The sequence below is a fragment of the Strix aluco genome, chromosome 24, assembly GCF_031877795.1.
Source record: "Strix aluco isolate bStrAlu1 chromosome 24, bStrAlu1.hap1, whole genome shotgun sequence".
NCBI lineage: Eukaryota > Metazoa > Chordata > Aves > Strigiformes > Strigidae > Strix > Strix aluco.
In genome coordinates, this window is record NC_133954.1 from 10305756 (window position 1) to 10539446 (window position 233691).

Sequence of the window (233691 nt, forward strand, 5' to 3'; positions counted from 1 at the left end):
AGAAATTGCTGCCCCCTTTGCAGAAGGCGGCCTGGACAAAAGTCTCCTGCCCTCGCTAGAGCAACGCAGCTGCGGACACCAGAGATGCGGGATTTTTCAAACGGGCGTAGAGCTGCCCAAAATACCGGGTGTGCCCCTTTCCGCCGAATTCCCCGGGGAACAGCCCCGCTCCTGCCGCAGAGCCAGGGCCGGGGGCACCTCCGGCGCGGGGAGGGGCAGCGCCGCGGGTCGTGGTCGCGGTCGCTGCGGCCGCTCCGGAGCGGAGCCCCGCACCCCCAGGCAGCGCGGCGCTGGGGGGGACCGGCCGGGTGCGGGCTCCGGCCACCCCGGGCCTCCGGGCCGGGCCCGCTCGCCGCGATGCGGTGGGAGGTGCCGGGGGGCGGGCGGGCGGTGTCCGCCCCCGCGGGGTCGCGGCCGTTCCCGGTCCCGGTCGAGGCCCCGCTCCGGTCCCCGCCCCGTCCCGGGGGGGGCCGCGACGAGCCGCGGCTGCCGCCGGGGGGACGCGCCGGGGGCGGGCGGTGGGGCGGTGGGGGGGGCGGCTCCCGGGGCCGCGGCCCAGCCCAGCGCCGGCTACGCCCCGCGCCTGGTTGGTGCCGTCGGGGCCGGGGGCGCGGCCAGGCCGGGGCCGTCCCGGTAAAGCGGCGGCGCGGGCGGCGCGGCCCCGCACCATGGAGGGGCACCTGGCGCGCTGCAAGATCGTGGTGGTGGGGGACACGCAGTGCGGCAAGACCGCGCTGCTGCACGTCTTCGCCAAGGACTGCTACCCCGAGGTGCGGCGGGGGGCGGCGGGGCCGGGCTCGGCTGGGCTCGGCTCGGCGGGGCTGGGCTGGGCTGGGCTCACCTCTGCTCTCCCTTCCGTCCCCCCAGAGCTACGTGCCCACCGTCTTCGAGAACTACACGGCCAGCTTCGAGATCGACAAGCAGCGCACCGAGCTCAACATGTGGGACACCTCAGGTGGGCCGGGGGTTGCGCGGGGGGGGCGGCGGCGCTGGGCTCGTCCCTCCGGCCGAGGGTCTCCCCTTCCTCGGAGGCTGCGCCCCGGCTCCTGCCAGCTCCCCGGGCAGCCCCCCCGCCGCTCCGGGCCCTTCCGCAGGCTCCCGCTGCGGCTCCGCTGCCTTCGGGCGCTGGCAGGGCGGCCCCGGCCGTGCCGGTGCCCGGGGCAGCCCGGTAACGGCCCACCCGGCTCCGGGGTGCGGGGGCGGCGCCGGGGAAGCAGCGGGGCGCAGCTTGAGGAGGGAGAGCTCGCCCTGGAGAGGAATGCGCTGTCCTTTCATCGCGCTCCGCGACGGAGCGTCTGGGGTTCTCTGCGGTGGGTTTTTTTGGTTCGGTTTTGCCTCTTTGTGTCCTCAGTTGTGATTCTGCAGGAATCCGTGGGCACAGCTGTCCCAGCGCACCGGGACCCTTCCCAAACTTCACGCTGTCGTTCTGTGCAGGCAAGGGAAGTGCTTGATGCAGAGCTAATAAAAATATTGGCATCCAGCGAAGTTAATGCGCACCTTTTGATTTACCTCTGACAACCTTTTTGGAGTCTGTGCACACATGGCGCGGCCGAGCGCTCTGCTCTGGTGTACGTACATCACAGGCTGATGCGCTTTCCCTGTAATTTCTGGAGTCCTTATGACAAATGAAGTCCTCTCGGTGTCCAAGAGCAGTAGTAAATTAAAACGCGATTTAGGACTTTCTTTGCTCTTGCACACTCTAATTCCTTTTACATCCATCATAGGTGTAAGATCAGCACAGCTCTACCTAGAGCAGTGGCTTTACTGAGTCTTGGACTAGCTCTAACATGTGAAATGTGTTGGCTGAGTCTGCTCTGGAGCTTCCTGACTCAGGAGGCCTCACCTTTGCTGTTTTTCACTCCCTGAGACAAAAAGGGTCTCTTGCTTTGCCTGCAAGGATGCCGGCTCCCAGGGCAGCTCCTGGAGCCGGGATGAGGCGCTGGCTCCGCGCTTGCCTGGAGCTGTGCTGGAAGCACGGAATGGTGGCTGCCAGGTGGGAGCCAGTGCTTGGTGGACGGCGCTGGGCTGACGTGTCTGCGTGAAGCCCCTCAGGCACGAGGGCAGCGAAGCCGTCCTGGCCGACCCGGGGCCTCCCCTGCAGAGGGTTCCCTGGAGCTGCTCCGACGGGGTGAGTCCGGGCTGGGGTGCGCCGGGAGCGAGGGGTGGCGGACCCTGCGTGTGCCTGCACCCGCAGCTGGATCACCCCGTGGCTGGGGGGGTTCCCAGGGCGTGGACTTGTGCGGCCTGTGAGAGGGGACTGGGTGGGGTATCTTCGTTAGGCACTGAATGGCTTTGTGCCGAGTGTCTCTATGTGACAGGAGAAACTTCACCTTTTGAGGGTGCGGAAGCACACTTGATGCATTGTCTGCTTTTTAGGAATTCTCCAGAATGTTTGTCTTTGATCTTACAAATGTTAAAAGAAAAGGACACAATAGAAGGTCTTTAAAGCTGTGTATATGTATCTGATGCCTGCATCTGATGCTGTCACACATTCATTTTTACCCTTTCCAACAAAAGATAGAAGTTTGTCTCATATTTATCTCTATAGCCAAGAGCAAATGGACTTTGATTCTTTCTCCTTTCTCCTTATGAAAAATGTAAGACCTTTTAACAGCTTTGTTGTAGATATTTGCTACATAGTTTTTCAGATACATTCCCTTCTGTTGCAGCTTTGATTTGAAATACACAGGAGCTAGTTCTTCAATAAACAGTCCTGCAAAGCAATGCACAGCATTTTCTCTAGGAATCAAGCTGATAAATGTTAGCTGTGGGCTGCAAGCTGCTGTTGAATTTCCACTACCCTTGGGAGTTGTAAACAGGAGCTTTGGTAAAAGAAGTTTTGCACAGTAAAAGAAGCTGAGCTGAAGGGATTGAGAGTGGCTAATTGCCCTCCTCATGCAGAAGGACAGGCACTGGGGCGCACTTTCCCTTGTCTCTGTGCTACCTCCTGTCTCTTTTAAGCAGCTTCGCACGCAGGGGCTTATTGTTCACGATAAATTCCATCCCAGCAAGAGCGGGAAGGGAGGTGCTGGGAAACTGCTCCGCTCCTGTCAAGAGCGCCCTTTATATTTTAGACACTTGCCATCTCTTTGACAAGTAATTGGAACTGAAGGTCTCCTCCAGAAATCAAAAGAGAGACCTGGGCAGAGAAGCTGACTGCTGATTTTTTTTTTTTTTTTTTTTCCTTCCCAATTCCCCCCTGCCCCGTAGTTAGTGGTGAAAGTGGTCGGAGGCTCTGGAAGCTGCACAGGGTGAGCTGAGCCTCATCCAGCAGCAGGTGTGGGGCAAGAGCAGCCTGCCTGGAAAACTCCCTTTCTGCTGACCGAGCGCAGCCGCAGCCTACCTGGCCGCTTGGAAGTCCCGCTGGTAATCTCTGTGCAGACTGGGATGCTCCCTGGGGCTTGTAGTACCGGCTGGTACAAGTGTGTTGGAAAATGCAGCCTTTCAGGCTGAATTTGCCCCTCTTGCTAAGTGGCAAATGCAGGCTACAACATTAGCAGCTGGCGGGCAGGCAGTAAATCTAGTTAGAGAAATATTGCCATAGAGTGGACAGAAGTGATGGAGAGCGGAATGGCTCCCAAATTGTATTGAGGCTTCTGATTTCCTTTAAATGTCTTTTAACCCTTTGTCCATTGATTAGTTTTTCTGAGGTTGGAGGGTGACTCTGGAGAGTTTCCAGCACTGATAATCCTTCACGAGGATGAAATCTGTGCCACTCAGGGCAAATGCGAGGACTCTGCACCATCTGAAGTGCCTTAGGAGCCTACCAGAGAGAAAAGTGAACCAAGGTTGAACTTGACCCCTGTGCCGGGGTGCATGTCACGTTTGTTTCTGTTTCGGTTAGTCCCACCTCTGGCACACCATGAGAGTGAAATTGCTTCAGGTGCCATTTCACAGCACAGCAGGGGTGGGATGTCCCATCCCTTCCGTCCCCATGAAAGCCTGTGCCACATGCTGTTTTCTAAAGCCCCCGTTAAAAAGCAGTTTGACATCTTTGTGTGTGAGGGAAGGGGTGCGGAGCTGTCCTGGGTGGACAGGGCTCTGGCTCCAGTGGGCTGCCATGCCCTGGCACCTCTGCTCATGAGTCTTATGGAGCACATGGTGCTTTGCTGCTCCTCCTGCTCTCATTCTGGCAGATTCTTTTTTTGCTGCCTGTTGGCCGAATGTGCTCGGCACAGGAACAACTCCCCTGCATGGCGCCAGGATCTTGTGGCAGGGGGAAACTCCAGTTCGACGGGATGCCTGGTGGCTTGGGAGCCCTGCTCCCGAAGGGCTGGGCGACTCCCAGACCTGCAGTGCCGGTGCCCCAGACCTGTCGGGAAGAGCTTTCTTCCTGGCAGCCAGGTGGAGGGAGGGCGGGTGTTGTTGTGATCACTAGCAACGCTTTGCAAAGAGGGGGCGAGTTTCACTTCCGTGCTTCAGAGGTGTGAAGGGGAGTGTGGTTCCCACTGGGTGTGCACCGGGCAGGTGGGTTTTCCTGGGCGATGCGACAGCTGCCTTCCCTGTGGGATCAGGGAGTGTCCGTGGGTCTGTCCCGCTCTGGGAGGTCTCGTGCCTGGAGTGGAGCCGCTGCCATGCTCAGGTTCTGGTTCCTCCTTGGGGACCGGCTCTCGGTGCGTTCCTGCGGTGATGTGGGCATCGCCAGGACCCGCTGCCCACCCCTCACTGCCCACCCGGTGACCCCGCAGAGTCCCTTCCCTGGCGCTGGGCACTGGCCGGGGGAGAGACGGGCTCAGTGCTGGCAGGTCTGAGGCTTCGCCCTCCACCTGGGTTTTTGGTTTTGTTTCCAGTAGTAATAGGGAGGAAGCTACTCTGTGCACGCCAGCCTGGGCTCAGCTCTTTGAGTTTGGTTCACACACCCTTACGCCGGGAGGCTCTGCCTGCCTGCTGTCTCTGTGGCCCCTCGGCGCGGGCAGAGCAGCCATGTGGCCTGTGGCTCGGTGACCCGCTGGTGCAGACCCGGGAGCAGAGCAGAGCTGCCTGTTTCTGGTGGGGACATCTGTGCCAGTGGCTGGGGGGGAGGCCCAGGCCTGGCACTGTGTGTTGCGCATGATCACTGTCATCTTGGAGGGCTGCTGCAGAGGACTCTCCTGTCCGTTGTGGGCCAGCGGGATGCCCTGCTGCTGAGAGCCGCCGTGTCTGCCACAACCTGCGACGCTGCGAAGATCAGTGCCTGTGGGTCCCGCAGCGCCGCTTCGCCCCGCTCTGGGCTGCAGCTCGCAAGAGGGGAGTTGCACGGCTGCCAGTCCTTCGCTGGGGCTTCTGTCTCTTAAGCAGATGTGCTTTCAAGACAAGAATAACATTGTGAGTTGCAAATCCCCCTCCGCCTCCCTCTTTGCCTGTACTCAGCAAACAGTCTGCCTTGGTATGGCCTGTGTGGGAACCTACAGGCTGCGATAACAGATCCTTCTTTAGGGGAACTACAGAGGAATGTTGATGAGATTGGAGAGCTGAAAGGGGCCGGGTTTAGTGGTGGCATCTCCATGGATGCTGAGGCTGTCTGTGCCTGGATTCCCAGCGTGCGGCTCCAGGATTGCCATGGCTGCCTCTTCCAAAGTGCAAGAGCAAGTTCTGTCTTGGGAAGAGTTCAATGCCACTTGCACTCTGAGGCAGAGAAAAAATGTGGAGCTGCCCTTTCATACCAAAATACTCCTCCCATGCTCCCTGTTGAGGCTGGGAGCCTGAGACCAGCATACTTGTGTTTTGCCTCAGCACAAATACGTAGTTAAGCCTAAAAATACGTGCAGCTGGGTCACATTCTCAGGCAGGTCAGTAACCAGTCAGACAGAAGTTTAAAGAGTTGCAGCAGAAACATCAGCAGAAATGCTTGTGCTGGAGTGGGTGGAGGATGGACCTGAGAAGACATGACATGACATGACAGTCCCCCAAGGAGCGTCTCGCTGGGCTGGGCACGGTGTAGGGGTGTTGTGATGCTGTGTGGCTCAGGGGTGGAGGCTGCTTCTCCTGCCCCTCCCCGCAGCAGCATCTGTCCTTTCCCCTGTGGACCCGGCGGCTCAGCCTCTGCGGGGCTGTGGGGTGTCCTGGGAGTCACGGGGGTGCCGGGCAGGAACGGTGACGTTGGCAACAACCAGCCGGCCCTGTTGGCTGCTGCGACCTTGTAGGCAAGGAAGGGCTTTCTGTGGGGCGGGTTTGTTCCCGGCCCTGACGCAGACCCCTTCCCCCAGCACGGACGTGACCCGCTCTCTCCTGGGGGCAGGACAGCACCGCTCTGCTCTCCCCGTTTCTTCTGTCAGTCTGGCTGCTCCCTGGCACCTCCTGATCCTGCTTTAATGCCGATTTAACCCACGTTTAGGGCAAGTGGAAGCTTCCTGTCGAGGCGGTCACGTAAACAGACCTGCAGAAACTCCCTGGAGCAGGGCAGTCACACCCCATCCTCTGCCTGTGGTGGCTTGCCTTTCTAATAGCCCTCACCCGGGGTGGTGCTCAGGGTGCCCCTCTCGCCCCACCAAACTGCCTGGGATGGCTGATGGGGACGGCAGGAGGCTCTGCGGGAGGGTTGGCTCTGAAGGAGCCGGTCAGCCTGTGCCCCGGGCCCCGTATGCGCGGTGAGGACATGGATGCAGCTTTCCTTTTGCACCAGATTCTGAAGATAAAATCAAATCACTTGATTAAGCTTCACAAGTGTACAGGCCCAGCCTTCCCTGTGGGGAGGAACCTTATCTGGTAGTCAAGCAGTCAGGGAGGGATCTGCTGCTTATGCACAGCAAACCTGAAATGTGCAACATTGCATAAAGATAATTGTGTTCGTTCCCCAAAGCCAGAGCGTGTGCTGGTTGTGCTGTGGGAATCTGTTGCCACTCCTAGTCCTTGTACCCCATAGAAGGGATGACAGGCAGGTTGTGGCCCTTGTGATGTGGCAAGAGTGCCAGGAAGGGACTTCTGGCTCCCATTTGTCTCCCTTGCCAGAGCCATAGGTGTGATTTCCAGTGTGCTTGTGAGGGAGGAGCCTGAATGAGCTACGGCCTCTGCAGCCCTCCCGCCCCAGACACTCAGTGCTGCTGCCCCAGAGATGCCAGCAGGGACTTTGACAAGGAGCTTCCAGAGCTGCCTCCTAATTGCAGAGTGAGGTTTGCATCTGAGCAAGCTCCTCTGAACCTCTGTGAGCTGCATGTGTGAGATGGGGCACAGGGTTGGGATGAGGCAGAAGCACCCTGTGCCTGCCTGAGCTGGGGATTCCTCTGCTGGTAAATCCAGCAGAACAGCCTCCTCCCGAGTGACAGGTTTCCAGTAATAAGATCTGGAGAGGGGCCCAGAAATGCCACCTCAGCCCGTGCAAATACCATTCTCTTAATCCTGATGATGTCTGTCCTGAAGGTATGTCAGCTGGACTGTTTAGTACTTTACTCGTTTTTGTCCATGCACCATAAGAATTAGGAGCAGAGGTTAATCGTCCAAGCTGACTAGCTGTTGTTTCTGTCATGCACTTTCCAGACGGTTGCTTGTTCCATATCATGGAATGGTTTACTCCTTCCCTACACTTCAGGCGTTTGCAGTGATGTTGCACACACAAGAGAAACATCATGATCCAGGCATGAGAGAAACTTGTAGAAGTCCTGGGGACAAAGTTCAGCGTCCCTCAGAGGGCTGGACAAGGGGTGGTTGCAGTAGTGGCTGGCAGTTCCTCCGCTGCTTCCTGCCTCCCTCCAGCTTCGGGGGGGTCCTCGTTTCTCCTTGTTTCACCCACTTTCTCTCTGGCAGGCAGGGCTTTGTGTCCTGTCAAGTCAACTCTCTGACCCTGACCTTGCTGGCCATCAGGGTCTTGAGAGTTGGGGCCCTCCCCATCGTGAGGCTGTCATACCCGAACTTCTGAAGAGCAAATTGTGACCCTCACTTGGGTCAAACCTTCCCGAGGCCCCGCCTGGGAGGGTGGCGGGATCGCCGCTTGCCCAAAGCCTGCCATTGGAGGGGCTGCGCTGGTGAAAGCTCTGCCCCTGGGGCTGTGGCGGGGGTGGCCTCGAGGGAAGCCGCAGCCTTTGCCGGGTTGTGTTGTCGCTGGGGCAGAGCCAGGGGACCCTGAGCAGTGTAGGGCCCATGGTGCTGGCAGGGACGACAGCGCGTCTTTACCAGCCCAGCATTTCGCGTGCTGACAGCCAGCTCTGCTGCGGAGCGGAACTTGGCACGATGGCGGCTCAGTTTGAATATTTCACCAGGTCTGCTTTGCTCTTAGTGCCACTCACTTTAACCTCTAATGTCACTAATTGCTGCTTCTTTCATAATTGTGACCCTGGAGTTGTCGGGTCTGGGCTTCAGACCATGGTACTGCCAGAGCTCATCGTTACCAGTATCTCCGAGTCTGTCACCAGTGCTTTAATTCCTGTCTCTGCCACTTGTCACTCTCTGGGCTGGACGCTAATGAGCACTGTATTAGTGTCAGAAGCATGTTTTTTGTATCAGTGGGATCTGCATTATCCTCCCCTTCCAGACAATAATCAGCCAGGCAGGGTCAGGGATCCTTAACCTGTCTCTGAGCCCCAGCTGAGCGGGGACCTGCAGGGTACTTGGGAATATTGCTGTGGTTTATCAATCTTCAAACAAAAAAATCCTCTGATTTTCTTTCAGGAGAGAGGGTCTGATTTCACGCTGGGAGGATGAAGTCAGCCTCTGAACTCGTGATGGTTCAGATCATTGTCTCCCTGATGTGCAGCTATTGCAGTCTGGGAGGCTGCAGTGGCTCGTTTCCTGGTCTCCTGTTTATGAAGCTGGTCAGCACTTAGGATACAGGCAATGAGGAGGGCATTTGCATATTCTGGTCTGTCCTGTGCCAGGCACGCTGAGCTATTGCTCTTCAAACGTTGCCTTCTGCCTTTCTATAAAGGCAACTAAAACCTTCAAGGCAGGGACCTGCGTCTGCAGTTTACTGTGCTCGTGGTTCCTCCTAAGTGCGAGATCGTCTCTGAGAAGCCCTTTGTTGGCAACGCCTGTTCCTGGGCTCGGGGGGGCCCAGCTCCCTGGCTCCCACCGGCGCCTCGCAGGAGGAGATGTCTTGGGGGGTCTGGCCAGCAGGATGCACCCCCAGGACCCCCCCGGGAGGCTGCTGCGACCACGCAGGGGGTGGAGGTGGCCGTGGGCACGGCGGCTGGCGGTGAACATGAGCAGTGTGTCAGCGCAGGTGCTTCGTCCTCTGGAGCAGAGACCTGGGCTGGTCGTGAGCTCAGTCGGGGAGCTCCCGGGCCTGGCCCATGACCTGCCCATTCCCAGTGCCGGACACGCTGCTCTGTGGCCGAGCTGTGTTGAGTAAAAGGACTGCGGAAGAAAAGTTTCCTTCTTAGTCTGCCCCAGTCAGATGGAGGGACTGGGCACGACCTTTGGGGCTGTTTAACTGCTGCTCTCCAGCGTTCCCTGCGGCTGAATTCCTCATCGCCCTCCGCCGTAAACTCTGCCATTGTTTCTCTGGGCTGATTTCCCCTTTTCTAACAGTGGGAAATATTTCAGGGTGACTCCGTGCCCTCTTTTTGTATCTGCAGAGGAAATGGCAGCTCTGGAGTGTCCTGGATGTCTCAGAAAAGCAGCCGAGATTTTTGCGGGCTCACCATGGGGACTGGCCTCGCCGCTGCACCGGGGTGTCTGGGACAGCTGCCACCTCGGGCCTTTCATTCTCGGCCAGGTTTTCAACCCAGCGTTTTTATGTCTTCACCTCGGTGGGCCCTGGGAGGAGACAATGGCCGGGCTGTTGCAGGGCTGGGTGCCTTTCTCATGCAAATAGCTGCGGGCACCGGGAGAGCCCTGAGCCCCGGAGCTTGGCCCCCCGGTGGGGCAGGATGGGGCTGAGGGTGGGGGGCACCCCCCGGCTCGGCCCTGGCTGTTGCCATCTCGTTTCCCCACAGCTTTCGGCACTGCCATGGTCTGATCTGGGAGCAGCTGGTGGGGTTGTTCACCATCTGCCAATTGTACAGAGATTTCATTTTCCATCTTAAAGGTGTAATACAAATAAATTACATTATTATTATTATTATTAACACCTTCATCATCATCTGCCCTAGCAGAGGAACGACTCATCCTGAAAGCCGTCACACTCCTCTAGTCTCAGCCGGGCCGGAGCGCTGGCGGGGGAGCGCACGCGGTGATGGAGCGTGACATCCTGCTCGCACACCCGCCTGCGGCGCGGAGCCGGGGAGTGGGAAGGGGCTCGGAGCCGTGCCCCCGCGCGCAGGCCTGGCCTCTAGTCAGCAGTTGCTCTGATGAATTTCTTTGCAACAAAAGGCCGCTTGGAGCTGTGAGTTTAGCTCCAGAAAGCCCTGCTTGACCTCAGGAAATGCTGAGCACGTGTGCTGGTGCACAGCAGCTCCAAGGGTCTGAGCCCCCGTCTCGGGAAGCGCCGGAGGGCCACGCGCTGGTGGGGCTTGGTGAGGGACGGTTTGGACCCAGGGCAGCGGAGGGGATGGTCTCCTCGTGTCCGATGCTGGCTGCGAGCCATGCACAGGGAGAGGATGCGGAGACAGCTGCGCCTTGGTCCTGTTCTGACAGCGTTGTCCACCGGACAAATGCTTGGCTGAACCGGCGGTGGGATTTGTCTAGCAGAGAGGAGATCGTCTGCAGTCTCTGAAGGCTGCTGCTTGTCTGGCACCACTGGGCGGGGAGGTAACCCGAAGCTCTTTGGGCTTGTGGATGCAGCGCTCCAGAAAGCTGGGATGAATTTCTGCTTCATTCTGTGAAGGATGTTCTTGGCTGTCCCTGCAGAAAGCAGCATGCGCCGCAGCGTTGCTGGCTCTGTGGGGAGAGTTTACAGCGAGCCCTCTGAGACAAGTGCAATGCTGAAAAATTTAAGTCTTGGCAGTGCTCGTCTCTGTTTCAAGCCAGAGCTGGCTGGGGTTGCGGGAGCCCCTTGCAGAGCAGATCATGGCTCTGCATGCGTATGTGCTTTCCTGGTTTGTAATGTGCTGTTGTTGGAGGGAGGGTGCCCGTGTGCAGAGGCTCATTATCTCTCAGAACAGCTAATAAGGAACAAATGAAGATTAACACTATGTTGGTATAGATGAAACTGCACATTTCAGCCCCCTGCCTGAGAGGGGCATCTCTGAGTCACAGTGCCAGGCATTTCGAGGGGCTGCTGGCTGATATGAAAGAAGAGCTACTCATGGCTGTATCCGCCCCTGAATTGCAGACAACAACCGCATGGATTTTATTTTTAAGCTGGTTTTTGGCTTGCTCCAATTTTCTCTCTTTAATCACAAACAGATGCACATAGGTCCTGTTTCTTGCAAACCTGGGTGCCAAGTGGGAGAATGACTCATGCAGCAAAGGAAGGCTGGGTCTGCAGACACGGGCCTTGGTGCACGTGTGTTCGGACGTGTCAGACTGTGGGTCTCTGGGGTGTCTTGCTGGAGTATCTGAAAGGTGTCAAGTGCTCAGAATCGATGAAGCTGAAGACCTGGGGTTGGGGGAGCTTGAGGCTTTAGGGTTTGTGGGTTTTTTTAATTGGTAGTCAATGAAAAAGCAAGAGATGCAAAAAGTAGAATAATCATCCCCCAAACAGCATTTCCTGATTCAGTAGAGACCTCTCTAAAGAAAGCCGGAGCTGACCTAGGGCTGGAGCACGGGCTGTTACCGCAGCTCCCCTGCCCTCTCCGTCCGGGCCCTGGGACGGGGCAGAGGCTTCCGCAGCCGAGGCCGGAGCGCGGGCTGTTACCCGCTGCTGCAGTGTCTGGGGAGCGGAGCTGCCAGCGAAGGTGCCAGCGGCTGCTCCTGCTCGTGAGAGTTGGAGCAGAAAGTTAATGAATGCAAAGGCCATTTTGATCTCATTAAGCAAATTAAGTTCGTGACCTAGTGCATCCCTTCCCTCAGCTCTTCCCGCCAGCACAGGGATCTTCGCTCCTGTGGTCCCGGGTGGTGAGAGCACGAATCCTGGCACGGCGGTGGGGATGGTGGAGGTTCTGCAGGATAACGGAGGGGCCGTGCTCGGGGATGGTGGAGGTTCTGCAGGGTAACGGAGGGGCCATACTCAGGGATGGTGGAGGTTCTGCAGGATAACGGAGGGGCCGTGCTTGGGGATGGTGGAGGTTCTGCAGGATAACGGAGGGGCCGTGCTTGGGGATGGTGGAGGTTCTGCAGGATAACTGAGGGGCCGTGCTCCGCAGCACTGGCTGCTGCGGGGAGCAGCGGGTTGCTATGATACGGTTTGCTGTGGCAATGTCTGTGCTGAATGGAGCCAAAAACCACCTTTACAAAAGGAGCGTTCCTGGGCTGGGAGAGGGCAGATTTATCTGCAGTGTTTATGTAAAGCTGAGGACCTGCAGGGAGAGGATGTGTGTGGGAACGCTTTTCTCCAGTGTGTGCTGGGGCCCCAGTCTGGAGGCAGACGCCCTGATGCGTGTGGGGGAGCGAATGCGGCTCAGTTAAAGGACCCAGCAAATCCAAGCATGCAGATCAGTGCTGGAGCTCACATCCCATCGGTAAACTCACACCAGACTGAAAACTCTGTTCAAAGGGGAGCTCAGTGCTACTGAGCTTGGTGCTGCCTTGGAAAGCAGCCTGGTCCTTAGCGGAACTGGGTCACCTTGCTGCACTGCAGGAGCACAGGAGGGAGGGTTCGCTAGTGCCAGCTCTGCCAGTCGTGAACTGCAGCAGCTTGAGCCTGGACCAAGGTCAGAAATCTCCACGCCTCAACAGCGGGTTGCCCTGGCTTACTGTGCCGCCTTGTGCACCAGCCTGCAGCCCCTGTCCCCCGAGCTGACCAAGGCACCACAGGGACTGGCTCATTTCCATGCAGGGAACATGACTTTCCCTCTAGGAAGAGAGCTGGCCTCTGCAGAGATCAGGGTCTGTTTCTTCTGTGCGGGATCCCAATCTCTTCCCAGTGACTTTGCAGGAGCAGAGACCGAGGCTGCAGCTTCTCTCAGTGGTGGGAGCGGGGGTGCAGGTGCCTGGGACTGGCAGCAGCATGGCTGGGTCTGAGAGCTGGAGATACCTGTAGCTGGTTTTGCTGTGAATCCATGTGCATGTCGAATCCCAGGGTGCTGGCCCCAGGCTCCGTGAGGGCGGTGGGGGCTGCATGGGCACAGCCGGGGCTGCGCGGGTTGGAGCACGCCCTGAGCTCTGGGCTGTGGAGGCCCCCGTGGTGGCTGCTGTTGGCATCTTGCTGTGAGCTGGTGTTGCGGGGGGGGGGGTGGCCAGTCTCTGGAGCTGGGCAGGTTTGGGGAAGACAACGCACGTGGGCGCCTGGCCTGCCCCGGGTGGGCTCTGGGCAGAGGAAGGAGCTGTCGTGGCCAGGTCTGCTCTCCTGGCTGAGTCTTGCAGAGGGATCTGGGGTGTTTGCAAAGCACCTGGTGTGCAGAGCTGTGCTGGAGGGGCTGTACCTCCCTCCGTGTCGTACTTCGTACGCTGTACCTCCCTCCGTGCCGTACTTCGTACGTCGGTTGTGAGCCCCATTGCAGGCAAGAGCCAGGGTCAGAGCCCCTGCAGAGAATCAGCCTATTCTCCTCTGCGCTTACCCCAGGCAGATTCCCATCCTTCCGGAAACACAAGCCACCATCATCCATAATTCATCAGGTGCTGAACTTCATCAAGGAGCCACCTGACACCCGGGCTGGGTGCTCCACCCTCCTCCGGGGTGGGAAAGTGCCGGGTCCAGGCGTCCCGAGGGGCCAGGGCAGGAAGCGCATCCGGTTTCCTCGGCCCTGGGGTGGGCGATCCTTCTTTCGGAGGAGATGGATTCAACAAGGACTCTGGTGTCTCTGCTTCCCCTTTTCATAAATAAACATCTGCTTCTCATCCCTCCAGGAAGTTTAAGCCATTGTAGAGCCAAATATAAAACCAAAACAGTGTTTTAAAGTAGCGATGAGCGGATTGCTCCGTTACCGTTTACTGAGGCATCTACAATCACGCACAGAACACACTTCAAATAAAAACATTGTGGGACAATGACTTTAATGCCTGAAATTTGCATCGGAGGTGTGTGTGCATGTGTGTGTGTGTGTGGCAGAAGCTGTGCAGGATTCAGGCTAGGCTCTCTGCCTGCACAGAGAAATTCTGCAGAATACAGAATCATCCCCTCCAATTTATAGCTTGTTCACCAAATCCTGTCACATCTTTTGTGTGCCAAAAAGCATCTGTCTGGCTTTTTCCAGCACAAACCCAGATGAAAAGGCAATTCTTTTTTTACCTGTCTTAAATTCTCACAATCTGTGTGAGCAAGATCTCCTGTGTAAAGATAGCAAGAGAGGATGAAAACCAGCAGCAGCATTCCCTGTCTTCTCTCAGCCACACCTTTCCACCATTAGTGGTACAGCAACTGCATGACAAGTAACAGGACACATACGCAAGTGGTGGAGAGAGGCATGTGCTGCTCCACAGCATCACAGTCCTGCCAAGCTCCTTTCTCTGCAGTGAGCCAGCGTGCCCTGGCAGCACAGCTCCACCGCCTCTTACTTGCCAGATGCTTACTAGGGAGGGAGAGGGATACAAAACTTGCATTTATTTCCACTCTGCAAAGGGATAAATGTAAGAGCACAGGGACAAAACCTCTGACTTCCACCCCTAAACAGAGGGACCAGATCCTCTGCAAACCAAACTGTGCTGAAATCTGATGGTGTCTGGTCACTGGTCAGAAGCTTGGGCCAACATCCCTTATCTCAGACAGAACAGTTTGCATCACGTTGCAATGTCTCCAGTTCTTACTGGAATTAAAGATCTCCTTGCCTGGCAGAGAGGACTGGGGCTCCTAGCCTGCCCCTTCAGGTAATGAGTCAGTGGGATGAGACTTTCTGCTCACCACTCTCCCCCCACCCCTCTCTGCAGGATCAGCGTATTATGATAATGTCCGTCCCTTGGCCTACCCAGACTCAGATGCTGTGCTCATCTGCTTTGACATCAGCCGCCCTGAGACCCTGGACAGTGTGCTCAAGAAGGTGAGTGCCCGGGGCGTTGCGGTGGTGTGGTGGGTCCTCTGCAGTCGCCCTGGGGCCCCTCCTCCCTGGGGCTGTCACCAGGGCTGAAACCCTGTGGCCAAGCCTTGGCTGGAGTTTTCGTGGTCAGGTGAGGGTGGTCGGCTGCTGCGGATCCCTATGTGGTCTGTGCAGAAAGCAAGATATTTCCATTTGAAAGGAGCCCAGTGAATGGTGTAGCTCATGGTAGCTTGCAGCATGTGTGGGGAGACTGTGTGTATGCACACATACAAATGTGGGGAGAGAGAGAAATGTAGGGCATTTCTTCTATTTTTCGTTACGACCTTGGACAGCATTGTGCATCTCTCGTTAGCGTAACCACCAGGGAGTGTGCTGTGGATTGCTTGCAGTGGTTGAGAAGGGGCCCCTGGTGCCTGTTTCCATGCAAGTAGAGAGCTCAGTTTTTTGGCTGTCCTCTCAGTTCAGCATCTGCACAGTAAGAAAGACAGCAATCAGTTCCCCATAGCTTGACAACAAGAATAATGAGCTGTGGCACTGAATTTTAAGCCTGTGAATGAATAAAACGAGATGGCACAGTGCCAGTGGACTGGATAGCACGCAGGGCCCTGAACACCGTCTGCCCTGGCAGAGCTGGCTGGCCACGCTCTGTGTTAGCAGCCGAGAGTTTTCTACCTGCAGGTCAGTGCCTTTCAGCAAAGCAGGTATTTCCAGCTGCCAGGTCTGGCAGGTCCTGGAGAGCCCCACCAGGCTGGGGATTCGCTCGGAGCACGCTGGCTGGCCGCCCAGCAGGTCTCTGCACACCACGCTCTGGGTGGCACCCAGGGAGAGGTTCCCATGTGAGGCTTTGCTCCGAGGTGCCATGAAGTCCAGCAACTCAGGATGCTGCTCAGGGGAGAGGCTAAATGGCCTCCTGGCCACTCACATCCCTTGGTCCTGGCCGTTCCCTGCCTCCTCCCATGAAATTCAGGGAGCTGTGGTTTCAGGGAGCTCTCCGCCGTGCAGCAGAGCTGCAGAGCTCACTGGCGGCTGCACCCTGTCCCAGAGGCAAGTCTCGGCTGGCATCTCGTTTGTGAAGCTCTTTGAGACACTGAGGCGTGGAAAGCTCTGCAGAGCAGTGATTCCCGGAGCTGTTCTCCCCAGTGAGCCCCAGGCTGCCAGGGCTGGACTGGCCACTGTCTGAACAAGTCGCATTGTACTGGCTGCCCTCTTGGCCTCTCCACATTTTGCCAAACGTGCTGAAGCAAGTGCCTCTTACTCAGCTGCTGGGAGGGCTGAGAAGTGGGTCTGTGTCTCAGAAGTGTCCTGGTGAGGGGACAAAGACCCTTCATATAACTTGGTCAATGGCTCAGTGTTCATTTCTAAAGCAGCTCCCGGGTACCAAGTGTGCTGGGTGGAGGGAGGCGTGTTTCATGTGGACTGGAAGAGTTCTCTGCTCAGCTTGGGAGTCAGCAGAATAATAATGCAAGCAAATCACTTATACCTTAATGAGATGCAAACCCATCAATAATTAGCTGGGGTTGGGATTTATTTACATGTCTCTGCACACTCTTCATGTGAGTCCGCACTGCTCAATGCACGGTCTTCCCTGCGCAGCCTCGCAGATGCTTTGAGTACTGTTAGGCAATGTCTTTTTGATATGGTGACTTAAAATAAACCTTAAATCACAGGGGATTTCTTAAGTGCCTCCAAGTAGATGCCTTGTTTCCTTTGGTGCAGGCTTGCAGCCTATGGAGGTGAGGAAAATTCCTAAGACACCATGAAGTTGAAATGGGTTTTAGCTTTTGATATCAGCCGAATAAGGAAAATAACACTCCCTATTCAAGCCTCAGGCAAAAATGCTAATGCAGCAAAGGAAATCTTTATTATTGCTGCCCTTCTGATGCCTGGACTGCCTGTACAGCGTGTACAGTTGAAGGGAAGGAGCCATCTGAGAGAATGCAAAGAAGCAGCTCTTCGTTTCAAACAAAGCAGGTTTTTGTGGGGTGGTGCCTTCATTCTGACAATTCTTGATAGCAGAGCAAATCTGAGGCTCCCCAAGACATCAGTCATGTGAGAAGAGGGTCGCACCTCTCTCCACAGGCAGGGGAGCCCTATGTCATTACAGATAGCCGTGACCTCTGCCTGGTAAGAACAGACCCTATAGCTCAGTCCCTTCGAGATTTTTCATCCTTCAGGTAAATTAGGGTGTTTCAGTTCCAGCTCCAAAAGAGCTGCATCGTCATCCTCTGGTGGGTGTGTTAGCCCTTGACGCTGTGTGGCTGTGACACCAGAAGTCTCCCAGAACAGGGCTGTGGGCTTGGTTTTCTTTCCCCTTCTAATTGCCTAAGGTATACGCTTAACCATCAGTTAGTGTAGCAGGAAATTGCTAATTCCAAGTGACATCTTTGCCTGGGTAATCTCTATTTATCATCTGCCTCCAACTTCAGAAACACTAGATAAGTAACAAGGGTGTTGATATGCTGATGGGGCTGTACAGGTCTCCCCTGGGGGAGGTCACAGGTGATGGTTTTATTTACTGCTGTGGACACTTAGCTGCACATTGGGCATTAATTTTTGGAGCTCTGAAAGGGACCGTTAGTGCAAAGGAGGTGGATGCTTGCCCTGGCCTTCTCCTTCCATTCCTTCAATTCTTTATTTCCCTGGCTGCAGCTATGCTCTGAATATCTTAATGTCTTTAACATGTGGCTCCCAATAATAAACAAATGATGAGTATGTTGTGCAAAGAGCTCCCTGCTGACCACGGATCAAAGGTCCAGCGAGGCTGACCTTCGGAGTCCCAGATCTGTGCCCCAGACTGTGTGGTCATTAATTTTCCATGGTCATACCCACGAGTGGTCTCCCATGGCCTAGTGCAGGGGACTCCAGCTTAAACAGGTTTGCAGGGCATATCTGGAACAAGTGAGCATATGGTTATCCGAGAGGCACTCTGAGCGTTCCCATCCTTGCCTGTGGCAGTCTTTAAAGTGCCCTGATGAGCTAATCAGTCTCTAAACAGCTGTGACCCCTGTTTGGAAAAGCCACACACACCAAAGTCCCTGGTTTTGGCCTCTGAAGTCTGCTTTCCAAACCTGATCCCATCTGAGCCTCATGTTATATTCAGAACACCAAAAGCTGCCTGTCCCCATGTTTCCTGTCTGCAGCACAGTCTCCAGAGCTGCTCCTGGCCTGTGTCGCCACTGAGAGCCCCTGCTGACCGTGGTGACCACCATTGCCCGTGCCCCTTCCCCTCATCCTGAAATATGGGTGTACAGGCTGCAGCAGGGCCAAAACCAGCCTCGGTAATGGCACTGGGCTCCATAGGTTTGAGGCAAGAGACCTAAAAGTGCTAAAAGTGGCATTGCAGTGGCTACCAGTAGCCATCCTGGTACCCTGACTGGTCCAGGCCAGGACAGCTTGGCAGCGCGTGCTGGTGGTCAGGAGGTGCTGGGACCCCGAACCGCCGCAGTCGTCATTCCTCTGCTGCTTGCTGGTGGGAGCAGGAGAAGCTGTGGGCCAGCCTGGTGGGCTCTGCCGAGGTGGTGAGGCACGGAGGCGTTTGGCTGGGTGATGCTGTCCGGTCGGAACTGATGACGTGACTCTCCTGGCCTGTCCCCGCCTCCAGTGAGTCCTGGATGGGACTCTTGGCCTGGTTAGAGGGGAGCGATGAGCTGAGACCCTGGGATTGCCGTTGTTGTCCCAGCCTTGACCCTTTTGCAGGCTGCCTGCTGCCAAAATTAACTTGACCTGGAGGTGCCACTGGGCCTCTTGAAGTGTCTCATACACCAGCAGCCCCTGAGCACCTTCTCCCTCTTGTCTCCTCCCCAGTGGCAAGGGGAGACTCAGGAGTTCTGCCCCAACGCGAAGATTGTGCTGGTTGGCTGCAAGCTGGACATGCGGACAGACCTAAACACGCTCCGGGAGCTTTCCAAGCAGCGCCTCATCCCTGTGACGCACGAGCAGGTGTGTTTCAGCAGCCGTCCCTGCAGGGCTTGGGGAGGTGATGTGGGGGCTTCTCTGCAGCACCTACTAGTACAAGGAAGCTCAGCAGCAAGTGACCCGCTGTGCCCAGGTCTTGGTCTGAAGCTGGTTTGATCTTGGCTCACAGACTCCGAGCTGCTCATGCTTACAGCACTCTTTTCCCCAGCTCTGGCAGACCTTGCCCTGATGCTCTGCTGAACAGCCCCCTGGTTAGTAGCTCAAAAGTCTTTCCTCAAAGGCGGTGGAGATCCTGATTGGACAAGTTGGACTGGAAAAAGGGGAGTGTTGTGCTTCTGCATCTCCTAGTTCAGTGCAGCTCTTTCTGCTCCGAGTGACTCTCCAGCTCAGGTTCTGTGCTGGGGCAACACTGCCGGGGGGGACAAGCCACAGCTGGGGGGTCTGAGGGTCTGCTGCCAGGCTGCTGTGGCCACCAGTGGACCCAGCAGGCCCTCCGGGACGGCCCAGGGGTCCCATCTCAGTGGCACAGTGCAGGGTTGCTCTGTGCCTGGCTTGGTGTGTGCAGAGCAGGTCCCAGATGACTGTCCCGGTGAGAGGAGCTGTCCAGGCCCTCGGCCGCAGGGGTGGCACTGCGTCAGTGAGAAAGTGCAACTGATTCAGGGTCCCGCGCCTGGCAGCACTGGCTGCTTGGGAGGCCATCCTCACGTCTGGTGCTCTCATAGACACTTGCACTTTGTTTATAGAGGTGATGAGTAAACGTTGTGAGAGAGACGGTGCTCTGACAGGGCTGCCAGCACAGGCAGGGCTGATGGTGATGTGAAAGGATGCTCCTTGCAGAGCACTGGTGTCTTAACCTTCTTCCCTCTTCCTCCCACTCTCTCTGGACTGCAGGGCAGTGCGCTGGCACGGCAGATTGGGGCGGTGGCCTACGCAGAGTGCTCCTCCAAGGTCTCGGAGAACAGTGTACGGGATGTGTTTCATGTGACCACACTTGCCTCGGTCAACAGGGTGCACAAGAACTTGAAGCGCAGCAACTCCAAACGGGGACTGAAGCGGGCATCACAGATGCCTGGCAGGACAGACTTACTGAATGACACAGAGATCAGGAAAGACCGAGCCAAGAGCTGCTCCATCATGTGAAAAACAGGCTGTAAATAATGTGTGTGTGTTGTCCATTTTGTACAGTAACTGGCTGAGACAAGGGCATGGTGCTGGCTGCAGGAGCCAGCCTGCCTTTCCAAAGCCTTTCTCTCAGTCTCTAGGGCTGAGCAAAGGTCTCAGCTGCAAACCGGGGTGCACGAGTTGCCCCCCACCATGGAGACTTCTGGGTTAGCTGCTGCGGATTGCTTGGGGTGAAGGAACCACTTGGCAGAGGAGCGTTCAGGTGCTGGAAGGTCTGTGACTGGGTGAAACAAAGCAAAAGGGAGAGATCCTGTGTGTGTGTGCCACCTTCCCGTACCCACGGCCCAGCCGCTGTGCCTGTGTGCAGCTGTACAGCACATACAGCGCAGGGCAGTGGGCTCTGTGGGACCTGGGCTGGAGGGCGGGAGGTGGGTGTAGTTGCTAGCAGCAGAGTGTGATCAGGAGAAGGTATTCTACCAATCTTCATTTAGAAGAGAAATTATGTTTGAGGTGGTGCTGCCTTCAGCTGGGCTGGACAGCAAATCGCCATGGAAGGTGCAGGTCTGGGCCAGAGCTGGGAGGGAAGGCACCCTGGGAAGGAGCCTCAACCTGTCCAGACACCATGGTAGTTCACCTCCTGAGAAGAAAATACATAGGTGGCTCTTTACATGGTATTTTAGATACTTGAACTCCATTTGAAATGCAGCAGAGTGGATCTGGCTCCAAGGGAGAGGTCTATCCTGGTAGATGCATCCTGAGAATTGTGGTTCCCTTCAGCAAGCAAATGCCACTTGGGAGGTTGTGTCCCAGCTGGTGACAGCCTGGTTACTCATCAGACTGCTCCCTGCCACGGGCAGCTGTGTTTCCGAGGCACACAGCTTCTGAAAAAGCAGACTGCAATAACTATCCATATCCTCCTCTCCACCCATTTCCAGCTGCTGATTGTGTTGCATGGTGCTGTGTTTGTCTGGTACAGATAACCAAAAAGATTATAAGCCTCTCTGCACCCTGTCTCCACCATGGCAGTGGGAGGGAAGGTGCTCCCTGCCCCTCTTGCCCTGCTGTACAGCCTCCTCCCAACACTTCTCATTGCTTCTGCTGCTGCCCTCTCTAAATGCCTTTGACTACAGTGTTAGCCTTGACTTAATGTCACATAGACACTTTAAAGAAAAAAGAATCTGCTCCATTGCCAGATCCAGCTGTGTCAGTGGGCTACAGAAAACAAATAAACATTGTTGGAAAATGCATAGTGCTTGACTCTGTTCGTTTTTAATAGTCAAACCAGGCATCCTCTCAAAATGTCTTACTGCCTAACTTCTATTTGTGTCCTAATGTATCTCTCTAGCTCTTGAAATACACTTGAGTGAAAAACGCAGAGGACTTAGCTGCATGTATTCATTTTGGAGCCGAAACACCTGCCTTGAATAACCTCTCATTCCATCCTGAATCCTTAAACACGGTGGAGCATTTGCAGGTTGTCTGTGCCCAAGGCACCAGTCTGAGCTGACATGAGCTGCCCCTGTCCTCACTGTCAGCAGCTGCAAGTGAAGACAGCTTTTGACTTAGTATTTTGTGTCTACTCTCCCACCCAGGCCTTAGACTTCAGCTGCATCGTGAAGGCTATTTGGGGAATTGGAGCAGCCAAGTTACCAGCACAAGAAAAGCTCAAGCAATGACTGAATGCTGTTGTGCTGGGTGCAGGTTGCCAGAGCATGAAAATGCCCATCTGCAGTCTGGGAGGAAAGGAACTGAGCAAGGCTCTGTGCCAAGAACAGCCTTCAGCATCACGATGCTTTTCTCTTACTCTGCAGGGTCCCCAGAGCCTTTGCAAACATTAGTGAACAAAACCATGTCCCTGCCTGAACAACAGCAGCCAGTGGCTCACAAGTGTCACTACCAAGTCCTCTTACCCTGTGTGCATTTGTTCTCATCATCCTCATGTAATACGATCACTGTGTCTGCCTTCTTTCTGCGTAAGCACAGCAGTATTTGGCAAGCACATCCCTCTCTTTCTATCATCTAGCATCTTTTAGGCTTTTGAATTTAATCTGGCAGTCTCTATAAAATGGAGTTTCTTGTCCACTGATTAGTTTAAACTGCCAGAGGCTCTACATTAACTCTTAGCTCACCCTGTAAGCAAATCTCCTGTAGTGGGTAGCAGTTGCCAAACCTGAGCTGTGCCCAATAGAGGCAGATGAAGGACCAGGCTGTGGTGGCTGTAAGCCTCCCTGGGACGTCAGCTGGGTGCCTGTTCCCCTCCAACTCCTGCAGAGGTCTGGAGACGTGCAAGAAAACCAGCAAAGTCTGCAGAGGCACTGCGGCTGTTCAGCCAGCGTGGAGGTAAGCAGGAGGGGCGATGGCTGAGGCGTCACAGACTAAGCGGACTGGTTTGGCAAGAGAGAGGATCCCCCCTGCCTGCACGGCAGGACCCGCGTGCCAGGCACCGGCTGGCCGCCCTGCCCAGCCAGGGGCTGCGGCTGCACCACCCTCCCCTCCCTCACCGCAGGAGGGGACGCTGCTCCCGAGGGTGCTGTGCGCCCCTTGGTGTGGAGCTGGTGCTCGATGGGGACGGGCTGAAGCTGCCTGGCAGCCCCCACAGAGCTGTGGGCTCTGGCTGTCAGAGCTTCCCTCGCTGCTGCTCCTGGAGATTTCGTACACTGAGTGTCCCAGGCTCTTGCTGCTCAAATGGCCCTCAGGGATCGATTGTGGCAGCGTAAAGACACACGTCCCAGCAGCAGCTCTGGAAGAACCAGTCAGAATTAACAGCAACCAAAACCTCGCAAGAGACTAAGGCGAGTGAAACAGCCTCCAAGACCATTTATCATGAAATATCTGAGCTGGATCCTTGGGTGGGGTGAAGTAAAGATGTTAAAACCCATGGGGCTAAGCTCTTATACCCTTGGTTTCCATCAGCAGGTTCCTTTCCTGCAGGCACATGAGCATTTCTGCAGCTCTTCGTGGCCCAGGAACAGTACTCAGGGCAGCCCAAGGTATTTTAGAGTGCTGACCTCTAAGGAAGGGGTTTTCAGGCGGATGGAGCGTTGCAGTCCAGCTGTGTCAGTGCATTTGCTGCATCCACCTGCCTCTGCACGGTACCCAACATCTCTCTGAACACTCGGGGGCATTTGCCCTGTGCTGCTGGGAGCATCTCAACATGGACCAAGGCTTTCCTCCTGCCTGCCTCAGAGGGGACAGCCCGACACACTCCCAGCCGAGAGACGTGAAGGGGCGGGAGGCTGCGACTGGCAAACCCAGAGAAGGCTACTACAGCCCGAGGATTCCTAGCGACATGTGCGCTGGCAGCCACGAGGGAAGAGAAGGTGCACCCTGCTCGGTGAGGGGAGCTGCCAAAGCCACTGCGAAAGCTCTGAGCTCAGCTTTTCCCTCTAGAGAAAGCTCGCTGTGGCTCAGGCTGCGAGGAGACAGCTGCACCCGAGGGTGAATGGTGCCTGGGGAGCAGAAGGCACGCGGGGGTCTGCGGTGCCAGCGGTGTCCAGCACGCGCACGGCTGCAGTGCAGACCTGCCTGCCCCCCATCACCCCCACCAGCAAAAAGCCACGAGCACCAGCGGAAACGATCCACGTGGTGACGAAAGCCCGGACAGCCAGATTTAATGGCCATAGCCCATGCTGGGGCCAGGGGGTCAAGGTTAACAGGCCCAGGACCACATGCAAACTGACAGTCATGGAGGGCTGCCCCAGCATACTGGAAATGTGCAGAGACGTGTCTGGGTCACTGCTGACAAGCAAAGCTTTACAGATCAAAAGCACAAGGCAGGAAAGAGCCCGACCTCTGTGAATCAGTGATGGGGCTGGGAGGGCAGCGGGCGGCGGGAGCCGCAATAATGACAGCTTTCACACTGCAGCTTGTCTTTTCACAGGCACTGAGAAATGCAGAGAACGAAGGAAGCTGATGGTCCTCCTGACCTAGTAGCAAGCAGTCAATATTCTGCTGCTACCTCTACAGTGTATAGGGCCTATTTGCCCTCTAAGCGGGAGGGATCAGACAGGAGAAATTGGAGCTGTATCGGGTCAATCAGGCAAGAGAGCATTTACAGGGCATTCGTCTGGGAGCCTGAGCCCCTTAACTCGCTCAGTGCTGCTGTTGGCTGCAGGCACCGTGGTTTTAGAGCACTGCAAAGGTTGTATGGGCAGCTGCCTGAATGCATTGAACTGGACGGAGGGGATTGATTGTGCTGGTTGTCCATACAGCTCTTGCCCCTGTGTTTTGCCCCATCTTGGAGCGGGGAGGAGGGAGCAGCAGCTGCCACGGCACTGCTCTGAGACAGTCCAAGCAGGAACAAACACAGGCTTACTTTCACAGGCTGGAAGTGGTGGTGGGGCTCTGACAGGGAGGAGGATGCGTTGCCATCCCCCATGAGCTGTGAGACAGACAAAGGGACAGTGTGACACTTCCCAGGATCTGCCATGAGGGGCCACAGTGAGAGAGTGGGGCTGCGAGGGGCAGCTTCGCCTCCCCAGAGGCTTGAACCACGCGCATTGCCGCAGCGTTTGCGCAGCACGCCAGCCCGAAGGTCCCAAAGCAAACTGTGGAGAGGTGGGGCCTCAGCATCACCTGTTTCAGCTTACAGCGCTGTTTCTACCATTTGAATGCTGTGCTGGTGTAGGCACGCTGGCTTACACTGCTGTCAAGACTAGAGAAAACAGGACAAAGGTGTTGATCAAGACTTGCAGGTCAGAAGTAGTGGGCTGCGTGAACAAGGTTAGTTACAGTCTGGGGAATCTACAGTGCCCACTCTCACAATATCCCCCCAAGTAAGGGAAGAAGGACATGAAACTCAAAATTGCCTCTATGAAGAGGCAGCTGTATTATTTATGGTCCTCCTGCTGCTTTCCACCAGACACATTCAGGTGACATCTCCCAGGCATATTCAGCGCTCAGCACTGCAGGTGAAGCTGCTGTGCCAGAGAAGCAGCTGGTGTTCGGGGTTGCACAAAAGTGACAGGATCTTTCTTGAAAGCTTCTGGTTCTGGTTTTGAGAATTTGTTTATTTTCCGTACCGAAGGGAAATGTCATTGCTATCCCCGCTCCCCCCTCCTCAGTGTAGCTCTAACTAGCTGGAAGCCTGTGGTATGAAAATGAAGCTATTGGAATGAAAGTAGTTTGTGCCCAGCTGCTTCTAGAACAGCCAGAAAAAGACCAAAATGAAAAAACATGCAGCAGCCAAAAAATGTGCATTCTGCCAGAGTGAGCAAGAGCAGAGCTCAGATGCAGCTCTTGCTGAAGCAGGGCTAGACACAGAAATGTACAGCCCACTAGAAGCTAGTGAAAACCAAAATCTGGATGCTGCTGTGGCTAAACTGAACCCAAAACTTGCGTCTGCCACACTCACATACAACCTGGACATCAACTGTTTGAAGCCTTCTTTGAAGGCTTGGGCTTGTGACTTCAGAGTGGGATTGAATTCTGGGAAAATGAGTGTCCCCGGCCCCTTCTCTCCCCCTCCTAAGGGGACTGTGAGGGCTGCTCTTTGCAGTCACCATTCAGCATGCAGCTTAATATTCTGGCACTCACTTCTCCACCAGCTTGCTTGACTATAAAGAGTATTTGGACTCCCACAGTGGTTCATTTAGCCAGACTTTTCAAAGGAGTTCCTCTCCCTGTCCCTCGCTCTCCTTCTCTACAGAGGAATAAACAAGATAAAACAGGAAGCAAAATCAAAAGAAGTAGAGAAAAGCAAAAAAAAAAAAATCTGAAGGAGAAGAGGAGAGCCACAGCCACAGAACAGAGCAAATAAAACCATTGTTGGGTCCCTACTCCTCCAAACCAAGTCAGCAACCTGCCTGGGAGCAGTTTAGGAGATTTCTTTTTTATATATATAAGGGAGTAGATGGAAAAGTAGACAATGAAAGCATCGGGGGTGGGGTGTGTTTCCCCTTTTCAGCATGGGAACAGCTCCAAGGAAGCTGCTGAAGTTAATAGCAGGTAATTTTTGGATAAATAAAGACGATATATTTGTGTGCGGGAGGTAGCATCCCTCACTACCTAGCAGAGTGCCAGGCACCGCGTTTCTGTTAAAAAGCATCAGGTAACTCAGTAAGCGCGGACAACCTGGTGCACCAGGAGCAGCTGGGTGCCACAGCGTGGGATTCCAACTCCCAGCTTTTGCAGCCAGGAGAAAGGCGCACGGACCCAACCTTGGTGGATGCATCTTCCACCATCATCTGAGCGCAGAAGGAGGGTCCGGCATGCGTGGGGAGGGCAGGAACTGACTGACTGCAGGCTGGGCGCCCTCGCGGTCGGGCGGGGGTGAGCTGAGGAGACGGTACCCGAGGCTGCTGCATCGCCAGCGGAGGGAATCAGGTTCCCCAGAGGAATGACTCAAATCACCAAAGCCGGCTTCTGGTCTAAACGACAGCCTAGAGAGCACTCGGGAGTGCTGGTACTTGTGGCAGCTGGTCTGGCTCCCACGGTGTGAGCTCCCCACACCCTCTAGGCTGCCTGAACTCCAACCTCACACCTCGCCCGCCCGCGCCGGCACCGCACAGATCTTTGACTCACAGGTGCAGAAGAGGAGCGGCCGCCTCCAGAGCTCGCTGCAGGACAGCGGCCACCGGCCTCCCCAGGAGTCCCCTGACAGGCACAGGCTGTCTCCGGCAGATGAGTCAGCACAGAAAAGAGAAACAAAAACAAGCAGATGGAAGAAGTGGAACTGACACATGAAAGAGGTAGCAAGCGAGGAGGACTTGAGGCCTCTAATTAGTGCCTGCAGAAAAATTAATGAGCAACACTGCCAGTGCAGGTGTCCTGCCTAAAAAAGCATTCCATAGCCATGGGGTATGGCGAGCAGCTGGTGACGGACAGACACCCTCTTCAGCCCGGATCACGACAGAAACCATTCTGCTCCTGAGAGCAGTACCTTGATAATTCTCTTAAAGCTCAGAGCTCTCCCAGGAGAGCTCTGCACCGGCTGCTTCCGAAAGGACAGTGCCCCATCGTAGGAGCTGCAGCTCCTGAGGAAGGAGGCGGGTGTCTGCGCACCAGAGGCAATGCCCCACTGCGGGGGAATACGTCCTGGGAGAGACGTGGTCTGGCACCAAGGCTGCATGGATCGCTGGGCTGGGGGTCAGCAGGGGGTTGACTCAAGGGACTGAGGCAAAGCACAGGCGCAAAAACTGGCAGAGCAGCTGCTTCTGGATCCAACAGTCCCACGACTAACCGCAATAATTGCAGGACCGTGGAGGAACAGGCGCTTCTTGCCAGCCTGCATCAGTAACCTGTGTCCTTGGCTGCCTGCCCATCTCCACAGGTCTGTTCTCCTGTTGGGGTGATTTCTGGGTAGCCATGGTATCTAGGAGTAAATTACCTTCCTCACAAAATATGTTTATACCCTATGTACATAACTCTCTCATTACTTTTGTCATCAGGATCTTACTACAGGGAATAGTCACATCTCAGAAAAACAGACCAATTAGGTCTGCTACAGAAAAGGCAAGACCCTGCCCGTAGGAAAGGAGAGGACATCTACACCATCTATACTTCACCACTGAAGCACTTTTACCAGGCGCAGCATGTGTTGCTTCTCTCACCTCATGGTATGAGACTGGCAGGTGTATAGAAACAGTTAATTCTTGAAAGTAATGGGAAGTCTGATGTGAGAAAGCAGAGAGCTCCTCTGGTCCCTGCACAGGGAGCAGCAGTGTGCACCCCTCCAGCTGATAACAGGCGGCCAGTCTGAGAGGGGTGTTGGGCGGGTGATGAGCAAAGGCCGCTACGTTATCTCACACGCTGAGAAAAGTGCATTTGTGTGTGCTGGTTTCACTCACAACAGTGCTATTGTCTGCAGCCCCTAAGACCAAGCTGCTGTAGCTAATTAGCATGTAGAAATCAGCATTCTTGCTCTACCCCTAATGTCACCCAGGGAAGAGGGACACACTGCAAGCAGCTTCCCAGTGCTGTGCCTGCCCCCGGCAGGGAACAAGGTCTTTTCTCTCTGCATTTGTGCAGGGTTTCTTGGATTTATATCCTTGATACAACACAGGAGCTCCTTATGCATCCTAGAAGCAGGTTGATTAGGACAAGCTGTTGGTGCACCGGTGACCAGGGATCACAAAGCAGCAGAGCTGCTCCCCAGGCACTTGACCCCAAACACATACTGCAGCAAGCAATGCAAAGGGGAAGCTCTAGTCGTTATTTTCCCTTCGTCAGTCCAGTGCTGTTGACACTCCAACTCTTATCGGACATCAGAAGGGCTGCTATAGCCTGTCCAGATGTTTCTCTTTTACCCTAAATGAGTTCTGCTTATCCAGCCTCTGCAGGGGGTGCAGAGTTGATAAAGCATCCCATCACCTATATAAGTTTCCCATTGGATTCAGAAGCTCGCCAGGTCACAAGAAAAGCACATCTGCATGCTTCCATGGGATTTCTACTTCCTAGAAAGACTGAAAACAGGGAATGTAGGAAGAAAAGGGTTTTTTCTTCCAAAAATAGAAGCTCCTAAACCTCCACAAACTACTAAGAAATTTGCAGCTCCATTTAAGCATTAGGCTGGTATTTTATCTAACTCTGACCCTCTCCATTAGCATAAGATTTTTTTTAGCATAAGATATGGTAAGGAGAAACCATTAGGAGAGAGCCATAAGCCAAATGTAATTCAGACTCTATTTGAATACATCTAGTCTACCTTTCCTGCTGTTGCAGAAGTGTGCCGCCTTAGCTTTCATGTATGGAAGAGGAGGTGACCAGAGTTGGGGGATGGCTGCCTGGAGACCTGCCGCAGCGAGATGATGGTGTAACGCAGAGCAAGTGCCAGCAGATCAGCAGAGCACAACACACCCTTTCTGCATTGCAAGGTGTGCTTCTGGAAATGTGTTATTGATTCAGAGGTGAATATTTATTACTGTTGATTAGCACAGCAAGTATACGCAGTAGTGGTCAAACAGGAAAAAAAAAAATCACAGACTAAGGACTCAAGAATTATTTGCCTGTGATTTGTTTGCTTTATCTCTTTAGTTCATAAGAGAACGGCCTTTTTAGCAGTTTCCAAGAACACATTGATAGTGTGCCTTGGTCAAAATGCAAGAAAATATAACTGAAGGCAGGCTTCACTCTACATCCCCCTCATGTGGGCTTCCTGATAAGCTTTAATTACAGATTTGACCTTGGTCTTTGTCTGAAGAAGGAATATAAGTATGAGATGCTGTGTAATTGCTGTCAGAAGTGGTTTAGCTCATTAAATGTCTACATGAGGAAGCTTCTTCAGTTCCTGGTGTTGCCAAGTGGGTTTTAAGGAAATTAAAATCCTAGGTCTTCGTAATAATTCTTATAGCCGGTTGGGTGATAATTAATGAACATATCTGACATCATTAAGCCAGTATGCATTCTGTATTAACTAGTCAGCATTAACTATAAGGGTGACACAAAAAATAGCACTGGAGCATTTGAGGGAGCAGCTACTGGAACAAGGAGAGTGGAGGGCTGCAGAAATCCCATGGACTGGAAAACACCAGCTTTCTGCTGATAGAGGCAGCTTCTTCTTGAGTGTATCCAAATCACTGAATTCATTCACAGGTGTCAGTGACCCCTGCTGCTGACCATTGCAAAACCATGAATTTATCCTTACAAACCACCCTAAAGGTCAGGAAATACCTTTTTCCATGCCTTACAAGTGGGAATAGAAGTACGTAAGGATGCGTTCAGGGTCAAAAGAAGAACTGGCATAAGAATTAGAAACAAAACTGTTGTTTTGTTGGTTTTTTTTTTCCAATTGAAGAAAAGGGCTCACCCCCTGCAAGGGTAAAGCCAGTTTCAGCATGAGATAAATGCTCAGGAACTTGCCTGAGACCTTTGGAAAGTACCCAGAGATAACAGTGAAGAGTGGTGTAACAAGCTGAATAGCATCCCAGGGAATTGTGCTGTTTACAAGACTAATCACATTTTACTCACAGCTTGTATGAGCCACCTGGGTACACCTGGTACATTCAGCAGCACCATGCAGGTCTTCAGTCTGCATGTAGCAGCCTATTTGAAATGCCCAGGAATAAGTAGGGCTGGTGCCTTTTCTTGTACCTGTTTTGCTCACCAGCGGCACAGATGTTTGACTGTGTAGACACACCTGCATGTCTGCCCCCAGTAAGTAGAACAGTCTCAGAGGGTTGCCTGCAGTTCATTAGACCAAGAGATCTGGTATTGGATCTGACAATCAGGAATAACATGCTGATTGTTTTTATACAGTAGCTTGGAAGTGAGCTAAATCAAAGAGAATTCTGACATAAATTAGGCGATCTCTGAGATAATTACTGAGTATATTGAACAGAGTAATGTTTACCTACATATTAATGTGTCTACCCATATATTTATCTGTGAGATTATCAGACTCTCACACTGCCCTTTCTTCCTCTAGGTTTGTGCCTGATAGTTAATGTTTGCTCATTATGCAGTTTCTCAAGCTGGGCTTTTACCTTTCCACCCAGCCTACCCTAGGTCTTAATTCTGGGGTTATGGTATCTAATTAGCCAGCAGTAATTTGACATTTACATTAAAAATGCCAAATTCTCTTTCAGAAAGAAAATGTTTCTGTTCCATTCTAGTGGTAGGAAAGCTCTGCAGGCAAAGATGGGCCGTGCTGACATTCCCACTCCTACAATTTCGTGGGCTCTGAGTGCTGGGGCGGTTTTCACTGACAGCCCCGACAGCCGGTGCCTTCTGCATGTGGAACATGACAAGCACAGGGACACCAAGCCAGCTGCCAGGGGCAGGAGCAGTGGGGCTGCTGCCTTAGCTTTGCTGCAGTCAGACAATTCTGCAAACTTTGCTGAAAGTCATGGTTTCCAGCAGCTACTGTGATTTCAGTGCTGCTGGTGTGCTGCCTTTTTGCCCCTTGGTTATTTGTCTCTTCTGTAGATGTTGTCAGAATGAGCCCCCTTCCCCTGGAAACCCGTCACTTTAGTAACAAATCAAAGCTCATCAGTGATTGTTCTGAGCTCTTACCAGTACCATTAACCGTTCAGAGTCATGGCAAATAGATGATGTGAGAAAGAAATGCCTACTTCAGAGCATGGACCTGAGGCCAGGAGAGCACAGAGAAGTTCCTGGCAAGAGCATGGCTTTGTTTTTCAGTGAACAGTGTCTGTCTCAGTCATAAAGTTCTTTCTTCTTTTATCAGCGCACTGTTCCAATAAAGTGCTCAGAACTCCCATATATAAGAAATGACAGAAAACCATTGATCTGGAGTGAAAATCAAACTGCAAGTGAACCACTTGTCTTTTACATGTGTTTACTCCAACCCCAGCTGATTTCTACAACTGTCACTTAATTAATCATCTTATTTCATTTAATCAATCAACGCCTTTTAATTAATTGAAATGTATGTATGCAAAATGGCAAATGCTTCTCTCAGGAAAGGCCTTGAGGGAACGTGCTGTCAGCAGCAGTGCTCTGAAAAGCTTGTTCCATTTATATAAATGAATAAATACAAATGCTGATGACTTCATGGCCTGAATATTAATGCAGGTAATTAAACATGCTTATTCTGGTAGGTAACAGCATGCCAGGCCCCGGCATGAGGAGGCTCCATAAACAGAACCTCATCCCCGAGTTCTTGCTATTGCCTGTGCTACAGGAATATATACTGGGTCCTTGATTTACCGCCACAGATGAAATTTCCTCTTTCTTTCTGAGTCAGCTTATTAACATCCAGGTAGTGGAACAAGCCTGGCATGTTGCTTTGAAATGGTAACTGAGACAGAAGAGTGGCTCCTGCTGCCTGGTAGTTACAGCCTCGCACTAGGAGCAGCAGGCTGGAGCAGGCTCTAGCCCTCTTTGCAATACACCTCAGGGAGTCTTTCCAAGCGAAGTCCTGCCCAAGGGAAAGCAGCAGCACTGGGCTTGAAGCGTGCTGCCTGAGACAGCCCCCCCAGCCTCTGCTGTAACCCTGCCCCAGAGCTCCCTGGATGAGAGGAGCCACGGCAAAGCCCCTGGCCCCAGGTAAGGGTGAGCTTTGGTCTGGCCAGGGTCTGTAAGCATGCGGGGCTCGCTCTGCACTGCGGGCTGGTGAACCAGGCTGTGTTGCTGCAGTTACCTTCTCCTTCAGGCCCACTTTGTCACCTCTGCACCAGGCTGTGGTCTGCAATAGAGATGTCCCCAGCACCTCCTCAGGCACATCCACCTCCACTCCAGCAGCACCTCTGTCCCAGCTGCTCCCAGTTGTGGGACAATTCACACAGTTTCACTTTGCTCCAGCAGCTTTTACAGGACACAGTCACACTGTCACCACAGAAATCAAGATTTCTTGACCTTTGGAAAACACAGAGCTGTGCTTCATGGGTGAATGACTTGTTAAAGCAAAGACCTGATATTCAGGCATTCTACATGGCACCTTATGAACCCACCTCTGAACTGCAGAACAGTCTCCAACTGCCTCTGCCATCCCAGAACAACAGCCTGTACTCTACCCCAGCCTTCAGTCCTCCTGCTCTTACTCTGCAGGTAGCCCCCACACACATTCCCCCACCTGTCTGAAAGTGCTGCATTGATTCCGTAAGCACGAGTCTTGAAATCCCTTCAGAAAAGCCCTTCTCACCTCTTTTCTGGGAAGGTGTCTGTTCTTACTGCCTGTTCAGGAAAAGCTATTACCTATACTGCAACCAATTAACATGATATCAAATTCATCTTCTTCAGGACTCAGCTCTGATCCAAGCCAAATGCTTAACATACATCTCCAGCAAAGAAAGGCACATAGTGCAATTTGCACTAAAGAATCCCTGCACAAAACCTGGAGAGTCTGAACAGTCCTTTTGCAGTCTCTGGATCATAGTTAAGATTCTAAAGGAGATCCAGCAAACACCCAGAACAAGGTAGGGAGAGGAAGACAAAGCCCTTACCTTCACTGCTGAGCCTCAGCTCGCATTATCTGTCCTGCGAACCAGGTGAATTCATGGGCATTTTCTACCAAGATGGGTCATTATAGATTATGCACAAGGTTTTTATTCATAATACCAGCAAAATAAAACTGACACCAGACCCAAGATGAAAACAATCCAGCAAATCACCAAGAATAATTATAGGAACATACTGAATATTTCTTTGATTTACCATTAACTCTAGTAATGAGTCAGACAAGTGTTCTAATTGCATCCATGAATAAGCTGCTCTCGTATAAATGGCTTCAGATCTGGAAGGAAGTAACTCTTTGTATATGGATCCAAATGCAGAGGGAGGATTTTAAAGAGTAAACTACTTCAGCAAAAAGCTGTACATGTAGTCATTGCTGCTCATCAGTGCTATTAGTAGGTCAGGTAGTGAAATACATACAACTGTACAGAATTCAAAAGGAACACTATTTCAAATTTAAGGCACCTGCAGAAAAGCCAGTCTAAGTTGTTGCAAAAGATACTTTTGTTGAACAAACCCCTTCCATCCCAAGCCACAATCAAGCCCCTGTCAGTCTCCTTTCACAGGGAAGGAGCAGCTGGTCACTGTCTAGGGCTGGGATGCCTCCAGCCTGTACACAGAAATGCTCCTGATCTACCAAGGACCAGAAACAACTCAAAGTAGGGGCAGTAATATCTAGCCTCAAGCAGAAGGGGAACAAGGCTGTCAAGTGTTTTGAGATCCACCATTTGATGTGGTTGCTGTACGACCGGCCCTTGTCCCACAGGCACTGCCAGCACAACGGTGCTTGCCAGCCCCACGGTCCTTCAGTCAGCCTGCACCAGCCCCAGTGCCGGAGAGATCAGGCACTCTCTGTAAATCAACGAGGTCTCTGCTGTGGGGCTGTGTAGAGAAAGACTCTAGCCAGACAGTGCTGCGACCCCACTGGAATCCAGCTTTCCCTTCTGGAAGCCCTGGGCCACACTAACACACACACACCCCAAATTCTGCCACCAGTCCCATCAGCAGGGAGGTACCGCTCCTTTGAGGGAAGGAGGCGGGCAAGCTAGATTTCCAATAAATTAAAAATGCACTTTTGCAGTAAACTCCCTTTCCAAACAATGACAAAGTGAAGTGGCAAGGCAGGAAGCGCACGCTAAAGAGCTCTGACCCCACTAAAACCCCAAGCAGGAAAGAACAAGGGAGATACAGCCAAATCAGAACAGAGCCTGCCGTGGGAATCCCAGCTGCTGTCTCCTCCTTCCTTTGCCTCCTACATATGCTAAATGGATTTGCCACTTTAATATTCTTTTAGAGCAAGCCTCAAAGAAGTGCATTCACAATGCATAATGACTACAGTGCTCTGCTAGGAGATGCATTTAAAATCTCTACATTATAGCACAGAGAGCAAGCCCTGCCTGCACCTCCTTTTTGAACAGAAGCTGCCATCCACAACCTATCAGGAATGTAAAGGGTGTTCCCCAGCAAACAGCCACACCAACACCAATTACCCTGTGTACTGAGGAGTCTACCAATCAGGATGCAGAGTCAGAGGTGGAAAAAGCAGTGTGCTGGCACCATCCTGCAATGTTCAGGCTGCAGTGAAAACTGACATAATTTGGCAGCTGTATTAAAGGGGATTCTCAATTATACCCCACCCCCTACTGCTTTAGCCTTCTCCAGGCTAAACAAACCCAGCTGGAATTTCTAGCACATGGACTCTTCCTGCCTAACATGCAGCCATGCAGGTGTTTCCAACACCAGCAGCAGCTGTGGTTGTGTGTTAAAGAGTTCTGAGCAAGAAACTGGACCAAGGAGGGGGAAAAAAAAAAAAAGTGACACCCTTGTGCAGGAAGTGTCTGGTATAGAAAGGAGAAAGGCATCAGAGGTACTGCACAAACATCTTGGATACAGATGTGCTGCACCATGTTCCAGGAGAAAGTCTGCTGTTTTCTTCTCTTAAGGACCAGAAACTCCCTTTGAGAAGCAATAGAATCCTATGAAAAATTCAGTATTGCCAAGCACAAAGGGTGTTTGAGTACTACTTTTACTTTGATGCCTAAATTATTCCCTACAGTCCACAGACCTCTCCCCATTGCCTCAGTCTGCAGCCTCCACAATAGCTATGAAGCAAACAGCAATTACACATTTATTCCAAGACCACTGATGTAACCCGACCGGGCTCTGTCAATGCATAACTCCGTGCTGCTTAGCAGGAAAGTGTAAAGGACAGTCTGAACTGGTAACAGGCTGCTTACTCTGCTGGCCTCCACATCAGCCCAGCTGATAAGGATGAAGACAAAGCTACACCTAGTTAACATACATGAATTCTAACCAGGAATCCATTCCCGTATATTAGAAAATAAGTCCTGGACAGCTTCTGCCCCCCCATGGCTTCTTAACACTTTCTCTGGTATGATAAGGCAGCCTCACAGAAATATTTCAACTCATTTGTGCTGGTGAAAAGGCAGGAACAGAGCCCCAGAACACCTCTGCAGTGCCAGAGGCTTTGGGCTGTACCTGATCTCAGATGCTATAGTAGACAATATCCAGGCTAAATATTTTTGATGAGCCTGCCTGGTGTTACAGCTGTGATTCCTACTTCAGAGCTGACGGCTTAGTGAAGTAAAGAACAAAAGAAACTGTGCACAGCATAGCCAGGCACTAGGCAAAATGCATTACCCAGAATCAGATGCTAAGGATTCTCAGCAGCACCTTAAGGGGAAAAAGGGACAGGCTGCAACAGTGCTGGTTGAGCAGCTGCAAGACGAAGCCAGCCTGTTACTGCCCCAGTGCAAGGTTAGCTCTCTATGTTGTTCCCCAAAAGTAGTAAATTCCTCCCCTCTGCATTAGGAATTTAGTAGTCTAGAGAAGAGGGGAAGGAAAGAATTCGATCGCCCCCCCATGTAGTTTTGAAATACTTCCATAAAGCATTATTTTGGTGCACCGGCTCCTACTGCTTCAGAGAAAGCACAGCCTGAACACGGCGTCAGGGAAGTACTGACCAGAAAGACTGGGGCAAGGCTGTGTCCAACAGATCCTCCTGCAACTGGGACCATGGGAGGGGTTATGTACACTGAACAGCAAAGCTCAGGTTTCTTGGAAGTTGACACTGATGCAGCTGCACGGAGAAAAGCTCCTGTTAAGTTACAAAAGCAGAGCAGTTTTAATTACAAATATAGTACTTACCTGATGGCAAAGCCTCAGGCAAACCTACAGCAAGCACCAGACTTTCCTTTGTTTCTTCCCTTACTCTAGTGAGTAGTGTAAAAGGCACATACTGCTTACTAGGACAGTTCGTATGCAGCCCCTTTAACCAGGTGTCCAGTTCTTTAATGATTCTGCTACTCATCACCCTCAGGTAATTACTGTAAAAGGCACAGCATGGCCTAGTCATGTCTCAAAAATGCATTCACCTCAGAGGCTTCCTACCCTGGGAAGATCATAAAACAAGCTGCTCTTGCATATGAGCAAACAGGGAGGAAATGCAGCTTGATCCTCATGTATAAAATGGCATTTCCAACCCATGCAGTGGCTGTGAAGCTCCTAAGAGCTAGGGCTTTATTACCAAAGCTGGAAGTCAGACTAGAGAAGTCAGTATGGATTCCATGACAGAGGCTGCATAAGCTCCCCCCGAACTGCCTACTTCCCTGGAAGCATCTCCTTCCTTTTTCTAGCTGTTCAGTCAAAGACTCCAGTGAAGTCTTAGATGCAGATTGCTACAGAAGTTCACAGATGATACTTTATTAGAAGCAGAGTTTCCACAGACCTAGTCTATCACCTCCAAGGAAGGAGGACATCATTCCTACAGACAAGGATCTAGCTGGAGCTAGTGCCTTATCTGCTAGGAAGGACCACCTTCGTGTCAAGATCGGAGGGGCCATTTCACAAAGGCAGATGCAAATGAGTCTTGCTTGGCCTTTTACTCCCATCTAAAGGCAGCATTTAGTCTTCCCCCCCAGCTATCTTTTGAAATGTAGATTACAAAAAAAAGACAAACAAAAAAAAAAATCAACCAATGTGGGCTCTAGAGATAAGAGCAGGCTTAGTTTGAAGGTGAGGCTGTGTTGAACAGCCTCAATAGTTATGAAATATTGTCATATAGAAGAGAACAGCAATGTATGTCACTGAGCCGACGCTTCTGGCACTTATGCTGCCAGTAGCAATGCCTCGTTGGGCTACATTTGCCTCCACTTGGCAACTGCAAGACACTTGTTAACACATTTGCTTCTCAGGTTGATGGAAATTACAATTCTGATTCCAGCTCTGAAATTCTAATTTACATTTTTTTTACCTCCTCCAGTAAGTCTCCACTCCCTTTCCCCATCCCAGGAGGCTGGACTTCAGATATTTTTTCACATATGCCTCAATACAGAGACCAAGTGACTGATTTACATAAGATCTAAACAATTAAGTCAAATACTTGCCAAAATTTTATTTCCTTTGATCATTCCAATATTTATAAAAATACTTTCTATAACTTTCCAAGCAACCTAGCAGCATCTGAGCACTGAACAATTCTCTGAATGTAGCTACAATTTTTTTTTTTAAACAACTTTATGAAAACAGGTTCTTTTTCTGCTCTGAAAGTACAAAATTATTTATGAAGTTGAACTGCTTAGCAACAGAAACAAGCAACATACTTTCTTCCATAAAAAGCAATTTATTTTCTTTGCAGTCTCGTTTTGCAGGCAGGGATTATTAGAAGCAGATTCTTATAGGACTTATTATAGGTCACTGGGATACTAAAGTGCATCTGTTTATTATCTCTCCATAGGTGCCACATACACTTCTCAGAAATAAGACTGACAACAGTGGTATAGGCTCGTGGTTTTAAGAATTGATTTATGTTGAAAATCAAGTGTTGGCTTTTCAAGGGCTGTACTTGTTGATAATTCTCCTGGTTAATGCAAGTTGACACTTTCATATGCAACAGGAGAGCTGTTTGTATAGTTTGACACAACTATAATCCATGGCTTAAGATTAACCAGGCCAATGCGTTTGTAATTACAAGATAATATTCCATTGTACTGGTATACAGACTTATTATGCCAGGTATGTTATTTATGCAAAACGAAAATATGGAGGTTACTCGCGAGTGCAAGTACATTTTAATTCAAGCCTCGAGCCCAATATTACTCTTTTAAATGACTGTCTCCCAAATATCCTCAAGTACATAAACGGGAACTGGCTGCAATGGTAAATAATACATTGCCATCTCTTTGATGAGACCGTGTTCTAAATTTTTTAACTTTTAAAGCTTTGTTTACATTAATTTAAATGACTATTTTGAAATGAGAAATCTTAATCTTTAAAGAACAGCCAGTAATTCCATCTTTATATGGTAGTCTTAAGTAACTTTATTGTTAATAAAAGTATAGTTATTTTACTCTGAACAAGAACACTACATGCACATAATCTCTGCATAAGTGACTTAAATTCTCAGTCCTTAAAATAATTACCAAGCTATCAGCACTGATGAGAATTTCTGAGCAATGGAAAAAGAACTGCAGATCACCCTCAGGACACAAGGTAAGCTTCGAACTCCTGGCACTCATAGCAAGCAACACTGTCTAATACCCACTCTCGAGTCACCATGGCAACATTGTCCTTTTGCTGGATTGCTGTAAGACAAAGACACAAACATGAAACTGTTAGCAGTGAGTCAAAGCAAGCTTAAGGTGAGCTTTCAGATTAAGCTATCTGCTTTATCTCTGACATTTTAAAGGCCTTGAAAGAAAACCAGTAAAAACTGATGTGGTGCTACTACTCCTTTTAACAATCCAAGTGATATTGCTGCTACAAAAAGAATAACTGTTTGGCAAATGGTCAGGCAGGAAGTTTTCAACACCACAGAATAAACACTAAAAGCAAAGAGTGCAGTGCTTATCTTTTAATTTAGGACCTCAGTGACAGAGCCTCAAGCTCCTGTCTGCTCAGGCACACTGAGTATGTGACAAGCATTAAGTCTCATTAAGAGAGAAGAAACAGAAAATTAATGAAGTGCTCCCAGACTGCTCTTCACAGTTTCAGGATCTTTTTCTTTATTTTCTCATTTTCCCAGTGCCATGGAAACAGCTGTTGTTTTTACATCGTCCTCCTGCTTCTTTTTTTGTGTTGAACTCCACTGTAGACTAACTAGCTCCCATTCATGCCATAACTCCCACTACCTCATTTAGAAGTAAGCCAGTCTGGAACACTTGCACTTCCCAAGTCTCATGGTTTCTCTGGTGTATTTCAATTAAAAAAAGAGGTGGGGGAAAAAGGAAAAGCTGTATCAGTTAATGCTTTGTAGCTAGATATTCTTTCCAGACCAACAGAATCTTGTCTCATCTGAGACCTTCTCCTAGATCTTACTAGTTCCCCGTCCAACCAGAAAAGTTTCTGTATAGCTGATGATACGTAGGACAGCTGAGCCAAGAATAGGATTTGCCTGCCAGACTACCTTTTCAGACTCTATTGTTGATTCTTGAGATAATAGACCTTGTCCTTCCAGATTTTTCTTCCAAGACATACCTCCATCTCCAGATGCAGTAGGATTCTGACTCCTCTACAAACCTGACATGTAGCTACTAAAAGGACTGAGGTGATAAAGACACTCAATGTGTATCAAACCAGTCCATGACAGAGTGTCATTTTACCTCTATAATCCGTGTTTTCCATCCAAGCATCTGGCTGCACAACCACAACAGCAGTAGAATTCTAGGATTTCAAGAGAAGAAAAGAATAATGCTACTATTATCTGTCTCATTAAATTACTCTCACCCCTATCTGCAGAGAGCAATAACTGGACTAACTCTGCTTCAGTGCATCACTTTGGAGAGGAATTTAAGAAGTGGCAGTAGAGGAAGACAGATATTAGCTCCTAAGATTTTTGTGGCTTCTCTCCAGGAATGCTGTGACTAAGCTAAGGCACTAAAGGCTTTTTGTGCTGGAAAGTGAGGCACAGAGCTAATCTCTTTTGAAATCAGCAATCTGGCCTAGAGCGCTCTGATCAGTTTTCACTATAAGTTAGCCTGTCTTCAAATACCGCATGGCCAGAGCTTAGAACAAGAACTGCTGCCGTGCAGTTTGGCAGCTCTCTACCACACCTGTATGCACAAGTCTTCAACAAGCCCACAAAGGCCCCGTCATCATCTTCCAACACGCTGTGTATTATCTAACTGCAGAAGTGTAACATTCATTAACGTACTGTTGGATGTGTGAACAGATGAAGTTGCTTCACAACGGAGGCACCACAAAGCTCCACCATCCATTCTAGGTGTTCTGGAGAGGTCAGATAAACAGTCTATTACTTCAATGTTTTATATCACATTGAAACTGATACTATTCCCTAAGCCCTCATGTGTTTGTTCCAAGTTATAAACTATCATTATTTGAAAGAAATGTAAGCCTTAGTAGAGAGTAAGTCCTTTCACTTTCTAGCCTGCTGAGGAACATCAACTCACTTGCTTCTCTCACTCTCTAGTCAGCACTAGACAAAACAAAAAAACCCTGAAAAAGCAAAACACCTCATGCCCAGAACTTAAAGAGAAAGTCACTAACAATCTATTTCCTCTTATCATAAGGATGCGAGACATGAAATTAAAAATCAGAAGTTAGAACTGTGATTATCTCATTAACAAAAGTAGCCAAAGTATTTAATTTCCACCAATTTGTTGAATTTATAGTGAAGATGATAAATAAGTCTCTCAAGTATAAGAGCCATAATTGATGATCACTGCAGCAGGTGAAAGCACTGCATCCTCTGTAGTAATTACTGTAAATGTCAAGAGATGTGAGGATATTTTACCCAGTCAAAATGAAGTTATATTGGACAAATCAGAAAGTACCTGCTGAATAAGCCACAAGAACAGGAAGGTACAAATATTTTAAGTAGAAAAATTCTAGCTTAAATTTTCAAAACATCTACTATACTTTAATTCAACTTTAAACTAACAAAAAGAAGCTATCCTGCCCAGCTTTCTTTGTATACAAACTTCTTTGTTGTGTGTTTCACTTTTAACATTTGCTGCTAAGAGATGACTACACTGAGGATGTGTCAACTGCTAGAAAAACGATACTTCAGAACTGTTTAGTAAGACAGAAGAAAAAAATGCTCAAATACAAGTGTTCAATAGCATCTAAAGCAATTACCAGATAGTATATTAACACTTCTCCTTCATTGCTAGAGAATTGGAGATAAACTAGATAAAAGGCCTGTTTTGATAATACCGCAAAATTGCCAGAGCAGTTCTCTGAAGACATCCAAATAGAAGAGAACACTGTTTCCATTCTATCTGGAGACAGAACTGGATAAAATTCTTTACCTACACTATACCTCATGTAGGTATCTTGAAAGTTTCAGAGTAAAAGAGGTACAAGAGTATCCACAAGGAGGTCAAATGTAAAACTCTGGTGAATGCACACAATCCCTCTTCAAGTATTTTATGTTAGGAGTTTATTTAATTCCACTAAAATGACACACCTGTAGTCATATCAGTGAAAGGTCCATAGCAACAGATCTCAAAGTCTTTAAAGATCTGAAAAACAAGGAACATGTTAACAGAGTACATATCCTTAAAGGACAATACTTAATATGCTGATTTCATTGCACTTCTAGGACTGGTTATCAGGCTACCACTGCTGCTGACAGAGCTCACCTTTCATGTATAAAAATGCTTAATTTATACAACTCCATATATACAGAACAGCAGAGAAACTGGAAGAATTTCCAGATATTCAGCTAGCATAGCACGTAACTGAAACAGTCATAGCAGGACAGGATTTTCATCCCTGATGTGCTCATACCTTTTCAGTCAGAGACTGCCTGGCCCTCTTCGGACCTTGGTGGTTTCTCCCATTGATTACATCACCTCTAACTTCAAAGTTCTCCTGGAACATAACATAAACAAGCAATCAGAAGTTAGAGACTGAGAACACTCTCCTGGTCAGAGTTCTGCATCAGAACAGGAAGTTGTCAGATTTCAGAACTGGAAGCCTTACAATTAAGTGTGTGCAGAAAATTAAGTAAAAGGATTTTCAAGAAAAATGATGGAGAGCAGTAATGAAACACCTGCAGCATCAGACAATTTTTAAAGAAACAAGTTATAGCTAAACTGTATAGTAGTCTAGCAAACTGTATAAAAGAAGGGGCACACTCCAAGACTGTGAGTAGTCTTCTTTGATAGACATTATCAGTACATAATTTCTAGATGTTCAACATCTATTTTATTTCAAAGCATTCACTTAGTATATAGATTAACAACAAGTACAGTGCTGCATCTGATAACTTCAGGCCTACATCTGACTCAAACTCTCATTTCTCCAATACTTTCATGAAACTTCCAAAACTTCTATGCAGTCTAACCTGCTACAAGAGTATAAAGAACTGCATATTTTCAGTTTACTTGAAAAAAGTTTGGTTTTTGTTATAATTGGAGGCTCTTCTCCTTGCTTAAAGCAATGTGAGAGTGTCTGACAATGTTAACAGGTGTCCCATATTCTGGCACTCCCAGGCAATTATGCAGCAACTTCCCCCTTTCACCCCAAGCACAGGAGGGCCTTTAATACCCCTTCCTAGAGTGTTTCTGGGGCTAAGATTTTTCTTGTTCACCCTTGGCTTGGCAACAGGGCATGTGGACGCCATACCAGAAAGTGGACATTTCTGCTCATTAGGTATATGAAATCCATACTGGGTCACTAATATGACATTCTTCAAAAATACAAATACTACCCAGGAATACAAAAATCCACCTAAATCAGGGTCATATTAAATAAGCCATTGCTACTAGGAAAGGTAGTAAATGCTGGAACAAGTTTTCACTAGTTGGCTATTCTAAAGTTTAAACAGAAAACAAAGCTATGTATATAGCTATGTTCCAACATTATTTACTTAAGCAAACAATAGATCTCTTCCCTATGCTGTAATCCATCAATACTCATAGGGACACTTAAAAAATATGTCTATAACCTGTTCCAAAAAATAACAGGGACCCATTATGTCTTCAATAATAATGAATATATATAGCTTAAGTGAAACTTTTGGTCCTAGCATTTTGTCAAACTAAAATCCCAGTTTTCAGAGTCAAATTTCCATATGTTAAATGTTTAGACAATACTGGAGATTACCAATAGGTCTATCAGTGTAACGCTATTGCTTACATATTTGACATTTCACTCTTAAGAGAAAAGACCTACCTCATCCAGTATCCTTCCTTCTTTGAAAGACTGAATTACCCCTAAATAAAAAGATCAGAACAGGACAAGTCATTTTATCCAGCAAAATTGTTACTTATTTTTTATTTTAAAGTATTTAGAAGAAACTCTGCAAAACATCAGATGCCAGGACATGAAGATATTTTTTTTTATTAAGTGAAGAGTACATTTGTGGTAGAAGAGCAGAGACCATTTAGCTCCAAAACAAGGTATACTTACACTGATAACTAACTACCCATTTTCTTCCTGCAATACCCAGAAAGTACTTCAGTGTCCGCTCACACACCAGCTCCTTATCTGCAGAGCAAACAATAAGATCTTTCAGTTATCCCATGAGTGAAAAAAACAGCTCTCATTACTTGCAAGTAAAAGCAAAAGTTTTTAAGTGCAGCAGCAAAATATCAAGACCATCTATAGAAAGGTTCCGAAATTCTAGTGTCCTGATTCTACTAAGCTGACGGAAATGAGCAGAAGCTAAATCACATGTTCAACCTAACCTCTGAAACCTTTTGTAGCTATTCAGTAAAGAGGCAAGAAAAAGCATGAATACTAGCCAAAACAGAGGATGCTAACAGTAGGATTCAGTGCCTGACACTGTCATAAACTTTTATATGACCATCCATTTAAGACCATCTTCTACTCTACCAAACCAGGCACAACTTCAGAAGGCAGTTTATCCTGTCTGTATTTGTATGAAGACAGAATAATCTACCTCTCCAAAAACACATGGTCATGGTGTCTATGATACACTTCCTGAAGAAAAAGGCAAAAATTGAGTCCATAGATTTTGAGTAACACAATTTTCTGGCTCCTTTTCTAGGTTGGTTTTCAGAAGCAAGAAAGGCTTATGTGATAGTTTGTACCCAAATACAAGTCAGCTAGAAGTGCTTCTATGAAGCAAAATGCAAGCACAGTATATAGCATACACACACCCAGATTTAGCTCAAAAGTATTTTGCTTTTTAAGAAAATGTTGATTAAAAGCTAGGTGGTAGCTTCAGCAGAGAGCTTAAATGTAACCTATGCCTAGACACAGCAGTATAGTAGCTTAATTTTACTGATGAATATTATGCTTTTCTGAAGTCAATATAATGCTGTTTCAGAATACAATAGTCAAATTTGAAACTGTAGTATAGTACTGAAGTTTCTATAAAGTTCCTTCAAGCTTTTAATAATGGATTTTTGGAGCTCTACCAAAGAGCAAAGACTTGAAGTACCTTAATTAAGCATGCAAATAATGGTTACAATGAAGCGTTAGTGCTGCTCTGTTCCTATGGAAACATGACTTCACTATCAGCTACCACCAGTTACACATACACTTAAGTCCCAGTTTTCTATTAAAGATAAGTTTCTTTCAAAAATTTAGAACAAATCCAGCATTTATCATCCCTACAAGGAATTAGGAAACCAAAATAGCATCTTATTTTCAAGAATATCTATATCCCATTTCTTTAGAAACTATCTTGCCTTTTTTTTTTTGATTGGTTCTGAGCTATTTCATGTTAACATGTTGTAAACACCTAAAAATTGTGACCAAACAGCTGGAGAAAAAATATTCAGTAACATTAACTTCAAGTCATACAAGGAAACAAAACATACCCTCACTCTGATTCTATGAATTAGAGAAAGAAAGATTCCCAACTTTAAACAAAAAATATTATGATAAACTATTAATACCTTCTCAAAACTATTCTAATTTCTTGCTGAACTGTCTGCTTGTTTAGACTGAAGTTAAAATTCCATATGGTATAAAAATATAGGATTTGTTCACAGAGCTCCCAACAAACCTGTTTTCATTATGACATGAGTTGTTCCTTCAGTAATGTGGTTAGATAAAGTGCTCTGAGTTTTTCTCACAAACTTCCGAACCACCAACTGAAAAGTAGTTAAGAAAATTAATAGCTAGCATACCAGATTAAAAACCCCAACAATTCCATTTTATAGAAATATAACATAATAAGATAGTTAAAGTAATGGTTTTATTTGTGCTGGCACACAGAATATACATTTCCTTTAAAGTCAATAATTTTGGCATTCAACAGGCTAAAGGGCAGCTCTCAGTCAGTAGTTTGTAAGCCAAAAGCTCCTCCTCAAAATGGATCGTAGAAACAGGTGTATTAGCAATTCAGAACTGAAAAATTACAGAAATCCTCACTATGGATCAGAATTTGGGTCAAGAAGCAACATTTAAGAACATTAAAGAAACCAACCAAACAGCCCCCTCCCCTCCAAGCCCCAAGGCTTTCCAGGAATAAATCCTCTTGCTTTGGAATAATGTTTTTCCCCTAGACACTAGCCAGTCATTTAAAAAGTTCAAACTTCACTAAGCTTAATAGTGCCATTTACAGGCAGCATTCTTCATATTTTTAGGACTGAAAGAGTTTGACTTGAGTTGCTGTATTACAAATCTGCAACTCCTGTAAGATTAGTTTCCATTATACTTAGATCTCTCTATGTTGAGGACTACAGTGGTAATCAGGGACAATTATCAAGTGATCTCTAAAACTTCTGAAATCTACTTACATGTTCACTTTGATTCAGACCCGATGCAACAATTGACATTTCTCTCCTGTTAGTCACAACTGCACTTGTAGCATTTTCTTTCCCAGCTGCATTGTGCAGAACAGATACAGGAAAACACACAGTTCTCTTCGATTTACACTCTTGAGCACAGCTTTTATTAGCATCCTGAGCTACAATAGAACTATTTGTTGCTTCTGCAGCTCGAGGGCTAAGCACCCTTACAGAGGAGGAAGACTTATTTGGGCTCCTGGTCACATTTCCAGAGAGATTTGATAAGACAAATGCACTGTTTAGCCTGGTCCCAGATTTCTGCTCATCTGTGTTTTCTGAAGGAAAAGAGAAATTACTCCTTGAAACAACTTCATCCTTCTTGTAGTCTTGGTGGAAAGCTGTTGCTCTACCTTTTAAGTTTAAACACTGCAGTCACTTCCTCTCCTTATTTATTACTTCACCTTTGCCTCTGTCATTACTTTTTCCTATCTGTAGCTGAGACACTAGAATACCTGTGAAATTTTTAGTAGCGTATCTGTCAAGAAGTACCAATTTATATGCAAGACAGATAATAACTCCTATTACTGTCAAAATGTTGTCCAACCCCATCCTGAGGGGCAGCTATACAGTTGGGCTACCAAAAAAACCCCAAACAAGAAGTGGCATCTTTTTAAATTGACCAGGAATATATAAATTAAAATCCTTGATTTACAAGAAAAAGTTGTATCTTGCTGGTATGTAAAAACATGAAAAAAGCAGAAATCAAAATGTGTTGGATCCCTCTTAAATGTTACCTGCTTCAAGCCGACAGTGACTATAGTCTTGCACTACTTCCTGCACAGGTTTTATCATCCCAGAAGGAGCTTTGCTCTTCAGAACACCATCACACTGAAGACCTTTCTCCAAATCTGGTCTCTTTAACAAACAGGATTTAGAAGATGGAAGCAACAATTCTGGAGACCTTGAGAGGGGGAAATTGGTTTGAATACCTTTTTTACTCTAAGTGACAGAACCATGTAGCAACAGCTAAGCTATTGTAATTGCTCAAAAGCTGAGAGGTATTTATGTACACATTTTTTCTTTTCCTCCTTTTTAAAATACAAGATTTGAAATTAAACAAAACAAAAATGTTTACCTTTCTTTTTCTAACTCTTTAATTTTACTGTTGAGAGAATCACTTGATATAACATGGAAATCATTGGCTGAAAATCCCTTTGAACTGCTGCATTTGTGATTTTCAAAATTTCCTTCTGAGGTTGACTCTGCTCCTTTAAAAAAGAAAACATTCTTAAACAAGCCAAATAAAAGCAACCATTCTTAATTGTTTCTTCAGGTAAGAAGTCAAGCATTCTCTAAAATCTCATCCAGATACACTTCAGAGAGGCAAGTGTCCCTAAACAGAAATCTACACAAAATACTGAGAAATTTGAAGCACAGATAAAAGCTACATTTTATTTCACATATTAAATCATCTACAAAACTAAGACGTTCAGCTATGGATGTATTAGGTGGAAAGAGCAGGATATAAAATAGGTACACTATTTAGTGCAATTTGTTTACAAATCTCAACACATACCACATCTCTGTTCACAAGCAGTAGAGGCATTTATTTGCTAAAGGTGCCTGTAATTTTTATCAAACCATCAATAAGTCCAATCAGTTCAAGTTTTTACAAGTTAAAAATCCATATTCTAGCATAACAATGTGAACAGGCATTGTATTAATGAAATGATTTTAATTAGTTTTCCCATCTAAAGGAAACTAATCATCAATTTGCTGACAATCTTCAAGCAGTCTATAGTTATCTTACGAATCTGGCCTGAGGGGCTTAGAAGTGTCACATTTCAGTCTTGTTTATGAAATAACATCCTCAAACCCTAGCCAGGTTGAGTGCCCTGCAATTCAGCAAGCTTTGTTAGCTAACCATGGGCTGTAAGCAGTCTCTTAGTGTCAGTATACTGTTAATGTTATAATGGCTCAGGATGACCCAAAGATGAGAGAGAGCAGGCTGAAAGCACAGTGCAGCTGTTAAATCAGTAACACAAAATCCGAAGAGGATTACAGGGAGTTTCTTCCACAATAAGCAGTCCCACTTTCCTGTCAGGAATTCAGGTATCGAAGCAGCAGCCACAGCAGGGAAGGATGCTGTTACTTCAGATTTTGCAATGAATTGAACAAACCACTGTGTACGTTTCAAAGGCTCAGCCTCTTCACTTTTTCTGTCTCAGCTCCTTTTCGCCATGAAGGAGCTGTGTGATGCAGACAGACTACACTGACAGCAGAAACCAACTTGGAAGCAGAAGACCTATTGGTATAGCTGCACCATACTGGCTGACTTTTTTTTTTAAATAGAGGTTAATCTAAAGGTCTCATACCTCACACAGCACAATGTCATCTTTTAGGAGATCAAAAGCAGTCTACAGATCATTTTGTGATATTTGACTAGCAGCCACAGCAGTGATGAAAGCCCTTTAATTTAGACAGAAAAGACTCCACAGTGAAAGCCATACACAGTAAAGGCATGGTAAGACACTAAGTAACTTTGAATTCCAGGATATCAAGTTATTCTAGCTGCCCTCGGAAAATAAAGATAACTGACTGAAACAAGACCACAGAACTAGAAATAAATTTTTAGCAGCAAGTAGGATAAAAAAAGCACTGGTACAATTTATCTAAGAGTTCAATAAGCATTACGTCTTTGGAAATCTTTAAATCAGCATTGGGTGCCTTTTTAGAACACTGAGAAGTTCAACAGTGAGCATCTCTACTTACTGCAGGCTTTGTTCAAAGAATGCTCTATGCTCTGTTGCAGAGCAGTTGTCAGAACAGTAATCTCAATGGCTGTCTTGCCTTAAAGAAAAACCTTAAATAAAGCCCTCTCACTATTACTTAGATAGCTGGCAGTAACTCACTTTATCCTCAACATACAATAAGGCTTCAGCAATTACTAAAGTATTATTCACCATTTATTTCCTGGCTTGTGTACTTTCCAGCTAGAAACTCTGTGTTCCTGTCCTGTTCAGGGCTTTACACACCAATACAGGTATTCTCCTCCTCTCTGCCCATCAGCAGCCTGACCTATACTATATTACTTTTGACAGCCAGTACATACCTAACCAATTTCTGTCTTGTTCCTTGATAGCCAAAGGACAATTTCTACCACAGCAATAGAGGCCAAGTCCTTCTGGGTGTTCAGCCACTCTCCCAGTCCCTTACCCATTCCAGTGAAAGAAAACAAGAGTACAGCTAGAACTGACAGAACAGCAACATGGGTTAGTACTGCCAAGCCACAAACCTACTCAAACCATTTAGACAATTACACCATGTAATCTCACACATATTTGTAACAGGAGTCTTTTTAGGCTAAGTGTAGCACCTAAGTTATAAATAAAACATTTCATTGAACAGCTGAATTTAGGCAAAATTGTGCTAACATACCAATTTTAAATTAATACTATAATTTGTGGTAGAAGGAAAAAGAACTAGTAATAGTCACACAACTGTTTGTAAGAAAGCTGGGAAAGGTTTTCACTGCTATTTACCTCTCTGTCTCATTTGTTCCATTCCAAGTGTTCCTTCACTACTGGAATGGATAGGTAAAAACTCACAGGCCTGACTTCCATGCTGCTTTAGCACTGCTTCAAGTACAGCCATTTCTTGCTGAAGTTTTCTTAAGTTATTTTGCATAGCATTCTTCTGCTGCAAAGGATACACAATTGTGCCAACATTAGCAATCTCAGTTTTAAAGAGTAAGATTAATTTCTTTAACAAACACTTGAAAATTAGAAACAGTAAAATTATTTTGAATTATTTTTTACCCCGTGTTCAAGAGGTGACCATGGTGCTTTTACTGTAATAAATAATGCACACATGCTATGTCAAAAGGAAAAACGCGAACAGCCACAGTTATTTTACTGTTCAAGTCATTTCAGTTTAGACAGCTCAGAGTTTAATCAGTCAAGAAAAAAAAAAGAACTTCTGCAAAGATTTCTTAAAGGCGTTTTGTCCCAACTGCATTAGTTTGCATTAGCCACTTAATTTAAAATTTAATAATGAACATCAAGTATTGAGCCTCTGCACTTTCCACCATTACTGAAAGCCCCAAATATTGTCTAAAAGGAATGAAATATTTAATCCTACTCTTCCTTACTTTCTCTCTCAAAAATTACAATACCCTCTATTAAAAACATGCCATACACACCTCGTAAGAAGAGCTCAGGGCCTCAAAGGACCCTTTCAAAAACCTGAAACCTTCACCACACAAAGCAGTTTCTACAGCACTAACACTAGGCTTGCAGCTCTAGCACTGGCACCACAGGGAACTTCCTTGTTACTGAATCAATACAAAAACCTCAAACAGAAAACCCCCACCACACAACAAACCAAAAAACCCCCCACCAACTCATACTGCCACTATTCCACTCAACCCTAGAATATCCTAGAATCTCTATCAATGAAGCTACATCACGGGGCAATGTCCTGCCAGCTGCCAACATTTTGCACCAATACAGTAAACAGAAGAACCAGCCATGAAACACAGAAATGAAATTCAATCTTCTTTGACATACATTAAAATCCACAGGGCTGTTAATGCTCAAGAGAGATTTGGCATAAGACCTGCCTTGAAGTTAGAGAACAAAAAACCCAGCCCAACAAAAACCCCACCAAACAAAGCAAAACCCCAAAAACCAAAACACACAACAGAAAAAATTCCCAAAACCCCCAACCAAAAAGCCTCCACAATCACCCATAAAGTCATGCCATTAAGCAGTAATCAGGAAATTAATAGTAAAGAAAACCCTGTGCTAAATACACCTTTCATTGGACACTGCCTGTTGGGTCTTTTATCTAAAATATTGTAATATGGAAGGATTTCATTTAATCTTTACTCTTAGAAGGCAAGTCTCCATGCTTCTAAATATCATAATGTAGCAAATCCAATCCTTATCACCAATCATTATAAATTCCTATCAATGAAGCTTTTAAATACAGGAGGCTGGAGTTTCCAGCATTCGTCAAATATGGAGATTCATTAACTAGCATCTCCCACAATTAAGCACTGTAATCAATACCACATAACAAGTTATAGCCATTAGCATGCAATGTTACCATGGAAGGCAAAGTTGGACAATTCTTCATTAATTATGCTCTTGGAAGTCATCTAGTGACACAAAGAATTATGAGAAAAGCAGTTTCCCACTACACTGACTTCACAGCTTTCATGCACTTGCTTGTATCCTAGAATGCAAACTACTTTTAGAATTTAGTGCATAAACTCACTTACCTGCGTAGTAAGAATTTCACCTTGAGAGAATGGTCCACATGAATCTTCTACATTACTTGTTTCACTGTCATATCCATATGCTTCACCTTGAAGAAGATGGAAGAAAAATCTTAAAAAACCACCAAAAACCCAACAAACATTATCCATAATCTCTTACCACACAGACCTTTTAGCCAACTGTTAACTATAATGATAAAGCCACAAGTTTTGGAAACACTTAAGTTAAAAGCACAGATCTACTTTAAGTGAACATTTTGAAGAATACCATGTCACACGTATGGCAAAGTCAATAGAACTCAAAGCCTTTCAATAGTGATGAAAGAGTCCTAAATATTTATGAAAGTCAAAAAAGTCAAAATAACCACTACAGAATTCTACAGCCAATTTCAACAAATGTTTCATCTGGGGAAACAGCTTAGGTAGGTTTTATGAAATTTTGCTGAGACGCAAGTATCACATTGCAGTAAGAAAGATTGCATTTCACTCAAAAATTAATTCCCAAACTCACTCAGTCCAGGCTCTAGCGCCCAGTCTATCCATTTTTGCTCCAAACAGAGAACACTGGAAGAACTTAATTTTCAGGAAATTAACCACTGAGGGTTTTTCGTTTGATTGTTTAGGGCAGATACATTCCTTTAAAAGAGCAAGCACCACATAAATACAGAACAAAGTTCCCATGCAAACACCAAAACCCTAAGTGCAATGACACTACAGACACAGCTGCAGAGATTAAAATTTTGGTTTGTACCTCGGTTTGCTCCCATGTTTGGGTCTTCTTGGCATTCATCTCTGAAGTTAGTTTTGCTTCTCTTCAGACCTCCATTACAACTTTGAGAAGTTTCTTCACTCTCATTCACATTGCTCACTTGTTTGCATGTATGAATTTGTATTGAAGGTTTCTCCAGGTCTTGCGCTCCATCAAGTGATTCTTCAGACAGGTTGGACTGGGAAGAAAATAAGTTGACAGAGCATTCTGACCCCTGGCTTGGTGAAACACACCCATTACTTAGGGCAGCTTCAGCCATTTTCTGCATATTATTGTCATCGTCACTTCCATTGTGAGGCGATGTGATGGGACTTACTGAAGACTCTACCACAGATGTCACTTGTTTATTGATCTGCAACGGTGTGCTTACTGATTTGCCGAACATTAATGTCTGAAAACATGGTAAATCTTCATCCTCACTAGATTCTTCATCTGAAGATTGCAGTTTCTGCGCTCTCCTTCGAGATCTTTGAATACCTTGAGATCTTGGCTTAGAACTAACATTTCTACTGTTTAGTTCGTTTACCAGGGCATTGTCACATCCTTTTACAAACACAGCAGATCTCTCTCTCCTATCAATTTCAGAAAAGCTGGTGTTCTCTTCAATCTCAGAGCACAGTAAGCCATCAGGGGTTTCAGACAAACCTGTAAAATCACTATTCCCTTTAAGAGGTTCTTCTAGAGCCTCTGTAACTAAACACTCAGGCACCCCTGTGCTACCAGTTTGGGTTGCTTGTTCTTCATTCCCTTTTCTTTCTCTTCTGCTACTTTTTTTCCAAACGACTTCATGGCTGAATTCAGCAGGCCTTTGCTGACAAGTTGCAGGACAAATCATTGATCTGGACTGAAGATACAGTATTGGTCCTTTGCCATCAACAACCTTGGTCTTTCCTGCTTGATCATTTTCTGAGCTGAAGCATATTTCATCAGCTGTGTTTAAATCAGTTCTTTTGAAAGTGTGCTCTTCTGTATTACTCACATCACTCTGGCTTCTATTACTTTTGGTTGGATTCTGTCTCAACTCGTATTCTATCCCTATGTCAGTCAACACCATCTTTTTGTTTCCTTGCTCTCCTTTTTGCAATTTGTTGTTGCTTTCAGTCTTAGCAGTACCCATTCTTACTGGTGTCAGAGTCCCTTGATTTGAACCCTGTGAAACATCTTCTTGATGTTCCCCAGTGTGCGTACGGTCAGTGTTGCCAACAAAGCAAGTCAAGGGATTAACACAAGCGGATTCATGTGTCTTAAGCTTCTCTTTCTCACAAACCCTACTCAAGCATTCAGCAGCTGTATTCTCTTCTTGCAAGTCTTCTGTTTTTAAGTATCTGCTATGCTTATTTTCTACCTGTTCAGCACATGATATCTTTAAAGTTGCAGAAGCAGTATCTTCTCCTGCACACGCCTTCATGGGAGTAGGATAAAGGCTAAAAGATAGGCGTTTTGAATGCCTAAATATATTTCGCAGATACTGTGTGTCTAACTCACTATCTTCAGCTTCCTTGGTCAATTCTGAAACATTTTCAGCCATCGGCAACTTCTCAGTTCTGAGGTCTCCTGGAACATTTTGTGTGTCACGTCCACTGTCCTGGGGAGCAGCAGTACATGGTTCAGTCATCACTTCAGTTGGGTGGGAAGTGGTTTGCACCACAGTCACTGAAGGAGACTGTAGGATGACAGGGCTACCTAGTATTTCACCTTCTGGAGAACCTGCATCAGGTGCAAAGGAACTACAACTTGAATGCTGACATGAAGATGTAGGGTTGAAGACACTTCTTCCAGTTTCTGCAGTGTCAGATGAATTCTTCAGACTAACCTGTATTCTATTCCTTTCCAGATCATCACCCTTTAGATTAGTGAGTGGCTTGTAACTCAGTGTACCCGGGGGCTCACACTGGGCTTTGCATTCAGACTTGTGAACTAACACACTCCTCTGGACTGCAAAGGAAGACCCTTCATGATCGCTATCATACTTTCTTACTCCCTTAATTACTACTCCTTTTCCAGTTTTTGTCATTTCTTCAGAAAGTAACTGAAGCCTCCTGCTGCGCCTGACTTGTCTTTGCTCAGACTCCACTTTCCTTGGTTCTTCGCTGCTTGGATAGCTGTCAATCTGCGGCTCTTCTGGATCAGGAGAAAGAGAGTTTCTATCCACTAACTGTAGAACACACATGGTTCTAGTAGAACGTCTGCATCTTTTTGCTGCAGAACTTTTCTTAGTGCTTTTTTGATCACAGTTACTCAGTTCCAGCTCCCCATCACAGTGCTTGCCAGCCACCTTTTCAGTAGCTTTTTCCCATATGGATCCTCCTCCTTCCTCAAGTTCTGCTAGTGTACTATCCACTCTATTTTCAGAGAGCTGACTCTCATTAACAGCAGAGCTTTCATCACATCTTTTCTTTTCGGTATCTCCAAGGTTAACACTTTGAGGGCACCCATCTGCCTCTTCTGTATCTTTTTTGTTAATGAAATCCTCAGGTTGCAGGACACAGGAAGTCTTCCTTTTTCGTTTCAGTCCATCTTTGCTGGAATTATTCAAGCACTTCTCATAAGCAGCCACATCTTCCTTTTTTGTAGTAGGTAAAATGTCTCTCAAGATAATAGGGTGATTTGACTTCCTCCCTCTCTTGTATGTTTTCCCAAATATTTTGTCTTCGATGCTATCTGCTGTTTGTTTTGACCATCTCTTGTTTCCTTCAACCACTGCAGTTTCCATGGAATCTACCATAGGGTCAGTCTTTTCTGAAATACAGGAATCTTTATCTGATAAACACGTATCTCCTTCACCTGAAACATCAGTTGCTCCAGCAGAATCATCCTGGGAAGAACTGGAAGACAGAATGTCGTTGCTTTTTGAAAACCATTCATTGACTTTCTGAATGCTTCGCTTCATTCTCTTCCTAGAAACTTGATTCAGGGTAGCACAGTGAAGCGTCTCTGGCTGAAGTAGTTTCTCCAGAGGAAGTTCTTTTTCACAGAAAGAATCATTCTCAGGTTCATACATTTCCACAGCTTTTACATTTTGTGCAATAATATCTATTTCCTTGCTTTTATCCAACCTGCTCTCTGAGCTATCTTTTAAGTCAAACTCTTTGCTTTCACTATTGTATTGAGTTTGCTCTGCATCCATTCCTTCTGTGTTCTTAAAGAAAGATGTGTCCCCATTCCTTAAGGGACTGGCACTACCTACTCCATCACACTGCTCTGTGAGTAGGTCTACAGCAAGAACATTTAAAGGAGAACTCTGGTATTCAGTCACATTCACTTGGCCAGGTTTGGCATGTTCACCAATGCTGCGAGTGCTTTTCTTGCTCAAGCTTTCCTTCGAGAAATCACTTTCACCTGAAGATTTATAGGTATTATAAATTATTAAGCCCTATTTTACATCCACGAGAACAATGACTAGCTTAATAGCTACTTTGTTTTAAAAGAACTGTTCTTATTTCCCCCAAAACATAGTATGATACTGCACAAGTCTCCCTCTAGAGAAAGGGAGAAAGATGAAAATACATGACATATGTTCATCCTATTTCTTACATGAATTAGCAGACAGTGCTCTTAACTTGTATTATAAGGGATAACATGGCTTATGTAGAATAGAATAAGTTTTGCACTTTGATCAAGTTACTTTTTTCCCCTTCTGTTCCTGTGCACAGAATATCCACATTTTAAGTAACTAGTCTACAGGCAGTCTTGTATTATACTGTCACTAGCTGTAAGCATCAACAGAACTACAACATACGGGATGTGAAATCAAAATGTTAACTTGTGGTCTTTCTTTCAAGCTGAATCATTTTTGTCACCAAAACAAACACACCTATGACATTTGGTAGAATTATTTCTTCAGCACCTGGCTTGCCAGGCTGCGTATTGCAAGAATATTCATTCCCCTTCTCAGCACTCTCCAGTCCTTCTAGCTTTTCTTGAGACAAAATCTGAAGCACTTTGTCTTCTAACCTGTTGGGAAGAGAAATCTACTTTCATTACAGAGAAAATGTGAATAGACATAATAGAAGATGATACTTAATTTTCCCTTTTTGCTCTGAAAGTGTTTTTGGAGAAGTCAGGCTGTATGATTGACACTCGCCACAACTAAGAACCCCTCCCACATTCCTGAATTTTACATTTACTTTCTAAAGCATAGGTATGTGCTTTTCTCCTGAAGATCTAATGTCTGGGTAAGCAACAAAACATTTAGAAAACAGCTTTAAAGCATATTATATGACAAACTGACGGGAGTCAGCTACCTATTCTACCTTGCTGCCCCCAAAGTTGAAAATCACTTGTCAGCTTGAACAATTCTATCAGTCCTATGCAAAGAAACTAAAACATAGGGATGAGAACACTGAGCGACTGTCTTTAGAAAATATGAATTCCTTAAGTCACCTTTACTTACCCAGTATTGTTTGCTTGTTTCAAAAGCTCTTCGGATGAATCAGAGCCTAGAAACAAATCAGCTGTTACTCCAGTAGAAATAGTTTAGAAAGGCGACTTGCCAGATACAGTGTCTATTATCACAGAACCATGCATGCTTAGTTCTTTCTAGAGGTAGAAGCTTTCAACTTTTATCAGATGAAATCAAGTTTAATTGCACAGTATTCTACCTAATTATAATGACTTCTATGTATAAATATCTGCACGGCTCCAGCATAAAATTCTGTTTAAATACAGTGACTGGTAACAGAGAGCTACTAAGAATTAATTAGCTAAGAGTTAGTTTCTAATTTCTAAATTTATACATGAAACAGCTGCTAGTATTTAGACTTTTGAACCAGAAGTCAGAGCAATATATCTGAATATCTGACTCGGATCCTTTGATTGATATTTGCAGAAGAAATAAGGAAAAAAGCGAGGCAATGAACACTATCTGTTAAAAGGAGCACTTCCTTCCTTGAAGTAACAGGGAGAAAATAAACTATGCACAGCACCTATCTTGTTTCTCGCAGCAGTGGGCACCAGATAAAAAGGAAGCTCTGAAAAGCTAGGATAGAAAGAAATGAAGTATTCTTTTCTCAATTAGATTTCATTCTTATCTCTGGTTATTCACTAGAGCCTCAAGCACTGGTGACAAAGCTTAATATTTTTTATAAACCAGCAGTTATTAGTTATAACAACTACAGCTTTTTTCACATCTGTAAGCATCTTCTCTTCTTTGGATCTTGTACACTGAGCCTTAAAGGTTTGCTACAGCAGCGTTATTTCCTACAATATAATAAATGAGATAAAAGCCCCTTTGGTTTACCAACTTGTAATTGTCCATCATTTGTCCCTTTGTTTTAATTTTGGATGTTACGGAGGAATTAGTGTTTATAAAGATTTTGAACTTCATCACCTCCCATTACTTTGCAAGCATTATACATACACTCAACTAGTGTGGATCTACAACAGATCTTACCAAACTCTATATAAATCCCTTTTTCAGAGTCATATTTCTGGGTTTTGTTTCTTAGGGAACACCTTCTGACCCCAGTATCTGTAAGCTGTGTATCCACATTAGCTTCCTGCTGACAGGAGAACAGAAAGGAATACTTATTGATAACAGTAAGCTATTTCAGAAAAGTAAGAATTACTTAAACTACAGCAGGGAGTGCTGATGCATATGAACTAAGCATTTAAATTGGCAGCCTCTACACAAAAACCTAACACATGTAATTAATCATACTGGTATCAGTAATGGAATGTATTACTAGAAACAATTATGCATTTAACAGCTCAAATCATTAACAGTTTTATCTTACTTAGCATTCTATTCAGCATCGAGCAGATGAGACAAACAACATACCATGAACAAACTCACACATACAGCAATCACTTATAACTTGGGTAATGTCATAAGAATTCTTAAGATGTATTCATGGTCTTACCACTAGAAAAGTAAAAAGCCTACCAATAGTTAGACAATCTAATTAAACAAGCAGTATGAAAAAGCTTTCAATCCTAGTTTTAGTAACAGAATATATTATGGCAATATTATCTTTAAGTTTGGATTGCTTAATGCAAGCAACTATTTGAAGTAGGTTAGGAAGACAAAAATATTTAGACGACCTTGTCTGAAATATTAAAGTCAAACAGTAATCTGAAAGCAACCCAAAATCTCCTATTCCATTCATTTATGTATATGCATGTATGCACATTCCCAACAATCCACAAAAATAAACTGGGGAAAAAAAATACCAAGGTGCAGTTTTCTTGTCCATTTTCTTTAGCACTTTTTCTCCTGTTTCTGAAGCCCTTACTTTGGATGACAGAACCTTCTTTATACAGGAACTCAGCAGCAGTGGGTTCTGTGGATGTTCTAGGAAAGTGATGACTGTTTAAAACTGAAAAATGTCAACAGGAAAAAAAGCAAAAATATTTTCTTACAGTGAGCATGACAACAGGCATGATATATTAATAAAAAAGCCTTGCATAAACCCTATGCAACTAGCACACATACAGCTAAAATACAATTATCAAAGACAGACATCTGATCAAATTATTAGTCTGATTGTTCTTTATAAGTACTCTTCAAGTATTAAGTAAAATCTTGATCTTGCCAACTAATTTTCCCAACCAATTTTGCTTCTATGGATAAGCTAGCAAGAACAGGATCTAATATTAGTGATTTTAGAAAGACTGAACAAGTTGAAAAGAATTTGAAAAGAAAGTCTAGTTTAAAAAAACCCGCAAACCAAAACCTACAAACCACCACCCACCCCCAACAACATCTTGTTTCCCATAACATAAACAAGCATGCGTCTGACTTGCCAATACCCTTTACAAGGCACCAAGCACTAGAAAGGATAAATTTGGGTTCCAAAAGGAGATATATATATCTGAATGACACAAGTTAACTTACACTGTTATAGCACTTGCTCATTCAGGCTCTAAGACTGAGAAGTTAAAGCTGGAAGGGTGGCAAGAACAGGACTTTGCCACAAAGATTATTTGATACACACTCAGCCATATTTCAGGAACTAAAAATAAGACTGGTTGAAGTCATCAAATGCACAGTTTAAACCCTTAAGAATGTTCAAGAGATTATTGTATGAACCTTGGGCACTTAATGGAACTTATGCTTCTACATCCAAGAAAAACTTCTCCATATTGAGTACTGCACAGTAAATGAGATACCCTGCAAATAATGACGATGCAAGTGCCAAAATATTTTTTTTAAAAAAAGTAGGATGTATGCATTCACAACACTTACACTTTACTCCAGTGTCAAGCTCAAATGCATGGATAGTTTCTAATAATCCTTCAATTAGTTGTTTAAATCTGGAATTTTCTTTCAGACTTCTGAAATAACATCATCACATGAGTTGTTTTAAGACAAACGAATGGGTCAACTATTAATAGTTGTCCAAGAATTAGGTTCAACAAGAAAAGGAGTAAAACTGAAGTGGAAGATGAGACAATTAGAAATTGTTGCTGAGGAATAACACAATTCTCCAAAGCAACTATTACTACAGGAATTAAAACTACCACAAAGTGAAAATCTCGTATTTTTCCTCACATAAGTATAGCACTGAGAAACTAGTTGTAACAATTGAGTAATACAGTCTATAATTGATAGCACAGACATTTGTGAAGAATGGTGTCATCATCTGTGACCACTTGAAAATAAGGCACTAAAGAGTTACTCCGTTAGAAACCGACAGTTTACTTCACTCTTTCTTGTTTGTTTCAGGCTGCTGCTAAGACTTTTTAAAGACAATGATTAATTTTTCCTTAGAATTCAAACTTCTCATCCTCAAGCCCACTTGCAAAGATGCATTACCTCTTGGTAACTTCTGTCTTACACAGAGGACACTGTATTACACCTTTTTTCTTTTTGCTGAGGAGTTTGAACATGCAGAACCTAGGAAAAAAGAACAATCACAATGGTAACAAAAGGGAGGATTTTATTTTCTTAAAAACTGAGCCTAGGCATGCACCACTTCGTAGAAATCCCTCATTATCAAGTTGAATGCCTGTATTCTTGTTCTGGTGTTAATCAATCCCCTTTGATACATCTGTGAAACTACAATTATTTTTTATTCAGAATTGATTTCTCCCCTAAAATTGCTAGACATTAAGTTACCAAAAGACAGCATACATCACTAGCACTAAAGAAAAGAAGTATACATAGAAGATAAGAACAGGTTGACTAAGCATTGCAATTACAAGTTTTCAAACCTACCTGCAAAATATGTGATCACATTTTGTTGAAACTGGCTCTTCTAGCACATCCAAGCTACCAAAAGAAAAAGGCGGGAAAACAAGAACATGGAAGTTACATATAAAATAGGAGCAATGAAATAAGATTCATAAATAGTCACTTTCCTGAGCTTAAGAAAAAAAAAAATCTTGGTGGAGAAGAGAATTAGGACACATTTAACAATTTTTCATTTGAGAACCAGGTACAGTAACAAATACTCATCAGACATTCTAGGTATCTAGGCTTTAACTACAATCTATGCTATTTCAGCATTTGTTTGCATTAAAGAACTACAGACCTTACTTACCTTTTAGAGACAAAGATCCAAAGCTGCTTTACAAACAAAACTAATCCAATCAGCTACATTTGTTTCATAACTGGATAGAGGACTGACACATTTAGGTTTTAATAGAAAAGCAAAATTTACTAGAATATAAGAGCAAAATACAGGTTCTGTCTTACTTTCTCACTTGAGCCTTACAAAACATACTTAGCCTTAAAATACAATTCTTTTTGCTGTCTGATAACCCACAGAACTGACAAAGCATTTGAAAAGAATAGAGAAGAGAGAGGGAAAAAACCAAAGACTCATTAACTACTCTAATACAGAGTTCATATTATTCTCCTGGCATACCATATTGGGCACTCCAAATTCTTCTGCATAGCTGAAAGCACATTTTGTATCTCTCCAATAGCAATCACTGAGAAGTCCATCCTTCACATCCAAAAATACCCTACAGAAAAACAAGAGTAATCAACTTTGTGAGCTGTTGCATCCCATGACGATGTTTTCTCCTGTATGGCTTTTCTATAATATGTGGAACAGTATTGAACACTTTGCTGCTATTTCTTGAGTTTGGCTTTACAGCACTGGTGGAGTTCTTACTCTGGATGTTTACAGTTAAAACCTGTCAAGTCTCTTGTAGTCAAAGGAGTAGACTGAAATAGTTTACACAAGTCACATTCAGCAGAAACTCAGCAAGGGTATGCACAAACATAACAACGAAAAAAAAAAAAAGAGCTTTTTAAGTGAAAAAGGATGTAAAGGAGACAGCAGACATGCCTATGCTAAGGACCCTGGGAACTGCCGACACCAAGCAGCACAGGTAAGACCCTACAGCAAGTATCGCAAACCCAGAACACGAAAAGAAACCACTTGACCTTTATTACTCGGCGGCAGCTCGGGAGCAGGGACAAGCCCTGCAACAACGCCTATCAGCAGGCCGAAGCGAAGCGGCCCAGCACCCAGCTCGCCGTACTCCAGCCACCCGGCCCCACCGTCCCGCCGCCGCAGGGAGAGCCAGTCACTGCTGGTGCGACTCACCAGGACGCTGCCGAGACAGAAGCAGAAGGAAGCCGAGGCCGCCAGGGCCAGAGCCACTCGCCCGACTCAGAGGCGCTCACGCACCCTCAGGAGCCGCCCCGCAGCACCACATTTCGCGCCCTTTCCACCGCCCGGGACACGGCCGCCCCCAGCAGCCAATCCGACGCCTGGATCACAGCACGTGGGCCGAGAGGCGGTGTCTTATAATCGCCTTCCTATCACGTGACACCGCACTTCCCGCCGGGGAGGGGCGGGGCGGGGCAGGGCACGGCTGACTGGCTCTGCCGCTGCCGCGTGACTCCGCTGCACGTCTCTCAGCGGCGTGCGCAGGCCTGGCGCGGTGCACTGTGGGAGTCCCGGAAGTGCGTGTCTGCTGGCGGCGCACCGCCCCCGCCGCTTGCGCGCTGCTCGGCTGTGTTTGTTGTTGTGGTTCTGCAGCGCCTGGCCCCAGCCAACCAGAGTGGTGAGGAGGATGAGTGGCAGGCGGAACCGCCAATAATATCGCGCGGAGGATGGGGGGGCTGGCCGCGTTCGGTCCGCCATGTTAGGGTCGTCGGGCCGCTTGCTAGGGCTTCGCTCGCCTCCTGAGGAGCGCGGCATGGAGCCGCAGGTGAATCTCCGCGTTAGCTGCTGTGGGGAGACGCAGAGCTTCCTGGTGTCGGACTCGGCGCACACGACGTGGGCGGATGTGGAGGCCATGGTGAGCGCTGCTCGTCCCGTCCCGCCAGGGGAGGTGGAGCGGAGGGCCCGCCGCGGGGCAGCGGTGCTGCCGCCGTGAGGAGCCGCGTTGGTCAGGCACTGGGAGCGGGAACGCCTCTCTGAGGGCCCAGCATCTTTACTCTCGGCTTCCGAAGCTGTGCCCCCTGTTTCGCAGGCTGTTAGAACTGGTGTTTTATGGTGCTGCGGTCTCAGTTTTTTCTTTTAGAGTTAGCCGTAACTTTTACTCCTGTTATATACTTAAAGGGGCGTGAGAAGCCTGTTTTGAATAAAATTCGTGGGTCGCTTGTTTTTCTGTGTGAGCGGGTGGCCTTAGCTTTGTGCTTTGCTCCTCTCCACAGTTATGAATACTTGGTTTTGGCACTGTACCCCTCTAAAGTACAGTCTGTTCCTATTATGTGTTCTTCTACTTGTTGAAGTAGATATGTTGAAGTAACACTCTTCTGTTGCCTATAGAACGCTTTCCTGAGAATTTATCTGTGCTGTCTAGGGTACTGAGTCACTAACACATTCTTGATTTCTTGCTTCTCGGTGCCTTGTGTGTGCTACTTCGGATATAATTGTTTTTGTTAGTGGGCCATGCAGGCATAGACAGTTGTTTATGAAGGTCTGTACATCACGCACTCAGTATGTTGAAGAGTTTTTGTTTGGATGTTTATTTCCAGTGCTATTTAGTGAAAATTCCTGTTTTGGCTGAGGTTGAAATTGTGTAGTAAGGATTCCCTTGGTTATGATGAAGCTGTGATGATTTTTTTTTTTATTATTCTGTAGTAACTGTTCTGCTTTTTTACTTACTCTCAAAGCTGCATTGTAAGAGTATTTTGTCTCTTTCAGTGCTTTTTAGATAAGGTATTCTAGTGTAACTTGTAGGAGGTTCTTGTGTTGTGAATTACTCAAATTCAAAGTTTGAACTGCATCATCTTCACTGATTGTATTTCAGTTTTCTAGAAGAGGTGTGAGTTCAGGCTTAAAATACTTGGTGGCAAGTAGACTGTGCAGGAATGTCTGAACTAGTCGGAATCCTGCCTGCATCAAAGCTGGAAGCAGATTGCTCTGTAAGCATGGTGGTGTCCTTAATCTGAAGTAGTCTGAGAACGAGGGTGTGTTTGTTCAAGGTGTGGCGTTCTATTACAGTAATGTTTCTCTAACCAAGGGAGTACCACTGGGTGTCTTTGCACTGTGTTGTGTGAATCGCTGTTTTAAGGTAGTATCAGTTAAACTGTGTCTTTGCTGTTTTAATGTATCATTAAACATGTATGGTGTTTATAAGGGATAACCTGATGTCTGGTTCTAGCTTGAGTTTTAGGGAAACAATCTGTGGTACTAGACAATGTAGGTACAGACTACAGTTTCTTCTTGACAAGCTGAGTTGGTTCTCTTGCTGCACTTCCAAAATTAATTTGGGACGTATCACTGGAAGAATCTGCCTGTAGCACAGTCATTGCAGAATGTATGTAGCTATGTCACTGGGCTCTGTGGCGCTATGTAAGTCCCAGCCATCTGCTGTCTTCTGAGACTGCTAGTGTTCTTCTTTTAGGTCCAGGCAAACAGAATGTGGCTTAGATGTATCAATTTTTCAGAGTTTCTGTCAAGAAAAATGCAGCTTGTGTAGGTAAATGATATAAAAATGCATGTGAGCTTCAAAGAATGTTATTCAACATAGGGAAACACCTGCCTTCATCTATGGTTTATTTGATGCTGCTTGTTTGCCCTATTAATGCAAAATATAAAATAGCTGCTCAGCTTTATTCTTCTAATTATGATTCCTGCAATGGTTGATATGTTCACAAGTACACTGCATCAGCCAGTGAGTAGTAGAATGAGATCCTTTGCTCTTTTTAGTAGTTGAATGAGTCCTTGTTTCTCAAAACACAAATAGGTTTCTGGAAAAATGGCTTTGTGAACTGTCTTCCTGGTGGTTTTAAATGTAAAAGTTAGCATTTGGTGATTGTTAGCTTCAGCCTTTGTATATTGCAGTGTTTACCATGTCTGAGTTCACTAACCCTGAGTTAGTCTTCTTATAATGGAAAGGTTGTTGTTATTATTTATTTTGGGGTAAACATTAACTAGGGAAGGTGAAACATGAAAGAAATGAATTTTTTCTTCTCACTATAGAAAGTTAGTAGAGGTTGGAGGCAAGGCACTGTGGAGAGTTGTTCAGCCCTGGAAGAATGGACTTTGTAAGACAGTGTTTATTTAAACTGAGAAATTGAAGGGAGGGGCAGAAGGGTTAAAACATTTTTCTACATTAATAATCATGATTAACTGAAAACATCTGTAGTGCTGTCTTGTTTTGTGTTCTCTTTTTCTTACAGGTTAAAGTTTCCTTTGACCTGGACAACATTCAGATCAAATACATTGACGAGGATAATGATGAGGTAAAATACCTGCCACCCCACCCTCCCAACAGTTGGTCTACCAGAATGACTGGTGTGAACCTTCCTGTCACTTGATAATTTGTAGTGGGTCCTTCAAAAGTGTCTGTTATGCAGATCAGAGGTGACTTTTTTTTTTCCCCTTTGATAAGAAAATAGCTGTTAGTCTTGTGGTTTCACTCTTAATGTAGCATGCTGAGTTTAAGATTTTTTTAGAAGCTACTGCCTTTCTTTTTCCCACCCCATAGAAGCAGCTGGTGGTTCTGAGGGGGGATGCTTCTGATCAGGGACTCTTTTATTTTTCATTTTATGAGAATAAGGTAGTTGTAACTATTTGTGTCTGCAGCCATGATAAAGCCCTGCCTCTTCAATCTACACTCCTTCCTTTGAAAAATGTAGGTCCCCTGTCATTAGCATATGTTTCCTTCAGTGATCTGGTGTACTCAAATCCTCTGCTTGTTTTATGCAAATGCTGTAATCTCCAAGCAGATTACTGACTCGGAAAACAAATTGGTTACTTCTAGTTGTCCTTGTTGAGTAACTTCCTGCTTGGCATAACCTCACCCTCTCATATTCTTTCTGTTTATCTGGAGATTTACAGTAGAATGTAGCTCTCAAACAGAACATAACTTTTGCAAACTCTTGTGTTCTACTTGTTGGTTTTTAACTCTACTAAATTGCCGAAATGGGGATCTTTGTGTTTGTTTGTGGTTTTTTTTCCCTTAGAGGGGAATGTCAAGATGCTTCCAGCAACATTTCAGGGAAAGATTCTCCCCTTATTTTCCAGCCTGTATCTATAGAAATATATAGAGGCATCTGTTAAAGATCTTTATCAAATACTAATAAACATTGGTCAGAATCATGCAATGCTGTCGTGATTAAATAGCTTCTTGTATTAGTAACTTCTGTGTGCAAAATTAATAAATGAGCACCTGTAGAAGACAGGCTTAGCTTGTATCTGAAATGCTTAACTGTTCTCTTGTGGACATTAAAAGCAACCAACCTCTGTGTACTTGTATAGCAAACCCAGTGGTACTGGTGCCAGTTTACTTCCAGTAAATGAGACCACGCTTGCTCTGGGTGCTGGGAGGTGTCGGAGACCTTGCTGTGCAAATCTGGTAAAGAACATGGTCTGCTCAGAACACCACAGCATTGATTAATGATTAAACATGGCAGCAATAACAAATATCTGGAGGAGTGGTATTTTGAAAACTCTGAGTAAAAGTACATTTATTCTGAAAGTGTGTTAATTTTAAGACAATTACAAAAATATATCCATGGCTATTACTCACTGTTATTTCTCTTTGCAGGTCTCTGTGAATAGCAAAGGTGAGCTGCTACTTTACTGAAGTGAAATCAGTAAATAGACCCCAGCTGTTGTTCATGTTTCTGGAGAAGCAGTTGAGAATTCTTGCTTTTTGGTTTTTGGATTTTATATATATTTGGCACCAAATCCTTCCCAGAGGAAGGAGTTTTTGATCCATAGGAGCAAATTGGAAATGGCTAAATTAATGGAATGTTAAGTCTCTAGTTGGTGAGAACACGTTTGCTTGTTGCCATACATACAACTTCTTTCAGTAGTGCTATTTTAAAAGATTTTGCAGAAGGTATGGGAGACACTCCTTGATGTAAGGGTCCCTAAATACTGTGTGCTAAACTTACATCTGTTGTTTGAGATGGGGAAAATTCACATTTCTTTCCCTTTTTCTTTAGAGGAATATGAAGAAGCTCTGAAGGTAAATACTCTCTTTGACTTTTTTCAATATATTCATTCTTCTCCAATTAAAATTGGTGTAGCTGAGGGGAAAAAAACAGCATTACCTGGCCCATGGAAATCAGAATAACTCAGTTTTCTAGCTTTGGACACTAGCTTGAATGCGTTGCTACAGTTATTTTCCATCTAGGCTAATCTTGATTTGTCTGAATTAGTTGAATAGGCAGTTGTGGTTCAGGCCCCTGAGCAGCCCATGCATTGGTTAAATGACAGGCTTTCTCAAACACTTAAACACTAATCCCATGTTTGGAGATACTGGGCTCTAATGGGGTCCCTTTAAAAATCTTGCCACAAAGACTCTATTGCCATAGAGTACAACATGAAAACTCTAATTGGTATCAGTGCTTAGTTATGTTATAAGCAGTTAATTTTACTTAGACAAAATAAGAATTGCATTCCTTTAAGTTTCGTACAATATTAATGCTTTCAGAACTTTTTTCTCATGGTCTGAATTTCAAATTGATAATTTGAAAATAATAATAATATTTAATAAAGTTAATGTAACTTCCTGAACAGAATATCTATTGTTTACTGGCTCATGTGAACAGCTTTATTGTAGATTGAAAAATTCCTGTAGAGTATCTGCATAATTATACTTTGGCTGATAATAAACTTTTTAATAAGCATACTGGTAGCCTTTAAGAGAGTCAGAATAGAGTTATCAGCTGACTGTTTCTTGGCATTTCACTCAGTCTTTCTTTTTGTGTGTGTTAGTCTTTCTCCAACTTCTCCAGTGTAGTGTAGTGCTGTATTTTTACAGGATTTTGTATGTTGGTTGTAAGTGGAGTAAATATGGTGTGTGTAAGTACTGTTTATTTAGATTGCAGTTAAACAAGGAAATCAACTTCAGATGAATGTGTATGAAGAAAACTCTTCTCTGAAAGAAACTTCGTATTCTTGTTCTTTGCAACTACATGAAAAAACTGTGACAGAAAAGTTGGCACTTCTTAAAGATGAGAAGAAACCTCTTTTGCACTATTCCATGCTAGCTCAGGGGTTAGAGGAAGACTTAAAAAATGAAAAGGAGTTGACAATTCAGGTAGGATGCAGAGCTGGATTATATATTCATTAAAACAAAGAATTCGTAAGTGTAATTTGCTTTATAGACTGGTTGTCATCTTTACCTGTTCATAAAACCTCTGAGTTCAGAAGTTGGTCTTCATTTTCAGCTACCTGCAAAATTCTTGAATGTCTTCAAGAGGTTATTTTGATGCTGCATTTAGAAATACAGATTCTTTCATGGTGACCATTCTTAAGTATTTTGATAAAGCAAATGGTCTCCTGAAGCCCTAATTGCCATCTAGTAACTTCTGGTTGACTTGATTTCTTTGGTTTTAATGTGTAATTACACTCAAATGCTAATAAGGCAGAAACCTTTTAGGAAAATGTCAGTGGCTTCCTTGTATTGCTTTTGCACTGTTTTCTGAAGAACTGGAAATCTTTTATTTTGTAAAGATGCTTGAGGGGACAGCTATTTGAAAGTGGTTAACTTGCTTTATTGAGGTTTTTTGCAGCTTTGCTTACTTAAGGTCTGTGACTTATTTTTGTGGTGTGTTTTTTCATTTTGGGTTTTTTCCCCAGCAAAAGTTAAATCAGACTAGAACAGGAAGAACAAATGAAAATCCTCCGGAATGGTTTACTAGCTACTTGGAAACAGTAAGTGTATTTTCTTCTGCATTTTAGTATTCTTAAAGGAATACATAAGAGGCTGTGGGTGGAAAGGATACCTGTGGTGCCTAACTGTATATATCTGATCACAGTTGCTCTCAGTACTTATGACCAGGATCTTAAAGGGCATTTAAGCACCTAATCACTTTGCTTTTGAGGTGATAAATGGAAAGTAGATGTCTAACTATGAATGTACGGTGTAGGTGTTACCTTAAAAAGTTTGATACGTGCCACTTCTTGTGAAAAGGGTATTGTTTGGTTTATGCACTTGATTGGTTGGAGTGTAGTTTCAGTAGCTCCCGTGAGAGCATCCTTATTGCACTCCAGATAGCTGTAGGAACTTCGACTATCGAGGGCCCTCATCATAAGGGAGAGAGCATGAAGTAGTGTTGCTGTTAGAGACTTGTTTGACCAGTGTCAGTAGGGTGATACTTAAGGTCTCCTGAGATTTGAAGCATCGCATTTGATGACCTTGCTTTTCTTGATTTTTCAGCTTAAGAAAATACTTTTAGGAGAGCGAGTATAACCTATAGGTTGATATGATGTGGGTGTTAACTTGTTTTGAACAGCTAATGAACATCACTGAGAAGCAGTTAGATATGACTGCTAAGGATTAATTAGCTAATGAGTTGTTGAAACTAAAAGGTACAGTGTACAAGAGTATATGCATTTATCTTTAAGCTTTTTCTCTATAGAGTCTCCCTTCCTTTGCCACCTCTTTATACAAACTAAAAATAGGGGACCTTAATGGTTGTGTTTCAAACATCCCTGGTGGACAAAATCAAGACTTAATGACAGAGACTCCAGAGGGGTTTGTTGGGAGTTGTGTTAATTGTCTTGGAGATTAGTTTCTTTCCCTTAGTGCAAGGTTATGAAGAACCACCTCGATATTGTAAGCATAAGTTTACGATTTTTAATTTGCCTTGTTAAAAGCTATGGGCTAGTATTTTCTAGAATACAAATCGTCTTTGAGGATTGTGATACTTCGTTTAATTTCATCTGGAATGCGCTGGGGGGATGGGAAGTGGGTTCTGAACAGCTTTATGAATTATGGATTGGGAGAATTGGGACAGTGTAATCCAACTTTTAAAGGCATGTAGGTGGGTCTCATCCATGACTACTTCAATTTTTTTCCAGTTCAGGGAACAAATAGTTAAGGAAACGGTTGAGAAACTGGAGCAGAAGCTGCATGAGAAGCTTGTTCGTCACAGTCAGCCTCCAGATTTTTCTGAGAGCTCTATTACAGCAGCACCTCCAACTTCAGAGAGCCAGTCAGGGAATGGCAACCCGTGCGACTGGCTGATCTCCTGCTGCAACTGCCAGGCCCGAATTGTTGGAGTTCGCTACCAGTGCAGGTAGAATATCGTGAGAGATGGGAGTGTGGGAAACCTAACAGGTAGGGCGTGTGAACGAGTCTGAGAAACTGTCTTGGTGTTGTAGACTTCTGTAGCATGCTGCGTGTTCTCTGCTGTGGCGGCTAGACCTTATCTGCGTAAGAGCAAGACCAATACTATGTTAAGAAAACGTGATTGTTAAAGTGAGAGAAATTTATAACACTTGCTATATTCTGAAATGCTCTTTGCATATAACATGAAGTAATTGTAAAGGAAAATGTTTTGTTCAGGTAAGTAAACAAAAAAGCAAACCTTACAACCAGCAGTCCTTTAGTCCTTTAAATAGTCCTTTAGTTCTGACAGTCAGTGGGACTAAGGCAGGTCATGCATTTTTTAATGATCTCACCGTTGTCAGTTTAATAATATGAAATAGGTTTTGACGAGTGTCAGAAGTAAGGTTTTTAATTGAATGAGACAATTGCTGTAAAAGTAAGTATTTTAGGGCTAGGCAGCAGCAGTGAATGGAATGACAACAGGGGTTTTCCTTTGGATGTTTATTTTTCTTGCTGGTAGGAGGTGACAGTTGTCTTTTTACCAGTCCTGTTCCTGCAGGACCAATCTGCTTTGCATCCCTGAATACTTCAGTTGACTTATCCTCTGTATTTTCATAAGTATGATGCTGTTTCTGGCACTGGATTTCAGTATAATGTTTTATCATTTATAGCAACAGTTGTTAATCACTTGTGCTAAAGGAAGCATCAGGTTTTTGCAGTGTGTATTCAAGAAGGAAGTGGGAACTGTGTTGCAGTTTTGCCAAGAAGAGATAACCGATCTAGATATTCCAGGTGGCTCCAAATATTGATGTGTGAGAGAACCAGCTTCTGCTTCACTTGGGCATTGCTTATAATGGTGGTATGATAGGGAGTTTTTTCTCTGCAGAAATGTAAGGGTTAATTATCCTTCAGTGTATTTTTCCAGTGCATTAATTCTTTGTCTGCCTTTTAGTAACCTTCTGCCTTTTCTGCTTTGCAGCCTTTGTCCAGCCTACAATATCTGTGAGCAGTGTGAAGCAGGAACATATGCCCATGACCCTAATCATGTCTTGTTAAAGCTACGAAGACCTGTTCTATGTATTGCTGAGAATTACAGCCTTGCAGAGTTTTCATCTGCCCTGCCTGCTACTCTGGAGCAAGTTAGGTAAATGGTGGCACCTGTCAGTCCCTGCCAAGGTTATCCTGATAGCAAAGTGGAAACATCTGTATCAGGGTTGATGTTCAGGTTTTATTTTGGATTTAGAGATAACAAGAAATGGCACTCAAACTTTATTGTGAGTAGCTAAAAATAGCTATATACTTAAATGGCCTAAGTCATGAATCTTACAGCTTTTTTAGTAACAAATTAGAAAAGACAAAATTTCATGTCATAGGTGGGTAGCAAACTTTGAGAGCTTGCTCTTTCTTTGAGCATACTAATTTACTTTGAGCATACTAATCTGCCTGTAGGTTTGCTCTTTCACTGAGACAGATCAAAATATCTTCACAAGCAGCTATGAAGATTTTCTTTTAAAAACATGAGAGATCCAGTCTAGACGCATGAGACATTTCCTAAAGTGTTCCCTTTGAGACTAAGACCATGTTGGCTAAAACTAAATTCCAATCAGTTTAATGTATTGTAACAAGGTGGCTTATTCTCTCTGCAGGCTCCAGAAACAGATGGACAAAAGATTTCTGAAGGCAGAAAAGCAAAGATTACGAGCAGAGAAGAAACAGCGAAAGGCAGAGGTCCGAGAGCTCAAAAAACAGCTAAAATTGCACAGGAAAATTCATCTGTGGAACTCTGTCCATGTATTGGAAACTAGTGGCTCACCTACTCTGAAATCTGAGAGTCTCCAACCTAATACCTTCCTGTAAGAGATGTTGTTAGCTGAGCATTTCTTATTGTGCTGACTGACCTGTTGTGATGAGACCAAGTTAAAGTAACAGAAGGAAGGTTATGAAATTGCTAATTTGAAGTATCATTTGTCATTGGACCCTGTGAGAATTTTGTCTGAAGGGAATTTGCAAGGTGAAGTGTTTCTACTTGGGAGGAGAGTAGGAGAAGAAAAAAAGCAGCTGATGGTTATTATCAGGAATTTACAGATTTATATAGATTTAGGAGAAAGGGGAATGCCTAGGATTACATATTTACACATGCATGCACATACAGCGTAAATTAATGTTACTGTCAGTTTTAAAAAAGTGTGTCTTCCTGCTATATTGTCTGCATAAAGTCAAGTACATTCTGTGTGTTTATGTTCAGTGCTCTTTCTTCTTTCTATGTCATCTTAGGCTGATGATCGTTAGACAGCAGCCTTTGCAGGCAACCACTTTACATTTTCCATTCCCTTTGCTTTTATGAATGTACAGGTGTAAAACTTGTTTTGCTTTAGGTTCTGTCATTCATCCCTTCCATTTAGGGCATTTAAAGGTCAAATGAACATTAATCAATTACATTTGTGGGGAGCTTGAAATGGCTATCTTTGCTTCCTTTTTGCTGAACGGGCTTATTAGAAGAACAAAACCAATGTAATTTAGGTGCATATTTTTTCTTTTGGATCTTTTAAAGTTGGCATGTGTATGAGCTGCTTCGCCAGTCCTCTCTGTGCCCAAATTAACAGTGAAGCTTTGGGTTAAATCTAGTTTTGAGCCCCTTTGCTTGTAAGGCCAAATAAAAGATACTAGTGCTTCGACTATAGCACAGTCTTTTTGATTCAACACCATGAAGGTAACGACTTCATTCTCTTAACAGAATAGCACAGCCTGAAGTGCTGTGAGACTAAATCAAATCGAGAGAACAGTGAACTTTTCTGTTAAACCTGAGTTCTGTAATTACAATAATATTCTTCAAAATAAGCAAATCTTAGTTTGATGTGTTTCTTTTTTCCTTAAGCAAAGGAAAGCAAACTGCGATGTGGTGTTTAGACTTAAGATGAAAACAGTAGGTAAAATGTTAGAATTTTGAAACACTTCTAGAGATAGGAAACAAACTTAATGTCGTCCTCTGTTTTTAGCCAGCGAAATAGCAGCTGAGTGACTTCCTCAGTTTTGGTGTTTTTTTGGTGTATTTGTTTGTTTCCTCCCCCCAATCCCAGGAATCCTAGTCAACCCTTCCAAGCAATTGTCCCAACACTAAGTGCGGTATTTGTGGATGAGAATTTGCCAGATGGGACTCACTTGCAACCAGGAACAAAGTTTATCAAACACTGGCGGATGAAGAACACTGGCAATGTGGAATGGAGCTCGGACACAAAGGTATCTTGGCTTTGCTGTTAGATATTGCATACATGCATGAGGAATCTGAATTCTGTTGGAACCTGTTTAGGATTTAATTTGGCCTGTGAATTCACAGGCTGGGAGTTCTGGGGCAATAAGCTGTCTGGGTACTCTTTACAACTGCAGACTGTAGGAGGAAAGCAATCAAGGTTAACATCACTGAACATGTCTTCCAGTGCTGTTATAATGCTGCAGTTCAACCTTGTTTGCAACAAGTGTGTTGCTTTTCTGACTCCAAAAAGCCTTTCTTCTGTGAGTGGCTGTGTTCATGTTGAAAGATGGGGGGGATTATCTTACTTTGTGGTGACAGTGACTAATGTGAGAATGTTTATTAGCAGCCTCTCTTCTCCATGCCTAGTATCTACAAGGCCTTTCAGGAGAGGAACTTTAAGTGCTCCGTACTGTCTACAGTTTGCAGAGAAGTTTGTGAAGTTAATTTGTGCTTTTTCTGTTGTATATTTCAGCTGAAACTTATGTGGGGAAATCTGACCTTGGCATCTTCTGAAAAAAAAGATGTGTTAGTGCCATGCCTTCCATCAGGACAAGTAGGAACTGTCTCAGTTGAGTTTGTAGCTCCTAATATAGAAGGAACTTACACCTCTCACTGGAGACTGTCACACAGAGGGGAACAGTTTGGGCCCAGGATCTGGTGCAGTATTGTTGTGGATCCGTCCCCAGCTACTGACTATCTAGAAAGCAATTGGAAGGATTCTGACTCCTGTCAGAAGGATAAAGCTTCCAGCACCAAACAGGCAAGTAACTCATCTGGTATTTGGGGCAGTTCTGAATTGCCGAGTAGAAGGAGCAGTGTATATGGTTTGGTGCAATGGTGTAGTGTCCCTAACTGTATTGATTTCTAAGGGATTCTTTTGGTTGTTTGCTTTAATTTTTATTTTTAATAGAAAAGATACACAACTCATTGCATTTGTAAGTTCTAAATGGGCATTCCTTTTGACAGGCATGGGATTAGTTATCAGTCAGCAGCTCTATGTCTAGTTCTTTGGTTGAACTGAAACACTGCAGGATTTCTGTTTATGTTGGATCTTGTCTTTTTGGCTCTAAGATCAGTTGAATTAAATCCCTTAAGTTACTTGTGTTCTTATACACAAAATTCAGGCTTTACATTTCCTGTAATTGTTTTATTTGTTGCCTGCCTAAGGGGCTCCTGGAGACATTTATTTTTTTTTTGCTTTTGCAGGATGCTTCCTTAAAGACAGAGGCAGGTACTCGACTGATGGGTGAAATCATGGAGCAGACTGAAATACCTCTGCCAACTATTCCTTTAAAGATCAAAAATCTGCCAAGTGAGAGAGAATTTTATATCCCATCTGTTGATCTCCTCACGGCACAGGTAAAGCACTAAAATTCAGGTAGAGATTAAAAAAAAAAAAACCACCTTGGGTTTGATGCTGGGTACATAGACATCAAAAGAGAGTTGCAGAGTTGGGTCTTTCTCTGGCCCCTAACAAGGGAGTACTTGGCTTTGCCTCTTGCTGCCCTAACTGGTGTGCTATATTCTGTGATGTGGATGTACATTATGGGAAAACTGTCCTCTGAGATCATGCAGAGTAATTAACTAAGTAGAGTTGAGTTACTTTTAAGTTAATGGGATCTGATGCTGGGAAGCACAGTGTAGGATTCCATTTCAGGGTTTGCTGATGAGAACTGTGGTGTTTCTTTTTGTAGGATTTGCTGTCTTTTGAGCTGTTGGACATCAATATTGTGCAGGAATTGGAGCGGGTGCCACACAATACTCCTGTTGGTAAGGTTCTCCTATTCTGTGTGCTGTCTCTAGCACAGACAGCTGTCCTTTATGTTTTTCAGTCTTGGCTTCTTTTCAGCTTCACATCCTCAAGACCATAAATTCCAGACGTTGAAGGCTGCCATTTTCTTTGCTCAACCAGTGCCAGTGTAATACAAAGCTAGTTGCTTATTTCACCTAATTGTCTTGTAAGATAACTGGATTTCTTCAGTCTTGGAAGAATGTCCCTTAAAAAAAGGATAAAAGGTTGCCTCCTGGAGGAAGGAAGGTTCCTACTCAGTGACAATTACCTTTGCTACCTTTGTTTTTCAGACATGACTCCATGCATGTCCCCTTTGCCACGTGATAGCCCCTTGCTGGAGAAACCTGGCTTAGGTCAGATAGAGGAGGAGAATGAGGGGAGTGGATTTAAACCAGTACCTGGTAAGTAGTAGTCATGGGGAGCCTGGGGGTGAGGAGAGGAGGATATTGTCACTTTTATGCAGTCAGCAGACTTGATGTCTAAAAAGAATTCTAACTCTGGTCTTTCCCTTCTGTGGAAGAAAAAAATTCTTTGGCTCATAAACCTGTAGTCTGACGCTACTCTCTGATTGTAGAGATTGGAGCTTAATATATGTAGAATTCAGAAATACAAACGTTTCTCCTGATTTGTCTGACCAGTAGAATTGTTGGGAGAATTAACAATTTGTCCTTTATAGACTAGATTATACTCAAACACTCCAGGTGTGGCCCCTATACTTCTCAATCATTTTCACATTCAACTTGAATTGAATTTCAAAATCTTTCAATTTTTAAAAAGAATTGACACATAGAGTTGATGTTAGCCTTGACTAGCCTAAAAAAATTCTTCTTATGCTTGCCTTGTGGTGGTGCTAAAATAATCTGTTGTGTTTCCTTTTCAAAGGAATGATGGAAGCCTGCTTTCCTGCAGATACTTGCATAGTGAAAGTGAAAGCTGAACATCCACTGAACCAGGAGGAAGGCGAAGAAGATATGAGCGGGACTCAGTTTGTCTGTGAAACTGTAATTCGCTCTCTAACCCTGGATGCTGCACCTGACCATAAGCCCCCACAGAAAAAGAAAATCCTCCAGAGTAAGTACTGTCTTTAGCTGGCTTCTGTGGCTTTACTTTTTCTGCAGTCAGATATTTGGCCACAAATTGCCCTGCACTGCAGATGGTGATATCTCCTTAATTGTTTTTCACTATTGTTTTATTAGACTCTTTACAAGCATTTCAAGACACCTTCAGTTGCAATATGATAAATGAAGAATCTCCTAGGATAAAAACTAACTCCACTTCCAAAAAGGAGGCAAAGATTCATCAGTCAAGGGCAGTGACAGAAAATTATTGTGGTAAGTTAAAATAGATTTAAATTTAAGGTAAAGCTGTAGTAAAACTATAAAAAAAAAAATCAGGTGTAAAAAGATCTGACACTCTTCTAGGAAATTGATTCTCATTAGACCAAGAGAATCATTATTATGTCAGAAAATTGGTGTCAGTACTCTGAACGAGCAGCTAGTTTAACAGCTGCTTTAAAAACAGGGGAAATTGAGACAGAAAGGTTCCAATCAGGTAATCAAATTAGTGCTCATATGTTAAGTGTGGCGGGTGCTTCCGTATTTTGTATATGTAGGTTGAAGTCAGTACTTTTGAACTGTTTCTGGTGCATGTAACTTAGGAGCTGAAAACTACTGTCTAATTCTCAGTGGAGCTCTTTTCCTGTTCTTATTATAAGCAGCATATATATCAGCAGTGTATCTGCACAGGCTTAACAGTAAGATCCGTTACTCTCTCACACTACACCCCCACCCTCCCCCCCAACAGAAAAAGGAAATGGTACCATTAATACCAGCAGCAAAGGTTTACAGTTGTTTCTGAATGCTTGTCTCATATCTGGGACAATACTGTCTGCAGTTATCCATACAAAATAGACAGTTGTTAATACTTCACTTTTTTTCCCATTAGGGGACCTTGCACTGTCTGAGAGAGCAAGCCCCTGTAGTGATACCGGCAATTCTGATGAGGAAGATGATGATAAAGATGATGTTCAAAGTCAAGGCTCCTCTGCTTCATCAGAGGATTATATCATTATTCTCCCGGAGTGCTTTGACACCAGTCGTCCTTTAGGGGAGTCCATGTATAGTTCAGCTCTGTCTCACCCCAGCTTGGAGAAGACAGGAGAACCTGAAACAGGGCCAGAGAATCCGGAAGGGGGAAGCCAGTCACAGATTCAGCATGTCAGTGATATTCTGACAACCTCACAAACACTGGCTGTGGTGCCACTAACCCCAGAGACTGCGGACACCTTACCCCAGGCACAAAGGTACGCTGCTTGGGCAGGAGCAAAATGGTTATGTTGGTGTTGCTGTAGAGTCTGTGGGGTGTTGTGCCTAAGTTCAGTGTCCAGACAGGTTGTTGCAACAAAAGTTTTGTCATGTGCTGGAGCGAACGTCCTAAATCCTGCAACTTTTTATAAAGTTTGTACTCACTGATTAGGTGAGTACAAGAGTGGGAAAGAAGGGAGCATGCGAAGCTTTTCCTTTTGTCTGTTGATCTTGACATACCTACATGTGTACGTGCAGAATGAAAGTAGTAAAAGCATTTTTTTTGCCTTACGTTCTCAGGAATCTTGCATCTCTTCAGAGTGCTGTCTTCCAAGAACCAAACCTATCAGCTTCAGAGAATGTCTCTTCCAGTCCTCATAATCAAATAAGAGAAGGTATGGACAGTGCTTGATGAAGGATGCATCCTGTTGTTATTGCCTGTTCCTTACACCTAGTATTGGATTTGATGTTTTGTTGTTCTTGAGGAGAGCAGAAGCATACCAAGTAATGATTGTTTTTTCTCTAGGTGTTGAAATTTTACTATATAGAATATTTGAATAAAGAAATAATTGGCTTTAAGAGCTGATTGGCTCTTAAGAAATGGTAGGAGGGTACTCAGAAGTATTTGTATACATCTGGAAAATTACCTTGCTCTGGAATGAATGAACTGTGTATTTAAGCTGTTACAGTCACTGGGAGCTCAGACAGCAGTTCATCTTGTGTTAAACACCCACTGACTAATCGGCCAGATGACTTCTGAAATTCTTTTGACTGCAGTGAGAATCCTGTATACTCAGTTTGTGTCTGGATAACTAAACTTGAAAGTATTCATTTTGGACTGAACCCCATTTGTTTCCATTTATGTACATGTAGCATTTCTTCAGCTCTCATTAACTGGACAGGTTGATATTTTTTTCTTCCTCTTCCAGAACCCAGTGGTGAAGACAGTCATGGACCAGGATCTTCTGGATTTCTAACTAGTAAACAGAAGTGCTCAGAATACCCAAGGTAATGAAGCTGAAGCTGTGACTTCACAAATACTGTTTTAAACTGAGAACTGCTGAATTAGGCACCTAGGAAAAGCACTGGCTTACAGATTTAATATAGTCAATTTTGGAGAAAGGCCTGTCTTAAAAGGAAACACATGCTGAATTATATAATGCTATATTTTCATAAGATCTCAGTTTCTATTTAGACGTGAATATGAAGGATGAAGACTTGGCAAGCAAAAGTGTATGAAGAGCTCAAACTGAATCTTAAAATTCTGTGGTTCTTTTTCTGGAAAATCTCAGGATTCTTAAAATAGGGATTGTGTAAGTTAGCTGCAAAGTTTGAGCATCTTAAGATACTGAGACTGGAGGAATGGGACAAAACATTGAGCAGAATATTAAGTGACTTAAGAATTGGTAACAGAAGTTACTCCGGCCTGAATGGATATGTCACAGTACATAGCTTTCACGTATAGATGTGCTCTTCTGAGTGAGAATACTTAATTCTTTACAAAAGGTTATGTTATGGAAAGCAAACTAATGTACTTGAGCATACAACCACAATTTAATAGAAGGTATCAAGAAAGAAGGAATGAGCTTCATACATAGCTCAACTGCTGAACAACAAGGGTCAAAGGTTGTTCTCTCCACAAAGACTAAATCTCAGTTGGCACATCAACAGGGAGAGACTTGCATTTCATGTGGAGCAAACACTTGGCTTTATTGACTGTGAAGTAATACCTGACTTCTCTGCAGATACCCTCAAGGAAGCAGCATTGCAGGAGAACTGGTTAAAGGAGCTTTGTCAGTTGCTGCTTCTGCCTACAAAGCGTTGTTTGCTGGACCACCCATTATAGAACAGGTAAAAGTCTGTCTTGTGTGCTACGAGTTTCATAGAATGCCAACCTGAAATTATAGGTGTATGTTTTTTAAATGTATCAATACTCTGTGTAGGGCTTTGTGCAACAGTAAAATGTTAAGCCTGATGGCACCCTTTGAGGGATGCTGCTTGACCAGCAGATGGGGAAATCCATGGCATGTCTCTTAGTGTCATGTAGGAGTAGTAATTCACCACTGAAAGTGAACATAAACAGCTTAATTGTGGAGAAAAGGGCTTCTGTGCCTCAACTATATTCCAGTTTAATGCAGGACCACTGCTTCAAATGGCAGAAAAGTTATCTTACTACCTTTTGTTTTCAGCAGCCTGCGGCTACAGAGGAGCACACTGCCACTCTTCTATCCAGTCTGTGTGAGATGGGATTCTGTGACAGGCAGTTAAACCTGCGGCTGCTGAAGAAACACAACAATAACATGGTTCAAGTGGTAACTGAATTGCTTCAGATCAGTAACAGTGACTGGTACAGCAGCAGGTGCTGAACCTTCCTGGTGGAGGGGAGGATTTGTCCTCACTGAGTAAACTCTCATTGAACACTGCAGCAGTAGCAGGCTGCTCCTCAGCTGCTTTCTGTTTGGAGGTGTGACTAAAACTTTGGCTTTTCTTTGAGCTTTTGACTTTTTTCCCTCATGGAAATGTCAAACAGTGATTGTCACAGCATCTTATGAGTTGGAGACCAGAATTTCAACTGTTAATTTGGACCTCATAGTTAAATGAGTAGCCTTTAAGTCTCTAATTTCATACTGAATCCTTCTATCAGGGAATCCTGTAGAATCACTTAAATTTCTACCCAGATGAGAACTTCCCCTTTTATTGCATGTAAGGATTTTTATTTTAGGCAGCTGGAAACTTGTTTTCTTGACTTTTAACAAGTTTTGGAATAGGAACCAATGTAAAATGCTGCTGTAAACTGTAGTCTTGCCTAATTTACAAGAGATGCCCACAACTAGCAAGTTGTTTCTTCTGATATAATTTAGTAACTGATTTGTCCAATGCATGATAGTAACAGACTAAAACTTTACAAATGATTCTTAGAAGAAAAAGGTTGCTCATACACAAAAGCGATCTTGAACCATGAAACAACTCTTTAACAAGTGGTGACATTTTCAGGCTTTTCAACTGATGAATACCAGGAAAGTCATTGTTTCTTGTAGCAGAATGAAGCAGGAGAGTGAATTTACCATCAGCGATTGAACCAGCTCTAGTAATGATAGTGCAAAGCGTCTTAACAGGAAAATATAGCCTACATAAATATTTTGTTAAAAATGGAGTTTAAGGGTAGGAAAGGACTAAGAATCTTTACAGGCTCTTTGTAACAATGTTAAAAATTTGACCACTATCACTTTTCAGTATAGTGCAAACCTCTTACTCTGTTAATACCACATAGAATTGAAGAATGTGTAGAAACCCAGACCTGAATTGGAGTACAAATTCTGGTAATGCTTAGGAATGGGAAGAGTGCTTGAGGTAGGGATTGTGTGACTTACATTATAGTTTGAAAAATGGATTAACTTAAGCAGTTTTCAGTGTACAGTCTCCTGTGATGGTTCTAGCTGCTGTGTTTCAATAGACACATCTTTAGGTTTAATTTTTCTCAAGATTTTGCTTTAAATGCCCATATTTAATTTGGAAATCTAAGAATTCCGTTCTGAATGTACTGAGAGAGATTTGATTCTGAAGAATCATGAGAAACGAGCAACATACACTGCTGTGCAGTGGTGTATCCATAGATAATTTTTCAGAGTCCAGTCCTTCTGAAGGTGACAGCAGTGTTGGCTATGTTCTTACTTTAAAGCAAACTTTTTTCCTTGCTGCAGTAAGAGACCATTGATCCTAAAATATTTTATATTACTGCTGCTTCAAACTAAGGTGTTCCTGTTTTGTCACGATGTAGCTGAAGCAGTATAAGTATTGTGACTGACCAGGCGATCAGTAGTAGTAATTTTTTAAAAGACATTAATACCCTTAGAGATAAGATACCATTAAAATAATTGAAGAAAATGTATCATACCATTTTTGTTTTAAACCTATTTTTATAGATTGTGGAAGATATACTCTTAAATGTTTATTTTGAAATACAGTAGAACTATTTTGCAGTGTTTCCCATCTCTCTGTACACCAGTACAGCTGTCTGCTGTGGACCAGGTAAAGATCTTTCTGTAACTTGAAGCCACTGTTTTTTTCCCCACCTTAGCTTAGGCATACTGCTGTGAGTACCTCTTGGCTTATGCCTGCTCTAGATGAGGAGGAGGGAGGGCAGCAGCTGGTGAAGTTTCGAAGCACAGTGTGGTGATCTGCTTTGATCTGGAAGGCCCAGCAGGACACGTGTTCTTTCTGTGTGTACCTTCATACTTAGAATGTTAATGTGTTACATAAATTAACAAAACACTAAAACGTGTGAGGAACACTTCATTGCAGATTGAAATGTGAAGTGTGAAATGCTGTTTTCCTTAGGTTACTTTTTACTAGGGTTTAGACAATGTATGCTCAGGCTTAAGATAGAGATCTCTGTTGGCTTTGTATATTTTGTTAATGGATGCATGGTATAATTTATAATATATTCTATAGTGCAGACATGATCTCTGTATCTTATTTAGGGTGAGCGCTTTAGATTCAGCTGTGCTGAGGGGGGAGGAGGGGGACGACCGGCAGCACCGGAACAACCTTTTCCTCCGTCCTTCCAATAAAACTTTCTCCCTCGGGCTCCTCAGAGGTGGGTCCGGGGGCCCGGGCCGCCCCTTCCCGTCCAGCGGCGCCCTGAGGGCCGCGGCCGCCCCGCCCCGCTCCCCGGGCGGCCGCTGCACTTCCGCCTGCCCTCGGCCGCTGCGGTGCCGCCCCGCGGCGCTTTCGGTTCCGCCTCGGGCTCGGCTGCTGCCCGCGGCGGGAGCCCGGTAAGCGGGGGGGGGGCGGGGGGCGGAGGGGCCGGGCAGTGCCCGGGGGGGGCGGTGCGGGTTCGGTGCTGCGAGCGGCGGGGTCGAGCCGGACCCGCGGTGCTCGGTGGAGGCGGGCGGGGGGGGGGTGCTGCGGTCTCGCCGGGCTCGGCCGCCGCTCTGCGAGCGCTCCCCGGCAGGGCCGCGGGCGGGCGGGGTTGCGGCGAAGCCGGGAGGCGGCCGGGGCGGGACGCGGAGGGTGAACTTCACCCGCTGCGCCTCGCGCTCGGTGCTGCCGGGACCCGCCCCTGAGTCTCCGGCTTCCGCGGGGCTTGTCCCGGCTCTGGGAGCAGCCGCCGCTCCTCCGAACGGCCGGGAAACGGTAACGGGCAGTGCCGGTGAAGCTGCAGCTTCGCTGCCTGCGGCCCTCGGGAGACCGGAGACGGGGACGTGCGGTGTCGTGCAGCGAGGCCCTGCTTGGGTCAGAAGGTCCCGGACCCTTCAGGCATCTCTGTTCCGCCCCGCGTGCTGCGGGAGGCCGGGGAACGCCGTTACCTGGAGCCTCCCAGCAGCGTCTTGCGGGATCCGCAGTTGGGGCAGCGGCTGCGGCCCCTCCGCCGCCGCTGCCGCTCGCACGAGACCCCGGGGCTTCCTTTGGCCTCAAAGAAAAACCTCAGCTGCTGCTGGAATCGGCCCACGCCCTGAGCCCTTGCTCTGCCGCGGTGGGTGTGAGCCCCGGTGTGTTTCACAGTAGAGCCCTGAGGGTTGTTCGCGCGGAGCCTCCGGATCCTCGGCAGATGTAGCAGCTGCTGTTTATCAAAGCAAAACATCCCACCGACATCTGAGCTGCTGAAACGAGACTGCCTGGAGGAACGACTGGCACAGGTAGGAAACTGCATTCACCTGATGTCTTTGTGATGAAAGATAGTTGCTTTTCCTCAGCTTGGTATTGTTAATGCTTTTAGGAGGGTTACTGGGAGCTGATGTAAAAATTTTTGATTGTCAGAAGCCTGGGAAAACGAGTTCATCTGTATTTTTAACTCTTAATAGAATCTAAAGATAGTCTGGTTTACCTGTTTTTAGATTCTGCTGTGCACTGTTTGACTTTAGTCAGGCTACTGTAACTAACAATGTGCCTGACTGAGAATGCCAAGGCCTTGGTGTTCAGGTGAGTTCCCTGCTGGGTGTAGGTGGATAATGACCAGTCAGGAACTTGGCAGTTCTGGGCTATGTTGGTCATCTCAAAACCTTCAGGAGCTTTGAGTCAGTGTTCCCCTGTCTTACCAAATACTATGAGATAAAGAAGAATCTGTTAAGCTATCTGGTATTCTCAGACACTTCTCCTCCAAGCAGGGTGTCTAGAAGATTGAATGTTTAAAAGAATGAGCTACTTGCAGTAACTCAGCTTTTAAAGCAACTTCAGAGCCGTGCTTTAAGAAACTTGTTAAATGGTAGGATGCTTGTGACCTACTGCAAATGCTAATGGTGCTGTTCTTGGAGGCTGTTCACAGAAACAATTTTGCTTATGTATTTTTGTGTTGGACACCTAGTGAGAATTCTTCTTTGAACCATGGGTGGAAAACTGTCACTGTTCTGGAAAACACCTGACCAAAAGGAGAGCGAAGACAAACTGATCTTACCCAGGCAACTGGATGCTGAAGATGAAATCAGGGATTACGCCAGTATCAGTGACTCTGCCACATCCTGTGCGGGCACTGCACGTCGAAGCTACGTCAACTGTCCAACCTGTCAGGGAACAGGAAGGATCCCTGGGGGTGGGTGGTGTTTCTGTGTGCTGTGTCAGTGCTGCTCAAGCCTCTGAGCTTGATACGTGTCTCATTGCCCGAAGACCTTGGCTGAACCAGTTGGTCTTTATTGCATCCTGTCTAGGAACGTCTGTCTTGGTACCTCCAGCTCGCTGGTGGCTTCTGGGGGCTGCCTCTGTTGGGGGAGGATGGGGTGGGAAGGCTGGTAGTGCTGTTTCTGGGTGATTGCTCAGAGCCCACCCTGGAGCCCCTGGGGAGTTTGTTGTTTCTGCCCAGAGATGGGAATGCTCAAACTGAAAGTTTAGTTGCATCACATTTGCCTTCGGACAGCATCACCTGTGAAGTGAGTGCAGATGGACACCGGCTGCTGTGCAGTGTCCTGCAATACAATTTACATTATCTACTTGTGTGCTTAGTGTGGTCTCTGATCTGCTGCCACCTCTTTCAGAGCAAGAGAAGCAGCTGGTGGCTCTGATTCCGTATGGTGACCAGAGGCTGAAGCCTAGACGAACGTAAGTCCTGTTAAATTTTCCTCTTTTCTCATCTTTTGAATGTTTCTTCTGCATATGAAGGAAAGTCTCAGTCCTCTGGGTGTTTTGTGCTCTGTCCTGCAGCAAGCCTGGTGTTTACTGTGTGTTTCCAGCAATAGTAGATGTTAAACAGTCTGCATGCAGCTGTTGGGGGTTCTCTAGCATTTTGTACTGTAATGCACCATGTCAGTGTGTGGGACTCTACCCTGCTTCTGCTGTGACCTGGTAGCTGGCAAATGGTTCTGCACATACCCATCTGTTTCTGGCACCCAGGCTTTTATTATCTCCTCCCTCTGAGCAGGAGCAGAACTGCAGGTGCTTGCCTCTGACCAAGAGAATGATTGTGGCCCTGGTGCTGTTTTGTAGGAAACTCTATGTATGTCTTGCTGTGACAACCTGCCTGCTGACAACATCTCTCAGTATTTTCTTCCTATTTCCTCGCTCCATTACTGTGCTGCCTGCAGGACTGAACGCCTCCTCTGTTGGCTTCAATGCCACCACCACCAGTATATACCTCAACATGACGGTAAGTGCTCAGCTCACAGTGGATCTGAAGGGCTCCCTGCTATCCCCAGTGCCACTCCACGTGTAGGCCTGATTGCTGTCTGAAGTTAGTCTCGCCATTTCCACCATCTCGGTCCACTCTGGCTGCTCGGAATCGATGTCCAGAGCATATTACAGCGTCAGAGGCGTGGCTGGCCTGGCTGCAAGCGAGCAGGTCGCACAGAGTGGCCCAAGGGGCTGTATAGAAGAAGCACTGTGACTAATTCTGGGAATCCTTTTTGTCTTGCATCCTTGAGCTGCTCGGTTGTCTCCCTTTGACTGTCACGGGAGACAGTGCAGCGTACGTGCCTTTGTGGCCTGGCAGGATGGATGTCTGAGGGTTGGAAAGGGAGGATGCAGCCGGTGTTGGCTGTGAGGTCGTAGCAGGGATATAATTTAAAGTAGCTTTGCAATGGTAATGAATGGCCCTGCTGCAAGGTGATTTGTGTTTTGGGGTTGTTTTTTTGTTTCTCTCTAGAACGTGCTGAACATAACTAATAACAACTTCTACCCCGTCGCTGTTGCGCAGCTAGACATAGAGGTTTTGCACCAGTCCCTAGTAGTAGGGAAGAGCACCATGAAAACCCTGCTGAATATGAGCCCTTTGCAGAGCGGCCAGGTGAGCTCTGCGGTTTGTTGCATTTTCTCCTAAACTAATCTGGACGTCCCAGACAGGGAGTTGCTTATTGTATGCTTGATCCATTGTCATCTGCCTGCCTGTTACTCAAAGCTTTCCCACGTGCAGCATCCCACATCCCGCTTTGGGAAGGGGTGTTGTAAGAATTTCTGTGTTGCTGAGTGTGAAGCTAATACCTTCCTGAGCACGGAACATCTGTCTGCTCTTCGGGTAGTGGGCTGGGTTGTGTTCTTGACTTAAAATGATGGCAAGCTTAAAAACAGGTTAGGCAGAACCCTGGTGGGAACAGCTTGAGCGCAACTGATCCATTCTTGGTGTAAAGGTCAGGTTTGTGGCCTAGATGACCTTTTTAAGGCCTTTTTAGATATAATTTCTGATTCTATTTTCTTACCTACTGTTAAAAACAATTGTTAGGCTAAATCTTGAAATTCAGGTTCAGAGACCTAATGAGAGTCCAGTTGTCCCTATTTCAGCTCTCTGAATTGCACACAAACTAACTGTAGTTCTTGTGTACTTCCTACTTTTTCTTCTGTTTGTATTTGTAGATCTTTTATATGGTGGCCAGTAGGATAGTGGACGACAACACCTAGTGAGTAATTCTTGAAGATTTCTTCCCTTGGTTAGTAAGTAACATTAATGCTTATAGGCTTTTCATGACTAGGTTTCTTGTGCTGGTGCTGCCCGTAGAGTAAAGCTGAGTGAGTGTGTCCTTTTCAGTTTAACATGTGGAGCTGATCTGGATATAAGCCTGGCACGTCCATTTTAAACTCATTTCCTTTGCAGTTTATTGGTATTCTCTGCTTAAGTGTTGGCTCAACAATGTTGTTTTCCATACTTTCTGATGAGTAAGTGATGATACCAATTTGATGTCTGGGTTGTCAACTTTAAATGCTCCATTTGTGAGCAGCTAAAGGTACCTTGTACGAACTGCATTTCTCTGCAAAGGACCAGCAAACTATGTGAAGTTCATAGCAACCAAAGCTTCTGTGCAGACAGGGTGGTGCCCGTGCTTACTAGATCCACAGCTGGAGTCACAGCAAAAACATGTTTTACTGGGGTAGATACTGTTGTGCTTGAAGAACTTTGCCTGCATAGCTGTTGTCAGACTATTGTAAAGACAGACCTTTTTGGAGAAGCAGAGAAGTGGTGGAATCATTGAGGACAGGAGACGCGTGGTACAGGCAGCTCCTGTGAAGTAAACTCTTCTCTTTTCTCTTCTAGTAACATTTGCACCTGGACAAAAGTCAAAGTTCACAATGTTCTGCTGCATATACAGTAAGTGGTGCTTGGTTCAGAGCTATAACTAACATCCGTGTCACCTACATTGTTTCTCAGCTCCCTTTAGGAAGGTCTGCAGTCACTGTTCTTCAAGACCAGGGCTGCCTACAGCGTGCATGTGCTGTTACCCACCTAGGTGTGCTGAGGTGTGAGGAAGAGATAGCTCTCCAAGCTGCTGCTGCTGCCCTGAGAAGTCCCTTGGATTCAGGCTTACTGACAACTCAAGCTGTCCCTGTTGCTTCAGGCAAGCTGGCCTGGCAGACTTCCTCCTGGAATATTGATTGTAGCTCTTGGGAAGTAAGAGCTTGGTCTAGAGCTAGAAGTACTGACTGGTTCAGTTATGCCTTCTTGCCTTGTGGTGTTGGGGGCAGACTCATTCGGCCCAGGCTCTGTCTGGGTGTGTGGGTAACTGCCTCCAGATGTGCCGACAGCAGCTGTGAGGGCAAGGGAGGACAAAGCAGGCTCTTCTGCAGATTCCGTTGCCTGAGGCAGCTCCTGTTCAGGGGGTGGACCAGAGGACCATGCTCAGCTTGACTGTTTTAGAGTATGACAGGCCCTGCTGGGAAAGCAAACACAGGTCGGCTGATCCTCTCTGCCAAGGAGGAAGGAGCACAACTGCAGTTTTTAATACAGCTCCTACTGGGACAGGTTGTTACTGTTGTGGTCTGAGTTAGAACTAAACCAGGTATGTGAGACGGAAGCTCTTACAAGGTATGGCAGTACTAGAACACCTTCACACAGCCATGAAAGAAGAATGGTCTTCATTAGCTGAGTTTAAGCCACTTCAGAAAACTGCAGCAGAGGTTGTTTCCTCGTGTGGCCTGTGTCCACTAGAGATGTCCCTGCACGCTCCAGGTTGTGAGCCCGCTTGTGCAGGATGGACCTCTAGGTTCACCATCTGCAGACTGTTGTCAGTGAGTCTGTGATTTCTTCAGGAAGGAGGAACTGCTTTTGCATCAGGGTCTCATGTGCTTATCTAAAGCCAGGGCTTCACCTGCTGCATCTGGAAAAGGACTGTGAGTATTAGGAAAAGTGTTTGATTGGAGAAAGTATGTGGATCTCTTGGAGGCACGCCAGGCTGGAATTCTCCCAAGTCACTAAAGAAACGTCACTGGCAATCTCCTGAAACACAGGTGTTTAAATCTTGGTCTTCCATTGGAATTTGAAGGGTTGTATTGTCAAGTTTCTTGTTTTATGGGTCTTAATGCAGGTTTTAACTGCACTCAGTGCTGAGTGATGTGAAGTTTAAACAGGTAAAGTATGCAGAGAAGCCCCAGGCTACTCAAAGCACGGTAAAAATTTTGGACAGTGTGGAGAACGGCTCTGGCTGTTAAGGCAACCTTGTCCTCCTTAGCTGATGCTGTGGGCTGACAGGACCTTTGCTCTCTCTACCTGCCAGCTCCCCATTAGCCAGAAGCTGAAGATGATTCCAGTCATCTTTACACTTTTCTGCACCACATCTCCTCCTGCTGATATTACCCACCGATGGATTGCATAGTGTTAGGAAAAACTACTTGATGCAAATGGCTCTTGAGGTGGCACAGGACAGCGACTCAAACACACATGCTTTTGTTTCGCTAACTCCTTGAACAGCCATCCACTGTGACACTTTGGGAACAAGTAAATGGTGAAATGGCACAGGAGTGTTATGCTGAGGTAGGAGGTCTTAATGGGCTTCTAGAATGGCCAAAGCACCTGCTGCAACGGTAGTGATCTTGTAAAAGTTTTCTTTAATGCAGTCTGAAAGATGCTTTCCCTCTCTAACACGTGAAATTTTGCTGAGGGTGTTCTGGGGCTACATAATAGGGACAAAACCAGATGGCAGTGGGAGCTCACCATGGGACCTTTACATTGTAAGAAGTCTCATCTGGGACAATCACAAGTGCAGTTCTGGTCTCGTTTTGCCTTGCAGGGGTACCCTGACCTGCACGTACCTGTGTCATTCAGAGCAGCTGGCTTTTGAAGACTACCAGTACGTGGACTGCCGGGGGAATGCCACGCTACCTCGCCCATCGTACCACCGCCTGCCATGACTGGGACAGGTGGGCAGAGCTTTTGGGTGTAGCATATTCCACCACAAAGGCAAGTCACAGGGAGACAAACTTCTGGGATGACTTCTTAATCTGAGTTTAAAACAGGAGACTCGGTGTTTTCTGGGTAAGACTTCCATCTCTCATGCAAAGATAGTAACACACTTGGCCTTATGAACATGGACTCTGCTGCCCTCAGATTGCAGCTTTTGTTTTTCAGTGCCTTATCGTGGCTGACGCCTCGGCAGTGACCAGGGCATGGGGTGTCTCTGCGCGGCTCATCGGAGTGAGCCACGCTGTGTTTCACTGCTACTTTGGAGGCAGCACCCTACTAGTCAGACTAACTCTAGTTGTTTTCTCCTTGCATAATTTTGCACTTCTGTCCTGAATTTAAGTGTTTCATAACTTCAAAAAGGAGGACTACGATGAGACTTTTTGGCTGGATTGCATCTGCATCACCAGAATCTAATGATACTTACCTGCACAAGAGCAAGAAGCAGGACTGATGTCTCTGAGTCTTAAGAAAAACTACTACATGTCATATCAAAATGAGAGTGACTCTTGGGTGACTGCTGTTTTAAGCTGTCCAGTATAGCAGGTGAACATAGGCGTTTCTGTATACATGTGTTTTTAAAACAAGCTCATCCATAGCTGTTCCTTAACAGCGGCCATTTCCACGGGAAGAAAATGCATTTTGTATCACGAACCAAAAGATTGCTGCTTTCCCGCCAGTGGTGTTTGGTGGTCAGCACATGCTGTTTGTTGTATTTTCTTGTATGTTTTGGCATTTAATGCTTTCAACTTGAAGAAGCATGAGAGAGTTCACCTCTGACTAGAAAAGCTTAGTTTGCACAAATGTCAGGAAACAGCTGGTTTTGGGGCTGTGGTGTGTTAGGGTTTTGGTTTTTTTTTCTTTTTGCCTAAAGCTGTAGAACTACCCAACAGACTTTACAGAAGGAACAGCCCTGCAAGCCTTCTCTCACAGTTGTATCCCCCAAACGATGGAGGGGTTAAACGTTATTCCTGAGGTTCTGGTTTAGATGCTGCCCGATGCATTCTAGATGGTAAAATAGGAGCCTGGGAGTTACTCAGCAGTTGGGCATTTTCCTGCATCTGTCCCACTGAAGGATAGAACCAAACTGTCGGAGTAGTTGAAGATTATGGAAGAAAGTCTCTGATCCTGTCTTTGAAATATGCTTCTTAAACCACCGCCTCTTAGAGCTGTTGCAGAGGGGTGCTCCCCTCTCGTGCCATCCCTTGAGATCACACTGAAACGGGAACGAGTCGCCTTCCTCCCTCCAGCAGGGATGAAGAAGCTCCATGTCCCATTCCGAAACCCTCACGGCTCATCACCTCTCTTAAGTCCTTTTTGTTTTGCCCTGTCGTTGATTCTGCTCTGCACCTCCCTCCCCTGCTCTGGTGCTTCTCTACAGCTCTTCCCTGTCCACCAATGAAGGGCTCCTGCCGCCAGGGACCGAGCTCTTTGCGGGGCGGCTCTTCGCCCTTGTAGCCGCTGCGCAGTCCCCGGGAGGCGGCAGCTTCTCCGTCAGCGGGAGCGGAGAGCCTTCACGGCCTGGCCGAGACCGGCGGAAATGGACGGCCGCCGGGGCTGAGGCGGGGAGCGGCGGCCCGCTCTGCCCCTGCCGCCGGGGCAGCGCGGGGGAGCTCTGCGGCCCGGCCCACCCCGCCGCTTTCCCTGCTGAGGGCGGCCGGGCGCAACCCATCGGCGAAGGACCCCGAGCGGGCCCGGCCCGGGCCCCGCCTCCCCCCGCCCCTCCGGGCCCCGCCGCGGGTGGTGCCGGAACCCGCGTCCCTCGCGCCCGCCCCGGATGCGGAAGTGGCGTCGGGGCGCGCGGCCCGGCGGGATCATGGCGGAGCTGGTGGCGGCGGAGGAGCTGGCGAAGCTCGAGTACCTGTCGCTCGTCTCCAAGGTCTGCACCGAGCTGGACAATCACCTGGGCATCAACGACAAGGACCTGGGTGAGCGCGGCACCGGCCCGCGGCGGGAGGGGCTGTTGCAGCCGTTGCTGTCGGCCAGGACGCGCTTTGCGAAGGGCCTTTTCGAATTCAGAAAAAAACCCTGATTGTTCCTCAAAAAACTTGTCGCGAGCGAACGCCTCGGTCTGGGCTCCCGCGAAGGAGCGTGGAAGCCGCTGCGGGCAGATGGACCGGGCGGGTGACGGCGCTGCCGGGGGAGCAGCCGGTACCCAGATAGGAAGTGCTTGTGCTGCCTTTTCATCGTCTGTTCTAATTTATTTTCTGCTTCTTCTTTACAGCCGAGTTTGTGATAAGTCTTGCTGAGAAAAATACTACATTTGACACATTTAAAGCAGTTCTTCTAAAGAATGGTGCCGAGTTCACTGTAAGCGAGATCTGAGCGTTATTTCTGTGTTGTTCTTGTCCTGGTATATTTTATAGAGCCTTTTGTTTTAAAGAAATAGGTGTGAGGAGTCATTGGTTTTCTTCAGTTAGAAAAATGTGCACTAATTAGCTTCTAAGTATTCCTGTATCATTAAGCCAAGCTTCCTCCTCCCTCCTTCCTTTTTTAAAACTTTTGTAGTCTTTGCAAAGCATCTTTCTGAGGACTCGAGCTGCTTATTGTCTCATTGAGGGTATAAAATATGGAAGGAACAAATTTTCACAAAGGCAAATGTTGTTGTAGGGTTTTCTGTGGTACTTAGATGCTGGGTTCATGAGTTCCTCAGAAATAACTGGGTGGATTAAACAGGTCTTTAAAAAATGACAAATAGAAAAGTCACTTACATGGGATTATCATAATGATTTTCAGATTCAATTTATTATGTCATCTTAGGATGTATGTGAAGACCAGTGATACTTTCTGAAAATAACCAGCATCTTCAGAATTGAGGTTTTTTTGTCCTGCTAATAAACCCTCAGTTGTGCCTTCTAATACAAAAGTGTTGCAGTTATTTCTTAAAGTATTTTATTAAATTTTTCAGGATTCCCTTATTAGTAATTTGTTACGGCTCATACAGACAATGCGGCCTCCACCGAAACCATCTACGAGCAAAGGTACACACAATCTTGTCCGTCTATCAGTTCAGTGTAAAAAGAAAAACAAAACCTTTTGTCTTTTGTAGCTTTTGGCTATCTTTGGTAAGATTGATATAGTTATTGTTCTAGTCTTGTAAGGCGAGACTTTGCAACGTACTGTTGCGGTGGGAGTCTCTCTGTTGTTAGTGGTAGATTGACAAAGCCGTTTAAGTGCCAAAAACGTGCTGAGTACACTATTTAGAGTATTTATGTATTTTACAGATTCACTAATAATCAGAATTTTATTTGTAGGAAGGTAACATTGTGATCTTTGAGTTAAGTCTCTGTAAAATATCAACATTTGTATTCAGGTGAAAGTTAAACTTTATATTCAGTTACAGAAAAATCAAGAGCGAATTGTTCTAGCTCTTCTGAGTTTTGGCATTTTTTTGTTTGTCTGTTTTGTTTTGAATCTCAAAATCAGAGACAGTTGTCAAACCCAAATCAGAGAAGGAGAAGTTGAAGGAATTGTTTCCAGCCCTTTGCAGGCCAGACAATCCCAACATCAGGGTAAGGTCCTAATTTCAGATTTCTTTTGTATGTGAAAACATAATTTATTTTTTTCCCCGTTTCCCTTAGTTTTAAGTTCTTTCACGTTAACATCTCTCCTGCTAACACATGGATAGAAGCGAACGATGAGAAATGAAATACAGAAGAGGTAGAAGGCTGGTATTATTGCATACAGTTGTTAAGACTAGCTGTTACTGTTTTGCAGAATACCTGGAAGATGAGGCTCTTGTGACATGAAATTTGTAGCCTGTCCTTTTTTACATAATGTCTAAAAAAGTAACAAGGGATTACAAACTAGATAAGAATTTTGGACATTCATTTGCTACGAGGGACTTGCATTTTGTATTTCTGTAATAATTTGAGGTGTTGAGATGAAGCTGTCTTTTGTATAAAAGCAGAATTGGCTCAATGTTGTGGCAGAATAGGGGGACAGCTTTATTACTTTTTTCCCCCCTACATCATGTATTTTATCTGATCTTTTTTTAATCTTATATTCCTTCTAAATAGATATGTATGTGATTATCCTTTCTGTAGATTAATTCTCTGTGACAGACTTTTTATCAGCCCTCTTAGAGGATGGTTCTCTGTTCTTGCAGAACATGCTGGATGAAGATGATGTGAAAGTTGCAGCTGATGCCCTGAAGGAACTCGAAGCTCTGATGCCTAGTGCAGACAGACAGGGCAGGCAGAGGAGCAGCGACCACCGGTGGGTTTCGGGTGTGTCTTTGTGGGATGGGTATTGGCAGTGGTATTGCTTGCTTGTTCTCTTCTTACGTGGAATTTCACTGCAAATATGTAATGTTTGTTAGGGCAAAGAAAAAGAGGAAGAGCCGGAGTCGTAGCAGGGACAGGAAGCGAAGGCGCAGATCTCGCTCTAGGTCTCGCTCTAGGACTTGGGATAGGAACAGGGGAAAATCCAGATACCGGTCAAGGAGCAGAAGTCAGAGTCCCAGTAGAGACCGTAAGGATCGAGAGAAGTACGTGGAGAAGAGCAACGAGAGATGGAGAGACAAGCACATTGACCGCCCACCGCCTGAGGAGCCTTCCATTGGAGACATTTACAATGGCAAGGTCACAAGTATAATGCAGTTTGGATGCTTTGTGCAGCTGGAAGGACTAAGGTACCTTCTGACGTTCACAACAAATCTGGTACTATTCCATCTGAGTTCTCTTTTCTGCTAGCATCTTAAAGAGGGGCTACAATAAGGTATGCTGGGTTTTGATGCCAAACTGGAAGTCTGTTTCAGAAAAATAAATTGGATAGCAGAGAATGTTCTTCTTATAAAGAACAGTTTATGAATGTACACAACCAACCAGTTGACAACAAAATATTTTAATCGAGACTCTGACTGATCTGAAAGACTGTCGAAGCAATAACGTACAACATTTCACGCCCTTCTGTTTCGCTGACAGGAAGCGTTGGGAGGGCTTGGTCCACATCTCAGAGCTTCGAAGAGAAGGACGAGTTGCCAATGTCGCCGATGTTGTGAGCAAAGGACAAAGAGTAAAAGTCAAAGTGTTATCCTTTACTGGATCCAAAACCAGCCTGAGCATGAAGGTATGGAACACATTTTATAGTGCTTATAAGTAAAGTTTGTGGTGCTAAAATTTTTGAAGATTATGCCTCTTTTTGCTATTTTTTGCTCTTTTTGATGAAAACTAATACGTAACCCTTGAAGTGGGAGTCTAAAAAATTGAGTTGCTGTTCTGTATTTAAGTGGCCTATTACTTTTTGCTCATTTTCTGTAGGTTCACAGAATCAACTAGGTTGGAAAGGACATTGAAGATCATCTAGTCCAACCATTAACCTAACACTGCCAGTTCCCATCTACACCATATCTCTCAGCGCTATGTCGACCCTACCCTTAAACACCTCCAGGGATGGGGACTCTACCACCTCCCTGGGCAATCCATTCCACTGCCTAATAACCCGTTCTGTAAAGAAATACTTCCTGACATCTAGTCTAAACCTTCCCTGGCGCAACTTGAGGCCATTCCCTCTTGTCCTATCGCTTGTTACTTGGTTAAAGAGACTCATCCCCAGCTCTCTGCAACCTCCTTTCAGGTAGTTGTAGAGGGCGATGGGGTGCCCCTCAGCCTCCTCTTCTCCAGACTAAACACTCCCAGTTCCCTCAGCCGCTCCCCGTACGACACGTGCTCCAGACCCTTCACCAGCTTCGTTGCCCTTCTCTGGACACGCTCGAGTAATTCAATGTCCTTCTTGTAGTGAGGGGCCCAAAACTGAACACAGTAATCGAGGTTCTTTGTTTTGATGCATTGTTCTTAACAATTTTTTGACTTGATGTGTTAGCTGAGTGGCAAGGCAAACCTCAAGCTGCTGCTATGTTTGTCTTCCTTTTTCAGTACGAGAGAAGCTTTTCATTTTAAATGAAATCATTGCTATTGCCAAGGCAGAGTGTTTCAGGCCTTGGGGTAACTTACCTCACAATACCAGCTGGGGGGAAAAAAAAAAGTATGCGAAATAGCATTTTATGTGTGTGGGCTGTTGTTGGTAGTAGTTTCTCTGAGAAACGTGCTCTGCTTTTTCTCTTGTGTTAGAATAAGTACCAGTGTTAATAGATAAGGAGATGTGCAATATAGGTAGAGCTGATTGATTAATCAATCTAATGTAGGATGTTGATCAAGACACTGGGGAAGACTTGAACCCAAACCGGAGGAGAAACCTGGTTGGAGAAACCAATGAAGAAACCTCTATGAGAAACCCAGACAGACCCAGTCACCTGTCCCTGGTGAACGCCCCAGAGGTGGAGGATGATAGCCTTGAACGGAAACGCCTCACCCGAATTTCAGACCCGGAGAAATGGGAAATAAAACAGGTGCATTTTCTACTCAGGGAAGTAAGAGTGTCAGTCAGTAAAACTGCTAGGGAGTTTTCTGAACTAGAATACGGCTCCTTGATTGTCTGTTTGTGTAGCTTATTCCTTACCTCTAAATTGCTGCCTTCCTGTGATTTGGGCCTTCAACCTTAGTTCTATCTGTGAAGTTAGCCCTGCTTTTGAGCAGGAGGTTGTGTTGCGGGAGGATATCGGACTTGCACAACTCTATGAGAATTACATCCAGCAAAGCCATTTATTTTTCCAATAGTACATACTTATGCTCTCGCCAAAGCTTTTACTTCATAATTAGTAAATCAGCAATTAGACAGCTATCAACCTTTTCTCCGACCACCATCAGACCACTCTAACACGCGCTGTGCAGACTCAGCTTCTTGTTCACGCAGCGGTAACTTCTCACAGTTCAGCACTTTCCCACAGCTCAGTGTTGCAGCTGTCCATTGTTTTTCCCTGCCACCTTGGCACAACTCGGCAGTTTCTTATCTTTCTCCCAAGGCCTGTTTGTCATCAAAGCCTTGCCGCTTCTTCAGGGCTGTGCAGGGCTGACAGGCTGATGTCTCCCACAAGGTTGGACCAGGTAGCCCCCAGAGATCACTCGGACCTGGAGGATCACATCTTTATCCAGTGACACTTAGGTGGTACTTGTTCCACTGACGGTATTTAGAATAACAAAAGGACTGTTTGCTCAGAGACTGGATGACTTAGAGACTGAAAGAGATGTGCCACAGTGCAGGACCTTTCCTTTGTTCTGAAATCACAACATTCCTTTGCTCCTGTTTTACAAGTCTGGCAATAGCATTAGAACTGAGACCTCGTGGGCGTGGGTTGTGTTAGTTCATGGGGACAAATTCATGTTGTATTCATTCTTTTCCCAGATGATTGCAGCTAATGTGCTTTCCAAGGAAGAGTTTCCTGATTTTGATGAGGAGACTGGGATTCTTCCTAAAGTTGATGATGAAGAAGGTGGTATTTCCGAGTAATCTTCTTGGTGTTGTAAATTCCTTGTGTTTCTAGATGTGTTTTGATTCAGAAAGAGGTGATGATATAAGTGGATGTGAAGTATCTCCTGAGTTGCTGTCATCTTAAACATTTGGAACTAGGGTTGCTCTAGCCTTATAATTAGCGATGTTCGAATGTGCCCTGTCTGTGCGTTCTTTTTGCTTGTGGGGTTTTGACTTTTAAAACTATCTAAGCACGTAACAATCAAGAATACACAGGAAGCACTGTTTGAAGAGGTACTTTTATGTACCTGAAAGATGACGTTTAACTTTTCTATAAAAATTGTCACTTGCGGATTTTAGATGAGGACCTTGAGATTGAGTTAGTTGAAGAAGAGCCACCGTTCCTTCGAGGTCATACTAAACAGAGCATGGATATGAGTCCCATCAAAATAGTAAAGGTAAGAGATTTCCAGGACTAAACCTAATCCGCTTGATTTAATTAAATAAATATTTGGGAATTTAGCAGCCATTTTTCGACCTGGACGTTACTGAGAGCCCTGAAAAACATTACCACTGAACTGAAGATCCTTTCTTTACTTATAAAGCTGGGTTCTGACTTAACTGGTGACAGTGAAGTGGAATAATAGAACCGAAATGCACATTAGCCTGCAGCAGCAACCACTTCACATAACTGTGTTAGAACACACTTTCTCTGTTCTACTTTTTCTTACCTTTTGAAAGTAGAAGGTAGTAGAGAAGTACTTAATTTTTGTTGGTTGTGCCCATAATCCTCCTGACAGGACAGTGTAGGGGTGCTCCATATTAGTCATGACCATGGAAGTTCATGAGGCTGGGCTAATGGAAATATCCTGGAAGTCAAATAGATAAAAGGTTAACATCTTTTAAAGCATCTTCAGAAGGTGCTTCTAAAGGACAGTGATGACAGAGACCTAATCGAAGTTGAAGGGTTGGGAGTGCTTGAAGTCTTAACTTTTTCTTGCTTTTCAGAATCCAGACGGGTCCTTGTCCCAGGCTGCAATGATGCAGAGTGCTTTAGCTAAAGAGAGACGAGAACTTAAACAAGCCCAGAGAGAAGCGGAGATGGATTCTATCCCCATGGGACTCAACACACACTGGGTGGATCCCCTCCCTGATGGTATGTCTGGACACATCCAAGTGTGAACTGTGCCTTTTTTGTGGTAATTGAGCAACCCAGGAGAAATGTGTTGATACTGTGTTTGTCTGCCTCACTTGAAAAGGGAGGCAAAGAAGAAATGTTTTTTCTACAGAAGTGGAAATAGGAGTCTCAAGGGAAATGTACAGATATATCCTGCTGTCTGTCAAGGATGTGTTACTAAAAGGTGTGGTGGGTGGTGAAGCAGTTTTTTATGTGGAAATTAATGTAATAATGGGGGTATGCATGTAGGAACTTAAAAAACACTTAAACACACAAGTATAGAAGGCATAGATGATGAAACAATAGGAGCAGGATCATCAGGGTCTGTGCTGTGTGAACCTAGATGTATTGGTGAAACTGTTTCTTTTCTAGTGGATGGAAGACAAATAGCTGCAAACATGCGAGGTATTGGGATGATGCCCAATGATATCCCAGAGTGGAAGAAACATGCATTTGGTGGCAACAAAGCTTCTTATGGTAAGAAGACCCAGCTTTCCATCATTGAGCAAAGAGAGAGTCTCCCAATCTTCAGACTGAAGGAGCAGCTGATACAAGTAAGGGTCCTGAAATGGCATTCTTGTTTGAACAAGCAATATTTTAAAATAAATATTCTTGGTTTAGTTTGTTGACAGGTGAATAGCCAATTAGATAATTTTAGGTGCAGAACTGTAGCTTGGTGTAATTGTTTTAAAGAATTAGGTATATGTGTATTTTAATAAAACTCCAGATATTTACTGACATAAGTCAGAATTGAAACTAGGATCGTCGGCAAAGGATGAGTCAGCTAAATGGTTAAGTGGTTTCCTGGCTTGATCAGTAGGAACACTTGTATGATTTTTGGTCTGGGTCAGCTGGAGCAAGAGCAGTAGGTGCTCAGTCTAGTCACTGTGTTGATTTTGTTTGTTTTGTGTTTATAAATTTTGACAGTTGTATCTATTACAATCTTTTCTAGGCTGTGCATGACAACCAGATTCTGATTGTTATCGGAGAGACAGGATCTGGGAAAACAACACAGATCACCCAATACCTGGCTGAGGCGGGGTATACATCAAGAGGAAAGATTGGGTGTACTCAGCCCCGCAGAGTGGCCGCAATGTCTGTTGCAAAGAGGGTGTCAGAGGAATTTGGTTGCTGCTTGGGACAAGAGGTGAATTTGCACGTTGAAGAACATGCCAGAATAAGTATGCGGAAAAATCAGTACTGGAGCTAGTTTGCTTGTGTGGGCATGTGTCTGTTCCCTTACAGGCTGGAAAATGAGCTTGCAGAATAATCAAATGGGAATTAATGGTGCTAATAAGTTTATTCTGTATCTTCAGTTTCTGCGCAACTCTTCTCTCTAGGTTGGCTACACTATTCGATTTGAAGACTGCACGAGCCCTGAGACTGTTATCAAGTACATGACAGATGGTATGTTACTGAGGGAGTGCCTGATCGATCCTGATCTGACCCAGTATGCCATTATTATGCTGGATGAAGCCCATGAGAGGACCATACATACAGATGTGCTCTTTGGACTCCTGAAGAAGGTAACGGAGCATTTAATTTTTATTGCTTCAGTGTCCTCTGTGTGCTACGTGTGGGTAGGAGAACATAGGGAAAGGCAGGGTCACACAAATCAAGTTCATTCGTGTGCTGTCTCAGTCTCTTCTGAAGCAATAGGATTTGTAATCCAAATTTTCATAGGATGAGCCTCTGTGTGAAGACAAAGCAGGCAAAATTCAGCAGAAACAATGGGAATTGGCAGTCCAGAATGCTCATAATGACGGATGAGCAGAGGAGTGTCCTTGCTTTGCTCTTCCTTCTCTGACATAGGCTTTCTGTGATAGGTGCTGCTAGGAAAGGTTTGAAATGTGACCTTGGCAGTCAACTTTTTTAAAATTCTGCATACTGGAATGAGCTGCCTTTCTGCTCAGACGTTAAAACACATGATAGTACTGGCCATGTTTCTCTGACTTAAGTGTTATATGTTAATAGTCCCAAAGGCAATAAATGACTTGAGAACTTTTTCTTCTGCTGTAGACAGTGCAGAAACGGCAGGATATGAAGTTGATAGTGACGTCAGCAACACTGGATGCTGTGAAATTTTCTCAGTATTTCTATGAAGCGCCGATCTTCACAATTCCTGGCAGAACATATCCAGTAGAAATTCTGTACACAAAAGAGCCAGAGACAGATTATTTGGATGCCAGTCTGATTACAGTAATGCAGATCCACTTAACAGAGCCACCAGGTGAGTGGGGAATTGTCTAGGGTTATGAGCAAAATGCTCTCAGTGCTATTCTCTATGGTTCGTAAATAAAATGATGGAAAAGTTGGATGAAAGACTGAAGTATGTAGCTTCTGGCTAAGAGCTGTTGCCCAGGGACTAGCAAAAATTGGGGATTCTCTGCTTTAAATGGAAAAGGTGAGGGATGGAAATGTGGAGTTGTACTGAACAGTATTCATTCTGTGAATGTTTGAATTTGCTTCCTGTGTAGGTGACATTTTGGTATTTCTAACTGGTCAGGAAGAGATTGACACTGCCTGTGAAATCCTCTATGAGAGGATGAAATCTCTAGGACCTGATGTTCCAGAGTTAATTATCCTACCGGTATATTCAGCTTTACCCAGTGAAATGCAAACCAGGATCTTTGACCCAGCCCCACCAGGAAGCAGAAAGGTAATTTTAGTTGTGTGGCTTCATCTTCTACCGATGCGTTTTAGTAGTGGGTGTATTACACTGCTAATCATACTTCTTTTCATTCTTTTGGGGTTTTTTCAGCACTTCTGATTCCGTTAGTTACAACTTCAGACAAAATTATGTAGTTATGAAGAAAAGGTGGCTTACATGCAGCTTAGAGCATGTTTTTGGTTGTGTACATGGCTATACATGTTATCTAAGCCTTTGAAAATGTACATAAAAACACCTGGTGTAGCAAACCTCTGCGTGGAATGTTCTTTGTGTGTTTTTTAATGCTGCCTTTAAAGGATATTATCTTTAGTGAAATCTAAATGCAGTTCCCATTGGATGGATGTAAGTTTCCTACCAAACAGCTAGTGAATATCCAGAGATATATTCTGTGGAAGATTCTTCTCTAAATATGGACTGTGTTTGAGTAATAGGCAAAAATTCTCCTTGAAGTCCGTGCAGTCTACTTGCAAACTTACAATGATTTTTCACTTGCTTTTAATTATGGATTTTATCATGCTCTTTTCTCATATTGCCAAATCTAAAACAAATGTAGATACTTAAATGCTGTCGATCTTTAACTGTAGATAAAGCTGCTTTCTGTTCGTCTGTGAACACATTTTTCCTTTCAATAGTGAATGAGAGTTGCATTTCTTTACTGCTCGTATCATGTAGAATGGACTGTTTAAGTTGAGCAGCATGGTTGCCTTAGCAACCAGACACAGAACTGGTACTGAGTCAAGCTGTTGTTGGCAGGTTGTCATCGCCACTAACATTGCTGAGACATCTTTGACTATTGATGGAATATATTACGTAGTGGATCCTGGCTTTGTGAAGCAGAAAGTTTATAACTCCAAGACTGGAATTGACCAGCTGGTTGTTACGCCGATTTCACAGGTAGGCATTCTGTGTTTGACTTTTTTTTTTTTTTCCCCCCTGCCGGTAATGTGTATCTTGATGACGTGGCCTCCAAGCCCATGGAAGCAAAGTGAGGCAGTGATAAAACCACACTTTCGATAACATCCTGAGACTCCTTGAGGCTGTGCCTAAGGAACACGTACTTTCCTGAGTTGTATTGGAAATCTCTTTCTATTAATACAAATAAAATTGTGAACAATTAATCATTTTATTTTGCTTGTGTTCACCTGTGCCTGTTCGCACCTGTTCACTGAGATGCCTTCTTACCTTTAGGCTCAAGCAAAGCAGCGAGCAGGAAGGGCTGGGAGAACAGGACCAGGAAAATGCTATAGATTATATACAGAGCGTGCTTATCGAGATGAAATGCTAACCACCAATGTGCCTGAAATCCAGAGAACAAATTTGGCCAGTACAGTGCTTTCCCTGAAGGTAGGTATTTCACCAGTTTGTGGCAAGCCAACATAATCATAAGCATTTCAGTAAATGAGTCTCTGCCTTTACGAGCCTCATGAAGTACTTCTGCAATTTCACACCCTTCTAGTGAACAAAGGTGTTTTGGAAGGGAGACTGCATCAGATGCAGTTCTCAGGCACTGAGCTTGCTCCGGTGTTTTTCTGTTGAGGGTTCTAATGTCGAATATCCCCCAAAACCACAAGTCTGAGCTGCACAGAACTGTTAGTTGCAGGAGGTTTGAGAAAGAGGAATCTTACGGGCAGTACACGTTTCCTATGTAAGGTATATTTGTGTTGTTAACAGATAAGACACACTGTTTTAGAGTAGTTTTTGATCTCCAAACATACATCTTCAAAGCATGTACCATCCCTCTGGGAGTCTGCAGACTGGATCTAACCCAGTACATAGCAGCTGGGGAAGCTACTGCCTTTCCCCCTTTCTGGGAACAAGGGGAAGGGTGGAGACACATCTAGTGTCCATTGGAGCTGTCAAGCCACACTGGTCTACAAGGCAGGAAGTCCTCAAAATCAGCATTTCGCCTGTATGTCCCCTTGATGGAATCATCTTCCTCGAGAGAGATGTGCCAGAGCAACAGACTGGAAGACTGAATGGTGGGTGAAAGCCATACGTAGAAATACAGCCAAGTGTTCATGGCTGTGGTTACAGTCAGGATAAGGACGCACGGCTAGGGCTGCTTAAAGTTCTGTAGTGCCTCGTTGTTTGATGGGTATGTATCTCTGGTAGGAGTTTGGTGTCTTCCTTCTCGGTGTTTTAACTTGGGTTTTCCCCACTCCCTCTGTTCAGGCTATGGGCATCAATGATTTGCTCTCCTTTGACTTTATGGATGCTCCCCCAATGGAAACTCTCATAACTGCCATGGAGCAGCTGTACACCCTGGGAGCTCTGGATGACGAGGGACTGCTCACTCGACTTGGGCGCAGGGTAGGCAAAACAGAATACTGCTTAGCACTGGCTGGGTTGTAGATATTTAGGGGGTGACAGGAGAGTAGTTGTATAAGGATTTGCCTAGCACTGTTGGTTTCCTTTTCCTTTTATTGTCATGTTTTATTGATAGCTTTTCACTTACCATAGTTAAGTACCTTCTGCTTTTTAAGGAGCAGCTATTATTTCTCCTTATTAATAAGGTTACTTTTGTTAATGTCTAAAAATTTCCTGTGAGTATTGGGATATTCTTGCAATAGTGAGTATAGACAAATAATTTGCTTTGTGTTGAGTAAAGTTATTCTGGGCAAAGCACACTGCTTTGGAAAGGAAGCATGGAAGAAAAGGCATTGCTCTCTTTTGCACTGAGAGAACTCGAGATTTTTCCAAGATGTTGGAGGGTACCCTGAAACAGGTTTCTTGCAGATGGCAGAATTCCCCTTGGAGCCTATGTTGTGTAAGATGTTGATCATGTCTGTACATCTGGGGTGCAGTGAGGAAATGTTGACCATAGTCTCCATGCTGTCTGTGCAGAACGTCTTCTACAGGCCAAAGGTAAGGAATGCAGCCAAGGAGCAGCAGTGTTCCAGCTTGGGTGGTTTTGTGTGCCTGCCTCAAGTGTTAGTGAGCATATTTGCCAAAATAAACCTGTAGCTTGGTTAGACTGTTTGCTCGTACATTACATTTCTAATGCACCTTTTGGTTAAACACCCTGTAGCTGTGGATGTTGGTAGTTTGTTTGCAGATGGGAAGATGAAAGTTAGAACTCACATTCTCTTCTGTATTTTGCAGTAAACACATACAACCATAAACCAAGTCAGTTCCATCTCTGGAGCTCAGAGTACCTTTGTCATTTGTAGATACAGAGAATGTATTTCATCGTGGCAATCCTGTCCTTGCTGATTTCTTTTCAGTCAGCAAGCATCAGACTGTGCTGTGGTAGGATTCTTCCACAGCACACTTGTCTTTCATCCATTATTTCTTCATTATGATGGCCTGCTGCAGTTCAGTCTGTTAACTTCAGTTTTGGTCTATGTAGTTACAGTGTTTGATTAATGATGATTTATCTGCAGATTGGAGAAGTGGGGAGAGGTGGGTAGGTCAGCAGGGTCAAAGCTACTGCTTCAGCACTTTTGTTGATGAGTAATTGAGGTTGCTTCTATAGGAATAAAAAAACTAACTAGTTCAATGCGTGCATATACTTCCTACAGTATAGGTGAGCCATTTACCTTGAAGCCTCCTTTCAAAAATAGGGACTGAAATTGAATAAAAAGCATCAAGGAGGGTGTGGGGGGGAAGTTCTTCATCTTTTCTGGTCAGGTCCTTGTCACCCATGCAAGAGTGTTTAGGAGAAGTCTACGTGAGGTCTTTCCTTGGCAAGAACAGTTCTAGGCTTTGCTTTCATACGGGCATAGTTTTGGCTTAGGGAGAACAGTCCCAGTGACCTTTAGATTTTCATCACTTGGTTCTTAGTCTCTCACCATGCAAAATTGTGTGTTGTCTTCTCAGTCTTATATCATCTGTTTCTTGGTAGACTTAAAAAGTCATGGTATGAGTGACAAGGAGCCCCTGTCCTTCATGATGCACAAGGATTGTCTCTGTGATGTAGATACCTGATTGATACATGTTTTATGTGTTAGGATAAACAAGCACTTGCTGATCAAAAGAAAGCCAAGTTCCATCAGACAGAAGGTGACCACCTCACTCTGCTGGCTGTGTACAATTCCTGGAAGAATAATAAGTTTTCAAATCCTTGGTGCTATGAAAACTTTATCCAGGCCAGATCCTTACGCAGGGCACAGGACATCCGCAAGCAGATGTTGGGCATTATGGACAGGTGAGCATGTCAAGAAGGATGAGTAGCAACTTTGTTTTCTTATTGTTCTTACACTTAATAGATAAACAAAATTTGCTAATCTGATGTTGGTAGCTGCACCCAAATCTGGTAATTTTTTTCTCTCTCACTCTTGTCAGGCACAAGCTGGATGTGGTATCCTGTGGGAAGGCAACAGTTCGAGTCCAGAAGGCCATCTGCAGTGGCTTCTTCCGAAATGCAGCAAAGAAGGATCCCCAGGAAGGTTATCGGACGCTCATTGATCAACAAGTAGTCTATATCCACCCATCCAGTGCTCTCTTCAACAGGCAGCCAGAGTGGTAAGGAAGGCACTGTTACATCATTTTCTATTTCAGTTCAGACTTTCTAACTGAAAAGGTTGTGGTGTGCACTATTTGTGGAGCACAGATCAAAGTATAGGCTGCTTTCTCAGCAGTCAGAAGAGTGAGAAAAGTTTCAAGTCTGCTTTTGGCTCTTGCTGCTGCTAAAATTAATGCCTGTGGCAGAGATGAGGTTTACTTTTTGAGCTAAGTCCAGGCCTGAAGCCTGCAGTTCTGTGTTTCTGTATTGTGAAAGTGAGTTTAAAACACTTGAGTGTTGAGGCAGCAGAGGGAGAAGGGGGGAAGTGGGGGGAGAGAGAAATGTTTTAAATGGAATGAAGTAGTTCTGTGCTGAAGAGTAGTTGTGAAGTAGGAGAGGAACAAGAAGATAGCTCTTCTGGATGGTTCTTTTGGAGCTTATAAGGAGCCTTATGCTGCAGGAGAGTGAAACAGAGATAAAGGGGCCAGCCTAGGTACTCCAGCACTTGCCTTGTCTATTCCTGTTGGAAAAACTCAGTTCCAGAGTTGCTGTCCCTTTTCACAGGGTGGTGTATCATGAACTGGTGCTGACCACTAAGGAATATATGCGTGAAGTGACGACTATTGATCCTCGCTGGCTGGTGGAATTTGCACCAGCTTTCTTTAAGGTTTCTGATCCAACCAAGCTGAGCAAACAGAAAAAGCAACAGCGGCTGGAGCCCCTGTACAATCGCTACGAGGAGCCCAATGCTTGGAGGATATCACGCGCGTTCAGACGGCGATGAGCCCGGCTCCCTCAGGGACTCTTTTGGGGTTATGTTTGTGGGACTGTGATTTTTGCACTGCTGCAAGTGTCCCGAAAGAAAGCTTACCTACAAAATGAACAGAAAATAAGTGTTCCAGAGCAAAAGCACAAGGGGGCGATGTGTGCTCGTGTCAGCTGCCCCTCAGATTTCACAGCTCCCTGACAAATGTCCTGGGTCTCCTCAGTGTGTTGCATCATTTCAGAAATGGTTCTTGGAGCACTTCTTTAGTCATTCCCCTTTTAAGAGACAGAATCTTAGACTCGGAAATCGGGGCGCTGAGATGAACAACAACAAAAAGATGATTAAAAAATAGTTGTTCACCAACCTAACTGTGTTCTGAATGACCAGACAAATAGAGGCTGGAATGGTTTGTTTCTTTACCCTGCTAAAAGGGTTTTATTTCTACTTAAGATCTTGGACAGCGGCTGTTTTTTGGGAGCTGCTTGTTCTCCATTTTTCCTATTTTAGGCATTTTCCTGTTCAGTGTAACTATTTGTCTTTTATGCAAGCCATCTGTGGTGAGATATTTAGTATCTGTGGCTTTGGGATAAGGCAGGAAAGATCCCTTGAAACCCAGCTAGAATGTCAGTTATACTTGGACAATGGCACAGGTCAGACTGCAAGTCTTATCCTTCATCACCATCTCCTCCATGCTGAAGGCTAGTATATCAAACGGTAATTAACCACATCCACCCTGTAGCACGGCTCTGTCTGTGAACTAAGTGGTTACAGATGTTTAGCCTTTCTATACAATATGTCATGTGTTTTATTTCCACTTACAATGTTTGGTGACATCACAACTGTTGGGTTTTTTTTAATAGAATATGCTCTTACAGCTAAAATGTCTGTAAAACATTGTGTAACAGTTCCTCATTTAAAAAGGATTGACTATCCAGTGCGTACTATGTCATGCTGAAGCTGTCTGTAAATTATTTTTTCTGTTGCAAACAGATGAAACTTACTTGGTTCCATAGCTGCAGATACCCATTTGTTTTTTTTTTTTTCCCAAAGCTGGGACATTTGCTGAAATTATTGTTGAAATGAGTAGTATGAAGTTGGCTGGTTGTTTTACACTCACTGAATTTGAAGAATGTTTCACACTGGGAAGCAGCTATATTGGAAATCTGTATCTGTGTACAGAGGTGGGCAGGGATGTTGTGTATACTGTTTTGTTATGTTGTATAAATGCCTTGAGCTTTCCTGTAGCGTTACATCTTCATAAAGTTAAATAGAATTAGAAAGTTTGTAAGTCTTTTCATTATGGCATTAGGCAGAGAAGGTTGTCCTATTGGATACTCTTCCAAGCATATTTTCCTTCCACGAACTCTGCAGCTGTGTCTGTTACTGTTTTCTATGAATATTTGCACTTGACTTTCAAGAATCAAATGAAAGATGTAAAAGAGAAAATGTACACAATGAAAGTCCCAGTTGTACAGCATAACCTGAGGTATTTCTGTTCCAAATTAATTTTGTATTTGCCTCTCCAGTGTAGCCTCTTTCTGACTTATGGCAGGGGGAAGATGCATCAACAGAGAGGACTTTCTTTTTTAAAGTGAACAATTGTCATCTGTTTTGTGTGCATTATTTCTTTCCTTGGTGTAATTTTTTCAGTAATATCCTTTAATTTGTTTACAGAAACTTTTCCATGTCGACCTCAGCTGCTTGCTTTGGGAATACCTCACATCTAAAACTAGCCTGTGAAACAAGAATGCTGGCTTACAAACTTGAACCACTCACACATTTACTTTTTTTTAAAGCAAGTTTTATCAACTTGTTACTGCTCTGAGGTTTCTGAGTGTAACATCCTAATGTCTCCTACTGTTTATGTGATCTTTAGTTGTTTATATTGTGTAAAAACCTGAAAATAAGCTGCCTGATCCTAGGATAAAACCACAGATTTAATGCTTTATTCTGGCAGTATTTACATAACTGAATAGCCATTTTAGCCCCTTGCTGGGGCAAGTGTTCCTTGAGCTCTCCTGTGTTGAGGTGCTTCTGTAAGCACTTGCCAGCCTGCCTCTGTCTAAATGAACTGCATTATTTTAAATGGTATAAACTGTAGATCTGGTTCATTTTGGCTGTACTAAATGCACTAGCACTGGTAACACAAGTTTCTTACCTAAAGGCAAAATTTCTGTCAGCAGAAGCCATGTGTCTAGTCTGGAATGTTTTCGGAGGTGTTACGTTTAGCATAACTGCTAAAAATTTCCAGAGTAAGTACGTGTGTGTGTGTGTGCACTCTGTCAGCAGTAAATAGCCTCCTTGCCTTTAGCAGGTCTCTGCTGCAGACTCTGCTGGTGTGGGTGGAAGTTTCTGTAAGCATGCCGGGAGGTGAGCTTGCCCTGTCTCCAGCAACAGCAGCAAATAGAGCCCCTGAAAGGCCATCCCGCAGGCCTGGGTGGCTCCCTGCTCCCAGCAGTGTTTGGTTAAATTTGGTTGCAAAGAGGCTTCAGCTGTAATTAATGGGGAAAGCTCAGTCTGCCAAAGCACTGGGGTTATTCTTATACCTGGTGGCAGAGAACAAACTTAACAGTAGTGAGCTACAAGTGACCGGGGGAAAAAATGGGGATACAGACAGGGTGAGAATAACTAAGCAAGAATAAATTTAAGGATCATCTTGAGTGGCATTCCCACAAGAGGTTTGCAAAATGGCACGAGCCTTCAGGGGGTGGAGGTGAAGGCTCAAGCTATGGTTGCTGAATGGTTCCTCAGGAATTGCAAGCCATCTGTGAACCTCTACTCCTCAACAATATTGTGGCTTGTGGAACATTTTAATGCAAGTCGCATGGACTAAGCATTGCTGGTTCCTGTTCCCTGCTGGTTCCCCAGAGCTTGATGTGTCCCTCACCTAGCCAGGGACCTTGTTCTGCTTGTGGAGATGTGAATCTTTCTGAAGGGATGCAGCAAACAATCCTTTGTCTCAGACTCCAGCAGCATGTGCCATAGGCCATTTTCCATGTGTTCGTTGATGGTCATAAGCAAAGGATTTGCAGCAGAATAACTCACACATTCAAGTGTATGCACACACACCTTTTGCCCTTAATTCAAGAAAGATAAATACGACTTTTACAGCCAGCCCCACACATGCTCCATCTGTTATAGTAACTACCTTAACCTTACTAATGGGCTTGTTACCAGAGCCAGTGTGACAGCAATGTGCTACTTACACAATGGGGGTTTTGTTTTTCAGTAATTCAGTTTTCATGAGATTTCTGTGACAATTGCAGAAGGCTGTGATACTGACCCATTAGCAGTTTCATGGAATTTTTCATTTATGAATGTATTGTTCTTTCAAGCCAGCTGGGAATACAGTGAGTGAGTATCTGATTTTAGCAAATGTGTTTTGTATGTGTATGTTCTGTAAGCTACATAAATCCTCTGGCTGGTCTGTCCATACACTGGCGGTGGAGAAGCAGGGCTGCACTGATCTGGATATGCTGTTTTATTTGGATCAAAAATGATTTTGTAGTTCTTGTAGCTGGTAGGCCTGTGGGTCTGTCCAAACACAGCTCTGCTCTGCTCGCCTCGGTGAAAGCAGTGCTTTTTGGTTTAGTGTAGAAGACTCTCCTACTTGAGTTTATTATTAGTTCACTTTTACTAGAAAAAAGGTAAGGAGGTAGAAGTGAACTGGATCATAGTCAGTGGCAGATCCTGGCTATTTTGGAATGTGAATGTTAGTTTCTACCATTTATGTCTGTCATAGTGACAGTGTCTGAAAAGCCTGTTGATGGAAATCCAGTGTTAGATTTTATGTTTCCTAAGCTTGAAGAAAATCTATCAGGGGTGTGGGGAGAAGCCTTATAAATTCTTACGCCTCTCTTGCCTTTGCCTCCACCGTGACCATTGAGGACTTAAACATGCATGTTGTAGAAGCTTCTGCTCTGCCCTAACCCCCCCCATGTAAGCCTGGCTCCCTGAAAAGTTGAGGTGGATTCATGGCCCTAAGGTGGATTTGTTTTTTACTTAAGCAATTTGAATGCTGTGTTTCTCTCCCCCGGCCTCTGGGCTGCACTCATGTTAGAGCTCTTCTCCACAGACATGAAGTGCTCAGCCTAGCTCTGAAGCAGGATCAGCAAGAATTCCCTGGCCGCTTTTGCGTCCAGGATTTCTGGCGTTCAGGAAAACACCAGCTGTCACCAACCACAGGACTGCAGGTAGCCTGCCCTCCGAGGAGGCCATGTGCTGAGGACACATGCTGTGCTGCAGATGAGCTCTTGTGCAGCAGAGGTAAGGAGCACTCGCTTGCACAGCTGAGTTGAGCAGAGCCAGTGAGAAGATGAGGATCTGCTGGGGGACACAGGTGCTGATCCGTGCCCTGAGGGCACCCTGAGGCCTCTGGCCTGGGTGCTTCCCCAGGCCCCACCAGCCCCTGAGCCCTTGCTGCTCACAAACACGACCCTATGTATGGTCTACGAAGGACAGTGGGTGACAGAGTACGAGGCACTCAAGACCATATTTATTGTGTCTTGAGAAGTGTCGTGGTCTGAGCCCAGAGGGCAACGGAGCACCACGCAGCGTCTCACTCTCTCCTTCCCCCTCAGGAATGGGGAGGAGAAAATATTTGGGGTCGAGACAAGGAGAGGGAGGGATGATTCACCCATTACGGTCATGGGCAAAAGACAGGTTGGTTTGAGGAAGCAAAGGAACATCAATTTAATTTGACCACCACACCATCAACACTTAAGCCCTTCCAAGAAGTGGGGGTGACATTCAGCTAAAAGTGCAGGTGTTGAGCCAGGGCAGCCAAAGGCACCTCGCTACCGCTGTTCTCTGTGTCACAGGGCCAGGCCGAGGTGATGGGTGGTGTCAGGGCAAGCTGGGGTGAATCAATCTTCAGCTGGCATGGGCCCCAACCTGACAAGGGAGTGGACTGACCTCTTTATCTAGGAACAACCGCTGAGGCTGCTAGCCCCTGAGCCTGGGGGACCCCCCGGTGACCCTGCAGGCTGGTGAGGTCGCTTGGTCCCTACAGACTTAAATGATCAGTACAGGCACTCCTCAGCCTCTGCTGAGATGTTAGCAGTTTGCTGTGCTGATTTCTTGCTATGTTTCTCTTAACAAAAGTAGGCAAATTTCATGATTTCTCAGTTATGTCTTTCAAGTGCTTTTGAAACACCGTATCTGCTGGACTGTTTACAAGAATTTTTTCCTTCAATAACTAAGCCATGGGGTTTAGTTAATTTGCATTGGGATTCTTTAATTGTGTGGAAATCTTCAAATAGGTAGAAATCAGTTTAGTAGATGCCATGTCAGCCAGTGAGACATGCCCAGGTAATCCTGGCTGAGGGGAGATCTGTGTTTGTCTCACAGAATCAAAGCAAAAAGGGCAGCAATGGTTGTACCTCCAAAACATGCTTGAAGCTAATTCAGGGAAATGGAAACAGGTGCCACAATGCAGCAGCTCAGCAAGAATGTCAGAGGCACTTCAGGTGCCATTAGCTATTTCAGCTAATAAGCTCCCCTGAGATGCCTCCCTTTCTACTGCTTTTCTTTCTCACCTGATACCTGTCCGTAGTTCCATAATGGCCAAGAGAATGGTTATTAATCTCCTAAGCAGAGGCCCTGACTATGCAGTGACTCTCTGTGGTGCAAAGGAACATGTTGGTTCAGCTACTCCTTAGAAGACCAGACATAGGAAAGCCCTTAAGGAGTTACCAGCCTAAGTAGTTGTAATCTGTCTTCAGAAAGAGGAGTGGGCTGCACATGGCCACCCTCCCCAGCTGCAGGAAGCAGGGAGGGGAATGTGCTCTCTTTGACAGCCTGAGGGGTGAGTACTGCTCTGGGGTGGTAAACGCTGCCCTCGGGGCGCCTGGCCGAATGGCAGTGTCCTGCTGAGGCCTCCACGGAGTTCAGCTTTGCTCTTCTCTGCCTCTGTGTTGAGCATGCTGGCGGGCGCTTCCCCTTCTGCCGTCTCAAGGCGTTAGCCATCAAGGCATAAAGAGACCAAGAGCCATTGCACAAAATGTTTTCCAACATCGTGGTAGAGTACAACTTTGCTGTGATTCAAATGCGGAGGAGGATGGGGAGATGTATATAGGTGTCATTAGGGCTGATTCATTTATTGGAATGAATCTCCTGAGCGTCTCAACGAAACTAATGTCAATGTCCTTCTCAGGACCTCCGTAAAATGTTACAAGGAGTCAAATGTCATGGTGTTACTGCCCTTGGAGTCACCTATGCTCCCCTGTGGCTGGCTCAATGGTGTAAATGATGCACTGCTCCTGTTGGGGTCACCTCATCCCTAAGCCTGAACTGCTTGCTCTGCTCAGCAAAGTTCTTTCTAAGACTCTGTCTTATGGCAACCCCCATGGGGAGTGTTTCACAGGGTTGTGTGGGAGCTGCTTATCTCCCTCCTGGAAGCTCAATTGTGGCAAAGCCAAAGGTTTATGGCTCACCAGAGCAGGGAGCTGGTGAGTCCCACACGCTGACCCCATGGCCAGCTCTGTTCTCCTTTGCTTTGCTGAGCCTCTTAAATAGGTGTGAATGAGAACATGCTGTACATGTGAGTGTCTCTCTGGTACAGAGCTTGATGTTCCCAGCAGGCTCTGTGTGGTGGGACAGGAATAGCACCAAAGGGACAAAAGGGTATCTGCTGCTCTTCTCATCTTTTGAGGTGACACTGCTTGATGACTTGACCAGGCCAGGCCAAAATTCATTCCTGGCAGCTCTCATCCTGGCACTCTTCTCAGCACTGCTAGGAATGGGGCATTGTTCCTTCTGATGTGCCCGCAGGCCCTAGGCACGTTGTTGAGGTTGTGCCTAGCCAGATGACATCAGCTGCCTGTGTTCTACACAGCCTGAAAAAGACAAATGCACTTCCTAATAACTCTCTTGCTTTTCCCGTTCAGTGCTCAACCCATGAAGTGAGGTTTGCTGCTGTCCTTGTCCTTCATATCACTATTCATACTTATTTCAGGGTATGGAATCTGGTAATAGAAATATTTCCTGGGTTAACGTCAGCAAATTGCATCAGATAGTTCAGTTCTGCTTGGCAACCCCTTAATACCAGGGGTAATTCCTTTGCCCTAGACAGTACACTTTAAGGGTACATCTGGGACATGCTGTAATGTTACATGTTAATTATTTACTATGACCAGAAAGGAACTTTGCGTTGTGTTCTGGGTAATAGATTTATGGCACTTCCTGCTGGGCTTTGTACTGTTGATATAGCAGGAGTAACAGCAAAGCCGTTGCAATAATAGCAACTACATGGGAAAAAAAAAAATAATTCCAGAAAAAATTACATTAGGTATAAATGACTGCTGAGAATTTATTTCTGGCTGGTCCCAAAGCATCATCGCATCCTGAGGAATAAGCTGCTAGAGTAAATTTTGAATATAATGAGTAAACAGTAATAAAAAAAAGTGTGAGAATGTTAGGTATATTTGCATCCAGATGTCAGTGTTTGTCATGAGCAGAACTGTCTTTAGAGGGTTTTCCCTGAAGAAGGATGATGTCTTTCTTGCCTTTCTAATGTAGAGCAAAGCTCAGCTGTGAATTTGTACAGTGAAGGGATACTGACCTAAAGGTGTGTTACACAGGCTGTGTGTGCTGCCACACAGTGACGTGCACTTCTCCCCACTCAAGTGCCAAAACCATTCAGCTTGGGAAGAGACAGCTCTACTGTCTGTATCATGAGTTGTTGCAAATTTGCTGTATGAACAGGAATGTGAGTAACTAGATGATAGCAAAGCTGAAACATCATCTGTGTGGTGGGATGGGGCTGGCACTTTCAGGACCAGCATGAGAAATTTATGACACTTGTCTATTACCTCCAATATTTTCCCTAATCAGCTGCCTCTCTGTCTTGCTGAACTGGAAATACAGAGCATGTTTATTGACTCCCAGCTCTCTGATCTGGTTATTATAAATCTCTGCCCTTTGGAGGCCGCTGCCCCTCAGTTATGAGAACCCGATCTTGCTGCTTCCCAGAACTGCTCTGCAGCTATTGATCTGTTGCACTGACTTGACAATCCTGAGCGAAATGTGGAGCTAAAATTTCATTCAAATGTGAACTAGCTCCCTGAATTCCCTTTCTGGAATAGAGTACCCCAAAGAACACTGGATAAATGTAAAATCCTTGAGAATCCTGCAGATTGAGATACCAAATAAAAGCAAGCTACGAGTCTCATTCATTAGAAATACAGTGTTGGAGGCAGGTACAGCCCCCACCTACATTTTGCCTCCAGAAAGGCATAAATACTTCTTTTAGGAGGTACCTGATGCTCTTGAGGAAGGTGCAGTGTGAAAGGGCTCCCCTACTTCAGGGTACCACCTGTCCTTGCTGCAGCCCAGGTGGGCAGCATGTCTGGGCAGGACACACTCAGCTCTGCCCTGGGACAGGGTGTCACCCCCCCCACCCGCGTGCCCTGTGCTGCCCTGAGCCTATCACCAGCTCAGCAGGTGGTAACACATGCACTTTCCTAGCAAGCAACCTGGAAGTGCCACTGCTCAAGACAGATGAATTTGAGGGAAAAGGTAATTAAAACCACAGAGCCTGGCTCCACAGCCAGTGCACTGTCAGTGTGGGAGAGTGGGCGATGTTCTCCACAGCTGCAGAGACCCATTCCCCTGACACCAGGTGCAGCCAGAGGTTACATAATTCACTGTGATCTTTCAATCCTGGTTGTATGACTGGTGGTGAGGATGTCAAGGGAGTGAAATGTTCATTTCTTGAGCTCCACCACGATTCAGAAGTAAACACATATTCCTCAGCTCTCTGGATCAGCTACCCAAAGCTGCACACTGGTGTCAAGGAGATGGGCAAAGCAAGTTCAGAAGGTAAGGGAGGACCAACCAGGGGCTGAACGAGGGTGCACTGGCCAAAAACATAGACCAATTTATTTATAGTATTTTTACACTCATAAATAGTAAAGGCAGCTTATACCAGTGGAAGGGTTCCCTTTCACCCTTACTTCTGGGGCACCAGAAGAGGTGTGCTTGCCAGGTGGGAGCAGGGCAAGGCAGGAGGGCTAGGAGCTGCCAGAACACCAAGTCTCTGGACAGTACAGCACCTGCAGAGGCATCAGCAGGGCAGGCTGCTCTGAGTGTCTGGCCTCTCCTCAGGCAGGGAGAGCTGCCTTTCCTGGCCCTCATGCCCAGGGACAAGGCTGAAAGGGCTGGCATTAGCCATGCAGGGGAGTCATCAGGGGAAATCAGGCTTTCAATCAATATACAGAATTTCCTCTACAGGCTACCACATTGGCAGGATTGGTGATGCTCTGTATTCAGCAGCTGGAACATCAATCTGAAGCAGTAGGAAACAGGCTTTTTCTGTATAGGTACACTGTACTGCTCCTTGTCTAACTGGGCACATGGTCAGAGCTGCTAATTAACAAGTGAGGCACCTCTCAGTGAGGATGTGGTGCCTATTATAACTGTTCACTATTGTGGAAAACCAAAGTCTAGTTAAGTAAGTTGCATGTGCTGCACTGGACTGCAGAGATAGCTGCCTTTCCAACACATCAGGATTTCCCTCAAATATGTAAATACCTGCAGAGGTTAAGTCTAAATTCAGATATGAAGAACTACATATGGTTTAGATTACTTTGTAAAGCATTTTCTTAAACACACCTCCACCAGGTTTGTTTCTTGCCTTAAATGATTTTCTAGCCAAGCCCAGGATGGGTATGCTCAAGAGCCTGATAGGTCTTCAAAGATCCTGAGGATTTGTTTAAGTTTTTCAGTTTGGAAAAGCCACAACACTACACTGAACTGGTGGCTCAAGGCCTTGCTGCCTCCTGCAACCCCCTTACCTGGCTTTGAACTGTGCCCCAGACCAATGCAGTCAGGCAGCTCTGGAGTTACCCTAAACTGGATGTTGACATGTACTCCAGGACTGCTCCAGCCCTGGCCAGTGCCTCCAGCCCCCTGTTCATAGTGCCTAAATACCAGATATCTCTGGCATGAAGTGTTATGAGCAAGAAGGTGCATGCACCCACAAGACAAAAAAGTATTCCCTGTTACCACAAAACAGTTCACAGGGAAGGCATATGATCTGCAACCACTGTGTTGCAGCCATCCTGGGAAGAAGGCAACACTGGCCTTGCAGAGGTGAGTCCACATGGGTCAGAGCCCTCCCTTGCTGAGGGAAGGTTATACAGGGGTTCAGTACATGTGCTGGAGGAATGGAGTCAGCAGCAGCATTGTAGCATTCTCATATCTGAAAAAACGCCCAGTAGGACAGCATCTGCTCCTTCACCAAAGAGAGGGACTGCAACAGGCTCGTTTGTTCCATCTGAAGGCAGCAATTACCTGATATGCTGCTGAAGCTGCAGCCTCGCTGCTCAGGAGATGCCCGCATCACTGAGAACGAGTCCTGACAAATATGAGAGTCTTACCACACACTGTCAACTGTCAGGTGATTATCCACATATGTACCTGAACACTCTTTCTAATCAAAGCAGGTGTTCACAGTTTAGTGCTGCCCTAGGCTGGCCTGAGAAAAAGCTTATACTGATTGAATACTAACCAGACATCTCCCTATATACACAAGCAAGGGTGGCACAGTGTGCTCCCAGCAAAGCTAGTATGTGTAGCCTTTGCTGTAAAGCTGTGGAGGGAGGCTCCCGAGGTCTGGCAGGTAAGTGGCATTCTCATCCAGGTGAGAAAGAGGCACTGTGTCCTCCTCACTGATCTGCCGGTCAAACTCTGCCTTCAGAGTTGGCCGCTGATTATCAGGGAAGGCCAGAGAGAACAGGGCTTCAGGCTCACACACGAACTTGTACACGTAGCGCTCTCCAGCCACCTGCAGGGAAGATAAGGGATGAATGCTGCAGGCCCACAGGCAGCACTAAGCAATGCTTCTCAGCAGTGGAGAAGGCTCACAAAAACATCTGGCTGCTCTAGCCCATTGTCCTGAGACACGTCAGAGTTGTAAACGTCTCCTTGTGCAGTCCTCCTGCTTCTCTGCTGCTTTGGTCTCCCCTGGAACAGCTCCTGGGAAAGGGGATGCTGCCAGCTGATATTTTGACCAGATAGCAACAGCTTCAACAGTCCCTGACCAGTCTGTACTGTGACATAATTACAGTTATCCTCTCCAGTGCCCTGGCTCTGGCAGACACTATCCCTACCACATACAACCAACCCTCAGGCAGCCTGTCTCTCACCAACAGCAAGTCTAGACTAATTATATGTCCTTGCAGATGCATAAATTCCAACTCTCCTGACTGCAGACATATACAGAGAAAGAAATTACGATTCCCCTTTATTTCCCATACGTTGCCTAGATTCAGCTCTTTTACACCTTCATTTAACTGCTGCAAAGAGAAGTTACGGGGAAAGAAAGTTCAGGATGCTTGGCTAGCTCAAGTACATTCTGTACCTGCAAGGCTTCTGTCTCAAACAAGAGAAGCATCACTAAAGGCATAAAAACTCCATCTGTTTTGTAAACTGACCTTCTGCATGATGCCTTTCTCATAATAGTAGCGAAGGGATCGGCTCAGCTTGTCATAGTTCATGGCTGGACGGTTCTTTTGGATACCCCACAGCCTCGCTACCTGTAGAATAAAGCATCAAAGTGCATGAATGTCTGTGAACCCAACCCAAGGGCAAAAGAACATTATCCAGCTGAATTCCCTTTTGAGGAATGGTACCACAACACATACAAACATTTACAACATTTAAATAATAGAATCAAACAACAATTATTTAGCAGCTTTTCAACAAGAAAAGTAGAACTCAAACTGAAGTACCCTATAACAGAGAGGCATTCTCCTTGCCACTACAGAGCTTGTTTACTCTCCAGTATTCTGAAAGCTTGAGGATGCTAGAGGACTGCTTCATCCTATGCTTCACTTTATCTTCAAGGATCACACATATACCAGAAGTCCAAGTACAAGGGAACACCTCCACTCAAAGACCCAATGTGCATTTCTTCCTACTACACGATTTTCAGCTTTGTCCATGAGACTCAGACATCTGTTGTAAGCATATGTCAGTTGACCAAAACAACTCCTCTGCACTGAAAGTGCCTGTAAAGGTTAATGTGTAGCAAGAAGAGTGCTAAATGCAGCTCTAATTGGAACAAGATACGAACAGGTATTACAGACACATCTCCCAGGTACTGTCAGATATCACTGTTTTTTCTAGAACATGACAGCATTAGAAATTACACCTTAATGTCATTTTGATATAAAAATATATTTAAGACTAGGACATATTTTCTTCCAGATTTTTATGAAAGCTTCTCCAATCAGTAGGGTTCAAAACTCCAAACCTCAATGTCAGCCTCAAGTAAGGTGCTAAGACAGCACAGGTCACTGCAAGCTTGAGAGTGGAGTGGAAGCAGTGTGTAATTTGACTCACTGAATTGCTGAGACTCTAAACTTACAAGCAGCCTTTCTTAAACCTACTATTTGTGTCACCCAAGTGTTTTGACTGCTTCTAAAAACTTCGACTGGCTACAGGGTCTAGCAAGTACCACTGGTAGGCAGGAGCCTTCACAGGGCAGAGGAAAAGCTACTTGGGAATTCACAGCCTCTGAAACAGTGGCTGCTCCCCCTGAGCCTGTAGAGAAGCTAAATGGTTTCACCTCTTCTGGCTCAATGAGCTTGAACTCCATCCCTCTACCAGTCCAGGCAATGAACTGGGAATTGGTTGGATCATCCAGTAAAGCCACAAGAAATTGCCAGAGCTGTAGAGATCCCCGTCTCTGGTACGGAGGTCCTTCCCGGTACCCTCCAGCTTCCTGCTTGATGTCTCCTGCTGAGAAGAAGAAACAAGGTGTTTCTAAGGGTAACAGTGCAAAAACAGCTGCAAAAAAAAAAGCGCGCATTTCACAAATGTTTACCTGGACTATTTCAGTTCACGTAAAACAGAGCAGTCAATTCACCAGCAGCTCTTCCAAGAGGAGCTCTGATGAACCTCACAATTAAGCTATTTATGCTAGAAGGCCTGTTTGCTGCTAAAAAAGCTCAAGAAATGGGATATCGAAAAGCCAGGTATGAACCACAGCTAACACACCTGCAAGAACACAGTGTAATGAACTACGTAGACAGTAGTCAAGTGTCTAACAGAGATGCTGGATAACCCTATCTTACACCCAAACTGCAAGCCATTCTTTCTCCAACCTTCAAATTTTTCTGGAACAACACAGACATCATCAGTAAAGGACCTCATCTGCTTGTCATAGCTGCAGCCTGAAAGAGAAAGCGACAGAGGCAGTGACAGCCAGACAGGCTAGTACGAGAGGGCAATGCAGGGAAAAGATGGTCACCAAGTTTCTTACCTGATGTATCTTCTGTGTTTGAATGGCTTGGATAACTCTCAACATTTATGTACATGGAAGGACAGCCAGGAACATCTACAGAACGATTAACAAACTCAGTTAATGAAAAAGCACAGGAGGCAGGATGATCTTGCTCTCTAGAGGTGGATAGGTAAGCGCAGCTGTCTAACAGACAACCTCTTAAGGCTCTCCCAAATGGTTATTGTCAGACTGATAACTTTTTATGTCTCAGCCATCCCACCACAACTTCATCTTCATCATGCTCCAATCATGAATTACACTAGGATATTTTTGAGGTACTATCACATGACATCCTTCAGAGTGGCCAGGATAGCCAGCCAGTCACCTATACACCACTCAATACAAAATCTTGGGCAATAAGCTAAATTTGTGTGACACCTCTTCCTCGTATCTTAAACTACGTGCTCTGCTACTGTTTTCACAGGTGAGAAGGCATTACATTTTTCTAGGCGTACTATGATGTTGTTAAAGGAGAGCAGCAGCATCTGAATGTTTACTACAGACTGTGTCTCACAAAGATCATTTCAGATCTCTTAAGTCTCCCTGGCTTTTTCAGATCATGCTAGGGCATTCTCACAAGCAGTTGAGAAAACATAAAGGAAAAATAGCCTGAGTTTGGAAACAAACAGAAAGTCTTTTCATGATCTCTGTGCAGGGCACTATAATTTACATCTTCCATATCTTGTGTTTTCTGAATCAAACCTGTTTTCCACCCACAGCTGAAATGGAAGCTGTAACTGGGAGCTTTGGGAAGATTTACCTTATTTTTCCCTCATACTCCTGTGTACAGTCATTGCTTTCAGTAGACATTTTGCTGATGCTAAGGGCAGAAGGGTACTCTGAGCTGACAGACTGTGTATTATTACAATCATAAACTACTCTCACAAAAAACATTCTTCTGGATTTCACATTTTCTTCCCATCTGGACAGAAGGACCCAGTGAAAGTGTAATATCAGCACAGCCACAGTGGTGGATTCTATACCCTTGAAGAAGCTTTTATTAATGTATTTATTTCTGCTAAAGTAAACAATTCAAAATGTCCCTTAAAATACCAGGAAACCATAAGTAACATTCCATCTAGAAGAGGGTACTGTGATGTAGGGATAGCAAGTCTTTGGACAGGTCTACTGAAAAAATAAATTTATCCCTTGTGGAAAAGAGGATTACCTGACTAATCTGGTATCTAAGGTGCTGCTTTTGGAATTATAAATGTTTTTCTCCTCTGAATCTGCTATGTGCTCTCTGTGCCCTGTTTCTATGAGAAGTAGCAGGTGGATGCTGACACTACAAGAGACACAGAGCATCACACTTGCACTTAGCTGAGTCAACCCAGATCCCGCTCTGTGCTTATGCCTGTCCTTGGAACTGGCCAGTTTATTGTTAGCCACCCCAGTCTCTTTACACAGTTTTAGACTTTTACACCCGTTTGTCAGAACAAAGCTGGCTTATCTTGCACAGTAAGCTTCAAAATGGGGCATCAGCTCTCTCAGTGACCTGCTGTGGCAAGTTCCCACTGGGTGTCAGCTGCTGGCGAGAGACTCAGCAGTGAAAGCTTGACACCCACCAGCTGGGTTGGGAGAGCTGCGTCTTTCCCTCCAGTTTGTGAATTAAATTCTGTCTCCAGTCAGGGAAAAGGCACAAGACCAAACAGTGTCATGAGCTGCAACTCAGGGTTGTGCAGTGCAATCCCTGCACCTTTTCTCTGCCAGTGCTTGAAGATCTGCTCCTGCTGCAGGTATCTGAGACAGTTTTTCTGTACAAGCTCCAAGATATTTGATACCTTCTGTTCTGCTACCATTTACAGAACATTTTCAGCATAATTTCTTCAAAGCTGACCTCACTGCCCTCCCTTTCTATGATCTACCAGCTCACTCATGTTCCTGAAGACAAAAACCCCCTGTGAAATTGGGAATGCACTTTTCTCCATTTCTGATGGTGGGAGTGGACTAATTATGAATTTTGAGAGTCTCCCCAGTGGCTACTTATTCCCTTGGAAAAAAAAGCATGCCTTTAATCTAGTATGAATGGGTTTAATGTCACCTTCTAGCTCCTATATCTTGCTAAAGCTCTCCACCATCTACCAGAAAGTCCTTCTAAGAACAGGGCAGGGAAAGTGACTGTTCCAGCCTTCTCTTGGATGCAGTAAACACAACTGTTCACATTTCCTGCTACACAGCCAGTTTCCCAGATCACACACACTCCTGAAGATGAAGTAGTACTGTTTCAAAGCCCAAAGGCCACCAGTGACAGATGTTCACCCAGGAGGTTGCTCCCCTGCAGGCGCACCTTGTTTATGCAGTCAGGAGGAGCTAGTGCTGCCTACCTGAGTCATACACGTAGTCCACCTGCTCCTGTTTGATGACCACAGCTGCTGGGAACTGACGGCTGCTGCCCGCCCGGCTCACTTGCTCGTACCGCAGGTCGCAGTACTCCTGTTTGAAGCCCTGATGAGCGTACTGGAGGCAGGGCTCAGACATTTGGCGCTGGCAGGCAACAGGGTCTTCCTGGGCCATGCCCTGGGAGGAAGGGAAGGAACGGCACATCTCCAGAGGTGGCTGGTATGCAGAGCTAGAAGAGGGGAGAGGATAGGGGGATGGCTGCTTTCTTGGCCCTCTGATCTCAGCGCTGGTGCACGACTGGTTAAGAGACAGAAAGTTCCTCAGCCTCAGCCTGTTACTAGGGCTGTAGGAGCTGCACATGTAGCTGGGGCAAGGAAGGGACCTCAATGAAAGATGTTTCCAAGGGCAGCTACACAGCCCATCATTCTCAGAATCTGACAGACTTAAGGTTATAGACTTCTTCAAACCCTAGGCAGCAGTGGTGGGTCTAAGGTACTTTGGATGGGAGGGATCCTGTGATTGCTGGAAACTGAGCACTTTAATCTGGATGTTGCAGCCCCTCCTCTCTGAATCACCAAGGAGAACAATCCTTCTTGCCAGTGGCTGCCTTCTCCTGGCAGTAACTCACCTGTTTTCGCTGAGGTATCCACAGCTGGATCTGGGGTTGGGTGGCCCCACAGGCTTCAGGAAGCTCCTGTCCTGTCTAGGGAACTGTTGGAGCGGTGACTGTATTGGGGCTCCTGGACTGGGGGACTTGATTCCAACTTGTCTGGGTTGATCATAGGCACTGGGACAGTCAAACAGATATTGAAGCATTACAGTTCTCCGAGAAGGACTTGTGGCAGCACCTGGGGAGAACGTGTCACAGGCAGACACGCTCTCCCTCTATGCAGCCACCTAGGTCAGAAAACTCCCAGCATAAACTCCTTCCTTTCAAGTTATTGGTTGCCCCCACGCACAATAGCAAAACCCCTCAAGCAGAAAACTGGAGAATGTGTCTGTACTGAAGAAGCCATAACTCAGGCAAGTAGCTGGGACTGTGGGCAATGCTATCAGGGAGCTCCTTGTGGGACTGATTTTGGAAAGCAATGGGGAGAGAGACACATGACAGATGTCAAGACTGCTTTCAGCATCAGGACAGCTGAGTAACAGCACCAGGGAAAAGGAAAAAAGAGGCGAGCCCAGATCTACTCTACATAGGTCTGAGCTATCCAGTGCAATAAATGGCAGTCTGAAGAGGCTGCCATGAGCTGACCCACAGGTTAATTTGTTGTGCAGCATGCATGCACTGCCCTTACCCAGCAGGCAAACCAGACTGTTGTCATAACACTTCATTATCAGGTAATGCAGTAGCACCTGATTTCATAACAGCTCCTGTCCCTCCCCTGCGTAAGCCGTGTTACCTGGCATAAAGGCACTGCTCGCCATTGTGGCACTGGAATGGCTGCTTATGGTTGCAGGACAGTGTGGGGTCCAAGGAGGGACTCTGTGGCTCCTTTTTAATCTTAGCAGGAGGACTGTGAAAAGCTACTGTGGGAGAGAAATGAAAAATCATGTTGATGCTTTTCTTGTTTAGGGGGAGATACTTCTATCAGCCAGTAAAAAGTCAACTGAGATGCCACCACCTTGTCCTTGGTCAGCTGGCTCTGAGAGAAACAGAACACCAATACATACAACTGCTCACTGGACTCCACTGTGCTCTGCCCTTGATTTAGTAAGGTTTGTGTGATATATCAACCTCAGAAGAGCAAATCTGAGGTACTGTTAACATACTCTATGATAATCCAGAGCACTTAAAAAAGGATTTAGAGTGGGTATTTCCTAAGCTGTTCAGGGCTGGGACACACATTTTCTGTTCTGTCATAAAGGGTAGCATGCACAGACTATTTTTCAACACAGAAAAGCAAAGTTTTGGTTTGCATCATGAAAAATGCTCTTTCATTGACATATCTGGTAAGCATGTCTTGTGAGTAGCATTACCATGCAGCACTGCATTAAATTATAATGCACAAACATGACGACACATTGTAGATTTCCTGATAGTATCATTTGTCCTGTAGGACAATAAAGGTAAAGTTTTTGTAGACACAGCTGCAAAAGCTGAAGGTTTTCTGTGGCAAAATACTATTATATGTATTGCATACTATTACAGGCTGTCACCAGGCTAACTTGCTCACAGACACCACACAAGCAGTGTTTTCAAAAGCACCTAACCAATTTAGATAGCCAAAATCCCTTTTCCGAAGGAATTGCATCAGTGTTAAAGCACAGTACAAAACAAAAGTCTGACTTGCAAGTCCTTGCTTTCACTATAATAAACCTTAAAAGTTCAAAGAGCAGCTTGCAGTCCTCTCAGTAGCCTCCCTTTGAAGTATCTAATTTCTTTAGTATCAGGTTTATACTTCATCATTCAGGAAGAAGGCCAGGCCCCTCTACAGGATACTGTGAATCCTGGGCGGGAGGCCGCCACACTGACACTCAGGAGCTACCCAGATAATTTCCCTTTGTTGAATCTCTTCTATGCTAAGTCCAACATCCCTGAATGTGGGATTGGGGAAATGTCATAACTGTTCTGCTCATCCAAAACACCAGTGACAGTCCAGGAAAACAGTAAATTTTCATTTAATTTTCAGTGCACTGGTCTGTGGTCATGACCTGATGCAGACGAGGAGGGGTATTTCTGGGCTGGTTAGAATTTTATGAATAACAAACATGGGTTGCAGCTTACAGCACCAGGAAGTAGGATGTGGGTATTATTACTTCTTATGCTTAATTAAATACATCGGGGAGCAAAACTTCCTCTACTAGTTCCTCAGAAAAGCTTATATCCTGGCTGAAGGACATGGTAGGCATCTTCTACCTTTGCCTCTGGGCTTTACTGCTGCTGTTGGGAGGTCACTGGGACTTAGGAAGGAAAGTAACCCCAGAAAGGTACATAGGTCTAGGCTTGTTTTTTAAACAAGGGAAAGGTCTGCCCTGCAAACCAAAACTGTAAGCTTTTACCAAGGCTAGCTCCAGTCCTTCTTCACCAGCTTACTCCCACCTCTTCAAGCTGACACAATGCTGCTTACAAAGCCTGGGATGTTCAGAGCTACGATTAGTTTTAAGAATGGAAAGTAACATCCTGATCTGTTAATACCTCATATTTTTGCTGAGTTTATTTCAGGACTGACCTGAACTGTATGTGCACCAGCCATCCTCAAGCCACTTCTCCCTCACATAAAGGGCTAATTGTCCCTTCAGAAGCACTGCAGCAAGCAGCTACCAAAAGGGATGGAGAAAGGGCTGCTGCTGTCTCTCTTCACAAAAGATATTAAGGCCACCTTCTATTGTGAACATTCCTCCCCAAAATTAATTTTCTCAGCAAGAGGGGAAAACTACCCCCAAATCTGATTCCTTTTGCCTACTTTTGGATTCAGCCTACACCAGAAAAGCCCATCTTTACTCTTTGCATCACGCCAGCACCCAAAGGGATCCAAACAGCTTGACAGAATCAATATAAATAAGTAAATCCAGAAGATACCAGAGCCTCATATTGTTTCTGGCTCCTGCAGCCAGTCCTGGCACTGCTATCAGCCACAGCAGAGGGGCCTGCTCACAACCAGCTCTTGGCCCTGTCCAAACTGATGGCAGGTGCGAGTGTGCAGACACCCCAGACCCAGGGAAGGGTCAAAAGAGAAAAGGGTCTTTTTATGCCTGGGGCATTCATTACCCTTCTATCTGCAGCAGTTCTTTTCAATGTATGGAATAAACAGATATATAGAACCCATCTAAAAATGCTGATATGTCAGCTGAGTCTCAAGGGGGAAAAAAAGAAAATTGCTCTGTCCAGTACACTGAAGTTTCAAGAAGCTAGAGGTGCTAGGAGCAATCAATTCTTTCCAGCCCCTAATAGCTGGAACAGGCTACCCCATTACAACTGGCTCATTCATTCATTCAGAGTGAAACATGGGACCAGCCCTCTCCTCAGTTCTAGGTTAAAAAAGGAGAAGAAACAAGATATGGCTCAGAGAGCAAGCCCAGCTGTGCTGCAGGGCCAAATCCAGGGAAAGGAGGTAGACAAGAATAACCAGTAAGAGTGCTTCATTTTAGTTTTCATGGGCAAAACTGCCCTGGGCAGAGAGGGGTATTAACATAATGGCACCAAAGTTGACTGCACCAGCTTTAAATGAACATCTCTACTCTGTTAGCTGCCAGACATTTTTATGCCCAGGGAGTGGTGAGGCATCTTCTTGTAGCCTTGACATGTCTGTCAGAAGACAGGCTCCAGGTTCCTGCAGCTGCTTGCAACAGCGGGCTGTTCAGAACAATCTGTATTCACTTCAGGCATGTAGTCTCGGCCCAGCATCAGCTTCCAAATGAAACGGTGGCATGCTGTGAGGACCAGCTGAAGCAGGCCCGGTATGAGAAAAGCAGAAAGAGTTGCATGGCCACTGTTTGGAAGGTTGTACCTGTGCAACATTCAGCTCCTTTTTAACATGAAGTGCTTTGACCAGTTCTCAGAGCAAACATTTGTGGTACAGTCTGTACACTCGTGTGCAAACACATGCAATCTGTTCAGTGGACAGGTCCTAAGAACAGAGAGCAAGCAGGCTAGCGAGCATCTCTCTTCAGGGATACTATGTCCTCATGCTGTGGCAGGTAGCAAACAGGACCATCATCTCACAGGCCATACTGGTAGCAGATCTCAGGTAGAGGCCATGCAGGTGAGCAGAGCCCCCAAAAAGCACCTGCAGGAGACACAGCACCTATAATACTGCGTACAGTCCAATTTCTTTTGCTCTGGGAGGAGTAATAGCATAAATTTTACCTTTGATTGTCACAGTAATGCATTTTTTCAGCTGTTCAGAGGTGCCTAGTTATCCACACATCAACTAATACACACATCTGTTGAAACCACTCTGCAGAAGGGACTGTGCTAGTTACCACCACACAAAGTCTTTTGCATTGTCCAGATGTGGAGAGTTAGCCTGTTTTTTTTTGGTCACAGTCACAACAATGTAGAAATAATATTAGTACTTTAGCCTCAGTGTCTGTGTGTTGCATTTATGTATTTGTTTGGTTTAAGTGTATCCTGCCCTTCTCCCCTGAGATGTGTGATCACCCCCCATGCTACTTACAGTTTTCTGAATGAAAGTCAGGCACAAATTGCTCATCACTGTCTGGAACCTGAGCTGCCAGGGGAGGGAGGGAAGGAGGGGGGAGAAAGAGAAAGAGAATTAGGTTTGGCACTTTGTATGGTATAATTAACAATAAGGCAGAAATAAGTGTGTGCAGGAGAGATCTGAGCTTTCTGCTGGGATGCACTTTAGTGACTAAGGATAATTTCCCTTTGGGATTAATGAACACAGTTGTTCTGCCTGCAGATTTACCCCTTAAGAGCCTGCCAGTTTCTTTCTCCCTTACCTTGGAAATAAGGACAACAGCAAGTTTGTTAGCTCAGGGTTCAAAGTTTTCATTAGAAACATAACATGCAGGGATTTTTAAGCATTTAGCATAGGAAAAACAACTACCAACTGATAAATTTGGAAAGGCTATGCCACAGCGATGAGCAGAACAGGAAACATCTATGCCTTCATATGCAATCTTTTCAGTAGCTCCAGAAGCAGTGGATAGCTTGGCACTAGTGGAATAGCCTACAATTTGTAAATCAGCAGAAGGAGAACATTTCAGAACAAAAAAAAGATTTATCTGGTAGCAGGAGAGGAAAATGGTTAATAGTCATGCATGTGTGATTTCATATATGGTAAATGTAAGAAGTGCTGATATAGAGAACCTGACAGCAAACAGCTGCTTTTTCTCCACAAATTAGTACAGCAAATCTTATTGCTGGGCATTTGCCCCATGGACAGCATTGTCAGTACGTCTCCAAGAATAAAAGCAAGGTTTAAGATGTTTGAATATTTCAAAGATTGTCTAATAAAGATATCTGAAAATCTGCAGAGGCCCGATATACCTTGGAACAACCTACCTCACTGGAACAAGATGTTGCTGAATGTGGCAAGTAGTGAAATAGTTAACAACATTAGCATCTCAATGTTAAGAGGCTTCAGGCTTAATGCTTCCTTTAGACAAACTGGTGAGGCTCATGTGTGTTTGCTGACTTACACTTTGTAAGCTGATGCCTCTTCATAACTCAGGGGGTCATATTTATTCTGATTTACACGAAAGACTAGACTGCAAAAGCTGGAAAACCCACATAGATAAGAGTTTCCTACAACATCAAATATGGAGGCACTAGAAGAGTCACTATGTAGTTCATGGTATGGTCCATCACCTCCTTGAGTAAATAGTTATTTTAATTTAAAACTTAAAATATGAGAATTCTTCTTCCTGTGATGCCTATGAAAGATGTAGCGTGGTCGGAAGCTGGCATCTGCTGAAGACTGGCAGCTGTGCTGAACCTTATGGCATTATTCGTGTGAACTCCTCATCTGCCTGTACATAGCTGCCTGCCTTTCCTGATTTCCAGCTTAGATCATTCTGCTCATGGATTGCCCATCACAATGTGGCCTTAGACCATGTTTGAGTTGCATTGAAGCCATTACAAAATATATATAATAAAACAATGAAATGAGACATAAAACAAAGTAGTGGTCAAAGTAAAGGGACAGGAGGAATGGAAGCCCACTAATCTCAGTCACTTGAAGCTAAGCTAGACAAGACATCCCAAAATAAACCTTAGAGAATAACACTGCATTAACAAGCAGTGGATTAGAATGGAACTAGCCAAACTCTTTGCACAGCAATGGTTGTTCCTTCTATATGACCACAACTGGAAATCTAAATGATAAAAGGTGGGGAACAGAAAAAAAAACCATACAAAATTCATTTTATGAATTATCTTTTAAAAATAACATTGTAATAGAAAAAACAACAGGGACCACATTGTATGAGCGGAGTTTGGATTTCACAGCCTACTACCTGTCTGTTAAATTGCTGACTATCTCCCTACGAGAATTACATACTAAAAGCAACAGACCACAGAAAAGATGTGAAACGAAGGGCACGGCTGAAGTGAGACCACACAACCTCACTGCTGGACAGTGATGCATGCAGACAGCTACAGTCCTGTATTAGATGGCTAAAGTGCCAGTTGAAAATTTAAGTTTTTATATTCATTACCTACTTCATATAGTTGCAATACATATAGCCACTTTCTTGTTCTCCCCAAACCAGCATCTATACTTAAAATAACTGGGATACTTAATCAGACATTTAAAGCGTAACCCCAGGCTTATTTTAGTCACTCAGACTGCAGGCATCAGCACGGGCCTCACCATCTCCCACACCGTGTTTTCAAGATCTGGAGCACCAAAACTAAAGCTTTCTGACTAAGGATACACAAAGAAGTGCATCTCTCTCCTCCTTGAGCTACCTGTGCAACTTTTCTCCAAGGAAATTCTTTTGTTTCTCTGAATGCCAAATCACTTTTATCAATTATTTGGCTTTGAAATTAGTTCCATACAGTTATCAGCTGCCAGCTTCACATCATTGCATTCTAACCGATTCTGGTAAAAATGTTGTAGAGGAAAACTTCAGATTTTTAGTAACAAGGCCTAAGATTTTTTGGCATCTGTTTCTTTTTAGAGTCATCTGTATGCAGACATTATTCTTTTACCCTGCAAAGGAGAAATCAGGTGACACTATTAAAAAATATTCTAAAAAGCCAACAAAGGGATACTGCTATGAACAAAATCACACAAATATATATATTGACACATATACATACATGTATATGTGGTTTAAATTTGTTAACATTTTTCACATGACTGATTGTTTGTCATGAATTTATATTTCCAGTTTGCTTCCTTACTAGGTTTGTTTCTCTTATTTTGAAAGTAACACCAAGAACTGTAAATAAAATAATAAAATAGCTAAATTTATTTAAACATGATAGAGGCAGAGAATAAATAACATATTTCATATTTTCACTTTTTCTCCTGCATGCTTTAGGAAGGGTACTCTTAAGTTTTCAGTTGCCTTCATCTCATGAAAAAATGCTAACATATAGACATGTACAAGACATTAATAAAAAGAATTGTTTTCACCATTCGGGAAAATAATTTGACATACTGGTGAATGCAGAAAAACAAACAATAGTTTGCTTCAGAGGGCAACTTTTCTTGTTAAAAGTCTGGAAATGGGAGTCACCATGGGAGAAAGTAGCTCCCCGTATATGCAGTCTAAAACCATAAGCTAGAATAGTAAAACATGCATTGAATTTCCCAGAGATTTCACTTACTATGATTAGATGTTATGAGCGATGCAAAAAAAAAAAATCTACCTATATTCTAAAAACATGCAATAGGGTTTCCATTATCATTTACTAATCACGTATAACAGCAGATTACCTCTTTCTATACAGCACTGAGACCATGTGTGACCTTCCCTTCACCCCAGGGCACTTACGAGTTCATTCAACAAACACTCTGCTATGAACATATTCTATGCAAATTATTTAGACTAGTGAGCTAAAAATGTTATCAAACATTAGAAAGCCTAAAATTGAAAGTCTACCAGAACTCAGCTCTGAGGCAAATGTATCTTATTAGCAGCTCAAGATTTCTGAAGATTTAAAAGAAACCAGTCTCAACCATGTGTGCATATTCAGCAGATCTATTAGATGACCAGCAGCTAATACCTATTTTTCTACTCTGATGTAACTCAGGTGAGCGTTTTGATCCTGGAACAGCCTCCAGGCAATTTCTTTTGCATCCTTACAATCTACACACTCCTGAACACTGTCCAATCAGTGTAATTTCATTTCAGTTTGAAATGAACATAAAACATTTGATTTTTTTTTCTTAATAATCTTACTTAGTTGGCAAATATCTTTTTGGAGGCTTTAAAACAAGCACTGTTTGACATGATTGTCCTTCACTTGTGGTAAAACTAAGGGAAATAACCCTGCTCGACATGCCATGCATATTTTTATATTATTATTGTTAAATATTTAAGTACCTGTATCACAGTCAGTACTTTTATATTTATCAAGAGTCTGTACTTGAGGATATATTTTGAATTTTCTAGAAAATGGACCATTTGTAGTACCGGAATTGAAGCAAATTCACCATATTGTTTAAAACTAGCTTCACTTGGAATTAACGGGACTCCCTGAGATTTGAAGTTTTCTCTTCCTTGAAGTCAAAAGGCAGAACAATTTAGACCCCAAACTAAACAGCATATAAATTCCAGGAAGGTCCCTTCAAAGAATTATCTTAAAAGAGGGGAAAAAAAGTTAAGAGAAGCACTTTGTTCCCTAAATTAAAAGAACACATTATTGTTTAAGAAAAATGTCAACGTTCTGGCAACCAACGAAGTGACAAATTAGCATAAAATCTAACCAGTTACAAGTAGCCTGAAACGAAAATTGTAACCAGGAAAGCGGGCCAACTGCCAAGTCCCATTCTTAAGCAAATACCCAGCACAATAGCGTGATTCATGCGTCTTCATTTATACAAGCCTAAGGTTGGCAAGTCTGAAAAAATACTTAATGTTTGGAGCTAGTCAAACAAAGCAAAAAAGCAGTACGAACACCAAAAGACAAACAACTGGAAGGCGAACAAAACAGCGAGGGGAAGGAGCCTACCTTCTGTCAGCCAAGTCTCCTGGAACTGGCTCAAGTCCTGGAAGAGATCTGCGCGAGAAGCGAGAGGTTTCCTCGGTGAGCGCTGGGGAGGAACGGTGGGATGCTCCGGCGACGGAGGCGCCGGGCGGAACGGGGAGGTGGGGGCGGTGGCGCGGGGGGAGGACCCGGTCTCTGCCCGGAAGCCTTCACCGTCCCCGTCCATCCCCCCCCCATCCCCCCTTACCTTCCGAGTCCTGCGCCGGCGGCAAGCCCGGGTCCCCGGGGCTCTTCCCAGCGCCCATCAGAGCTCCGCCACCGGGAGCCGCCCGGCCCGGAGGCTGCTGCGGGGAGAGACGGTCAGGGCGGGGGCCGGCCGGAGAGGGACCCAGCCCCGGAGCGGCCACTCACCTGCGGGAACGCGAACGGCACCCTCTGGTCCAGGTACCCCTTCATCCTGCCTCCCGTGCGCTACCTCCGCGGGCACCGGGGGGGCTCCCGACGGGCACCGGGGGGGGGGGGGGGGGGGGGCACCTGCCCCGGAGGCTCCCGGCACTGCCACCGCCCGAAACTCGGGATGGGGGCGGGAGCGAGCCCGCCGGCTCCCAAGCGGGAGCAGCTCCCGGCCGGGACCGGCCCCCCCGCCCCTCAGCCGGCGCGGCCCCGCCCCCTCGGCGGTCAGGCCCACTGGCCCATCGCCCCGCTGGCGGACCCGGCTCGCCCGCTCCTTTGTTCCACCGAATTTGTGAATGAAGCTCTGGGTCGGGGCACGCCCGCCAATCCCAGCTCTTTTTGGCCCTCGCCCAGTGAGAAGTGGGAGTAGCTTTAGCCTCTGGGGCCAATCAGATCGCAGCGCTCCCGCATTCATTCAAGGACAGAGCTCCCATTCATAAAAAAATCGTCCTGAAGTTCATTCACGAAAGGCTGCACAGGCGCCCCAGCTATGCCTGTCGCGCACGGCAGGAGTTTGCTGAGCCTGCACTTCCAGACTCCCACCCGGCGTGGCACACGACCAGGCCTGCCCGTTCTCACGCACACTGCAGTCATTTTAAAAGTCTTCAGGTATGTTCAGTTCTGTTCTGGGGAAGTTCATTAAGTTTCAACAAGATTTGGAAAAAATCTCGCTCATGCATCTGGAGTGAAAATAATTAAAGCCCTGGCTACCAAAATCAGTTTTAGTCTTACAAATGTTAAGGGACAAGAACATAAAATGAAAATCCAGTCCTGGGATTTGCACACCAAAAAAAGTGGGTTTGCCTGCTTTTGTGTATGTCAGGTGCAGTCTTCTGTGCCATGTGCACACATCCTGCTATTTTTTCAAATTTCTCCCTTAAAGTTCCATTATCACATTTAACATTTATTGATCCTATTTATCCTACAAAAAGTATCAGTAACAGTTGGAACCCGGCAACAGTAAGATAATAATTCATGAAATGTAATCTCCTAGAAGTGAAGTAGATGCTCAAGAGAAAAAGAAGGAAAGGGGAAGTTATCCCTAAGGCTAAATGGAAAACGTACATTTTTGACACATTTTCTCTATAGCTAACACCACCAGTGTGATGTACTGATATGCTTACTATGAAAGGGGTATCTATTACGCAGAATAACGTGTTTAACTATTTCATCAATATGTATTTTAATCTTTCTGCTAGCAGGCTACAGCTCCAATGTTCTCAGGGCCCCAGTCTGTCCAGAAACCTGAGTGAAACACAGTTCTGACCTGTCTGTGGGAGCAGAATGAAAACGTGGTGTCAGGAAGATTACATCCAGCGACTGGTCCCACATGCCCAAACATTGTGGACATGTGGTTAAATGCAGCACTGGAATTTGAACTTACGCTGGTTCGAGAAGATCACTGAAGCATATGAATTAATCTTCTGAATTTTCAGTTTTACTGAATTTGTTTCTTCTGCATATTTTTTGTAACATTCTATTCAGGCTGCTTTAATCTAGTTTTACTGGAGAACTGGAAGAGAAAAATTCTCCTGGTTAGATTGTTCTTAGGCAATTTATACTTTAAATATCTTACAAAGTCTAAGTGTCAACAGATACTCGTGCTTTGCGCTTTTACCTGTACATATCATAGCAAAATGGTAGTTTGATTTCCAGTTATTAGTGCTACATTTCCTGGTTAAGAGATAATGGAACCTTTGTTATTTTAGATCTGATTTCAATATATGGTTGTGCTCTGAACTCTAAACGGGATGGGATTTTCTACTGTAATATTTGTTTACTTTATGATGTTCTAATTTCCCATGCAACTGGCAGTAACGGAACTGCTGATGTAGGAGGAGCCTCAGGTCTCAGTACAGTTGTCTTTTCACTTCCTTGTCACTGTGAAGAGGGATGAGAGACTTGAGACTCTCTAGAGCACAAGCGAATAATGCTTTAAATTAGTTTGCCTGTTCACCTACCTCTTTCTGTCTCCTGTACTTTCCTCAGTCATCTATATGAATCCTTTCTTCTGTTTTCATGAAATTGAAATAGTAAAAATATTGTTAGTTAACAATTTGGAGGATGTAGATTTTATAAACAGGGCATTAGAGAAGGCTTGGATTCCTGGAAAAGCTGTTGACTTCATATCAGGAAATATTCATGATGGGCAAACAGCAAATTATGTAGCTCACTTGTTTGATAGTTTCTCCTCTGTTTCTCGTGTGCTTGTACAAATATGTCACGTTTGTTTTCAAAGGCTGACCAATCAGATCTGGGAATATGATTCTGGAATTTCTCTTGGTAGACTCACCAATTAACATCAAGGGTGATTAACTACCTTCTATTATTTTTTTTTTCTTAAGATGTAGAGCGTCTGAAGAGTTCAGAAGAGATATACAAACAAGGGGGAAACTGATTCTTGTTTATGAAGTAATAGATTTATTATGAAGCAATAGATTTATTCCAACATTGTAATCCACACTGCCTGAGGCATTTCTTCCCTGGGCTTATAGCTTATTTTTCTTAATTACCAGTTGAGTTTTGTGCCTTCTCTTTCCCCTTCCATGTCCACCTCTATGATTTAACTGTTTCCATCTATTGTACTGGTTTGAGAAAAGCCAGTCTTGAGTTTCAGATGCAACCCCTGCACTTCACACCAGCTATGGTTAGTGCAACGTAAAGCTCCCAGTGATAGATCCTGACACAAACAGGAGCAAACGTCAAATGTCTTAGAAAGTGACAAACTGAAAGTTGAAAAAAACTCTCTGTACCATAGAATGGAGCATGAACAGACCTCCAGTTTTATAAAAATTATAATAAACAGCTGGATGAAGAGCTCGTCAGGCATGAAATTAGCCCAGCCTTTCTTCAATGACCTGTTGTTCCTCAGACAGGAATATCGTGAATAAGGTGCTGAGTCTAGTCATTGCCTATTGATATCAGCCATCTTTGCCTAGTAAGGTGATGCAATACCTCAGAACACACAGAAATCCTGACACTGGAAACACCTGCCAACTAGTTGTGTGCAGTTACGACTCAACCTCACTAATTACAGAATGCGAAGAAGAGGCTAGGAGGAAGGAGCATGTTCCCTGACCTGTCCTAATCCTCTTCTCTCAGTCACTGCTTCTCTGTCTCTTGCTGTCTGGCACGTGGCCAGAAACATCAAGCTAGTTTCTTACACTGTAGAGAAGCAAAATGCAAGAGACTGAAGGAAGCATCATTTAAAGAACTTTTCCTAGAGGGAATGTCTCTGCTTATGTTTTAACAAACAGTCCAACACACGGGCATTACATGTGCAGATTCTCTTGCTTGCAAGGGAAAATACCTTGTCTGTGTTGCTAGCTACTCTTCTCCTGTAGCACACATGATAGTGGCTTGGACTTTGATGTGAAAGGTCTGAGGGTCAAGCCCTTGCAACCTGTCCATCACAGCTTTGTTGCATTCTACCATCACTGCAGCTGCCTCTTGTTAATGTTGTTCAGGATACGATGTTTGAGCCTATGCACCTGATGAGTCTGTGTGCTCTTCCATCTAGTCTGATAGACAGACTCAGGCCAGAATCTTAATGAGGAATTTTCAAATCACCATATTCAGCAAGGGACTGGTAAAAGAGTGTTGAGCTTAGTAGCTAACCATCTGATTACTGTGGGATGGTGTACAGAAACAGAAAATGTGAGTTTTCACTTGGTAATATGCAAACTACTCCGCAGTCCACTTTCTAATGTGTCCATCACCCAGCATTTTCCAGTATTACAGCTGTTCTTGGTGATCTGGTTTAGTAATGTGAATGACTGTTTATATCCTTGAACTGCCTTTTTTTGTGGGGGCAGATTAAAGTGAAAAAGTGTCCATTTTCTTTAACTATTGAAGTTCGCCTCCCTCCATCAACACAATTGAATTTTAACAATGCTGTCAGATAATTGCTTATAAAATTATGTCCAGAGATCAGGAGTATTGTCAGTTGACTAAGTCACAAACTGCTCTTGGTCCTTTTATTTTGCAAACTGCAACATTAAAGTTAGCTAGGATGAGTAAAAGAAACAATGTCATCCAACTTCCAAGAGGGATGTTTCATAGAATACCAGGTTGGAGGGGACCTCAAGGATCATCTGGTTCAACCTTCCTTGGCAGAAGCCCGGCCTAGACAGGATGGCCCAGCACCCTGTCCAGCTAAATCTTAACAGTGTCCAATGTTGGGGAATCCACCACTTCACTGGGGAGATTATTCCAGTGGCTCATTGTTCTCAATGTGAAAATTTTTCTTCTTGTGTCCAGTTGGAATCTCCCCAGGAGTAACTTGTACCCATTACCCACCATCTTTTCCATGTGACTCCTTGTCAAAGGGGAGTCTCCCTCTTCTTTGTAGCCACCCTTTAAATACTGGAACATGGGGATAAGGTCTCCCCATAGCCGTCCCTTCCCAAGGCTGAACAAATCCAGTTCTCTCAGCCTTTCCTCACATGGCAGGCTTCCCAGTCCTTTGATCATCTCTGTGGCCCCTCTCTGTGGCCTCCCCAACCTGGCCACTTCTTTTTTTGTATAGCGGGGACCAAAACTGAACACAGTGTTCGAGGTGTGACCTGACAAGCACCAAGTAGAGTGGGATAACGTCTTCTTTATCTCTGCTGGTGATGCCCTTGTTGATGCAACCCAGCATCCCGTTGGCTTCTTTTGCTGCAGCAGCACTCTGGTCACTCACATTGAGCTTGTTGTCCACCAGGACCCCCAGGTCCCTTTCCACAGTTTGGCAGTGTCCCCATCCTAAATCATTTTGAGACAAAGTGAAGCAAAAAAAAGGCTGTGCCCAATGAAGACCAAAACAAGATCTGTCATAATCAGTCCATATTCCTAGAAGCAGGATGGATATAACTGGCAAAGACTAGGGAAGTCTAAATTGAAGACACAGGTTATTGATCAATGTTTGAAATGCACAGTATATCTTCCTGCTCATAAGTTCTCTTTCTTGAGCCTGAATATGTAAATTCCAAAGATTACTTTTGTTCAGTCTCTTTCTGCAATCTGCAAGAGGATCTATGGTAGCATGAGTTATTAACTTATAATTTGAACTTCGTGTTTTAATTTCAAGATGTTGTACAGGGGCAATATGACAGGAGATTTCCACTAGCCCACAGAACTTGGCTTATGAGACTTGCCATGCTTTTCATCTCTAGGTGACTTTCTATAGTGAAGGTAGTTCCAGTATGTGAGGAAGTGTCTGGGTAAGTTTCTTGCACCTTTGTGGCTGTCTGAGACACAACACAGACTCTGGAGAAAGCAGTTTTCTATAAGGTCTTGTGAATAAAATGCCCCCTTTAAGTATTCATGCCAGCTACTTATTATAACCTAAATGAGAGAAGACAGTTCAGGCACTTTATCTGCAGGAAGGAAGCAATTAAATTATTAGCACTTTGAGAAATTAAATGATGTAAGTTATGGCAGAATAAGTTTAGCAAAATGTTATAATGTAAGAAAACAATTAAAAAGAGTTATATAAGGTTGGGTGGCTTCTTTATTATGATAGAGTGAGTAGTTAATTGATTGTCATATTGCTATAATGTACCAGGGCAGTTGTGAGAGCAAATAGAGAAATTTCTGCTCAGGATGTATGGAGATAAAGTGCAGAGAAAGGGACATGTCTTCTACAGAAATGAGAGTGATCAGCAGTCTGCTACCATCACTTCCTTTTCCCTGTATCCTGTGAAGATACATGAAGTACAGAGAAATTCCCTATCATTATCTTCACCTTCCAAGGCCTGATGCTGCAAGACTACATTTAGTTCTCTTCATGACAGTGATGTGGGAAGCAGAAGTGCTTCAGAATTGGATCCCAAAAATGGGAGAAGCACAGAGGTTGCTTTATCAGTGCTGGCAATGGAGCCATGCAGATTTGTACTAGCCTTGCCACTGGCATCCTGTTCCTTTCTGAGAGTGCTCGTGAATCTGCAAACTCTCCTGGGCTGTTAGTCAGATGTTTTGTGAAAGAAGCTGGAAGAGAATTGTATCCTTTGCCATAAGCCCATTGTACTTTGTTTAGCACAAAGAGAAGCATGTAGTTTCTGGCCAGGAAAGCAGCTGTATTAGAGGAAAGGAAATTAAGCTAGAAGTAGCAAGTTGCAAATCACTTGTATTCTTGCTCTGAAGAATCAGTTTCTTAAAATCTTTGAAGATAACTCTGTGCTTGCTGGTACTCATAGATTTTACACTATGCACAGGCAGTACCACCTCTTCTACTTCATTTTTAGTATGGCTCGTACCTTTGCTGTAGTCCTGCCCTATACCTGAAACTCAGAATCAAAACCAAAAAATGAAACTAGTATTGGGTCATAGATGGCATTCCTCAGGGCAGATCAGGAGCAGGTGTGAACACAGGCAACTCCTCAGTCTGTCTCTGGGGCTGGGAGGTGTGCTGGGGCAGGGGACCGACAGGGATGAGTCCTGTTTGCAACTCTACCACAGTCTGGATCTGGGCGAGCGCTCTCAACTTCTGTGCCTCAGTTTCTTGTCTGCAGAGGGGCAAAGTATTTGTATACTTCATGGACACCGGAGGTGCACCATTAAGTAGTGTTTGCAGAGTACTGACGTTGACCAGAAAGGGGAAAGGATTGGGTTAAATTCTATTACAATGAAGGTTATAATAATTATAATCACAGTAATAGTTTTCTTATGATAGTTTGGCATCTTTATTACTCTAATTGCAGAAATCATAGGAACTTCTCCTTAAATGTTTACATGTTATCACTTAAAACAAAGGCACTGAAAGGCATAGGCAGGTGAAAGATATGCATTGGCCATCACTATGTAAAGTTTTACAGGTTTGGGGAAAAGTCTGGAAGGCTGGAAGAGTTGCACAGCTTGAGCAGCATGAAGAATATGTTGCTGAGAAAAGCTCAGAGAAACTTACAGCATGGAGCCTTCATTGTTCAGGAGTCAAAAGGGAGCTGTACCTTTTTTGTAAGGTATTTGAAGAAATGCCTGCCTTGATTATAGTTTGTGTTTCTAACAGACATGACCTTAAGACTCCCAACCTTTCTTTTGTATCGGATAAGGCAACAGTATGAAGCATTAAAAACCAAGAGTATGAGGGAAAGGTGCTCAGTGTAGCCAGATCTGCAAGCTCTGCTCTCTTTCCCTTTCTTTTCTCTACTCTTTGTTTTTCAATGTTTAAAAAAAGTAAATAATAATCCTGCCCTAAAGCACTCTGCTCAGTTTTATCTTGAAAGTGGTGATCTCCCGGCTTCATCTGTTCTTGTGATGCTGGCTGGTATGCAGCTCTTCAGTTGGAGAATATTTGTGTGACTGCAGGGATGACCAGAAATAATCACAGAGATGCTACTGGAATAAGGTGCCACATGCAACAAGTAGGAGATTTTGTCAGCAACACTTGGCTAGGCAGCTGACTTGCTGTACTGAAATGAAAAAGGACAAAAGCAACTGAGGTAGTAAGGAGGTAAAGGTGCTAGTAATTACCCAGCACTCAATCAAGGCATGGGAGAGGAACCGAGACTTTGCTTGTAGAAGTACAGAGCCAGGGTACCAAAGCAAGACGCATAGCTGTTAGCAGGCACTAGCAACTTATCCCATTATGGTTGAAGTAACCACCAATAAAATCTAATCAATGAAATCCCTTTTAAGTTGGTTGGATCAGTGACCCAGAAAATAGCTCCCCTGCAGAAAAGGAAATGATAGTCTATAAAGTGAGAAGTCAATGGGAAAAATCTATTAAAGCAAGTGAGCTATAAGGAGACCTCTGGTGTTAACTGAAACCTTTTGGAAAGAAGCCACAAAACTCGCAGCAGACTTTTAACCCTTCAAATGCTGTCATGCCAGAGAAGAGCCATCTGTCCTGCTGTAGTCCAGGAGAGGGCACTGCAGACAGTCCAACTCCCACCTTGGTAATTCGCACATTTGCAAGGAGATGTCTATCAGGTGGAAAGAGATGCAGCAGAAATACCAGGGCAGTCAGGTTTTCAGACTCAGCTGAGAAGTTCACAACTGGGAGTGTCGGAGCACCAACAGTGTGGGTGGTGATAATAGTGATCACTGCTCTAGTGAAGTGCTCATCTTGCAGGACTTTGAGTTGATTTCTCCCCCTGCCAAACAGTCAATTCACAGTATACCTAGAATTATCACCCAGCTTTTTTGTACTGAAGAAGTCATCCAGGAGCCTAGTAACCAGCATGGTGCCCTGAGCCTAGGACAGTACAGAAGATGAATCTGATGGACCCAGGAGTGCATTACGAAGGAAAGGGTTTTCTGGCACCCAAATTCAAAGTAACCCACTCAACAAAAGAAGTTGGAAGAAAAAAAATTATTCCATTTCACATAGGATTCTTCTTTTGGTCCCAAAAGCAGCTTTCCGTTGTCTAGCTTTAGACAGTATTGATTGATTGTTAAGACTGGAAGACAATAAGCAGAGTCTCTGCTTTGCTACTGCTTCTTCTCAGGAAATTGCTCTGTTATGTCAGAAACTAAACAGGGATCCAACAGACATGGGAACATAATTAAATCACAACAAAACTGGGAAAAGCATCTTGAAAGAAGTTATTAACACAGACCTCCTGAAAATTTAATCATTCAGATTATGCTATGCATTAAATTCCAGCTAAACTTAATTTGGCTCAATCAACTTGTAAAATATTTTTACAAAGTGCTAGATCATCTGCCATCTCCATTCATTACATAAAAATGAAGATAAATTCAGTGATGCAAAATAAGTCAAGTATCTAGGAAAACTAGCTATCTAGAGCTAGATCTTGATCAATCAATACAGATTTTAGTCTTGCACGTGAATCACATTAAAGGAGCTAAGAACAGCCATGTGGAAGCAGAAGTATCAGTGAAATCTGTTTCCACATTTTCAATTTTAAAAGTATTGGAAGTAATACAGCAAATCTGCCCCCTGGGACACTTAGCTCCTTTTGCTTTTCTCTTCACTTGCTGCCTCTGACTATTTTTATTACATGTAAGCAGAAAAGGGGCAAGGGGGGGTGGGGGTAGGGGGGAAGGGAAAGGAGAAAGCTCGTAAACACCAGGAGACTGGGTGAAAAACATGTGTAACCTCTGCATATCCTTTTTAAAAGCAGTAAGAAAAGTCCACAGAATTACAATTTGAGAAAACTTATTTTCTAAAGAAGCTGCTTTGGGACTGGAAGGTCAAAGAGCTGTAGGAGCTGAGATTTTTCTTCCTGTAGTAACCATTATGTTAAAACTCCAGATTCTGAAAGTCTGAAAAGAGGATCCCACTTTATCAGATTTTTACCTTGTTTTCTTTATAAATTGCTTAGTCCTGGTGTTTGGCCAAGTAGGCTTGCCAGAGAGAACTTGGTGCTTAGTGAGGGGAAGAAGTGAGTCATCCATTTACAGCACAACACATTTTCTGAATGAACCCCCTGATGGGGTGGGGTTCATGCTGCTTTGCCAGACAAACTGGTATATGGCATACTGAAAACCTAAAGATATAAAAATATAATATGTATTTTATATGAAATTAATTTTAAATTAGCTATTCAAAAGCCATTTTAAGTCAGCATAAATGTACCTCCCAGAATAGTCCACTCTTGGTCTTGAAAGAATAAAGAGTGTCATCTTTTTCTGACTGTGGATATATTTATACGGGGAAGCTAGGAAAATTCCCTTCCTAACCCCACTGTAAGTAATGGTAGAAGACACCAGGAGATACCACTGGTCAAGGTGTGTGCCCTCCCTGGAGCTGGGCAAGGGGGCAGCTCTGCATGCTTTGGGGGTATGGGGATGGTGAGGTTTTTGAGCAGCAGATGTAGAGAAACAGCCTTGTCCCACCAGATCAAAGGCCACATCCTGCTGGAGCTGCAGGCCCTCATGCACCTCCATCTGTCTGGCCAGTTTCCATGCCTCTCACTGTACTTTCTCTTCCATGTAAAGGGCAGCAACAGTACAAAAAATCCTCAGCTCTGAACTGAATTGAACTTACCGTTTCTTAGTAGCCCAGAGTTAAAAACAATAATCCAAGTTTTTGAAATAAACCTTTATTTTTTCCTTATGATTATCAGTGTAGGAACATTTTAGGAATTGGTCACAAGAAAAAAACCCCATAAATTTCCCAACCAACTCTGACAATGTTTTTAAAGCACCTAACAATTGCTTCTGTTTGTCAGACTTTTCAGTGTAAATTCATGGTGATGTACCGGCCCTAATTAGTTAGGGCACTTTGCTGTCCGGTCAGGTTGTTCCAGCACCTTTTTCCTTTTCAGAGCACTTCCCTTTATAAGAGACTCTGGCCTCTTCTGAGAGATGCTGAAGTTATGGAGTACAGGGCTTGACAAAGCCATTAGTAACACAGCAGAGCACTGGGTTGCTTTGAACTTTCACTCCATATACAATTCCCCATCATCCAAAGGTTTCCTTCTCCCTTGGTGTTTAATCCTTTTGCAGACTTGGACAAAGGAAAAATAATTCTTTGGCTTTAAGAGGCTTCCAACTAAAATGGGGTCAGAGATGGAGGTTCCCATGAAGTGCTGAGTCAGGTTGTCTCATCTGCCTCTCGGAGCTTCCGTGGCCCTGACTACTCCAGTACTGACACATCTCAGTCATTCAACACAGCAGCTGAGGCTCAAAGGTGTCATGGTTCTCTCCTAACTTGTGGCATCTGCAGTGGTCTGAAAAGTGAAGTTACAGTATGCCTGGGTCCTGAAAAAACAAGACTCCATACTGTCCTTGCTCAGTGTGTCAGAGGCCTTCATGGAAAGGGGCACTGCTTTGTGCCTTATGGAGGAAGATACACACTTTTGAGCAGGATATAAAAATAATTCACACCCACATCCCTGGATCCCAGAAGCTTTTGCAGCCTGAGAGTATGCCCTTGCTTCTCTGACACAAATCCGACAGGAGCAGGGAGTAGCTGATCCACATTCTTTTCAATGGCTGTATGGTAAGAAACACTTCCCAGCTTTGGGCACAGCACAGGGAATACCAGTCAAGATGCTGCTTGATCTGTTGGGAGAGACAGAAGGGAGTTGTTTGGACCATTGCTCATTCCTGTTTTGCACTCCCTTTATCATCTGTAGTCACCTCAGCTCATCTTCCTCTCCTTCCACTGAAGGAACTTTTTGCTCCTTTAGCGAACGTGTCTTTTTCAGCAAGTCCTATGCATAGCAGAACCTCCAGAGGAAAGACAACCCCCTGTGGCTCCTCCTGTTTACTCCAGCAAAGAATGAAGTGATTAATGAGGCCAGAACATATCTTTTCTCCCCAGGATCCACCAGAGAGACACAGCTGAATAAATACCCCATGTTATTGTGGTCTGCTTGATTGGGAGTTGAACTGCAGGTAGCGAAGAGCAGTGCCAAATGTAGTTATTGACACACTCTGCATCCACTGACAATCTTGCAGATGAGAGAGAGTCAGAAAGATTTATAAGGACAAAGTTAGACTCCTAGCTTTCCCTGTGCTGGAACTGGAGCGCTCTGGGCTTTCACTGGGGGCAGGGGATGACTCAGTCTCATGCTCTTCTGCTCTTTCAGCATGTGCCTTTAGATGAAGTCTCTGAGATATAGCATAGATGATCAGTGTAGGCTGTTTTTTGCATTGTCAGTCATCTCTGCCTTTACACATCGTTTTTCACCCCTCTGTAGTGATAATTCATTTTCCTAAGAAGCTTTATATGTTTTGGGCTCATATCCTTGTGGAATAGTATGCAAAGACCCTCTTAGGGCACAGGAAGGTAAAGGATTAATGCACTCTCCACTTAGCCAGCAGGTGAAGGTATGTGTAAGCAAGACTGGGTTCAATAAGAAGCATAGGATCCTATGGAGAGTTCTTATAATCACCACTCCTGGCCTTGCAACAGTTTTTCTTTCTCTCCTTCCCTTTGTCTGCCTCTTTTGATAGAGAATAGAGATGATTTTTCTGCTTTAAATAAAAATAAATAGTATCTTTGGATGAAATTTTCCCATGAAAGGACTTCTGTGCTGATGAAATCTTTCTACTTCATAGCTAGGGAAGTGGTAGCATAGAAAAAGGTGGAATGAGTTTACTTAATTTCTACTTTTTTCTTTAATAACATGAGTTCCAAAACAGTAAGTTCAGCTGCGTTACTTACTTTTAGGTAGACTAGCCTTCTGAGTTGTCTGTATTTTTCATGTGACTTCTGTCTTCTGTTGGTGTTATTCTTGTCCATTTCAAAGTGTTCCTCTGCACTTTGTAGCTCTAGAATAATCATGAACTTGTCTTCCTAGATGGAATATAAAATCCTTTGAGCTGAGGGTAACATTATGTAACACAAAGCTATTAAATCTATGAAAGGTGCTGTTTTGTATCTGAGTCAATATGGTGGCTAAAGCAACATGAACGCTCAGTTCCATATTCTATAGGGGGTTTTTTACTTTTTTTTTTTTTTTTAAACAAAACACCCAAAGACCCCAAGATAATAGTACAATACCTGCAGTATGACATCTTATTCCTGCTGTCTGGGAGGTATGCAAGTAGTAGGAAGGAGTAGGAAAGTGTTGTCAGTAAGATTTTCAATCTTTTGCTCTCCACAGGTTGCTTCATAGACCTTAGTGTGAATGACAACAAAAAATGGAGATTAAAAAACTAAACATAAACAATGAAAAGGGAACAAAACTTCAGGATGTGTACAGTGCTTATGTCTCAGTAATAACATGCTATCAGGAGATGACTACTGCTTCCTTTCTGGTCTTTTAGAAAAGCAGTACACAGAAGGCTGATTCTCAGTGGCTGCAGACTCAATACACCCCATATTTCCAGACCCTCACAGAATGCATTAAGGTTAAAACTTGCACTAATGTCTGGAGAAATATTGAGCAGCAGATGAAGTAATTTGAACAGCATCCCTGGCTGTTTACAAAACATGATCATTGTCAGTCTTGCACATACCTGTGGCACGCCAAGGCATAGCCATTTTTAGTTGCTCTAGCAGCAATGCTGTGTATTTCCTGAAATAAGGCATTTTCAGGATTGATTGCAAGACTTGGGCTCCTTGCTGGGCTTTCCAAGCTTGTTGAAGTACCTCTTGGTATTGGAGGGCAAAAGGGGATGCCCAAAATTTGTGTTCAGTCGCTGGTTTCACTGAGCTCATGAAAGGCTGCATCTTGTGTAATTAACAACAGGATGCAAAGTTAGCAAGAATGGAGAAGCAGAGTCATAACTAGGAAAGAAAACATCAGTGATTTTTTTTCAAAGAAAATCAGTACTGGATGAATTTATTTGCATGTTGTATTTAACTTCTGAAGTGTGTTAAAGTGCCTTGGACTTGAAAATAGAGTAACTCTTCTGTAACCCTTTTCTAAAGCCTACAGAGAAAAGAAGGATGTTGATTTAAGATATGCAGCAAAAGGTGGGGGGAACCTGCTGAAGGTTCCTGCTGTTTAGGGTCATGGGTTACATTGCACAGCCTACTGACTTAGGATCAAGCCCAAGGTTCTTGAGTGATGGAAAAATATTTGACACTATTTTTCAGTGAGCCTAACTTGCTAACATGAGCTGGCTGAGTGAACACAGAGACACTGTAACTAGGACAAATCCCACCTTCCTCTGAAATTTCTAAACCTCTTTTTTTTTTTTTTTTTCCTGTCAGATTCCAGACAGATGAAATTTTCTTGGCATAGACCCATTCCTGGCAACATCTCTCCTCTGAATCACAATAAATCAGGACTTGAAGGTTAACTGATTGACAATGTGAGAAGAGAAGGTGCCTGGCTTTGTCGATCAAATATGGCCTCATCTGACCACTAGTCTGCCTTCTCCCTCAGGTCTTGACTGTGCTATTTCTCATTTTCTGGAAAATCCCAAGTTTAATTTGATTCCAAAGGTTGCTGGGCCCAGTTGATACTGTTGTTTGTATGATAGTGTCAAGAGTGAGTACATTCCTTAAATCATAAATCATCTCAACCTGACCCCAATTAACTACAGACCCTGGATTTCATTTCTCTCGGTTCTTACCAGCCATAACAAATTAGGTCATTCTGTGTCAGTGAGACATTGGAGCAGACACCACTGGGAAAGTCACAGGGAACTCTGTGATCCAGTTATGTTGCAGGAAGAGCAAAGGAGATGAAATGGGTCATATCTTCCTATTGCTTTCTAAATAGGAGTCCAATGGGATACTTGGCAGCACAGTTAAAGGATTTACATAAGGATACAGAAAACTATGTATCTTTAAGTTTTGCTTAAATTGTGGTCACATAGAGAATAATCTTTGACACCTATGGCTACCTATCTTGCATAAGATGATTTAGTTGTACCTGTCCAAGCCCTTGTGCAAAAACCCAGCCAACCAGTCAAACACATCATGAGCTCAGATGTACATTATAGACACCTGAACTGTCTTTCCCCGTTGAGGACTCCTTCAGTTTTATGCAACATGCTGCAAAGATTGCATGGGGCTTTTATAAGAGACTGTGCCTGGCTTTCTTAGAAAATGCACCGCTGGAGAGGCTATGGTTAATGGATCTCTCAGCTTTGAGAGATTCTTCTGAACTACTACAGCACCATTAAGAAGGATTCATTGTTCTGTGGAGTAAGAAATTTTTTAGCTCAATGCAACCCAGAAATCAACAAGGTGTGGAAAGGATGCTGAATCCGTCATTCCAGAGGCTGAGATGTTTACCTTGGATTTGAACAGGAAAACCCAAATGACTCTTTCTTATAATTCACTGTTTTCACTATGTTGTTTTACCAGTAACACTTGTCTTGTTCAGTTATTATAAAGTCATATAAGTGTAGTAGCAATACAATAATGGTGAATAATCAAAAATTCCATCCCGATGGAAGGGCAATCAGATCAGTTCTCTAAGGACTACCAGCAGGAGAAATTTCCTAGCTAGACTACATCCCTTCTTTAAAAAGCCTGTGTGATAAGATGAAGAGATGCAGAATTGAATCACAGCTGCACAAGTCCTTTTGAGGAAAGACCTATTTAAGAAAATGTCCATACTGCCTGCGAATGTCTGAAGTTCAACATTTCTAATGCTTCTACCTCACAGAGAGCTTGTATCATAGACTGGAGCAGACTACCAAAATCCTTTATTAATATATTATTGGTTATGGCATAGACATTACAAAGCATGGAAAAAAGGAAGCCTTTGCAGAATGGGCCTTTGCAGTCTGGAACCAGGGTAGAAATATAGAGTTTACATTTTGGATTAGTAATTTGTTTATAGGCAAGTCCTAAAGCTAGAAAAATTTCAGGCTGAGTGTGAATAGATAATTGTGTTTTCTGACATAATTCTTGGCACACAGCAATGGTGCTGTATGCTATCATTTCCGCACCTGCTGCACAGGGAGTGGAAGTTAGTAATTTGAACACATAGCTTACTCTGCAAAAAAACAGTCACCTGCATTTGCCTTCACCCCTGCTGGGGTGGGAACAACCAACCTTAAAGGGAATGTTTAACATGTGTAACAGAAAACATAAGTGACCACAGGCAGGAAGACCTCAGAGATGAGAGCAGGGTCTGAACTGAGCAGCAGTATACACTTAAACACTAATTCCAGTACCTGGCAAACAATTAAAGCAGGCACACAGTCCACCTTCTTCCTGTTGTGCCTGAACAGCTTCTTGCAAAGTCCAAGATATTCTAAGGAACACACTCATTGTCTATATTCTGCAGTTCTGCACCTAAAAGCCCAATGGATAACCTAGAGCAAGAGAAAAGCAGCTTGCAATGCTGGCAGTAACGTGAATGGAGGTGGAGGCATCTTAAGCACTGCAGCATTTACACTCATGACCAGACTTTAAATTCTAAGGCTTAATCTGTGTACAAAGTGCACAGGTGTGTTTTAAAATATATGCATCATCGTCTCATATGCCCTTATAATTGTATCTTTACTGACTTCAGCAATGGCTTGATTTCAGATTATATAAAACAGGAACAAATGTCATGAAAGCAAGTCAGAGCTGCCAACATTCAGTGTGTTTGAACATTGCTCTCCCACAAGCAGCTGTAGGACAGACAAATATGGCCATTAGCGAGTGGTGTGACAGTCTGGCAGGTGGTGTGGTAGGTTATTTAGTATTTCAAGAAATGCACTCCCAACATTAATGGCCAGTTTCACACCTGAAGAATAAAGCATTTTCCTTTTGGTTCCAGTAAAAGTTACCTGCCTTTAACCCTGTTGTATACCATTGCTAACTTCTCAATAGAGTGATGTAGTTTTTATTTGTGAAACCTCATACCGTTAAATGCAATGAGCTCATCCTTTTTCTTGGCATCATCTCATCTTGATTCTGGGCAAAGACATAATGAAATTACAGCAGAGAGAAGACTGTAAAAAGAGAGCTCATTTTTCTCCTAAAAGTAATGCTAGTCAAGTTGGCCCTAGCAGCTGTGAAGGAAAGTGAAAATTCAAGCCAAGTTTCATATTTGAAGTTATACACAGATTCCAAATCCAACATCATTACTCTTGCATTGTTTTCCAAATGGTGAGTTATATTCTTCACATATGTAAAAGATGGTGAAGCAACTGCAATTAGAATAGAATAGTTCAGTTGGAAGGGACCTGCAAGCATCATCTAGTCCAATCGCCTGAACACTTCGGGGCTGATCAAAAGTTAAAATGTATTATTAAGGACAGTGTTCCAAATACCTCTTAAACACCAGCAGATACGGGGCATCAACTACCTCTCTTGAGCTGTGGCAGGTGCATCCGCCCAATGAAACTAGGAAGTTTTTTCCAGGATTTGACCAAGCTCTCGGTAAAGAAATGTTTCCTAATGTCAAGTCTGAACCTCCCGTGATGCATCTTTGAACCATTCCCAGGTGTCCTGTCCCTGGATCCCAGGGAGAGATCAGCACCTCCCTCTCCACGTCCCCCCTTCAGGAAGCTGTAGAGAGCAATGAGGTCGCCCATCAGCTGTCTCCTCTCCAAAGGAGACAATCCTGAAGTCCTCACGGGACATTTCTTCCAGCCCTGTCACAGCTTCGTTGCCGTCCTCTGGATGGTTCAAGCACCTTCACATCCTTACATGGTGGGGCCCAGAACTGCACACAGTACTCCAGGTGAGGCAGCACCAATGCTAAATACAGCGGGATGATCACCTGCCTGGCTGGTTATACTGTGTCTGACGCACCCCAGGATGCGGTTTGCCCCCTCGGCCTCCAGGGCACACTGCCGTCTCCTCTCCCAGTTTATACTTGGGTCTGGCATTACTCCTCCCAGGTGTAGAATCCAGCTTTTGTTCTTGTTAAATTTCATGACATTGATGTTTGCCCAGTGCTCCAATCTATCTAGATCTCTCTGCAACTGTTTTAACTGTTTCTCAACATCCAGGATCTGGTGTCCACAGGACAAGTTTTTCACTGGCCTCAGGATATTTGACCCTTACATGTTTCACCTTCAGCCCTAAAAAGTTCTAGGCACAACTTCCTCTTCAGGTGCACTCTCAACTTGTTACTGGCTGAGAAATTCTCACAATGCAAAAAGAAAAGAAATAAAAAGAAATGATTATGTATAAGCAGTAATGAGATGCTGTGGGTCAGACTCTGATCTCTCAAAGATGGGCAGAGTTATTGCTTATAATAACGTCAGGATAAGAATGGTATTGTCATTGGTCTACCAGACAAGGGCTCCAGATGTCTCAGTTCCCTTACTAGTGCTTTTCCAGCATTGGATGTCCCCACTTTACAGTTAGAGAAGGAAGGTACATAGAACTATTTTTGCCACCTTCTTGATACTTACCTATTTTAAATGACAAAATGCCTTTGAGACAAGGCCTGCTCTAAGCTGAACGCTGTGAGGTTCTGATCTTAACTAATATCTCATGGTGCTACAAAATGCAAAGGGTAAATGACTCAGAATGTTTTCCACTGAGTTTCCCTTGTGGCTTTCTCAGACTTTATGAACAACTCTGCTAGAACTGGGAGGCTTGTTCTCTAAGAAATCTTGCACAGGAAGAATTTAATTATTGCAGCAGAGTGACTTTTTTCATGCTTATTTATCTAATGTTTGAATGGTTAGAAATGTCTTCTCAGTATGTGCATTAAAGACTTCCTGCCTGGAATGTGCAAAGGACTCTGAACATTCACAGGATATTAAACAGATTCATAATGGAACCTAACAGTATAAACATATCTTCAATGCAGACAGGAATGCCACAAACCCTTATGTTGTGTAAGGTAAAACATACCCCAGTTGTGTCTGTGTTCTCTACTGCAAATAAACAAGGGAGAGATGTGCCTAAAAATATTTGTCTGAGATAATTTCTTATCTCATTATTTCATTCTCTTTTTAATAGATTTATTTTTTTTTAAGGTGATACTTTGAAGAACTTTATTATAACTTTGCTATAACTTCATCCAGCTAAATCAAGGCCACTTGAAGGCAGCGAGTAGTCTGACACAAGTCCATGCTGGTAGTCCTTTTAAATAAGAAGCCTTATTTTACACTTCGTGTCATTTGCTTGGTAAGAGTGCATAGAATAGAGTATTGGATACATATGTCTTCAATGTATGCTGAAAATGTTTAAACTAAAACAGTCCTAAGACTAAAAGTACATTTTGGAATTCTTTTTCTCCTTACTTTCTATTTGCAAAATCCTTCATGGAGATTCTCTTCCTCCACCTCCTCTGTGGTGTCTGACATTGCTTTTTTCCTTTCTAAATCACCCAGCCATTTTCTAGAGCCGCACACAGCTGCCTTTGCTCTGCTCTGCTCTTTCTGGCATGGCTGATGAGCAGTTATTTTACAGTTAGGGGAGAGGTACCATCTTTACAGCCAGCAGCCAACCACATGCCATAGAAAAGAGGCACTGTTGGTCAGAACTTGACCTGAGCAAGAAATCTCAAAACACTTGAATGAAGCTGTGGCAGGTGCATCCGCCCAATGAAAGCAGAGCCTCTTAGCTGCTGAGGTGTGGCAGCTCCTGGCTGCCTTTGTTCTCAGGGCTTCGCGGTAGTTGGGGCCTTTGGCCAATGGGAGCCGCTATTGACTACAGGTCAGATTCGGCCTGGGTATAAATGTAGTCCCGTGAGAGAGCCATCTTAAACTCATGCCCTGGGGCAGCCGTTTTGAGTTCCTCCCCACAGGCAGCCATTTTGAGTTCGCTTGTCCCCCGGAGCCGCACGCTGCGGTCAAGGACTCTCCCCTTGGGTCAGGACGCTGCCCAAGGAAACTCCTCGAGGGGCCTTGGGTCAGGACGCTGCCCTGAGCAGGTCCTCGAGGTTGAGAGTCCTCGCTTGTCAGGTGAGTGATAGAGCATTTTGGGTTGCTGTTAAACCCTGTAGAGTTCTTTGTTAGTTGCTGCTAAACCCTGGAAAGTTGTCCTGTTCTTCTCTCGCAGACATTCGAACCTGTAATTTATGGAGAGCTAGTGAATTGTGTTAATAATAAATTTTTTATTTTTGGTGGTTGGTTGTTTTATTTGAGAGCCTCTGTAACAGAAGCTCAGCTTCTTGAGCTACACTTTTCCCCAGAATCTCCTTTTCAATTCTTTTCAGCCAGAAAAAACTTTGAATAATTATCATGGAGAGTGATACTTCTTTCCCCTGGAAAATAACTTCCTGGCCAGATTTGTTAGTGACCCTGACACTGGACCAGAGGTCTGTCCTCCTCCCTCCCTGCAGATAAGGAAAGTGGATGGAGCAATGAAATTACATCTGATAGATTTTTCTTTTTCTGAATTGGAAACTGTGTGCAGATCCTCATTAGTTATGTCACTTGATCATCTCTCATGAGAGAAATATAGAATGGAAAGGATTGAAATGTAGATATATAGAAAAGTGTTGAAATACAGAAATATAGAATGAAAAGTAGATGAAGGTATAAAACTGTAAGGATGTTTGTGGTGAGTATTGAAAGGAGGAAACAATCCTTTTTCTGGTGTCACTCCCTTCATCAACTTCACTGTAGCATTGCTGGGCTAATGCTCACCTGGTGATAAATTCCCAAGTGTAGGAAATAATGTGTGTGGGATTCTGTGTGACAGATTATCATGGGGTATGAGTGTGGGACATTGGAATCTTTCATTGAATTAAAAATTAAAGGCTGTAAGAAAGTGTAAGTGTCAATTCACATGTCTGTTTCCTGCTATAAACCCAGGTAATCATGGCATGATTGAGGGAGGTTTGAAAAATGTTTTCTTCTTTAAAAAGGAAAGAGAGAAACAGGACTCAAACCTCCATGGTGTGAAGTCACTGTCCTCTGTTACTCCCTCTGTCATCTCATCACAATCTGTTTCCAAAGGAGCTTCCAGAAAACTGGCTGCTTACTCTTCTGTAAAAGTTATTTTTAAAAATAAAATAAATTACAGTATAGAGGGAGGGAATAGTGGTGGACGTCTGGTCCTTTATGAAAATCATTCCTTCATGTAGGAATTAAAACAATGTCACATTTTGTGTGGGGAGGGTGGGAAAAATAGCTGCGGGGCTCTGCAGACACCTGCCCATACCCAGTACTGCAGTGGAAACTGCCCCATCATAATTCACAAATATAGCCTGAAAGGTGATAGCCTGATGCTGAGATTATTTTACAGCCACACCAGGCAAGTTCCAGTCAGACAGAAGCCCTTCTACTGTAATCACTGGAAGAAAATGGGTTTCCTGTCTATCTGCCTAGAAGTGCTGCATGGATCCAGTATTCAGAGTTCAGTCACTAATGCAGACATATAATATTTCTTGAAGGAGATGTACACTTTCCTCAGGGGAAGGGAATTACCCAAAATATGAGATGGTGGCTGATGAAACTTCATATGAGCACTGCTAGAGGCAGGGGAAGAAAGTGGGGTAATTGAAAAATTGTGTGTCTGTTCTGTAAGCTGCCCTGATCCGTTGTGTGTGCTTGTCTCTGTGAGAAGGAAATTCTACTGGAAGTAGGATTTGTAAGCTTTGCTCATGTAGAATATGACTTAGTCAAAATCTCTGGCTGTGAAGTGTTTTCCTGAAAGGGCTCTCTTGTTTTCCAGACAGCGTGAACTGAAGGGTTTGGTTCGTTAGTCACACCAAGCCCCTGCAATCAGAAGGACTGTGCATGTGGGGACTTTAAGGACTCTCCTCATTAGCTCATGACAGGGTGGGAGGCTGGAGGAGAACTAGAGGAGAAATGTGCACTTTCAATAGCTATCAGGTACCCTGTGTGCCACCTGTGTGCTCTGGGTGCAGCTGGATTTCCTGCAGCACCCTGTGTGCTGGCTGGGATATGTGCCAAGCAGGGAGCAGCATGACATTCCTGCCCCCAGACCTGTTTCATCTGGGGATGGGGAAGAATGAGTTATTTCCCAGTGGTTGGGATGTGAAAGACTATTGAAAGGTGGAAGCATAGGAGTTCTTGGCTAGGAGGGGAGGAAATCTGTTTTGAGTGACAATAGAAGCATAAGATAAAGGTGATCAGGTGGATCTGGCCACCCCCAAGTCCTCTACTTTCATGACAATAATAATAGCTCACTCTCCCTAAAAATCTAGGCATTGCTAAACATGAGCATGTAATTTCTACTATTCTAAAGCTAAAATGGCTGTGTGTGAGCTCATCCGCTAGCACAATGATCTGAGGGCTTTACATGTCTACACAGTGTGTCATATACATGCAAACTCTCAAGCTGCCCATAGACCAATGTGTTCTGTAAAACATATATGATGGTCCATGAGACATGGCAGCTTCAGACACCTTTAAAAGACTGGACTTCCAATGGTTTGCATTCAGACCAGGTTTTTTTTCTGTGTGAAATGCTGGGAAACCTCTGATGGTTCTTCCCCACATTTCCAGCCTGATGTCTTTTCAGCTGAAGGCTTCTCCAGCTTCCACAGAAATATGTTTCTCTGCCATCTGGTGTGCGTTAACCTTTGCACCCCTTAACAAAACATTAGACTCTTGTAGCCATGTGATAAGGTGTATCCAGTGAAAAGAGAAAAATGGCAAGCTAGTTTCTTTCCACATTACACTGACCAGAGACTGTTGTTTCTACAGCAGAGCAGCATCTCGGGAGAGGTTAATGTTTGGTGTCATTCCCTTAACCCAGGAAGACATGATCATACTTGGCTTTAGAAGGTGGAAAGGGAGAGCTGCTAATGCAGAAAGAAACTGTGGGATTGCTTTCATAATTGGTAAGAAGGAACCACTGACCAGGGGAGTTGCAGGGCAACACTCTCGCATCACATGACTGGACATACGTATGTCTGTATACAGGCTCAACCCAAGTGCCAAAGATTTTTCCCTTTCTGTTCACACTTGCAAGGATCATCTATACAGACAACACTCAGTAGCTATAAAGTATCTGTTGTCAGAATTGCTGCATCATCTGTTTATTAGTGTAAGATACCTGCTTCTTTCGGCTAGATCTACAAAAGATATCTGTTACTCCTGAATATGGAAAAAGCAGTATTGCAATTGCTTTTATTGGGACTGTGGGATTTGACAATAAAATAGAGGATATTCTAAACTATATGGGATATCTAGACATGCTATCTGGGACATCTACATTATCTCAGTTATCTCAACAATATTGCACAGTTAATCAAAGAACAGTGGTGGCTTCCTCTAGAAAGCATAGGTTGCTTGTGTCTTTTCAGTGCACATCCATAGCTGGCTATAACATGTTTGCCTATGTTTATCATTTAAGCTGAGATTTTGGACATAGCTCTTCCAGCAGTGTTTACAGCGTCAATCAATGGTCCTGTGGCATAACCATAAGGTGTGTGTTTTGTTGAAGCTGGCACTGTTTTATCCAACACTATCAGCTCAGTTGGATGAGAAAGGATACACAGAAACCAAATACGCAACAGCTGAGACAGTAACTCTCTACAACTAAAGATTTGGATTATGTCTTGGCCAAGATGTACACTGAAATAATGTTTGACAGAACACAGCCATATCCTGTGTGGGACTCCTCTCCATCTCATTACTCAGTAAAATAAGGTTGCCTTGTCAGGCCTGATCCAGAGCATTTCCTGTCACAGGAGCTGAAGCTAGCATTGCTGGTGCATCTCTAGAGACCCACCTTAGCATAACAATGAACGGTGCAGATAGAGGCTGCCAGCAAAGAGGGGAACACGAATAATGAGGAGGGGCCAGACTATTGGAAAGTTTATACAGGGAGTCACCCTAGATTTGTGTAACTCAACTTGGAAGGATCTCTTTATGCTCCAACCAGCTGAAACAGGGTGCTGTAATTTTGTTTCTCTAGAAATTAAAGGTCACAATGAGTTGAAATGCCATTTCAATTGCTTTTATCTAAAGAATTCAAAGTGAATTTTAATAAGGAGGGTTTTTTTGTGAAATACGGAATTTGAATTTTTGTCAGATTGGATTAATCTTAATTCCAGAAGTTATTACATACCAATGGTCTTTTGTGTGTACTCTCTCTAGATATGTATACGTATGTATAGGTATCTATCATGATTTTGATATGCATCTTTTAATTTTACTTTTTTTGACAAATTGCTTCTCCAGATTATTAAATATAGAAAAAGAAGCATCCTGTTTTTTTCACAGGTTTCCTTCATAGTTGGCGTTCTTTTCACTATATTTATTTTGTGACTACTATCCACTACCTGATAGCATAGTATGGAGTTCTTGGGAATGTGTCAAAGTAGCATGTTGGAAGAGGTGTGAGTTCCATTTGCTCATTTTCAGAACTCACAATTTGGGGGATGCTTTAAGCTGGTCATACAGGTGTGTACCCAGCAATGCTCACCTATATGGCTTATCTTTGTTTATAATGTCAAAAGACAGAGAACCTCTTAAAATTCATATGCCTGCCACCCCAATGTGGTGCAGTAAGGTTCAGTGAGGATGGTATGATTTCTCCAATTTTTTTTTTTGCAAGCTGAACTGCCTGAGGATTTATTAGAGACTTTGTAGGTCAAACTAGAGAGCAAGCAGTCGAGCATAACCGTATAGGAAACTTGAGAGATGCATCCAGAACACTAATCTTGACAATTTTTAAAAAGTCCAAAAGGGAATCTAGAAAATTTCCTTTGGCAAATCTCTGTTAGCTTCCTTTTCAAGATGGAGACCTGTCTCAGGATTCTGGAAAATGACACTTGCCATAAATTCCCAAGATTGGCTTAGAATCTTATGAGACTTGCTAAGGTCTGCATTGCCCTGTTGTCCTTATCCTAAGACTGGCTGTTTTTTTATGATGGTGATATAATTATTATAGCTTCAAAAGGTAATGTGTATTCTCTTCTGTCCTTCCATACTGGCTGTACTAAGCTCTACTACCATCTTTAGATTGGTCTGCTATAAGGAGCTGCACCAGCATACATTTTCTAGAAGATACACTGCCCTAATAGTAGAACTATGGTAGTCCTATTTCCTTTCCACTGATCAATGCCAAATATATAATGCCACATTTATCTGTTCATCTTTGAAAGGACTGGTGTTTCCCTAGATCAAGCCAACTGGAATACAGGGTCCTCTCATGACCATTTAGTTTTGTGTGACTGAATTTACATGTCAGTTCATGTACTTTCATCGTCTACTCACAACTTCATACAGACTATATCAGATTTGTCTCTAAGTTGCAATTAATTAGCAGGAGAAATCTCATAGCTGTAGCTGTCACATCACAGCTTGAAACTGAACTCCAGCCCCAAATAGCTCCTCTCTGCTTGCAAATGATAAAAACAAGGTAGTCTATTATCTTAAAATCTTAAACTAGACCTGGGATGCAAGTGTCAGACTGTCTGGGGCCCTGTTATTGAGGCTGGCTGTAGAACAGGAGATGCTTAGATGCTCTAGTGCCAAATTATGGCCCTCTTAGCATTGTAGCCACTCCAACACACAGGCCTAAAAAGGGACTCGGGATTGCCTGCTCAACCCTTGACTGTGTAGGTTTGAGGATGCATTGCAAAAAACATTCTCCAGTCTCTTTCTTCACACCCCATGCCCCCACCCCACTACTGAATGCCAGTACTAGATAGCCTACATGATAAAGACAGGCCTTGTTCATCTTCCATAACTTTAGTACCTACTGCACAGGAGAAAACCATCACAGGAAAAGCAGGTCAGGAAAGGCAGGTAATGGATGTTTAGTCATGTGACTGTAACTGGTTCAGACTTCTTGTCCACAGGGGGAAGGGAATAATTATCTGCCCCAGATGGGTCACAGATGTCTTTGGACAAAGAGCAGTGGTTCTGCTTGAGCAAATCTTATGGCCAGACAGCCACTAGATGTGTCTTGCTTGCTCTCAGCACCTTGTTTTTGCAACCCTTGCAATAAGCCTCTTGGAGGAGATGTAGAAGGTATCACAGCTTTTTTCTGAGTTACAGGCAGCCAATTCAAACAGTTTTACCCTTGGGATGCACAACTCTCCCTTCCCCATCTTTGCCTCTTACACTGTCAGGGAAAAGTACGAGCAGGTGGTTTAACAAAACATTAGCAAGGATAGGTAACAGCTTTAAAAAGTGTTTGAAGGGAAACAGAGCTGTTGCTTCTAATTTTTCGCTTTGCCGTCTCCATAATGAAATACAGTCATATCCACTTAAGTAGTACCTTATGAAAAAGGAAGTGTTGTGTTTTTATTGGACACCTTTTATTACCAGCCTCGGTGAAAAGTGCAGTTGTGAGTAAGTATCCATTCCTTAGGCCTTTTACCAGCTTATAATCCTGACAGAGAAGGGCTCCTTCTCAGACAGCAATTTGCAGCAGCAGGAGTTACTTTTTCTAGGGTCTATAGTGATAGGACAAGGGGAAACAGTTTTAAACTAAAAGAGGATAGATTGAGTTTAGATATAAGGAAGCAACTTTTTACTATGAGGGTAGTGAGATGCTGGAACAAGTTGCCCAGAGATGTTGTGAATGCCCCCTCCCTGGAAGTGTTCAGGGTCAGGTTGGATGGGGCTTTGAGCAACCTGACGTAGTGAAAGATGTCCCTGCTCATGGTTGGAGGGCTGGACTACATAATCTTGAAAGGTCCCTTCCAACCCAAGCTATTCTGTGATTCTACTGACATGACAAAGTGGTAGGAAATTCCCCAACAGGGTGCCTGTTCATGGATTATAACAATCACACTAGTCATATCAGCAATTTCAAGATTATCTTGGAAAGACTACTTCTGAAATGAAGTGCATAGGAAGTATAATGCACCTCTTCTGCTTGGAACTCCAACTTGGAACTCTTGCCTAGGAAACTGTAGATGTTCTTGTCCACTATAAGGCTATTTGAGTAGACACACTCACTGTTCGGAAAGTGTTGCTTAAAAATGGAATGAGATGTTTGTGATCAGTCAGTCAGAATTAGCGTTATTTGGAAAAAACCCAAACAAGATGAAAAAATAGCAAAAAAACATTGAGTCAGTCACTGGCAGGTACTTTGCTACTTCTAGTGCTATGTGCAAGGTGTTTAAACCCTGTAATAGCAGAAAATAACTGGGAAGAGAATTTCCTCCACAGTAAATGCAAAGCACTATGAGGTGAAATTCTTCAAAGCACAAATCTCTTCCCTAGACTAGCCATGGGCCTGCTGACATAAAACTTCCACACAGCTCCTCCAAAGCCCTGTTCTATTCAGAAATGAATAAAAATGTTTCCAGAATAGCAGTCTGTCACTTCCTTAAGCTCTGGTGATACCATCCTTTTTTCATGGACCAGGTAATTTTCCACAATTCCTTAGCGGTGGTGATTGCTGAGTAGTATCTCTTTACATGGGACAGGTTGCTCTCAGAGCCTGGAAGAGCTTTGGTAATAATAGGTGTTTGACAAAAAAAAAGAAACAAAATTATTACTGTGAATTTGCTATGACCAAACCATTGAAAATATGTTCCAATGGGTCATCTACCCCGTTTCCCATTCCTGAAGAATACCTGTCCTCCATTATTGCTGGATTTCTCCTTGCTCCTGTACTAAACCAGACTGTAAATAGAAGAATCTGGGTTACCCTGCAACATAGACAGGATTCTTTCATGAGAGGTCTGTGCTGCAGGAAAGCGAAAGAGGGAAAGAACATTTTGTTACTGGACATGACAGTAAGGCCTTGCAGACATCTGGTTTGGCGTGAGATGGATGGTATATAGCCAAGCACAGCAGCACTCTGGCACATATTTAAAATCCAATTTTTATCTCTGGATCTAGAATGCAGTAGGTTTTTTTTACAAATCCTTTTCTTGTGCTTAATTCATAATAGTAACAGTCTGGTAAGACATACATGCAGAGGAAACATACCAGAATGTTGGTTCTACTCTGAGGAGTTACTTTCTCCAGGCTGTTTCTGTGCAATCTTCATTATACTTGTATTTGTAAGGAAATGATATTTTCTTTTGAAACAGATATTCTGAGTATAAGCTTGTCTCAGGTGTTTAAAGACAACCTTTATTGTTCAGCTCTGAAAAAAACACTTGGAGGGTTAACATGAAAACTACAAAGGGATTGTAATTTAATAGTATAGTAATTTCATAGCTGTGCACATATTCAGCTGTACTGACAGTTAACTGTTACTAGCTTCATATCTATTTTATTAATGCTAGTGATTGTTGTAAAATTTCACTGAAGCCCTTGACTGGATGGTGTGTAGTATCATCTCCATAAGACAGCTGTAATGTCTGAAAACATTTTGACCTCAGAAATTACCAAAGTAAGTAAATAAAAATAACCAGGACATTTGAAATCAATAGCTTTTATATTTTGTTGTATCTTTGGCAAGCTCTACTTTCATTCAGGTATTCAAATTTCCAGAAACATAGCTCCTTAAATAAGTACCATCTAACTCCAGGCAATAGCACCAGACTTTCTCCCAGGTGTAACCTGGACAAAAAATGTTTGAGTTCAAGTCTTGTCCAATAACAAAACTAGCAAGTCTGGAGTGCTTCCCTTCTACCTTAACAGGGCATTGAACTAACTGCAGTTGTGCTGCTTCCCCCCCCCCCCCCCCCCCCCCCCCCCGTTGTCTCAAAGTACAAAATTAAATACCCTTTTTTAAGGGAATTTGTCGAGAGTGAATAAGAGGGAATCGTGTATTTTGCTGGAAGGCCCTTTGTAGCCTTTGATTCATATAACGTATAAGACATCATTGAAAAATCCCAAATGAGTAAATACTTATTCACATGTGAGTTGAAGAGCTCATTACAGAAGTCTAGATCTGCAGTTTACTCAATTAAAAACCATGTAGTGGTATTAGACAACAGTTAGAAAACTAGGTCAGGAATTCATAGTACCATTGTCTTCTGCTTCTAAGTCTCCTGATCTCTACTAAGCTGATTTGGCTGAAGGAGGTGAAGGTGGTGATGGTGTAGTTGACATTGAAAATCAGTGATTCTTTAAAGTTATGGACTGTCTAAAGTTTTTCTAGTGGGGTTGTGGATCTGTCTAAGACTTCATCAAGAGTACAGACATGAGTACACGCTTTCTTAGTGACCTCTGGTTATTTTTAAGTTGTCCAAGTAGTTCCATTGACTGGAAAAAATGCTAGCTTAATGCTGTAGAAAGATGCAGAGAAACTGAGGGCTAACAACATGGGATACAGAAGCTATGTAAAACAAATTAGGGCCTATGCTACACTGACATCTGTCTAGGTAGAAAAAATGTCCATAAAATCTATGACTATAAGGAAAGTGCTTCTCTTCCTGTATTTAGAAGAGGCAGCACAGATATAAAGGGTTACAGCACATATTTTTATGTTTATACAGATATCCCCTTTCCCTGTGGGCTGTTTGCATTGGCCTTATAAGGGCAGAAAGCCTTGCTTCTCTGCCTGCATGTGCTTCCTGAGGAAGACCTGTCAGACCTTTACGATGTTATGTGGGTGATTGTGTGCTCAGATTATTTATTGAGGATCAGGCATGGGAAGCATTGTCAAACATCCCCAGGTAGCTTACTTCCCTTCTGTGAGGAGAATAAAGCCTGTTGTGTATTTCTGCAAAAAATAATTGCAGGTCAGAGATTTTGCTCCCAGACAACAGACTTTGCCTGAAAGATTCTTGGCACCAGGGGTTCAGGGGTCAAATGCTTTGATGTCAGGAGTGAAATGTTCCTTCACAAAACAGTAAAGTCTTAGAATAAGCAGATGGTTTCATGCGGAAACTGCCTAAGCATACAATAATCTCATAGGTGACCCATACCTTATTTCTCAAAAGCCATAGCAAGAACTGTTTAGGAGCTGTAATTATGGGTATGGACTGATATCCCATTGACTAGCTTTTAAGTGAATTAGGATGCAATATACTACTGTTGACAGCTTTCTTGAAAGGAAAGATTTATTAGCTTTCTTTCTGGGTGAGGGTGAGGAGGTGATTTTGGTTTATGTTGGTAGCCAAGAGCCTGAAAGTTTTCATCACAAAATAAGCTGCTTCTGCAGCTTGCAAACTTTCTAACAGCAATGGGGGCAATGAGGTGATGTACAGTGTGTAATTGGTTTAAGAGCTTACAAGGAAATGAGTAACAAAGAATTTCTGCCCCATGGTGTTTTATGTTCCTGGAGATGAGGGTAGGATGTCTGAGTTAGCACCAGAGTTCTTCACAAAAACAGCTTCATTGTTTGCCAAGAGCTAAACTAGTGAGTTTAGTCAGCCTAATCAGAAGGCACCAAGGTTTAAGCAGAGCCATAGACATTTTCTGCTCTTAAAGTTACAGTAAACTGTAGCTTCTCATCTGTGCGTAGGCAATTCTTTTAGCCAACTAGTTTTATGTAACCTGAATAGTGAGGTTATTAACCTATAATTAGTGTCAGGTTGGTAACCCAAATTATAGTGCTCTGTCATAGTACACCTCAGCTTACTGCTGCTGGAGTAACTAGGATCCGGCCATAACTTTCTGTCTGTAAGATCTCCCATCGAAACATTGCACCATTCACATACAAATGTCCTGGGAGGAAATTGAGGGTAGTGTTTCCTTACCATAAAGATCTGAAGAGGCACGGGTGGATCTAGCTTAGAGGACATGCATACTCTTAATTATTTTAACTGATTATTTATTATTAATTTGCATTAAATGCAACATTCATTTAAGCTTATGGTGACAAAGTACATGGTTTTTTTGCAGAGAGAGGTGGACTCTTCAGGGGTAACAGTGCTTGCAAAATATCTGTCTAGCTGGTCTGAGAAGTAATAGGAATACACCTCCGTGAGTACACTCACAAGATTTACGTATGTTTGCATCCATGCTGTGATCACAGCACAGTTTGTGCAGAGGCCCTGTGAAACATCAGTGATGCAGTTTTCTTCTTTTTTTTTTTTTTTGGTGTGGGGGGTGTGTGTTTTGTTTTGTTCATAATAGGTAAGAGTTGTAGGCATGCTGGAAGTAGTATGGTGCAGGAAACTGTACAGTAACACAGCTAGCTCCCTTGTCCTGCTGGCCGGTGAGTGTCAAGCAGCTGCTGTTGCAGAGGGCTGGCTTGGAGGTGCCTTGTCCTTCAAGCTAATAAGGAATGTCCTGCAAAGCAAGGCCCTTGTTTCCCTGTGCATAAACATCATGAAACACCTGGTGTTTCATTGTTGCCATGGAATGCTGAAAGAATTCTCAATCTTCAGTTTGTGAAATACATAATAGATTTAATGACTCTCTTTTTAAGGAGAGATTCTCCTTTCTCCATTCTACCTGCTGGGTTTGGTTTGAAGTTGAAAATGCCTTGTATAACTTTTCACTTCTCAAGTTTCTTTATCTTAAAGAATTTTTTTTTAAAAATTATTTAATTTTTAATTGTTTTTTCACAAATACATACTCTAAACTGTTCATTTTTTTTAATCTGTCATAGAATTTGGAAGTGTTAAAAAAAGAATGTAATGGAAGTTTTTTCTTAGTAGATACAGTAATCAGGTCTTTGAAAAGAATACAGCATTTCTGTTCCAGAAAAACCCCCAGTTGATATTTATCTATTTTGAGATCTTTTACAAGTGGAATAACCACAGATAACTTTATAAACCTATTATTCAGATATGCAACTTTATATCCAGCATATCTGCAGTCCACATTAAACCCCAATAACAATGCATCAGAGTAAGATGAAAGGCAGGAAGTATGCCACAGCTGCAAATAATGGTTACCTTTCAAATATTTAAACCAAAGTGTCAGTATTCTCAAGAGTCAGTGTGATATGCTAGTGTAAAATTCTGTTTAAAATACAGCATCAGTACATTAAATAAAAAGACAAAAGAAATAGAAATGGGCACTATGCTTTTCTAAAACTTCATAATTTGATATACTACAAGTTATGGCTGAAAGGGGGGATTATTTCAAGTGAAAGTGTTCTTAAAACTTCTGATGGTGCCATGGCAGTTTATGATTCTGTATCAGAAAGCTTCTTTTACGTATTGTTTGTATTAGAAGTATGGGTAGTTGGCTGTGTCAGCTTTAGTGGCTTTAAAGACTGCTGGTAAAGTTTCTTGGTGTCCTCAAACCCTGCCAAAAGCAGAGGTGATCAAAACCACAATATGTTTACATGTTTTGAAAAGCACAGATAGTATTAATTTGTATGAAATACTTGATCAGTTATAAACACTAAAAAAAAGTTTCTCAAAAAATAACCTATTAACGGGAAGTTTGCAAAAAGGGCTAAGTTGGTCACTTAACTGTAAATTTCATAAATCCAGATACTGATTTAGAGGACAGTAAGTAATGAGTGAAAAGCCACACAGTGCCTAGATTAACAGATGCTTTTATATGTAATTTAAATATACACATATACATGTTTATTTGGAGGAAAGTTTTGTCTCTAATGAAAAATGAAACAAGAATTAGTAGACAGTAAACTCAGTTAAATCACTCCAGACAACATTGTTTTCTGCTTCTCCTGGCAATCCTGAATTCACAAAGAAAACTGTGGGTTTCCAGAGACATTCCATAAATCCAAAAGAAATGCAGCACTAAAGAGTAGTTTCCCTTTAGTTAAAATAGATTTAAATGTTGAAAACAAAATAGTGATAGCTATTGTGTTGATGGTTGAGGGCTTAACCTCTGCTGTACCTGCTGTGACATCTGGTAATGACTGCTTTGAAAAAATATTTGAAACTTAGATCTAGCAATTTAATTTCAGGATTTACAGTAAGCTTGAAAGAAATTTTCCTCTGCAAACTGCTACCATCAACAAGGGAACTGTCTTCTTGGACCGTCAATGTGAAAGCCATCTCTTCAGAAATTGGTAAGCAGAATCCTGTGTATATAGTTCTGGTCTCAGATTTTTATTTTTTAATCTTACTGCCTAGCCATACAGGTGTTCATATTGCAAGAAAAATCAGTGACTATCAAAGTGTTTATTTCTCTTAAAGTAAGGCACAAGGAAAATGTGCCTTGTCAAGTCCAAATGCAGAATTAATAGATATGAGCAGGGAAAGGCTGGATGAGAATACAGTTGCATTATCACTTGCTGACTGGCAACCTGTATTTTCTGAGCGTTTGAGAACCTAGACAACATTACTCCTGTTTTGTATTCAGTGTCTGTTAACTTTTATTCTGAAGACACATCTGTGGTAGTAAGACAATTCCAGAGAGAGTTAAATTCATTCAGACAAAAATCAAAATCATGTTCTCTGGCTTTTTCCTACTGTTTTCTTTAATTGCCTCTGTAACCTAAAGCATCATACAACCTTTTAAAGACAGGACTACAGGTTTTGCAAGCAGGATCATCTCATGGTGTAGCTGACCCAGAGCAGTGTTGCATCCACTTTCTGGTCAGTTACTTTCTCCATATTCCTCTTCCATTGCCAAAAGGACTAGTCAGAGCTGGGAGATGCAGCAGAGTCGACATCTTCTGTGTCCCGTTCATGTGGGGACACTGGTTGCCCGCCTTTAACACGTTTCCACTTCATCCTTCTGTTTTGAAACCATACTTTGACCTGGGTGATAAAAAGGCAATAATTACTTATTGACCCAATCTGAGCTGTATAAGCAGACCTATGCATATACGTGTGTATCAACAGACAACTCTTTTGTGGAATTCTAGAAGAAAAGGTGAAAGGAACCTCACAAGTTTAAAGAATCCATCTCTCTAACAAAGGCAGGATTTATTCTTTCTAAACTATTCCATGCAGATGTTTCTCTGAGACCTGCAAAGGCAGTAAAAGTGCTTTGCATGGTATCTGTCTTTATGTCAAATAAACGTCAATCCAATGGGCACAGTGCATCTAATGTCTTTTAACATCTAGTCCATCCAATCTAATGCTTCAGGAATTATAATTTGCTTCACTTAGTGGACAATAGAGGAATTGCTCAATTAAGCTTTGATAAGGAAACCCTGACTGAGATCACAATGAGAGAACAGAAATATCTCTCTCCATGGAACTCTGCATTTTTGTCTTTCCTTATCACCTCAGAATACTACCCGATCCAGGAAGAATGCATGTATTGAACATATATTATTCATAATTTCCTGGTACTCACAGTCTAAGGTGATCTCTATTACATCTGTAAGCCTTAGTACATATTGATATGTCAATGAACAGTAGTAAACAACAGCTCAGTAGGTATTGGTTATCCCCAAATGTATCTTCAGTTTAGATAAACATATTTTTATTAACTACTTGCAGAAATTTGTAACAAATGTGTTTTAAAAGAATGTGGAAGCTTTGCATTAAAATACCTCTGTGCCATTGCAAAATTACACTCTTGAGTAACATATCTGTTTTTTAGCTTTAGAAAGAAGTTGTGGTGGAGGAAGAGGAATCTGGGGAGGCAGGGATTCAGGAAGTACTTGTCTCTCAGTGAGATCCAGGTTCACAGCTATCTCGTATCTCCTGAGCCTTGTCAAGTAGTTATGGTGGGCAAATTCGGCTTCCAGCTCCCGTAGCTGCTCCTTTGTGAAAGCTGTCCTTTCCTTCCGTGATTTGCTGCTTGTTTCTGCCTTGTTGCTTGAGTTCTGGTTTTCTAAGAGGCAAGCACATGTTGTGTAATTTGCAGTTACATTGATTTGTGTGAACATGTGTATTGCAGAGGTCTGATATAAACTACTAATTGAAGTGCTCAGTGGAAGTTGGAAGAAATTCGTGTTATGCACCCTCAAGCTCAGCATGACTTATCAGTGTTGCTTGCCAGTCTTGGGTCCAAGGGGACAGAAGTGGGACAGCTCAGAGTCAGGAAGGGGTATGTTGTCAAAACTGCAGAAGCGCAGGCCTGGGTCTGTGAGGTCAGGGATGAGCAGCTATGGGAAGGAAGCTCTCATTCCTTGCTATCATTGCATCAAAATCATTTCCTTCCCCACATCTTTACTTTCATTCCTTATATACATATCATTGCTTTCCCCTGATCTACCCAGCAACAGGCAGCAAAGCTAGCACTTTGTGTATATGATGTGTAATATCTTAGAGTGCATGGTGACAACTCTGGTGCAGGGCGTAAGGTAAAGTCACTTAGTAAGCACCCTAAGCTAGTATATGGGCTGGAAACATTGTGGGGCAGGGAGGAACATGGTAAAACAAGCAACACCAGAGAACCAGTGTTCTTTGAATTGGCACATAATACTCTACACTTTGAGCTTCTTCTAATCCTTGCTAAATTAAAACTATAAGATCTGGTATCTGTGTGCATGATTGGCCTCAGTATCATCCTTGTCACTGTGCTGCCCTGAAAAACTTTTTTGCTGTTGGTGCACTTGGCTTCAATGTGGTCAAGAGTCATATTTGAAACACAAATTTCAAGCCATAGCCAAAGGGATGCTGTACAAATTATGCTAAAAAGCAAGCACAAACTGATTTTGCTTGAGACTGTGGCAATCTATTTTTTCCTTTTTTTCTAGTGTTTTTAAAATGCAAGGGAAAATGCACTTGTTTCAGTGAGTGAAGCCCAAACTGCCAATCTTTCAGGGAGTCTGTCATACAAGTTCCTTGACTCTTTTTCCCCGCTTGCTCCCGTGGTTGGCCAGATTCCCTGAACTGAAGATGCTAGTAGGTTTTTTGTTACGCTGAGGATTAATTACTTAATTTTTGTGTGTAACCAATGTGCAACGAAGTTCTGTGTATCCTAGCATAATATTTCTACAAAGAAATTATATACAAAATGTTGGCAATGAGCACAACATGCAACATCATCTTCTAGAGGTCCCTTTGGTTGCCAAAGTAATAAAGCTGGAAAAATCTATCAGGTGTGGCTGTAGGCTTCATGATTGATCTGATCTGAGCTCTGTCCGTCAGAAATAGAGATATCAAACGTAGCTCCCATTAGTGATAATGCACCCAGGGAACAGTGTATCCCATGCTGCAGCTGTACTGCTCTCCACTTCAAGGACAATAGTCTTGTTTGCATCAACATTGTTCTTCCTTCAAAAATCCCCCCAAATTTGGGGACAGTATGAAAACCCCAGAAGTTTCTCCCCATGCTTTTGCCCATAGTTGTACAATCCCCTTCATTCTTAATCTCTTACTGGACAAACACACCATTGCATGTTTCCCAAAGGCTAACAAACGTGACTTTTCAGAGAGTGGTGGGGAAGCAGGATTTGAAGTGTAGATCTCTTGCTGGGAACTTTGCCACCAGATTCTGGGAGCCTTGGTCTCAAGAGCTTCCCCCTGGGTCTCTGCTCCCCTAGCAAACATGTGGAGGGGTGAAGCAGCTTTCCAGTGCCACTAACACACTGCAGGAACTAAAGCCACCTCTGTCAAATTAACCTGGGATAAACACAGCTAACGCAACCTGAATATGCATGTGAGCTCACCACTTACCCCTGTGCAAAGGACATGCTTTCTAAGGGGCAGTTTTACCAGTCTTTATCTCAAAAAAAAAAAAAAAAAAAAAAAAAGTATTTTTAAATAGCTAAGTATTTCTGGGAACAGAGGAGGATGTGTAGCTTTGAGGCTGTTTGCCACATGGTGTTGTAAAGAGACATATGGTTATTCATGGGTGGAGGTTTTGTGATATTCCAAAAGTGGAAATTAGGCCTAGTTGCCTCAGAATTTTGACAACAGAATGTGCAAAATGGCAAATGTTGTGTGAAAGGACAAATTGATTTGGAAAGATTTTCCTACTCTACTGCCAGTTTAAAAAAAAAACCCAAACCTGCTCAGGAATCACAGGAAGATCTGCGTCTCTACTATGAAGCATGCATACTTGCAGGATCTCAACCAGTTTCAGTGTGTGGTTGAACTGAACAGCTTCCTTTCCCCAGGGCTGCATCAGAATAGGTGTAGGAACTCAAATAGTACATGTTCCTATGCTATAAAGTTTCCCAACAAAAACTCTGTCAGGCACTAATACATACATGTGTGTATGAAGAGGCAACCTGTTCCCTGCAAAACAATGGGCCAAATTCATCATTTGGAGCTGTTCAACAGAAGTCAGGCTTTCTTTGTGCTTACAACCAGCATAACTGAATTGGAGAATCTGGTCTCATGAAGTAGTACTCACTCTCCCTCACTGGGTTGAACTGGTTTACTAAAAATAGCCAGTACACAATGCTTTGGAGGAAGGCGTAAGGACTCTGCACTGTGCAGATACAGGATTTTGTCACCACAGAGGGTACTTGTATTGCTTAGAGAGCAGCTTAGGCACAGAAGTATGTGGGTCACTAATGCCTGTATGTGGAGGATCCTACCTGCTTGTTAGATGTTTGTGGTGATCCACAGCCCAGATCAATGCACCTCATGTTTGTTATTCTACAAACTACTGTAGATGTCTGAAATTTTACCCTCAGTAGAAGAAAGTAAAATAAAAATACGAAACATCTACACAGTGTTACTTTTTTCCCCGTACTAAAGACTTTGAGGGCATATTTATTCTAAGCAATTAAATCAAGTAGTAAGACACTGATAGATTTTGCTGTTATGGAATATAAAATTCTGAAAGCTGTCAGGAACATTGGGCAAATAAAGTGACTTTATAAATGGTGGATTCATTTGGCAGCTGATGTTAAAGTATCCAAAAGTTACTTCAGTGTGCACCACACGGAATAATGCTCAATGGAGGGTGCAGACAGAGGGCTATGACACAAGACGTTCTGCACCCAGACCACTTTAAACTGATCAGGGACTTGCCTGTGCTTTGCTTTTCAGTCCTTCTCAGGTTATTTGCTGCTGCCTGCTGCTATCTACTCTTACCTACTGCTTTTTATGCCACCATGACTGTAGATGTGAATTGCAAGCTTAGAAAATCCTCTTTACAGTTAGGGGCAAGACTGAGAAAAGTTGGCAGATTTGGGAATTCAGATCAGCTCTACACATTTTAATATAAAATTTTCCAGAATTCCTCAGACAAGGACACTGTATGTCTAATGTTATTAAGGGAGTCATTACGGACTGTTATCACATTCTCATTTCTACTGTAACCTCACTAATATTCTGTATTGTTTCATTCACATAAAATAAATCTGAATTCTGTTATGTATTATATTGCTATTGTTGGAGATCTAGAGACTTCAAGTGCATAATAATGCAAGTACAATTTAGGACAGGTCAGACAAACTTTATTGAAATTTTATTTGAAAATGTTAATGGCTGTGGCTTGTCGATGGACAGCAGAGGCAGCTGTGAAAGTTGACCTGAAGATAGAAGTTAACCTAGTGTTATTTGGTGAGCCTGTGAAGTCAAGACTGAATACAGCATTCTAAATAACTAAAGTCTGTAGTGGAAGGCAAAGGTGTGTGTATGTTTATTCCTGAGCACTTGTAGCAGATGCCACTGTTGTTGTTGCCATAACAAAGCCATTCTTTAAATGTTTTTAATATATCTGTGCTTCAAATAAAGTTTTAAAGATTGACAGGCTTTTTTATTATTTTTAAACCATTCTGCTTATTTGTCTGAGAAATATGTTTATTTTAGACTTTTCTCAGAACACTCTGCAAAGAGCCATGTTCCAGGATCTTCACTGTGTATCTTATAATGACTAGGGTCTTCACAAGAACCAAAGGTTTTTGCACACACTAGTAACCAAATCATGGTAATGCTGTATCTGTATTACAGTTCAGGTAAAATTGTGGTGGATAAGGCACCAGCTAAAGAAAATAGTTTATTTTGTATGTTTTGTCTTCAAGTGATTTCAATATATTTTTCTTTACTAGCCCAATCTCTGAAGAGAAGGTTCTGGGTACCTAGATTTTTAGAAAAGCATGAAGGAAAATTCTCAAGAGGAGAGAAATGACTTATGTTCTACTTAGAATAAAGAATCACTATGCGATACGTCCAGCTACATTTCTGGAACGGCTGTAAAAGTGAAGGAAAGCACAATAAAATTGCTCATAGAATTTTTCCCCTCATTTGTTTTATTTTGTCTGGGGACAGAAAGAAGGAAAACCTTGCAGGAGGGATATAAAATAATTCTATCTGCTGTCTGGTAAGCAAAGAAGGGAGTGAAACGAAAAGCCATGGAATCCACTTTGAGATGTTTTCATTATTCTTCATTCGCTAGAGTAACAACTTCAACAGACAGCAACAGTTGCTAGAAGGTAGGAGACACCATACCTTTCAGTGATGTCATTGCTTACAGCTTCCCTGTAAGGAAAAGTATATGGGACAGCAGCAAGCATGAAAAGAAAATGTCAAGGGTGCTGGTAATAGAGAACAGAAGGAACATTTGTCTTCTACTTAAAAAAGGGAAATGTGCTTTGGAATCAGTCTCTTAAAGAATAAGGATATCCCTCTAATCTGAGTACACTGAAATCTGCTGTTTACCTATGACTAGCAAATGTTTTAATAAAAACATTATTCACTTTTAAATTTTTTTTAAGCTTCTTTGCATTTGGGATTTTAGGAAATTTTTGCCCCAAACATGCTTTTTCGATAGAAATGAACTTAAATTCTACAAAGATTGCTTTCTAAAGATAAAACAGTTAACTGAGGGCAGTAAACCAGATTCTGGGCATAAAGAGGTCGGGAATATTAGTTATTTTATGTGTTCCCTGACAGGGAAGAGAACAGAGATTAGGACTAATTGCGTGACAGAGAGCATGAATACCAGCTTGTTTAAATTGCAAAATGGATAAATGAAAGTTGTATTAGAGGTGGCTCTTCTGTAGCCAGCCTGTAAAACCTAAAAATAAATAAATATTTTTATCACTGTGTTCTTTACTTGTAAAACGGGGATACTGGAAAATATTCCCCACTTCATAGCAGTGCTATGGGAAAAAAACACACTGTAGCTTGTAAATTAACACTATAGCAAATGAATGCATATAAGCATCTTAAATTTTAACAGCTTCCTTGGGAGAAAAAAATTTTATGTGTATGTCACATATCTGGATTTGAGACAGCAGCACACCAGAGGTGGTGTAACTGTGAAATTATTGAATATTGCACTGTAGAAAGAATGTGTTTTGCTAGCTAGGATGACACAATGAAAACTATCTACATTTTCTGCGTTGTTGGACGTTGTACTGATGGGCAAACTCGTAGTACCTCCTGTTTTGACATAAAAACATTTAATATTTAGTGAGGCCAAATAGAATTTATATCTAAAGGGATACTTTGCATCTTGTACTTCTTATGATAAACTGAGATGTCAAAATCCTAGTACAACATTTCCAACTAGCACAGGCAGCTCAAGATGCTCTTTCACTGCCGTTCTCTTACACTTGGACAAATGGCAAGGTATGCAATATATAACTCCACATCCTAGAACTTTCAGCTCAGTTTACACATGCCATGTGGTTCCTGTTTAGTTACAGCAAATGTGCATTGTGCTGGTGAGTAAAATGCCTGGTTCAGTAAACAAGATGTGCAGGACTGAAATACAAGCACCAGAGGTCATCAAAGAATAAGCCATTTAGTTTCAATGTTGTTATTGTGTAATTTTCCCCAGTCAAGAATTACAGAATGTTTTCCTCATCAGCTTTATTTCTTAAGTTCTAATCTCACAGGTGCTCTGATTCTATAGCCTGTACTATCCCACAACCCTGATTTCGTATCACCTACCTGAGTTTTCCTTTTTTCTTTTGGATGACTTTTTCTCAGTCTCACTTGTAGTATTTACTGGTACCTCATCATCTTCATTCATACCCACTGTCGCACTCACTAGATTTGGGCTGCTGCCTTCTGACTCCCCAGAACCCAAAGCCAGTCCTGGATTTAGTCGTCTTCTGGCCTCAGTTGCTGCAAAATGCCAGTCAGAGTGTTGGAAAGAGGGGTGCTGCTCCACAAATGCTCGCTCCTCACATGGGAAGCTATGGGGAGCAGTCACCAGGCAGGAGGTTGAGAAATCTGAGTAAGTAGCAAAATCTGATTTTTGATGGAAAGAGAATGGTGCTGGTGGGTAGTGGTTCAGCCCTGAAGCTGTGGTGACATCCGCATGGGTGCTTCGCAGGCACCCCCAAAGTGGGGCAGGAGGTTGTGGACTGCGCATGCAGCTGCTGCTGGTGGGATCCATTTGCTTCCAATCCTGTTCACACTCCAGTGTTCGTGACTGGTTATAGCTCAGGCTTCAAAATCAGAAGAGGAGCAGAGGGGAAATCTTCCAAATTTTACAGAATAGATTTCCTCCCTAAACAACAGTTTGTTTGAGGGTTTTATGCTGTTGCAGATTTGTTACTTTGGGAACTCTTCTAAATATCTTCATTGTCCCAACTGGAAAACAGTAATCAGATCTATGTAGTGATTGCCCTGAACTGCTTCCCAAGGCCTGAAGCTTGCTTCCTTGTGAAGTGCTGGACATGAGCGAAACACTTTTTAAATACTGTGCTGGGGAGAGAGTGTCAAGTTTGTGAAGTGAAATGTGAGAGGGGAGGGAGGGGTTAACATACATACACTCAGTCCCTCCAACCAAAGCAAAGCAGGCAACTATTAATCATCCGAAACCTTATATGCACATCTAATGGGATTTGCAGATGGAGCCTTTTAAAGAAACCATGTCTGTATTTTTTTTTTAAAAGGGAAAGAGCAGCATACAAAAAAGGCTTTAATGTTTCCCTGTAACACTATGAAGTTATTTTTATTGCACTGTTAACAAAATTCCCCAAGTCTTGAATTTGGAAAAAGCCCTAACACAGAATTCAACAGATGCCAAATTTCAAGAACTAAAGTGGGAAATAAGAAAGGAGTTCACTCATTATATATAACTCAAGGCCCAATCTTAAGTTTAAAAAAATTATTAAACCTGGCTTGTGCACACATGTAAGGTTTTGAGTGATTGTTTGTTTTGTTAGGTTTGTAACACATGTATTTGCTGAGAATTGGAGTTTGCTGCCAGTGGCAGTTACTCTTTCTGTAGTATACTTTCAAGGGAATTTTCAAGATGCCACTCCTTCCTGCAAGAAAATCTCCTGCTTTTATGGCAATGGAAGAGATGTTTTTCATCTTTTGTTGAAAGTTTTATAGTTTTTCCTAACAGAAAGCAGATTCTTGGACCCTAGAGCCATCACAGTTGAAAAGACATTAACAGGGAATCTGTTCTCAATCTCTTTTTCGCGGAAGTGTGGCATCTGGGAATGCCCAAAACTCTGCTGTGCTAGGGTTACTGCAACTTCTCTCAATGTTGTTCTCCATGTTTTTAATGACAATTTATGTGTGCATGTGTTCTGTGTTTCCATAATCTGCTTGCAACCATTTCCAATACTTATTCCCCTAGGTCTTGCTATATGTTCTGTGCGCTGCTTTTCCCTTCTTCCCACCATTTGTGCTGGGTTTTGTGTTCTCTCATAGACAGAGATTTAGCAGATGGACACAGAGCCTTCATTTTTCACAGAAGCTTAAGTGATACTTTTATTTGGCTTCTGTATAATTCAGAATTGTAACATTTCAAGGAATCGGGGGGGGGGGGGGGGGGGGGGAAGGTGTTCTTATGTTGATATATTTGTTGTTCTTAGAGCTTGGTCTTTTCCAAGAAATCAAGTGGGTTTAGTCCAGATCTTTCTGAACAAGAACATAGTATTCTGTTCTATCACTTGAATCTTGACTTTCTTGCAAAATACTAAATATCTGATATCTAATTAATTCTTTAGGAAGAACTCTCCTAAATATCTAAATATGTTGCTGTGTTGTATTAGAGAATAAACATTAAAGCATATTTCCTACTCACTGTCAGGAAGAAAACCCCCAGACTGCTGCTCTTCTAAAAAGCCAGGTTATAATGAATTTATGAATGCTGCAAATATTCCAGACACTTGCAGAATCTAAGTTAGAGTCCAGAACTTTTTGCCAACGCAAAGTATTTCATTTACATTCTGTCTGTGTGTTGTCATATATATATAGCACCCACTTATTTCAGTCACACAGGTTAGTAGGGGTTTGTACATATTCAAGCCTAGATCTGTTGTTTTTCAGTCCTACTTTCAGTCTACAAAAAGATCTAGCTAATTATGCAACGTTTATGTCCTTGCACACATACTTGGGGGGATAGAAGGGAAGGGAGGATTGTCTGTTAGTCTAGTATTCACTTCATCCAGAAGTAGCTTTAGGCTCCCATTCAGGAATCCCCACAAGGTCCGAGCAGAGGTGTATCTGTAGGGCATGACAATTCCTGCACATCACTTTGCATTCTGAGTTAAACTGCTCAGACCCTGTTTTCCCAGTGGAGCTCTCACTGTTATTCCTCTAACTTCAGATGTGGGAAAAGGAGATGGCGTACCCTTTCCCAGTGTGAGAATGCTTGGGCCTTGCGCTGCTCCAGCACCTTCTGCAGCTGGTGCCATCACTCCACTGCTCAGCAGGGGCCTGTTTGACCTCTGTGTCTTCCTGACACTTCATTCCTGAAAGAAGAAAGAACAACAATCCTCCCCTCTTGCTAAATCCCATTTGTTGGTTGAGGCAACCACCTTTAACCTTTGTAAAGTCAACATCTCTTCAGTCAAGCACTGTGTTGGGTAGAAAAAAAATGGCATGGATGGAGATCAGGTTTTGTAACAAATGCTCCCATAACAAGCTGAAGGCTGGGGAGTGGGTATTTATCCTTGAGCTTTCTATCAGTTCATTCTTTGACTCCCCCAGGAAAGCATTTCTCAGTCGTCTCACACATGAAGAAGCCTCAGAGCTCTGGCTCACCCTGAGACCTTGGAAGAGTAATTTGCATAACTTCATGAAGGTGAAATGACAAAAGTTACGCCGTGTCTTCACCTCTTTTTTTCTGGCAAGGCAATTTTCCTTCTCAATAAAGAAAGACCCGAACCATCTCATGCCACTTTAATGTAGCCTTCTTCTAAATCACCTTCATGCTTGTGCCATTTCTTAGAACACAGGAGCTGTGTGGGGCAGGAGCCCTGGTCCCACTCTGGTTTTGCTGCACCTGACCCAGTACAATTGTGTCTGGTGCTTTTGCACCTGAAATCCAAAGTGATTAATTCTTAGAGTACAGATTTTACTCTGATCACAAGATTTAGCTTCGCAACAGAGAGACACTGGCTAGACACTTATCTTGTCAGAGTTCAGGAAAAATTTACAGACCTTGTCATGGAGAAAATTCTAGGCACCAAAGTCTACTCTTGAAATTTTATGATCTACTAAATTGTAAGTTAATAACACCCACCATTAATAAGTAGTGGTCTCCAAAATTATTTTTTTTAATAAATTCTAAACAATGCCATGCTATGACCTGCCATGTGTGCAACTGAAGTCACTGGGAAAGATTTCCTCCATGGGGGTACTGGACCAAGACTGAGGAATTCCTCATACATGGAAGAATTATTAACTCTGTTGCACATTTATAGCACTGATGAAAGAAAGCTGGAGAGCAACAGATAGCCGATATTAAATTCAGGAAGCTGCTGCTTAGTTGCAGAAGTTAAAGATGGAAAAAGCTTATTAGGTTAATTAGTCTTCCTACAGTTAGTTCTTTTATTGTTCTCTGTTAGACATTTTCTTAGAATCATAGAATGGTTTGGGATGGAAGGGACCTTAAAAATCTAGTTCCAACCTGCCTGCCATGGGCAAGGACACCTTCCATTAGACCAGGTTGTGTAAAGCCCTGTCCAGCCTGGCCTTGAACATTTTCAAGGTAGCCACCACTTCTCTGGGCAACTTGTTCCAGTGTCATTTTCTAGGATATTGCTCAGACCCAAGTAACTGTCACAGTTTGAGTCTTCCAATTTCCCTTTGGGGAAGACAATTCTTCACTATTTCCTAGTGTCTAGACTCAGTTCTCACTTTTACTGACACCATCTCGTTATTCAGAGTAACAACCTGTTGGCACTGTGCAGGTGGAGAGCAATTATTCAATTGAGTTTTAAAATTTTGTCTATCTTTGATAAACCATCTTAAACACAAGCCAGATGTATTTCAGCTTTTTTTTTTTTTGGCAAGTCAATCACTATAGTCTCTTAATCGTGTTTCTAGTACTTTGAATTCTCTCCAAGCTGTGGTGTTAGGAATGAACATTCACTAGCGCCAAGCTGAGGTTGTTGGTACAGTTTCTCTCAGTGAAGAAGGGAGAATAATTTCTGAAGGAAACTGCGGCACTGCAGGATCACGAAGCTCAAGTTTTCACGGGATTCTGTGTGAGATGATGTGCTTCTCTGTGCCTAGAACCTACCTTGCAAATGCTCCCAGTTGTATATCTGCTGAATAGCAGCATTTCCCTAAAGAATGAATGTGATGCTAGGCTGAAAGCCATTGCAGCAAGATGTTCAGAAATAGAGATTAAAAAAAAATTATACTGCTGTCTGAAGCTGCTGGGAAACAAGATTACGCTCATTGGCATGGCAGATGCTCCTGGAAGCAATTCAATATTCCATTAGAAAGTCATCTTCTGCCACACACAAGTCATTGCAACATGAGGGAAAGTTGTTGTTGACTATTTACTAAGCTAATCCTCCTGAGCTGTTCTCATAAGATTGGTCATTTGACAGTATCGTATTTGTTTGGAATCTAAATAAAAGATTGGAGCTGGCCCTGGGTTTGCCTCATCTGCTGGGAATTTTTGACATGTTAAAGTATTGCAAGAATGGATCATAATACCCAGCATCTCTGAAGTTAATTTGCAGGGGCATTTTGCAGACATGCTTCATGAGTATTTACAGTTCTTATTCTTACCTGGCAGAAACAAGTTAAATAGCTTTACAGAGGCTGAAGTAGAGACGTGTCAGAGAGTGTAGTTCCCTTTTACAGCTGAGTAAAGGCCAAGACAGTTTGACCTGAGACAGAAACTTGGTAATGAGTAGGTGATATCTCCTACATCTGATTGGTTAAGCTTACACCTGCTGAAGTCAGTAGGACATAGCCTTTGACTCACACAGGCAAGGATTTAGCACCATTGCTTGTCTGCCTGGAGAACTGAAAGTGCTGAAACTAGCACCAAACGGAAAATACTGAAACTGAATCTTAGGCCTCTTCTAACTGCATATGCACTTACGAAGACAATTCAGCCTCCAGCATTCATTGTCTTTTCCACTGTAGTCAGCGTGAGTTCTCTAGAAAGTGAGGTCCCATGCTAGCAGAAAAATCTTTCTTGCAAGAATAAATGTCTTTAGCATACACTGCAGAAAATTCTCAGCTGTAATGAGTTTCATCAGATACATGCCATGGTAGGAAGCAGAGCTGCAGCAGGGATTTTCAGCACTCAAGAGCCAGCATTGAGTCAGTGATGGAGTGAGTCTCCCCAGGGGTCTGCTCACACACTAAGGCTGTTGCAGTTTTGCAGATTATTTTATATATGAGGAGCTCAAAGAACTTGACAGGAGTGTATGACTTAAAGCTCATTTTCACTTCTGAGGGAAACAACTGGCCAGTGAAGTTTGGAGATGGATTAACTGACACATAGAGACATCAAGCAATTCACTGAGGGAACTTCTTAATAACAAGAGCTGGCCTACTTACTAAAAAGTAAGTGACGTATAGTTGAATTCTAGGGGACAGGACTCCTGGGTTCTCTGTCTGTTCTTAATTTTGTATCCTTAAGTAGCTGATGTGGTGTATAAGGATATATCTATGCTGCAGTTCATATGAAGCCCTGGGTTACGCTATGAGCAGTAGTAGAGTTTAATATCTGGCACAGATATATCTATGTGATTAATAATCATAGCAGCTGGTTTTGCAGAACACTGCATGTGTTAAAAATTGTTATCACATTTGTTGTGACTGTTGGTTTGTAGGTATTGAGAATAGGGATGTCTATACTATCATGCTAAATAGTGCATAAACATAGTGTGCTGGGGAAATTACAGTCTATGTGGATAGGAAAATTGTGTGGTAGGTAGGGTGGTAAACATACGGAGAGTGAAGCATGAAGCAGGAGAGAAGAATTTTCAGAGCTTTGCTGAATCTGAACCACTGCAGGAGACCCCGTGGAGGGTAGAGGATTGGAGAGGGGTGTGTCAAGGATAGAAACAGCAGGCACCTATGAAGGAAAGGAGGAGGTTAAAACAGCAGTGAGCGTTAGAAAGGATAATGCCAAGCCCAACGATGGGCTCTTTGGGTCTATCAGTCATTTTAAAAGTTTTCTCAGCCATTCAGAAGAAATAAAAGAACAGAAAGAGTGAAGCTTAGACTAACAGAGGCAGTGTACCTAGAAGGGAAAAATTATGTCCTACCAATGAAAGCTAGAGCTCTACTGAAAGACATTAGATATGGGACAAAACATCAGGAAACACTAACTTGCATTTTGCTGTAATGCCATATCACAAATTAGTCCAGTTTAAAAGTCCTGTATTTGCAGGAAATCAGTATTAGGTTTTTGATCATTTTGGGGAGGAGATGTAGAGAGTGATAAAGTCTGCGTTCCTTCTCAAAGCAAACAAAGAAAAAAAACAACAGTTGTTTTGTAACACTGATATTATGGTTGTACGATATAATTATCTCTCTTCTCCCCAAACTTCTAGGAACAGGTTTTCAGTCAGTTTGTAGGGAACGTTCAGACAGAAATTATATGTAATGTCAGAGAAATAATGTTGGAGAGAAGATGCCAAACAACCAGCTTCTCAGTCTGAAGTAGTATAATGAATATATTATGTGAGTAATTAATGCTTTTAGCCCTGACAAGTTTTACCAAAAGCACAGTACACTTAAAAACAAAACGAAACCAATACTATTATCTGGTTTTGGCCATGTTTTTGTCATAAAATCATTTCCATGCTGCAGGCATAAAATTCATAAGTAGATTAAACCAGGCTTCTTTTGCACACAAAGGTGATTTGAAGGGAATATACATGGAATTAATGCTTTCTTAGCCCAGCACATGATCTGAGAACAAGCCATTCAGGATTAATGATGGGTTAAAATGATAAAATCATATAAAAGAAATGTTTTTGTAAGCAAATTGTGAACATACTATTTTTGAGCCCGTTAATCTCCTAGATTAATGTTTTAGCTGCATCTTTAAGAGATACAGGCAACCTGATGACCAAGAATTTTGAATCGAGGTGATCAGTTACTTGTGATACATTAATTAAACTTACCACAGAATCAGGTACAACTCTATTTAATGTATACATTTTGTTCTCCTCTGGACGGTTCCTTTGTTATGTAAATATGGTACATTTAAAAGCTGTATCTCAAGAGTGATCTTATTAAAATACTTCAGTTCATATTGATTTAATGACTTGAGTTTTTCTTATCCACATATTATTTCACCTGTTGCGTCCCAAACAGTTAATTAAAAACGGAAGGGGAAAATGATTGAGTGTTGTTTCTGTATTAGTTTGGAAGTTTTGTCTGGCCAGTTTTCTTTCCTATTGCTTTATTCAAAACTGATACTCTAGCAATCATGAGAAGTGACCATAGTATAGCATTTGGGGATCTTTCACCAGATTAGCTAGTTGAATCCATCCTATGCCATTTAATTTCTTCCCAACCCAGATGTTGTGTGTCAGGTTAGGATTGTTGCCGTGTAATCTAGCTGCTTTAACTGTAGTATTGGCAAGGTCTCAATAAAACTAGCCAAACATAAATTGAACAGAATGCATACTTTCATATTCATTCATATCCATAGTAGCTAAAGCATGGACTGAAGAATTACATTTGCTACTTATTTGCTCTTTGTTGTGGTGAGTCATTTGCAAATTGAATCTGACATTTTGACAATATGCTTGTAACATTCACAGTTTCAAATAGACTGAAGTGACTTTCTGATTGTTTGATTTGCCAAGCACTTGTACATTCTCACATTTGTCAACCTCTCTACTTCTAAAAATTTTCTACAAATTAAAGAAGTACATGCAGTAATGTGCTCACTCTGAACACAACAGTATTTTATAATACCTTGCTTTTTTCTTCCATTTACATCTCTTCATCCCCTACTGCTGTGTTTCAGTTCATCTATCCATTTTTTTTTTCAGTCTTCAACTTCTATCCATCTTCTGCTGCTTGAATTTTTCACTTTCCTTAACTTTCTCAGGTTTTCCCCTACATTTTTAAAAGCATCTCTATGACCGTAGCAGGATCATTACTTATAAGATCGGAGGGTGCTGGTATAGTCTTCATTAGTTGGCAGGAGCTGTACAGTCAGCACTGAGCAGAACTATTAAGGCTTTTTTCCTTCCACAGTCTTGTCTAATACTTTTTCTGAGATTCAGTGTCTGACTTGCTCTGCAGATGGGGAGCTGGCATCACTACCACAGGAATTTCTAATGTAATGATCATGTTTCTCTTAGCACTGAGTCAATATTTCCGGTATTAATTAAATTTGATGGCTTCACAGTAGTGAAAAAAAAAAAAAGCTTCAGGTACAGGAAACATCAAGATGTATTCAGACACACTTACATGATAATTTATCTTAGGACAGAGAGCAGTAGAAGCAAAAAGCAGAAGAAAGAGGTGGCCAGCTTTAAGTTTGCAGAAATATTAAAAGGAAAAAACACTAGCTGGAAACTGCTTAATCACATTAGACAATGCATAATTTGTCAGTTTTAACACTTTTTGTTTGAAAGATCACTTTTTTGTTTTGGTTTTTAGCTGGTTTTATTACTATGTTTACTAGAACAAGGGGTTTGGGTTTTAGAAATGAAAGGTGTGATAGGAGTTACAGGCAAATGACAGCAAACTTGGGTTAACTGGATTTAGTGGGTTCGCTCACAGGAAAAACTCAGTTGCATCTGGAATAATTATATTGAATAAATGAGCTCTATCTTTGTCTTATCATTTCTCAGTTTATTTTTCCCTGGTAATTCTCCTGTACCAGAGTAAAAACAATATCCCAGCTCTTCTCACTGAAGTAGTTGCTACCTCATCCAACTGTGTGAGTAGCCAAGAAAGCTGATGATCAAAAAACCAAGTCTGCTGAAGATGAGTAAGCAACTAGCAATATTATTTGAGCTCTGAAGAAAGAACCTCTGGTAGAGAGACATTGACAGTGTCTTGTTCCTAAAAAAATTTCCATGAAACCCTCAAATAAATTGGTGGTGCTGCTGTCATTGAAACTGGGAAATTTGATGCAGTAAATTCTAGGATGGGTAGATGTGTACACATTTTTCTTGTACCTTCTTTCTGTTTCCACCTAATTGGGATTTTCTCTTGCAATTTGTTTAAAACATTGTCTTTTGGTTTCTCTCTACTATTAAGAAACAAATATGAATAAAAATGGGTAAATATATATCCATGTCCTGAGATTTAGCAATTACAGGAGGTAGAGTATGTTCAGTTGTTTCAACAGCTGTGTGCTAAGCTGTGCCAAGGGACCAAAGATGTCTGCTTGCAAGTCTAGGCAACAACTTCTGTATTCCTTGTTTGTCTCTTCTCTTTCGGAGGTTTTTTTTTTGGATTTGAGGCCCAGTGCCATACAAAGATGAGGAATATCCTTTCCTTGAAAGGTCATAAAAGCAAGCAGTGTGTTGGCTACAACATTAATCCTTAAGACAGGAAAGATGATTTGCCAAAAACTTTGATAAATCATCTTTTTTAATGTAATGAGTCCTGTCTTTACATTTGTGCATGCTGTTGTGGCTACTTCATGAAGAACTGAATGTCCTGAACAAGGGCCAAGGCACCAAAATCTTTCTATTAAACCAAGAATATTTTTTAGGATCAGCAAAGAAACAGTTAAAGAGTTTGATGGGCAAATATTTTGAAAAACACAAAATTAGATCAGCTTTTGGCAGATTGCAAAACTCATCTGCTGTTTTCATCAGACCACACGAAAGAAACAGGAACCATGGCATCCCCAAGGAACAGATAGGAACAGAACATTCAACCTTTTCAAACCATTTTTTTGGGGCATAGATTAACAAAACTACACTTATACTTTAGTGCGTGGTTCATGCATTTTGAGGTGGAACAGAGTGCAACATTTTCATTTTGAACTATTTTTGTAATAATCCCATAGGTTTCTGGAAATCCTAATAAATAAATTTATAGGATCATCTGCCAAGTGATAAGCTTTTAAATTTCTTCAATGCTAAAACTTCTTTTCTTGAGATCATCCTTTGCTGCTGCTTTTGTCATTGTGCTGTATGATCTCTTTCACTGGAGCTAGCTGAACTAAACGCAATTAAATGAAAATCCTGGAAAAGATTTTCGGAAGAGCCAGAATTCATTCCTATGCTGAATGACTGTTATGAACAATGAAATTATTATTTATCTTTTAAAATTTGCCTAAATTCTTTAAGTTCTTATTTGGAATATAGTCACAGGACATTTATAGTTTTGAAGAGATCAGCATAAATTCTGGTATTAAAGATGTCCTGTGGAATCCTATGTAGTAATTAAAGTTCAATCAGTTACCATTTGTCATTTCGTTAGGGAATTCTGCTGAAACCATAGGACACGTTACAGCTATTGTACTGTATTGTCTTACACCTTAGAGCTAGAGCAATGAGGACGTATTTCTGCTCAATTTAAACTGTCTTCCCGTAATTTCTGCTGCGAAGGAATTAATTGTTAGTGGTGGAGTATCTCTCTCTACTGGTAGCCTTTGTAAATGCAATGGAACTGTGGCTTCCATTTAATTGCGCACCAATTCCACTGTTTTTGCAACATTGTAAGTTACATAGCCCATGAAAAGCAAATTTATGCTAATGAGTGCTTCAGCACGTGTACTGAAACAAAAGCCCCTGATGGATGCAGATAGTGCCTGCTTGAGGGAACGGAGGTTAGGTGCTGACCTTCCTCTTGGTGTTTTTTTATGTAGCCAAAGCCTTGAACCATACTTTCCTTGCTCCATTGCCTGATAATCTATCCTCTGAGAGGTTCCTTCCAAATGAGTGATTTCTAAAGGAAATTCAGAGGAAGTTTATCAAGTATATATAATGAAAAGGCTGTTTTGGTTTTCTTAGAGTATCAGGTAGAAAATCAGGAGATATTGTGGCAATTTTCTACAGCCTGTCATCTTACATGGGAAAAGCATATTGTGAAAGAGACTAAGACTGAGAAAAATGGATTTTTGATAATTTTTTATAATTCATTTTGAATGATCTGTTTTCCAGTAGTATTTGCAAGTCACCATCCCATCAATGTAAGTGGAAACAAAATGCAATGATTATCCCTACACCTGGATAAAATAGCATTTTTGCAATTTTATTTTTTTGCATAAAACTTTTTTGCATAAAATAGCATTTCAGAATTTTTCTAAAGATATTTCAATTTCACACCACGAGGTGGAGACATCTACCTGCAATTCTTGGTAAAATGACCCTAATACTTAACTGTAAAATTGTAGCTAAGGTTTAAATAAAATGCTGCCTTTCCCCTTCCCTTCCACTTAAAAATAAAATAAAACAATAAAATAAAATAAAATGTATACAGATGCTTTATCAAGAAGCTCCATTATTCTTTTGTTTTGCACTTTAAAAAAATCACTAAATTGTAGCAGCTGTCCACTGCTGGATGGACATGAGCACTTCCATGTAATTTTTCAGCATCTGTACCATAGACCCACTGGCAAGATTTTCTTGGATAACCTCCAAGCTGCAGTTGAGAGCCAGGGAGCATGCTTTCAAGCTGAGTGGCAAGGAAAATTGGTGAGGAACTCCTTTGCATGTAAGAAGTCCACACCTAAGCATATGAAGTAGCTAATAAATTACCATCTGGACCAAATCATTTAGGAAAGGTCAATACCTTAGTGTTTTGGTTAGCAAAGGCAACAAGTTCAGATACCCTACACTACAGCAAAGGGTGAGGGAAATCATGGCTTCAGATAGGACAATTATTCTGGGTTACTCAAAAGAGAAATCTGAAGACTTATTTTTGCAACAGGAAAACAAGGGCAAGCTCAGGAGTTGGTGCACTTTCATGTTCCTTGAGTCCTTTGTTGCCACTGGTTCCAGGGTAAGGGTTTTTGAATTTTTTCAGATTTGCTGAATTCATGCTCCCCCTCTGCCTAGCTACAACCTTTGCCTCGTGGCTGTATCCTCATTTGGTTTGATTTTATGTTTATAATTTATGCACTCCAGGCTCCTTCAGCAAATTGTAAGTGTGTTTGCCAGATTGTTGTCTGGGAATAAGGAAAGAAGCTATTTTTTTTCTTGTCATTGGACTGTTGCTATTGTGGGAGAAATGTGTGTGAGGAACAAAATCCTTTGCTAGAAGGTGACCACGACAGTCACTCCTGCGGTTCGTTGCTCGAAGACAGTGAGGCACCATGGTTCCTGCTGTGACTCAGGATGTAACAGTTATGGTTTATGGAGAAAAAAATTGATTTTCACATTTTCTTGAGTACTACATGTCTTGCTCTTTCTAGTTCCATGTATGAAAAAAATGTAAAATGTTTCTAGTGGATGCCTTACTTTTTAAAAGTGTCAAGCAAGTGACTCCCAAAAAAACCCATGTAAACTTTAAGATCAGGGAAACTGAAGTGAAATTTGTTAACACACACAACACAAACCACTCACATGCAGAGCTTGACATGCCAAGAAGCAGAAGTGATTAGGATAATGATGCTACAGGATAGTTTAGAACTAAGAACCTCTGTTACACCAGAGTAGAGGAACTAAGCAATTGCAGGAGATGGGCCAGAACAAGGAATGACCAAGGGAGAGTACATTGCAATCAGCCACTAAGGGAATGAATCAATATTAGATTTGACAGAGAGAGGAGGATCCACCTCAGGCTGAATAAATATTTTGTTCAAGATAAATTATCATTTTCCAGAATTGTAAACTTTAGCCTTCATCTGGGAAGATGAAACCAACCACACTCAGGGGTTTAAAGTTTCACCTCTGCCCTTGGCTACTACTTCAGATGTTGCCTCCTCTGACAAGACAGGTGACAGAGTCCATGTGCAGAACTCTGCTGTGACCAACCAACCCCTTTTTTACAGGTCGCTCAACAGCTATTGCATAATGTCAACCACTACCAGCTCAGGCTTGACACCTATGTATCAATACCATCAGTTAGCCAGGGTTCACATCAAAAACATGGCTATCGGCATTTGTGTCAGAATTCGTAGTAGCATCAGTGTCTGTAAACTAGAAATCAAGCCTGAGATGCTGAGGTGCATTAATGCACAGAACCTGTTTCTTCAATCCAGGAGAGAGAGCCAGCAATGTTAAGAAGCATACACCTAAGGAAGTAAACTTGGGACTTCCACAGAAGGTAAATGTCCTTCTGTAAGTAAAAATATTTAAATAAAATCAAATTTAAATAAAAGCAAAAATTTTGAAAAGGTTAGAGTGGAACTGGGTTGATTTTTATTCCTTCAGAATTTGCCACAGATAAATTGCATCAGATGTTGCCAGAATGCTCTAAGTTTAATATCATATACAAAGGACCGTCTAATAGATCTATCTATCTATATCAGAAGCTATGAAGCTCTTGGGAGGCTTTAATCAGTCCTAATGCTGCAAAACATCAAAACGAGACATTATGGACACTCTCCTCCTGCTGGCAGTGATTTTTGTAAGCAGACAACAAGAAGATGCAGTTAATATGTTCCAAAAGATTAAATGAGCTTTTCCTGTAGGGGACTGGGCTGCTTAATCAGTTCCTTTACAGTTGTTGCTATCAAGTCCTCTTTGGGCAAAATGACAGAAGTATTCAAGGCTGGCTATAAAAATGAAAATAAATTAGGCAACATTATCTATAGAGACTGTTGTGAAGAGTTTATTTATGCAGGAAATTTCCTCTTTTCTTGAAAACATTTTCACATGAAAGTCCCCAGACATTAAAGAACATGTATTTTCTATGGTTTAAAGCTATCTTTGATTCTTAGGAGCTCCATGAGAGAAGGGCAAGTAAATATAAGTTCGGGTAATGAAAAGAAGATGCAAGATATCAAAGTGCAGCCGTCTTCTATAGTATCAGAAACAGCTTGATAAGCCTAATCTAAATCAGAATTTTGAATAAATTTCCAGTAAGGTATGTGAGTTCTCCAAGATGATAATGTTTGTTCTCTCGGAACTGTTATGCCCCTGCATAGGCAGTTGAAGGAATGTGGTGAAGGGCACAAATGTCTTTGAGGATTCTCCAAAGTCTATGTGGGGAACATCAGCAGTAGGTGCTAAGGGAGACTTGTATAACAAGAAGGGTAGCATTTCTGGAAGGGTAGGGACTGGATCATTGTGCAGTCTTTCCCATTAGCTGCAGCCGGAATGGTTCTCTGAACCCAGATTCATCTTCAAGGAAACCACTATCTTTTCCAGGTTGGGTTTTTTTTTTTGTTTTTACTTACAGGAAATTTACTGGCAGTTATCATGGAAAGGTCCCACTGTACTGACTCCTTCCTCACCCTTGCCCTGCGATCCTTTACACAGGACTGTAACTCCGGAGCATGGATTCCCAGTCCACAGGCTCCCCGCTAATTGCCAAGGCAGTTTTCTCTGCTGGAATGGCCTCTGTGGTTGCCATGACAGTGACTAGCAGGATCATAATACAAAGGTGAGGAGCCTGTAAGTTGAAGGAGGCCTCATGTAGGGTTTGATTGATAGAAAAAGTGATTTTTAGCTCAGTAAGAAAGAGTGTGAGCAGCTCTTCCACTTGCCCCTCGCTGGGTTCCCAGGGCCCTAAGCCCTTTTGCAAATAAGGAGGTATTTGCCCAGATGCTGTGAGAACAGAAGCTTATCTGGCAAACCCAAGGAATTCTTCCATGTCTCTCTGAAGGATTCCAAATTGTGAAAAAGAGCTAAAAATGGGGCAAATAGGAGCTACTGAGTCATCCACTCTAAAGTATATATTATACTGTGACTATCTGTAGCTAGGAGTATATACTGCTACTGGCAGGTTTAACACCCTGACACTTGTATTTTTCCTGTATCTACCATATATTTGGATATGCTTAGAAGTCAGAGAGCTCTCTTACTTTTGTAAAGAGTAGGTAGCATGTTAATATATGAAAGATTCTAGACTATACTAAGGGCAAGCTTTTTGGATAGGATTTGGAGAGGATATTTGTCTTTTGGCCAGTCAGTCCTGCAGTTAACGTTACTCTTATTCATTGAAAAGAGCTACAGGACTTCAGGCTGATGCCACTAAGTGCTGTTTGTTCTAATTCCCACAGTTGCTTCTTACTCATAAGTTTTTTAGGGGACTCATAAAGCTACTGCTACTATACTTGCTGTAATTAACAAACCTGTTCTCTGTTGGTGGTCAATAGGAAACAATAGAATGCTAAGATTCACTGGAAATGAAAAACCTTCCACTGAATTTTCATTACTGTAATGGTCTAATTCTCAAATCAGCTGAACACATGTATCAATCAGAAGTCAGAATGCATTTATAGTACCAACTAGTCGAGTTCCTGGAGAAAAAAAAGAAGGGAAAATGTCAGAAGAAAAACTTTTATAATGTTTTCTTTATGCTTGCTAGTGTTGTTTCAGGCCTGCAAGAATATCTCAGATATTTAGGTCAGTAAGCTGTGGGGAAGAAGTGTGGAAAATATACTTGTGTTATGCCTGTGATTAAATACGTATTGGATATACAGCTGGAGTCAAGTTACCAGTATATTGTAATGATAGTTCCTCTTTTTACTTGGCATCGATCAGAAGTCATGCTTTCTAGCCATGAATGACCCAAATAATAAAATATGAAATTTTTAACTTGGGATGGAGTGTGGTTTCACTAGAAAAGGTGAAGAACAGGAACCTGAAAGTCAAAAGAGTATTTCTACATGGTGTTTGAGTTACCATATAGCTGTAGGCAATTCATTTATGACCAAATTTTCTATGCATATGTCCTATAGCTGGAACTAGATTTTCCAAAAAGCTCAACACTCAACATAGGTTGCTTTATACAGTCCTCTGTTTTTCCAGAGGTCTGTGCCACTAGAAGCTAGTAGCAGTAGACTCGGAGGACTCAGATGTGTACTCTGTTCAGTTCTGTGCTAGACTGTCAGCCTAATGCTAGTAGGAAATAGCCAAAATTAAACACTGACATTAAATTCACACTTTCAGGTGGTTCCCATTTGAAAATAATGTAGGCTAGATCCAATTAGCAATTACCACTTATTTATTATGAACAAGTAGAATTCTAATTAGGCTGATTTGAGCCTCAGCTACCCCCTCAGATTGAGTTGGCAATTAAGGTACTACTTGTACTAGTAATTATGGTTTACCATGAAATTACCCTCCCTTCTTCCCTCTCCCCCCAAAAAAACATCGAATGAGCCATGAGTGGAATTATATTTATCACAGGACCCTGTGCTGTAGAGACTTTGCAAATAAATATAAACAATTAGAAAACCACTCAGAGTGCTGTGGCAGCACAGTAATTAGGGTTTGAAGATAGGAATTTTTGCTGAAGCCAAATTGGCTGGGTTGTCATGCAAGAGGATCTGCAAGTGTCTTCAGCAATCACCCCTGAGGGTGAAAATCCAGTCACTGGCCCTCCTGGCAGCAAAATTTACTGACATATTTTGGAAAAAAGAAATGTGCCTCTTTAAAATGCAGGGTGGGGTTGTTCTTGATAAATTAATGTGGGATTTTTTTTTCCTTTTCTTTTTTAATAGCATACCATCTCCTAAATCCCAATCCTGAGCCTAAGGTGGCAACTCTTTCTTTCCATTTCACTTAGATGTGGTTTCTGATCTTGCAAGGACTTAATAATATAGTGAGGAATGCAATTAAAGGATAGGTCCTAGAACCTAGGGCATTCTGAATAGCATAATATATAATTAAATTACTATTATTAATAAAGATGCTTGCCATTAAAGAGGAAAATACTAAGGAAAACAATCATTTCACTTCATTAGATTTACAGAATGTATAATTCAAAATACATTGAAAAAAGCAAGCTGTCAGCATAATAATTTGTCTCCCTGTCCATAAAATATGACATGATACTTCTTCCTATTTCAGTAAGAACAATCTAGGACCCAGACAGCACAGAATAGAACATTTGTATCATAGTAATTCAAAATGCCTGTTTAAGTTAGACAAATGAAAAAATAGACTCCAGCCCACACATTGTGGCCTGGCACAGAGTAGCATCCAAAGATGAATGCAGCTGATGAGATTAATTTGTCGGGCACTTACTTATCACCTACAGACTGAGGCTTCATATATTATGAGATCATTTCCTGATGCATGCACAACGTGCTATTTCAGCTTGGCTCCATCCAAATAGGGCAATTTACTGTGGCCAGAAGGGGCCAGAATTACCACCATATCACATTATTAAAATGGTCTCATAGTTAGTTCAGCCATTTGACCCCTGAGTATTAGGTCTACCGTGTGCTTCTGCTAAGGATGGCATGTGAAAGATCTCTTTCTTTTTGGCCTATCTTATGCCTGTTACTTTTTGTCCCTTTGACATTCTAAATATGGGAAATTCATAAACTCTGATACAGGATTTTCTTGTTTGCACATATCTGTATGCTGGGGTCTGTTTGATCATGTTCTTCTCTTCAAGAAATCTTAGTGTAATGTATAGTTTGTCTGTAAGAAACAGACATTATCCAGTGCTACACAAACTCTCCTGCATGTAGGGTCACCTCCCACATGAAAGCAGTACAAGGAACAGAGCTAGGACACTCAGTACGGCGGAACTGCCATATCCCACAATTTGCTTAACTATTTTCCTGATGAAAGTGAAAGTGTGACCTGAATCATGCTAGTGGCTTTAACAAGTCCTTTAGTGAGTCACAGCTTAATATGGTTCTTTAAAGGTAGCCAGCAACCCTCCTTCTGGAAGGAAGGTTCTGGCAATCCTTGCAGGAATCCAGCACTTCCTACTGGCCTTCAATAGCATGAATGATGCAGCTCCTTCAGAGTCAGTCAAACATAGCTGCAATACCAAAACAGAGATGCTTCATCATTTGTCTTCTGCAGGCACAGAAAGCTCTGTCTGCATCCACAAATTAACAGGAAAATTTCTCACAATTCAGTTTCTTGTACAGAGTAAACAGAGTTCAGTTTATTGTTTTTTAACTTAAATAATAAGATCTGTGGGGCTCTTGTTTCTCTATGTATATCCCCTGTCATGCTGTGACCCTGAAGATAAAGCAGCACCTCTGAAGAACAGTTTATTTTTATTTACCAGAAATGGATTGTGTTTGGAAGTGTGTAACTCACACTTCCAGTTACGTCCATCTTCTCATTTCAGTTGGAATTGATCTTTCCTGTAAAATGCTACCAAAAATCAAAGTGTTCACAGAGAGGAAGTTTTTGTGCTTGACTCTTAGAAATGAAATCCTGTCTAGTAACCAGAGCCATTATGAGCATTCTTAAGACACGTGCAGAATGGTAATCTGATTTCAAAGAAAGATGAACAATTTACATATACTGAACTACTTAGTATTTATCTTTGTGATATGAAAATAAGCTATGGTTATAATGACATTTGAAGTCAGTGAAAAAGCTTATACTGACATCGTTATCTGACTGCAGGATTCTCCCACTATCTCAGGGACCCATTTCTATGCATGTCTTTGCTCCTGAAACATTCTTCCTTGATGTACATTTCAAATCTAGTAGTAAATGTCTTATCATGAAGTCAGTAATTCAACTCTCTACAACAATACTAACTGAGGTTGATTATCCACCAGGCTTGCATGTGCATGTGTTTTTGTTTTACGTTATATAAATAGCTGCCCAGCCCTGAGAGCAAGATGCCAGTCTTTGAACTGCAGGAAGGACAACAAAAGTGACTGACAGCAGCAAACCCGTGAGACTGGTTGAGACAACTTTAATTTACTTGTATAGCATGCATATGGAAGGGTCCTCACCTCCCGTTTTGGTAATGATAAATGACAAGATGTCGACAGTTATTAATTAAACTGTTTGGCATAGCAATGTACACGATGATAAGACCTAAGAAATGTGTAGCATTCCTTCTACCCCATCATGAGAATGAGGCCCCTCCACTGTTCTCTGGCACAGCAGAGATTAGGCTAAAGCATCAATATTCCAGTACAAGCTGGCTACCTAGTAACTGCCTGAACACAGGGCCCTAAAAATTGAAATCCTCTCTCATGCAATGTGTAGTAATTAAACTTCAGCATTCTTTCTGCAGGAAATGTTTCTCCTGTGTTGTTCCCACAGATTTGCTACAACAACAATTTTAGCCCCATGAACTATTAACCAATTATAAAGGGATTTTCTCAGTCTGCTTTAACTGAGGATCAAAGTCAGAAATGTTTTTTTCTTACCAGATATTGTAGTTTAGGATACAAAACACCAAGCGTACACAGGACTCAAGGTCAGTCAAACAGAATAGACGCAAGGCAGGGGAGTAACTCATGCTCCATTTCAGCTTCTCTGATTTGACTTGCCAACATTCCAGCTGCTTTTCTTCCTTAAAAAAAACCTCATTGCCCCACAATTGCAAGGCATTTATCCTCTTCTACTTTCATTTATATCTTTCATACCTATATCCTTTATGTATGTGCTACTTGGAGTTAATTATGTCTATATACTGCTCAATTACTCAGAATTTAATATATACCCAACTTCTCACTAGCTTACTTGCCTAATGAAGCCTTAGTTTTCTTTTTAGAGTCCCTGTTGAATTTTATGTTGTGTAAGAATAGCCTGCTGAGCTAATTCAATTAGCTAATACAGATAGTGATGATTTTTGTCTGCATTTGCCTCATAAAGCAGTGAATAAACTTCCAGTGCTCTAAACAGTAGTTATTAGTTGTTGTTATTTAAAATGGACCAGAAGAGTCTCTTCAAGCTTTATGTTTCAGTGAATTTAGAACACCGTACAAAGCACTGGCAAAGTAGTGAAGTGTTCCAAAGAGGAGAAAAACAGCCATGACACAAGCAAACTATCTGCTCATTACACAACCACAGTATCACAGAATTGTTGAGGTTGGAAGGGATCTCTTGAAAACATCTAGTCCAACCACCTTGCTCAGGAGAGGTCAGCTAGAGAAGGTTGCCCATGTCTGTATCCAGTCAGGTTTTGAATATCTCTATGAATGGAGATTCTACAACCCCTCTGGGTAATCTGTTCCAGTGTTTGACCACCATCACAGTATTACCATCTGTGGACCCAAAATGAAGGACAAGGAAAGCTTATAGTTATACAGTATTTCATAATCAGGAGCCTATAGTTCAAGACTGAAATATTTAAATTGTAAAGTAATGCGGCTTAGACATAGAATCAGTATCCATGCTAACTAGAGACACACAAGTTTGGACCCATGCCCAGCACAGTGAAGAAGGTTGGAGTGTCTGCCCATAAAATCATCTTTATCCTCAAGAGTCAAAACTGAAGCACTGGGATTCTTGGTGTCTGGGCTTGCCAGTTCATGGTAGTGGTGAAAACGTGTCTAATAGCAGTTGACTTTAGCCTATTCCTTTGTCAGGATTTGGGGGCTAGTGCTGTGAACATAGATGCCCAGCTTCTACCATGCCAAGGCTGCAAATAGTGGTGACAAGCCACTAGGCAATTCCAGCAGAGCAAATGCTGTGAGTTTTTGCAACCCCTGGAAAACACTGTACCTCAGATGATTTGATCTGACTTGCTCAACTTGGCTTCTGTAGTCAAAAAGAAATATTCTGAACTGGAAGTTTATACATTTTAAATTATTACATGGTTCACTGTAGGTCATCTTCAAGCTTTATGTTCAAAAAAACCATATATATGCCCTTTTCTTTTGAAGACCTGGTACATAGCTTCAGACCTCTCACTAGGTCATTATTTTTACGGAGCATAAAATTTCCATCTTCCTGGAATATTATTTGAACTTATTTTTAGATTTGAAAGTCTATTATCAGCCGTTTACTTGTTTATAAGGCCTGAAGTTCCCATGAATAGTAAGTTATGTGAGGAAAGCTCATTTTAAAATCTTGAGATTAGTCATTTTGATTATGCAAAGACTAAGGAGTCAGAGTAAAGCATGTCAGAGATTATGAAAAATTAAAAGCACTGAGAGGCCAGTTTTGAAGGTTTGGAAGAGGAGCTTTCTTTCCTGCATTCCGCCTCAAAGGCTCTGAGAGTGGCACAGGTCACAAACGTTATTCACCATTATGCTCCTGCAGCTCCTATGGGGGTGGCTCACGCTGACAGCCACCTTTCAGGAATCTGGGGTGTGATACTGATCTTAGTAACTGGAAATCCTGATCCCCTTTTGAAAGTGAGTATCTAGCAGCTTCTTCTATCCTCTTCATGTGCATTTCCATATAATATGATATAGCACAGTATTTGCTACAGAGGCCTATTTCTAGCATTTGTAAATATTGTAATAAAGTCATGTGCTCATGCCTTTGTGTGTACATATGCATATCAATGAAAAGCAGCCTGATAATCATGAAGTCAGTTTTTGTCTTAAGGACAGGAATTTTAATTTTGATGTCCTTTTACCTTGGCAAAATATAAAAGGAAATCTGGTCCATGATGCTTATCAATAGATTTTAAGAAGTTATTTAGGTGTAGCACTCATGTGCCAGAAGAGCAGGTGTTAGTGACTAGGGACTGCTTTGTACATCCTATTCTTGCAGCAATGGAACTTGGTAATATGCCTGTTCTGTCTTCCCTAGTTAGGCAGCTTGTGTGTTCTGAAATCAAGGAATGTTTTTACAAATTAACTTTAACAGATGTGTAGACTTTACTTTTCCATAAACATATAGCAGATATGAAATAAGCCACCTGTACCTGTCTGAGGTAGCTGTCAGGAAACACAGGAGGAGCAATTTGTGTGGAAGCCACGGCAGCTGCCATGAGATTTGTGTCTGAGCGTTTTCAAAAAGCAGCAATGAGACAGCACTTCAAGACATGCATTTCCGATAGGAAAAATACAGTGGCTGACTAAGGAGGCTTGCAATCAGCCACTGCATGAAAGATAAAATGAGGTCTACAGTAGATAATGCAAGAAACCAGTATTGTGTTATAGAGAAAAGAGTGAGAAAAATTGGCAGCTAAATAATTACTTCCCCTAGAGCAGCAGCCTTTCCAAAGTCGCCATGGCACTTACATAAAGAGGGGTCTTTTAGGAATACATACACAGCTTAATCATTTTCACAGTTGTTAAAAAGACTTTCCAATATTCTTAAATGAAAAAAAAGCACAATATAAAAAAGCAAACCCTTTCCCATGTAATTAAATAGCAAGCAAAAAATTTTATGTTCTCAGAAAAAAAGAAAGTAGATGTTAACTACATCTTCTCTCCTTCCAGTGACAGTTTCCTGCACTCACTCAGCAATTAAATCTTGTAAAGACCTCAAACTGGTGGCAGCACAAAATACACACTTTAAAGGCACTAAGTGCCTTTCACAATGTGGGGCTTTGGTTTATCTTGGAAGTGCCAGAATGTTTAACCTGTTTTTCTTTTGTTATTTTATACTGTTATTATTTTATATGTATACTGTACAGCCCTAACTGCCTTCACTGAGCTGGGATTTTTTAGTCCCATACATGAAGAGCTTGCATCCTGAAAGTTTTTACAATGTACCTGCTGACTATATTTTACCATGTTTTGCATTTAGTATAATTTATCTACTGAGAATGGACTGCTTTAAATACCTGTTATTTGTAACAGATAGGTGCTATGACCTCTGTGTCTAGAACTACTTTAAATGTTCCAGCTGGTTTTAGACCTTTCAAATTTGTCTACCTGACTGGAACTAAATTTAACTTTTAATAGTGGCAACATATTGATGTGTGTGACAGTATGAAAAAGAATACATAGCAACACTGTACTTATAGGTCTTTTTTTTTTTTTTAGTCTAAGGGTAAATCCCACTGCTGAATTATGTAATATTCAAAATATATTTATTCAATGCACTGCTGTAAGGCAATAACAGATTGCTCAGTTTCTCAACCAAAACATGACCAGGTGCTTTTTCTACTTTTCTTTAGAAACAGTCAAATGAATCAGGCCAAAAAGTTCAAGTTTTTTAAAATTTTGTTTTCTTTTTCCTTTGTTCCCCAGTTAGAAAGCATAGATCCATTTTATCATTGCTTTATCATTGCCTTTTAATATCCTCACATTCTCTGTGATTCTTAACTGTTAGCAAGAGAGCATGCTATAATTTTCTTCCCGCAGTTACAATCAGAAAAATGTTAGACAATGTCTATGCTTTTTTCCTGCTGAAAATTAAAATGTAGAATACTGAATATGTTAAGGAAGAAAGCTATATGTGTTAATGTAATAATAAAAGAAGATGAAAGAAGAAACATCCTACTTGGTACCTTGTAGACTTTAATATCACATCTGAGTAAAAATATTTTGAAATAACACTGGTACATGCCGATTTACTACAAAGTATGTCCAGAAGGATGTGTGTGGATTTTTTAAGGTAAACCATGTACTTTGCCTTGTCCCCAACTGCTTGCAAAAACTGTAATTGAAATAAAGTGAACGGAGAGAGCTCAGATTAAACCAACTGACAGGTTAATCCTTGTTTATTCATATTCTGAGAGGTTATTAAATTTAACCATTAAATCCAAATATTCTTACCTGTTATGTAAAGATTATTTTTGAGATTAAACATTACTGAGAATTTTTTGATTTTGGCTCTCAACAGATGTGACTCATGCCTGTGTATGTAACTGGACTAAAATGGTTGATGTTTGATTCTGCAAACCATTGCTAATTCTACATTCAGTGGTACTGAGAAAGCTATCTCTCCAGGAGCGCAACACACAGACATACAGCTGAGTCTAACAGACAGCTTTTGTCTTCTTAAGAACATGGGTCTTGCTTAATCTATGCATCCTGTGAACTGCACAGAAGTCCATTCTATAAAATAGAAAGAACAGAGCGTGAGTAGAAAGGGTTCTGAGAGTATAACAGAAGACTTCTAAGAACACTGAATTTAAAATGTGATTCTCCACTGTATTTCTGATATGAAAGGTGTGACAATGTGAGCTATCATGGAGAAAGTTAGACATAGCTATAACAGGAAAGGCTTCTCTTTGAACTATGACATAATGGTGTTCATAGCCCATGACTCAAGAGATTCTCTGAAATTTTTTTTCTGTTAAGTGAATTTCTTAAATGTTAACTCATTTTAAGTTGTCAGGTGCTGCAGATGTGAAGAATCCTTCCATTATTACTGCTAAATGCATTTCTTTTTGCTGATTAGTATGACTTTTTTGACCTTTCATAAGTAGAAAGATCTTTTTTTAAACTGCATAAATGTAATCTGGGTGATTGTCCTTTAAATATTGTCTTAGGATCCAGATGTCAAAAATCAGTACATCTCCACCAAAATCCATATTGGTTGCAGTTTTCTCTTGGAAATTATTTTCTTCTTAGTTATGTTTTGTTTTTTAAAAAAAAGGAAAAAAAATATTTCCTGGAGCAGCTTCTCATCAGACTTGTGTGTGAGGTCCCACTGAATAGCCAGTTCCAAATATGTTTTTAGTATACCTGCCATTGCCCCAAAGACCACCCATAAACTTTCTGTAATAAGTTAGGGGGTTTTACATGAATGCCTGTAGGCACGTGTCATTTCCACTGCTCTTGGGCCTTCTATTTGCGTTCTAAGTAGCAGAGCACTCTATGTATATTAAAAGTTGTGCTTTCACTGTTTGCAGAGAAATACAGTAAATTCAAAGCCATTGGTTATTACATCTGTATGTAACATGTACTTCAAAATAGTAGTGGTGTATTTCAGTAAGTACAGTGTGATGGTACTGCTGACCAAGACAGAATTCTATATTTGAGAGCTGTGTAGCTGAAAAGTAAATGGAACATGGACTGAGTTCATTGCTCATATGCAGACTGTCTGTTCAGACTATGCTACAAATCAGTTGCATACACATCTGATGGCCACTTTGAGGTTCCAAACATTCCAAAATAATGAAAAACTAGCTAAAATCCTTAAATTGTAGACAGACAGCATTTCCAACTAGAAGGGGACATGTTTGAGGATACGATGCTTAAATTCTGAAATTATGCTAGTTTTCCCAGTAAGGATATCCTATTCACTAATTCCTGCCACTGAACTATGCTCCATTGAATGTTTGCATTTATTAACACTCTTCACTCCACAAAGTACTATTGTTCTGCTCTTGTTGCAAGTGCAAGTCCAAAGAATAATCTTTCTGACAGACTGTTAGCTCTTGATGCTATATTAGAGATGTTAATGGCAAAACTAATTCTAGAAAAATGTATCTTTTAAAATGACTTGGGTCTATTTTTGGCTCCTAGGAGGACTTCAGACACATATGATTTGAAGATTAATTTATTCAGAGGCCCATATTAATTGATAAGCAGGCTGAAATTTCACAAGCATGTTCTGTTCATTGGAAGTCTATGCAATTGTTTGTCCTTTCTCTCCCCTCAATAATGATTTCCTGATAGCGCTACTTTTGTTTTTAGACAGACAGAAATTCATCATGAATGAAAAGTTTCAGGTTCTGAGCACCACCCTTAATCCAAAGAACAATTTTAGAAGAAAACTATCACTTTTAAAACTAACTTCTGCTAATTTGACTAGAAAAAAATAAGGCCCTGCAAATAGCAAACCCCTCCAAATGGGAGAGTAATTACCTTAAATTAAGCCTTATTCCTGGTTATAAAAAAACCCCAAAACAACAACCACCCAATTCTAAAAGTATGTTGTGCAGACTGGAAACACTAGAGTTAAATACTGGCCATTTTATAGTGAAAGGGAAGGACATAGAGGGGAGGAAGGAAGGAAGAACAGATTAGAGAATCTGACAGTTGTAAATAGTCTCAGAGGAGCCACTATGTCCCAAGGCCTCTCCTAAGGGAAGTTTTTACACCAAAGAATCTCGTAGCCTGAATGAAGAATGACATCACTTATTTATTTAGCCAGAACTGAGCTGTTTTCTTAAGACACTAAAATAACCTCATGCCACAAGCATTACATTGTTGATGAAGTGATAAAGATGTCTGTTTAATTTAGGGGCTTGATAACCACGAAATAAATACACTTTTATTCCTTGGTTTGGGAGTATATTTAAATTGCCTGGAAAGCCATGAACAAGAAACCTTGAGTCTGAAGGTTAATACTACAAACAACCTGATGTGGGACTCTTCAGTAAGGAGATGCATGGCTTTGGACTTGTAACTCAGTCAAGGAGTTGGGGCTGTTCCGTTTGAGATAAAAATGATGGTATTACCCTTATGGACACCATGCACAGACCAATGTTTCCACATCCTGGTGCTGTACAAATTCATAAGAAAGGGACAATTTCAACCTAAAGTTCTAGTGCTGACAGCCCCACCCTATATCAGTTAGAATCTGAGTAGCCAATATATGTCAAAAAAGTGATTCACATCACACTCTGCCTCACCTGGGATGGCTAAACTAGATGTTCATGGCATCAACATGAGCCAGTCAGCCCCTGGTTAGCACCAGGGAGAAGCAGGACTGGGATGGATTACAAGCTTACATTCTAAAGTGTTCAAACTGACACCAAGCCAGAGTGGTGTGGTTGATACTCTAGAGGAAAGAGATGCCATCCAGAGGGACCTTGACAGGCTAGAGAGGTAAGTCTGTGTGAACTTAATGAAGTTCAACAAGGTCAAGTGCAAGGTCCAGCACCTGGGTTGAGGCAATCCCAAACATGGGCACAGGCTGGGCAATGAGTGGATTGCGAGCATCCCTGCGGAGAAGGACTCGGGGATATTAGTGGATGGAAAACTGACTGCGAGCTGGCAATGTGCACCCACTGCCCTGACAGCCAGCCGTGTCCTGGGCTGCATCCAGAGCAGTGTGGCCAGTAGGTCAAGGGAGGGGATTCTCCCCCTTTGCTCTGCTCTCATGAGACCCCCCCCTGCAGTGCTGTGTCCAGCTCTGGAAGCCCCAGCATAAGAAAGATACAAACCTCCACAAGTGGGTCCAGAGGAGGCCATGAAGATGATCGGGGGGCTGGAGCACCTCCCTTAGGAGGACAGACTGAGAGAGTTGGGCTTGTTCAGCCTGGAGAAGAGAAGACTCCAGAGAGACCTTATAGTGGCCTCCCTGTGCTTAAAGGGGCTACAGGAAAGCTGGGGAGGGACTGTGTCAGGGAGTGTAGGGACAGGATGAGGGGTAACAACTTTAAACTGAAAGAGGGCAGATTTAGTTTAGATATTGGGAAGAAATTCTTTACTGTGAGCATGGTGAGACACTGGAACAGGTTGTCTAGAGAAGTGGTGGATGCCCCCTCCCTGGAAGAGTTCAATTCAGCCATACATTGTGATGTGGTAGGGGGGAGATAATGTTTTGAAGATTGTCTTTGTGTTCCTTATACTTTTATTTCAGAATTAGCAGGGTTTGTGCTGATGAGTTTTACCTCTACTCAGGTTTTACTGATTAGTTTTATTATTCTCTTTTCAGAGCAATAACTTGTCCTCCTAAAGGAGCAGTGAGAGCTTTTAGGATTTAAAGAAATAGCTAGTTCCTGATATAGTGTCAGGAATGGTTAATGGAGACAGAAGAATCAGCATTACTTCCTTCCCTTTGGGCTTCAGGCACAGTACATTTATTATTCTCTAGAGAGAATAAAATTCATTTTGGCATCAAAAAATACAGAAAAGCACCATATTCCTAATTCAATGAAAAGACAAGAAGGCATCATGAGCCTTGTCCATGAAACACTGCACTTGATGTTACTTACAACTCTCCAATATGCAGTGTAAAAACTGTTCCCACAGTTCTGTGAACAGAAGAGAAATGTCCATCCCTTTGTATATAAGTGGAAAAAAATTGTTCAGAATTGTCCTTTGATGGCTCTAAGACTGAAAGGGGAACACTGTTTTGTATAACTGAATAACATCAGCTGCATTTGTTGCAAGTTCTGCAACTTGTACTGGCTTTATTTTAAACTGTGTGTTATTTTAAAGGTGGACTTCCATTACTTGCCTAGCAAGGGGAGTTTCAGTTTGTTCAAATTTCAGGTTAGACCTGCACAGTATGTTCAATCCAAACTCAAGCTATATATTTTTATGTTCTACTTTAATTTAAGGCTTTTGAGCCTGTTTACTATAGAAAAGTTGTTCTGTGCACCCATATACTGCACTAATTTGAGTGAAACAAGCTAATTATAAGTTGATGTCATATGGCTAAAAAAATACATGTTTATTCTTTCCTTATTTCACAACGCTGAGTTTCTCAACCGCATTTGCAGAAGACACACACAATGTGTTTTCTGGGCCTAGGGCCTCGCTGGATGAAGTTATGTTCTTTATTGTTCAATTTGTAATTAAAAAGTTGAACGTCATGCAAAACCTTTGGGACTTTGTGGATACCAGCAGGCTGTTTGTACTGCCTGTAAGTTTATCTTTCACTGAATAATAGCAGAATTGTATTTTTGCAAGAAAAAGAAATAAAGTAGGCACATTTGACTATTGTGAGTATATTGTAGAGAATGCACCATGGTTCATTGTCTACACAATTTGGAAATAAGAACGGGGGACAAATGAATGTTCAGAGCTGATTTTGAGAAATCATGAATCCTGTCTGAAAAAAGCAACTTGAGTGTTTTTCCATGGACTACCCATTATGACAGTTACTCAGTTGCTGACAGGCAGCTGTCTCCAGCCAAGTGAAGGTAAATTCAGTGACCTGTTACTATTTATAGTAGCACCTGAATTACGTACCATTGTGCTATTTTATTGCAAAAATTGCAATGAAGAAATTCACTCTTGCATGAAGAGTTTATAGTCCTGAAGAAAAACTATTTAATGCTTCTGTAAAAGGAGCACCCAGCAGCTCTCTGCCCATTATGAAGCCCCTTTGGAGTATTTGTTACTCTGAAAGACCCTGTCCCATGTATGTCTTGTGTCCAGTAATGTTTCACTGATGTAAGGACAATCTATAAAGTCACTCTGTTTTCAGTTATTTCCTCTGTGTACAGTATCAAGCGTTTTTCTTTGGAAAGAATTGGAAGTGTATATATTTGGTGTGAAAGGCAAACTGAAATTTCCTGCAGACACTCTTCCTCTAAACCCCCAGATGGCATCTCCTCTGTACAGCATGTCCTTTGAGTCATAAATAATTCTTTCAGCAAACACTGACATACATTATTAGACCGGTAAGTCACTCCGAAAATTTCTGTCTTGTTCTAGAGCCCTACTAGAGCTGTAAGTAATATGTACTAACATGAAGCTAAAATCATGTACACCTTTATTAGAGATTTTTAAAAAAAGATAGAGTGTGAAAGAAAAACCCAAACCAAACCAAAACAAAAATGGTCTGTTTGAAAAGAACCCATATAGGGGTGGGGATGGGGGAGGAGGGGAATGTAGCAGTCTACCTCTGTGTAACATCCCACATTTTGGTTTTTCCAGCTGTTGCAGAACACTAATATATTCTGTTCCTCTCCTGATAACATAAATTGCAAAAGAGGTGGTTGGAGTGGACTGTTTCAGGAGTAAGATTACAGAAGAAGCGTATCTGCAGACTGCTCATCTAATCCACTTTTAACCTGTGGTAAGAAACCAGTGACAAGTAACTGTAAACAGGATGGGCGTTGAGAGGAAATATAGTAGTGTAAGTGCCTCAGGACTCCCTGTCCATTGGTGTTCTTGTAGAAGCTTTTATAACATGCAAAGAACCAATCATTACATTGTAAGTCAGAAAACTGCAAGGTTCTGAATGGCAGCTTAACAGCAGGAAACTTTTGGTAGAAGAGAACTGTGTGGGAGGACTGGGGCTTTTTTGGGGAAGAGGATGTCTTTAAGGTGAAACATTTGGGAGAAAGATATTACTACTTCACCTGCAGCAGACCCTATACCTCTGAACTACCTGGAATCCAGCATGAAGTCTCAGATAAAGTGGAGTAAGTCTCTTTCACTGGCTTATCACAGTCAACATTTTAAAAACAATATTCTAGTAACTTTAGATGCCAGTGAGACTGTGGAACAGCTTTTTTGAGGAACTGAACTGCTTTTCTTAAGAAGCACTTGCAGGTGTTCATGTTGATTTCTGAAAATTAAGCCCCAAGTGCCAAATTCATAGTCAAAGGTAAGTCTGAAAAATGTTGTCACAGGTATGACAACTGTATATTAGGTTTTTAGATGAGGTATCAAATAATAGTAGTGATAGGACACCTTATTTACTGGCTGTCTAGAAAAAGCTGTTCATCTTTACAGCTGTATTGAAAGATCTCCACAAATGTGCAGTCCAAGCTCACTTTTCCCTGACTTCGTTGGAAAATGTCTTTGTTTCTTAAAGAATATGGCCTTATAAATGAAAATGGGTATAGGTCTATGATACCAAATTGTTGAAAAGTTTAACTGTTGCTTGGCAGCACTTGCAAGGGGATTCTACACTTCTTTTTTTTCAGTGAGAGAAATCTGAAGCAATCAGATTTCAGTCAAGAATTCTTGATCAACAGTTCACAGACTTCTTTCTTTCTTTGGTGGCTTTATCAGGTTGTGAACATACAAGTCAGGAAATGTCACTGGGAAAGGGAGGGAAACTGAAATTGGCTGTGTTTTTCTTCCCCAGGGGAAGTAGAAATGAGAATATTGAAATAGTTCTGAGCTCCACATCTGCCCAGGAAGACTTTTTCCATGAGAAACGTTGTGTATCGGAGCAACAAGTTCCATGATGGAGTTTCTTTAGAGATGTGTGGATTATTGACTGAGAATTAAGAACCCTGACACTCTCTATCACAAATTGGAGTCGACACCCTGACTGTTCTGTAATTCAATGGCTTTGCAGCAAATCAGCTTTATACTATAGCTGGAAATCAATGAGTCTGCCTATAATTAATCATTGTTTCTACTTTATTAACAACGTATTTAAAATTAAAAATAACAGACTAATATTTTTAAAGCGGTATTACTTCTCATTCTCTACAAGGAAAAACATTGCATAAATAATTTCTGAGAAGAAAAATAAATATGTAATTCGCTCTCTGAAACAATACCTTTTCTCTCTAGGTTCTGGTCCCATATAAAATAATTGCAAAATCTATCAACATCACAGATTTCCATAGTTTATATGATTTCAGCATAAACTCTACATAGAAGATAAGAACAGTGAGGAACTCTCTTTATCCCAAACTGTGTTCATCTGATACTAGACACTTCTACAGATATATACAGCATGTGACGATTCACTTTCTAATAATATTATTTAATGTAAAAACACAAACATTAGTCTGAATGTTGAGAAGCTAAGTAAAGGAAAGTTGCTGTCAAACTAAGACTTACCAAAGTTGCACATATGAAAGACTTTTCTAGAGGAATTCATGACTTTAAAATTAGCAGAGGCTCACTTTAATGCAGAAGCAGCACCTTACTCCCAGAACATGGCTTACACAGCCTTAGTGCTATGAAGTGTGTGGCCAGATAATCCAAACTCTACAGAATAGAAAATGTAACTTGAGATATCTAAGCTGATACTAAAGTCAATCGTGTTCTAGGAAATAAGGAATAATCAGTATCTTTTGTATATTAACCTATGCATATTGTTAGCTGTTTACAGGACAAACATCAGTGAGGTTATCCGGTTTGAGAGGAGCATCCATTTCATAAATCTGCTCCACTTAGTAGAATTTGTTTAATTGTTTCTAAACCAAACCATTGTCCCTAAGACAAATATGGTTTTAGTTGTCAAATCTCAGTTTTGAATCTGTTGATCCTACAGTCTTTTCATTAAAAGTATGAAATAGATTTGTCATACTTTTCCTTTTGTTTTGAGAACATGTCATATTTTGATTTTTGTGTTTTAGATGAAAAAACTAGGGCATGAGGACATCTGACAGGATGTTCATTTCCCAACAATTTGACTTCAGTCACCATAACTGTTGAAATCCCTGCTATCACTGACTTTCCACAACTCATTCAGAGAGTGGTAACTCTCCTGCTGCTTCCCTTATCGCCTGCTTGTCCTGCATCACGGCACTTATAAAAGTGGGAAAGGGATCTCAATGTTCTTTTCACATAAACTGAGTAGAATGACTTCAAACAAAGTGTGATTGTCACAACAACAGCTTCACTTTCCTCTGCCTTCCTACTTGTACAAGCCATATGACCTCACATGAATCCCCAAGGTGTACCTCTCCTCTCAGACTGAATTTAGGTGTTGCTACCTCCAGCTCGGTTTATCTCATTCTCTTATCAGACCATAACTGCTATAATCTGATAGATTTTTGACTATGTGAGCCTTTGACCCAGCTTAGCAGAAGGAATTGGAACCTACTGCAGTCAGAACGTCATGCTGTGGCCTGTGAGTGTCATTTGATGTTTTGTAAAATATCCAGAGCTGCTAGGCTGTATCACTCAGAGCCACCTTCTAATAAGCATTTTCTAACTCATGCTGGTTAGATTTGCTGCTCCTGGCTCTGGAGAGACGGGGCTTCTTGTTCTTCTGAGGCCTGACAGTTTCCTTTCCAAAGTCCTTCAGCTCAGACTGGTTGTGGTAGCGAGTGTAGCGCTTGCATTTGCAGGATGTGACAGCTCGGAATTTGTAAGTCCGAGTCTCTTCCTCGGGACAAGCCATCTGGATGCGCTGCGTGCGAGTGTGAGCAGGAATGCAGCGATAATCCAGGGCATTCTGACGCCACCACTTCCCTCTACCAATAGAGTTGGGAAGGAGGTGTGAGGGGACACACTGACCAGAGCAGACCAGTTCCTTGACAGGCTTGATGCTGCGGCAAGGCCCCTCTGTGACATAGCGTGTTGTTCGCAGTTCTCTGCAGCTAAAGTCGGAAGCATCTGTTAAACAACAAACACATTAATTACTGTTTTCTTCCCCATCATTAAGAAAGCACTTTTTTATTTCTGTAGCAGATATCTAGCTCAGAGCTAGATACAAGTGGGACATCTTGAACAGCAGATTTTGTAAGAGTATCTCCAAAGACTCAATCATGCAGCTTCTGAATATATTTGGCTACCCTAGCAATGAGACCCTTGAATAACAGTGTACAAATTGATGAATAAAATCATTCTCTTGCCACTAGGTAAATTCCATGTCAGGGTTGTGCAGGTGGGCAGTGGAGCTTCTAAGGTGTAACCCCAGCAGCAACGGTTACTTCATGGGAAATTTTGACGGAATTCTCTTGGCTTCATTTAACTGTGGGCAAAACCTTCCCCCATTGCTCTAATTTAACTCAGAGGTTGACTCCAGATTTAAATTCTTTTGCAACAAAGAAGGTATTCCTTAAGTGATTTTTAACTAGCATAATGTGTTCCAGGTTAGGGAAATAGCAGCTAACAACAGTGCTAAGGAATTGCCACTCTTCAGGTGTTAGGTTTTCCAAGTTTACTGCTCTCTGTGAACATCCCACATGTCCCACATAATTTCCTTCAGACAGCTAGAGGCATCTTCTGGCTGATTAGAAACCTTACAGTGTTTTTTTCACCCCTTTTTCTTAATGGATAGCTATAGACAAATGAAACATTAGGAAACACAAGATTTTTTAGCATTAAGGATTTAGAAAAACTTTCCAATTGTAAACTTTTTCTGAAGGTGTCTCTTTTGCCACATGCTTGGCTAATTGACATGTTTGGAAGACACAGAATTTGATTTATGAAGGTGTTAATCAAAAAACTTAATCCAGATAAATACATATTAATGTTCTTCTCTTAGTCAAAAGGATAGTTTTAACTCAGAAATGTTACTTGTGGTGGAAATCCTCAAAGATCAGCTTACAAATAGAAAGCTGTGTCTGTTAGGCTCATTCTCCTTGCTGTGCACAAGGTGGTTCCCTCGCTAGTACATCAAAAAAGAATTCTGACGCTGAGTCATTAGTGATATAACAATATTTGTACACACATTTTAATTTTTGTTTTTCCTGTGAGGTACAGAAACATGATTTTTAGGGCTCAGGTTTACATTTATCAAAGTACAGCTAGCAAGATTTTATTTTTAAAAAGTTTTAAGGACTGCATTTATGTGAGCTTTATTTATTTATCCTTGTCACAATGCTGTGACAAAAATGCTGACAACTGAACTCCATATGCACTTAGCCTAATCCTCCTAAGTTCCCTAAGCACTTAAGAAAATTACATCTATGTAAAAAATAATGTTCCAAATTAGGTGTATTGTATCAGCATAGCACATAGGTAGATACAGTTAAATATACAGGCATTTGTCTCAGCTATATAGGTTTATTTTCTGTGCATATATGTCCTGTATGTGTGCAGGTTCTACATACTGCAAAATGATCCATGGGCTGGTGCAACATCAAGTGTCCTGGGAAGGTCTGGCCACCTTGGATCATCATTTTGATTCCTTGTGTTAAAGATGTTAAAATAAGTATGCAAGACCATTGTGTGTCTTGAATAACTCCAGTCTCCTCCACTCTCTTAAGCAAATGTCCTTTCCACTTCAAAAAATATGCACTTATCAGTGCGACAGATTCCCCCCAGTTGATGTCAGAGTAGTAAGTGGCTAAAAATTGAGGGTATTCAGATGTAACAACAAAACCAACCTGCCTTGACCTGGTGGTTGGTGGGGCTGCCTGTGAGAAGCAGAGTCCTCACCCTTTTAGGGATTTAAGACCCTTATAAAGTCACACTCTCAAAAACATTACTTCATTTTTAAAAATTTTAAAATATTGTTAATGCTGTGGTTTTAAACACCTTAACTGACAGCTGCAGCAGCAGAAAAACACAATTCCCTTCCAGTTGTCCCCAGGAAAAAGAAGGCTAGCTTAGATCTGCAATGCACAATAGTGGAAACCGTAAGTTTGACTTGTTGCTATGTGCATTTGGTAGCCAAATGTGTCAGTCTGGAGGACCAGGTTCGCCCTATTTACCAGTAGAACACGTACTTAAAACTTTCTCTGTTCGGTGCTAAGTTCCCATCTTCCATCTCTCCTCACGAGGCTTGTGTTTTGCATCTTTGCTAACATTAGCCATTTGGCCAAATGCAGTGACAATATATTGTGAGGTATGTCAGTGCTGTTAAAGTAGCCAAACTGATTCTAAGAGTGCACACCTCTGCAAAATAAAGTTCCCTCCGATTCATTTGGACATGAATTCCCCTTGGGAGTGCTTTAACTGTTTGTAACAGCTTTTTTGGCTGCCGGAATCTGGCTGAAATCTGACTGTTGGCAAAGGACAGTGAGCAGCACACTTCTCTCATCCAGCTGAATGCAACCTCCATGTTGCCATTTTTTGCTGTGTGATCTTAGACATCACTAGTGTGACTCTAAATATTAAGAATTTACATTGCTAATTCCACCATCAACCCATTGGCCCATCCTAACATCAGAGAAAGATGACTTGTGATATTTCCTCACAGTGCACAAAACACAGAGAAATTTAAGTAGTATCTTCTACAGGTTTTATGTATTGGAGTCCTGTCTGCAGAGAGCAGCTGGGCAGAATAGGAATGCATATTGTAGTACCTAAGGATTGTTCAATAGATAGACCACATTTTTCATTAGTAAACTCTGGTATATCTCTCCTAATGTTTACATTGATACCTCTTCAACAGTAGGTATAACTCCCTATCACTTACAGCATTAGGTCCACACCTAAAGGTTTTAATAAATAAGCATATATGATAACAGGTATTCTTTTACAAACTGTCTATTAGGGTCCAAAACAGTAACGATGACGTTATTTTTCTTACCGTTAGGGTCTGGAGCTTGTTGTATGTGTCTTCCTCCATGCTTTGCCTGGTTCATTGTGTTGTTGTTGCTGAAAGTCTGCTCCATCGGTGTTTCTGTATTTTCAGTGATTTCAGGAATTATTTCTGTTGCATCATTTTTAAACATCTGCCACCCTTCCACAGATCGAAATGCAATTTGTATTAAGACACATACAGAGCACACAGCCCAAGAGATCTGCATGGTGGTAGCTCACAGATTAGCTTTTCAGCACCCTGACAGTCTCAGATCCCAGGCAAAGGCACATTATTCCCCTTTTTAAAATCCTTTTTAGAACCAAGCCAGCCAATGACTATACAAAGTGGGAAGGGCCAGACAACAACTCATTCATCTCAGCTTTTGTCAGTGTGAAATAAAATGGGTGTGTGGGGGTGGGTTAGTGACAATATTCTACAACTTCTATGTAAAAACTTCTCATATGCGCTTCATTTTTGAGCCTGGAAACAATGGTGATTGACAAGACTAGGATGAATTGCAACATGACAAGTCTTTCTGCAGTTTTTTCTAACAATCGTATTATTAAAACCTGCTTTTACCTCCGTATTTGAATCTTTGGCTATTGTCTTTTCCAAAGGTTTTTCAGACTTTTTATTTTTACTGTTGTTCTTCCTTCCCTGTCCCATGTCCCCCCCCCCCCCCCCCCCCCCCCCCCCCCCCCCGCCCCAGTATAAAGTAAGCAAATCTAGAAACTGTAGCTCAGTAGTTATGCTTTTCACTCTGCAGGCAAATGTTTGGGGGGGTGGTGGTGTGGGTGTGTAGCATTTTTTTTCTTTACAAAACAAGAAGCTCTACATTTTGTTTTGCAAATGTGCTGGAAGAAAGAGGAAATAGCTTCTTTTCAAAATTAGAAGTTGTTTTGTTTAGTTTTCCTTAAAAAATAGGCTACTTGGCATATGTTAGCTAGGGTAAACAGCCAGAATTTTGTACATCATGCTTTTTGATGTGCTCTTTCTCACATTTTTATCACTTAAAAAAAAAAAAGCATTTGCTTTAAATTCATTGGATACTACTGCTGATATTCTGTGCAATTGCTGGATATAGGAGATTTGCTTATTTTAAACATGGAACATGACCAGACTGATTTTCATTCATGATGCAACCAACAAAAAGAGAATTGATGACCTTATGTGTAGGGCACCTATGCCGAAGATGTATTCACGTGTCATGTTTTAAAATCTCATCTATGGTATTCTTCTTCCTTGCAAAAATAAGATGATAGTGGTGATAGTTGCATAATTTCTGTCTCAAGACCACATACAATTTCAAGTTATTTGCAAATGATGTCAGGCTAAATACATTAATCGGAAAGCATCTTGGGTTTTAGTAAGGTTAGATACTACACTGAGCTCATCATAGCTACTGAAAGCAAAATGTTTGCTTGAAGTGGTAGAGGGTAGAGTGCAGCCATGTGCAATGTTTGTTGCATACATTTTCATGAAAATATTTCATGTAGAAGAGATTCAAAAGTTTTTCACTGTCTGACTTTTCCCTACTACTGTAAGATAAGACTTATTACCTAAGGCTTGCATTCCATTGTGACAATTCCCCTGACCTAGCATGGAAAACAGGTGTCACCAAATTTAAAGTGGAGGTGTAGTCTCCCTTGGTGTGACCTTGATGATAAATAACAGATTTAAACAACAGCAGTGATCTGAGCACATTTCACCTCTTCAGCCTTACACATACACAGAGACACCCACAGCAGATGCACTAGCAGTACTGAGTTTGATGAGCTTTAGCATACCTGCCTCTGTACAATGCTCCCTTCCTAAAATAATAGCATCTGAAATATAGTGACATGCTTTTTCTTCTACCCTTTCGCTCTGCCCCAAATTATAGATTAGCATTTTCAGAAGAGCCCTCCTTTCCAAATATCCCAAAGAATCTCTAAAAGCAATCCTGCATTGTGTTGCATACAACTCTGTGCCCTTGCTGTCTGTTCCCCTTCCTCCTTTCCTCATCTTATGCATCCTACCATCTCAGAAATGACTCTGTTTTTATGGAGGGATACAACATCCTATTTTCTTTTTACAAGAATTTTTTTTTTTTCCTCCACAGCCAGTCAGGATATCATTCTGTAATACAGGCTGTTGTCACATAATTTGCCTCAGATGTGCTGATTCCCTTTTCCCTATAATCACAATCAGCAGCAGCAGCACTGATTATCTTTCATTAATAACCGCCTCCTTTGCTCAAAGCAGTTAATGACAATCTCAGAAATACAGGAAACCCAAACACTCAGCCATTGCAAACGTTTTTCAAAGCATAATTTTCTCACTTATGAGTAAGTCTATTTTGGGCTTAGAGCTGCAGGTGAAATCTATTCAACAGAAAGTGATACACAGCTTCACAGGGGCATCGCATGATTGCCCACCAAATAAAAAGGATTCTGAAGAAAAGACAGACACCAGCTTAGAAAGCTGTGGAACCACTTTCATTGCAGATTTTGGTTGGTTGGTTTGAGGTTTATTTTTTTTCCTTCAAAGAACAGGCTAGACTACCATGATCAAGCTGTACTTAGACATGGTCTGGGCTGCAGCCCCCCACAAGCGATTGATTTTTGTACTGTTATTTAAGCACAGATCAAAAAAAAGGACATTTAGAGGATGCTTCTAGAATGAACCCTCACCCACCAGGGTGGAATTGAGCTTGGATCCTCTATATTCAGAAGTGGGATGCTATTTCCTGAGCTGACAAAACACCACCCTTAGCCATGCTAAGAAGGAGTCAGACATATTAGGGAAGCAGGTACAAGGAGTAAATTGGCATCGTATATTTAGCTAGAATCCGCTGCTGCTGCTTTCTGGACTCAGACTTCTGTCTGATGTGCTTGCATGGCAGTGCTGTACTATGAAGGCATGTACATAAATCCAGTTTCTGAAATCAGTTCTGTCACTTGTACCTTCTGGTGCTCACTGTGCACCCCCCTCTGCCCACACCTGGGCCAAGCGGTGTTCTTTTAGCTATCCAGGCCTTAAAATATACATGTGAAATTTAAGCTTATTTGGACAATGGCTTGTAATATACACACTGCCCAGGAATTCAGTTTCTGACACATTCAAGAACTTGTTAGCTTCTAAAACAGTTCTTTTTCTAAGATGCTGCTAAGCCACCCTTGCCCAAGCAACTTTTTATCTGTCTCCTAAGAATTTTGCTGAGTCACAAACTACCTTATGAATATATCAGTCTGAATCCTACGATGTGATCTTCAAGTAGCCAAGAATAAATGGAATGTTAGTATTCTCCCACAAGAGACCAGCAAAGGCACTGATAAATCATTCTGGTGGCTTGCCTTTTTCGGTTATAAGACAAGAATACATTAGATTCACACAATAGCATTGTTCAGGGATGGAATGATGACTATCTAGTGAAGAATAACAAGCCTACAGCTCCATCTGGTGAGTCAGCTAGCCAGCGACCTTGGCATAATGGAATGAAAATAAAAGTAACGCAACACTTAACTGATTTCCAGGATTTATTTGCAGAATAGAAGAAATGAATAGGACACTAATTCTCACGAACAGATCCTTAGAAGATACCTCTCAGGCCTGTTCTCTTTTCGTTTTTACTTGTTGGCCAAGCCCAGGAAGTAATTTTAGAAGAAACCTCTGTGCTATACTTAGTGAGATTCCATTAAATAGTCCCTCTGTGCTAAAAACGTTATAGTAAACTAGCAGAACTAATCTAAAAAAAGAAGGGAAAAAATCCTGCTTCTAGTTCTAGCATCAGAGATTTAATTAGTTCTAGACACAGAAGAGAGCTCAATGAAAATATTTAAATTATGAAAACAGAAGACAGCTCAATGAAAATATGTAACTGATGAAAACAAACACTGCAGATATCCTTTCTGCTGTTCTCCTTTGCTCAGCAGGAGGAAGATGTATTTGATAAAAGTTTGTTTTTCAACTCAAAGAGCATGTGGTGTTCTTATACACAGTGCTTTTCATCATCAAAGCCTTTTATGAAAATTAATTAATTCTCACATCACCAAGAGAGGTAAGCCAGGCATACTCATGTTGTAGGAGAAAAACATGTCCAATACTAACACAGGTTCAACATCCAAAAATGGAATTACAATACAACATATTGTGGCTGCTAGTCCTGCATTTGGATGCAATTAAATCTAAGTTTGAAATAACTTCATGAAATGTTCACTTTTCAGCAGTGACATATAGCAACATTCTCTCATGAAGTATTTTCTGGCAGTAGGTATGGTTCAGAGTAGCATGTTAGATAGAACACTTGTTGTCAACATTGTAGCCTCAGCTGAAGGACCAAAGGATGAAAAAAGTGCTCAGAAAACATTATTTTTGCTTTTAATGTTAATTTTTAGTTAGAAACTTCTCTCCTGTGCTTATGCAACAGCTGAGAAAGATTTAGTTCAGCATGAGTAGAAGGTGAATTTTACGTATATCATTTTATCTATCTGGACTTTCTTCTTTGTTCCTTGCTATAAAATGCTAATAGATTCTTGCCTCTACTCTTCCACCCTCTCCAACTTCATTAACTCTTAAGTACAAAAACCCCAAGCTATTGCTTTTTCTTTCACTGGGCTGGATTTGACACAGTAGATATCTTTGTTCTATGATAGATGCATATTTTACAGAGACCCCATCCCTTCTCCAGAGTGTTACCGACACAAAAAGTACCACACTGCTATTCAGGATAAGTATATTAATGTAAATTGAGATCACACTGTTTTAGCTATAACCAGTAGGTTTCAACTCCAAAAATGTAGTGTTGCTATGTGCAACAGATAGTTGTTTTAAAAAATATCTTCCCCAATTAGCATGCTTGTAAGGATCATCTCACAGCAAAGGGCAGGTGCGCAGTCATTTCAGAGGAATAAAAAAATACTTTCTCAATTTCATATTACATGGAAATAAAGCTCTCATTCCTGTTTTTATACAATCTGTCCTTCTACAATCAGAAAGAGAAATTTAGATAAATAATCCATAATGATACAGCATATCATTATGGATTAGAGGCATACAACCTCTTCTTGGCCAGCTAAAACAGGCAGAGGAATTTGCAACATTACTGTACTTAAACAGCAAGATAAAAGAGGAAGGGTACGATCCATTAATGGAGCAGTGGTCTGACATTCTAACTATTTTTAGCCTACTCTAAAAGCAGAGCTAGGTTTCATTACTGAATCACCCATCGGTAACTCGAAATCGGATCTACCGTCTTAGAGCTCAATTTTAAAAATCAGTACTGTCTTATTTATTCCTCTCCACCTTCATATTACAAAATGTTTGTTAAATCAGTTTTGTTATACTGAGATAAATAGGCCAGAGTACTGCTGAAGTTACCACTAGAAGTGAGCAGTGTCCTATGAATTAAAAGAACATCTTGAATTTAAGAACAAATTACCATAAGGTAAAGAGGCTCAATTTTAGTAAACCATTCTAGTTTTAATCTGACAACTATTAGCCTTCTTACAATCTATGGAAGAGCAACAAAAATCCAATGCCTAATGGTTTCTTGGCTCTTTAATGGACTGGAATTTTTGACTTTTCTAAGCAACAGGTCAAAGAAAAGTGCATGCATATCAATCTCCATCTTTTTTAAAATGTAGTGCAGATAGGTATTATGAATATATGGTGTGAGACAAGACAGAAAAAAAAATCTCTCCCCATAGTAAAAATTTTAAAAAGGACAATTTCTAAATAAGACTGCGGTATGAAAAAGTCAGTATAGTAGAAAAGATAAGGCCAGTATTCCTACTCCCCAAGCTACACAGCATGAAATTAGTAACTAGAATTTTGAAGCAGTTCATTTAATACTGATATAATGGAAGAAAGCAAACATGCATGTAATTAGCCAATGAAAATGACTACTGCTCATTATTACTGAAGCATCCTGATTCAAAACAAGCACTAGATACTGACTGACTGTAGGGAGGTGAAAGGAAACACTATGTAGTGTTCCTCAGTTGTCCCTTTAAAGGACACAAAAGTGAAAAGGCTACTTGATTTGGCAGTTTCCATCCTGTGCAAGGAAACAGAAATAAGCCTGGTCTTCAACCAGAATAATCGCCTCTGGAGTTTAATTTCAAGAAAGTTATCTAGCTGTACAGAACTCCCCCCTGCCACTCCCACCCCCTGATACCACACAACCCAAACAACAAGAAGTAAAACAATGTACATCCTTTGTGATTTTTGATTAGTGAACTGAATATACAAAACTAGATCTGGGCTTACATGTGTTACTAACACAACAGTGTTTCTGTTTAAAATAGCGTTAAGATTTTCAATCTAAAACTACATTAAAGCACGGATAAAAAGGGAAAACATACATCTCAGGTTCTGTTAGTTTAACCAACAATTCAGAGTTTGCAGTGGGAGATGCTTTGTGTTAATACAGTGCTATAACTCACAGGTACACATTTACACACTGTCAGGCATACTGGAAACAACGTGCTCTCTCCCAGCATTGCAATGACTCATTTCATTTGTACGTCAAATCAAGATGTCATTTATTTTAATAGAAAGGAAATGTTTCCTATTCCATGTGGTATGTAACAATGCTAATTTCTATTTGACGATACCAGGCAAGCAATCCAAGAACTCGAGTGTACTTTTGCAAACTGCTTTGTAAGCACACCTGTGCTGGCCTACTGGAAGTAATCTGCATATGTGCTCATTCCATTTTATGTTGATAAACAGTGATAGTAAAGAAGGGAGAGAGATACTGTAATTCAGTGCAAGCCTTGGGAGCCATTACGTTCTGATACTTAGGACTTTATCATACATCTAGTACAAGCACTCCTAAATTTAGACATGATTTCTTCCTTTCTCAAGTTTTTTCCTCAACATTTGCTGTTGACATTTTTTTCTAGTATGACTTCAAAACAAAAATAAAGGAGCATTTAGTATCAGACTATTTCATGTCAATCGCAACAGCAAGAGGTACGAATATTCTTGAAAACAGTGTGCATCAAGATTGGGCTCTGAATGGCTTTACTACCTCACACTGTGTATTGTATAAATCCACTAAACACAACACTGCATACACTTCATTTTACAAGCGAGTGCATCTGTGCATTTGCATATATGCTTCTCCATTCCTTGAAGCTCCTACACTCAAACTTTAGGCACCTGTGTGCATGAAGAAGCAGCTTTAGAAATTACAGTACTTCAATTAAGAGTGAGTGAAGAGATGTGTTGGGGCTCTCAGAAAATGGTGCTCTGGTGGGATACAAGACAAGGCTTAAATGAATCATACTCAATGTCAGTGCAAACCACATATGCTACAGAGTCTGCAGGGGGCTCTGAAATACATGTGAAGACAGCTTTTATCACTGGAGTTACCCCTCTAAAAACATCTCTTTATTGCAACAGCTCCAAACAGTGACACAATTTTGTGTCATCTTGAAAGACAGACCCAGAATTCAAGAAAGATGCTATCAATAGACAAGAGCAGGAATTCTGTCTCTCTCACGTTATGTGATTTAGCTTGGTGGTTGGGGTTTGGGAATCTAAAGCGCCTAAGATGTCCTCTGATGGTTTGAGAAACTTCAAAAAATACTATGGTGCTCTGTTCTAGGGCTTCAGTTTGCCCTCCTTCACTAATTGCTCATTGAGCTGACAAAGCTGCCTTAGAAAGCCATCATTGGGGCCAATCTCTCGCTTCTGCCGGACAGTGCTCAATGCAGACTTGACATCCATATTCTGGCGAAGCATGAGGTAGGCGATGACCAGTGTAGGAGAACGGCTGTAGCCCTCACGGCAATGCACAAACACTTGTCCTGCAGGGAAGACAGGTCATAATTTGGGTTATACTGGAATATATGTTTGAAAAGCAACATGAAATAGCTAGGATGTAAAGCGTAATAATCTTAGTTGTTAAGCAGCTTGAGAACTGTAAATTCCGAATGCTGCAGAAGACATGCAGAACTTGGAAGAAAGGTGCTATCACTTTGTTAGTAGCCACACAATGTCATCAAGAATAATGCAGAAAAAAAAAATGGTTGTATATCAAACATTCCTACTAAGTCATATTTGCTACTATATTACAAAGAGTCAAACTGTGTCTATTTACTACACTTCTCCAATCTCTTGTGGTTTAGAATAAGCCTTGCTCCTAAAGATGACCCCTAAAGATGTGCTTCGAAGAGCACAAATAAAGTTTAAAATACACTGAAGACAGAGAAATATGCTGTTTGTCACACATCGCATCTCAAAGATAGCCAGCCTTTTTGCTGCATTGCTGCCAATTCCTATGCTAACTCCATGTTGAATCATACCTGCCTATTTATAAAGCTACATTAACACTCAAGTAAATGAAACTGATGACCATGCATCAACAAGAATCAGAAACTTCTAATCACACCTATGCCAGCATCAATAAAATGCTTCCAGCTAAATGGATTAGGGAACTCATTGTAGATTATTTGTTGGGTTGTATTGGGTTTGCATGGCAGCTTTGGGGTGGTGGGAGGGTCTACAGGGGTGAGAACATGCCAGAAGCTTCCCCCATGTCTGACAGAGCCAGTGTCAGCCACCTTCAAGACAGACCTGCTGCTGGCCAAAGCTGAGCCCCTCAGCAATGTTGGTAGTGTCTCTGTAATTTAAGAAGGGGAAAAAACCTGCTGCGCAACAGCAGCTGGGAGAGAGGAGTGAGAATATGTGAGAGAAACGACTCTGCAGCCACCAAGGTCAGCAAAGAAGGAGGGAGAGGAGGTGCTCCAGGCACCAGAGCAGAGATTCCCCTGCAGTCCGTGGTGCAGCCCATGGTGAGGCAGGTTGTGCCCTGCACCCATGGAGGTCCACGGTGGAGCAGAGATCCACCTGCAGCCCATGGGGAACCCCATGCTGGAGCAGGTGGATGTGCCCGAAGGAGGCTGTGACCCCATGGGAAGCCCATGCTGGAGCAAGTTCCTGGCAGGACTTGTGACCCTGTAGGAGACCCATGCTAGAGCAGTCTGTTCCTGAAGGACTGCACCCTGTGGACAGGATGCCACGCTGGAGCAGGGGAAGAGAGTGAGGAGGAGGGAGCAGCAAAGACAACATGTAATGAACTGACTGCAGTGCCCATTGCCTGTCCCTTTGTGCTGCTCAGGGTGAGGAGGTAGAGAAAAGTGGGAGTGAAGTTGAGCCCAGAAAGAAAAGAGGCGTGGGGGGAAAGTGTTTTAAGATTTGGTTTTATTTCTTCTTATACTACTCTGATTTGATTGGTAATAAATTAATTTCCCCAAGTCAAGTCTGTTTTGCCTGTTACAGTAATCGCCGAGCGATCTCCCTGTCCTCATCTTGACCCATGAGCCTTTCATCATATTCTTCTCCCCCTCTCCAACTGAGGAGGGCAAGTGATAGAGTAGCTTGGTGGGCACCTGGCATCCAGACAAAGTTAAACCACCACATGGGTAAATTCTGTAGGGAGGTATCCAGCAACAATAAAGCAGGCCACTGCTCCCTTTGAGAAATGTAACTCGATTGTATTGCTTCTCAGCTGCTTCCTCTTTGACCTGCTTTTCCAGACACAAAAATTTTCCCCTTCCCATATGCAGTGGGAGATATGGCCCAAGGCTACTCTCCAGAGTGAATTTTTTTCTGAGACAAGAGAACAGATGAACCATACACACACATTTTCATCATAACCACAACTTGCTTTGAACTACAGCAACAGAAAGCCTGTTACCACATTTGCCTTGAGCTGCAGAGGCTTCTCATCTCAAGGCAAATCTCTAATCAGTACTAAGTTAAAACAGCTAAAACAATTAATCCTCAACATTTCTTGAGAGCCCGTAGGCATAAATTAGCAAGATTTAGAGATTCTTGGTCATGTATGTGTAAGAGAATTGACTCTCCCTCTGCAAATGGTCAGAAGCAAAAGGGTTTCTAGCCTTTCTCTGTGAAAGGCACTGTCGTAAGGGCTGCCTGCCAGACCTTTAGTACACCAGACCTGCTGTCCAGAACTTCATGCAACTACAGTGCTAAAATGGAATTGAAGGAAAATACTACTGCATCCCACTTCATTGTCCTTACTCTACATTTCAATGTCAAACAAAACTATCAAATTTCAGTAGCTAGCTAATCTTAAAACTGGGTCCAGTATCACCCAGCTACAAAGCTCCTCTTTTTTTACCACAGTAAAACAACAGTGGCAGGCATGGTAGACAACTACTAAGACTGAAAGACTCAGTAAATAGAACTGCTACTGTAAATTCAGATGGCCTCTGCAACTGTTTAGATCAAACTGAGTAGGGACAGTCACAGCACAGCTGGCACTGTTAGACCCTTCCTACTGCAGCCTGTTTCAGTGAGTCACAATGCTAACTGGAAGAGTTGCATTTCAATTTTTAGAATTTTTCATATTCCGCCAGATTAGAGGTAAAATTTTTCACCTGTCAAAAGCACAACACAGCTCTAGCACCCCTTTTGTCCATTTTGGAGAAAGAACTTCTAGAATTGTGGGAGCTCTTGTTCCTCCTTTTTCACATTCAGTCATGAAACAAGAAAGAAATTAAGCGTATGTAGAAATAACTGGTATTCTGAAACAGTAAGACAACAACAAACACCGTCTGGCCCACTGCACTATGTCCTAGGATTTCTGCTCTGAGGAAACACACTGTAGAGAAATGAGGCAATCAACAACAATGCAAATATCATCTCTAGCCTTCCTGCAATCCTAATTTAGTGACTTAAATGTAATAAAAATTGTAAGGCCACAGTCTCTATCCTTACTGTACATTTGGGAAAAAAAACATATAGCAAGTTGTGTGTATACTCTTCAGCAATGCATTACTTGTATCACTTCTGCCTTTAATTTATAATTTCTGGTGTGTGGGGCAGGTGCACCCACCCCAATGAAAATGGGGCTTCCTGGCTGCTGAAGTATAGCGGATGTTGGTTTCTTTTTTCGTGCCCTTGTTCTCAGGGTTTTACGGTAATTGGGGCCCCCAACAACTTTTAGATCCTGAACTTATTTTATTTTTTATGTGATTTACCACTTCTAAGGAAAAATAAGAACATATCTTCCCAGAAAGGCACTATTATAGGATGCACTAGCTGTTTCACTTTTCAAAGTCACCCCTACAGTGACAGACTTCCATTTGTCATATACTGGAGACCTACAGGTATAGACAGAAGATTAAGATGTCTTATTGTGTATTCTGGTGTCTTTGATCCAGAGCCTCAATCTGAATTCCTGACTTGGTCGTTCAGCTGATAATCTGAGCAAAGAACCATTTTAAACAGTAAAATAAATTGCTAAGAAACATATGCAGTGCACAGAAAACACGGTAGAAAGATATTTCAGTTTGCCTTACCATCCTTCTGGGAAAGTGCTTTCTCAATAAAATCAGCTGCCTCCTCAAAATAGCGACTGAGGTTAAATTCTTGTGTGTCATTAGCTTTAATGCCATGGTATCTGATGCCTGTGCCTTCATAGAATTCTGCATTAGTGTTCACATGCATGAATGACTTCCCCTCTGCTGCATTCAGAACATGGGTTATCCCCAGACGCTGCAGCTTCATAATGTTCTTGGCTATGAACCTGTATGATAGAAAGTGTCAAGAAAATAATTAGAACTTCGTGAATCATCTCAGTATTTATCATAGAATCACAGAATGGTTTGGGTTGGAAGGGTCCTTAAAGATCATCTAGTTCCAACACTCCTACCATGGGCAGGGACACCTTCCACTAGCCCAGGTTGCCCAAAGCCCCATCCAACCTGGCCTTCAACGCTCCCAGGGAGGGGGCAGCCACAGCTTCTCTGGGCAACCTGTGCCAGGGCCTCACCACCCTCACAGGGAAGAACGTCTTCCTTACATCTATTCTAAATCTACCCTCTTTCAGTTAAAAGCCATTAACCCTTGTGCTATCACTACATGCCCTTGTAAAAAGTCCCCCTCCAGCTTTCTTATAGGCCCACTCTAGGTACTGGAAGGCTGCTCTAAGGTCTTCCCGGAGCCTTCTCTGTCCAGGCTGAACAACTCCAACTCTCTCAGCCTGTCCTCACAGGGGAGGTGCTCCAGCCCCCCCAATCATCTTTGTGGCCTCCTCTGGACCCGCTCGAGCAGGTCCACGTCCTTCTGATGTTGGTGCCCCCAGAGCTGGACCCAACACTGCAGGGGGGTCTCACGAGAGCAGAGTAGAGGGGGAGAATCCTCTCCCTCAAACTGCTGGCCACACTTCTTTTGATGAAGACCAGGATACGGTTGGCTTTCTGGGCTGAAAACATTGCCAGGTCATGTTGAGCTTCTCATCAGCCAAAAGCCCCATGTCCTTCTCAGGGCTGCTCTCAATCCATTCTCCACCCAGCCTGTATCTGTGCTTGGGATTGCCCCAGTACATGTGCAGGACCTTGCACTTGGCCTTGTTGAACTCCATGAAGTTTGCACGGGCCCACCTCTCCAGCCTGTCAGGGTCCCTCTGGATGGCATCCCTTCCCTCCAGCGTGTCGGCTGCACCACACAGCTTGGTGTCATTGGCAAACTCGCTGAGGGTGCCTCGATCCCACTGGCCATGTTGCTGACAAAGATGTTAAACACCTCCGGTCTCAGTACTGACCCCTGAGGAATACCATGCGTCACTGGTCTCCAGAAGGTATTGATAACTAAAACCTTTGTTTTTTCTGTTAATGGATGCTAAATATACTGTCCCCAGAAGTGAATTAGCTACAGATTATAAATTCACAGAAATAGAGCCATGGTCACTACTTGTGCATGAGAGAATGCTACTTTCTTGGCTGACAGTCAAGCACAGCAGACCCTACTATGGCATAAAATTATAAGTATTTCTGAACATAAAATTCTCACCGAAGTAGGAAAATACTGGAGATAACAGAAAGCCCAGGATAGTAACTTCTAAGATTAACCATTATCTACATAAGATAATTTAAAAACCACTTATAAAAAGCCTCTACTGTCAGCTACCAGTGTTTCAGGGATAGGTAAGCAGTACTTGCTACTCTAGCAGACAGTCCAGACAAACAGACATTTTAGGAGGCAATTTTAACCACTGTGAAACAGCACTGGCTCCTTCTCTGGCCACAGCAAGATAGAAAGTAACTATGAGTAAATGTTCCTGAATGTTCAATGGTCTCATCTGAAGACTCCTGTGAGGTATAGTCCTCTGTCCCTGTGCTATTCAACATCTTTGAAGACATGGAAAGATCCGGTAAGGCTACAAGGGCAGCAATATAGCGATAAAATTCAGTCTTTGCCACTCAGTGTTTTCATCAGAAGTATTATAATTTTTAGTGTCTTAATTGAAATCAATATCTGAATGGAAAAGAATCCAGATGAGTGGTATTTAAGATGTGTAAGTGCTAAAGAAAGCACTCAGTACTTTTAGGTCAGCTAAGCCCTTTCCAGTTCCTCAGTTCTATCAAACAATTGTAGCAAAACCACCTACTTCCATCTTTAAGTGGCTAATAGAGCACACACTACCCTATTAGTGGACAATTGAGCAGGATGACATGTAATAATCATGCCTTTCAGGCTGGATGATGACAATGAATTAGATCCAGTAATAATGCCATTAAGCTCTGATAAAAGCTCCAGCTTGTACAATGGCAAACAATCTATCTGCTTAGTAACACAACTGATCACACACAAATTTCTACTTGTGCACTGAAACACAATCTATAGTAGGAGATAACAATTAAATAACATGAGGAGATCATTGACTCCTTTTTGTTGTAAAACCACTGCTCTTCATTCTGAGTCTGATTATTTCTGTATGTCAGTACCCATATTTGCCTCACTTTCCTGGGAAGAAAAAAACCTGTATTTTTTATCACACCGTGTGGTCTCCTAGGAAAATCTGAGCCCACTGGTCAACATTAGCAGAATGTGACAGAAGGCTTTAGTTGAAAGATAACTCAGTTCCTGCACACTTTGTGAAGGGAGGTAGCCTAAACAGACATAAGCCCTTTATTGTTTTTAAAGGTGGCTTTTACTATGTGTCTAACTGGATGTGGAAACAGAAATCTTTTAAAAAAATCTCCCTACGGCTCAAGTCATAAATTGCAAATACAAGGAGTCTTAATATAAACTGAGCTCCCAGATAAGCATTTGTGCAGTATATTTTTGGACAAGTTTCTAAGAGATAGCAATGCACCTAAGGGTTTTTTGGCCGAACACTTAGCTATTCTAAAAAAGTTAAAATAAATACCCAAATTCATTGGTTTATATCTATATGAATCTCTGAGTGCATTCACTCACAATTTTCAGGTAATTCAAGGCTATATGAACATCTAGAGCATTCCTTTTCTCCTAATGACTGTTCACCCCTTAAATTGTAGTGTAAGCAGATGAATCCTTATGCATGAGTGAAGCTTCTACATTTTCTCCTGTCTGTGCCAAACAACTATGGCAATGAGCCAAATATTTGTAAAGACTTCATTACCCAAACAAATGTTGACAGATTTTCCATCTGGCAGGACATCATCTGTGCCAGGGGGCAAAGTATCAGTGCCTGGGGAATTCTGCTTGCAACACAAAAGTAAATCCCACAGTGCAAGGCCAGAACAAAAAGTATTAACTCAGCTGTGAGTTCCTATGCCTAGTGAGGTAAGTTTATGGTTTAAGTAATTGTATATAGATCAGTACATATCTGATAGTGGTCAGGAACTCGTGTCCTGGAATCACGGTTGAATCTGGCAACTCAGACTGGCTCCCTGGAGGCAAACTCATTCCCAGCAAATGATTTTTGCAAATTTTGTAGATGATTTTCTTATACAGCTAGAAGTGAAAAATACAGTATTGTATGCCATTTTTATCTCCCTTTCTAAAGAGTCCTTGGGTCTCTCCCATCATTAACATTTCATTCCAGCTGTTCGATGTTGAAACGCTAGCTCCTCCAAACAGCAGAGACACACTAACGTCAGGTTCTTTTGTTTCCCATAGAAAAATCAGAGCATCTTGTCTGTTCTCAATATGGAAAATTGAGAGTTCCTCGTTCTGAGAGTAACACTGGTCAAAAGTTCTTCTTTTGAGCAGAGATGAACGATTTTACCAGTCACAAAACATGGATCTTAGAACCATGCATCAGCAATTAAGGGTACATGAGGCTCTAAAGTCTCGCCATATGAGATTATAAGCAAATAAACCAAGTCTTAACAGCAAAAAATTAACACATTTTAATTTCCACTGTTATGTTCATGAAAAATTGTTTCCTCACCACTTCTTCCCTTACAGTCACTAAATTTAATATTAATTTTGGGACAATGCCTTTCATACTCTTTACAACACACCTGCACTTGTAGTACACATTAAGAACAGCTTCTTCGGTTACCCACACTCATTAAAGTCGAAAACTCAGACTGGGCATTCATAACCAGAACCTTTTTGCCAAATACAGTTCTGGAGGCATGGCTTGAATTTTTACAGGCTTGCAATAGTCTGTGAAAAAAACCCTCAAACAGATTCCCTCAGCCAGTAGTTCAGAAAGCTGAGCTTGCTTGCTTTCTAGCAAAACACTGGCTTTGACAAGACACAGCTCCTCTGAATAAATACCCTACCCTCCAGTGTGTTGACTGCTCCCCCCCATTTCAGTGTCATCTGCAACCCTGATAAAGATGCATTCTGTCCAACTGTCCTGGTCACCGATTAATATGTTACACTTAAACACATCTTGGCTTGTACAGAAATAGAAAATGATTTGTACTTCCAGTGCATCCTGAATTCTTATTTTGTTATTGCTTGAAAAAATACAAATTGTGCTAGTCTGTCACCTATATAATAACTCGTGATTTAGTGATATTACATTTTTACTCGTCTCCACAAATCTTGTCTAATCTTTTTGAGAGAACTGTCTACTGTAATATGCAAAATCATTATTTTCAAAGTATTTTATTTTATCATTTTACCTCTGTGTTTTTATTAACTATGACTTTCATGTATTGCATGGAAGATCTAGTACTTTGGCTCTGCCTGTAACTTGAAGTCATTTTACAGGTAAATTGTTATTCTGCACTATGACCCAATTTAATCTCATCCACCTGAATGTCTCTGCATTGTCGTTTTTATCTAAAGTTGAGTTACTCTTAAGCAGAGACAGCAGCACCCCTATACAAAATATTCTAAAAGGTTTCCAACAGAAGCTTCTGAATCTCACTCAGACGTTTTAATTTTTTCCTCTGAGTTCCTGTTCAAATTCTATTGCTTTTATGCCATGTATTGGGATTCCAGTCCCCCCATGTTAAAACTCTACATATGTGGCTACTCTGTGAATTCTTATTGTTGTAAAATCTCTGCCACTTGTAGTCATAAATGTAGCCCTATATTGCAGAGCGGTTTGATCCATCCAAGCCAAAGAAGAGATTTGAATGTCAGATCAAATGACCGCGTTAGTTCTCCAGCTATACCTCCTTCCTGGACTTCCCTGGAGCCCAATACAAAGTGCTTCCAACAACTCCTTAGAGATTCAGTAAGGAGATCTGTGCAACAAAGGCCAAAACTGAGATATGAGGTGAGCGCCAATCAGATGCACTGCACTGCACCAAGACAGCTTCAAATACGAGATGTATTCCAAGCTCTGCACAGATGCTAGAGCAGAACAAGACAGGCTAATGAACTGCAGATACAGGCCCCAAACAAAGCTATGGCTTATTTCTCACACACAGTAGTAGGAAGCTTTATTGATGCCTTGCACACTGTTGGATGCACATACGCACAAAGCCTGAGAGGCTCAGTGCAAAGGAGGTTCACTTCCCCAGCAGTTCGTAGGAGAAGGAGTCATCAGAAAAACAGATCTCTCTTCAGCCTTATCTTTAAGCAAGAAGAGTACAAAGGAGGGAGATGTAGCTGGAAATGGCATGAGAACAGATCTGCACAGTTTCAAATTCTTTCAGAATGATAACTAATATAGCAAATGTTTCTTACAATACAATATACCACAACCTCACTTGATGCAAAAAATCCTCTTAAGAATTAGTATTATTTCCAATTTGAGAATATCAAAGTTCACCCTGCAGTGACTCAATCTTAATAGACATTCATACATTCAACTAGACCTCAGCATTATCTTCCCTCCCTTCCCTGTGGATGCTTCAAACATATTATTACCTACTAAGTCTTGATAAATTAAGTAGGTTATCTGTTCTCACTGTGAAACAGCTTTTTCAGCCCACAAAATTATTTCTTACCTCTAGCTGTCCTCCACAATTCTACAGCACCCTTTTAAAAACACTGATAGTAGTACTGCACATTGTCTGTTAGTCCAACTAACAGTTAAACTGCTCTAATGCTACAAACTGCACTGGTGCTCCAGATATTTTTGGTTGTCAATTATTACACAAAAAGCCCTTCTCAGTGGTGAAGCTTTCCACTAGACATTTTCCATCCTGCAATTTACACATTAATTCTCTGTTCCTAGACAACCTTGCATCTGAATGTACTGAAGTCCATACTGCATAATTAAAATCAATTACTGAACAATGAAAACTACTCTGTAGTAGCCAACTATCTTCAAAGTTATTTTTTAATTATTTACTGCACAAATCACCTTGCAGGCTATGACTTCATTTCTTCTAGGTAACTGCTACAAATGTGAAGAAGGTGGTTGTCAGATTGTCCATTAAGATAATAATTTCGGTCCTATCTCTAGATGTGTATGTCCTGCATCAGCTGAGAGTGACAAACATCACTTGGTTTGGCTTAGAAGAAAGTTAATGAAAACCTATGGGTTTGACTTGTATTTCTTTAGGAATTACAAGCTTCAAGTAAGAACAGGGATCCAGTATACTACAAACATATCAGAAAGTCCCCAGTTTTACAAAGTGTACAAAGATGGACAAAATAGGGAATCAGCAGAATATGATAGTATTGAATCAGATAACGGAAATCATAATCTTGGTGCAAAGAATAAACATCATAAAACTGAGAAAAGAAGTGCTATTGGTGAACCCTGAACACTTTTCCCATTTAAGGGCTTTCATCATAGCCATACCTGTATTGCTCTGGCTCCCATCATGTGCATGAATACTTAATTAGATGAGGTTTTTTTAGTGCTTAGAGTGCAGAAACATTCATTTGATCAATCACTGACAGGGGTGGCAACTCCTATTAAAGTCTTGCTTCCTTTAGCTCATTTTGCACATGGTTAAACTGAGATCTAATATCCATACTGCTGCTTTGCTCATTCACCCGGTTCCAGCTTATTCCACTCATCTGACACACGGTTATTACACCGGTGTTGTGATCGGGCTTCCGCAGATGATACTGTGCATATACCTCATGTCACATTGCCTCTCCTCCCTCGTCTGTGTGGACGACCACAACTTGATAGCAAAAGTAGGAAATATCAGGAGAAAAAAAAGCCCAGTGCTGACACAGCTGAGCAAGTGCGTTTCATTCTTAAGCAACTCAGTCTTAACCTTGTTTCAGCTCTATTTTAGCTTAGATTCGGGACTTCAACGGGGTACATTTCAGCAGATGCCATTTATGAGCTGTGCCTCGCCATGTGCCCCGTCAGACCCCAGCAGGAACCCCAGGCCGCTGCCAGGGGCCTCCCGGCTGACGGCGCCCCTCAGGGCGAGGCCCTCGGGCGGCACAGACCGCGGCAGGCTCCGAGGGCCGGCCGGGGCCCGCCGGCTCGGCAGATTCCGCCCCACAGCCCAGCTTCCTCCGGCTCAAACTCCCGTTCCAGCGGCTCTCGGGCGAACGCCCCGCGCCTCTCAACCCTGCACGGCCTCCCCCCTCTCCGCCCGCAAACGCCTGCGAGAGCACCGCCCCGGGGCTGGCAAACACGGGCCCTCCTCCACCGCGGCCGGCCTCGCCGCTGGCGAGCCGCCCGGCCCCGGCCCCGGCCCCGGCCCCGGCCCCGGCCCCGGCCCGACGCACTCACGCGTTCCCCACGTGGATGCGCGGCACCACCTCGTTGCTGTGCGCGCTGGGGAGGCTGTAGCAGCCGCTGCCGTTCGCCAGAAGGTCGTTCAGCTCCTCCACCGAGATCTGGAAGTCGGACATGGCCGGGCCGGGCCCGCGCCGCTCCCCGCCGGCCCGCGGCCCCTCGGCGCAGCAGCTCCGGCCCGCCCCGCCCCTGAGAGGCGGAGCCGCGTCAGGTGGTTCCGCGACGGCGCCCGCCATGGCCGGGCTGGGCCGGGCCTGGAGAGCGCGCGGGGCTGCGAGAGGCTGCGCCGAGCTCCGCGCTCAGCCCGGCAGCATCGGCCGCGGGCCGCTCTGGGCCCGTGCAGCGCGGGGGATGGACGCTGCGGGCCTCACGCTGAAGCTGCTTCTGCTCGGAGACAGCGCTGTGGGGAAGTCCAGGTGCGGGCCCTGCGAGCCGCGCGGGCGGGGCGCGCTCGGTACCGGGCTGAGCTCTTGGTTTCTTTCCCCACAGCCTCCTGCTGAGGTTCACGGACGGTGCGTTTGAGCCGTGCCTGAAGCCCACCATCGGTGAGCCCGGGACCCGCCCGCCCCCGACCGGGGGACGTTTTCGCTTGCTTTCCTTTGGGTCCGGTTGGCGAGAGGCAGCGATGGGGAGGCGGGATCGTGCGAGCGCCGGAGGGGGACGGCGGCGAGGGCGGGCGGGCGCTGTTGGCGGGGCAGGGGGAGCTGGCTGCGAGAGTGGGCATTCGCCGGTTCGTTCTGACAAGCCTTCCCTTCCTACGTCTCAGGTGTTGATTTTAAAGTGAAGAAAATGGTGGTAGACGGCCACGCAGTACAGCTTGCAATATGGGTAGGTTTTGTTCTAGACAGATGTGAAAACTTCCAGAGCTGCTTTTTGTGGGTTTTTTTCCTCTTCCCCCCCACCCCTTCCTATGGAATGAGTGTCTGTCATGATTGTACAGCAGTAGTTGCAGACAGGGTTCTTTCAAAACACTAATAAATGCTTCATTGCTCTATGTTTGGGACTTTCTTCGGTTGTAATAGAGATTTTGACTGCTCTTCCCTGCACTTGTACAACTGGGTTTCTCAAACCCTCTGTGAAGTGTTAGACTTGTGGAGATGTGGCCTTGCAAGAAAGGACAGGCAAGCACTTCCAGGACAGACAGCAATTAAGTGGAGTCAACTACAGAGGAATGATGTTCTGTGTGATGGGTTGCATGATTTCCTGTAGGGGCTGTGCTGCAGCTCTGTGTGTATACTATACCAGAAACAGTCCAGGTGCTTTATTTTGGATAAAATCCTGGGAAAAAAAAATATACTTAGTTCTGAACTATTTACTCAGATTTAGTGAGAGACTTGAGCATTTGTTCTGACTTCTTGATGCTCTATTCACAGCACCTGCAAACAGGGAAATCAGATTGCAGCTGTGTGATCGGGATTATTTATAATATTAAAGCACCACACTTATTCTCCTAAATGACATGAAAGAGCCCTAGAAGGAAGAGATTTTGTGTGTATGGTCATAACTATTTGAGAAAGAACATGCCGTTACTAATTAAGTAATTGTGACTCTTGGAAAGAGCACAAATGTGCCTTGGGCTGGTATTAACGAAAGTAATACAAATGCCAAAACTTGAATTATTTTCTTGTTTTCATTCAGAGTTTGTATGCAGAATGTAGAGCAAGAGTGATAGTCGCACTTGCTCTAGCCAGTGAGTATCTGTATTCATTGGCTGTATTCTGAACATGCTGCGCATAAAGCAGAAGCTTTGGTGAGAGTAACCAAGATATGTTTGCCCTAATAATCACACAGGGGTGTGTCTCCTTGCTGTGAAATCAAAAGCAAGGCCAGAACTTGCACAAGTTGTATGGCTGGAAGAGGCACTTTTGCAGCAGTCTGTAACAGCATCAGGAGAAACTGCTAATTAGGGAGGAAAAAAACAATGCAGTTGTGCAATGTTAAATAAAAACTTTAATGCATGTACAGTGCATCAAGGTCAAAAACAGGCTTCTGCTTTAGTGTCCATGTGGGCATAGATGCCTAAAACTACAATCTTCTTAGTAATGATGACCCAAATTAAGTACATACACTGCCAATTTCAGTTTCTTTTTTTAACAAAGAAAAAATATAACATAGCTGTTAGTCTGTCTGTTGTAATCTGTACATATACTTAAATACATTTTTTGGTAAAAATAATATTTGTGTAATTCTTTTGCCTCCTTTTTGTTCTCAGGGTTTTTGAATTTCATGTTGCGCTTAGGAGCTATTTTGAAGATTTGTGAGAATAAGTGTGACATACTGCAGTAATATTTGAATGAAACTACTGATTTTAAATTTCTTATCTGCTTAAAATCTTAGCAAACCTGAAGTAGTTCTTTCTGACTGGATTCTTATTTCCTGCTGTGGAGGATCAAAGGGAGACTTTTTTGGAACCACTGCATCTCCTTTCCTGCAGTGTGTCTCACTGGAAAACCAGTTACTCCTCAGCTCATTCAGTTCAGCTGATTGTTAACTAATTAAGCCTAGCTGCTTGGCTTGTAGCAATAGGCTTTTATGTATTTCTCTTGAACCCCATTGACTTGTTGTCTCAGATTCCAGGGTTTTGTGCTTATTGCTTTAACCTTCGATCAAGTCCTCTCGATGCTTTTCTACCCCTCCTTACTGTTTCTTTTGCTGCTGCTGCTGATGTTTGATTGCTTCTGTCATCTACTGTCTTAACGGTTTCACATATTCATACTGATCAGGAAAAATTTAACTTTGTTTATCTTGTGTAGTTAAAAACCTTTTTTTGTTCTAAATATATTTGAGTTTTTGTGGTTTTTTTCTGTTTTGTTTTTCCTCTGTAGGACACAGCAGGACAGGAGCGCTTTAGAACGCTGACTCCCAGTTATTACCGAGGAGCTCAAGGGGTTGTTTTAGGTAGGATGTATATGGAAGAAAAACATGATTACAAAAAGTGTGGTCTTTATTACTACCTAAATGTGCATGTCTTTACAAAAGGAGGTTGACTTACTGAATCGGAGGAATTACAGTTTTTAAAACATTACTACATCATTAGTTCAAACACTGAGTATGCAAAACCACTGGCAGGAAATAATGCTGCTTCAGAATAATTTTAACTTAAATACAGAGATGTCATGCTATAGGCTGCTGAGTGGATGAATTATTAGCTTTGTAGTTATTACTTTGGTGAGCTTCTGATAATAAGGCTAACTGGGTTTTGTGTTGGTTTCTGCCCCCACCCACCATGTTTTTACATTTTTTTCCCCCAGAAACTATGATTTTGACTGTAATACATGAGGTTTGTAGCACAAGAAATGGATGGCTAGTCCCTTTCTGTGTGACAATACCAATTGGAAAAAGAGGGGATTCTTATTCTCAGGGTTTGTGAAGGCACCTTGCTTGTACAAAATACTCTTTCTGACTATGATGCAGCTTTTTAAACCTTAGTGATTGAGTGAATGCAGTTATGGAGTTACCAGTGACCAAAAGTTACTTTCTACTTGGAATCTGTGTTTTTAGCAGCAGTGCGTGCATGTAGTTGTACATTAAATGAGGTGACAAAATTCCTATTTTAAAATACTCTGGCCCAATTCAGAACTAGTAACAGGTCTAAGATTTCAACTGACAAGTCTGATTCCAGTCATAGATCTGTTGCAGAGATGCTTGTGTTCTGTAATCCCTAGTGACTTGGGGTGAGCACGGCCAATGTGTTCCGGTTCTGAGAAGAGGATACAGTTGATGCATGTTTCAGTAATTCTCTAATACTGCTTTTTGGGGGGGGGGGGGGGGCAGTAGTGAGCCAGTAGGGACTAAGTTCTTCCATAATGAAGTAAATATTGTTCAAGACTCTACAGCTGTTAAGCTCCTTTTCCTCTGTTACCAGTGTATGATGTTACAAGAAAAGACACTTTCGCAGGACTAGAGAGCTGGTTGAATGAGCTGGAAATGTATACCACCAAAAGCAACACTGTGAAGATGTTAGTTGGCAATAAAACTGATAAGGTCAGTTTAGAAATGACTCCTACACTCTTCCACAGATTACTCCGTCATGATAGAGTATAAATGCGAGAAGTGCTGAAACTAACACATCTGTTGTGTGAGGAAGTGATATGCTCTGTAACTGAAGAACCTAGATTGGGTGAGCTCCACTTAGTATGTCATTTTAGAAGCAGATCATGTTAAAGACTTTCATGGAACCTCTCCTGGGGAGATGCAATTGATGAGAGAGATTCTCGTAAGATAGTGAGAGGTTCTGCGAAAAAACTGCTGTATACCATTGAAGTTAACCGCAGTGCAACAGTATGACTGCTGCTTTCTTTCTGACCGGAATGTGTTTCAGACAGGTGATGGGGAAGAAGAATTTAGCTTTTCAGATAGCTACAGAGTATGCATCTGTGTGGGTGTGAGGTACATTGTTTGTTGTCTGTTTCTGGGGTGTTTTGACAAATCTTAGATCCCTGTTGCATAGTGAGATGTTTCACTCTTGCTTTACTACAAGAGGTTTCCAGTGTGACTCTCCTGAACTAGGTCTCTTCTGTCTCCTTGCAAATCTGTCAATTTTCAGATGCTTTGATGTGCCTCTTCAGCTATTTGACTACTGAGACCTCATTTCTGGCATATATCTTGCTCCTAGTTGATTCAGAAGATAGCAACACATTCATTTCCTACTGATTTGATGTTGCTACTGTTCAGTTTGACCCCCAGCAGTCTGCCTAGCAGTAAGCTGTCTGTAGAGTGTGAAAATCCAGTTGATTACTACATGGCTGTATAGACTTTTTTGTTTTCAGTAGAACTTCACTTCTGCAGTGGTGCTTTTCCAGGGACTTCCTAAAAGAGGCAAGCATAACTTATTTTAGTCATGTTCTTCATTCGTCTCTGCAGCCTGATCGTGAAGTAGAGAGAAGAGAAGGACTCCAGTTTGCTAGGAAACGCTCGCTACTTTTCATAGGTATGTAACCCTGTGCCAAAAACTTGTATATTCATATGTTTATTTTGGTATTGCTGAGCATGAATGAAGTGTACAGTTGTATTTCAGGTTGATAGGTTGATTTACTTCTTTTTTAGTACCTAATAATCATAGAATACCAGGTTGGAGGGGACCTCAAGGATCCAACCTTCCTTGGCAGAAGCCTGGTCTAGACAAGATGGGGCCATCTTGGCTAGCTGTCCAGCTAAATCTTAACAGTGTCCAATGTTGGGGAATCCACCACTTCACTGGGGAGATTATTCCAGTGGCTGATTGTTCTCAGTGTGAAAATTTTTCTTCTTGTGCCCAGTTGGAATCTCCCCAGGAGTAACTTGTACCCATTACCCACCATCTTTTCCATGTGACTCCTTGTCAAAAGGGAGTCTCCCTCTTCTTTGTAGCCACCCTTTAAATACTGGAACATGGGGATAAGGTCTCCCCATAGCCGTCCCTTCCCAAGGCTGAACAAATCCAGTTCTCTCAGCCTTTCCTCACATGGCAGGCTTCCCAGTCCTTTGATCATCTCTGTGGCCTCCCCAGCCTGGCCACTTCTCTTTTGGTATAGTGGGGACCAAAACTGAACACAGTGTTCCAGGTGTGGCCTGACAAGCACCAAGTAGAGTGGGATAACATCTTCTTTATCTCTGCTGGTGATGCCCTTGTTGATGCAACCCAGCATCCCGTTGGCTTCTTTTGCTGCAGCAGCACCCTGGTCACTCGCATTGAGCTTGTTGTCCACCAGGACCCCCAGGTCCCTTTCCACAGAGCTGCTCCCCAGCCAGGTAGATCCCAGTCTGTGCTGCACTCCTGGATTATGTTTTCCCAGGTGCAAGACCTTACACTTGTCCTTGTTGAACTTCATAAGGTTCTTGTTAGCCCACTCTTCCTGCAGGGTGGCTCTCCCTTCCAAAGTGTCCGCTTCCCCACTCAGTTTGGTATTGTCAGCAAATTTCATCAGGGTACGCTTGATCCCATCATCTCAGGTCACTTACGAATATACTAAACAGCATCGGGCCCAACGTCGAACCATGGGGGGACCCCACTTGTGACAGGTTGCCAGTTTGAAAAAGAGCTTTTCCTTTTGCTGCATTAGTTCATATGCTTGGATGTAGGTTTTAACTTTTTTCAGAGATACTCTGCATTGACTGAAATTGGAAGTACTTTTCTCTGAAAGAGATTTACTTCATATATCGTGTAGGCATGAATTTTATATTCTCTTGAAACTAGCAGGATTTTTTTATTTTGGAGCCCAGAAGACTGGAATTTTTCTCCTGACTGGTATCAGCAAGGACCTTGGGTAATCTCTTTTTGATTTCCAAGTTTCTGTTGCAGAATGATATTCTTAGACTAACTATAAAATGCACAGTGTGAAGATATAAAGATGGGGAACAAATTGTGTTGTGTGGTTTTTTTTTTTCCCTTTAAAAAAAGTACCTTTTAAGTGAAGCTTCTTGAAAACTTTTCCAGAAGGAACTGGAACAAACACATAGGGGAAAACATGTAATTCCTCTGCGTTGTTTGTTTCCCAGCTTAGTTATGGAATAATCATCTTGTAGATTTACTATCACAACCTGAAAGCAATTTCTGTTTCTCCATTATGGAGAGAATGGGGAGCTGTGGAATTCCTTTAGATGAAAAAATGTGATGCTTCAGACTGGGGTGCATTTCTCTTTATTGTATTCAACTTAAGCATGCCTTTAAGGGAGAATGGAGAGGAGATTCACCCATTGAAAAAATTGTGTCTTTCTAGTCCCAAAAGAACTTCTCACAAAGTGCAATATTCCCTGCAAATAAGATAAAATGTTCTCTTCGCCTCCCCCCCCCCCCCCCCCTTCTTCCCCCTGCACTAGAGACCAGTGCCAAGACACAAGATGGAGTGCAACATGCCTTTGAGGAACTAGTCATAAAGATCCTGCAGACACCAGGTCTTTGGGATAAAAGCACAGAGAAGCGGGGAGTCCAGCTAATGGAATCTTCAGCACAGCAGAATAAAAGCTTATGTGGTGCATACTGTCCACTTTCTTAAATGGACAGGTGGCTGTTCTGTCTCAATGGAGTGGACTTTTTTTTTTAAAAAAAAGAGGGGGGGTGGATTCCAAGCACTAGCCTGTGCCTTGTTTGACCTGCCACCAGTTCTGTAGATCCAAAACTGATTAGAAAAATACATTTTTGTTCATTAACAAAATACAATTTATCCTTCCCTTATGCACGGCTGATATCTCCAGATATTTTTCTGGTAACTAACTAAAATACTAATTTTTTTAGGAACCCCTAAGTTTGTGTCATGACAATCCCTCAGGTGGTAGGGAAATCTTCAGGTGAATGTAGAGCAGGGGGCTTGCCTTAGCCTTTGAGTCACCAAATAAAAGTAATGATAGAAAGGGTAAGGACTGGAAAAAAGAAAATTGAATGTGTTCCTGCTTTCCTATCTTGTTGGTTTGTTCATACGCATATATAAATGGGACTGCTGGGAGAAGGAAAACAAGGAAGTAGTGACAACAGTAGGAGAATGTGGTGACTTTGCATGTGACCAAGTGCAGAAATGAAGAGGAGGTGGTGGTTTTTAAAAAAATACATATGTATATGGGCAATGAATAGGGCAACATAACAACTGTGAGAGGTAGCCCAGTGAAGATTCGTATGAGAATGATACTACAGACTTGTTATCCCTTGGCCAAGAGGATCAAAAGTGGCTTGGCCAGATTGAAAGAGATACAAAGCAGCTCTTGGAAAGGCTAGATGAGGTATGGCAAAGGACAGGGAGGGTGGACTGTTGGAGTGAGCAGGTGTGTGCATGTGTGTAGAAAGGAGGGTGTTGCATAATATTATGGGATGGATCTGTAGTTTACAAAAGTAGAACTATAGCTGCCAGCCTTTCATTTCCACTCACAATGTTTTTGAAAAGCTGCACTGCCCCACATGAAATTATATCCACAGAAGGGCTCCTGTAGAAAGAGTGCTTGATGAAAGGTTTCAGCTTCAGAAGGGGCCATCTATAATAGGTAAATTAGCACCTACTGGGTGGCAGTACCTTCCTACCTCATCCCCTGAAGAGTTAAATGCCTTTTGAGAGTTCTGTTCTGCTGTTACTTTTAGAATTCAACTGCATTTTCATCCTGGAGCTCCCTGTAGGCTCATCTGCTATAGTGTCCTTACGGAATTCTGCCTTCAGTCCGTTCTGTATACAAAATTTGTTTCATACACATGTGCACACCCTCTGCAACAAACACTCAAGTGACCCACTTTTTGGAGATTTCAACCCTTTTCATTGTGTATAAAATGTCTACTGAAATGCTTTTATGTTGCATTCGTTCTTCTTCCAGAGCTTCCACTAGTCACTGTCACTTTGTGCAAATTTATGCTGCCTATCATCCTATACCATCCAGACATGGAAATGTTGATCCTTGCTAGAGCTTTGACTGCATCTTTCTCTAGCTATGTCCTGGTTCTTTTCTGCAACCTTAGTTCTAAAGTGTTTTTCCAAACGAGCTTAATGCATGGACTGCAACCACAAACTTGCTTTGTCATTGTGATTTCCCCACATTTGATTAACTTTACAACCAGCCATCCAAGGCAAGCCAGCAAGGTGATTTCTGATTCTGTATTTGCAGATGCATATTTGCACTGAGAGAGCCTGCACATGTAGTACATTCCTTTACTGAACTGCAGTGTATTATCATTGCCTCCCCTTACCTATTCACAACAGCTGTTGCTTTCTTTCTGCATAGACTTTTAGACCTTCACAAGTGAGATCACTTCACCTATTCTGTGGTGCCTGTGAAAGAGTAACTGAAGTTATGTAGGCATAAGTCTAATTTAAGAGAGAACTGTGCAGGGAAAGGATATGACAATGACCTGCGATAAAAGGTAGAGCCCTTAACATTCTGTTATGGAAATGTTGACCAAAGCCAATGCCGGATTACAGAATTCACTGAAAGGTGGTGCTGGGAATGCGTGTGTGGGAGTAGATAACAGGCGTTTGACCATAGGCATTTGTTAACTATATACGTGTGTGTGTATATATATGTGCCTTACAAATATCATTTCAGTAGCCAGAAAATGTGTTTTCAGATGTGCTCATTTTTGTTTATAGCTTAGAGGAAAGCAGAACAGGAAAATAATGAAGGTCACTGTGGAAAACCAATTTTGAAGAGGCTTGTTAACTTTAACCCACCTATGATCCAAAGATTTCTAAGACTGGTTGGCAGGGATGTATTTTAATTTTTGCTTTGTGTAAGTATTACTAGAACTTCAAACTAAATAAATTGTGTTGGGGTGCTTTTAAAATTGTAGCTATTTAGTTAACTGTATATTGAACTAGAAAAAACTATACCTTAAAAAATGTGAAAGTAATAAAAAAGTATTAGGTAATTAGAAAGGGACCAAGGGGGAAGCATTTTCTAGAACAAAATTAATTCAGAAGTTTGGGTTGAAAGGCTGCCTAGACAAAAAAAAGCATGTGTGGTCTTAGTGCTAATGGCTGCTTTGTTGAAGTTGTGTTTTGTTGCTATTTTATTCTGATATTCTCAATAAATATTGCCAGTATTTTCATATAAAGAAAATGTGCCAATATATTACATTCAAGACTTAATTGTCTACTCACATGCATAAGCAAAAATAC

At 43.0% G+C, this 233691-nt stretch overlaps 10 protein-coding genes and 1 long non-coding RNA gene across 22 annotated transcripts; 6 read left to right on the plus strand and 5 right to left on the minus strand.

Annotated features, from left to right (window-relative positions):
• The first annotated feature begins 604 nt into the window (after window positions 1–604).
• On the plus strand, window positions 605–21145 carry RND2 (Rho family GTPase 2). The gene is made up of 5 exons (XM_074849704.1): window positions 605–770; window positions 868–955; window positions 14755–14864; window positions 18666–18800; window positions 19668–21145. Exons 1-5 carry the CDS (start codon window positions 669–671, stop codon window positions 19914–19916), a joined length of 684 nt encoding a protein of 227 aa, XP_074705805.1. The 5' UTR covers window positions 605–668; the 3' UTR covers window positions 19917–21145.
• A 14683-nt stretch (window positions 21146–35828) lies between these two features.
• On the minus strand, window positions 35829–61132 carry BRCA1 (BRCA1 DNA repair associated). 4 transcript variants are annotated; one of them, XR_012626279.1, is made up of 23 exons: window positions 60300–60388; window positions 59648–59701; window positions 59246–59326; window positions 58676–58764; window positions 57661–57806; window positions 56882–56987; window positions 55883–55928; window positions 55304–55443; window positions 51472–54828; window positions 50724–50809; window positions 48982–49138; window positions 46575–46707; window positions 46234–46400; window positions 45449–45774; window positions 44713–44800; window positions 43146–43223; window positions 42909–42949; window positions 41520–41603; window positions 41197–41251; window positions 39922–39995; window positions 39371–39431; window positions 38192–38353; window positions 35829–35850 (listed from the first exon to the last, which is right to left on the minus strand). XR_012626279.1 is itself a non-coding variant. In XM_074849427.1 (23 exons), the coding sequence occupies exons 2-23, from the start codon at window positions 60377–60379 to the stop codon at window positions 38250–38252; spliced, it is 5556 nt and encodes a 1851-aa protein (XP_074705528.1). In that variant the 5' UTR covers window positions 60380–60399; window positions 60990–61132; the 3' UTR covers window positions 38066–38249. The 4 variants fall into 4 exon arrangements, 3 of the variants coding, with proteins under 3 accessions (XP_074705528.1, XP_074705529.1, XP_074705527.1); XM_074849427.1 differs by lacking the exon at window positions 35829–35850 and adding an exon at window positions 60990–61132 and having other exon boundaries at window positions 38066–38353; window positions 56882–56990; window positions 60300–60399; XM_074849428.1 differs by lacking the exon at window positions 35829–35850 and having other exon boundaries at window positions 38066–38353; window positions 56882–56990; window positions 60300–60437.
• A 250-nt stretch (window positions 61133–61382) lies between these two features.
• On the plus strand, window positions 61383–80713 carry NBR1 (NBR1 autophagy cargo receptor). 2 transcript variants are annotated; one of them, XM_074849416.1, is made up of 21 exons: window positions 61383–61689; window positions 64022–64084; window positions 65392–65410; window positions 65795–65817; window positions 66676–66894; window positions 67437–67511; window positions 68661–68878; window positions 69890–70054; window positions 70557–70763; window positions 71988–72147; window positions 72633–72920; window positions 73367–73519; window positions 73855–73930; window positions 74243–74353; window positions 74835–75023; window positions 75149–75283; window positions 75897–76254; window positions 76556–76650; window positions 77185–77263; window positions 78001–78106; window positions 78448–80713. In XM_074849416.1, exons 1-21 carry the CDS (start codon window positions 61531–61533, stop codon window positions 78619–78621), a joined length of 3072 nt encoding a protein of 1023 aa, XP_074705517.1. In that variant the 5' UTR covers window positions 61383–61530; the 3' UTR covers window positions 78622–80713. The 2 variants fall into 2 exon arrangements, with proteins under 2 accessions (XP_074705517.1, XP_074705516.1); XM_074849415.1 differs by having other exon boundaries at window positions 61384–61689; window positions 78445–80713.
• An 89-nt stretch (window positions 80714–80802) lies between these two features.
• Window positions 80803–88544, plus strand: TMEM106A (transmembrane protein 106A). Its single transcript, XM_074849417.1, has 9 exons — window positions 80803–81030; window positions 81761–81894; window positions 82560–82784; window positions 83224–83287; window positions 83672–83831; window positions 84327–84467; window positions 85031–85074; window positions 85707–85760; window positions 87676–88544. Exons 3-9 carry the CDS (start codon window positions 82580–82582, stop codon window positions 87794–87796), a joined length of 789 nt encoding a protein of 262 aa, XP_074705518.1. The 5' UTR covers window positions 80803–81030; window positions 81761–81894; window positions 82560–82579; the 3' UTR covers window positions 87797–88544.
• Window positions 88545–88716: 172 nt separating this feature from the next.
• On the plus strand, window positions 88717–105491 carry DHX8 (DEAH-box helicase 8). Of its 4 annotated transcripts, none has more exons than XM_074849410.1 (23): window positions 88717–89773; window positions 90070–90155; window positions 90754–90826; window positions 91272–91357; window positions 91954–92063; window positions 92167–92478; window positions 92771–92915; window positions 93991–94194; window positions 95088–95175; window positions 95514–95611; window positions 96162–96309; window positions 96703–96884; window positions 97283–97477; window positions 97671–97856; window positions 98350–98560; window positions 98808–98989; window positions 99755–99895; window positions 100190–100345; window positions 101174–101311; window positions 101738–101866; window positions 102952–103148; window positions 103286–103465; window positions 104010–105491. In XM_074849410.1, exons 1-23 carry the CDS (start codon window positions 89623–89625, stop codon window positions 104227–104229), a joined length of 3618 nt encoding a protein of 1205 aa, XP_074705511.1. In that variant the 5' UTR covers window positions 88717–89622; the 3' UTR covers window positions 104230–105491. The 4 variants fall into 4 exon arrangements, with proteins under 4 accessions (XP_074705511.1, XP_074705514.1, XP_074705513.1 ...); XM_074849412.1 differs by having other exon boundaries at window positions 89642–89724; XM_074849413.1 differs by lacking the exon at window positions 92167–92478.
• A 7567-nt stretch (window positions 105492–113058) lies between these two features.
• ETV4 (ETS variant transcription factor 4) lies at window positions 113059–129863 on the minus strand. 2 transcript variants are annotated; one of them, XM_074849316.1, is made up of 12 exons: window positions 129819–129863; window positions 129655–129751; window positions 129432–129479; window positions 124960–125013; window positions 121243–121369; window positions 120468–120626; window positions 119824–120068; window positions 117479–117553; window positions 117321–117389; window positions 116783–116952; window positions 115647–115748; window positions 113059–114997 (listed from the first exon to the last, which is right to left on the minus strand). In XM_074849316.1, the coding sequence occupies exons 1-12, from the start codon at window positions 129861–129863 to the stop codon at window positions 114776–114778; spliced, it is 1413 nt and encodes a 470-aa protein (XP_074705417.1). In that variant the 3' UTR covers window positions 113059–114775. The 2 variants fall into 2 exon arrangements, with proteins under 2 accessions (XP_074705417.1, XP_074705416.1); XM_074849315.1 differs by having other exon boundaries at window positions 116783–116955.
• Window positions 129864–161341: 31478 nt separating this feature from the next.
• Window positions 161342–170233, minus strand: MEOX1 (mesenchyme homeobox 1). Of its 2 annotated transcripts, none has more exons than XM_074849882.1 (3): window positions 169532–170233; window positions 163390–163562; window positions 161342–162535 (listed from the first exon to the last, which is right to left on the minus strand). In XM_074849882.1, exons 1-3 carry the CDS (start codon window positions 169980–169982, stop codon window positions 162413–162415), a joined length of 747 nt encoding a protein of 248 aa, XP_074705983.1. In that variant the 5' UTR covers window positions 169983–170233; the 3' UTR covers window positions 161342–162412. The 2 variants fall into 2 exon arrangements, with proteins under 2 accessions (XP_074705983.1, XP_074705984.1); XM_074849883.1 differs by having other exon boundaries at window positions 162421–162535; window positions 163279–163562.
• On the plus strand, window positions 161734–167865 carry LOC141934430 (uncharacterized). Its single transcript, XR_012626324.1, has 2 exons — window positions 161734–161841; window positions 167683–167865. It is a non-coding gene; the product is annotated as an uncharacterized LOC141934430 (long non-coding RNA).
• A 30223-nt stretch (window positions 170234–200456) lies between the features above and the next one.
• Window positions 200457–211600, minus strand: SOST (sclerostin). The gene is made up of 2 exons (XM_074849884.1): window positions 205279–211600; window positions 200457–202412 (listed from the first exon to the last, which is right to left on the minus strand). Exons 1-2 carry the CDS (start codon window positions 205496–205498, stop codon window positions 201991–201993), a joined length of 642 nt encoding a protein of 213 aa, XP_074705985.1. The 5' UTR covers window positions 205499–211600; the 3' UTR covers window positions 200457–201990.
• A 179-nt stretch (window positions 211601–211779) lies between these two features.
• DUSP3 (dual specificity phosphatase 3) lies at window positions 211780–224285 on the minus strand. Its single transcript, XM_074849886.1, has 3 exons — window positions 224146–224285; window positions 216591–216817; window positions 211780–213068 (listed from the first exon to the last, which is right to left on the minus strand). Exons 2-3 carry the CDS (start codon window positions 216796–216798, stop codon window positions 212863–212865), a joined length of 414 nt encoding a protein of 137 aa, XP_074705987.1. The 5' UTR covers window positions 216799–216817; window positions 224146–224285; the 3' UTR covers window positions 211780–212862.
• LOC141934426 (ras-related protein Rab-18-B-like) lies at window positions 224237–231122 on the plus strand. Of its 3 annotated transcripts, none has more exons than XM_074849879.1 (7): window positions 224237–224538; window positions 224612–224667; window positions 224889–224950; window positions 226948–227020; window positions 227988–228106; window positions 228986–229052; window positions 230921–231122. In XM_074849879.1, exons 1-7 carry the CDS (start codon window positions 224237–224239, stop codon window positions 231094–231096), a joined length of 855 nt encoding a protein of 284 aa, XP_074705980.1. In that variant the 3' UTR covers window positions 231097–231122. The 3 variants fall into 3 exon arrangements, with proteins under 3 accessions (XP_074705980.1, XP_074705981.1, XP_074705982.1); XM_074849880.1 differs by having other exon boundaries at window positions 224237–224532; XM_074849881.1 differs by lacking the exon at window positions 230921–231122 and adding an exon at window positions 230301–230895.
• Window positions 231123–233691: the final 2569 nt, after the last annotated feature.

What these genes read in the sequence shown, in the direction of transcription:
- RND2 (XM_074849704.1), top strand. Translation starts at nt 669, where the DNA reads ATGGAGGGGCACCTGGCGCGCTGCAAGATCGTGGTGGTGGGGGACACG. An exon ending in CCAAGGACTGCTACCCCGAG is followed by an intron (nt 771 to 867) that starts GTGCGGCGGGGG and finishes CCGTCCCCCCAG; the next exon opens with AGCTACGTGCCCACCGTCTT. An exon ending in TCCCTGTGACGCACGAGCAG is followed by an intron (nt 18,801 to 19,667) that starts GTGTGTTTCAGC and finishes TCTGGACTGCAG; the next exon opens with GGCAGTGCGCTGGCACGGCA.
- BRCA1 (XM_074849427.1), bottom strand. Translation starts at nt 60,379, where the DNA reads ATGGACTTCTCAGTGATTGCTATTGGAGAGATACAAAATGTGCTTTCA. An exon ending in AAGACAGAAGTTACCAAGAG is followed by an intron (nt 58,765 to 59,245) that starts GTAATGCATCTT and finishes ATGTTATTTCAG; the next exon opens with AAGTCTGAAAGAAAATTCCA. An exon ending in ATCTGTTCACACATCCAACA is followed by an intron (nt 39,432 to 39,921) that starts GTACGTTAATGA and finishes TTGAAATCCTAG; the next exon opens with AATTCTACTGCTGTTGTGGT.
- NBR1 (XM_074849415.1), top strand. Translation starts at nt 61,531, where the DNA reads ATGTTAGGGTCGTCGGGCCGCTTGCTAGGGCTTCGCTCGCCTCCTGAG. An exon ending in TTGATCTCCTCACGGCACAG is followed by an intron (nt 73,520 to 73,854) that starts GTAAAGCACTAA and finishes TTCTTTTTGTAG; the next exon opens with GATTTGCTGTCTTTTGAGCT. An exon ending in ACCTTACCCCAGGCACAAAG is followed by an intron (nt 76,255 to 76,555) that starts GTACGCTGCTTG and finishes TTACGTTCTCAG; the next exon opens with GAATCTTGCATCTCTTCAGA.
- TMEM106A (XM_074849417.1), top strand. Translation starts at nt 82,580, where the DNA reads ATGGGTGGAAAACTGTCACTGTTCTGGAAAACACCTGACCAAAAGGAG. An exon ending in AACAGGAAGGATCCCTGGGG is followed by an intron (nt 82,785 to 83,223) that starts GTGGGTGGTGTT and finishes CACCTCTTTCAG; the next exon opens with AGCAAGAGAAGCAGCTGGTG. An exon ending in ATAGTGGACGACAACACCTA is followed by an intron (nt 85,075 to 85,706) that starts GTGAGTAATTCT and finishes TTTCTCTTCTAG; the next exon opens with TAACATTTGCACCTGGACAA.
- DHX8 (XM_074849410.1), top strand. Translation starts at nt 89,623, where the DNA reads ATGCGGAAGTGGCGTCGGGGCGCGCGGCCCGGCGGGATCATGGCGGAG. An exon ending in TGAAGGAGCAGCTGATACAA is followed by an intron (nt 96,885 to 97,282) that starts GTAAGGGTCCTG and finishes AATCTTTTCTAG; the next exon opens with GCTGTGCATGACAACCAGAT. An exon ending in TTCAACAGGCAGCCAGAGTG is followed by an intron (nt 103,466 to 104,009) that starts GTAAGGAAGGCA and finishes CCCTTTTCACAG; the next exon opens with GGTGGTGTATCATGAACTGG.
- ETV4 (XM_074849315.1), bottom strand. Translation starts at nt 129,863, where the DNA reads ATGAAGGGGTACCTGGACCAGAGGGTGCCGTTCGCGTTCCCGCAG. An exon ending in TGACTTTCATTCAGAAAACT is followed by an intron (nt 121,370 to 124,959) that starts GTAAGTAGCATG and finishes TCTCTCCCACAG; the next exon opens with TAGCTTTTCACAGTCCTCCT. An exon ending in AGCTCATTGAGCCAGAAGAG is followed by an intron (nt 115,749 to 116,782) that starts GTGAAACCATTT and finishes TTTATTCTACAG; the next exon opens with GTAGCGAGGCTGTGGGGTAT.
- MEOX1 (XM_074849882.1), bottom strand. Translation starts at nt 169,982, where the DNA reads ATGGATCCCACCAGCAGCAGCTGCATGCGCAGTCCACAACCTCCTGCC. An exon ending in AAGAAAAAAGGAAAACTCAG is followed by an intron (nt 163,563 to 169,531) that starts GTAGGTGATACG and finishes CTTGCCTCTTAG; the next exon opens with AAAACCAGAACTCAAGCAAC. An exon ending in TGGATCTCACTGAGAGACAA is followed by an intron (nt 162,536 to 163,389) that starts GTACTTCCTGAA and finishes TTTATCACCCAG; the next exon opens with GTCAAAGTATGGTTTCAAAA.
- SOST (XM_074849884.1), bottom strand. Translation starts at nt 205,498, where the DNA reads ATGCAGATCTCTTGGGCTGTGTGCTCTGTATGTGTCTTAATACAAATT. An exon ending in ACAAGCTCCAGACCCTAACG is followed by an intron (nt 202,413 to 205,278) that starts GTAAGAAAAATA and finishes GTTGTTTAACAG; the next exon opens with ATGCTTCCGACTTTAGCTGC.
- DUSP3 (XM_074849886.1), bottom strand. Translation starts at nt 216,798, where the DNA reads ATGAAGCTGCAGCGTCTGGGGATAACCCATGTTCTGAATGCAGCAGAG. An exon ending in AGCACTTTCCCAGAAGGATG is followed by an intron (nt 213,069 to 216,590) that starts GTAAGGCAAACT and finishes TCTTCCCTGCAG; the next exon opens with GACAAGTGTTTGTGCATTGC.
- LOC141934426 (XM_074849879.1), top strand. Translation starts at nt 224,237, where the DNA reads ATGGCCGGGCCGGGCCCGCGCCGCTCCCCGCCGGCCCGCGGCCCCTCG. An exon ending in TTGGCAATAAAACTGATAAG is followed by an intron (nt 228,107 to 228,985) that starts GTCAGTTTAGAA and finishes TCGTCTCTGCAG; the next exon opens with CCTGATCGTGAAGTAGAGAG. An exon ending in ACGCTCGCTACTTTTCATAG is followed by an intron (nt 229,053 to 230,920) that starts GTATGTAACCCT and finishes CCCCTGCACTAG; the next exon opens with AGACCAGTGCCAAGACACAA.